General features: G+C 41.7%; 2 protein-coding genes and 3 pseudogenes across 4 annotated transcripts; 3 read left to right on the forward strand and 2 right to left on the reverse strand.

Annotated features, from left to right (window-relative positions):
* The first annotated feature begins 8,523 nt into the window (after positions 1-8,523).
* LOC106568041 (sodium-dependent proline transporter-like) lies at positions 8,524-16,790 on the forward strand (annotated as a pseudogene).
* Positions 16,791-17,102: 312 nt separating this feature from the next.
* LOC106568040 (retinoblastoma-associated protein-like) lies at positions 17,103-51,575 on the forward strand (annotated as a pseudogene). The gene is made up of 15 exons (XR_014380168.1): positions 17,103-17,389; positions 18,365-18,465; positions 18,681-18,784; positions 19,495-19,572; positions 24,853-24,962; positions 25,141-25,221; positions 38,519-38,634; positions 45,479-45,601; positions 45,717-45,862; positions 47,951-48,037; positions 48,182-48,324; positions 48,598-48,628; positions 48,744-48,875; positions 49,001-49,047; positions 49,131-51,575. The product of XR_014380168.1 is annotated as a retinoblastoma-associated protein-like (transcript).
* On the reverse strand, positions 30,762-33,649 carry LOC106567862 (lysophosphatidic acid receptor 6-like). Its single transcript, XM_014137689.3, has one exon. It carries the CDS (start codon positions 32,771-32,773, stop codon positions 31,556-31,558), a length of 1,218 nt encoding a protein of 405 aa, XP_013993164.1. The 5' UTR covers positions 32,774-33,649; the 3' UTR covers positions 30,762-31,555.
* Positions 51,576-64,911: 13,336 nt separating the features above from the next.
* On the reverse strand, positions 64,912-168,238 carry LOC106567861 (uracil phosphoribosyltransferase homolog; annotated as a pseudogene). Its single transcript, XR_014379948.1, has 7 exons — positions 168,167-168,238; positions 71,179-71,193; positions 70,945-71,014; positions 70,751-70,813; positions 70,344-70,521; positions 69,521-69,623; positions 64,912-65,462 (listed from the first exon to the last, which is right to left on the reverse strand). The product of XR_014379948.1 is annotated as a uracil phosphoribosyltransferase homolog (transcript).
* LOC106567860 (neurite extension and migration factor) lies at positions 106,832-188,142 on the forward strand. Its single transcript, XM_014137688.3, has 3 exons — positions 106,832-107,259; positions 180,361-180,485; positions 181,479-188,142. Exons 2-3 carry the CDS (start codon positions 180,410-180,412, stop codon positions 185,474-185,476), a joined length of 4,074 nt encoding a protein of 1,357 aa, XP_013993163.1. The 5' UTR covers positions 106,832-107,259; positions 180,361-180,409; the 3' UTR covers positions 185,477-188,142.
* The last annotated feature ends 58,283 nt before the right edge of the window (positions 188,143-246,425 follow it).

Genomic DNA, 246,425 nt, shown 5'->3' on the forward strand with positions numbered 1-246,425 from the left:
TTTTGACACTATATAAATGAGTCATCCTGCAGTGTTTGTCATTCTACCCTGATGAAGACAGCTTGTCTGTCGAAACTGTGGACATAAATATGTTTTTGCATCTGAGCTCCTAGAGAGTGCGGCTCTCCTTTATTTTTAAAAAGTGTTCCACTCCGCTAGCCAGCACCTCGCTATATAAGTGTGCGTTTCTTTCGCCTCTAGATTATTCTGTTACACAGTAAACAGCACCCTACCGACAAAAAGCTATACAATGATGCCGAATGATAATTATTTTCCTGACACTGGTCAAAGACCTAAACAAGATTACTTTGAATATAGCCAAAGGGAACGTGATAAGATAATTGTATCGGAGTTCCTTTTTGACATGCCGGGGGTAATTCTGACCTCTCGAAAGAACTATTACATTTATCTAAGCGCCAGACGAGAATGTATCTACATATAATCACTCTTAGTGATTATGTGCGTCAAGGCATTATTCCACGGGGACTCGGGTGACAAAAATAACTATCATTGGGACAGCGCACAGATTTCTGTGAGTGCTGGTGTGCCATCCTGAACAAATGCTCTATTGATTTAATGACATTAATTGTTGACCAGTTGAAAAGGATCTTATTGAAATGGCTAACACGATTGAAGAGAAACGCACAGCTCTGCAAGGTGCTGTTATTGATGATGGCATATTCAATGAACTGATAAACTAACCCAGCGCTCCAGGACAAGTTGTCTACAGAAATAAAGGAACTTAAAATCAAGAAATTCAATCAAGACAAAAAAGACAAGGCAGAGGACAAAGTCTACTTCTGGAGAAACCCTGACAAAAGAGGTCCTGCTCCTCCTCTCCATGACAGACGCAGGAGGGATGCCGCTTACTTCTATCCATCCCCGTCTGACCAACACTCTACAACCTGCGCCTCATCTGCTTCCAGTGCCAAAACATTTTATCCAACGAGAGACAAGGGCGATAGAAGGGCGGAGGTGGCCGCGGGCACGCGCACTGATGAGATGCCGCACCCAACGGGATAAGAAGAAACTACTCCCAGAGGCGGAGGTTCCCAGAACCCACAGGACTGAGTGTCTTTAATTTATCAAGCAAGATATTGAGCCCTGCCCATATCTCCTTGCTTAATAAAGGGTTATATTTTATGCCTACAACTCAGTGCAACGATTTTGATGTTAAGGTCGACATGTTTAAGTTTTTTTATAAACATCCGTTTAAGGGAATACTTCAGCTCCCCTAATCGTGATGTTTCTACTGAACATGTGGGTTGCTCATCTGCACGTACTCCGACTCCTTTTAGAAGTAAGAGTTATTTTGTACCTCCAGCCAATCACATATTGCAGACTTGTTGAAAAAGTTGTTCATCTCCTTCAGAACAAACAGGAGTACATATCTTTTCAGAATTTACCTAGGGATGAAAAACATGCTTTACTTGATTTACAATCCGATACGTCAGTCCTTACCCGCCCTGCTGATAAGGGTGGGTCAGTTGTACTCATGGATAGGACAGTTTATGTAAATGTGTGTCATAGACAACTGTTTGACAATACCTTTTACAAGAAACTCAGAAGTGACCCCCACTGCCCAATTTCAGAACACGATCTTTACTGTCCTAGATGGGTATTTAAGTTCTGGTCAGATTAGCCAAAAAGTCGTGTTGTTTTTTTGGTTTTCAACACCCTATAATTGCCATTTTTTATACTTTGCCGAAATTACACAAAAATGTTACAAAACCTCCAGGGCGCCCTATTGTAGCGGGTATTGATGCAGTAACGGCCCCTCTACCGACTTTTGTTGACTTTTTTATTAGACCACTCGCAGAACAGCTCCATTCCTTTGTAAAGGACACCAGCAGTATGATCTCTATCATTGAATCTCTCGATCCTCTCCCAGAGAACACTTTGTTAATTACTTTTGATGTTGAGTCGTTATACACAAATATTCCACACGAGGGCGGTATTGAAGCTATGGAACATTTTCTTCTACAACGTGACCCGAATGAACTACCTTCCAGTGCCTGCATTATAACATTGGCTGAATTAGTACTCACACACAACTACTTCATGTTAATACATTATTTTTTATTCAGATTAAGGGTACTGCTATGGGATCCCCCATGGCTCCTAACTATGCTAATTTGTATGTGGGTTACATGGAGAAAGTCTATTTTCAATCCTCAAATGTTTTCTTTCCTAACATCATTTGGAAACGGTATATTGATGATATTTTTGTTCTGTGGAGGGGTTATGAAAAACAGCTCAAGGTGTTCCATGCTTTTCTTAACTCCTGTTCTGAGCATCTGAGATTTACTATGCAATCTGATACACGTCAAATCAGTTTTCTTGATCTTCTGATCTTGTTTGAAGACAATGTTCTATACAATGATCTTTACAGGAAACCTACTGATCGTAACAGTTTGAGGGCTGATGGTTGTCACCCACTTCCCTTAAAAAACAGTTTGCCATACAGCCAATTCTGTCGAATCAAAAGAATTTGTAAAAAAAAAACAATCTGATTTCGACAGAAATATGGCTGAGACGCAAAGAAAATTCAAGGAGAGTGGGTACAAAAATGGTCAGATTAATTCTGTCATTGAGAAAATTCAAAACGAGACATGACCTTTTAAGGTCAGTCTCGCAAAAATAAGCCTTCTTGCGTTCTAACTACCCGCTATTCAAAGTGCTCTGAACAAATCAAGGGAATCGTTCAAACATTGGCACATTCTAAGATCCGATGATAGTATCGGTAATGTGTTTTCGAACCTTCCCTTGGTCGTATTCTCGCAGGGCAGAAATCTCAGAGATAAACTGGTAAGCTCTGATTTACCACCCCAAGATATCTCTGCACGTGTATTTGCGCCCCTCCTGGATGGAAACTACAAGTGTAATGGCTGCGCTCAATGCAATGGCACTTATAAATGTAGATCCTTCAAACCCCCCCAAACAGGGAAACAGATCCCAATCAAAGGTGTTATCACGTGCCCCACTAAGACAGTTATTTATCTTATAACTTGTCCTTGTGGTAAAAATGATGTGGGTAAAACAAAGCGCAAATTCAAAGTACATATCTCGGAGCATTGTAGCATCATTAGGTGCAAAAACTCGACTTACCCAGTTGCGGCCCACTTTTTGGAAGAAAACCACTCGATTTCGCCTCTACGTTATATTGGCATCGAACATGTCACCACCCTCCCTAGGAGGGGGTGACCTCGACAATTTGTTAAAATGAGAGGCTGCTTGGATCTTTAATTTAAAGACCCTTGCTCCCTTTGGTCTTAACGTAGACTTTGATCTGAAGCCATTCTTGTGATTATTGTGATTTTGCTATTGTAAATGTTTGTAGGCTTATGTAGCCAAATTGGATATGTGATTGTACGCTATCCATTTATGTTTTTTGTATGCTATTTTAATATGAAAATTAACCAATGATATCAGGCCACACCCGGCCATGATTACAGACACCTGTGTCTTTTGACACTATATAAATGAGTCATCCTGCAGTGTTTGTCATTCTACCCTGATGAAGACAGCTTGTCTGTCAACGTTGGACATAAATATACTGCTCAAAAAAATAAAGTGAACACTTAAACAACACATCCTAGATCTGAATGAAATAAAGAATCTTATTAAATACTTTTTTCTTTACATAGTTGAATGTGCTGACAACAAAATCACACAAAAATAATCAATGGAAATCCAATTTATCAAATCAAAATCAAATTTATTTTTATATAGCCCTTCGTACATCAGCTGATATCTCAAAGTGCTGTACAGAAACCCAGCCTAAAACCCCAAACAGCAAGCAAAGCATGTGAAAGAAGCACGGTGGCTAGGAAAAACTCCCTAGGAAAAACTCCCTAGAAAGGCCAAAAACCTAGGAAGAAACCTAGAGAGGAACCAGGCTATGAGGGGTGGCCAGTCCTCTTCTGGCTGTGCAGGGTGGATATTATAACAGAACATGGTCAAGATGTTAAAATGTTAAAATGTTCATAAATGACCAGCATGGTCAAATAATAATAATCATAGTAGTTGTCGAGGGTGCAACAAGCACGTCCGGTGAACAGGTCAGGGTTCCATAGCCGCAGGCAGAACAGTTGAAACTGGAGCAGCAGCACGGCCAGGTGGACTGGGGACAGCAAGGAGTCATCATACCAGGTAGTCCTGAGGCATGGTCCTAGGGCTCAGGTCCTCCGAGAGAAAGACAGAAAGAGAGAAAGAGAGAATTAGAGAGAGCATATTTAAATTCACACAGGACACCGGATAAGACAAGAGAAATACTCCAGATGTAACAGACTGACCCTAGCCCCCCGACACATAAACTACTGCAGCACAAATACTAGAGGCTGAGACAGGAGGGATCAGAAGACACTGTGGCCCCATCCGATGATACCCCCGGACAGGGCCAAACAGGCAGGATATAACCCCACCCACTTTGCCAAAGCACAGCCCCCACACCACTAGAGGGATGTCTCCAACCACCAACTTACCGTCCTAAGACAAGGCCGAGTATAGCCCACAACGATCTCCGCCACGGCACAACCCAAGGGGGGGCGCCAACCCAGACAGGAAGACCACGTCAGTGACTCAACCCACTCAAGTGACGCACCCCTCCCATGGACGGCATGGAAGAACACCAGTAAGCCAGTGACTCAGCCCCTGTAAAAGGGTTAGAGGCAGAGAATCCCAGTGGAAAGAGGGGAACCGGCAAGGCAGAGACAGCAAGGGCGGTTCGTTGCTCCAGCCTTTCCGTTCACCTTCACACTCCTGGGCCAGACTATACTTAATCATAGGACCTACTGAAGAGATAAGTCTTCAGTAAAGACTTAAAGGTTGAGACTGAGTCTGCGTCTCTCACATTGGTAGGCAGACCATTCCATAAAAATGGAGCTCTATAGGAGAAAGCCCTACCTCCAGCCGTTTGCTTAGAAATTCTAGGGACAATTTGGAGGCCTGCGTCTTGTGACCGTAGCGTACGTGTAGGTATGTACGGCAGGACCAAATCGGAAAGATAGGTAGGAGCAAGCCCATGTAATGCTTTGTAGGTTAGCAGTAAAACCTTGAAATCAGCCCTTGCCTTAACAGGAAGCCAGTGTAGGGAGGCTAGCACTGGAGTAATATGATCAAATTTTTTGGTTCTAGTCAGGATTCTAGCAGCCGTATTTAGCACTAACTGAAGTTTATTTAGTGCTTTATCCGGGTAGCCGGAAAGTAGAGCATTGCAGTAGTCCAGCCTAGAAGTAACAAAACATGGATTAATTTTTCTGCGTCATTTTTGGACAGAAAATATCTGATTTTTGCAATGTTACGTAGATGGAAAAAAGCTGTCCTTGAAACAGTCTTGAGATGTTCTTCAAAAGAGAGATCAGGGTCCAGAGTAACGCAGAGGTCCTTCATTCATTTTATTTGAGACGACTGTAGAACCATCAAGATTAATTGTCAAATTCAACAGAAGATCTCTTTGTTTCTTGGGACCTAGAACAAGCATCTCTGTTTTGTCCGAGTTTAAAAGTAGAAAGTTTGCAGCCATCCACTTCTTTATGTCTGAAACACAGGCTTCTAGCGAGGGCAATTTTGGGGCTTCACCATGTTTCATTGAAATGTACAGCTGTGTGTCGTCCGCATAGCAGTGAAATGTAACATTATGTTTTCGAATGACATCCCCAAGAGGTAAAATATATAGTGAAAACAATAGTGGTCCTAAAACGGAACCTTGAGGAACACCGAAATTTACAATTGATTTGTCAGAGGACAAACCATTCACAGAGACAAACTGATATCTTTCCGACAGATAAGATCTAAACCAGGCCAGAACTTGTCCATGTAGACCAATTTGGGTTTCCAATCTCTCCAAAAGAATGTGGTGATCGATGGTATCAAAAGCGGCACTAAGATCTAGGAGCACGAGGACAGATGCAGAGCCTCGGTCTGACGTCATTAAAGGTCATTTACCACCTTCACAAGTGCAGTCTCAGTGCTATGATGGGGTCTAAAACCAGACTGAAGCGTTTCGTATACATTGTTTGTCTTCTGGAAGGCAGTGAGTTGCTGTGCAACAGCTTTTTCTAAAATTTTTGAGAGGAATGGAAGATTCGATATAGGCCGATAGTTTTTTATAATTTCTGGATCAAGATTCGGCTTTTTCAAGAGAGGCTTTATTACTGCCACTTTTAGTGAGCTTGGTACACATCCGGTGGATAGAGAGCCATTTATTATGTTCAACATAGGAGGGCCAAGCACAGGAAGCAGCTCTTTCAGTAGTTTAGTTGGAATAGGGTCCAGTATGCAGCTTGAGGGTTTGGAGGCCATGATTATTTTCATCATTGCGTCAAGAGATATAGTACTAAAACACTTTAGTATCTCCCTTGATCCTAGGTCCTGGCAGAGTTGTGTAGACTCAGGACAATGGAGCTTTGGAGGAATACCCAGATTTAAAGAGGAGTCTGTAATTTGCTTTCTAATGATCATGATCTTTTCCTCAAAGAAGTTCATACATTTATTACTGCTGAAGTGAAAGCCATCCTCCATTTGCGAAGGCTGCTTTTTAGTTAGCTTTGCGACAGTATCAAAAAGAAATTTCGGATTGTTCTTATTTTCCTCAATTAAGTTTTGGCTTGGTCCTGTTTGTGGGTGAGTCCCAGAAAGAGGGCCAATTATCTACAAATTCTATCTTTTGGGAGGGGCAGAAAACAGTTTTCAACCAGCGATTGAGTTGTGAGACTCTGCTGTAGACCTCATCACTCCCCCTAACTTGGAGGCGGCCAGAGACAATTAATCGATGCCGACACATCTTTCTAGCTGATTTACACGCTGAAGCTATGTTGCGCTTGGTGACCTCTGACTGTTTCATCCTAACATCGTTGGTGCCGACGTGGATAACAATATCTCTATACTCTCTACACTCGCCAGTTTTAGCTTTAGCCAGCACCGTCTTTAGATTAGCCTTAACGTCGGTAGCCCTGCCCCCTGGTAAACAGTGTATGATCGCTGGATGATTAACCCATGGAGGTCTGGATTTGGAGTCACACTAAAAATTAAAGAGGAAAACCACACTACAGGCTGATCCAACTTTGATGTAATGTCCTTTAAAACAAAATGAGGCTCAGTAGTGTGTGTGGCCTCCACGTGCCTGTATGACCTCCCTACAACGCCTGGGCATGCTCCTGATGAGGTGGCGGATGGTCTCCTGAGGGATCTCCTCCCAGACCTGGACTAAAGCATCCGCCAACTCCTGGACAGTCTGTGGTGCAACGTGGCGTTGGTGGATGGAGCGAGACATGATGTCCCAGATGTGCTCAATTGGATTCAGGTCTGGGGAACGGGCGGGCCAGTCCATAGCATCGATGCCTTCCTCTTGCAGGAACTGCTGACACACTCCAGCCACATGAGGTCTAGCATTGTCTTGCATTAGGAGGAACCCAGGGCTAACCGCACCAGCATATGGTCTCACAAGGGGTCTGAGGATCTCATCTCGGTACCTAATGGCAGTCAGGCTACCTCTGGCGAGCACATGGAGGGCTGTGCGGCCCCCCAAAGAAATGCCACCCCACACCATGACTGACCCACCGCCAAACCGGTCATGCTGGAGGATGTTGCAGGCAGCAGAACATTCTCCACGGCGTCTCCAGACTCTGTCACGTCTGTCACGTGCTCAGTGTGAACCTGCTTTCATCTGTGAAGAGCACAGGGCGCCAGTAGCGAATTTGCCAATCTTGGTGTTCTCTGGCAAATGCCAAACGTCCTGCACGGTGTTGGGCTGTAAGCACAACCCCCACCTGTGGACGTCGGGCCCTCATACCACCCTCATGGAGTCTGTTTCTGAACGTTTGAGCAGACACATGCACATTTGTGGCCTGCTGGAGGTCATTTTGCAGGGCTCTGGCAGTGCTTCTCCTGCTCCTCCTTGCACAAAGGCGGAGGTAGCGGTCCTGCTGCTGGGTTGTTGCCCTCCTACGGCCTCCTCCACGTCTCCTGATGTACTGGCCTGTCTCCTGGTAGTGCCTCCATGCTCTGGACACTACGCTGACAGACACAGCAAACCTTCTTGCCACAGCTCGCATTGATGTGCCATCCTGGATGAGCTGCACTACCTGAGCCACTTGTGTGTGTTGTAGACTCCGTCTCATGCTACCACTAGAGTGAAAGCACCGCCAGCATTCAAAAGTGACCAAAACATCAGCCAGGAAGCATAGGAACTGAGAAGTGGTCTGTGGTCCCCACTGCAGAACCACTCCTTTATTGGGGGTGTCTTGCTAATTGCCTGTAATTTCCACCTGTTGTCTATTCCATTTGCACAACAGCATGTGAAATGTATTGTCAATCAGTGTTGCTTCCTAAGTGGACAGTTTGATTTCACAGAAGTGTGATTGACTTGGAGTTACATTGTGTTGTTTAAGTGTTCCCTTTATTTTTTTGAGCAGTGTATTTTAGCATCTGAGCTCCTAGAGTGTGCAGCTCTCCTTTTATTTTTTTAAACATTTGATATCAACTACCTGTAGGGTACTCTTTATTCCCCTTGTATGACTTACAATGTGTCATGATGTTGATGATGAAGGGAGGCAGATGGTAGTGGCCTAAATCAAATGATTTGCTGTTCCAAAAACTGAACTGCCATTTTAACCTGACCTACTTCCACTTCTTGTCCTTAGTTAATCTCTTTGCTGTCTTTTCAGGTCCACTGAAAACACACACACTCACTCACATTTCCTGATGTGTGAACCACACCCATATCTGTTAATCTGGACTACATAGCAATTCCTACCATTGTCACTGACTGTATTTACCCTAAACAATGTGCAGTCCCAGTGTCTCATACAAGTTAAAATTGAGAGGCAGTACTTCACTTGTGACATGGAATTATACTCTTCGAAATCAAGGCATGACACCGTTATAGGATCTGTCTGACAGTTTTAAATGTGTTATATCTGTTCTAGAGTCCAGCACAGCTGAATGGGTTTAATTTAGCTCATGATGTCACCAATCCCTCATCCCAGCCACAGTTTGAGTCCCACCCCCTGCACCCGCAACAGACCCAAATATTCTCAGTAGAGAGCAGTGGGGTGGGAAGTATGAGTTTCTGCTCTCCTGTATCGGCTACTGTGTGGGACTGGGGAACGTGTGGAGGTTTCCCCACCTCTGCTACCGCAAACACACCTTAGTTAGTCTACTGTGAGTCTCCTTCAGCTCTCCATGTGAAGCTAGCACATAGTTGAATGATGAATCCTCTTGTGTTGGCTGGCAGCATTCCAGATGTTGTAAGTGATTATAAAGCCATAGTGCTGTTTGTAGGAACTGTCCTTACAGGCCGTGTATACGTGCATCAGCTCAGTGTATAAACAATGAAACGAATGAGGGTTGTCTCCACTTGAATTATCCAGTTTCCCCAGCCTAAAACCCCAAACGGCAAGCAATGCAGATGTAAAAGCATGGTTGCTAGGAAAAACTCCCTAGAAAGGCGGAACCTAGGAAGAAACCTAGAGAGGAACCAGGCTCTGAGGGGTGGCCAGTACCCTTCTGGCTGTGCCGGGTGAAGATTATAACAGAACATGGCCATTAAGGCCAGATTGTTGTCCAAGATGTTCAAACATTCATAGATGACCAACAGGGTCAAATAATAATCACAGAGGGTGCAACTGGTCAGTACATCAGGAGTAAATGTCACTTGGCTTTTCATAGCCGGGCATTCAGAGGTCGTAATAGCAGGTGCGGTAGAGAGAGAGAAGGTTGAAAACAGCTATGTACTTAAGAGCTGTTACTCTAACTTTGTAGGTGGTTTACGTGACTTAGTGCTGATCGTTTTGATCATCAGAGGTGCTACACCGGAGGGGTCACTTCAGGGTGTTGCCTTCTACCTGACCCCTGACTGGGGTCGGCTGACCAGTGCACAGGTACGTCCCGTAGTGGAGGCAGGCTGGTATAATATCTAGTCAAGTATAGGTTGTGTGTTTTTGTGTGTGTGTGCCTACCTTTAATGATGTGTATCAAGGCCCTTGCTGCTGGCCAACAAAGTAAACAGCATGTCTTAACTGTCACCGTTACCATGTAGGTGTGGAACGATGCTCCTCCCAGATCTTCTACTCACTGGGGATTGGTGTTGGTGGGCTACTCTCCATGGCCTCCTACAATAGGTTTAATAACAATGTCATTAGGTCAGTAGTACTCTTCTATGCACTCTGAGGCTATAGGCATGCTGGGAAATGGAGTCTACTCTAACATTGTTCTGCTTTCAGGTACTGTCTGGTCATCACCATAGGGAACTGCAGCACCAGCTTCTTTGTGGGGTTTGCCATATTCTCAATCCTGGGTCACATGGCTTGGAGGAAGGGAGTGCCTGTTAGAGAGGTGGAAGACACTGGTAGCGCTCAATGAGAAAATCACTCTTGTATTAACAATACATTTATTTTACGTTTATGACATGGTAATCACAATACATCCAGTTATTATCATGGCAATAAAGTTATTTTATGGGAAATATAAGCTCATTATTGTTCTTCCGCCAGGTCCCGGTTTGGCGTTTGTGGCATACTCAGAACCTCTTGCTCGACTGCCAGGCTCTGTGTTTTGGTCGATCCTCTTCTTTTTCATGCTGGGGGTCGACACTCTGGTAAACCACAGTTTTGTTCTGTATTGAACCACAGCGCTTTAAACCAACCAAACGCAGACATCTAACACCCCACTCCCTGTCTCTCTGACCCTCACCCCTGTAGTTTGGTGACATGGAGGGTATCACCATGGCCATGCTGGATGAGTTCCCACAGCTCAGAGCTAACATGAAGCAGAAGTCTCCGTTCCTGGGACTGCTGTGTTTCGGCTTCTGTCTAATGGGAATGCTGTTGATCACGTGTGTGTGTGTCTTGACTTGTTTATTAGTGAGGAAGGCGTGTGTATGTTAGTGCTGGTGTCCTTCTCTCCATAGGGAGGGATTTACTGGTTCAACCTCATCGACTCCTTCACCACTAGCTTCGGCCTCATCATTACCCTCTTCATTGGCATCTCCTTCTTCTATGGTACACAGCAACATGCACCTCTAACTCCATACCCTGCATGCTACATTTCACATACTAAGCACACATACTAACCCCTATTCAGACATGCCACACACTTACTGTATGTCATTAGTGTCTTCAGATACTTTGACTAATAAGTGTGTGTGTGTCTGCATTCCTTAATATTCACATGAGTGAACCAGTTTTGCCAGGACATCATTGCAATGATCTGTCTCTGTCCTCCCTGGTGCCGCAAAGTGCTGCTCTACTTCAAAGCATGCTGGGTATTCTGCACCCCATTTCTCCTACTGGCGAGTCAGGCAAATTTATTTGACCCTTGACCTTTACATTATGTCTCTGGGAAAGCATCCCTCTCTGTCTGAAATCCACCCTTTGTTGCACCCTCACAGTGGTGAATAATTGAAAGAAACTGACATCTATCCCCTTTCACCCTGGCTGTGTTCTCTATGGGTTTCTTTTCAATCACCCCTCAGTATGTCTGATATGTGTATTTTATGAGCAAAGTCTTATTGCTGATGTTTTCATTTCTGTTGCCTTTGTTTCACCCCACCTCTCTGTTTCTGTGTCCCTGTGCTTCCAGTTCATCCTGACCTATATCTTCATTGAGATGTACAACACCCAGCTGCACTATGGTGCCTATGTGTATCCCGCAGGGGCAAGGAGCTGGGTGTGTGCATGGGCGCCACCTGTTGTCTGCAGATCCACATATGGGCCATCATGGCCATCAGCAAAGAGTCTGGGACACTGAAAGACATCAGTATCGTCCACCCCATTTTCCTCCTGTCTGTCATCACCCAGGCCATGTTACACGGCTATAGTAATTGCCCTAAGGCAGGAGTGGGGAACCTTTTTGCCATCAAGGGCCATTTGGATATTTATAAATTAATTTGGGGGCCGTATTATTAACATGTGCTATTTTCTGCTTTATTCATGTTTTAATGTGACTTTAATCACTGACATTGGTTTTATAGTTTAAATATTACTTTTATGATGTTTCTTGTGTGCTTGAGTATTTAGAAAAGTGCTAGTCCTATTTAAATAAATATTAGTATTGTAAATAATGTTGTTGTTATTAGGATTACTTATTCAAACTCACCTCTACTGCGATGGCTGAAACTGCTTATCTTTGACGAGGCGTTTGATGTCAGCTGGCAGTAAAAATGACGCTACTCGCAGCTGGTTTTCCAGGTTGGTGTCAGTCAGTCTTGAGCGGAATCGAGTCTTTGCAAGGGTCAGTTTAGGTCGTCCCGAACACAGATGCGAATTTAAGTGCATGTCTCCTCAGAACAAGAACATGCTCAGTGCTAACATACATTTTGTAGAACTCAAGGAGAGGGAGGTTGTTGTACCTGGGCCTGAGCTTGTCATTGCTTTGCAGCTCAATGACTTTGTGTTGTAGGCCATCTGGCACATCCGCTGGTTTGATATTAAACGGAGTTGCAAATATGCTCAACTCCAGTTTACTTTTCACATCCTTAAAACCTGTTGGGGCTCGGGGGCAGTATTGAGAAATTTTGAAAAAAATATGTGCCCATTTTTAACTGCCTCCTACACCAACTCAGAAGCTAGGATATGCATATTATTAACACATTCGGATAGAAAACACTCTGAATTTTCTAAAACAGTTTGAAAGGTGTCTGTAAGTATAACAAAACTCATATTGCAGGCAAAAACCTGTGAAAAATAGATTTAAAAAAAAAAGTGAATTTTGTGACTGTACTATTTAGTGTCATTGTTTTATAGATACCATAGTGAGAAAGGATTCATTTCGCAACACCTACGGCTTCCACTAGATGTCAACGATCTTTATAAAGTTGTTTGAAGCGTCTATGATAAACAGAGAGCAAATTAGAATGCAAGGAAGTTGACATGTCATCACTTTATTTTTTTGCGCCTGCACACAAATCTGAGAAGCGTGAGTTTGTCATTATTGTTGATCTAGACATAGGATAGGTTGTGTGAAAATATTACTGATGTTTAACGTTAAAAATGGACCAAAAGATTAATGCTAAACAACGTTTGACATGTTTGAACGAACGTAAATAGATTATTTACTAGGTTTTTTTAGCTTTTCGGCGTGATTTTACAACCCCCCACCACGTTTTGTGGGAGCATAATGAACGCTAACTACTTGGTGTTATTTGGACATAAATTATGAACTTTGTCAAAAGAAACCACATTTGTTCCGGACCTGGGATTCCTGGCAGTGCCTTCTGATGGAGATAATCAAAGGTAAGGGGATATTTACAATGTTATTATCGATATTAGATGATGCTAACTGTATAGCATAGCTTATTGTTCTTAGCATAGCACCCCGTTTATTGCAAAATGTGATTTCCCAGTAAAGTTATTTTGAGATCTGGCCATTCGGTAGCAATTACGAGATGATAATATATTATTCTTTGAATGACAATATTATAATTTACCAATGTTTTCGAATAGTAATTTTGTTATGTTCACCGGAAGCATTTCAGAGAAGAAAAAAATCTGAATTTCACGCTACTGTAAAATGCTGTTTTTGGATATAAATATGAACTTGATGGAACAAAAAATGCATCTATTGTATAACATAATGTCCTAGGAGTGTCATCTGATGGAGATTGACAAAGGTTAGTGCATAATTCTAGCTGGTTTCTGCTTTTGGTGACGCCTGACCTTGAATTGAAAATGGATGTTTGTACTTTTGTGGCTATGTACTGTCCTAACATAATCTAACTTTATGCTTTTGCCGTAAAGCCTCTTTGAAAATCGAACAATGTGGTTAGATTAAGGAGATGTTTATCTTTTAAATTGTGTAAAATAGTTGATTGTTTGAGAAATTGAAATTATTAGATTTTTGATGTTTTGAATTTCCAGCCTTGTTAGCAATCCCGACTCGGGGTTCATTGCTAACCTGTAGCCCCAACAGGTTTTAAACCGCTCACAAAATTCCTTTGTGAGCTTTCCACACTCAGCAGCATATTCTGACGTAATCTCAGGCTCTTGTCCTTGCAGAGTAGGAAAATGCACTGTGTTACCCCTTTCTAGTTGGACTTGCCACAGCTTTAATTTAGCTCCGAATGATATCACGTTTGACAGCAGATCGCTGAGAAGCTGGTTCGGCCTTTGGAGCTTGATGTTCAAGTCAGACAGATACTTGGTTATGTCCACTATGAAGGCCAAATCACACATCCGCTTGTCATCACTCAGTTCCGCAACAGGTTTCCCCCTTAATGAATTGTTTTATGGCATCCTTCAGTCATAAAACCGCGCAAGCATGTTTCCACGGCTCAACCATCGCACCGGACAGTGGTAAACCAGATCACCATACTCCGATTCAAGATCACTCAATAGCTCCTTAAACTAGTGGTTGTTCAGCCCTTTGCTTTTGATAAAATTGATGGTCGACACTACAGTTGCCATTACATTGTTCGGCTTCAGGGACTGTGCACAGACTTTCTTGATGTATGATGTAGTTGCATACAATTAAATCACTTGGATCAAGACGGAGACAACTCATTTATTTATTCACTAATGCGGTTAACCCCTTTTTCGAGCCAACCATGGCTGGTGCTCCATCTGTATTAAGGACACTTAATTTTTCAAACCGTAGCTCAAATTTGCTCATAGCCAAGACAAGTCCTCACCTCTGGTGGTGCGATGCATGGCTTCCAAAGACAGCAATTCCTCCCTTGTGTCCAACTCCGCTGTAATCCCACGCACAAAAATGGCAAATTGGGCATTATTTGTTATGTCAGTCGTTTCATCACATGCCAAAGAGAGAAACTCAATTTCTTGCGAAGTCCTTCAATGTTTTGTGCCATGTCAGTTATCCGCTCCGTGACGATTCTTCCAGACAAACTGATACTTTGGAACAATTTAACTTTGTCTGGTGCTAGCAACTCTGCAGTGGCAAGGAGACACTCTTTTACAAATTCTCCTTCCGAATGAGGCTTCAGCTTCTTTGCGATAAGCTCGCTCACCACAACTTGCTTGCATAACATTTTCCCCATCCAAACAAGGTTTTGTAAAGGCGGCTTGTTGGGCACCCAAACCCCGCTGAAGAGCAATGACTTTATCCACAAAAGGTTGTCCTTGCAACTCACTCAGTTTAGCATGTTTCGAGCTGTAATGACGCTACTTCATTACTTGCAAGTGCATCCCCACAAACTAGGCATACAGGTTTGCCTTTCTATATTCATTTGTCTTGGAAAATGTTACACTCTGCATTTACTTTTCTTTACTGTAGCCATTTTTCTGATGTACAGGTGCTCAATGATGATGAGCTGTCTGGTAGCGCCAAGGCTTTGGGTGAGGTGGATGGATTTGGAAAAATGATTTTTATGTGGAAAAATGATGTCTAGAGCTTTTTTTTATATAAAAAAAACGTATTTATGAATTGGCTCGGGGGCCTGATTAAACGGTGTTGTAGGCCGTATACGGCCCGGAGGCCGAACGTCCCCCACCCTTGCCCTAAGGGGACAAATAAAGCTGTATTGAAATGGCTTGAATACTGGAGCCACACTAAGAACACATGAAACTCTTGATAGTTTAAAGGCTGCCAGTGTGCAAATAATGTAGGACAGGAGTCACAAATTACATTCAGCCGTGGGCCAATATTTCCTCGAGCGGATGGTCGGGAGGCCAGAACATAGTTAAATAATTTGTACACTGCAAATTGACTGCAGTAGGTGGTTACTTTGAAGAATCTCAAATATAAAATATATTTTGATATAACACTTTTTGGTTACTACATGATTCCATATGTGTTATTTACATTTACATTTACATTATTTCATAGTTTTGATATCTTCACTATTATTCTACAATGTAGAAAATAGTAAAAATAAAGAAACTCTTGAATGAGTAGGTGTGTCCAAACTTTTGACTGGTACTGTATATGTGTTTTTGCTCAGAAAAATCACCCGTCGATCACCTATTGTGAAACCCTGGGTTTACATCAGTAAGGAAAATAGAAAATATACAAAGTCAAATCCCATTCATTATAAAAATCTATTTATTAATCTCTTTCTCTCTCCATTCAGCATTTTAAGAAATCTATTTGACCTCTAAATTCCTGGAGGGTGAACAACTTGAACAACAATGGAGGGGGAGAGGAATGAGTAGAGGGTGAAGGCACCGTTCATGGTAAACCTGACAGAGACACGTTCAACCTTGAAGAGGTGGATTTCACAGCTATGACCTGGGAAAATGGTAGAGGCATGACCCTTCCTCACTGGTGGAGGTGGAGAGTGTATCATCGCCTGCAGAGCTGTGTGTATGAAGAGACCGAGAATGGATTTCACTGTCCAGGCATCTTGCCCTGCCAGCCAGAAGGATACTTTTTTTGTAATTTACTGTAATGAGACTTCTAATATTATTTTAATAAGAAAGACTGCTTAGAAGAAGTATCGGGTTGTCCTTTAGGACACTGTGAATTTGTGTTTTTATTTATCCTTTTAAATGTTTTTTACTCTGTTTATTTGGAGTTTGTGTATGTAGCCTAAAGGCCATTTGTGGTGCAGGGCAGAGCTGTTTGTGTCCGTTGACAAAGACTGGCTATAGGACGCATGTCGCTGTGTGACTGTGTGGTCTTCATCTCATCTCTGATATGTAGCTCACCAGAGGACTAGCAGTGCTATGGTACTCTTTTATGACAAAATAATAAAATGTATATAATTGTAATATTACTGCACATTGTTTCTTTTTTTAACCTTTATTTAACTAGGCAAGTCAGTTAAGAACAAATTCTCATTTACAATGAAGGCTACGGGAGCTGGGATTTAAAAAAAAATACAAATAAATATTGGACAAAACACACATCACGACAACACATTACATAAAGAGAGCCCTAAAACAACAACATAGCATGGATGTAACACAGCTGTCTGGGTTTAGGTCTTGATTTGCAAAAAAAGTCGATTTGCTTTTCTGATGTAATAATTTACGGCTAATCTGTAAAGAATATGTTATTCCTGTTGTCTTTCTTGTTAGAGCAGCCAAATCCTGCACAAATAACAGTTTTAGGTACTGTTATAATGCAGTTGTTGAAAGAATTGATGCGGTGGTCTTCAAACATGGCCGCCAGGGGATGTTGTACTTCAGGAGGGGGGAGGGGGGAGGGGGGAGAGGGGTGACGTCTGGTGGATGTGCGTCTGAGACCTTTTTCCGCGGTTTCTTTCTGCCGCGAGTCAGCGGACAAGTGAAAATCGGGGTTGTACGATATCGGAGTGAGATATAAAATAGAAAACCGATACAGTTACTGATTTGTATTTAGTTTAAATAATCTGATAACACACCAAGATGCCACCCAGAAAACGCAACTCTGGAGCAGCACAAAACAAGGAAATTAAACCCAGCATAAAAAATGCCTCCCCGGACAAGGATAAACCTGATTTTTCGATAGAATGGTAAACTTCCCATCTATCCGTCGTATTTAACAAGATACCGAGTCAAATGAATTGATTGTGTAAAACACTAGCTACCCTGTTATGTTACTGGCTAAAATATGACGTTATTTTCTATACGTAAAATTATAATTAATTGTTTGCGAGCTAGCTACCAACAACATTCCATACGAAAACAGGTCGAGTCGAACAGCTGGGAAAACATGTTACTGTAGTAGTTACAGCATTTGAGAATATGTGGCATGCCCCTTGTTTTGTTAACTACTGAACGCTAAGGATCTTGGGTACTGTTGTCTTGCCAAATAAATGAGCGAATATGATGGGGCTTTCATAGGCCCCCCATTAAAATGACTCCAGTCGATTTGATCTCGGTTCATAGATATTATTTCCCACTTCAGTAATCTTGTTCAACATTAGTAAGTAAGCATGGACACAACATTTGGGTCTGGATTACATTTCCTACCATTAAGTGTTAGAATTATGGCCTTAAAACTAGCTATAATCCTTAGTTGAAACAATAACAAAGCAGTTACCCTGCCTCTGTTTTTGGTAAAAAGCTGAGGGGTTGGCCTGGAGAAATGCAGAGCCTACATGTAACCACTCTCAAATTCAGAAACAGCTATGGATGCAAGGACTGGCTATCAATGATATCAAAAGTATAGCTTTTTAAGGCATTTTACGTTTACATTGTTTAAACATTGGAGGAAAACAAGCTTATATTTTGTGTTCTGGTGGGGTATGACAGTTGAACTAAAATCAATGGGTATTTATTGTTAAGGTTTGTCCAAAAGGCATGTAGCAACTAAGGTTTACAGACAATGACTAAAAACACCCTAATGCCACATCAACAACAAACTACCTGTACTTGTTGCTCCCCTCACAAATCATGACTGTCAAAACAGTGATTTTGTTACTATTCCGAGTGCACCATGTATGGTTTATCTAAATGTGTCTAACTTTCTTTTTTTGAACCATCAGGCACAAATTGAAGGATGCCGACTTTGTGACTGACAGATGCAGTGTGTGATCGTGCCTGGACAATATGGAAGGCAGTTCAGTCCTCAGTGGACAAAGTTCCTGTACGTATCCACTCATTGTCCTCAAGTTACTAGTAGAAAATATATATATTTTTTTAATCTACTAATACCATTTCTGTCTGCTCTGATGGATAGAATATAACAAGTGAATAAAAAACTGAACAAGAACTATTTGTCTCTGATATAAATATTATTCAAGGTTATTCACAGAGAGATTGACGATACATTCAATTTTCTTCTCTCTCTTATCAAAACAGGACACTCAAAAAAGGCTTTGGGTTGCTTGTTTGTTGGTGGCTGTGACCAACTTGGAAGTTGCAAGTTTTACCTTCACTCAAGTCCAGAAGGCAGTGGATCTGAAGTAAGTAGTAGATCCAGGAGTACCAGTGGGGCCTTTGTCAGCGCCAGTGCCCAGATCTGATCAGTTCTCTTTGTTCCAGGTGGAACGAAATCCTGCAGGGCTGCTGGATAATGTTCCTTTTGGCAAAAGGTGGGTCAGTGGTTGTTGATCACTAATGTTGCAAATGTTTTTTGTTTTTTTTTGCAAGGCGAAGAACAACAAAGACATATACTTTCCCTCTTCATGTCTAGTCAGAGTTCTGGCGAGATGAGCAGCAGGTTTCTATCCATGGGTCTGTTTTCTCCCATGACGCTGTTAAGACAGGCCTGTGTTATGATACTGCTGCTGATGTGCATTGTCTGTGCTATCTGCAGGAAGGGTTCTGCAGATGGAGGATGACCTGGTCATATCCTTCCATCTAATGGTGTGTGTTCTGGAGTTCTTCATCAGGCACAGACCTCCTAGCCTGCTGCAGCCACTTTACAATAAGACTTTTTGACCTTCAGTCCCGGACTTCCCCTTACTACTGCAAGCCTCATGCCCTCACATTGACATTCTCTTACATTTACTTAAGACAAACACCCAATCCATCCACTTATAAGGTTGAGACGTTGTCATTTGTTACACAGAATAGGTGAGGTTCAGACAGTAAATTTACATGGCTGAGAATTCTGTGTTTGGGTTTTCTGTGTCTGTCATCTCATTGGTCGTCTGTTGTACTTGTGTTCCAGGTGAAGAATGTGTACCAGACCAGTTTCTCTGCTTTCCTGGACTCCATAGGCCTCTCTGGGACTCAGGACCTTCCCCAGGTAGGATGCACACACTGCATTAAATGCTGGAGCTTATTGCTATGCCCCAAGTTATATAGAAATATGTCAACAAACAATGGCCTCTATGGGACGGAGACACACAGACAGAGGACCGAGCACGCCCCTATTCACATCGACGGGGCTGTAGTGGAGACGTTCGAGAGCTTCATGTTCCTCGGTTTCCACATCACTGAGGACTTATCATGGTCCAATCACACCAACACAGTTGTGAAGAGGCACGACAATGCCTCTTTCCGCTCATGAGGCTGAATAGATTTGACATAGGCCCTCAGATTCTCAAAGTTCTACAGCTGCACAATCAAGAGCATCCTGACTGGCTGCATCACCGCTTGATATGGAAACTGCTCAGGATCTGATCGCAAGGTGCTACAGAGGGTAGTGTGTACAGACCAGTAAATCACTGGGGCCGAGCTCCCTGCCATCCAGGACCTCTACACCTGGCGGTGTCAGAGGAAGGCCCTAAAAATTGTCAGACACCGGCCACCCAAGTCACAGTCTGTTCTCTGCTACCGCTTGGCAAGCGGTACCAGAGTGCCAAGTCTGGGACCAAAGGGCTCCTGAACAGCTTCTACCCCAAAACCATAAGACTGCTGAACAGTTAATTTAACGGCCACCCGGACTTTCTGCTTTTCACCCACTACCTACATAGTACTTCAATCAATCAATCAATCACCTAACCAAACCTACATGTACATATTACCTCAATCAATCCCCCAAACTACCTCATACCCCAGTACACTGTCGGTCCTTGTGTATATAGCCTCTTTATTGTTACTATTTTAGAATATACACTACCATTCCAAAGTTTGGGGTCACTTAGAAATGTCCCTGTTTTTGAAAGAAAAGCACATTTTTGGTTTATTAAAATAACATCAAATTGACCAGAAATACAATGTAGACATTGTTAATGTCGTAAATGACTATTGTAGCTGGAACGGCTGATTTTTTAAATTTTTTTTAAGGAATATCTACATAGGCGTACAGAGGCCCATTTATCAGCAACCATCACTCCTGTGTTCCAATGGCACGTTGTTAGCTAATCCAAGTTTATCATTTTAAAAGGCTGATTGATTATTAGAAAACCCTTTGCAATTATGTTAGCACAGCTGAAAACTGTTGTGCTGATTTAAAGAAGCAATAAAAGGTTCCATCTTTAGACCAGTTGAGTATCTGGAGCATCAGCATTTGTGGGTTCATTACAGGCTCAAAATGGCCAGAAACAAAGAACTTTCTTCTGAAACTTGTCAGTCTATTCTTGTTCTGAGAAATGAAGGCTATTCCATGCGAGAAATTGCCAAGAAACTGAAGATCTCGTACAACGCTGTATACTACTCCCTTCACAGAACAGCGCAAACTGGGAGGCCAAGTACATCAGAGTGTCTAGTTTGAGAAACGGATGCCTCACATGTCCTCAACTGGTAGCGTCATTAAATAATACCCGCAAAACCCCAGTCTCAACGTCAACAGGGAAAAGGCGAACTCTGGGATGCTGGCCTTCTAGGCAGAGTGTGATGGTCTGGGGGTGCTTTGGTGGTGGTAAAGTGGGAGATTTGTACAGGGTAAAGGGATCTTGAAGAAGGAAGGCTATCACTCCATTTTGCAATGCCATGCTGTGCCCTGTGGACGGCGCTTAATTGGAGCCAATTTCCTCCTACAACAGGACAATGACCCAAAGCACAGCTCCAAACTATGCAATAACTATTTAGGGAAGCAGCAGACAGCTGGTATTCTGTCTATAATGGAGTGGCCAGCACAGTCACCGGATCTCAACCCTATTGAGCTGTTGTGGGAGCTGTTGTGCCCATCAAGCCAATCCAAGTTGTGGGAGGTGCTTCAGGAAGCATGGGGTGAAATCTCTTCAGATTACCTCAACAAATTGACAACTAGAATGTCAAAGGTCTGCAAGGCTGTAATTGCTGTAAATGGAGGATTCTTTGACGAAAGCAAAGTTTGAAGGACACAATTGTTATTTCAATTAAAAATCATTATTTATAACCTTGTCAACATCTTGACTATATTTCCTATTCATTTTGGAACTCATTTCATATATGTTGTCATGGAAAACAAGGACATTTCTAAGTAACGCCAAACTTTACAATGGTAGTGTATACATACATGCATACATGCATACATACATACATGCATACATACATACATACATACATACATACATACATACATACATACATACATACATACATACATACATACATACATACATACATAGAGTACCAGTCAAGTTTGTACACCTACTCATTCCAGGGTTTTTCTTTATTTATACTATTTTCTACATTGTGGAATAATAGTGAAGACATCACAACTATGAAATGACACATAAGGAATCATGTACTAACCAAAAAAGTGTAACAAAAATCCAAATATATTTTAGATTCTTCCAAGTAGCCACCCTTTGCCTTGATGACAGCTTTGCACACTCTTGGCATTCTCTCAACCAGCTTCACCTGGAATGCTTTTCCAACAGTCTTGAAGGAGTTCCCACGTATGCTGAGCACTTGTTGGCTGCTTTTCCTTCACTCTGTGGTCCAACTCATCCCAAACCATCTCAATTGGGTTGAGGTTGGGTGATTGGAGGCCAGGTCATCTGATGCAGCACTCCATCACTCCTTCTTGGTCAAATAGCCCTTACCTAGCCTGGAGGTGTGTTGGGTCATTGTCTTGTTGAAAACACATATGGAGTCATGTAGTAACCAAAAAAGTGTGAAACAAATCTAAGTGTATTTTATATTTGAGATTCTTCAAAGTAGCCACCCTTTGCCTTGATAACAGCTTTGCACACGCTTGGCATTCTCTCAACCAGAGGTAGTCACCTGGAATGCATTTAAATTGTGCCTTGTTAAAAATTAATTTTCCTCCTCAATGCGTTTGAGCCAATCAGTTGTGTTGTGACAAGGTAGGGGTGGTATACCCTATTTGTTAAAAGTCCATATTATGGCAGAACAGCTCAAATAAGCAAAGAGAAACAACAGTCCATCATTACTTTAAGACATGAAGGTCAGTCAATCCCGAAAATTTCAAGAACTTTGAGTGCAGTCGTAAAAACCAAGCGCTATGATGAAACTGGCTTCACAGAGTTCAAGTAACAGATACATCTAAACATCAACTTAAGTTTTTATTTTTTTATTTAAGTCAGTTCGAACAAATTCTTATTCACAATGACGCCTACCCCGGCCAAACCCTGAATGACGCTGGGCCAATTGTGCACCACCCTATGGGACTCCCAATCACGGCCAGATGTGATAAAGCCTGGATATGAACCAGGGACTGTAGTGGCTTTGTGATGGCCACTCCAATACCTTGACTTTGTTGTCCTTAAGCCATTTTGCCACGACTTTGGAAGTATGCTTGGGGTCATTGTCCATTCGGAAGACCCATTTGCGACCAAGCTTTAACTTCCTGACTGATGTCTTGATGTTGCTTCAATATATCCACATAATTTTCCTCCCACATGATGCCATCTATTTTGTGACGTGCACCAGTCCTTCCTGCAGCAAAGCACCCCCACAACATGATGCTGCCACCCCCGTGCTTCACGGTTGGGATGGTGTTTTTTGGCTTGCAAGCCTCCCCCTTTTTCCTCCAAACATAACGATGGTCATTATGGCCAAACAGTTCTATTTTTGTTTCATCAGACCAGAGGGCATTTCTCCAAAGACCCTTTGTCCCCATGTGCAGTTGCAAACCGTATTCTGACTTTTTTATGGTGGTTTTGGAGCAGTGGCTTCTTCCTTGCTGAGCGGCCATTCAGGTTACGTCGATATAGGACTCGTTTACGTCGATATAGGACTCGTTTACTGTAGATATAGATACTTTTGTACCTGTTTCCTCCAGCATCTTCACAAGGTCCTTTGCTGTATTTCTGGGATTGATATGCACTTTTCGCACCAAAGTACGTTCATCTCTAGGACACAGAACGCGTCTCCTTCCTGAGCTGTATGACGGCTGCATGGTCCCATGGTGTTTATACTTGTGTACTATTGTTTGTACAGATGAACGTGGTATCTTCAGGCATTTGGAGATTGCTCCCAAGGATGAACCAGACTTGTGGAGGTCTATCATTTTTTTTCTGAGGTTTTGGTTGATTTCTTTTGATTTTCCTATGATGTCAAGCAAAGAAGCACTGAGTTTGAAGGTAGACCTTGAAATACATCCACAGGTACACCTCCAATTGACTCAAATGATGTCAATTAGCCTATCAGAAGCTTCTAAAGCCATGACATCCTTTTCTGTAATTTTCCACGCTGTTTAAAAGCACAGTCAATTTAGTGTATGTTAACTTCTGACCCACTGGAATTGTGATACAGTGAATTATAAGAGAAATAATCTGTCTATAAACATTTGTTGGAAAAAACATTGTGTCATGCACAAAGTAGATGTCCTAACCGACTTGCCAAAACTGTAGTTTGTTAACAAGAAATTTGTGGAGTGGTTGAAAAACGAGTTTTAATGACTCCAACCTAAGTGTATGTAAACTTCCGACTTCAACTGTGTGTATATATACACAAGCCCTTTCCCATCAATGTAGTTCAAATATATATATATATATATTTTAACTACATTGATGGGAAAGGGCTCATAAGTAAGCATTTCACGGTAAAGTCTTCACTTGTTGTATTCGGCAATTTGATTCAACAATCAGTGGCCAGTTGCTAGTAGTAATATCTCTAACAGCGCCACCATATGTCTTAACTCTAAGACAGCCTTCGGAAAACGGTGGGCTATTCAATGTTTTTTTCAGACAGTTTTGTTTGTCTGAAAGCTTTTCTGTCAGGATGTGGTATACTGCAACTTTTGTCTTTTGAAAGGACAGTGTTATGGAAACAGGTAGATGGGCAGTTAAATCTTCATTAGATGTGGTATCTCAGGACAGTATATTACAGGGGCAGCTATGGCGAGGAAATAAACGAAGTGTATAAATTGAGCAGTATAATAAGTCTGGTAGCAGCACTTCTGATGTCGGTGTGGAGAATTTGAGCAGGTGGTCAGTCCATTTCATGTGTTCAGCAGTCTGATGGCTTGTAGATACCAACCGTCTCAGAGACAGTTTCTAACAGACCTCATGCTCCGATACCGTCTGCCTGACGTTAAGGGAGAGAACAGCTCATGGCTGGGGTGTGTGAGTCCTTGATGATTCATACTAAAGTGCTGACGTTTCTGTAGGATTGTGAAATTTACCTGGACTATCCATGATGTTGTTTCATTCCTGTCAGAGCCTGTTGCAACCTCTTGTTTTCCTTTCAGGCGACTGACCTCAGCAAGCAGTATGAGGAGCTTTATCTCAAGAGCAGAGACTTTGACAGCAGGCTATTCTTGGATAATGATGAGACACTTCTCACTCCCAAAGTAGAACTGTAAGTAGAACCTCAAACAATGACATTTACATATCTTTTAAGTCATTCCTTTGACAAAGAAATAGTCTCAAATCAAACTTTGTCACATGCGCCGAATACAACAAGTGTAGACCTTAACGTGAAATGCTTATTTAGAAGCCCTTAACCAACAGTGCAGTATAATGCCCTCTCCTTTCAGAGTGCTGGTGGAAAGGACACAGAGGAAGAACCTGCCTGAAGGGGAAGGATGTTGTTCTCATCCCCCACAGATGCCTGTCAGGTGAGCACCCTCTGACCTCCACTCCTTACCACCAGCTGACTGTCCCTCCTTAACTGGCCTAGAACAGTGCGTTCCCCTGGACAGACAGATGTTTACTCCTGATGTTTGAGAGTCCAGTCCAGGCGGTGTACTTGTACATTTGTACATCAAGCTGCTTCATACTACAGAACATAGAGCTATTCATAGAAAAACCCTGGAGATATGAAATGGGTTCTTAATTAATCACCTCCACCCATGCTCTTTATGAATGGGATCAGCTCGCATGACCCTGAATACCACAAGGAGAGATGTGATTTTATGTTTTCACGTGACTCTCGTGAGAGGAGTTTGAGAGGGGTTAAGAAACGAAGGGGGAAAGCATGTCGAAGCCTAACACGTCTGTCAATGACTTCTATTTATTACAAGTAATGTTCAGGGGTTGAAAGTCGCACACAAATGACCTCAGTGCCCCTTTTCTGGTGGGGGTGGGGGGATAGAGGAATGAATACTAAAACAAAAGAAACATGACACCGCGTGTAAATTATAAAAGAGTAGAGGAAATTAAGAAAATAAAAATGAATGCTGTAATTCAACAAATAACTATGCATATGGAAACCATTGGTTGAGTACCAAGATTGAGGCTACAAAAGAGGATTTAGATTCCTATGTAATGTTCTACAAATTGGACTACTTCACTGTCAGTTTTGTCATTATTTTTGGTTGAAGTTTGGTTGAACAGTATAAAGCAATCATAATGTAGAAAGCCCATTGACCACTTCAAATTGATTTGTTGTCATGTACTACCCATAAAGCATGTTTAGAATTTTATTATTTAGAAACATCAAATACCGTCAAAAATTGGGAAAATACTGTGATGATATTATGGCCATATCGCCCAGCTCTACATAGTACACGTCACATAAAGATAAATTAGGACGTATAATTACAGCACTCAAGGCTTCAAGGTGTGCATGGGTGTCTGAGCTGAGTGCTATTATTTAAACAGACAACTCGGTACATTCACCTTACAAAATAAAGTAATGAGGAAGTCAATCTCTCTTCCGCTTTGAGCCATGAGAGATTGACATGCATGTCATTAATGTTAGTTCTCCGTGTACTTTTAAGGGCCAGCCGTGGTGCCCTGTTCTGAGCCCACTGCAATTTCCCAAGCAAGTCCCTCTTTGTGGCACCTGACCACACTACTGAACAAAACCAGGGCCTGTAGGACCTGCCTTGTTGATAGTGTTAAGGCAGAGCAATGCTTTATTATGGACAGACTTCTCCCTTGTCTTAGCTACTGTTGTATCAATATGTTTTGACCATGACAGTTTACAATCCAGGGTTACTCCAAGCAGTTTAGTCACCTCAACTTGCTCAATTTCCGCATTATTCATTACAAGACGTAGTTGAGGTTTAGGGATTAGTGAATGATTTGTCCCAAATACAATGCTTTTAATTTTAGAAATATTTAGGACTAACCTATCCCTTGCTGCCCATTCCGAAACTAACTGCAGGTCTTTAAGTGTTTCAGTCATTTCAGTTGCTGTAGTAGCTGACGTGTATAGTGTTGGGTCATCTGCATACATAGACACACTGGCCTTACTCAAAGCCAGTGGCATGTCATTAGTAAAGATTGAAAAAACTAAGGGGCCTAAACATCTACCCTGGGTAATTCCTGATTCTACCTGGATTATTTTTGAGAGGCTTCCATTAAAGAACATCCTCTGTGTTCTGTTAGACAAGTAACTCTTTATCCACATTATAGCAGGGGGGTGTAAAGCCATAACACAAGTTTTTCCAGCAGCAGACTATGATCGATAGCGAATCAACCAACAACGACGAGACAGCCTACAGGGAGGAGGTGAGGGCCCTCGGAGTGTGGTGTCAGGAAAATAACATCTCACTCAATGTCAGCAAAACAAAAGAGATGATCGTGGACTTCAGGAAACAGCAAAGGGAACAGCATTGGAGAAGGTGGAAAGTTCCACTGTGTTCATATCACTGACAAACTGAAATGGTCCACGCACACAGACAGTGTGGTGAAGAAGGCGCAACAGCGACAGGTGCACAATTGAGAGCATCCTGTCGGGCTGTATCACCGCCTGGTATGGCAACTGCACCACCCACAACCACAACGCTCTCCAGAGGGTGGGGCAGTCTGCACAACGCATCACCGGTGGCAAACTACCTGCCCTCCAGGACACCTAAAACACCCAATGTCACAGGAAGGCAAAAAAGATAATCAAGGACAATAACCACCCGAGCCACTGCCTGTTCACCCTGCTTCCATCCAGAAGGCGAGGTCAGTACAGGTGCATCAAAGCTGGGACAGAGAGATAGAAGCTTTTCAATCTCAACGCCATCAGATTGTTAAACAGCCACCACTAGCACAGAGGCGGCTGCCTACCTTCTCATATGTATATAATCTATACTGTATCCTTCACTATCTATTGCATATTAGCCGCTCTCACTGCTCATCCATATATTTTATAGTTATATATTCTCATCCCATTCCTTTACTATATTGTGTGTATTAGGTTGTGTTGTGGAATTTGTTAGATATTAGGTTTTGTTGTGGAATTTGTTAGATATTACCTGTTAGGTACTGCTGCACTGTCGGATCTAGAAGCATAAGCATTTCACTACACTCGCAATAACATCTGCTAACCATGTGTATGTGACCAATAACATTTGATTTGATATGATAATGTCAAAAGCTGCACTGAAATCTAACAAGACAGCCCCCACAATAATCTTATCATCAATTTATCTGGTCAAATACAATTTTTTTCCCCAGAAGTTTACTAAGGGTTGGTAACAGGCTGATCGGTCGGCTATTTGAGCCAGTAAAGAGGGCTTTTACTATTCTTGGGTAGCGGAATGACTAGCTTCCCTCCAGGCCTGAGAGCACACACTTTCTAGTAGGCTTAAATTGAAGATGTGGCAATACCGTCCTTATTATCCTCAGTCATTTTCCATCCAGATTGTCAGACTCCGGTGGCTTATCATTGTTGATAGACAACAATCATTGTTTCACCTCTTCCACACTGACTTTACAGAATTCAAAAGTACAATTCTTGTCTTTCACAATTTGGTCCGATATACTTGGATGTGTAGTGTCAGCGTTTGTTGCTGACATGTCATCCCTAAGTTTTCTTATCTTGCCAATGAAAAAGTCATTAAAGTAGTTGGCAATATCAGTGGGTTTTGTGATGAATGAGCCATCTGATTCAGTGAATGATGGACACGAGTTGGCTTTTTTTCCCCAAAATTTTATTTGTGCTCCAAAGCTTTTTACTATCATTCTTTTATATAATTTATTTGTCATAGAATAGTTTGTTGTTGTTTTTATTTAGCTTAGTCACATGATTTCTTAATTTGCAGTACGCTTGCCAATCAGTTGGGCTGCCAGACTTATTTGCCATACCTTAAGTTAGGACTATATAGAGTTTGTCTGTGATTTACTAGGAAAGAAGATGACAGTCAAATTCCTCCAAGAGTATTGTGTGTGTCTTTTAGAAAAACTAAAGCACATGCTCCAGGCAGAGAAAATATTTAGAAATGCCCAGACTTGATGCACTTAGCATTACCCTGGAGAACAAGCCTTTTCTTTAGTGTCTCTCCTTCCTAGTTCCTTGGGAAAGGAACTCTTACAATCTCTGTAGACTAGAACTTCTATAGCCTAATATTCTTAGCTGCCCAATATCTTAATATTGTCTTCAGGGATTTGAGATTCAAACAAGGATATTTCTGTAAATCCCATGCACAAAACTGTCTTAAATGACACTTCAGATTTTCCCGTCTTTTGAGGCTATAAGAAATGTGTGTAAAGTGTCATCTTTTGAGCGCAAGCAGGGTATTGAGTACATGAAGACAGTCACTTATGTTTTGGAAAGATTGTGATCTAAGATTCTCTTATTCCACGTTAAGTAGTTTTCAAAGGAAATATTGTATTTTGGTGTCCAACCTCAGTCCTCTATTGAAATGGTGCTTGGTTTGATTTGACTGTGTTCTTGGTCCATTTTAAATGGTCTATGGTAACCATTTAAGTTTATGCCCATGTTCGGACACCTTGATACCCACATGCAGTATATGCAGTCTCTCTCCAACACACACACAAATTCTGTCCTCTGGTTAAACTGAATCAATAGTGGTGTTTAACCTCACCGTCCCAGCTCCCAGACAACCCTCTCAATGTGTCTCATTGACCAGTTAACTAGTATGGCATTATAATTAAAGCAAGGCAATATGCCGGAGCTGCTAGTAAAGTCTACATACTGTAAGACAATTTTTCTCTGGTGCCTGTTGTCTTCTATACATTTACACTTGATCTAGTTTCAGTGTTTTTAATTAGGCTGTATGCTGAGTACTGTAACTACATTTTTACATTTTAGTCATTTTGCAGACGCTCTTATCCAGAGCGACTTACAGTATTGAATGCATACATTCCATTTCATGCATTTCTTTTTTTTTTTTTGTACTGGCCCCCCGTGGGAATTGAACCCACAACCCTGATGTTGCAAACACCATGCTCTACCAACTGAGCCACAGGGAAGGCAGGAACAACCTATCACTCTTCCAGTGTTTATAGATGTGTAGGCCTGTTTGACTTGTTTTGTGTTTATATCACCTCTTGTATGTTTGAGGATTGGTGTCAAATCCCAAGTCTGCACACTTTCCCCACAAAAGCGTGTGCTCACTTGACTGCTTTGGTTTCACAATCCTTCCCATCACGTGAGTGAGTAGTGAAGAGCAGTGTGTCTGTCATGTAGTTTAACCCCCAGGCCGTAACTGCATGGTGATCTTTCAGCTGAGAGAATGGGAAGTTTACCAACATAGATATTCTCATAGTAAAGCCATAAATTGCTCATATGTATCACCTTACATTGTGTTAACAAAGAAACCCTGATATGAAATACTGAGTTGAAACCCAATCTATGAATAAATATAACAGAGCCCAGATGTTTCTCACATTTCCCACATGGCTGATGCTGTTGAAGAGCAGTATTCTGGTTATAGCCCTCGGATGTGGTTGTCTGGTTTTCTTTTTATCTTAACAGGGCCAGAATGTATTCATAGCCTTTTCTCTTTGGATTAACTTTGGGGGTTTTCTATGTAAATAGCCAACCAGTGATCTTAGATCAGGCTTAAATCCACTTTCTTACTTTGTTTTTGTTTCACACTCTTGGTCATTGTTATGGTCTCTATGGCGACATTGGTTATGGTGTGCCACTCGTTAAAATAATGATTCAACCAGTTATCATTGGCTAGCCAGACATCCTTTATCATGCTTGGTAATGGTTTGAGGTGTTTCTGTGTGCACTAGCTATTTGTTGTTAAAGTTGTATGATTCATGTGAGCAAGGGAGAATGTATTATTGCTACGCTAGTGAGGCAATGTCATAAATCTGAAAGACTGATAACCACCTACCTTTGTAAAATGCTCTAAATATCTCAAGCTATTTATTACCCACAAATCAATATATGGCGTGCCAACCTAAACCTGGCTAATGTCATACATTTACCACCATCTGTTCATAGTGACTTAACAAAACAGATGAGAACGTGTTTGCTTACTTTTTATTCATTCAAGGCACCATCACTATTGGGAGAAATAGGTTGCAAGTCAAATGTCTTGCACTATAGTGCTATTTCATCATTTTGGTTGTTAATCTACTGTATTTAGTCACAGGTAAAACACTGTTTGACAACTGCCTGGTATCAAGTCTTTCAATAGAGCAACATTTAGAGACCCCAGTCACAAGTCACAAAGTGTGTTGTGGGTACGTTTTACTTTTTTTTTTATTTTGTAAATCCGTAGCACCATGCTCCAGGGTTTCCCCCCCCAGACCTGCATCATGTAGGCTAATCCTCACACTCAACACTGCTGTTGATGCAATACTTAAAGGCATACTTCGGGATTTTGTTAATGAGGCCCTTTATCTACTTCCCCAGTGTCAGATGAACTTGTGGATACCATTTTTATCGTTCTGTGTCCATTATGAAAGAAGTAAGAGGTAGTTTCGCGAGCCAACGCTAACTAGGATTTGCACAATGACTGGAAGTCTATGGGCATCTGCTAGCATGCTAGCCAAAATTCCAAAGTATCCCTTTAACACTCAGAGCTCAATCACTGTACTTAGTGCGAGGATGGTACCCTTAATGCAACCGCTCTTTAGGGTTTGCTCACTTTGTTCCTGTGATGCCATGGTTCCTATAGAATCCACTCAAGACCACTCATCTCCCATCTGTTACGGCTGATCATCTGGGCGTATTGCACCAAATATTGACTCACAGAAATATTGATGTCAAATATCGCACTGATGCCTCATTAAGGTGGCTCGTGGGTGAGGACGTCACACGGTGGACTCGAGGTAAAATCGAGTCCTTGGGTTGTTCTGAATGAGGCCCTGGCTCTGCAGCATGTTTGTCTGAAGACCCTTGTCCAGCTTATTCTTGTTGCGAACCGCCATAGATTTACGTTTGATGGAGTTCTGGATGGTCTCGGAGGTGAAGTAGTAGATGACTGGGTCGAAACAGCAGTTGCTGACCGCAATGCAGAGGGCGATGGGGTAGATGGTCCTCACCACCGACTCCACAGCGCAGCCCTTCAGCAGCTTGGTGCGGACCAGGGCATAGAACACCAGGTTGACATTGTAGGGTATGAAGCAGAAGCAGAAGATGAGGAGATGGACCACGATCATCCTCAGGATTTTGGTCTTGTTGAGCTGGCCCCCACGGCTGATGACCTGGGGCTGGCGCAGTGTCTGGAGGACCGAAACGGAGCAGAAGATGTTGAGTAACAACGGAATCAGGAATCCCACTGTCTCAATAAACACCACCACCTTCGACAGACTGGACTTCCACTGCTTGTTGGAGAAGTTTTCAAAGCAGTAGTTGACGGAGGAGTTTTTGTACCTGAGCGAGGTGGTGTCGAGGAGGAAGCCTGTCGGAAGGCTGCCAGACAGCACCAACACCCAAACAGCGCAGCAGGCCAGCTTGGCGTTCCGCTTCGTCCGCAGAGCCTGTGATCGGAATGGGTGGACGATGGCCAGGAAGCGGTCCACGCTGATGCAAGTGAGGAAGAGAATGCTACCATACATGTTGGTGTAGAATAGGGAGACAGAAAGCTGGCAGAGCCCCCTGCCAAACGGCCAATCCTGGTTGATAAAATAGAAGATCCTGAAGGGCAGGGTGAGGACGAAGAGCAGGTCGGACACCACCAGGTTCATCATGTAGGTGGTGGTCTCGTTGCGCAACTTCAGCGTGCAGGCAAAGATGTACATGGCAGCCATGTTGAAGAGCAGCCCGACTATGAAGACCAGGCTGAAAATCGCTGTGTACAGGGTGTACTTAAAGCCATCACTCTTAATACAGCTCATGTTGGTTTGGGTCAAACCAAGAGCACTGATGCCATCAGTCTCTAGAGTGCTGTTATACATCTTTAGAGAGGAGTAGAGGATGGGAGTGTTTATGAATGTCAATACAACAATGGAAATGTTTTTGTGGAAAGCATCAATCACTTGTACAAGATAATTCCAAAGAATGGAGCACTGAAGTGTCCTTAATTTCATGGGTGCACATCAGTTATCTATGTAATTTCCGATCTTCCCCCAGCATAAGAGAATACTAGCTCAAAAAAAAAACCACAACTTCACTTTCACTCCTATCCAATGTTCATAATGTCCTCATGTGAACACCACCATGTCCAGTGTTTTTAAAAATAACAGCAAGTAATTCCATCAATACCTGTGCTTGTATCCAAAAAGACAAGACCAGTCCCCTGTTAATCCATTTGTACGCGTATGATGCATCACGTAATTCTAAGATCCCAAGCCTGTTTTTATGTCCTCTGTGAACAGCCTTGATGTTGGCTTCTCGGAGTCTGGATCATTTCTCCTCTCACTCCAGAGTCAGCAGTGTTTCTTGCTTCAGTGAGAGAGGGGGGAGTCATGTGCCTCTCCTTGGGTCTGTGAGCTGAGTGTCTGAGAGGCTCTTTGCTGCCCCTCTGGGTCCCTCCAGGCCTCTGGCAGCCCTCTTCCTGTCTGATCCCGCTGCAGCCCCTGGGGGCATGGTGCTCCTACTGACCCTACACTTGTAGACAGACGGCTCTGCTGTAGACTGTCTGTTCTGTCCACCAGAAAATACAGCCTTTCCAGGCCTAACAGTCAGTGGAGTCAGTCTTCTGTTCTGAAGCTCTACCACAGACTGAAGCTTAACTGATTACTTGCTTACACACTGGGAGGAGTAGGCTACCACCCATCCAAGGCCCTCCCACATCTGACTGCTTTAGCTATGTAATCACCTTAGAGATTTGTCTCTGGCTGGGCTTGGCGGGAGACGGGTGAAGTTGATGATGTGGGGTTCTGAATGTTTTAAAGACGTCCTCCAGTAATTATTTATTTTTTAAATAACTTCTCCTGTTAGTTTATTTATACTTCAGATATCACTAATGTACACACACTAAAGGGTAAAACAATATGTTTTGAGATAAATAGTTTTTTAGACAACTGGATACTTCAAGGAGTTGGTTTGATGAAGTTGTGATGTCATCGGCCTCCCCCCTTGCTTGAGGAACAATAGTGGAGCAATAGAGAACAAAAGGGGAAAGGCCCACCTCCACACTTGTGCCATGTCATGACTTACCTGGACTACCTATTGATTTGCCTTTTTGTTGAGTAAATCAGGTGTTAGGTGAAAAGGAGACTGGAGTGCCACTGGCCCTTTTATATCCCCATGCTGAAGTAGCTCTAGATATTGTGTGGGAAAAACATTAGCATTTGTTAGCTTGTTTTTGTGCCCTTAGCATTCTTTCAGGATCTCATGAAAATATCAATTAAATGTATGTAGAGTATTGTTTTGTTCAAACTTTGAAATTCCTTTATATATTGGATTTTCATCTAAGAGCTAGCCTACTCAGTGGACAGTGGACATTTTCAGTTGACTCCTCTATTTGGTGAAAGGAGTAAATTAAGTCATACTCTCCTGTCAGCCCCAGAGCACAGTGTACTCTCTATTCGACTAATACTTTCTATTAGTCAATGGTGTCAGTGGGCAGCGGCCTCAGAACGACAGGAAGGGGAAGTTTCCAGTGATGGCAAGCCTGAGCGTGTAGACTAATGAGATGAGGCAGGGGACTAGGTGCGGTTTTCTCTGACGCTGATACAGAGATGTGCTGTATGCTTGTATTTCTGTGCACATGTGGAAATGCATGTGTTCAATAAAATATCACACCTTTTGATTTTCACTCAAAATGCTGCTTGAAAAACAGCCTCATTGTGTCTCTGTGGGTGGATATAGTTGATGAAGTCTTACTGTAAATAACCATGTAGGCTTACTCATACAAGTACCTGGGAGTATGGCTAGATGGTACACTATCTTTCTCTCATTACATATCAAAGCTGCAGGCTAAGGTTAAATCTAGACTAGGTTTCCTCTATCGTAATCGCTCCTCTTTCACCACAGCTGCCAAACTAACCCTGATTCAGATGACCATCCTACCCATGCTAGATTACGGAGACGTAATTTATAGATGGGGAGGTAAGGGTGCTCTCGAGCGGCTAGATGTTCTTTATCATTCGGCCATCAGATTTGTCACCAATGTTCCTTTTATAGGACTATACTCCTCTGTAAACTGGTCATCTCTGTATACCCGTCACAAGATCCACTGGTTGATGCTTATTTATAAAACCCTCTTTAGGCCTCACTCCCCCCCTATCTGAGATATCTACTGCAGCCCTCATCCTCCACATACAACACCCGTTCTGCCAGTCACATTCTGTTAAAGGTCCCCAAAGCACACACATCCCACGGTCGCTTGTCTTTTCAGTTCACTGCAGCTAGCGACTGGAACGAGCTGCAACAAACACTCAAACTGGATCGTTTTATCTCCATCTCTTCATTCAAAGACTCAATCATGGACACTTACTGACAGTTGAGGTCGCTTTGCGTGATGTATTGTTGTCTCTACCTTCTTGCCCTTTGTGCTGTTGTCTGTGCCCAATAATGTTTGTACCATGTTTGTGCTGCTGCCATGTTGTGTTGTTGTCATGTTGTGTTGCTACCATGCTGTGTTTTCATGTGTTGCTGACATGCTATTTATGCAGTGTTGTGGTGGCTCTCTTGTCGTGATGTGTGTGTTGTCCTATATTTTTTTATTTTTAATCCCAGCCCTTGTCCCCGCAGGAGGCCTTTTGGTAGGCTGTCATTGTAAATAACAATTTGTTCTTAACTGACTTGCCTAGTTAAATAAAGGTTACATTTTTAAAAAAAAATCTAACTTTCATAAACACACAAACTCTTCCATACAGTTAGGAATATACACTACCGGTCAAAAGTTTTAGAACGCCTACTCATTCAAGGGTTTTACTTTTATTTTGACTATTTTCTACATTGTAGAATAATAGTGAAGACATCAAAACTATGAAATAACACATGGAATCATGTAGTAACCAAAAAAGTGTTAAACAAATCAAAATATATTTTATATTTGAGATTCTTCAAATAGCCACCCTTTGCCTTGATGACAGCTTTGCACACTCTTGGCATTCTCTCAACCAGCTTCATGAGGTAGTTACCTGGAATGAATTTCAAATAACAGGCGTTCCTTCTTAAAAGTTAATTTGTGGAATTTCTTTCCTTAATGCGTTTCAGCCAAACAGTTATGTTGTGACAAGGTAGGGAGGGGGGTATACAGAAGATAGCCCTGTTTGCGGTGTGGGTGAACGGATGATCTCTGCATGTGTATTTCCCACCGTAAAGCATGGAGTAGGTGTTATGGTGTGGGGGTGCTTTGCTGGTGATACTGTCTGATTTATTTAGAATTCAAAGCACACTTAACCAGCATGGCTACCACAGCATTCTGCAGCGATGCGATATGCCATCCCATCTGGTTTGCACTTAGTGGGACTATCATTTGTTTTTCAACAGGACAATGACCCAACACACCTCCAGGCTGTCTAAGGGATATTTGACCAAGAAGGAGAGTGATGGATTGCTGCATCAGATGACCTGTCCTCCACAATCCCCCGACCTCAACTAAATTGAGATGGTTTGGGATGAGTCGGACAGCAGAGTGAAGGAAAAGCAGCCAACAAGTGCTCAGCATATGTGGGAAGTCCTTCAAGACTGTTGGAAAAGCATTCCAGGTGAAGCTGGTTGAGAGAATGCCAAGTGTGCAAAGCTGTCATCAAGGCAAAGAAGAATCTCAAATATAAAATATATTTTGATTTGTTTAACACTTTTTTGGTTACTACATGATTCCATGTGTGATTTCATAGTATTGAAGTCTTCACTATTATTCTACAATGTAGAAAATAGTAAAAATAAAAGTAAAACCCTTGAATGAGTAGATGTTCTAAAACTTTTGACCAGTAGTGTAATTAAAGTGAATAATGTTTCTGATAATATCTGACAATGAATCTTAGGGTGTGTCCATGTTCCAACGGTCAAACCCAACACGACCAATGGCAACAAGGAACAGGGGTTGTTAACCCTGTGGATTAATCTAGCCTCATTGGATAGGGGTATAAAATTCTCTTGTTTGTTATTATAGGAAGGAACACATTTGGTAACAATTTTTCAAATGTGTCAATGGTGAATTCATCTATTCTTGACAGTCCGTTGAAGGCTCAACAACGTTGTTGACCCTGAGAGTGGCTCTGGCAATAGTCAAAACTTGTTCTGGAAGGGTTAGGGCAATATAAACTGCTTGTTCCATAAGAACACACATAATGTTCAGGATTGTAAGGTCAAAACAGACACATTCTTTCCCCTCCTGCAGTTGTACCCTTTGCCAGGACAGCATACTTAAGATTGAGGGAATAGCTGAAACCAGAGTCATTCAGTGTTTTCTTCCCTCAGTGCAGACTGAGGACACAGCTGGGCTGTAGAATAACCATTTAAGAAGGCGGTTCCGTGTCTAATTTCCAGTCCTGTTATGTGGACCAGTGGAGCACATAACAGTGAAAACACAGTTTAATTCCACACAGGTTAATTCCAAACAACTGTCACTCACTGCTCTCATACATTAGCGCACACATTCAAATGAACTCATGGTCACTACGCTTCAGGGGTTAGTTTTCAAAATTCTGCATTTTCCAATTGTAGACCCTTCTGGAAATCTGTGTTTTTAATAGATTTCACCTGCGTTCCAATTAAACACACTGACAATAAATACATGGGCCCACTCAGGAAAATATGGGTCATTTGAAGAGGGTGCTATGTGAAAACAACTTAGTATTCTTTAACCTAAGTCATTGTAATCACAACATTCATTCATCTGAATGATATAATAGCCTCTATGCTTGTACTCAACAGTGTTGATGACATATGAACGCTATAGGTGCGTTGGAAAAATTACAAGCTCGCCATATGCATTTGATTAATTCATTATGAAAAATTCAAAAGGCACTCGCACATCTGAGCAATCTTTTTTGCAGGTGCATGGTAACAGTTGAACAAGATGAAGGAAAAACCGCACACTGCTCTTGATAGTATCACTGATCTTTAATAAGATCTTTAACCACCTATATTCATTTGGGGAGAGGTCGAAACGCATGAAACATTCATGGCCATTTAGCCAGCCAGCTAGCTTGCTGTTGCTAGCTAATTTGTCCTGGGATATAAACATTAGGTTATTTTATCTGAAATGTAGAAGGTCATCCTACTCCGACAGTTAATCCTAGTTAGTTTCTAGTAATCCCTCCTTCAGTATGGCAGTTGGCAACCAACTTTAAGGTGCATTACCACCACCAACTGGGCTGGAGTGTGGACCTCAGTTCAGCTTTCAATCATTCATGTGGGTATATGCTCCTAAAACCAATGAAGAGATGGGAGAGGCGGGACGTGCAGCGCATTGAGCGTAAAAAATGGAGCCAAGTTGTATTTCAGCACCTGGTTTCGCAGACGCGTGCGAGCAGTTTGGATAAAATGATTGAATAACATGTATGTGTAAATTTATTTTGTGGTCAGCATGTTAGCCCATCTTACTTCCTCATCTCCCTCTGGCAGCTGAACCCCCTTTCAGCGGGAATACTGGACAAAGGGAGGACCACAGCAACGGCTGCAAGCTGAGCGTGTGCTGGAAACACGTTGCAAATGCCACTGACAGACTCCCGCCACATAGACCCTCCCTGGTTTTAGTTTTTTTCCTGTGTGTAAAAATAAAAATTCTGCATTAACATGGCCCCTGTGCTTTAGGAACAAGTTCCATGACCTTGGGATTACATAGTGTTGATGTGTTCATAATGCTTTAATGCCTGTGTGAAATGCTGTAGTGCCTGTCTTATGAATGCTCTTCCATGTGTGTTTCTCCCCAGGACTCTCCACTGTTTGAGCTGCTGAGACAAATTCATGAGGAGGGTCCAGTGGAGCAGGCTGAGCCCCCTGCCACCCTCAACCAGACCCTACAGCACAACCACACTGCAGCTGACCTGTAAGTCCCCAGTCCCTCATCAACCACTGACACACCTCATCCACAGTCGTCCCCATTGGCAAATATGACGATGTCTGTTGAGAGACTGTCTGACTGTTAACATGTAGTTTATATGCCAAGTGTGTCACATTAGACTTCTTCATCGACATTTGATGTGATTTAAACCAGCCTTATGGTTCCATTCATCTGCCCCTCTGTCATTTAGTTTGTGTGAATTAAACTTGTAAATAGGCCAGTGAATAAGAACTCTGCCTCTAAGAGGAGCATCTTGGCTTTGAGGTTTTATTTGTATGAGAAAAGCCTGAGATGCAAAGCTTTACAAAATACAGGGCAGATGAGGTCGGAGAAGACACACCCTGACTGCAAAAGTTGTTTACACAATTCTCTGGTGTTGGAGAAAAGCCTGGTACTGTACAGTAATCATCTTAACCTTTCACTGGAAGTGCCAAGACGTCTTATGCCAAGACCATTGATTTTCCTCAAGTCTAATGGTGTGACTGTGGTACAACTATTTGTAGGGCCCTGAGTTTTACTGGTCAGAAAAAACTGTGTAGTGTCGTGCCGTTGTATTAGTTAATGTGACGACTGTTGCTCATCGAATGATTAACGGTTTATAATTGCATGATTAAATGAATCAAGCAATGAATCAAGCAATTATTAACTCATTAACCTGGGGCACCATGGGAAAATTAGTTTTATTGAGTTTCTATTTCCCAAATTAACTCAAAGAATATCAGAATATCGATTTTACAACAGTTGCTAATTAATCAATTTCCTCTATAGTCTCATTCTGAACGTCGCATAATCCGGGAATCTGCATGGACCCGGGTCCCACCAATGAGTTCGTACCACACCAATCTTAGTTGATTATTTATTTACTAGAAAGCTAAAATGATGATAAAAGATACACACACAAAACACAGTCTAGGCTATTGATTAGGACTTAGTATAACGGGCCAACACACATGGCGCGTGTTACCCAAAATGGGGATTTAAAAGAGAGAGAAACAAAGAAAGTACACGAGAGAAATCTACATTTGGGTGCATTAGTCAGCTATGCTTATTTTAACCCTTGCCCTGAACTGCCGCTCTTATGGGTCAGAATATAATGATGTAATTAGGTGTTGGAGGTCTCAGATGGGAAGCTCCGCGTGGGCCGTTTAGGCTTCTCAAGGACGCACTTCTCCAACGCAACTCTCTGGTTGTCCTCACGATGTCAGTGTCCCTTTTGGCTTAGTGGTCTGATTCCTCGTCCTTGCTTTGGAAGGGGGCTTCTGAGGACAGACAGCTCTGTAGCTCAGAGCTCACAGCGTAGGAATGAAACGGTGTAGATACCACGATTCAATGGAGAGTGGAGGCTAGGTGGTTCGGCTTGAATTCACCCGCTTAGACACAGCTACTCATCCGTAGCTTGGGTAGAAAAAGATTTCTTTGTCTTCAACCTTGTTTTGGATTTCGTTGAACTTTTAGACCTTGGCTGCAGCCTGGGGTCACTTAGTCTTATCTGTTCATTCTTCACTCCCCTGTCTTATACCTTCGGGTCAGAAGTGGGCGTAACCGCCTTTAGGGCAATTCTCTGGGCGTACCAAGTTAAGAGGCAAGGCCTAGATTTTACTCATCCAATTTTAGACAACTAACTTCACATTTCATCTTTACAAAAACATTCTCTTTGATTTGGACATTTTCCACACCACGTACAATGTATCAGGCATATACTGGGAAAACTCTTAAAGGTACAATGTTTTCGTAATAACGTCATCTGTTAACCTTTAATAACAAAACAAAAATTACATACATTTTCATATTCCATCTATCGTCATGACCACCATTGTGGCTGACGGAAACCATTGTTCCAAAGTCCCTTTATTGCATGTTTAATGTTCTGAGGCTGGTTCTCCATAGTGAGGACAAAGGAATTTCTCTGTGGCCTAAGATTTATCATGGGCGTGAGGGGTCATAAAACCCCCACATCTTCAGACCCCTAGATCTCTCCTCCTCTGTTGGGGGTTGAGAGATAATCTGTAGGGTTGTGGTCTCCTGATCAGGACAGTCATGACAGTAGGCCACCTCTTTCTCTTTCTAGGATTATTTGTAGGTAGGATGAAGGGAGAGGGGGCCTGGGACTTCATACAGGAAAGTATTGAGAGGAAAGTAGCCTCTAGTCCTACTCTGAACTCTCCTTGGTAGTTTATGGGCAATGTTCCCCCCTAAACTGCGCCCATGTGCAGACTGCTACACAGAATAAATATCAGCCCGCGCAGAGAAGCATGAGATTGAACCTCACTCAACTTTCTGGTGTTTTCCCTCTTAGTTCACATTATCAACATTTCTCTTTACTGTGGGAATTGGGATCGAATCAACGCAATATTAGCCACTTTCAATGCAACATACCAAAACAAAAACGAACTAGACTTAGTATGCAAAACTAACAATGCAAGAGATTTTGTTGTAGGCAGAGCGCATTGGAGTAGGATTCTGTTGCATTGACACGCATGACTCAGCCCGTACTCTACACAGACCGGTGCCGCATAACCAATCAGAGCTGCAGTAGGCCTATATGCAAATAGACCATTTTACATACACTTAGGTTGGATTCATTAAAACTCGTTTTTCAACCACTCCACAAATTTCTTGTATCTATATCCACAGTAAAACAAGTCCTATATCAACATAACCTGAAAGGTCGCTCTGCAAGGAAGAAGCCACTGCTCCAAAACCGCCATAAAAAGCCAGACTACGGTTTGCAACTGCAAATGGGGACAAAGATCATACTTCTTGGAGAAATGTCCTCTGGTCTAATGAAACAAAAATCGAACTGTTTGGCCATAATGACCATCGTTATGTTTGGAGGAAAAAGGGGGCGCCTTGCAAGCCGAAGAACACCATCCCAACCGTGAAGCACTTGGGTGGCAGCATCATGTTGTGGGGGTGCATTGCTGCAGGAGGGACTGGTGCACTTCACAAAATAGATGGCATCATGAGTAAAGAAAATGATGTGGATATATTGAAGCAACATCTCAAGACATCAGTCAGGAAGTTAAAGCTTGGTCGCAAATGGGTCTTCCAAATGGACAATGACCCCAAGCATACTTTCAAAGTATTGGAGTGGCCATCACAAAGCCCAAAGGCCTCAATCCTATAGAACATTTGTGGACAGAACTGAGAAGGCGTGTGCTAGCAAGGAGGCCTACAAACCCGACTCATTTACACCAGCTCTGTCAGGAGGAATGGGCCAAAATTCACCCAACTTATTGTGGGAAGCTTGTGGAAGGCTACCCAAAACGTTTGACCCAAGTTAAACAATTTAAATGCTACCAAATACTAATTGATGCAATGCTACCAAATAGTAATTGAGTGTATGTAAACGTCTGACCCACTGGGAATGTGATGAAAGAAATAAAACCTAAAATAAATCATTCTCTCTACTATTATTCTGACATTTCACATTCTTAAAATAAAGTGGTGATCCTAACTGACCTAAGACAGGGAATTTTTACTAGGATTAAATGTCAGGAATTGTAAAAAACTAAGTTTAAATGTATTTGGCTAAGGTGTATGTAAACTTCCGACTTCAACTGTACTTACATGTTTCAAGCAGACCACCATAGTCCCTGTGCCCAAGGAAGCGAAGGTAACCTGCCTAAATGATTACTGTCCCGAAGCACTCACGTCGGTAGCCATGAAGTGCTTTGAAAGGCTGGTCATGGCTCACATCAACAGCATCCTCCCGGATACCCTAGACCCACTCCAATTCGCATACCGCCCCAACAGATCCACCGATGACGCAATCTCAATCGCACACTACACTTGCCTTTCTCATCTGGACAAAAGGCACACTTATGTCAGAATGCTGTTCATTGACTACAGCTCAGCGTTCAACACCATAGTGCCCACGACGCTAATCACTAAGCTAAGGACCCTGGGACTAAACACCTCCCTCTGCAACTGGATCCTGGAATTCCTGATGGGCCGCCACCAAGTGGTAAGGGTAGGCAACAACACGTCTGCCACGCTGATCCTCAACACTGGGGCCCCCCCATATTATTTTAGAAATGTGCAACCTACCTCCATTGCATAGTAGCCTAGGCCTAATAAGAGAGGAGGATGTGAGTCAGTTTAATTATACAGTTCTATGGACAGCAGAGTTGCTTGCTCTGCAGACTGTAGCCCATGATTTACAACCCATCACACGACTCACAGGCAGCACCAGCGAGTTCCGTTGACTGCATATCACTCGCTCCATCCGCACGCTTTGGCACTCAGGCCCAGTGGCGGAAATCCCGGGGGGGACGGGGGGGGACACGACCCCCCCATCCTGGAAAAAATATGATTTGTCCCCCCCAATATATCACTGAAACATAACTATGTAATTTAAATAATATTAATAATACGCAATGAAAGCAATTGTGCTGATTATAGACACTTAATAGCGCGTTTTTAAGTTTCAAAAGATTGCAACCCCCCCATTCTTTGCCTCACAATGGTTTGATCCACTGCCAGTTCCTTAGCTTGCTAGGTAACAGCGAGGTCGTATCTACTGTCTGAAAGGCACTCAAATTACGTAACTGACGTGAGGTTAATCCAGTCAATCGCACACACACACTAGCTGAATATGCAGAGCTAGCGCGCAAATATTAACTATTAAGCTAGCTAGTACCTATTCCATTTATGTGACGTCGTCAAAGATGGAATCAGCATGCAGATGATGTAAGTTAGTGCTTCAAAGTCCCTGTGATAAGGTTAGCGATAAACTGAAATCCAAACTGAACAGAACTACACTCTCTTCTACCATTGTCTTAAATATATTTAATGGTCTCGTTGCAAAAGCTAAATTGTCGCAAGTGAACTTTTATTTATTTAATTTCACCTTTATTTAACCCGGGTAGCAAAGATTATAGCAAACACCACTGAAACGGAATTGGTGCTCGCTAGCTTTGCAAATTCAGCTATTGTTGGAAGCCAGCCAATATGAAACAAACTATTAAAATTACAAAAGGTTGCAGCATATGTTGTGTAAATGGTGAACTCATACAGCTGTCAACTCTTGTCATTTTAATCCGTTTCACATTTGCTAGCTACCTTTTAGATCGAAGCCCAAATAGAATGATAAAAGATAAGATGATAGAAGCCCATCTCCTACTGTAAATAACCTACACACTGTGTGTGTGTGTGTGTAGCCAGCCAGCCACGTAGAAAAATGGCAGAAAAATAAAAGACGGACATCAGAGTATTTTTCAGTACACCAAAACGCATAGTAAGAACCCTAGTAGCCTAATATCTCAAAGACTAGTTGATAAAATGTTCATAAGAAAGAAATGAAATTCTAATGGAAATGTTTCACAATGATGTCATTAGGCAGAGCAGGCAACAGATGGCACACAGACAGCAGAGTTGGGGACAGATATGCAGGGACAGACTGGCAGAGACAGGGAGTCTCAGGTACGTTTGTTGAGTCTTTGTTTGGCAACATTATGAAAGGTTCTACATTTTTTTGACTTGTAAAATAGGAACATAATTGGAAAATGCCATGGATACCCCCACTCTCAACTTAAACTGGTGACTGAACTAAGATTTGTTAAAGGCAATGGTATTGCTGTTGTGTAGTTTTGGGTACCGGTAGTTAGGAGTATGGCAAACACCTTATTTCTTTGGTTCCTCAATATACATTTACCATATTACAATGTAGGCTATGTGTTACAGCACTACTTTTGGTGTCCCCCTCAGGAATTGCTCTTGAGAAAATTTCATGTAATTGTCCCCTCCAAAGTTGATATCAGATTTTCGCCCCTGCTCAGGCCTACTTATCTCTTTCGTGCCACGGTTACACCAGAGTGTTATAGGTTACTAGAAGATATTTGGCTACACTATACTCCCAAGTTTTTGTCAATGTCATGGTTCCTCTTGTGCCTCTCATAGCATGCGAGCTCGTGCTAGCTGACTCTTATTTTTTATTATTTTTTTATTAAAAAATTTGGATGGCCACTAGGGGCGATAATTGTCTACCAGGCGATCATGGACAAAAGTTGACATCGCCCAACCCTAATCTTATGTCAACCCAACTTATGTAGACTAGTAAAACTCATTACCCATACTCCTATTGGCTGCCCCTCACTCTGTTAGCAGCTTTGGGCCTGTGCGTTCTTATCTGGTTTAGACATGCTCTGAATCGCCCGTTAGTTGTAATTGATGCTGGCTTATAAGCGATTGGCTCAAACACTCACAAACTTTGTTTACATGCAGTCAATGAATGTTAGCATGTAAACAAAGCTGGGGTAAGATGGGGTCAAGCTGTGTATTTGGGATGGGTGCCATAGATCTGAGTAGTAAATGTTTGTTTTTCAAGTGGCATACCTTCCAGGCTGGGGATGGCAGGCAAGTGTTGTAATTCTGCCCAACTGATTGATAATCACCAATTTGAGGTTGAAACGATGCATTGATTTGCACTTGAATTCTCACAAAAAGGCACTGTACGCATTCTTCAGCCTTGTCCTCTTGTAACTGCATTTAGGAACAACATGGCATTTTATTAAAGTTGTTGAGCCCTGACAAAGCAGAAACTGAGTAATTGTGGAATGTTAAGTATGTGAGTGGGTGAATTGAAAAGGGTGGGGGGGAAATAGGCTTGTCTGGCCACATGAACACTGACCGACTGTAACACATATCAAAGCCCTGAACTTTAATAAAGACTGGTCAGAAGTCAGGTTGAAAACCTTTCAAAGTTTTCTCTAGGATAATGACCATTTAACCTTTTACAACGTGGTTCAAGAAATCGACGTGCATCACTGATCCATCTCAATGTTATGACTTAATGCTTGTGATATTATCTTTCCCCTGTGCGCCCCAGAAACCGACCCCAGTCAGCACCTGAATCTCCAGGCCCTACCTCCTCTCAGCCCCCTGCCACGGCAAACCATCAGACCCCTTGGCACCCCAAGTCAAACTCGCTCAGCCTCTTCTACAAAAAAATGTAAACATTTCACTAGATAATAGTTGGGTCTACAGTAGTCCTCTGTGAGGTGTTTGTGTATGACTGTCTGTCTGTCTTTGTAACAGGTTTCTAACTTGTTGTCTGTGTTCTGTAGTGTACCATCTGGCCTACATGAGGCTGAAGATGCTCTACACACACCTGCTGACCTCTCACCCTGAGCAGGAGCCAATCATGTGGACTCTGCTTCAGCACACACTACAACATGAGTATGAACTGATGAGAGACCGCCACCTGGACCAGGTACTGTGTACACACACACACACACATACTCAAATGCAATTTCGACATGCAATCAAAACACACTAGACATTAGTGTTGTCATGATTCCAAAATTGTATTAACGATACGATACCAGGCCAAGTGTCACGATGCTGAGTAGTATCGCAATACCACAGGGGGGATTCAGTGGCCTGGTGTCCTGTTCACCATGTCCCCTGACACTTGTTCTCGTTTTCTTAAAGTTATGTGCATGTGCTACACAACACCCGTCACTGATATTCACACTTCTACTCAATACAACACATATTGAATTTAACTTCACACTGTTCACTGTGTAATAGAATTCTGCATATAATGGATAATATTTGCAAAGGCCTACCTGTGATTTGTCTGGAGGAATGGGAGGTAGAAATATACTGTGGCAAGAAAAAAAATGGAACCCTTTGGTATTACCTGGACTTCTGCATAAATTGGTCATAACATTTTATCTGATCTTCATCTAAGTCTCAACAATAGACAAACACAGTCTGCTTAAACTAGTAACACACAAACAATTATACGTTTTCATGTCTTTATTGAACACACCGTGTAAACATTCACAGTGCAAGGTGTAAAAAGTATTTGAACCCTTGGATTTAATAACTGGTTGACCCTCCTTTGGCAGCAATAACCTCAAATAAACATTTTCTGTAGTTGTGGATCAGACCTGCACAACGGTCAGGAGGAATTTTGGACCATTCCTCTTTCCAAAACTGTTTCAGTTCAGCAATATTCTTGGGATGTCTGGTGTGAACCACTCTCGAGGTTATGCCACAGCATCTCAATCGGGTTGAGGTCAGGACTCTTCTTCTGGCTTTTCTTCTGTTGAAGCCATTCTGTTGTTGATTTATTTCTGTTTTGGGTCGTTGTCCTGTTGCATCACCCAACTTCTGTTGAGCTTCAATTGGCGGACAGATAGCCTTATATTCTATAGCTTTACATTCTGATAGCTAGCTGTCCTGGCCCTGAGGCAGCAAAGCAGCTCCAAGCCATGATGCTCCCTTCACCATACTTTACAGTTGGGATGAGGTTTTGATGTTGCTGTGCTGTGCCTTTTTTCTCCACACAGTGTTGTGTGTTCCTTCCAAACAACTCAACTTTTGTTTAATCTGTCCACAGAATGTTTTGCCAGTAGCGCTGTGGAACATCCAGCTGCTCTTGTGAAATTCAGACGTGCAGCAATGTTTTTTCTGTGGTGTCCTCCCATGAAAACCATTCTTGTTTAGTGTTTTACATATCATAGACTCGTCAACAGAAATGTTAGCATCTTCCTGTGATTTCTGTAAGTCTTTAGCTGACACTAGGATTCTTCTTCACCTCATTGAGGATTCTGCACTGTGCTCTTGCGGTCATCTTTGCAGGATGGCCACTCCTAGGGACAGTAGCAACAGTGCTTAACTTTCTCCATTTATAGACAATTTGTCTTACCTTGGACTGATGAACATCAAGGCTTTTAGAGATACTTTTGTAACCCTTTCCAGCTTTATGCAAGTCAAGCATTCCTAATCTTGGGTCTTCTGAGATCTCTTTTGTTCGATGCATGGTTCACATCAGGCAATGCTTTTTGTGAATAGCAAACTCAAATTTTGTGTGTGTTTTTTATAGGGCAGGGCAGCTCTAACCAACATCTCCAATCTCGTCTCAATGATTGTACTCCATGTTAGCTGACTCCTGACTACAATTAGCTTTTGGTGAATTCATTAGCCTAGGGGTTCACATACTTTTTCCAACCTACACTGTACTGTGAATGTTTAAATGATGCATTCAATATAGACAAGAAAGATATACAATACCTTGTGTGTTATTACTTGAAGCACACTGTGTTTGTCTGTTGTGACATAGATCAGATCAACTTTTATGACCAATTTATGCAGAAATCCAGATATTCCAAAGGGTTCACATACCTTTTCTTGCCACTGTACATGCATAATGATCTACATGTCATTGTGGTAGTAAAGGGAGAACACTGCATGAAACCTTTACCCTTAACACAGACCGACACTGTCCCTCCTCCCTTCCTCACACACTCTGTCTCCCTCATAAACGGACACACCTCTCTCTCTCCGGCAGGGCCAGTATGTGTCCATCATCGTTTTCTACAACCTGGTGTTCATGCAGAAACTGACGACCAACATCCTGCAGTACGCCTCTCCAAGGGTGAGACAGACAGTCAGTGCCCTCATGTGGCATCATAACATAATTCACATGGTCCTGATCTCTCACATGCATGTTCAAAGTGACTGCTTACCTAATGTGCTGGTATTTTCCACTGACACACTCACTATGTTCTCTCTCCCCCAGCCCCCCACAATGTCTTCCAACCATCACATACCCTACAAGTTCCCCAACTCCCCCATGAGAGTGCATGGCAGAAACGACCTGTATATCTCTCCCATGAAGAGCCCATCGTGCATGTCTCCTGGGGTCATGACCCCACGCACCAGGTCAGTACCCTACCACCCATGAACCAGACTGACTCACTGGGGGGGGGGGGGGGCTTGTTTGTATGCGCTCAGTGAGATGCACAGATATGGCTGAGGCACAGCTCATTGTACAGACTTTTCAGTTCCAAACTGGCAAAGATACAAGTATCAATTTGAATTTATATTATTTATCTTATTTTGTTATGGTTATGACCATGTTTGATTTTAGCCTTATCAATTATTATTTTTTCTTTTTTTCGAATTATATGAATCATTCTTTTTTTTCTTTTTTAGAATCCTGGTATCAATCGGCAAGTCCTTTGGGGTACGTGATCACTTTCATCCACGTAGTAGAAAAGATTCTTTCCTAAAATGGACCAGAACATAAATTGTGTCCAGTGCACGAAAATGACGTTCTCTACGTCTTGTTTCCTCTGCAGACCTCTAAGTTCCAGAAGATTAATGCAATGGTGAACAACAGTGGTTGGTCCTTGAAGAGGAGTTTGGATATGAGCTCTGCCCCTGAAGAGGTTACGCGTTGACATTGATGGACAGGACGAAGCCGACGGGAGGTAGGACACTTCCCCAGCTAACTAGCTTGAATTACGGTTATACTTGACAGCAGAATGTTGTGTTCATGCAGAGATGAGGCATGGTTGGTATATGTTGCTCTCTTCTTGCTCACTTCTCATCACAGCAAACCTGATAAAGATTCGACACTGATACAGAAGCTTGCAGAGTTAAGTGAGTTAGCGTTTTATTTTCATCCTCAAGTGCTGAAGTCTCTGTTAACTGTAATAAAACTCAATGTCTCTGTTTGTTTCCAGGCTCCACTTGGACCTGCATTTAGGAACAAAATATGAAGGAGGATGCAGAGTCAGAGAAGGACAAGCCTTGAATTTAACTGAAGGACTTACTGTCCAGCATTGTTTGAGAGTATAGGTGCCAGATACGTCTTCCCTGTGGCTCAGTTGGTAGAGCATGGTGTTTGCAACGCCAGCATGGTGTGTGCAACGCCAGGGTTGTGGGTTTGATTCCCACGGGGGGCCAGTACAAAAAATGTTTTTACAAAAAATGCATGAAATGAAATGTATGCATTCACTACTGTAAGTCGCTCTGGATAAGAGCGTCTGCTAAATGACTAAAATGTAAAAATGTACTTTCTACCCCATACTCCCTATCCCTTCCACCTCTTAAAAAAATTAATACTTTTTTTCTGTACATTAGATTTTTTACATTTTTGCCCGTTTTTATATTTAAGTGATACTCTTTTGAGAGAGTAATTTTGTGAATTCAAAAAAGTGTTTTCTCTTTGTTTGCTGTGGATGCTTTAGATGAGTGCTTTTAATATATTTGTATCCTTGTTATTGAAATAAATTGTTATGGGATATCCTGTGAATATTACCATGTTTTATAGAGAGACACAAGTTTTAAGGGTCTGCTACAGTTGCAGTCAAATATATTGGTTCCCTTGCACTTTTCTTAAATTATTTCATATTTCTTCTAAAATAAATTGAACTTGAAAAATGCATTTGGTCTCCACACCTTGTTATTGGATTTTTTCAACATTGCAGAACCAATTTTATTTTTGTAAACTTATTTTTTTTTTGAAAAGTAAGACATGGCTTGGACAAAATTATTGGCACCCATGGAGCTTGTTCTTGGTTACACAGCCTTTGCCAACATAACTGCATACAAACGCTTCTTGTAGCCATCAAGGAGCTTGTTGTACATTTCTCCTGGCAATTTGGACCACTATTCAGCAGCAAACTGCTATATGTTTGAGGGGTGGCCTCCACCAACTGCTGTTTTCAGATCTCACCATAGGTTTTGGATGGGATTCAGATCTGGACTCTTTGCTGGCCACTGCAGAACAGTCCAGTATTTCTTCTTGAACCATTCCTGGGTGCTTTTTGAGGTGTGTTTGGGGTCACAACCTTGAATGGAGATCCCGTTTTTGGACACTGGATAGAACTCCAAAACACCTTGATAATCTGCTGATTTCATTATTCCTTGCACACGTTCAAGGCCTCCAGTACCAGAGGCAGCAAATCAACCCCACAGCATTATCAATCTTCCCCATGTTTGATTCTGGGTAGGGTTTTCTTTTAATTGAATGCTTAATATGATCGTCGATAAACAGCTGAGCTGTGTTTTTCATTGGTCCACAGAACATTTTTCCCAGGATTTAGAAGTTTAATGAGGATTTATTGTGTATCCTTCAGTATTGTGGTCTATATTTACCAGTGACCCAAATGAAACATTCAAAGAAAAGAGCACCCTCCCTGCAATAAAACATGGAGGAAGTTCGATAATGCTGTGGAATTTCTTTGCTGCCTCTGGTACTGGGGGCCTTGAATGTGTACAAGACATGAACTCTGTAGATTATCAAGGTGTTTTGGAGTGAAATGTTCAACCCAATGTCCAAAAACTGGGTCTCTGTTGAAGGATGCAAGAGCTGAAAACAGCAGTTGGTGGAGGCACCCCTCAACCGTTGAAGAATTATAGCAGTTTTCTGCTGAAGAAGGGGCCTCATTGCCAGTTGAAAGGAGCACCAAGCTCATTGATGACTACAAGAAGCAGGATTTGTCAGGAGTTATCTTGGCCAAAGGCTGTGCAAACAACAACTAAATCCAGGGAGCCAATCATTTTGTCCATGCCATTTATCTTTATTTTCTAAAATAAATATGAACATTTAAATAGACAAAGAATCCAATAACCAGGTGTTTGAGAAGAAATGGGGATTTCTTTAAGAAAAGTGAAAGTGTGCCAATATATTTGGTCGCAACTGTATACAAAATCCTTGTTTCTTGAAAAGTCAGGGTGTATAATTTTGTATAATTTCAGCCACTAGTTTTGAAAGTGGTGTTCACGAGCCAAAACGGATACCCTTTTTTTTGGAGTACTATGTCATCCATTTTGTGTGATGTTACAAATTTAGCAATTTGTATGATATACAATTTCGTGTGACATGTTATGAATCCAATTTGTGCAATATCATACGAATTTGTAGGGCTTAGGATCCCGGAGTGCATCTTTAAGGTGACTTGAAGTAACCTCATAATTCTGAACAGGCACACCTGCGTATGTTTTTGACAAACTATGCGCATCTTAAGTTCATGGACATCCTGACATGTTTTATAAATCATACAACCTGTAACTCAATTTGCTTTCTAAAGCATTAAAGATTGCAGTCTTGCTATAGTAACATTAGTTACCTTTTCAATATATCAAATCCATAAACTTGTATTAAAATCTCCTTTCCACATTGACTTTTGAATGGCTACAGAGGAATGTTTGGTTTTATGTATTAAGGACATTCTTTACAATTCAAAGGTAGCACTTTATTTTACAGTACAGAAAAGACCAAGTAATCCCGAAGAAACTAATAAATAACACTTTGGGTAAATGTGCAACTCAATATTAGGAAGGTGTTACTAATGTTTGGTGTTCTCTGTATAAATGGACACGTGGCATTTCGGCAACTTTGAAGAAAAAAACAATTTGAGTTGTGCCTGTTGTCATAGAGAGAGGAATCATCACGGATATAACCCGTTTTAGCATTGACACCATTTTAAAGTAGCCTACTGGGTGGGGATTCCTATAAATTAGGAGCGATCAGCCAATGAAGAAAATTGACTTCTTTAAAATGGAGAGCCTCAATGGCGCTGCCCATGCTGCAGACGCTACTTTATAATGGCAAAGATACAAAGTGAGTCCTCCATCACAATGGCCTGTTCAAACGCGTGTATGCACTCTCATTGGCTAGAATGGTCCCACCTGATCTTGCCTTCCACCTGCTTTCCATCTTTGATGACATGTTGGAGTGGTGTCGTGTCTTTGGGGTACCATTAAACTGAAGACACGTTTATCAATTAACTCCCTGTAATTATTATCACGCGATTAAACTGATTAATCGTTTAATTGTAATTAACTAGGAGATCGGGGCACCAAGGAAAATATTCAGATTACAAAGCTATAATTTTCCTAATATAACTTTCCTATATTATAACATTATATATTCTATTATAGTATAGTATAGGCCGATTATCTTCTGGTTTAAATGGTGTATTTTACCTCGCGTCCAGTCTCATTTCAAACGTCGTAAATTGTTGTATCTGCACGAACCCAGTCTTTACTAAAATCATCCATACATCAATTGTCTTAAAATCATTTATTTACTAAACTAATTAATTCACAGAAAGTATACAAACAGTAATTATCGTCACAAATAATTGGTAGAGTAATGTGCCCTAGTGGTCTAAAACAGGCATGGCTGGTGTCTTGTTGAACAATGGGTCATAAAGGGCAGCTGAGAAGACCCTACAGAGTTCATTAATATTAACAATTGATAATTGAACGCTCACTCATTCGGGAACAATTGCAATCAATATATATTTACGCTCAGTGTGTCGTCGGGATCCTTGTTGGAGCGTCGTTCGGTTGGAGAGTTTTGTCCGCGTTCTCTCTCTCTCTCCTCTCTCTCTCTCGGTTAGAATGGATCTTTCAAAGCGACATTCATTAATGTCGTCATAGAATGGATGTTTCGTTGGTCTTCGCGTTCAATGATATAATTTACTTAGCTGCAGACTAATAATTAATATCAAAGACTTGTTCTTATTCTGTCGGTATCGATAGTCTAAAAGTTAACCACGTGGTATAGTTCACTTTCAGTAGAGTACTTGGATGGTCAAACCTATTGGCCAACTCGCAATGGAGTGGAGGCCGGGTCTGAAGAAAGTAGATCAGGCTATGGTTTTATAGTGAACATGTCACATGACACCTGGTCCTGTCTGTGTCCCTGGGGGCGTGCCGATGACTGAGTTAAGCTTGGTACAGAAATATAATTCTATCACATTAACATCAGTACATAGCATCTCAATGTATTACAAATAGCTTTATCCTTATTAATACATTCTATACAACCATGTGGATGCAAGTGTCAAGGCTGAAGCAATTATATAAACCGTTTTATGGTAATATGGCTATATTGTCTCTTCTGAGTATCACAAAATTGTACCAAGCGGACCAGTTCGTAGCTGGAATCTTCACCAATCTTCCATACCTTCTCCAGAACACAAATGTCATTCGGTTCCCCAATTCTGTGAGTTGGAAGAATTTCCTGTGTCTCTCTATGGGACCCCTCTGTGTCTCAACTGGGCCATGTGGTTGTAAGATTCTCCTCTGGAATTTTACAACCCTTTCACACAGGGCCTGGGTGGGGGGAGGTAGGTTGGGGGATGGTGCAAGGGGGGAGGGGGTCAACTGTCCTCCCTGTACTCAAAGAGGCCAACGTCATGACAGTGGTCACTCCAATATCTTCTCAATATAATAGACAACCTCTGGTTATGGTTAGGTTTTAGGGTAGTGTTGTCCCAAGGATCCCACTTTACATCTACCCACTAATACATCATGATTCCAACTTTCTACACTGCCAGGGGGTGCTACATACATGACATATTGTCTCAGTCTGACATAGTCCTGAAATGTGAACCATTCTTTGCCTATGCAAACTACAGTGGGCAGCCACCTGTTGAATGTAATGGACTGGTCAGATAGAGGGAAAACATGATTCCATCAGGGATGTTCAGGTGTTGTGTGAGGATCTTCTCCTGGATTCCTGTCATCATCATCACCTCTGTGGTGTTCAGGTCATATTATGCCTACCTGGTTCAACTTAGTTGCTATCAGTACTTCTAACATGTGCTTTCAGTATTCCGAATGTTGCTTTAATTCTCATGTAAGAGTCAAGGTTGAGAGTGAATGTTGTGTGTAGTTCAATATTATATTAAGACTTTGGTAGCCTAGCCTACTGGATGTACATTGTTTTTTCACCATACAATATTTGAAATATTTTGGTTATTGTCAAATAATATCTGCTTAAATCTGTCAATTTCAAGGAAGGTAAAACAACTGGCAAGAAGGACAAGAAAAGGGGTTTTCAATATATTTTGCCACACTCATGCAGTCATCATCACAACATCCCATTATAAGAGTCTACATAACTCAAAAGAACATATTATGTAAAATTGATTCATTTTATCTAACTAGGATGAGGTGTAAATATTTTTTTATTTATCTAACTAGGCAAGTAAGTTAAGAACAAAATCTTATTTACAATGACGGCCTTCCGGGGAACAGTGGGTTAACTGCCTTGTTCAGGGGCAGAACAACAGATTTTTACCTTGTCAGCTCGGGGATTGATCTAGCAACCTTTCGGTTACTTGCCCAATGCTCTAACCACTAGACTACCTGCCGCCCCAGTAGGCTTTATTCCTAATTCAAGTGTAATAATCCTCCAGATGTAATAGTTGTTCCCCTTTCAGAATTACTGCTGAGGTGGTGTAATCCCTTGAATTCCCAAAAACCTTTTACATCCATTTTACTTTGTTCAACAACATCAATCATTTTCTAGAAGGAAAAACACTGGTGCCCTGTGGGTTCTTGAAAGGCTCATGCATGATGTATTTACATAAACCAGTTTTTTGGTTTGATGTTTTCTGTCAATGGAAGCAGAAGAATTGCAAGGAAAATCTGAGTAAACTATATTTAGGGTACCCTTAGTCTGAAATTGAATTTAATCCATGTTTAACTTTTGTTTACAGTGGCATACCTTTTGATGTTCCATGTGTGTTTTGGGATGTTAATCTGGATTTCCTGGAAGTTAATCTTTACTCCTCTGTCTTCACCCCCAAAAAAAGTAATACGGAGTTTGCCTATGCTCTTTTAAACATCATGCTAAATCGAGTATTGTCATTTTTCTTTATGCTGGCATGCATCAAGGTCTCATATGATTTAGTTTGAACAATTATTCACAGTTAAATATATATATATATATATATATATATATATATACACACATACACACACACACACACACACACAGTTGAAGTCGGAGGTTTACATACACTTAGGTTGGAGTCATTAAAACTCATTTTTCAACCACTCCACCAATTTCTTGTTAACAAACTATAGTTTTGGCAAGTCGGTTAGGACATCTACTTTGTGCATGACACAAGTCATTCTTCCAACAATTGTTTACAGACAGATTATTTCACTTATAATTCACTGTATCACAATTCCAGTGAGTCAGAAGTTTACATACACTAAGTTGACAGTGCCTTTAAACAGCGTGGAAAATTCCAGAAAATTATGTCATGCCTTTAGAAGTTTCTGATAGGCTAATTGACATAATTTGAGTCAATTGGAGGTGTACCTGTGGATGTATTTCAAGGCCTACCTTCAAACTCAGTGCCTCTTTGCTTGACATCATGGGAAAATCAAAAGAAATCAGCCAAGACCTCAGAAAAAAATTGTAGACCTCCACAAATCTGGTTCATTCTTGGGAGCAATTTCCAAATGCCTGAAGGTACTACGTTCATCTGTACAAACAATAATACGCAAGTATAAACATCATGGGACCACGCAGCCGTCATACCGCTCAGGAAGGAGACGTGTTCTGTCTCCTAGAGATGAACATACTTTGGTGAGAAAAGTGCAAATCAATCCCAGAACAGCAAAGGATCTTGTGAAGATGCTGGAGGAAACAGGTACAAAAGTATCTATATCCACAGTAAAATAAGTCCTATATCAACATAAAGGCCGCTCAGCAGGGAAGAAGCCACTGCTCCAAACCCACCATAAAAAAGCCAGACTACGGTTTGCAACTGCACATGGGGACAAAGATCATACTTTTTGGAGAAATGTCCTCTGGTCTGATGAAACAAAAATAGAACGGTTTGGCCATAATGACCATCGTTATGTTCGGAGGAAAAAGGGGGAGGCTTGCAAGGCGAAGAACATCATCCCAACCGTGAAGCACGGGGGTGGCAGCATCATGTTGTGGGGGGCTTTGCTGCAGGAGGGACTGGTGCCCTTCACAAAATAGATGGCATCATGAGGGAGGAAAATTATGTGGATATATTGAAGCAACATCTCAAGACATCAGTCAGGAAGTTAAAGCTTGGTCGCAAATGGGTCTTCCAAATGGACAAGGACCCCAAGCATACTTCCAAAGTTGTGGCATAATGGCTTAAGGACAACAAAGTCAAGGTATTGGCGTGGCCATTAAAAAGCCCTGACCTCAATCCCATAGAACATTTGTGGGCAGAACTGAGAAGGTGTGTGCGAGCAAGGAGGCCTACAAACCTGACCCAGTTACACCAGCTCTGTCAGGAGGAATGGGCCAAAATTCACCTAACTTATTGTGGGAAGCTTGTGGAAGGCTACCCGAAATGTTTGACCCAAGTTAAATAATTTAAAGGCAATGCTACCAAATACTAATTGAGTGTATGTAAACTTCTGACCCACTGGGAATGTGATGAAAGAAATAAAAGCTGAAATAAATCATTCTCTCTACTATTATTCTGACATTTCACATTCTTAATGTAAAGTGTCTGATCCTAACTGACCTAAAACAGGGAATTTTTACTAGGATTAAATGACAGGAATTGTGAAAAACTAAGTTTAAATGTATTTGGCTAAGGTGTATGTAAACTTCTGACTAATATATATATATATATATATATATATATATATATATTCACCGAAAGCTGAAAAAGTCCTCAGTTTGAATTACCGAGAGGAAACGAGAAGTCTCTGTGAGATCTCCAGGAGGATCTGCTGTTGGCTCTCTAGTCTCTCCTCGATCTCATACCTCGGTCTGTCTGAATAAGAGAGATGGAACTGGGGCCATACATATCAAAGGAGATTGATAATAATTAACAATTGTAATAACTAATATGATATGGTCATTCAAACTGAGGACTTTTTCAGCTTTCGGTGAATATATATATATATTATATTAACAATTGTAATAACTAGTATGATAAGGTAATTCAAACTGAGGACTTTTTTTATGATATATTATTTGAATTACCACATCAAGGAGAGACTAGAGAGCCAACAGCAGATCCTCCTGGAGATCTCACAGAGACTTCTCGTTTCCTCCCGCTCTGCGTCCGGAGGTACAGTAAGCAGGCTGATGACAATGATACAATAGAAATACAAAACAGAGTACCTCAGTCCAGCCATTTGAGTCTGGTTACCTGGACACAGATTAAGCCTTGGACTAAAATCATGCTCGAAGGCGCATGATCTGTTGAAAGAGTCTCACATCCCTCCTAACCTAGCACTATAGCCCTGAATGGATACTCTCCTCAATGTATGTTTTCCCTCGAGGTTCAGGTATACTTCACCTACAGTAAACGGATACAATTAATGGGACAGACACCTCTTGTGTGGAGGGTGCGTTACAATGTGGCAAATAATATCTCTAATCCCCATAGTAATTCATGTTTGTCTGTGTCCCAACACCTCTTCCCCTCAGGTGTAGCTGAGCCACTATGGTCCACAGCTTCCTCTTTCATTTCAGGGCTCAAAACACTCAATTTGGCAAATTAATATCCTAACTGACAGAGAAATCTGAGCATGCTTCCCTCTTTCCTCCCACTCCGGCCCTAAGGGCTCTATGATTTAAAGATGAAGTGCTGTGTGACATCAGAGGGCAGGAAAGCATGGCAGCTACCTAGCACAGCTACCTAGCAGTAATCTAGCTGTGCTTAGGGATCAGTTTGCAACATTTGTATCATGGGGTGGAAGGGAGTGTAGGGTGTGGGATCTTATAGCCCCCTCTGGCTGCCTTTTAATCCCAAGCGGAATGTCAATTTTATTTGTATAGCATTTAAGTATAATAAATAAACTTACAATGATCTAAATGCTGTGCATCTGCAGCTATCAGGTTGTGCCAACGCTGCCACCATTGCTCCGCCTGTGAAATATAAGTCAACTGTCCTTGTTTTTTGCCCCCCTCTCCTCTTCGCAGGGGAAGTAAAAAGAGGATCAATCGCTCTCTCTCTCTCTCTCTCTGTGCCTGTGTCCGGAGCCCTAGAAAACGGTCGCAACATTTATCTGTGTCAACACAAGAAATCCTGGAAAGGTGTTTGATGAGGGCAGGAAGCAGATGCTCTGTGTCTTACTACATCCCATCTACAGCATACTGTATGAGCTGTGGCTTGAATTTAAGTGCTCTGTTTCATTTCTCTGCCTTTTAATCCCAATCGGAATGTCAACTTTATGTGTATAGCATTTAAGTATATTAAATAAACTTACAATTATCTAAATTGGGACACTTTTATACTTATAAGTATATTCTTTTTGGGGTGAGGGGGTAGATCAGCTTTAATATTGCAGATTGTAGCTTCCATCAATGTAAGTTTCTGCATCATTTCCAATCCCCCCTATATGTTTTTTTTGTGTGTATATATGCATTATTTTTATTTTTGTAAATATATTTTCCTTTATTATTTTCCCCTAACACTACCACCCCTCCCTAATTGGAGTAAACTAATGGACAACAACACTTAGACTTCAACTTCCTGCTTATACATATTATATGTACTTGTGCATGTGACATTAAAACTTGAAACTGTATACATTTTACAGACACAGTATATTTTACAATAGTTATCTTTTGTATGTTTTTAATCCCATCCTTCAGCTACCCTCAACCCCTCCCATCTACTGTGTCTCTGAAGAGCATCTGGTTTGAATTTGTATTTGCCATATATTTCTAACTGTGCTGTTACACAAAAGTTTTGAACCTTTATACATTTTACGGACACTGTATGTTTTACATTAGTTATCTTGTTGTTTTTAAGTCCCATCCTTCAGCTCCACTTAACCACTCCCATCTGTCTCTGAACACCATCCAGTTTTGATTTCTATTTGCCATATATTTTTCAACTGTGCTGTGACTTAAATATATTCTTAGTATAGTATATTAGAGCAAAAAATATATACTTCGAATACATTTTATGTATATTTCTCATAAATGATACTGAATTAAAATATAAATGCAACAATTTTAAAGATTTTACTGAGTTATCGTTCATATAAGGAAATCAGTCAATTGAAATGAATTCATTAGGCCCAATTCTATGGATTTCCCATGCCTGGGAATACAGAAAAGGCAAGGGTGTGGATCAGAAAACCAGTCAGTATCTGGTGTGACTGCCTCATACACCACGACACCTCTTTTGCATAGAGATGATCAGGCTGTTGATTGTGGCCTGTGGAATGTTGTCCCACTCCTCTTCAATGGCTGTGTGAAGTTGCTGGATATTGGCGGGAACTGGAACACGCTGTCTTACACGTCGATCCAGAACATCCCAAACATGCTCAGTGGGTGACATGTCTGGTGAGTGGAAGGCCACGGAAGAACTGGGACATTTTCAGCTTCCAGGAATTGTGTACAAATCCTTGCATGGGGCCATGCATTATCATGCTGAAACATGAGGTGATGGCAGTGGATGAATGGCACGACAATGGGCCTCAGGATCTCGAAAATTCCATTATATACTCGAACTGCCAAATGCTGATCTACTGTAGAAGAAGTCATTCATTCATTTATTCTCTCTCACAGGCCTGCTAAGTTACATGTTCTCTTCCTCATGCTGATGGCTCTGATGTTCTTGGTGACTGTTGTTTCTGGGTACCACTACTGGCTGGTGGCCAAAAACAGATCCACATTGGGTAAGTACAAATGCCTTTATAGCTACATCAAACTGCAGCTTGACATGTGAGATTAACATTCATTTAGTTGAATCTAAGATCATTTTAAGCATGAACGACATTTTGTACATATTCTTATCTGTTCACAACATGCAGGGGTTTGGGTGTGATTTTATGGAACAGTATGTCTGTTTGCTTGGGTATTTGTCCCATAGTATTGTCTTCAGCCAATCGAAAGGAATCTAATGTAGATGAACATCTTGGAGCGGTGCTGAACACTCCAGCAGGGAAAAGCTCTGTAGTGCCTGACTTCTGAGGATCGCATAGCCAGCTACTGTTCATCTGCCTGTGACTGGATGAATGGCCCATACATTCAGTGAGCTCTTGGAGCAATAGGATGGTGAATGGTGGTGAATACTGTAGTTTCTATGTATCTATGGCAACTGGAAGCTATGTTGTTCTCTCTGATAATTTAATAGGTAATTATAGCACTTGGTAGAAACCGAAGTTGCTCTTTAGGTGCACTGACAATTACCAGTAATGACGTCATGTCTTGGTGCTGGTCACTGAACAAATAAATGACTGTATATAAAAGCAGTCTCCCATTGGTGAATATTTTAAGCTGTTCTAATGGGGCCTCTGTCTTGATTGAATCTGATCCCTTGTTTTGGGATATCACCATGTCCGTTGTTAATGTCTAATTCAACAACGTAAGTGTATGACTACTGGGTGTACGGTAACAACCACGCGTACTCATTGACTTATGAGGTACAGTGCCTTGCAAAAGTATTCACCCCCTTGGCATTTTTCCTATTTTTTAAATTTAAATAGATTTTATTTGGATTTCATGTAATGGACATACACAAAATAGTCCAAATTGGTGAAGTGAAATGAAAAAAAAACTTGTTTCAAAAAAGAATTAACAGAAAAGTGGTGCATGCATTTGTATTCACCCCTTTACTATGAAGCACCTGAATAAGATCTGGTGCAACCAATTACCTTCAGAAGTTACATAATTAGTTAAATAAAGTCCACCTATGTGCAATCTAAGTGTCACATGATCTCAGTATATATACACCTGTTCTGAAAGGCCCCAGAGTCTGCAACACCACTAAGCAAGGGGCACCACAAAGCAAGCGGCACCATGAAGACCAAGGAGCTCTCCAAACAGGTCAGGGACAAAGTTGTGAAGAAGTACTGATCAGGGTTGGGTTATAAAAAAATATCTAAACTTTGAACATCCCACGGAGCACCATTAAATCCATTAATAAAAAATGGAAAGAATATGGCACCACAACAAACCTGCCAAGAGAGGGCCGCCCACCAAAACTCACAGACCAGGCAAGGCGGGCATTAATCAGAGAGGCAACAAAGAGACCAAAGATAACCCTGAAGGAGCTGCAAAACTCCACAGCAGAGATTGGAGTATCTGTCCATAGGACCACTTTAAGCCATACACTCCACAGAGCTGGGCTTTATGGAAGAGTGGCCAGAAAAAAAGCCATTGCTTAAAGAAAAGAATAAGCAAACACGTTTGGTGTTTGCCAAAAGGCATGTGGAAGACTCCCCAAACATATGGAAGAAGGTACTCTGGTTAGATGAGACTAAAATGTTGCTTTTTGGCCATCAAAGAAAATGCTATATCTGGCGCAAACCCAACACCTCTCATCACCCTGAGAACACCATCCCCACAGTGAAGCATGGTGGTGGCAGAATCATGTTGTGGGTATGTTTTTCATCGGCAGGGACTGGGAAACTAGTCAGAATTGAAGGAATGATGGATGGCACTAAATACAGGGAAATTCTTGAGGGAAACCTGTTTCAGTCTTCCAGAGATTTGAGACTGGGACAGAGGTTCACCTTCCAGGAGGACAATGACCCTAAGCATACTGCTAGAGCAACACTCAAGTGGTTTAAGGGAAACATTTAAATGTCTTGGAATGGCCTAGTCAAAGCCCAGACTTCAATCCAATTGAGAATCTGTGGTATGACTTAAAGATTGCTGTACACCAGCAGAACCCATCCAACTTGAAGGAGCTGGAGCAGTTTTGCCTTGAAGAATGGGCAAAAATCCCAGTGGCTAGATGTGCCAAGCTTATAGAGACATACCCCAAGAGACTTGCAGCTGTAATTGCTTCAAAAGGTGGCTCTACAAAGTATTGACTTTGGAGGGGTGAATAGTTATGCACGCTCAAGTTTTCCGTTTTTTTTTGTCTTATTTCTTGTTTGTTTCAGAATAAAAAATATTTTGCATCTTCAAAGTGGTAGGCATGTTGTGTAAATCAAATGATACAACCCCCCCCCCCCCCCCCCCCCCAAAATCTATTTTAATTTCAGGTTGTAAGGCAACAAAATAGGAAAAATTCCAAGGGGGGTGAATACTTTCCCAAGCCACTGTACATATTGATTTGCACTAATTACAGGTACTCACTCAATCATTGTAAAGACACCCCACATGTTCGCTCACTGGTGTACCTATTGGTCATCTACATGTCACAGCAGTCCGGAAATAGGTTAGGTTGGTTGGTATGATGACAGGCAGCCTTGCTAAATGGTCTGTGGACAAGACAGCTTTTGCTCTCTAAGCTCTTCATGGATATGGAATTGAATCATATTTCCCAATATTAATCTTCTTAGATTTGATTAACTGTTCAAATTAATAGTGGTTCCTTTTCCCTCACTATATTCCAGACTGGCAGAATGCATGATAAACTGGTGACTGTTTGAAATCAAACATGCTCTCTATCCTTGCCACTTAACACATTTTGGAATGACATTCACCACAATGTAATTAATGTGCCTGAAAATCATGCCAGTGCACCAGAAAGGATGCAGTTGTAGTGCCACCTAGTGGCCAGAGGGTTTATCACGTTGAGCACTTAGTATTATTATGTCTCTGAACATTTTTATGAGCGCCTCAGTGAATGTGTTTGCAGAGCAGAGGTATTGTTTCTGTCGGTGTTTGCCGTGTTGACATTTCATTTGATTTATTGCATGATTTCAGCTCGAGAGACCTCCCTGACGTCCTAGGGAAAGAGACATTCCATGAGGTAGAATCTGGTGACTTCACTCTGTATCAGTGTCAATAAAAATGGTGTACTTAAAAATAAAAATTATTTGCATGATGAGGAATATGTTCAAAACCTTTACTTCTTTTTAGTTATTAGCTAGTAGTAACTTCTGTTTGTGTTGTCTCAACAGAATTTCGGCCAGGCACACAGTGCTGTGAAAAAGTATTTGCCCCCTTCCTGATTTATTTTATTTTTGCACATTTGTCACACTTAATGTTTCAGACCATCAAACTAAATATTACACAAAGATAACCCATGTAAACACAAAATGCAGATTTTAAGTGATGATTTTATTTATTAAGGGAAAAAAGCTATCTGAACCTTCATGGTCCTATGTCAAAAAGTAATTTCCCCCTAAACCTAATAACTGGTTGTGCCACCCTCAGCAGCAACAACTGAAATCATTTTGTTTGCGATAACTGGCAATGAGTCTTTCACATCGCTGTGGAGGAATTTTGGCCCACTTTTCTTTGCAGAATTGTTTTAATTCAGCCATATTGGAGGGTTTTCGAGCATGAACCGCCTTTTTAAGGTCACGCCAAAGCATCTCAATCGGATTCAAGTCCGGACTTTGACTAGGCCACTCCAAAATCTTCATTTTGTTTTTTTAAGCCATTCAGAGGAGGACTTGCTGGTGTGTTTTGGATCATTGTCCTGCTGCAGAACCCAAGTGCGCTTCAGCTTGAGGTCACGAACTGATGGCCGGACATTCTCCTTCAGGATTGTTTGGTAGAGAGCAGAATTCATGGTTCCATCGATCACAGCAAGTCGTCCAGGTCCTGAAGCAGTAAAGCAGCTCCAGACCATCACACTACCACCACCATATTTGACTGTTGGTATGATGTTCATTTTCTGAAATGCTGTGTTACTTTTACGCCAGATGTAATAGGACGCACACCTTCCAAAAAGTTCAACTTTTGTCTCGTAAGTCCACAGAATATTTCCCCAAAAGTCTTGGGGATCATCAAGATGTTTTTTGCCAAAAGTGAGACGAGCCTTTATGTTATTTTTGGTCAGCAGTGGTTTTCGCCTTGGAACTCTGCCATGGATGCTATTTTTGCCCAGTCTCTTTCTTATGGTTGAGTCATGAACACTGACCTTAACTGAGGCAAGTGAGGCCTGCAGTTCTTTAGATGTTGTTGTGGGTTCTTTTGTGACCTCCTGGATGAGTCGTCACTGCGCTCTTGGGGTAATTCTGGTAGGCCCGCCACTTCTGGGAAGGTTCACCACTCTTCCAAATGTTCTCAATTTGTGGATAATGGCTCTCACCGTGGTTCGCTGGAGTCCCAAAGCTTTAGAAATGGCTTTGTAACCCTGGCATTGTAACCCAGACTGACAGATGTCAATTACTTTGTTTCTCATCTGTTCCTGAATTTCTTTGGATCGCAGCATGATGTCTTGCTTTTTGAGATCTTTTGTCAGACAGGTTCTATTGAAGTGATTTCTTGATTCAACAGGTCTGGCAGTAATCAGGCCTTGGTGTGGCTAGTGAAATTGAACTCAGCTTTCCAAAAAATTTGATTAACCACAGTAAATTCATGGGGGGGGGGGGCAATTACTTTGTCACATAGGGCCATGAAGGTTCGGATAGCTGTTTTCCCTTAATAAATAAAATGATCACTTAAAAACTGCATTTTGTGTTTACTTGGGTTATCTTTGTGTAATATTAAAATTTGTTTGATGATCTGAAACATTTAAGTGTGACAAATGAGAAAAAAAATAAGAAATCAGGAAGGGGCAAATACTTTTTCACAGCACTGTACATGAAGATGACTCCGTATCCTCTACAAATGTGATATATTCCATCCTCAAACCTGCTCTGAAAGAAAAGGGGCATGCTTTGTCAATACATCCAATAGACTGAAGAATTTTGTCAGAATGTAGTTAATCATTCACTGTTGTATTTCTATGGGTTTTATCTGTGTATTCCTTGTCAAAAGGGAAATGTATGTCTGAGCTTCTTTTTCTCGACTTTTCCACTCTGAAATGTCCAAATTGTGCATACCATCAAATTCCACTTTAGATCTGGTCAGCGTTTCTCGAGTGGTTTGTTTCTTCTGAGTTTTATGATACATTAAAACAGTTTGTGGCAATAATAATGACGACAATGGAATACATTGGGGAAAAAATATTTAAATTATTTTACTTTTTTAGGCTTTCTGTTGAGGGAAAACAACCTAGAATTAACTACCATAACTGAATAAATAAAATGGCAGCAGTACATGCAAGCTCGCTAGACTAGTTCCTAAAAGTCCTGCATGGAATGTACTTTTCTTGTTTCCAGGAAAATCTTTGCATTGTTTGTGTCAGACTGAGGAGCACAGGTTAAGGCGGCGTACACAGCAAAGCAGCATTCTTCAGCAGGGTAACAAGTCCTTTTGAAATAAGTGGACAAATTGACATCAGACAGAGAGAGGGACCATTAAATGGTTGGTTCTCATAGTATGGTATCCCAATGAATGGCCCTGGAGGGCTGACTAGTCTTTCCCAAAGTACCTCTTGCCAAAGTGTGTGGGAGCCACAGGGTACACCTCGGTGGTCAGTATGGTGATCTCTGGGAACTCTTGAATGATGGACACAACCATTAGACTTGCAGTGCTTTCAATAAGACTGAGGGCTCTATTTTAACAAACCTAATGCCATGGTAAATCTTAGCGCTGGTGGTATAGGTTATAGGTTTGGGAGTGTGTCAGTAATAATTGCTATTTTCCCAACCGGAATTAAGGGTGCAGTAGCTGGTGATGGCGCGAAAGGGCTGGGTTTTGATAAACAAGTTGTGGGTGTGTCAAGGCTTGTGTCAATGCTTGGCCCCTCACTGGCCAATCAGAACAGGCTCCATGGCTAAATACACTACCGGTCAAATGTTTTAGAACATCTACTCAATCAAGTGTTTTTCTTTATTTTTACTATTTTCTACATTTTAGAATAATAGTGAAGACATCAAAACTATGAAATAACATATATGGAATCATGTAGTAACCAAAAAAGTGTTAAACAAATCAAAATCTATTTTATATTTGTGGTTCTTCAAATAGCCAACCTTTTCCTTGATGACAGCTTTGCACACTCTTGGCATTATCTCAACCAGCTTCACCTGGAATGCTTTTCCAACAGTCTTGAAGGAGTTCCCACATATGCTGAGCACTCATCTCAAACCATCTCAATTTGGTTGAGGTCGGGAGATTGTGGAGGCCAGGTCATCTGATGCAGCACTCCATCACTCTCCTTCTTGGTAAAATAGCCCTTACACAGCGGAGGTGTGTTGGGTCATTGTCCTGTTGAAAATCAAATGATAGTCCCACTAAGCCCAAACCAGATGGGATGGCGTATCGCTGTGGTAGCCATGCTGGTTAAGTGTGCCTTGAATTCTAAACAAATCACAGACAGTGTCACCAGTAAAGCACCCCCACACCATAACACCACCTCCTCCATGCTTTACGGTGGGAACCACACATGTGGACATCATCCGGTCACCTACTCTGCGTCTCACAAAGACACGGCGGTTGGAACCAGCAGACCAAAGGACAGATTTCCACCGGTCTAATGTCCATTGCTCGTGTTTCTTGGCCCAAGAAAGTCTCTTCTTCTTATTAGTGTCCTTTAGTAGTGGTTTCTTTGCAGCAATTCGACCATGAAGGCCTGATTCACGAAGTCTCCTCTGAACAGTTGATGTTGAGATGTGTCTGTTACTTGAACTCTGTGAAGCATTTATTTATTTATTTGCAATTTCTGAGGCTGGTAAATCTAATGAACTTATCCTCTGCAGCAGAGATAACTCTGGATCTTCCTTTCTTGAGAGCCAGTTTCATCATAGCGCTCGATGGTTTTTGCGACTGCACTTGAAGAAACTTTCAAAGTTCTTGAAATGTTCCGTATTGACTGACCTTCATGTCTTAAAGTAATGGTGGACTCTCGTTTTCTCTTTGCTTATTTGAGCTGTTCTTGCCATAATATGGACTTGGTCTTTTACCAAATTGGGTACTCTTCTGTATACCACCCCTACATTGTCACAACATAACTGACTGTCTCAAACGCATTAAGAAGGAAAGAAATTCCACAAATTAACTTTTAACAAGGCACACATGTTAATTGAAATGCCAAGAGTGTGAAACGCTGCCATCAAGGCAAAGGGTGGATACTTTGAGGGATCTCAAATATAAAATATATTTTGATTTGTTTAACACTTTTTTGGTTACTACATGATTCCATATGTGTTATTTTATAGTTTTGATGTCTTCACTATTATTCTACAATGTAGAAAATAGTAAAAAGAAAGAAAAACCCTTCAATAAGTAGGTGTCCAAACTTTTGACTGGTACTGTACATTCAAATTAAATCAATATATTTGACTAGTACTGTATGTTTTTGTGCGATATACCAAATGGCTGTATGGCAAGAATCAAGGTTTTGTTGTTTTTACGAGGGTTTGAGTTATAACGTTGGCAAATGCGATATCTTGCTCTGTCAACCCATAGTGAACCGAACCATGCCCCAACGGTGTCACAACACATGCACAAAAGTTGTCCACAAATCACAATCCTGAACAGCCTTTCCCCAAGTTGTAACCATGCACATGAAGTGTAGCGGCAGGCATTCTACAATGAGGAAGCCAGCTCAGCCTCTCGTGAGAATGAAATCATTCCCAAAAAGGGTAGCAATGTTTGTTCTTTAATAAGGAAGTGGTTCGGGTTTGAGAAGTTACATGTTCAGCAAACCAATGTCCTGTGCAAAGTGTGTCGAAAGACAATTGCTACGAAATATGGCAGCACAGCTAACATGCTGACTAAACCGAGCACGCATGCCATCGCGCGCATGTTGATTTTGTCCATCCACACCAGATGTGATCAGGACGTGCAGGTTGAAATATCAAACGAAGTCTGAAACACCTATATTTATTTTGGGATAGGTCGAAACGCATTAAACATTCATGGCCATTTAGCAAGCTTGCTTTTGCTAGCTAATTTGTCCTGGGATATAAACGTTGGGCTGTTATTTTACCTGAAATGCACAAGGTCCTCTACTCCGACAATTAATCCACAGATACTTAGTTCGTTTTTAGTCATCTCTCCTCCTTCATTCTCTTCTTTTTCTGACTTTATATGGCAGTTGGCAACCAACTTTAAGGTGCATTACCACCACCAACTGGGCTGGAGTGTGGACCTCAGTTCAGATTTAAAATCACCCATGTGGGTATATGCTCCTAAAAACTAATGAGGATATGGGAGAGGCGGGACTTGCGGCGCATCAAGCATAAAAAATAGAACCAAGTTGTATTTTAGTGCCTGGCTACACAGACGCTCGCAAGCAGTTTGAATGAAATTATTGAATAACATGTACATTTATTTTGTGTCGTTCATAAGAACAGCCTTTAGCCTCGGGCCTTACTGCTTAAATATACCATAGCCGCATAATTTTCAAACATCATCCCATATGACAAGAAAAGTTTGAGGTGGAAGGAGATAACAGATGCGGTGACCTATCACATAGCAAAAGATATGGTCCCCATCTATACAGTGGAGAAGCCTGGCTTCAAAAAGCTGATAAACACAATTGACCCCAAATATCAGCTACCAAGCCGCAAGTATTTTGCGGAAGAAGCATTGCCGCGGTTATACATAGCTACCCGCCAAAGAGTCACTGAGAAGCTGGCTAATGTGTCTTACTTTTCTACCACAACCGATCTATGGTCGAGCAGAATGTCGGAGCCATACCTAAGCTTGACAGTCCACTATATAGATGAAAAATGGACATTGCTTAATGTATGCCTCAAGACGTCATACTTCCCCGATGACCATACCAGTGAAACAATAGCCCAGGGTCTCAAAGACGCACGAAGACAGACAGGTGTGCATGACAACCGGCAGCGGGGGCAACATGATAAAAGCATTGCACTTGAACAGGTATGTCCTTAAAAACAACCACAAAAGTTACAATTTCAAGCAGCGTTAATGGGAAGTTTTAAAAGCACGGTGCCCATGGAAGGAGAGGTGTGCCTTTTTTGCTGGTGAATCTCGTAATTAGAAACATAAAAATACTATTGGTTTCCCCCAATTTCGCTTAATTTGATTAAAAGCCAAGCATAGCCTGCCCTCCCCCTTAATTAAGGCTGGTTTAGCAGCAACGCATAGGTGTGTCTTTTTGTCCTGGCCATTAGCCAAAAGTAGCCTATAAATAAAAGGGGGTTCAAATGGTCTACTGCGAGTGCTTTGAAATATTTTGGAGGGTTTTTGCTCTAATGCTTTTTAATTATTCACAATTCACATGCCTGCATTTGGCTTTTTCAAGTAGGCTATCCATCCCTATTTTCATAGAGTGCCCCTCGCCCGATGGCCATATTTGAGGTGTGTCCTTAAAAACAAGCCTCAAATATGGCCACCCCTCCCACCTTAGCGCAAGCAAGCTGATGTTAAAAGGGTAAATTGCCGAACCTGGCGTTAAGGCTGGAAAATGCCACTGTGTCAGTTTTGCATGATGAAATTGCGAAATAACACGCGCTTCACACTTGCGCAGTTACAAATAGAGCCCTGAATGAATGGAAAACAGGGTGTAGAATGAAACCCTAGAATGTTGAGCCTTATGGAGTCTACTTCCATATTAAGCTAGGGACTATAGGTGAGGCAGTGTTACATAGGTGAGGAGCACCGTGAGGGGTGGAGAAGTGGCTCAGGAGGATATGTTTGGCCCGGAGACCATGTTCAGTCAAAACTTTCACAGCCTCAATCACTGTGTTACCTGTACCTGAAGGCAGAACATTATGTATATTAGATAGCATAAAAACAGGACAGACATCACAGTGACTTGACTGAGGAACAGGCAACATTAATGAAGTTTTGAAGAAAAGTCTGTGCTTAGTATTAGCCTTGAGTGATCATTACTACGACTCATCTGCTGATACTTTCTATAAAAGAACAAAATGTCATTTTGATCTGTCTCAAGGCAGGTTTTCATCCTCCCAGAGAGGGATGCTAGTTAGTGGACAAAAAGATGACCATTACTTCACTCTCAGTGGCTCCATTTGGCCTATTCATAATTTTCATTGCCGTCCAGTGAGCTCTTTATGGTTTCCCTCAGAAACGTGTAATTATCTGCCTGGGGTAAATGATGCTGAAAAATATGAAGCACGCTACCTACCAAGGTCATTTTCAGAGCTGAATAAAAGACACCTTCCCACAATTATCTTAGCTGGAAGGTGTAATTTAACAGAAATCGTGTTGCAAAGAGCAAATCATGTGGAAAAGTCTCACTGTCAAGTGTTCTTCATAAAAACAGGGGATGCCCATGACTACTACACTATTGCCTTGCTAATGGGAGCAATTTAGTCCTAATTTCTGGTTCATTCAAAAAATGACTCCAACAGCACAGTTCCTTGGGCCCAGGGCAGAGCGACACTTCACCTGAACTCTTTGTCCTGAGGAGGAGTTAGTACTGTATTGAGTCTGTTGGTGATCCATACTTGACATGATGATCCATACTTAGTGAGAATGGGATACATTAGGAGGACTTTCCTCATGTTGATATCTAGGGGGAACTTGGCGTTGTAAACTGGTCTTCTGGGTGTCCTCGTCACTCTGGATGAGGATCTTACCGATACGGATGGACCGGAAGCAGTCACCGAGTCCCTGCTCCATGGCCTCGCCTACACACCCACAAACACACACAAATGGATAGACGTTGAATTCCACTCAGTTCCTTCAAATGAAACCTCATACAAGACGTAGTAATGATGAGCAACTGATAATTCAAACAGTGACTGATAGTACTATGTATGTCAGGTGCTTATAGGCAAATCTACCAGTCAGCGATTCTAGTCAGAGACCAATTCAGATGTAATTTTCCTTTAATCTCCTATATAATCAGTGTCTTACCGCTTCTCATAATGCTGACACCGCAGTTGCCTTTCTCAAACTTCACGCCATCATACTTATGCCCTGAAGGAAGAGTTGGGAGAGAGAGAGAGATTAAAATAGTCAGTTCTGGTCTTGGTGAGACATTTTACAGTAATGCATAATATTTGCCCAATTTCTATAATTTCAAACGAATTTCACTCAATATGTCTAACCTGTGGGAGTGGTCACTGTACACTCGCTGTATGGCAGCTGATTGAGTCCCTCTTCAACCACTACTCTGATCTGTGAAAAAACAGAGTGGGTCAAAACAATTATACAAATGAGTCATTCACAAAATCTCTAGTTTGAAAGCGACTGTTTTTCTGGAAGCTGTGCTACACCATTTTCCCCAATGTGGGCCAGCCCCTTAGCATTACGGTTCTAGCCAATGAGCTTCAGCTCCTCACCATTTTGAGTGACAGCTAGAAAAATACACACAAAGCAGAGCAAGAGAGTGAGCAATGACGTGGTGCACATCACTCTTTATGCGATGCACACGGCAGAGAACACTGGAAGACGAATTATCACTGAATTATCATAGTGAATTATTGTGAAGTTTGTTTGTCAATCAATCACATAAGGGATGGGTTGCCAACTGGCGATTTGACAAAAAATAAAATGTCATTCATTCATACAGTGCCTTCAGAAAGTATTCACACCCCTTGACTTTTTCCACATTTTGTTGCCATACAGCCTGGATTTAAAATGGATTCAATTTAGATTTTCTGTCACTGGCCTACACACAATACCCCATAATGTCAGTGGAATTGTTTATCGAATTTTTTACAAATTAATTAAAAACAAAAAACTGAAATGTCTTCAGTCAATAAGTATTCAACCCCTTTGTTATGGCAAGCCTTAAAATTTTTTAAGGTATAGGGGGCAGTATTTTTGATTTCGGATGAAAAGCGTGCCCAGAGTAAACTGCCTAATACTCGGGCCCAGAGTCAAATATTTGCATATTATTAGTAGATTTGGATAGAAAACACTCTGACATTTCTAAAACTGTTTGAATGATGTCTGTGAGTATAACAGAACTCATATGGCAGGTAAAAACCTGAGAAGAATCCAACCAGGAGGTGGAAAATCTGATGTTTGTAGTCTTTTCAAGTCATTGCCTATCTAACACACAGTGACTTAGGGTTCATTTTACACTTCCTAAGGCTTCCACTAGATGTCAACAGTCTTTAGAACCTAGTTTCAGGCTTTTGCGGTGAACACAGAGCGAATAAGAAGGCCCGGGAAGTTGGTGACTCAGAAAATGACATGAGTTTTGTGGCACGCATTCACGTGATGAGGTAGCTGTGTTCCATAACGTTTTTAAAGACATTGGAATCGTCCGGTTGGAATATAATTGAAGTTTTATGTTAAAAAGGCCCTAAAGATTGATGCTATAGAACGTTTGACATGTTTCAACAAACGTAAATATAACTTTTTTTGACTTTTCGTCGTGAAATTATTGGCGCGCTTCCTACATTTGGAGTAGCTTACTGAACGCGCTAACAACAAGGAGGTATTTGGACATAAATTATGGACTTTATCGAACAAAACAACATTTATTGTGGACCTGGGATCCTTGGAAGTGCCTTCTGATGAAGATCATCAAAGGTAAGTGAATATTTATAATTTTAGATGACTCCAAAATGGCGGGTATCTGTATTGCCTGTTGTATTTTTCTGAGCGCCGTACTCAGATTATTGCAAAGTGTGCTTTCCCCGTGAAGCTTTTTTGAAATCTGTCACAGCGGTTGCATTCAGGAGATGTTTATCTATAATTCTTTGAATAACAGTTTAATATTTTATCAACATTTATGATGAGTATTTTTGTACATTTTTGTGCTGATTCACCGCTAGTTTTGGAGGAAAAATATTTTCTGAACATCACGCGCCAATGTAAAATGGGTTTTTTGGATATAAATATGAACTTTATCGAACAAAACATACATGTATTGTGTAACATTGAGTCCTAGGAGTGTCATCTGATGAAGATCGTCAAAGGTTAGTGCTTAATTTTAGCTGTATTTCTGGTTTTTGTGATCCCTCTCCTGCTTGGAAAATGGCTGTGTGGTTTTTCTTGTGTTGGCACTGTCCTAACATAATCTAACTTTATGCTTTCTCCGTAAAGCCTTTTTGAAATTGGACAATGTGGTTGGATTAAGGAGAGATTTATCTTTAAAATGGTGTAAAATAGTTGTATGTTTGAGAACTTTGAATTATGACATTTTGTTGTTTTGAATTTGGCGCTCTGATTTTTCACTGGCTGTCGAATAGTGTGAACCGTGGGTGGGACGGTAGCGTCCCACACAGCCCTGAGAAGTTAAGGGCTATTTGACCAAGAAGGAGAGTGATGGAATGCTGCATCATGACCTGGCCTCCACAATCACCCAACCTCAACCCAAATGAGATGGTTTGGGATCAGTTGGACCGCAGAGTGAAGGAAAAGCAGCCAACAAGTGCTCAGAATATATGGGAACTCCTTCAAGACTGCTGGAAAACCATTCCTCATGAAGGTGGTTGAGAGAATGTCAAGAGTGTGCAAAGCTGTCATTAAGGCAAAGTGTGGCTACATTGAAGAATCTCAAATATCAAATATATTTTGATTTGTTTAACACTTTTGTGGTGACTACATGATTCCATATGTGTTATTTCATAGTTTTGATGTCTTCACTATTATTCTACAATGTAGAAAATAGTAAAAAATTAAGGAAAACCCTTGAATGAGTAGGTGTGTCCAAACTTTTGACTGGTACTATAAGTCCAGTGTAATATGACAGTTATAAATAATAACATGGTGTCGATTGGCCATTCACTTGGTATACAATGTGTAATTTCCACATTATTAAACAGTCATGGTGCATGATAATACAGATCAATACCCAGTGCCAGACACGCACTCTGCGGTATTATTATGTACTGACAAAAGATTGCTCACTTGTCTCTAATGATGGTCTGTAATTCTCGTATTTGGTCATTCGGTCCAATCTTCCTCGGTAGTTCATTGTTGAACACATGATCTCAAATTTCAGAGACCTCTGCATCTCTATGCGATACTGGCAGGACGCTGATGCCGCAGATATTAAACCGAACTTGCTTGGTGCTGCTCATTGCCGCGTGCTATTGACTGTCATTGTTGTTCAGCTGCTGATTTTGCAAGGCATTTGGATTTCCGTACTAGGAATCCGTTGTCAAAATACGTTCTCATTGAATAAAGAACGCGTTAAATAAGCAGTTTAAGCGCTATATCCTTTTGCTATTCATATTAATGTCTTGGTAGACATTTTTTGTCTTCATCGTTTCTGGGTGGAGGTAGCAAAAAATACCCTTATTAGCATGAAGCTACAGGCACATAAACAGGAAATTAGGTCACACCTAATTCTCACCTCTGAATGACCAGAATTACTGTCCGTCTGGACCGCTTGCATTCTGTCAATGAGTGCATGAGACTATTTTTAATGCCTACGATACAATGGGAGAGATGATGATGATGATGATGATGATGATAGTGATAGTCAAGTGGCCTACAACGATTTGCCAAAGGTCCACAAGCTTCGGTCCAAAATAAGGTCCATAGAAACGCATTGGGCTTATTTAGTACAGATTTAGGCTAAAGTGAAACCTCTCGCTTCGCCCCTTCTCTGTCTTAGAGCAACAACAATCAGCAAACAGTCGGTGGTTGGATTTGAATAACGTTTATTGAAAAAGTATGGTTAGAGGCGATCAACCATTTAGCAAGTCGGACATTTCCGAGTTTCCTAGTTCCGACTAGCACTTGAACGCGGCATAAATCATGGACAAAAATGTACTCTCGAAAAAACGATCAGTATTTTTTTGTAACATGGTTCCAATAATGAAAATGGAAGATCTTTCAAATTGATCACCTGACAATAGTTCAACAAATCTCTACCCGCTTGAGGAAAATAGACTCATCATCACTTAATTTAGTAGTGATGTTTGGTCTTTGGAGGTTTAGTTTAGAAGGTTTCGTTTTCTTTCAGGAGTGCTTTCGTAAATTAGTTTATTTTTAGATTAGATATATTAACACCGTGTTACAGTTGTAGGGTGCCATATTGCCTGGATTAGAGGAATTTGCACTTGCATCTGCGACCGCAGTCGTCCCAGTGGCAGCTGCGTTAGACAATAGGCGGCAGAGTATATAGTCATGTTGGTATCCCTCTGCCTGCCTGCTTGCTTGTGTCTCTATTAACAGACAAGTACCCCGATCATCTGGAACCTGAATTGCTGTTCTGTTTTGTAGCACTACGGATTCAACTTTCAGAAAGGACATTAGTACTGGTGATATTCTCACAACTGATGAGTTTTCGGTTGAAGCTCACTAAACACGTTTCCATCCAACCATTTTATCCAGATGAATTATCTGTCCACGAAAAAAGTCACGACCGGGCTGATGGAAACATGAAATGCCGGTACAATTTATAAATGCCGTAGGATAATTTGGTCGTTCGACATGGTAGGATCTTTATGTGTCGGTAAAATTAATTATGCGAGTAATGGCGGTGGAAACGCCTTTATGCGCAAATATTGATAAACACATTAATAACCATCATATCGAAGCAAACTTGGAGTCACGCGATGTTATGTTGTGTGGTCCTACCACTACGACTTGGGAAAACATGCAGTTTATTAGGCTACAGATGAAATAAATGATGATGAACTTCACAGGGTGGTGAATGTGCAAGGTAATGAGCTTGGAATAAATATCGAGGGTATTATTGTCACGTTCTGACCAGTAAAGGGGTTATTTGTTATTGTAGTTTGGTCAGGACGTGGCAGGGGGGTATTTGTTTTATGTGGTTCGGGGTTTGTTAGTATATGTGTTTATGTAGAGGGGTGTTTGGTTAGAGTATTCCGGGGTTGGGTTATGTTCTTTATTTCGTATTTCTATGTTGTGTCTATGTTGTGTATTTCTTTGTTGGCCTGGTATGGCTCTCAATCAGGAACAGCTGTACATCGTTGTTGCTGATTGAGAGTCATACTTAGGTAGCCTGTTTTCACCTGTCCCTTTGTGGGAAGTTGTGGTTGCATAGCTGTGTGTTTTAGCCTGCAATCCTGTTCGTGCGATCGTTTTGTTTGTGTTCAATAAAAGTCATTATGAGCACTCAACTTGCTGCGCCTTGGTCCACTACGTATGACGACCGTTACAGTTATTCTGGTGACATGATCGATGCTTGGCTGCCGTTTGACAAATACAAATAATATCTCTCTTATCCATAATAATCTCATAATGTAGGTAGCCTTCCCGCAATTTATCTACGAGCTGTTGGCTAGAATGCATGTGCCAAGACCAGAGTGAGGACATTTGCAATATACCAACAGTTTTTGTGGCAAAACCATCAGGAGAGTTAAAAATGTGATGGAAACCCATTTAATTTCTATTTTTCATTCTATATATGGGAATTTAACTGTCAAAGTTATTTTTATGTGCACTACGTCATCAAGCACATGCTTTTATCCGCAAACAGTAATTTAATGTAAACACATGGTGGGAAAATGCTCATATTGTTTTAGGTAGATGAGAATATTCGCATGAAAATCTGTTGCAATTTAGATGGAAACCTAGCTATAATTTGGATGGAAACCTAGCCATATTTTCACCTTTTGCTAACTGTGTGTTTGGTTTTACCTTCCTTGTGGGGACCAGAAGTCCTCACAAGTATAGTAAAACAAAACAATATGAGCTGGTCCACACAAGGAAAAAGGCTATTTAGCTATAGTTAGAGTTAGGATTTTAATTTACATGTTTTTATTTAACTAAGTAAGTCAGTTAAAAACAAATTCTTATTTACAATGACGGCATAGGCCGGGGGCCAAACCCAGACGACGCTGGGCCAATTGTGCGCAACGGCCGGATGTGATACAGCCTGGATTCAAATCAGGGACTGTAATGACACCTCTTGCACTGAGATGCATTGCCTTAGACTGCTGCGCCACTTGGGGAGCCACTTGGGGTTAGAGGTTATGGAAAATAGTATTTTGAATGGGAATCAATTCTTTGGTCCCCACAAGAATAGTAAATCAAACATGTGTGTGTGTGTTTGAAAAATCTGATTTGGAATGCTGCCACACTAGAAGAAGAAGCAAGGAACAACCTACTGTCAAGTCCAAAATGATTTACACCCTTGATAAAGATTAGTAAAAAATACTGTATAAAATAAATAATAAAAATACTGAGCTATACTGTATGCTCCAAAAAATTGGGAAATTGTATTATTTTATAATAATACAATTGCGCAGAGAAAGAGGTTTTGTTTAAAAAGTAATCTTTTTTTCTTCTAAAAAAGATAGGGGTCAAAATTATTTGCACCCGTTTTCAATATCTTTCAATATACCTCACCTTGCGAGCTAACGGCACTGAGCCTTTTTCAATATACATGGAGAACACTTTGTGCTTGGGGTTATTGTCTTGCTTGAATATCCACTTGTGGCCAAGATTTAGCCTCCCGGCAGAGACAACCAGGTTTTTGGCTAAAATGTCCTGGTACTGGGTAAAGATCATGATGCTGTTAACTTTAACTAGGGCCCCAGGATCCACCACCATATTTTACAGTAAGTATGGAGTTATTTTCTGCCTATCAAATCCTTTCGTCGCCAAACCCACTACTGGTGTGCGTGGCCAAAGAGCTCCATTTTCATGTCATCAGACCATACCACTGGTTTCAATCCAAGTGCCAATGTCGTTAGCAAACTCCAGGCGTTTACATTTGTTGGGTGACGTGAAAATAAAACTCTTTAGCCATGTACACCAGTGGTGGGTTGGCGCCTCCCATTGGGTTGTGCCGTGGCGGAGATCTTTGTGGGCTATACTCGGCCTTGTCTCAGGATGGTAAGTTGGTGGTTGGAGATATCCCTCTAGTGGTGTGGGGGCTGTGCTTTGGCAAAGCGGGTGGGGTTATATCCTGCCTGTTTGGCCCTGTCGGGGGGTATCGTCGGACGGGGCCACAGTGTCTCCCAACCCCTCCTGTCTCAGCCTCCAGTATTTATGCTGCAGTAGTTTGTGTCGGGGAGCTAGGGTCAGTCTGTTATATCTGGAGTATTTCTCCTTTATTATCTGGTGTCCTGTGTGAATTTAAGTATGCTCTCTCTAATTCTTTCTCTCTCTCGGGGGACCTGAGCCCTAGGACCATGCCTCAGGACTACCTGGCCTGATGACTCCTTGCTGTCCCCAGTCCACCTGGCCGTGCTGCTGCTCCAGTTTCAACTTTTATTTTTATTTCACCTTTATTTAACCAGGTAGGCAAGTTGAGAACAAGTTCTCATTTACAATTGCAACCTGGCCAAGATAAAGCAAAGCAGTTCGACACATACAACAACACAGAGTTACACATGGAGTAAAACAAACATACAGTCAATAATACAGTAGAAAAATAAGTCTATATACAATGTGAGCAAATGAGGTGAGATAAGGGAGGTAAAGGCAAAAAAGGCCATGGTGGCAAAGTAAATACAATATAGCAAGTAAAACACTGGAATGGTAGATTTGTAGTGGAAGAAAGTGCAAAGTAGAAATAGAAATAATGGGGTGCAAAGGAGCAAAATAAATATATACAGTAGGGGAAGAGGTAGTTGTTTGGGCTAAATTATAGATGGGCTATGTACAGGTGCAGTGATCTGTGAGGGAGATAAGTGTTTCCAGTTTCAGAGGTTTTTGTAGTTCGTTCCAGTCATTGGCAGCAGAGAACTGGAAGGAGAGACGGCCAAAGGAGGAATTGGCTTTGGGGGTGACCAGAGAGATATAACTGTTCTGCCTGCGGCCATGGAACCCTGACCTGTTCACCGGACGTGCTACCTGTCCCAGACCTGCTGTTTTCAACTCTCTAGAGACAGCAGGAGCGGTAGAGATACTCTGAATGATCGGCTATGAAAAGCCAACTGACATTTACTCCTGAGGTGCTGACCTGTTGCACCCTCGACAACCACTGTGATTATTATTATTTGACCCTGCTGGTCATCTATGAACATTTGAACATTTTGGCCATGTTCTGTTATAATCTCCACCTGGCACAGCCAGAAGAGGACTGGCCCACCCCTCATAGCCTGGTTCCTCTCTAGGTTTCTTCCTAGGTTTTGGCCTTTCTAGGGAGTTTTTCCTAGCCACCGTGCTTCTACACCTGCATTGCTTGCTGTTTGGGGTTTTAGGCTGGGTTTCTGTACATAACTTTGAGATATCAGCTGATGTAAGAAGGGCTTTATAAATTGATTTGATTTGGTGGGTTTGGCGTCGAAAGAAGGATGTGAGAAGCAGAAAATAACCCCAAACCTACTGTAAAATATGGTGTTGGATCTTTTGGACCAGACTGTAGGTTGTGTCCTTCAGAGTTGTAGTCAGTGAGGGGAAGGAAGGTTACTGTTGTGGTTTATTTAATTGGTAAATGCTCATCCCCACCCGGCACAGCCAGAAGAGGACCCTCAGAGCCTGGTTCCTCTCTAGGTTTCATCCTAGGTTCCGGCCTTTATAGGGAGTTTTTCCTAGCCACCGTGCTTCTACATCGGCATTGCTTGCTATTTGGGGTTTTATGCTGGGTTTCTGTACAGCACTTTGTGACATCTGCTGATGTAATAAGGGCTTTATAAATACATTTGATTGATATAATGTGAGGCCATTGATATTTCTGTTTTTATTTTCCTCGTTTTTTCCTGTGAAGCGCATTGCACTGCATTCATGTCTGAAATGTTCTATATAAATCAAGCTTATTTTTGATTTGATACTGATGGAATGCCACGATAGTGCAAACAGTTCCCTTTTACGTATCACAAACAATGCTTATTAAATATTTAATGTATGATGAACATTCATGTTTTTGATGAATTAACTGTTTTACTGTTTTGAGTAGGATGTCTGCTCACGGTACAGTTGTTTGTATATCCTTTTCAAACCAATATTAAAGCATTAGATGTCATCCCCCTGGGGTTATTAGCCCAGTATGTGACAGCAACATTGGCAGAGTGGGAGTTAGTGCTTTTCAAAGCACTCTGGTGATAAGAGAAACTTACATTCCATTCACCTGTCCTTTACTTTCATGTGGTGTCAACCTTTCTTGTCAAATTGACTGACATGATTGAATTGTATGAATGTTTATTGTATGGAAAAAGGTGGCGACTGAATTTCAAGAATGTGGGAGGTATTGTTCATGGCGTGAGATTATTGTGTGATAAATCCGTAGAGCGCCTTGCCAAAGTAGAGGGCCAAATGAAAATTGACGACAGACCATTAACACCATAGAATGTGCCCAAGGCTCCTATGGCCCCAATCACGCAGTAGCTCCTAAACGATTAACACCATACTGCATGTGTGTGAAAAGCCTGTGAATAGACCTGTGCTCTGTTTCAATGAAAGGTCTTCATTTGACCTGGCCAATAATCACAAAGACAACATATTCCTAAACCATTTTCTTTCACCATTTCACCGCCCAATTTTAATTTAGTTGAACATGTCTTTAAAGATATTAATTAAAGTCTCGATCTATGGTTCATCTTAAGCAGGGTGTATACATGTAATGAGAAAGGGAGCGAATGAGAGAGATAACAAGCATGTTTTTGTGTCAGGGAATGAAAACTATCCCCCTCTGTTTTATTGATTTCTATTCAAGAGGTGATCAGCATGGTGCCTGCCATGTTTTGATCTGCAGGCAGTGAAGGGCCAGTTCCAGATGTCATGTTGAAATACACTGGATTGGCACCAAGTCACCAAAACCGCATTGCTCATGACAACCTCTCCCCTGGCTGGCTGCATGGCTGGGGAGCCAGCTTAGCTTAGTTGTCCCTTGGCAGGTGCTGGTTCCTCTCAAAAAGGTTCCTGAATGTTACGCAACAGTTGGTTTCTTCCAAAAAAGTAATTTTAATGTTGCTCTTATTTCTGTCCCTTTCCTGTCACTTAATATAGCATGGGTCTGGCTTGCCAATTGTTCACCTACCTGTTAATGTGCTTCATTGTGACTGCAGGGTTGTTCGGTTTCAAAGCCAAATGTACCTGTAGACATGGGGAAATAAGTGGCTTTGGCTTTTTATATACTATCCAATTCTCTTTTGCTGTTTTGGTTAGAGATGTACAGTGCATTTGGAAAGTATTAAGACACCTTGACTTTTTCCACATTTTGTTACGTTACAGCCTTATTCTAAAATTGATGAAATTGTTTTTTGTTGTTGTCCCCCATCAATCTACACACAATACCCCATAATGACAAAGTAAAAACTGGTTTTTAGAAATGTTAGCAAATTTCTCATTTACATAAGTATTCAGACCCTTTACTCAGTACTTTGTTGAAGCACCTTAGGCAGCGATTACAGTCTCAAGTCTTATTGAGTATGACGCTAAACGCTTGGCACACCTGTATTTGGGGAATTTCTCCCATTCTTCTCTGCAGATCCTCTCAAGCTCTGTCAGATTGGATGGGGAGAGTCGCTGCACAGCTATTTTCAGGTTTCCAGAGATGTTCAAGTCCGGGCTCTGGCTGGGCCACTCAAGGACATTCAGAGACTTTTCCCGAAGCCACTCCTGCGTTGTCCTGGCTGTGTGCTTAGGGTTGTTGTCCTGTTGGAAGGTGAACCTTTGCCCCAGTCTGAGGTCCTGAGCGCTCTGGAGCAGGTTTTCATCAAGGATCTCTTGTAATTTGCTCCGTTCTTCTTTCCCTCGATCCTGACTAGTTTCCCAGTGCCTGCTGCTGAAAAATATTCCCACAGCATGATGCTGCCACCACCATGCTTCATCGTAGGGATGATTCCAGGTTTCCTCCAGACGTGACTCTTGGCATTCAGGCCAAAGAGTACAATCTTGGTTTCATCAGACCAGATAATCTTGTTTCTCATGGTCTGAGTCCTTTAGGTGCCTTTTGCCAAACTCCAAGTGGGCTGTCATGAGCCTTCTGAGGAGTGTCTTCCGTCTGGTCACTCTACCATAAAGGCCAGATTGGTGGAGTGCTGCAGAGATGGTTGTCCTTCTGGAAGGTTCTTCCATCTCCACAGAGGAACTCCAGAGCTTTGTCCGAGTGACCATCGGGTCTTTGTCACCTCTCTGACCAAGGCCCTTCCCCCCGATTGCTCAGTTCTGCCTGCCAGCTAGCTCGAGGAAGAATCGTGGTGGTTCCAAACGTATTCCATTTAAGAATGACGGAGGCCACTGGGTTCTTGGGGACCTTCAATGATGCATACATGTGTTGATACCCTTCCCCATATCTGTACCTTGACACAATCCTGTCTTGGAGCTCTATGGACAATTCCTTCAACCTCATGGCTTGGTTTTTGCTCTGACATGCACATGTGGGACCTTATATAGACAGATGTGTGCCTTACCAAATCATGTCCAATCAATTGAATTTACCACAGGTGTATTCCAATCAAGTTGTACAAACATCTCAAGGATGATCAATGGAAACAGGATGTACCTGAGCTCAATTTCGAGTCTCAAAGCAAAGGGTCTGAATACTTATGTAAATAAGGTATTTCTGTTTTTATTTGAAATACATTTGCAAAAATTTCTGAAAACCTGTTTCGCTTTGTCATTATGGGGTATTTTGTCTAGATTGGTGAGGAAAAAATGAATGTTATCAATTTTCGAATAAGGCTGTAACGTAACAAAATGTGTAAAAAGCAAAGGGGTCTGAATACTTTCCAAATGCACTGTATATTTGATTTGGATGGCAATATACATGGAGGTCAATAAAGACACCCACTGTAGCATCTGTGCATGCATTCAATAAATTCTGTAACGTTTAAATTAATAGTATTCTGTTAATTTCAAATACCTTAAATTCATTCTAAACAGCATCTATCGACAGCAGTATTTCTTGATGTATAAGAGTATTTTGTAGAATAACATGCAGCACAGCAGCCTCACTTTCAATCTTTGCCTTTGCTGAATATTTTTATGAAACCGTTTTAAGTCTTGTTCATGGAACTCTGTGGAGATTAATTGGTTCTGTGAAAAGGGAGGAATGGCTCTTGCTGGAAACAAAGGCAAAACATGTATTTGGAATTTTTTACATATGACAGAAAGCCTGGCTCCTCAAATAGAATTCATGTAAGCAGCTTATTTGAAATGCTTCCAAATCACCTCAGCATCTGAGTGGAATTGTGCTGCTGACTTTTCTGTTCTTTAATGACAGTAAACAGGAGAGTTTATTTTGTCAGATTATGTCAGCATGCTGTGTGTTTCATGTCTGAATATGTTACATTTGTGCAATAAAACACTGGGCACAGTGAGCCATACAAAGTATGAAATCTCATCACACACTGGTCCTGTAGAAACTTGTGGGTTTTCAGATTTCCATAAACCATCAACACTGAAAGCAAAAAGAGATGCAAAAATCCTGGCTGGCTTCAATGGGACCAGGTCTGAGTAACCATATCTGGCAAGGCAGTCCCAAAGTCAGCAGTGAATACACTTACAGTATCCCAACAGCCAATCCCATATCTACATAATAGGACAACTTCAGTGCCCTTACATCAAGGTTATTATGGTTTTGTGATTTAATATTCATTTTTTTTTAAATTAGTTTTGAAATGTATTTGAAATTCAGTTTAGTTTCAATTTGTTTTCAAACTTGATTTACTAGTTTTTATTTAGTTTCAGTTTGATAAAAAAAAATTGTTTTGTTTGAATATTATTTAGTTTCAGTTTTAGTGTTAAGGACAGAAAATAGCCTATGCGTGGGAGGCTAGGAGCCATTTATGTGTTGTAGGCTTTTAGTTTGGATGTCACTTCTTTCCACTGGGGGACTGTAATTCATAAGGTGATGGGCCAGGACCATAAACTTAGATAGACATAGCATCTCTGTATCTGTGTCATGATGGCGTCTGTGAGAGCATGGATAGTGTTTTTGAGGCCATCTCTATCTTGAATTATTCAATTTTCTTCAAAAGTAAAATTAATTGGCTGATTCCTCCCGATGACCCGGCTATCACGACTCCAACCGTGTCATGGAATATTCTTTCTGCAAACGCTTGAGATGCAGAATCCAGATCCAGTGCCACAGGGTACAGCTTTGGATAAATAGCCATTCTTGCCTGCCAGATCTGGAGAGGTGACTCTGTAAACATGCACCCTTTACCTATTCCAGGTATTTTCGCAGTTCACACTGGGCACTTAATGCACTGTCAGGTTGACCCTCCAGCTGCACAGTGACCTCAGACACAATCTTTGATGCGAGGAAACTATATTTATGAAGCACTGTGGTCAAGATGATTGCTGGATTCATTGTGCTGGCATCTTCCTGGGTTCCTGCGGCTGTACTCTCAGATTTGCTAAAGTACATACAAAAGACTCTGCTTCCCTCGTCAGTGGCTCCATCTCTGTTGAGTGAAGTGCCAGAGACACACTTGGGTCCGTCAGGCAAGCTGCTGCATCGGTTGGCTTGAAATTGGCTGCCAGAGGATTCAGTATTACATTTACATTTTAGTCATTTAGCAGACGCTCTTAACCAGAGCGACTTACAGTAGTGAATGCATACATTTCAATTCATTTCATATATATTATTATTTTTTCTGTACTGGCCCCCCGTGGGAATTAAACCCACAACCCAGGCATTGCAAACACCATTGCAAACACCATGCGCTACCAACTGAGCCACAGGGAGGCCCAGTATGCATGCAAAGCCCTCATGCAGTGACTTCAGTAGGACCTGTGCCAACTGTTTTGCAGCAGTAGTTGACTGCAAGTGTGCCTCCAAGGTTGAGAAGGTACGGTACCACATCAGACAGCGACTGGCTGTCAGTTTGAAGTTAGTCGGTGTGGATTGTGAACGGCTACAGCAACTTCACAAGCTGTTTTAGTTTGGCCCAGTCACCCTATGCTCGCCTTCAGATTTCTTCCATTAGCTAGTTATAGCTAGTGATAGTTTTGCACAAGCTAGAGCTATTTGAAACATCAGCATTTACTGGCAGCATTTACCCGCCAGATTCAGAAGCTGGAAAACCCATTTGATTTTTGCCCAAGGTTTAGAAAAATAAATTACATTTATGATGTTTTTATTTATTTTAGTTAGTTTTGCAGTCAAAGATAATAGTTTCAGAACAGTTTTAGTTTTTCAAATGTTTTTTATTACTTTTTATTTATTTTAGTTTCAGTTTTTGTTTACTATAGTAACCTTGCCTTACATCCCATGTTAGTTGACTGTGAATTAAGCCTTCTAAATGACATGTTGAAAATGGCAAAAGAAATTGAATGATTGTGAAAAAATCTGCATTAAATTGACCTTTGTAGACAATGATATTGACTACAGGAGCCTTGTCTACAAAAGGCCCCTGCGTGGACACTGTGTACAGACAACATCCAGGGTCAGAGGTTACCTGAGTCCCACCTCCTGTAACAGCTCCTGCTGCTCCAGTCATAACGAGCTTTGGGTTCACCAGTGTCACCTGACTGACTGCTGTAGCTCTCACTGTCTGTCTGTCTGTCTGTACACTGGGTTTCTAAGAAATCTGATGTGGATGGATAACCCTCGTTATTAAGAAATAACCCCTCGGAATGGGGTATGGAACTCTGCAGCTCCAACCTATTTCTGATTATACTACTAAATGAGTATAATAGACAGAAAAACTCCCTGGCTCATATTTTATACCTGGGCTTATTAACTTCCACCCTGAAAAAATAAATAACATACCTGCACACTCTTCTTCTTCTCTGTATAATGGCGTTTGCACTAATTTAATGTGCATGCCGCCACCAAATGTACAGGTAGTGAACTGGAGAAATCCATTGCGCAAAGGAAAAATAAAACAACATCACACAAAATACATAAATAGATAAAAAAATAAAAAATAAACATCCTAGTCAAATCCAAATCACACCTTGTCACGTCCTGTTCGTTCGCTCGTTCGTTTGTTTTCTTGTTTTGTTTTGTCAGTGTTCAAATAAAAGTTAAAATGAGCACTCAACCCGCTGCGCCTTGGTCCACTTCATACGATGACCGTTACAGAACTTCCCACCACAAATGGACCAAGCAGCAGGGTAAGGAGCAGCAGAGGAATTATATGGACTATGGGGAATCATGGACATGGAAGGAAATTCTGGACCATGGCACCAGGCTGGTGAATACCGTCGCCCACCGGAGGAAATAGAGGCAGCCAAGGCGGAGCGACGACGTTATGAGGCATTATACACGCCGAGGTGCAAGTACGAGAGGCACCCCCAAGAACATTTTTTTTGGGGGCACACGGGTAGTTTGGCTGGGCCAAGGGTGAGCCCTAAGCCAACTCCCCGTGCTTATTATGGGAAGCGTATGGAGTGGAGAGCGCCGGAGTATGCGGAAGTGCGCACGATGTCGCCCATGCGCACGCACAGTCTGGTGCGAGCGATCCCAGCCCCTCGCAAGTGCCGTGCTAGAATGGGCATCCAGCCTGGAAGGAGGATGCCTGCACAGCGCATCTGGCCACCGGTGTACCTCCTAAACCCAGGCTACCCTACGCTTGCTCTACGCACGGCAACCATCAGGCCTCTGCACAGCCCAGTTCGCCCTATGCCGCACTCCGCTCGTGCAGGGCTGCTATTACCATCCAGCCAGGACGGGTTGTGCAGGCGGTGCGCTCCAGACCTCCAGTGTTTACCCATGGCCCGGTGTATCCAGTTCCTGCTCCTCGTACTATCCCTGAGGTGCGTGTCTCTAGGCTTGTGCCTCTAAAGCCAGCACCACGCACCAGGCCTCCAGTGCGTCAGTCACCCTACAGTCCTGAATCGGCGCAGCGAGAGTCGTCCTACAGTCCGGAAACGGCTCAGCGAGATTCACCCTACAGTCCGGAATCGGCGCAGCGAGAGTCACCCTACAGTCCGGAATCAGCGCAGCGAGAGTCACCCTACAGTCCGGAATCGGCGCAGCGAGAGTCGCCCTACAGTCCGGAATCGGCGCAGCCAGAGACGCGCTTCAGCCCGAGGTCTACAGCGACGCGCTTCAGCCCGAGGTCTACAGCGAAGCGCTTCAGCCCGAGGTCTACAACGACACGCTTCAGCCTGAGGTATTCAGCGGGGGTGGACAGGTTAGGTGGGGGACTAAGGCCAGAGCCTGAGCCACCTCCACAGTAGGAGGATTGGGGAGGGGGGTGTGTAGCACGGGAAACGTCGGTGACGGTAGCCACCCTCCCTTCCCTCCCTTTAGTTTGGGGGGTTTATTTATTTATTTTTTTGTGTGAGGTGCATCCGGGGTCTGCACCTTTGGGGGGGGGGGGGGGGGGGGGGGTACTGTCACGTCCTGACCAGTAAAGGGGTTATTTGTTATTATAGTTTGGTCAGGACGTGGCAGGGGGTATTTGTTTAGAGTGTTTCGGGGTTTGTTGGGCTATGTGTTTATGTAGAGGGGTGTTTGTTTAGAGTGTTCCGGGGTTCTTGGTTATGTTCTATGTTAGTATATTTCTATGTTCTGGTCTATTCTTTCTAGTTCTATGTTTAGGGTTATTGGTTTGACCTTCAATTGGAGGCAGCTGTTCTTCGTTGCCTCTGATTGAAGGTCCTATATAGAGGGGTGTTTTTGTAATGGGTTTTGTGGGAAGTTGTTTTTGCATAGCTGTGTGTAGCCTGCATTACTGTTCGTTCGTTTTCTTGTTTCGTTTTTTCAGTGTTCAAATAAAAGTTAAAATGAGCACTCAACCCGCTGCGCCTTGGTCCACTTCTACGACGACCGTTACACACCCCTACAGAGGCTCAGGACCATCTTCAGTCAGTATTCCCTGCAATGTTTCAGCTGTTAATTCTTGAATACCCCAAAACCTTGCAGCCGCAAATACAATAATGTCCAGCTTCTTGGACTTCTTGCTCATTTGGCCAGTACAATTAATCCCTTGCGCAATAAACACCACAAAATCCACCTTCTTCACTATCAATGTATATGTATCCTTCAACTGATGAACAACATTCTGAATCTCAACTGGCTGCTGAGCATCCACTGTCATAACTTCCTCAGCTCTACTCACTTCTTCAACAATTTCCCGCACCTCCGTGTAGGAGACCTGCTGTACAGCCGGATCCGTGCTACTTCAAACTCCTTCACCCTAGCAGGGCAGTCTGGGAATTCAGCAACGTGATTTCCACCACAATTGCAACACCTTAGATCATCACCTACTTCACCAAGATATTGCTTCCATAGGCACACACATGATACATGAGTCATGACCATACCTTTTGCAATTTCGACACTGTAAAGGTTTATTCACAAATGCTCTCACTGCGTATCTTATGTATCCCAGCTTCATATGAGTAGGCAGATACTCTTCTTCAAACATCAGTAACACCGATTGACTTTCTCTTTCTATTCATCTAGTACATGGTTTAGATGATGTGTTCCAATCCCTCCTGGAATCTGTTTCGTCCGATAACTAGTCACAATGTCCAACGAGACTGCAGTAAAAACACCTTTTATCTGTGATCAAAACTCCTGATAATTTATGGAGACACAATGACTTCTGCAATTTTGAGACCCAGGAAATCAAACAAAAGCACTCCTGGTCACTCTGACTCACTCTAGCTTTCCTAGTGCCTCCTTAACCATCTTTGTGACCTCAAATGGATCACCCAGAAATACATCATTGTTTATGAATCGCACTCCTACAAGAAACTCTTGCTCTTTTTGCTCCATTTTCTTTTGCCACTGTCTGCCCTTCATTCTCACCGACTTCACTCAACCGCACACCATCAACCAGCACTTCCGCTTCCGCCATCTCTCCCATTTCCCTGCACGCTGTTGAATGCATTCTTTGTTTTTGTTGTGAAGGGTCATCGTATCTCTACAGGACTCCAGTTGCTTCCAATTACCCTAGACCACGCCCCTTTCCTCCACACCTGTTTCCACTCCCAAATCACCTCTCCTCTGCCCTTTTTACCCCTTTCAGTTCCCTATTTAAGCATCATGCTCCTTCCTATACACTAGAATAGTTTGCTTGGTGATGCCACAGGGTGGCCCTAGCCTTCCGCCTTCCATTGTGCATGATATGCTTAAGTAAGTGCCTTATATTGTAGTATTACTTATGTTGTATTCTTTATATCCATGCTATACTAATGCCACTTTTATGTTTAGTTCTGGCATCCTCCTTGGTTTGTAGTTATGCTAAGCCCATTCCCTGTAAGTCACCTGGCACTACTTTGTCATGTCTGCACCTTTATGTTGATGTGTTCCAACTGTTTCTCTTTTGTATCACCCTTCCAGACCACCAGACCACCACATCCAATCCTATCTCCAAGGCCTTACAAGCCACATCCTAAAGCATATCCTTCCTACCGGCCTTACAAGCCATACCTCTGTTCCAAACCCTCCCCATGTGCCTCTGTTCGTTTCTGTGTAATAAATTCCCCTAAACCTGGATTGATGCTCCATCTCCTGATTAGCATTCTGACTTATGCACCATGGTGGCAGAAACAGTCCTGAACCTACCTTACAGTCCGTCCTAGTCCTTTACTTCTGTTTTATTGAGTGCAACATTTCAACCAGGTTTTTGTTAGGCTTTAGTAACTCTCTTCTACAAAGGACACGGCATAAACTAACTGCATGTGGTTACTGGTAGTTGAACATCATAAATATATGCTATTTAAAATGGCTGTTTAACGCTTAAGTTGCCATTATACGTCTAAGCCTTTGGGGATAACTCTGCATTAATGTCTATGGAAGTTTAGATCATTAAGGATTAGGAACATGGTAACCAGAGGGTAGCCTGTTGTGAGCCCAGTTATTAGTAAAATCGCTGTGTCGCCTTGAGGGGGAGGTTACATGTATAGTTTAACAAATGTATTTAAAGGTCCAATGCAGCAGTTTTTATCTCAATATTAAATCATTTCCGGATAGCAATTAAGTACATACTGTGATTGTTTTTATTGAAAACAATCAAAAATAGACAATAGCTTCCTATCGAAGATCAATTTCTAAAGAAATAATTTTGATAGGACTGTCTGAGTGGGGAGGGGGAAACTTAAAACTAGCTGTTATTGGCAAAGAGGTTTGGAACTCGCCTTATTTGTCTAACTAATTTACCAATAAAAATCATGAGCTGGCGCACACCCAGAGAAAATTATTTGGTGTAGAGGTGCTGACTAATGCTGAATAAACTATAAGCTATAAAAACAAAGACTCGCACACTCTATGTATAAACTCCCAGTAATTTATTGGGGAAACCACCAACATTTCTGCATAACTGTGCCTTCTTCAGGATCTTCAGAGTTTATACATAGAGTTTGTGACTCTCTTGGTTTTTATATCTAACTAATTTACCGGCAGGCCAAAACTCCATCCCATCAAAACAGGCAGAAATTTCAGACGGTCTTTAAAAAAAGATCTTACACTAAAAAGGCATGTTCACAGTTTTACAGTATTGTTCCAACCTCAGTATGGAAATGTGTATAAAACACAGGGAAATCTAGTTTTGACTGCACTGGGCCTTTAACAATATGTACATGTTTTTATGAGTTCACACAAGAAACACTGGACCAGAATTCGGTGGGAATTTGTAACTTGATAGATTTTATAAGCCATGTGCTGTTATGATATATGACATTATTGTTGTCAATCATATGAATCGATAGACAGACAATCAGAAATATGTAACTACACTGTAGATACAGGGATACATACATTTTTACTTGCTCAATCATTCCTTTCTCCCACTCTGCATCTGTGATCTCAGAAGCAACTGTTCCCTCAGTGAAGGCTTTGTTTTGCCCCCATCCAAGTGCTGAGCAGGTTTAAAGACCCAGTTTAAAGCTGCCACTGTAAAGGGCCAGCCGCCCACTCACAGTCTGTGTAACTCTGTGGGGTAATGAGGAAGGGAGAACCAACACTTAGTTGGGCAGAAAAGTATCGTAACAGTATGAACACTTATAGTTTGGCAGAGCAGTATAAGAACAACAACAACAGCATGGCAGTATTAAATAAAGTTCCCAAAAGAGACAGGCCACTACTCAGGGCATGGTATGAAGAGAGCACCTGCAGCATCTGTGGTACAGAATATAGCAGATGTTTGAGTGGTGCTTTTCAGTAAATTAAATATGGAGAAGGTTAGGGGGCAGGTTGACTGTAAACCCAAACTCCTAGTCTGCCAGCATGGCTTGCTTCTGTTCCACAGGACCATCTCTCTCATAAGATATCTCATAAGGATAATCTTACTCAGACAAAATAGACTGATTATATCTGTGTCTAGGCTATGCAGCATACAACTAAATTGAGTTATGACATTGTTATTAATAACATTTTAGCGATGGATTGATTTCAAACTGAAATTCAGTTGTCTTTCTCAGTCAACAGTCAGAATTGAGCCTTTACTAAGCTCTATTAAGTCCATTTAATTGTTCCCCTGACATATAAAAACACATCAGACAAGTGGAAAATAATGGGGAGAGGATGGGATTGATGGTTTAGATGACAGTTTATAACCTGAGCAGCATGGTGAGAGTCACAACTAAAGGGCCTATGAATTCATACCCGGTCAATGGATTTCTGTGAAGTCAGACATAGCATTCCTCCGGCATGTGAGAAAACATATTATCACCTTTACAAAAAAGTAACATAAAAATGTGACCACTTTAGAAAGATATGAATAACACGTATACAAGTAGTATATTTCAACCATTCTTTCAATAAATCATCAGAATTACTGTTGTTTTCTGATAACAATGCATAGATATTCAGTATGGAACATTTCAAAAAGGAGTCTAAAGACAAGATTCATTTATTGGCTGTGAGTAGGAGAAGCAGCATTCTTGATCAGAATGAGAGATAAATAGATCCAAGGTCACTTATTGAACCTGCAGGCATCTGTTTCCTACTCGCATGATTCCAAAGAGAAGGCTGAGCTATTCTTCCTATAGTTCTGCATAGGCTAGGTTCATGGGTTATGCATGCATTGCTCTATAGCAGCTTCATCATAAGCAATAGCCTTGTTCCTTCTGTCAATTTTCTTCAGTTAGAACACCACAAGGCCTTGTGTCAGTCAGGTTGTGCCTACACTTGACACTTCTGCTATCAGAATACGAAGATTGCATTGAAAAGACGGGTGTGTTCCGATCTGGCTGACCACTTCAGGAGGTGGTCAGGGATGCATTGTGTACAGATTTCTCCTCAGTCTGGACGCAATCAGGCTACCAATAGCTCATACAGTGGCCGATGTCATCAGCACTCCTCCCAGAAGTCTCCAGAAAACCTGTGTTTTGGGCCCGAGAGGCTAGTTATGCTAACCCATTTGCAATCTCTTTAACATTGCTTGCTAGGTTGCTGACTAGCTACAGATGTTAGCTGGCTAGTAACCAACAGTAGTTAGCAACTGCCATCAGTTGTTTTTGTGTTATTATCATATTTTGTAGAATGCATACTGGCATTTGAATATAGCGCGGAAAAGGTCATCCGGACACACTGTGGACACGGTAGACACATTTAAATGTAGGTGTAGATGCACGTTCGGAATTCCACGATCATATAGTTCTGAATACTAAAGCTGCATGAACCGTCAAGTCTAGACACGGCCTCAGTGAACATGATATTGAGTGGACAGAGCATGTTTGCCAATGAGGACAGGGCAATAATTTCCCTCTCCAGCCTCTCCACAGGGAGGTGAGAACTGAGCAGCCAGCTTTGTTTACTGAGCTTGGAGACTTGCCCAGCCAGCTTGGCAAAAGTATACCATGGTATTGAAACTAATGGAGGTCACATGATGACTTCCCGCTGTGCCCCGCATGGGTTCCTGAATGACAGCTTCCTACTTTGAACCCAAATGGGAGTGCGCTGCTAGCAACAGGAGTGTTAATATATAGAAAGTACATGGCGACATAGTGTGGTGAAGCTGTGGGACAGCTTGTAAGGGAGGTCGCCACTAGATCATGAACTAATTGCTCGCACCTGTGCCTGCTTGTAAGACTGCCTTGGACTCTGGGAATCTGATATAAGGCAGAGAGTTTAGGTAGGTCTTGGTGGGGGAGCTGTGCTTTGATGAATGTTGGGCTTGTAGCCTTTGCAAGGATCCACATTGCACTCACCTTAACGGGGGAGGTTGTCGTTCACTGCTGGGTAGGGTGGCCGGTGATGAAGACAGGTTGTGAGGGGGAATTTTGGAAACCAGATAAACTAGTGGGGTTGCTAAGAGTGTGAGCTTTTGGGAAGAGACTGCGCTGCGCATTGTAGCGTGTTCTTGGATATTCAAATGAATTAGCTAGGCTTTATCAGTGTTTGTAAACAGAGCGCGCTGTGAATGTAGTGCGCTCCTCTTTTCTACGTAATCAATCAGGCTACAACCTATGGTGATTAGCCTGAATCCGAGTATAGCCTAGTTGTTGTTCCTGTCCAGTTTGTAGCCTATTCAGTACACCATATTCACTGCCGGTCTGCCACTAGCCAAGCTGACCAACCCAAAGGTGGTGCACACACCCAGACCCCATGGGGGGGGGGGGGGGGGGGGTCTGGATTGTGAGTAGGTTATTATGCACCTGTGTGCAGTGAATTTGCATGTGTGTACAATTGCGTTTCATTGGGCTAGGCTCGGTTTGGAGTGAAGTGGTAGTAGAACCTTGGATGTTCAGTTCTACTTAACCGTATAACTCACTAGTGTGTGTAGTGTCATGTTTAAGTGTGTTATCACACTTAATAGCCTGAGTGCTTTACACCTTCTTCAGATTGGGTTACAGAGACTGCAGGTATTTAGTAGGTTGCCTAGTATTGCAAGCACACTGTCTTATGAAATTGTGTAGTTAATAAAGATCATTGTTTGCTATATCTGTGTTGAGTTTTAGTGTCCTATCCTTTGTCACCGGACCATACCGGTCAAACAAAGAGGGTGGCAGCATCACGCTGGTGGTCTAGCGAGCGTTATCACAATAACAACAGTTTAGAGATATTATGCAATGCTGAATCATCGATTTCATGGTGATTCCTATTTATGAAAAGATTTCTGGTGTGTTGGAGTATACACAAAGCTGATGTATTAACCAAAACGAGGAGGATTGCAATGCAACTGAATCAGTTGGTGAATGATATTGAAATCCGAAGCTTTTGAGCACCAATATCATCAACCAGTTGCTTTCCTTTGCTCCGCTCATTGATCCAAGACCCTTTCATTTCTTTCAAATGTCATTTGAATTAATCATTAAAAAAGATATTTGCATTGAATGTGCTAAAGAAATGGGGGATCCCTAAGATGATCATTCAGTAGGACTAATATATTAATGTATTGTCATCATAAAATGGGATACAACGGATCTGCACAATATATATTTTTTCTCCTCAAACTGTCACTGCAGGTTATCAGAACTGCTTGTTCAGTTCTCTTGGTGTTATTTCTATAAAATATGTATCATGTGGTTATAGTGAGTGAGGCATCATTGATGAGGAGAGCTCAGTTGCCTTGTACATTCATGTGAACTCTCAAGGATACCTGGGAAAAAGGCTGCTTAAAGGAAAGAAAGGTTGTTAGCTAGAGGAACGGTTAGTATAGATTAGTATGGAGTGCTATTACGTGACATAAATACATTTATTGTTCACTTAATTCAAGCGGATCCTGCAGCCTCTCCAAACATAGTCCTAATTGCAGGTCTAGTTGTTCGACAATTATCATCGTCTGAGTTGAGGGTGCCAAGTCCAGGGGTCTATTTTCTCTTCTTTCCAGAAGAGGAAGAACTTATCCCAGCCACAAAAGCTGCCAGAGCACGTGGGGACATTGCTTGCAATCGCTATGACAGGCTCATTGTCCACCCTCCCTCCCAAAAGCCTGGAAGGGATGAGAGAGCCAAGTTTGTGGGTTCGTAATGTCAACATCACAACACACAAACACTTACACACACCAACTGGTTGATGGACTGCTGAATTGTTTTTTTTGTTGCTTTGTTTGTTCTTTTCCATATGTCTAGCTCTGATAAGCTACCCAGGAAAGGGCTAAAAATAACATATATTAACATATGTCGCATTAGAAACAGTGGCGGTCGGTGACGTTTAAGATGAGGGAGGACAATCTTTTTTTTTTTTTTTTACAAGCATGGCCTTATTTCTATTACACCATATTGGATGACTGTCATTCATATTCCATTCCCCCAACTCAATGTAACATCGATAGGTTTAGGCTACTACATGATACTCACATTTTCCCTATACCCATCATGAAGTTGCTACAACCTAGCCTATGAATTAAAGTTTACAACAGGCTGAACACTGTATGCTGGAAAAACACTCGGTTTGTTAGTTTTGATTAAAACGAAACCGCTATTAATGAAATACAAATACCAAACGTAATTTGTGTGGATTCCGCGAGTGCTAGCTGGCTGTACCTGTCGTCGTCGTGGGAAAGACTCATTGATATCTTTCGTAAAACAGCTGGTTGCAGTAAAGAGCCAACCTGGATACTAAGGAGATCCTGAGGGAAATCGACGAGTACCAACAGCTTTACTCTATGGAGGAACAACATACTCCATCATGGAAAGATCCGACTACCTCACAAAATAAGTTTAACCCAACAAAAAAATTCAAACAGATTCATCTACAGACACAGACGATTTACTTACCATTGAAGTAGAGGCTAGTGCTCTGGCTGGAATCCATGCAACACTGGAAAAGTTGTGTGAGGAGGTAGCAGGGCTGAAGGGGAATTCGGAGTTTAGCCAGAGTGAAATTCTCAAGCTCCAAGGAGAGAACAAGGCACACACAGCCCAGGTTAAAATCCACGATTCCAACATGGATTGTCTACTCAAGAAAACAGGGTGATGAAGGAGTAGCTACTAGACATATAAAGTCGTAGCATGCGTGAAAATCATTTTTTTTCTGGGATTCTTGAGGACGCATCCAATAATCCAGAGGGTGCGATCAGAGAATTCATGCAATCCGCCTTCAAACTTCCTATAGAGACTGTCAACAACGTGGCTTTCCACCGAGTACACAGACTTGGAGCGACAAGACCAAGGGTTCCCGACCAATCATCGCAAAATTTGAACACTACCAACAAAAGGAGCTGATCAAAAGCAGGGGAAAGGAGCATAAAGGGACCAAATTCGGTCTCAATGACCAATTTCCAAGGGAGATAAACAAACGTCCTAAGAGACTGTATCTGGCACAGAGACAACAGAGGGAGAAAGGTAAGCGTGCCTTTCTCGTTGTGGACAAACTCTTTATAGATGGACAGCTTTTTCGAGACAGCTCCATAACACCATGGCTGTACTAAATTCTACCGGGACTTCAGGTTACAAAAAAAAGGAAGTTTGGGAACTGTAAAAATATCTGAACACTATGAAGTGGATATGAACACACACGTACTCAATTACATGCTCGCTTACACATACGGACTTATACATACACACACACACCTAATCTCGCTCTCTTCTCTCACTCTCTCTTTCTTTCTTTTCTCTTCTCTCCCTCCTCTCTCTCTATTGTCGAGAACTGGTTTATAATTTAATATGTTTCTTGTTTGTCTGTCTGTAACGAGTGTCGTGTGTGGAGGACCAAGACGCAACAGGGAAGTGTATACTCATCTTCTCTTTTTAATATATAAAAAGGAGAAACAAAAATAAACAAGTATACAATTAACAGAAACGACACTAACAGTTCTGTCAGGTGACAAGCACAAAACAGAATACAACTACCCACAATCCACAATACAAAACACACCCCTAATTATAGGACCTTCAATCAGAGGCAACGATAGACAGCTGCCTCCAACTGAAGGCCCCAACACCAATTAACTAAACATAGAAATACAAATGACTAGACAGAACATAGAAATAAACTAACATAGAACAATAACCAAAACCCTGGACTAATAAATCAAATACCCCTCTCTACATGGACACAAACACACAACCACCCTGAACCACATAAAACAAATACCCCCTGCCACGTCATGACCAAACTAAACACTAACAAATAACACCTTTACAGGTCAGAACGTGACACTGTCTTTTTTATGTATTTGTCTACAAGTTTATATATGTTTACAACAAGCAAGGGGAAGATATCAGAATAGGGGCATTGGGGAATAATAACATATTGTACGGAATACATTTGTACTGTAGTACAAAGTAATGCAAGGTCTCTTTCATGATCATGTGAAATGTCAATTGCTATGGAAATACTGGGATGTGTTTTTCAATGATGTTAAAGGTAATTATGATGCAACTTTGACGGTGATACAATATGGATTACAATTATCATCATGAATATTAAGGCTATACGCACTACGTGTTACACACATAGACACTCAACCATGCAAATTGGCAGAGTTATTATTTATTTGGACAGCAAACATTACAGTCTTAACATTATACAGACATTGTACACACTCTCACTAAATCACATCCAATGTCATACACATCAACCTACTCAGATTTACTGCGCAAATAATATCTTGTCTCAATTTTCTAAAATCTGTGGCATTTGCTCACAGGCAAACAGGCAGGGGAATAAAACAAATATTGCTAGAACCTATTTCTTGAATTCTAAATATCAGACATTTGAAAGCTCTAATTTTGACCGTCATAATACACAGTGTTAAGTACCTCAATAGACCGTAAAGGTAATCACACTACAAACTATCACCACCGTGCCCTTAAGGAAATCACAAATATTCTGGACACAGAAATAGTTGATATTTGAAGACTAAAAAACCCCGACCTAGTGAGATATACATGGAGGAGACTTAATTAAGGTAGTCCTCTTGACTACTTTCTTGTCTCATTCTCTCTTGCATCAAAGGTAACATTTTTTTTATAGCAGACAGAATGCGATCGGATCATCATCTAATTGGGCTTCACATAACTCTTTCAGAATTTCCATGTGGATGGGGATATTGGAAATTTAATCAAAGTTTAGTGGAGGACAACTTATTTTTGAACTAAAAAGAAACAATTTATAACTGAATTTTTCCAGTATAATATAAGTTCAGCAAATCCCCTTATTGTTTGGGATACGTTTAAATGGTCATTCAATTCAATATTCATCAATAATGAAAAAGCAGCTTCTGGCTAAAGAGACAAGACTAACAAGGGAAATACATTAACTAATAGATAGCAATAAAAACGATACTACAGAGATACAAAATAAGTTAGAGTAAAAACAAAAAGAACTTGAGGAACTTATTCAAGAACGATCTAATGTAATCTATTACAAAAATAAAGCAAACTGGATGGAATATGGAGAAAAATGCACAAAATTCTTCCTGAATCTCCAATACAAGAATGCTAACAAAAATAATTTGCAGAAACTTGTTACTGAAGACGGAGTCATCTATGATTCTCCAAATTATATTTTAAAAGAGGAAGCTAAATATTGTAGGCAGATGTTGTCTTTTTTAGGCTATTAAATCCTTTCAGTCTGGAAAACCCCCAGGGCTTGATGGCATACCGGTAGAGGTATATCAATCCTTTTTTATATACTAAAAGATCCATTGTTAGATTGTTTCATCTACTCCTATAGAAATTGTAGTCTGTCAGGTACTCAGCAGGAGGTCTGATTTCTCTATTATTAACACAAGACCCAGATGGCAAATATAAAGATCCAGTCTATCTAAAAAACTGGCGCACCTTACACTTCAATGTTGTGATGCAAAAATACTAGTGAAATGCATAGCACTCAAAATTAAAAGGGTTTTACCAGGTATTGTTCATCCTGATCAGACAGGTTTTTTTACATGGACGATACCTTGGAGATATATACAACAACTACTAGACATAATAGAACATCATGAAACATCTAAGAAGCCAGGCCTGGTATTTATAGTGGATTTTGAAAAGACATTTGATAAAGTAAGACTAGATTTTATTTATAAATGCCTGGATTTTTTCAATTTCGATGATTCTCTTATAAAATGGTTAAAAATAATGTATAGGTGTAAAGTAGTAAATAGCGGCTACTTCTCAGATAGTTTTGAATTGTCAAGAGGAGTTATACAAGGGTGTCCGCTGTCACCAAATCTATTCATTATGGCCATCGAAATGCTAGCTATTAAAATCAGATCCAATAACAACATTAGAGGATTAGAAATCCAAGGCGTAAAAACAAAGGTGTCCATGTATGCCAATGACTCAAGTTTTATATTAAGCCCGCAAGCTAGATCCCTGCAATGTCTCATTGAAGATCTAGATAACTTTTCTGTACTCTCTGGACTAAAATCTAATTATGATAAGTGTACAATATTACGTATTGGATCATTAAATTTTTTTTACATTACCCTGCAGTTTACCTATAAAATGGGCTGATGGTGAAGTAGACATACTTGGTATTCATATCACAAAATATATAAATAAGCTCTCCGCAGTGAATTTCAGTAGAAAACGTAAAAATAGACAAGATCCTGCAGCCATGGAGAGGTAAATACCTGTAGTCATATCTCAGTTCACTCACTTACTTATGGTGCTGCCTACTCCTGATGATTCGTTTTTCAAATCATATGAGCAAAAAATATTTCACTTTATCTGGGACGTTAAACCAGACGAAATAAAGTGTGCCTATCTATATAATGAATATGAAATGGGTGGGTTGAGATTATTAAATATAAAAGCACTAAACCTCTCTTTTAAAGCTTCACCTATTCAAAGGTTTTACTATAACCCTAAATGGTTCTCAAGTAGACCACTAAGAAAAGCTCATCCATTGTTTAAAAATGTCCTTTTTGCCTTTGTGCAGATTGCCATGTCTCATTTTCGATTAATTGAAAATGATACTTTTTTCAGAGTATCTCTCTTTTCTAACAAGCATTGCAGAGCTGGCTACAATTTAAATTTCATCCCTCTGAAAAGATAGAACAAATATTACAACAAATATTATGGCTAAACTCAAATGTGCTGGTTCATAAAATACCTGTATTTATGGGAAAGATGTTTGAAAAGGGTATTTTGTTCTTAAATTATATTGTAAATTGGAATCATAGTGTTATGTCCTTCATGGAGTTATCAGAATTGTACGGGAAAGTCTGTTCAATCCAAGAGTACCACCAATTGATTACAGCATTACCCCAAAAATGGAGGAGGCAGGTGGCAGCGGGAGGAGGTAGGGAACTGGTCTGTCTGCCCAATTTAAAGGATCAAAACTGGTGGAGGAATAAAAATAGCATAAATAGGAAAGTATTCCAGTTTCATTTGAGGACCAGGATGTTGACAACTGTGCCATACAGATTGAAAAATAGTTGGGAAGAGACTTTTGATGTACTGATTCGAAGGTACAGGGTGTATGAGTTGATATATAAAACAACGCAAGATTCAAGGCTATGTGCTTTTCAGCTAAAATTATTATATCGAATTCTTGCCACTAACAAAATGTTGAATATTTGGGGCATAAAATCATCAAAGCTCTGCAGATTTTGTTATGAGGACACAGAATTAATAGACCATTTATTTTGGTATTGCCCTCAGGTAGCCTGTTTCTGGTCTCAGGTTCAGGAATGGCTGAAAATGCATAGCATTGATCTAAAATTGACCCTAGAAATAGTACTGTTAGGAGATCTGGAGAGACTGGGTCAGTCAATTACTAATATACTAATATTCTTAGTAAAATGATTTATCTTCAACTCGCAATCTTTGGATTATATTCGATTAGATAGATTGAAATTGTTCGTTAAACATCACAGCAGAGTTGAAAGATATATGTTGCTTAGAAATCCGAAGAGGGTGGCCAGCAGAGATAATGTAAATGTGAAATGTAAATGTAGATAGGTGGGATGGGCTGAGGGAAGCTGAGGGTTGGGATGGGGAATTGGAGACAAGTGGGAGTGGAGTTGCTGTGCGGGAGATAGAATGATGGTCAAAGATAAAAGTAAAAAATAAAACATAATAAAAAGTATGTTTGAATGACACTGAGGGGCAGTGTTTTTACAGCTAATGCCAGTTTGCCTGAGGCTGATGCCGTGCAGGTGTTTGTACAATAAATGCATACAAGAACACACACATACATGTAATAGTGCCAGACATGCACACAAACATATATAGTTGGCATTGGTGTTACATGTACGATCCTTTGTTTTTTTTGTTTTCTGTTTTCTGTTGTTTGCTGTTTTCTTCTGTCTTTTTCTTTTTCTCTCTTTAGTTCAAAATATATATATATATATATATATATATATATATATATATATATATATATATATATATATATAAAAAAAGATATATATAAAAAGATAAAAAGATCATGGAGGGTTCAGGTTCATGTCTTTTGGCCTGGTGGGACATCTGTCAACGTGCCCTTGAGCAGGACATTGACCCTGGATGCTTCTGTGTGTTGCTCTAAATGGGAGTCTGTTGGATGAATGGTGTGGTGTAGTTGTTGAGCGGCTTCACTGCAAGTATATTGTATGTTTTGGATATTCAATAAAACATTTAAAATATATATATATATATATATATATATATATATATAAATAAATACAAATATAAATTAAAAAAACGTTTACAATGCAGGTGCACAGGTCGAGAGACAAATTTGAGTAATCAAGGTGACAGACAGTAACACATTCAATACCTCCTTGCACACTCTTGCCTGCATCTACAGTTGAAGTTGGATGTTTACATACACCTCAGCCAAATACATTTAAACTCAGTTTTTCACAATTCCTGACATTTAATCCTAGTAAAAATTCCCTGTCTTAGGTCAGTTAGGATCACCACTTCATTTTAAGAATGTGAAATGTCAGATTGATAGTAGAGAGAATGATTTATTTCAGCTTTTATTTCTTTCATCACATTCCCAGCGGATCAGAAGTTTACATAAACTCCATTAGTATTTGGTAGCTTTGCCTTAAAATTGTTTAACTTGGATCAAACTTTTCGGGTAGCCTTCCACAAGCTTCCCACAATAAGTTGGGTGAATTTTGGCCCATTCCTCCTGACATAGCTGGTGTAACTGAATCAGGTTTGTAGGCCTCCTTGCTCGCACACGCTTTTTCAGTTCAGCCAAATGCATTTTCTATGGGATTGAGGTCAGGGATTTGTGATGTCCACTCCAATACCTTGACTTTGTTGTCCTTAAGCCATTTTGCCACACAGACTTGTGGAGGTCTACGATTTTTTCTGAGGTCTTGTCTGGTTTCGTTTGATTTTCCAATCATGTCAAGCAAAGAGGCACTGAGTTTGAAGGTAGGCCTTGAAATACATCCACAGGTACACCTACAATTGACTCAAATGATGTCAATTAGCCTATCAGAAGCTTCTGAAGCCATGACATCATTTTCTGGAATTTTCCAAGCTGTTTAAAGGCACAGTCAACTTAGTGTATGTAAACTTCTGACCCACTGGAATTGTGATACAGTGAATTATAAGTGAAATAATCTGTCTGTGAACAATTGTTGGAAAAATGTATTGTGTCATGCACAAAGTAGATGTCCTAACCGACTTGCCAAAACTATAGTTTGTTAACAAGAAATTTGTGGAGTGGTTGAAAAACGGGATTTAATGACTCCAACCTAAGTGTATGTAAACTTCCGACTTCAACTGTAGCTGATCAGGGGTGTAATCATTACAGTTGCAAATGAGAGTTTCTATTGGACAAATTCAGATATGTTTATTCCTGTTTCTTTCCATTTGCTTCCGTTTAAGAAAAGTTTTTCAACAGAATAGGCGGAATGAATACACCACTGATCACACGTAAACACGGTTCACTTTCATAGCAGCCATTTACAAACAGCATGAACGTTTTTCTTGTTGTATAGTTCCTTCTCGCATCTACGTGCTCTCTTCTCACCTTTTCCCTTAGCTTGTGGAATTCAGTGCACAACACATCAGCTGTCAGTGACCAGGCGAAAAAAAAAACAATTTCCAAGCCAAACCTTCATATCATAACCGCTAACCGCTAAACACAGCCTACATCGTTGTCACCATATTAGCTAACATTAGTAACGTCATAGTCGACATAGCTACTAGAACTAACGCCTTAGTAAACCCGCTACACTCATGCAGTACTGTGTACAATCAGCAAGCAGTTTAGCAGTTACACCGGCGGGCCCCGGTGGCAATAAATAAAACCAAAAGCTTACCTTGACTTGGAAGAGTTCCAGTGTTGGATAGCCATAGCCAGCTAGCAACATAGCATCCATCTCTGAGCCAGATGTTTGAGTAGGCTAAAGTAGCTAGCTGCATTTGCTAGCTAAGTCAAAGTGAAAATAAGAAAATACAACTAAATATAGCTATCTCTCTCTCTTCCTCTCTCTCTTGCTTATCCTTCATTTTTAAAGAAGTTATTTTGCTTTAAAGCTGTTCTTCAACTATTGTATTTCTCTCTTTGCTAGCTAGCTGTAGCTTATGCTTTCAGTACTAAATACATTTTCTTTGATTGGGTGGACAACATGTCATTTCATGCTGCAAGAGCCCTGATAGGTTGGAGAACGTCATCCGGAAGTTGTCATAATTACTGTGTAAGTCTATTGGAAGGGGGTGAGAACCATGAGCCTCCTAGGTTTTGTATTGAAGTCAATGTACCCAGAGGAGGGTGGAAACTAGCTTTCCTCCGGCTACACCCTGGTGCTACCCTACAGTGCTGTTGAGGCTACTGTAGACCTTCATTGCTAAACATTGTGTTTTAATCAATTATTTGGTGACGTGAATATATTTAGTATAGTTTTATTTAAAATTCACTGAAGAGCATGGTCCTCCCCTTCATTTTTTACATTTTTACATTTTAGTCATTTTAGCAGACGCTCTTATCCAGAGCGACTTACAGTAGTGAATGCATACATTTCATTTCATGCATTTTTTATAATTTAAAAAAATATATATATATATATCTATATATTTTTTTAAATAAGGTTAATGAAATCAATAACTTGCTAACGTCAGATAACATTCATATACAGTGCCTTCAGAAAGTATTCACAACCCTTGACTTTTTCCACATTTTAAAATGGATGAATTTAAAATGGATTCAATTTAGATTTTGTCACTGGCCTACACACAATACCCCATAATGTCAAAGTGGAATTATGTTTTTAGAAATGTTTTCTAATTAATTAAAAATGAAAAGCTGAAATGTCTTGAGTCAATAAGTATTCAACACCTTTCTTATGGCAAGCCTAAATGCACTGTACACAAATATGAATGCCACATGTAACAATTTCTAAGATTTGAATGACTTACAGTTCATATACACAACCGGTGAAAAGTTTTAGAACACCTACTCATTCAAGGGTTTTTCTTTATTTTTACTATTTTCTACATTGTAGAATAATAGTGAAGACATCAAAACTACAATATAACACATATGGAATCATGTAGTAACCAAAAAAGTGTTAAAGAAATCAAAATATATTTTATATTTGAGATTCTTCAAATAGCCACCCTTTGCCTTGATGACAGCTTTGCGCACTTTAGGCAGTTCAAACCGGGATTCATCCATGAAGAGTACATTTCTCCAGCGTGCCAGTGACCATCGAAGGTGAGCATTTGCCCACTGAAGTCGGTTACAACTGCAGTCAGGTCAAGACCCTGGTGAGGACGACGAGCACGCAGATGAGCTTCCCTGAGACTGTTTCTGACAGTTTGTGCAGAAATTCTTTGGTGGCTGGTCTCAGACGATTTCGCAGGTGAAGAAGTGGGATATGGAGGTCCTGGGCTGGCATGGTTACACGTGGTCTGCGGTTGTGAGGCCGGTTGGATGCACTACCATATTCTCTAAAACGACATTGCTTATGGTAGAGAAATTGGTAGAGAAATTAACATTCAGTTCTCTGGCAACAGCTCTGGTGGACATTCCTGCAGTCACCATGCCAATTGCACGCTCCCGCAAAACTTGAGACATCTGTGGCATTTTGTTGTGTGACAAAACTGCACATTTTAGACTGGCCTTTTATTGTCCCCAGCACAAGGTGCACCTGTGTAATGATCATGCATATCAAGAAGCTGATTAAACAGCCACACCTGTCAGGTGGATGGATTATCTTTGCAAATGAGAAATGCTCACTAACGGATGTAAACAAATTTGTGCACAACATTTTACAGAAATAAGCTTTTTGTGCATATGGAAAATTATTTATTTCAGCTAATAACACATGGGACCAACACTTTGCATGTTGCATTTATATTTATGTTCAGTATAAGATCAGGAGTAAAAATGTGCTTGTCACGACTTCTGCCGAAGTCGATGCCCCTCCTTGTTCGGGTGGTGCTCGGCGGTCGACGTCACCGGTCTTCTAGCCATCATTGATCCATTTTTCATTTTCCATTGGTTTTGTTTTGTCTTCCTACACACCTGGTTCCTATCCCATTAATTACATGCTGTGTATTTAACCCTCTGTTTGCCCTCATGTCCTTGTCGGAGATTGTTTGTGGTTATGTGTTTGTGAATTTTGTATAGGTGTGCGATGGGTATGTTTACCCATGTTTATTTTTTATGTACTTGGAGTTTGTTTTATAATAATTAAACTACTCCAGTTACACCAAGTTGGTTTCTCCTGCGCCTGACTTCCCTGCCACCTACACATGACAATGACAGTGCTTAAAAAGTCACATAATAAGTTGCAAGTTACCTCATCTCTGGACCCCACACATACAATTATCTGTAAGGTACCTCAGTCGAGTAGTAAATTTCAAACACAAATTCAACCACAAAGACCAGGGAGGTTTTCTAATGCCTCGCAAAGAAGGGCACCTATTTGTAGATGGGTAAAAATAAAAAAAGCAGACATTGAATATCCTTTTGAGCATGATGTTATTAGTTACACTTTGGATGGTGTATCAATACACCCAGTGACTACAAAGATACAGGTGTCCTTCCTTACTCAGTTGCCGGAGAGGAAGGAAACCGCTCAGGGATTTCACAATGAGGCCAATGGTGACTTTAAAACAGTTACAGAGTTTAATGACCGTGATAGGAGAAAACTGAGGATGGATCAACAACATTGTAGTTACTCTACAATACTAACGTAAATTACAGAGTGAAAACAAGGAAGCCTGTACAGAATGAAAATATTCCAAAACATACATCCTGTTTGCAATAAGTCACTAAAGTAAAACTGCAAAAAATGTAGCAAAAAAATTAACTTTATGTCCTGAATACAAATGTTGTGTTTGGGGCAAATCCAACACAACACATCACTGTTGCGGTATATGTTCAGAGCCATATCCCTGTAATACTTAGAGATGATCTCATGTCAAGTGTTGAAGTGTTGTAGTTGCAAGTTTACCTGCCTCATCTAAAGCCTATGATTTTAGAGTGTTTTATATAGGCCACCAAGTGCTAACAGTCAGTATCTAGATAATGTGTGTAAAATGCTTGATTGTGTGTGTGATGCTAAGAGTGTGTGATGTTAAGAGGTCTATTTTTTGGGTGACCTGAACATTGACTGGTTAGCAACTAACTGTCCTAACTGTCCTCTCATGTCGCAAGGATCTGTACACAATTCCTGGAAGCTGAGAATGGCACAGTTCTTTCATGGCCTGCATGCTCACCAGACATGTCACCCATTGAGCATTTTGGGATGCTCTGGATCAACATGTACGACAGCGTGTTCCAGTTCCCACCAATATCCAGCAACTTTGCAAAGTCATTGAAGAGGAGTGGGACAACATTCCACAGGCCACAATCAACAGCCTGATCAACTCTTTGCGAACGACATGTCACGTTGCATGAGGCAAGTTGTGGTCACACCAGAAACTGACTGGTTTTCTGATCCACGCCCCTACCTTTTTTTAAGGTATCTGTGACCAGCAGATGCATATACATTTACATTTTAGTCATTTAGCAGACGCTCTTATCCAGAGCGACTTACAGTAGTGAATGCATACATTTCATTTAAAAAAAAATCTGTGCTTTTTCTGTGCATATCTGTATTCCAGTCATGTGAAATACATAGAGTAGGGCCTAATGAATGTATTTAAATTGACTGATTTCCTTATATGAACTTTTACTCAGTAAAATATTTGAAATTGTTGCATGTTGTTTTTATATTTTTGTTCAGTATATAATCCATCCAATTTATAAAGCCCCAAAACTAGACTCCGGGTTTAGCTAAATATAAATTGTAAGAGGAGAGAGCTCTGCTTGTCAATTAAAGTGTCAACTCGAGTGATGGCATTGTAATAGCTAATTTCCTTGAGAACCAAACTGCACCTGTTAATAAACTGGGCATGGAGAAGCGCGGTCCCGAGTGAAATCTGTGGGCGCGCTCTTTATGGCACGTCGCAAAAGAGGGGGAGCAAACTGTCACGAGCCTACCGTCGTTGTCAGGGACGGGGTGCATCTGTGGAAAAAAAGATAGGACATAACAATAGCATCATCCAGTTTCGGTGTACATTGATCCAGGGTGCGTCATAGGAAACGAACACGAACATGGCGCTCCTTTATATAACATAATGTACACGACACATGGAATGGCCAATATATTTTTTTGTTTGCTGGACTACGAAGAAGAGTGTACAATAAAATGGAGTGGTAGGGGGGCAAAGGCGCGCTGTCTCCATCACAGGGAGGCGCGTCCACCTGCTGATACAGGGAGTCCGGGCTTGGGAAAAACATGGTGAGGTTGCACTCGCTGCATTGAGGAGAAGATACAGTTTCCATCTGTCAAATAAATAACTGTAAATGGAATGATGGCGACGGGAAAAGCGCAGCCCGTGTGAAAAGAGAGGTAAGTTAAATGTTGTACAATGACGAATATGGTTCTCAGTTCAGGGCAACACTCTTGCATAAAGAATATGCAACGTAAAATAGCCTACAATTTCTTCGGCTGCATTCGAGAGAAAAGGGGGGAGGGTATTTTATGTATCACGTTAAATCAACATTCATCTGTTGTGTTTGTATATTTAAGAATGTATTTAATTGAATACAGTTACTTCACTTTTAAACTGTGCAGAAAAGCAATTGTCATAAAATGCTTCGAAAGACAACATTCCTTATTTAGAAAAAAGTGATACCCTACATTGGAGCATTAGAGGTACCAGCAAACTGCACCCCATATCCCATCCCCCAAAATACACAGACACACAACACACAGGCAATATGAGAATTGTCAGTCCAGATCCTGGACAACCTTTGCAGTATTTGGCAGTGCTTAGTTCAATAAACAAGGTGCTTAAACTTGAACATTTCACTGAATAATGTGCTCCCCTTGGCATGAAATCGACCATTGCTCTGTGCTCCCAGATTCATTTATTTTCAGCATGGAGTTTCCAGCTTTTCTTCTTTCCCTGTGGTTAGATGCTGTGTTCAATTTCCGTTCATATTTGTATGTGACATAAGGTCAGACCTGTCGAACTCGCATAAATACATTCTTAGTGTTTACAAAAAGGACAAGCAAATAAAAATTGTCTCAACATTATTGTTATTACAGTATTATTATCATTGTAAAATGTAATCTCTATCCTACTTCTCACATGGATGGCAATAACATATATGGAGCTCTCTGCCAAATTGCAGGGATAGCTCAACTAAATGATTCACCCTCTTTCCAGAATAATGCCTGGATAAAGCTATCCTTCACAGGTGGTTGTCCCTAAGAGGCAGAGTTTAACTCAACAACATTCCTTTGTGAAAGGGCTGGGGAATTGTTTATCAGGCTTAATTATGCATAAGTGTTCATTTGAAATTGAAGGTCATTTTTTTGGTTTCATGTTTTTGAAAATACAGTAGATAAGAGGACGAAATACACCCTCTTAATTTAGCCCAGAGTGTCCCCAATAATAGGCACTGAATATCCTTTAATTTGATCAGGTCTGTATATCAACTCAAGCAGGGTTCCTGCTAAGAGCTACCCATCCCAGTGCCAGACCTAGTACTTTTCCTTTACTGTCCCAAGGTGTTGTTTGGTTGCCCAGCCCCAGGTCGCTCCATTGATGTTATAAGGCACTAAAGTAGTTTTGAAGAAATATGCAGTTTTATTCCCATCCCATTATGTTTGAAAGTGAATAGGATTAGGCATGTTCAGGGTGAGACAACAACAATCCACTTAATGTAGTCCTCTGTGCCTCCGTTCTATGGGTTTTGTCTTCCATACTTCAGCAGCCCAAGGTTCTCAGAGAGAACTAGAGAGAGAGCAGGTCCTTGAAGGCTGGGCTGCACACAGCACTGCATTGTGTTTATCTGAAAGTAGTGCCAGAGGGGGAGGAGCGAGGCTGCCTGGGAGGTTGGGTGAAAGGTTGTACCAATACCTGGGCAGACGTCTCACTGATTAACACATTTCAGTCTTCTATATAGGAGCCGGTATGTATGGTATCAACCGGTATTTCCCACCAGTTAAAATGACCATACAGAACATGAAAAGACAAGTTTTCATACGATTTAACCTGTTGAATAGTGGGCAAATGTTATTGTGCCTGGTTGTCAGTCATTCATTAATTCACTCAGAGATAACCCCCTCCCTGCCTCAGTACTGCATTGTTGCGGTGACTGTGGCGCTGCTCGGCATCGGAGGGAGTTGAGGTAGCATGCTGTAATTAACAGAAAGATAACGACCCTGTGAGATGGGTGGCTCAGCCCTTTTTGATTACTTTCATGACTGCAGGGAAAGAGTCTGAACTGAGCTTCATTGTCACGCCCTAACCGTAGAGAGCCCTTGGTTCTTTATGGTGTAGTAGGTCACGGCGTGACTAAGGGGTGATCTAGTATGTCTATTTCTATGTTGGTGCTAATATGGTTCCCAATTAGAGGCAGCTGTTTATCGTTGCCTCTGATTGGGGATCATATTTAGGTAGTTATTTCCCCACCTGTGTTTTGTGGGATATTGATTGATTGTTAGTGTGTTTGGGCACTACATCCTCACGGTATTTGTAAGTTTTGTTATTTTGTTTTGTTAGTTTCAGTTAAATAAATATGTGGAACTATACTCATGCTGCGCCTTGGTCCGCTCATTTCCAAGAACGTGACAGAATATCCCACCAAACCAGGACCAAGCAGCGTGTGTGTTCACCAGGTAAAGGAGTTTTGGACATGGGAAGAAGTGATGGGTGAATGCGAAACCCTTCCTTGGTGGCAGACGGAAGGTAATAATGGAGGACAGCGACGACGCCAGGGTTCGCAGCCACAGAAGCTTTTTTGGGGGCTGGGAGGGGCACAAGGGGTGGCCGGTCGAGCCGAGGAGAGTGCCAGAGCCTGAATGGCAAACTCTGGAGAAGCGTGTCGTCAGACCACGGCCACAGAAACCCCAAGATTTTTTTTTGGGGGGGGGGCACATGGAGCTGGCGGCTGAGCCGCGGGAAGAGCCAGAGACTGTCAGCGAGGCAATGGAGAAGTTGGGAGAGAGAGAGATGAGAGAGATGTTGTGCAAGTGTGTTCTGCTCAACATTCGACCAGAAGATCCGGTTAGCAGTCTGGTGAAACCTGTGTCGGCTCCACGCATCTGGCCTCCAGTGCACCTCCCCAGTCCGGTACGTCCTGTGCCTGCCCCTCGCACTCGCCCTGAAGTGCGTGTCCCCAGTCCGGTACGTCCTGTGCCTGCTCCTCGCAATCGCCCTGAAGTGCGTGTCCCCAGTCCGGTGCCACCTGTGCTGGCTCCACGCATCAGGCCTCCAGTGCGCCTCCCCAGTCCGGTACGTCCTGTGCCTGCTCCTCGCACTCGTCCTGAAGTGCGTGTCCCCAGTCCGGTACGTCCTGTGCCTGCTCCTCGCACTCGCCCTGAAGTGCGTGTCACCAGTCCGGTGCCACCTGTACCAGCTTCACGCATCAGGCCTCCAGTGCGCATTCACAGTCCAGAGTTTCCTGCGACGGTCCACAGTCCGGAACTTCCTGCGACGGTCCAGGGTCCGGAACCTCCTGCGACGGTCAACGGTCCGGGAACCTCCAGCGACGGTCCACGGTCCGGGAACCTCCAGCGACGTTCCACGTTCCGGAACCTCCAGCGACGGTCCACGGTCCGGAACCTCCAGCGACGGTCAACGGTCCGGAACCTACAGACCGTCAACGGTCCGCAGCTTCCAGGCAAGGCGTCCAGTCCAGCTCCAAGGCCGGAGCCTTCTTCTGCGCCAGTGCCCAGTCCAGGCACGGCGTCCAGTCCAGCTCCAGGGTGGGAGCCTTCCTCTGCGCCGGTGGCCAGGCCAGGCACGGCGTTCAGTCCCGCTCCATGGCGGGAGCCTTCCTCTGTGCCAATGCCCAGTCCAGGCACGGCGTCCAATACTGCTCCATGGCCGGAGCCTTCTTCTGCGCCGGTGCCCAGTCCAGGCACGGCGTCCAACCCAGCTCCATGGCCGGAGCCCTCCTTTGCGCTGGTGCCCAGTCCAGGCACGGCGTCCAACCCAGCTCCATAGCCGGAGTCCTCCTTTGTGCCGATGCCCAGTCCAGGCACGGCGTTCAGCCTGGCGGTGCAGGCTACGACCTGCACCGGAGCCGCCACCGACACTAATCACTCCCCCCCCCCCCCCCCCCCACCTTCACCATTTGGTTTCAGGTTTTGCGGCCGAAGTCCGCACCTTTGGGGGGGTACTGTCATGCCCTGACCATAGAAATCCCTTGGCGTGACTAGGGGGTGATCTAGTATGTCTATTTCTATGTTGGTGCTAATATGGTTCCCAATTATCGTTGCCTCTGATTGGGGATCATATTTAGGTAGTTATTTCCCCACCTGTGTTTTGTGGGATATTGATTGATTGTTAGTGTGTTTGGGCACTACGTCCTCACGGTCTTTGTAAGTTTTGTTATTTTGTTTTGTTAGTTTCACTTAAATAAATATGTGGAACTATACTCATGCTGCGCCTTGGTCCGCTCATTTCCAAGAACGTGACATTCCTCTCTAGTGGGACAGACATTAGAGCAGAGCAGAGTGCTGAGATCTTTAGCTGCCCATGCTGGGCCTGTAACATTCACAATGCTTCTAATCTCTATCCTCCTCACTGGCAGGCAGATACAAACACCAACCCCACTGCTGTGGTCCTGGATGACTCTTGTCTGTTTCTCTATGTCAAATTATGAAGGAATCACTTGCTGTATTTCTTTATTGAAAAATATATTCTGTGACTTTTGCATATGGTATTATACACTGAGTATACAAAACATGAAGAGCACCTGCACTTTCCATGACAGATTGACCAGGTGAATCCAGGTAAAAGCTATGAGCCCTTATTTATGTCACTTGTTAAATCCACTTCAATTAGTGTAGATGAAGGGGATCTAGACGTTCCGCTAGCGGAACACCTGCTCCAATATCCAATGATAGGGCGTGGCGCGAATGACAAATTCCTCAAAAATACAAAAACTTCAATTTTTCAAACATATGACTATTTCACAGCATTTTAAAGATAAGACTCTCCTTTATCTAACCACACTGTCCGATTTCAAAAAGGCTTTACAACGAAAGCAAAACATTAGATTATGTCAGCAGAGTACCAAGCCAGAAATAATCAGACACCCATTTTTCAAGCTAGCATATAATGTCACAAAAACCCAGATGACAGCTAAATGCAGCACGAACCTTTGATGATCTTCATCAGATGACAACCCTAGGACATTATGTTATACAATACATGCATGTTTTGTTCAATCAAGTTCATATTTATATCAAAAACCAGCTTTTTACATTAGCATGTGACGTTCAGAACTAGCATACCCCCCGCAAACTTCCGGCGAATTCACTAACAATTTACTAAATTACTCACGATAAACGTTCACAAAAAGCATAACAATTATTTTAAGAATTATAGATACAGAACTCCTCTATGCACTCGATATGTCCGATTTTAAAATAGCTTTTTGGTGAAAGCACATTTTGCAATATTCTAAGTACATAGCCCAGGCATCACGGGCTAGCTATTTAGACACCCGGCAAGTTTAGCACTCACCAATATCAGGTTTACTATTATAAAAGTTTGATTACCTTTTGTTGTCTTCGTCAGAATGCACTCCCAGGACTGCTACTTCAATAACAAATGTTGGTTTGGTCCAAAATAATCCATCGTTATATCCGAATAGCGGCGTTTTGTTCGTGCGTCCCAGACACTATCTGAAATGGTAAATCAGGGTCGTGCGCATGGCGCAATTCGTGACAAAAAAAATCTAAATATTCCATTACCGTACTTCGAAGCATGTCAACCGCTGTTTAAAATCCATTTTTATGCCATTTTTCTCGTAAAAAAGCGATAATATTCCGACCGGGAATCTCCTTTTAGCTAAACAGAGGAATGAAAACAAACCTTTCGGTCGACGCGGGCACGAGCCTGAGTCTCACAGTACTGTAACCAGCCACTACCCAAACGCGCTACTTTTTTTCAGCCAGAGCCTGCAAAGCCACGATTCAGCTTTTTACCGCCTTCTGAGACCCTATGGCAGCCGTAGGAAGTGTCACGGGACAGCTAAGATCCTCACTCTTCAATAAACAGAGACAAGAAGAACGACACCTTGTCAGACAGGCCACTTCCTGCCTGAAACCTTGTCAGGTTTTTGCCTGCCAAATGAGTTCTGTTATACTCACAGACACCATTCAAACAGTTTTAGAAACTTTAGGGTGTTTTCTATCCATATGTAATAAGTATATGCATATTCTAGTTACTGGGTAGGAGTGGTAACCAGATTAAATCGGGTACGTTTTTTATCCAGCCGTGAAAATACTGCCCCCTAGCCATAACAGGTTAAAGAATGATTTTTAAGCCTCGAGACATGGGTTGTGTATATGTGCCATTCAGAGGGTGAATGGGAAAGACAAGATTTAAGTGCCTTTGAACAATGTATGCTAGTAGGTGCCAGGGGCAGCAGTTTGTGTCAAGAACTGCAACGGGTTTTTGTCACAGTTTCCTGTGTGTATCAAGAATGGTCCACCACCCAAAGAACATCCAGCCAACTTGACACAACTGTGGGAAGCATTGGAGTTAACCAATGGCGATTTTAGCACATCAATCTTGGTGGGGCAAACAAATTATAATGTGGGATGCATGCCAGCAAAGCCACTACACAACACAACGCTAAACAATACATTAATTGTACTTTAACGGTGACAAATGGTGCCCACAAACTGTTAGGACCTACCTAAAGCTGGCCCAACAGCAGTCTCAACACCTTACCACTGCAACACCTGGCTATCAGCAGAGCCTTGTCTGGCAGCGAAACAGTTAATTCAGCCTCCATTTACTGCCTTTCAGTCTCATTTACTGCCTTACTTAAACAAATGTGGTTTTTACTGACAATTGAGATGTACAAAATATGGTGTAAGGGCGGATAAGATGCAATCCGTAATTTCGATTAAGACATTAATGAGCAAGCTTGGACGTACGTCGTCAGTATAACTATTTGTTCAGCACTTTTGAAATGTACAGCGACAGAATTCAGAACATGGGCCGTTCTTACAGTGTTCTCCCTGTACACCAAGTCAGAACCGTAGGATAAATAAAGGGGGCATATAAGCAGACAATGAAAGCTCTTACAATATTTGATGATTACATTTCTCAAAAACAGGTTATAGGCTACATGTGCACCACCAAGTCAGAACAGTAGGCGAAATTAAGAGGTGAAAATAGACCAAATTATTAGGGTGAGGCACATGGGCTACTAACAGCTTACTACACAACATACACTTAGTATTACTTTCTTAGCTACAGTATACATATCTCCCTGGCATATTACATCATTTATGCAGCAGCATACAAAACATTTTTGGACTCACCTTGTTGTGCTGTGCTCACTTGAACAGGAAGGTGGCGCAGCGGTCCTTCGTGGGCAAATTTTGTCATCGAACTTTGTCATCAAAGTCTGGCATTCTCTGGATTTATGGTGCTTTCAAGACAACTGGGAACTCAAAAAAAAGTTGAATCATGATGACATCATTGATCTTCAGGTCGTAGCTCTAGAAAGAGGCCCGAGATCCCGATTTACAATTCCGAGTTGGATCAAAGTTCAAAACGTATTTTCCCAGTTGTAGCTCGTTTTTCCCGAGTTCCCAGTTGTCTTGAACTCACTGAAGTCAGATTTTGTAGTTCTGAGTTAACAGTTGTTTTGAGCGCATGGCTTCATTGACAGCATGGCCAATGTTGAATGTATATAATTTTCAACTAGGAAAAGAGACCATTAAACTTAGACTTGGGACCACACGGCCACTCCACTGAATTGCAGGCTAATGATTGCTTTGCAATGCTTGCAGTTATCCACTGATTCCTTCCAAACCACTCATTGTTGAATTTGCGATTTCCAACTTGTTGTGTAATGTTTATGTCCAATGGCCGATGAGCACCGATACGTTTTACCTATAATTATTTATCTTCATATGACAAGGATTAAAAAGGATTTGCCAGTAGATTGTCGAATTGATTCATGATGATGAAGATTTTGAAAGTATGATGTTGATAGTCCAATCAAAGCTACTGTAGATATAACGTGATTTGACTTAATTTTATCTGTGGCCAATGACCTTGAGCCTTCTTGGATGGGCACTTCTAATGTAACTCTATGGCAGCACCCAAGGGGCTTGAATTTTCGAATTCTACCGTTAGACTTGGTGGTGACGTAGTGTTCCCATGAGTGAAAGAACACTGAGCCAATCACGGGGCAACGCTCCGTATTTTCTGCTGGGTTGCCCCACCACCACAGAAAGCACTGAGCTAGGCTGAAACACCTGCATTTTGGAGCTGCCTTATTAGGGTTGCACACTTTGGGGAATATTCAGAGGTGGAAACCTTCTGTGAGAATTAACAGGAATATATTGGAATTAACGGGTATATATGTGAATTAATGGAAATATATGCAAAGTAATATTAATACCATTTAAATGTAGATGTTTTTTGCATTGCATATATTTACCATATCATATGGAGACAGAAACATAGACATAATTGCAAATGATTAAATCCTTCCAATATAAATTTTTAAAACAATTTAGTTTTTACAACTTAAGAATTGAACGTTAATTAAATGAGTTGACTCTTTGCATGGGATGATTTCACTGAACAACAAAGAAAGGGAATATTGAATGATCCCAATGATCCATTGCATCTCCCAAAAACGTTTTCAACAAACATCAGTGAAATGATAGTCTAGAAACTAAAGCTTTGGTTGTCTTCCACTCAGGCTTCCATGTCTTCTCCCTGGACCTCCTCAATGCCCACCTCTTGAACATCAGACTCTGAGGCCTCATCTTCACTGTCACTTTCCAACCTGTTGAGATTGGCTCGTTGTCATCCTCAACAAGTACCCGCAAAACACCAGTCTCAACATCAACAGTGAAGAGGAGACTCCAGGATGCTGACCTTCTAGGCAGAGATGCAAAGAAAAAGCCATATCTCAGACTGGCCAATAAAAATAAAAGATTAAGATGGGCAAAAGAACACAGACACTGGACAGAGGAACTCTGCATAGAAGGCAAGCATCCCAGATTTGCCTGTTCACTGTTGACGTTGAGACTGGTGTTTTGCGGGTACTGTTTAATGAAGCTGCCAGTTGAGGACTTGTGAGGCGTCTGTTTCTCAAACTAGACACTCTAAAGTACTTGTCCTCTTGCTCAGTTGTGCACCGGGGTCTCCCATTCCTTTTTCTATTGTGGTTAGAGCCAGTTTGCTCTGTTCTGTGAAGGGACTAGTACACAGCATTGAACGAGATCTTCAGTTTCTTGGCAATTTCTCGCATGGAATAGCCTTCATTTCTCAGAACAAGAATAGACTGATGAGTTTCAGAAGAAAGTGCTTTGTTTCTGGTCATTTTGAGCCTGTAATCGAACCCACAAATGCTGATGCTCCAGATACTCAACTAGTCTAAAGAAGGCCAGTTTTATTGCTTATTTAATCAGTACAACAGTTTTCAGCTGTGCTAACATAATTGCAAAAGAGTTTTCTAATGATCAATTAGCCTTTTAAAATGATAAACTTGGATTAGCTAACACAACGTGCCATTGGAATACAGGAGTGATGGTTGCTGATAATGGGCCTCTGTACGCCTATGTAGATATTCCATAAAGAATCTGCCGTTTCCAGCTACAATAGTCATTTACAACATTGACAATGTCTACACTGTATTTCTGATCAATCTTATGTTATTTTAATGGACAGAAAATGTGCTTTTCTTTAAAAAATAGGACATTTCTAAGTGACCCCAAACTTTTGAACAGTAGTGTATATATATTTTTACATTGTTTGCAAACTGATATGTAGCACGTATTAATGCCAAAATAACATGTAAAACAGGCAAGCCCCCCCCCCCCAAAAAAAATAAATAAATGCAGGTCTCAAAACAGGTTGACAGAATGCCAAGAGTGCAAAGCTGTCATCAGGGCAAAGGGTGGCTACTTTGAAGAATCTCAAATATCTCAAAACACTTTTTGGTTGCTACATGATTCCATGTGTTATTTCATAGTTTTGATGTCTTCACTATTATTCTTCAATGTAGAAAATAGTACAAATAAAGAAAAACCCATGAATGAGTGGGCGTGTCCAAACTCTTGACTGGTACTGTACATAAATATATTTTTTCTTTATTATTTACCCCTAACCCTGCCACCTCTCCCCTAATTGAACTAAACGAATGGACAACAACACTTAGGCTTCTACTTCCAGCTTATACATACTATATACATTTTACGGACACAGTATATTTTACATTAGTTATCTTTTGTTTGTTTTTAGTCCTTCAGCTACACTCAACCCCTCCCATCTATCTCTGAAGACCATCCAGTTTCTATTTGCCATATATTTTTCAACTTGCTGCTGGGACTTGCTTCCATTCAGCCACAAGAGTATTAGTGAGGTCGGGCACTGATGTTGGGCGATTAGGACTGGCTCGCAATCGGCTTTCCAATTTATCCCAAAGGTGTTCGATGGGTTTGAGGTCAGGGCTCTGTGCAGGCCAGTCAAGTTCTTCCACACCGATCTCGACAAACCATTTTTGTATGGACCTCACTTTGTGTACATGGGCATTGTCATGCTGAAACAGGAAAGGGCCTTCCCCAAACTGTTGCCACAAAGTTGGAAGCACAGAATAGCCTAGAATGCCATTGTAAGCTGTAGCATTAAGATTTTCCTTCACTGGAACTAAGACCATTTTTCCTCCTCCATCAAACTTTACAGTTGGCACTATGCATTGGGGCAAGTAGTGTTCTCCTGGCATCCGCCAAACCCAGATTCGTCTGTCGGACTGCCAGATGGTGAAGCGTGATTCATCACTCCAGAGAACTCGTTTCCACTGCTCCAGAGTCCAATGGCGGCGAGGTTTACACCACTCCAGCCGACGCTTGGCATTGTGCATGGTGATCTCTTAGGATTGTGTGCGGCTGCTCAGCCATGGAAACCCATTTCATGAAGCTGAAGACGAACAGTTCTTGTGTTGACGTTTCTTCCAGAGGCAGATTGAAACTTGGTAGTGAGTGTTGCAACACTCGGCAGTCCCACTCTGTCAAATCAAATGTTATTGGTCACATACACGTGTTTAGCAGATGTTATTGCGGGTGTAGCAAAGTGCTTGTGTTTCTAGCTCCAACAGTGCAGTAATATCTAACAAGTAATATATAACAATTTCACAACAATACACATAAATCTAAAGTACAGGAATGGAATTAAGAATATATAAATATTTGGATAAGCAATGTCGGAGCGGCATAGACTAAGATACAGTAGAATAAAATAGAATACAGTATATACATATGAGATGAGTAATGCAAAATATGTAAACATTATTAAAGTGACTAGTGTTCCATTATTAAAGTGGGCAGTGATTTCAAGTCTATGTATATAGGGCAGCAGCTTCTAAGGTGCTAGTGATGGCTATTTAACAGTCTGATGGCCTTGAGATAGAAGCTGTTTTTCAGTCTCTCTGTCCCAGCTTTGCACCTGTACTGACCTCGCCTTCTGGATGATAGTGGAGTGAACAGGCAGTAGCTTGGGTGGTTGTTGTCCTTGAATATCTTTTTGGCCTTCCTGTGACATCGGGTGCTGTAGGTGTCCTGGAGGGCAGGCAGTTTGCCCCCGGTGATGCATTGGGCAGACCGCACCACCCTCTGGAGAGCCCTGCAGTTGCGGGCAGTGCAGTTGCCGTGCCAGGCGGTGATACAGCCCGACAGGATGCTCTCAATTGTGCACCTGTAAAAGTTTGTGAGGGTTTTAAGTGCCAAGACAAATTTTTTCAGCCTCCTGATGTTGAATACACTGTCTGCGTGGGTGGACCATTTCAGTTTGTCAGTGATGTGTACGCCGAGGAACTTGAAGCTTTCCACCTTCTCCACTGTGGTCCTGTCGATGTGGACAGGGGGGCGCTCCCTCTGATGTTTCCTGAAGTCCACGATCAGCTCCTTGTTTTGTTGACATTGAGTGAGAGGTTATTTTCCTGTCACCACACTCCCAGGGCCCTCACTTCCTCCCTGTAGGCTGTTTCGTCGTTGTTTGTAATCTGGCCTACTACTATTGTGGCGTCTGCAAACTTGATGATTGAGTTGGAGGCATGCGTGGCCACGCAGTCATGGGTGAACAGGGAGTATAGGAGGGGGCTGAGCATGCACCCTTGTGGGGTCACTGTGTTGAGGATCATCGAAGTGGAGGTGTTGTTTTCTACCTTCACCACCTGGGGGCGGCCCGTCAGGAAGTCCAGGACCTAGTTGCACAGAGCGGGGTTCAGAACATAGGGCCCTGGGCTTAATGATGAGCTTGGAGGGTACTATGGTGTTAAATGCTGAGCTATAGTCAATGAACAGCATTCTTACATAGGTATTCCTCTTGTCCAGATGGCAGTGTGCAGTATGATGACGATTGCATCGTCTGTGGATCTATTGGGGCGGTAAGCAAATTGACTGTGAGCTTGTGTGGCCTACTACTTCGCGGCAGAGCTGTTGTTGCTCCTAGACGTTTCCACTTCACAATAACAGCACTTACAGTTGACCAGGGCAGAAATTTGACGGACTAACTCATTGGAAAGATGGCATCCTATGACGGTGACACTTTGAAAGTCACTGAGCTCTTCAATAAGGCCATTCTACTGCCAATGTTTGTCTATGGAGATTGCATGGCTGTGCTAGATTTTATACACCTGTCAGCCGTGGGTTTGGCTGAAATTGCCGAATCCACTAATTTGAAGGGGGATCCACATACTTTTGTACATATAGTGGGAACTCTGAAAAAAAACGAGGTCAAATCATGACGTTGGTGTTATTCAGTTTGAAAAGTCTGCCCTCTAGAAAGATGCCTGATTGTCCGACTTGGAATTCCGAGTTGGATGACCGTTCAAATCTATTATTCCCAGTTGGATCTCGTTTTTATTTCCGATTTCCCAGTTGCCTTGAACGCACTGAAGTCGGATATTTAGGAGTTCCCAGTTGTTTTGAACACAGCATTAGTCTCAGTGGAGGGAGGAAGAGAGCAGCAGAGGATCCGTCTCTCACGGTCCCTGTTCTCTCCTTCTTTTCCTCCGGTGAGACTGACCAGTTTTTGCACCTACTGTTGGCCCCTTTATCGTTGGCTTTTCTCCAGAAGTGTTTGGTGGTTGACTAGGAATGGCTGGAAGATCGACCAGTCAATCGACCAGTTGGCGACCACTGACTTAGAAGTTAAATCATGGAGATTTTTTTTACCCGCTGGCAGAACATAGGCTTTCACCAAATCGACTGGAGGTTCATGATTTTTATTTCTGGGGGTGGATTATCCCTTTTAATGTTTTGTATACTCAGTGTATATTAATAAGGCATAAATATGGCACACACACTCTAAAAAGAACTAACATTTTGTAGATTCCCTAAGGCCTCCAGGCATTAGAGAGTTAGAAGCAGTGAAGACAGTTGTTACATCTGTACCTTATATTTTTCTCTCAGCTCCACCCTTATTTGCTAAATAACCTATTACCAATGTCTCTTAGCTGAGGACTCTTGCACGTTTCTATTATTAACAAATATGTGACTATTGGCTTTGATTCACAATGATATTTAGGGAGAAGGTGTTGCTATTGTAGGCTGAGTGCATGTTGGCATTCTGGGCTGTTGCAGAATGTCAGGCTGTCCGTCAGAGGTCTTTCTGTAAAGAGGCCCTAGTGCTGTTGTCGTAGGGGCATGCACTCAGAGAGGATTGGCAGGAGGCTTTTGTGTGTGTGTGTGTCCCCTTGAAAATGGAGCCTCCAGTTTAATGCACTAGAGCTGTGAAGGGGAGGGAGTCGTTCTGCCAGCTATTAATGACTTGCGTCATCAGAAAAGTACCTCCTTGCATTCAGACAAAAAAAACAGCAATGTTTTACGTTTCTATTTTGATAGGGCCCAAGTTTTCAGAGATACGGCTGTTGTTATGTCCTGTCTCTCACAATCAGATACCTCAACATTTTGGTTAACCTCGCAGGTCAACCTCTCAGTAAATGACCATACTCTCCAGTCTCTCAGAGTCAGTGTTTCCTCAATTACATGTTGTATTGATACAGTGCATTCGGAAAGTATTCAGACCCCTTGACTTTTTCCAGATTTTGTTCACATAAGTATTCACACCCCTGAGTCAATACATGTTAGAATCACCTTTGGCAGCGATAACAGCTGTGAGTCTTTCTGGGTAAGTCTCTAAGAGCTTTGCACACCTGGATTGTACAATATTTGCACATTATTATTTTAAAAAATGATTTCAAGCCGATTTAAGTCAAAACTGTAACTAAGCCACTCAGGAACATTCAATGTTGTCTTAGTAAGCAACTCCAGTGTATATTTGGCCTTGTGTTTTAAGTTATTGTCGTGCTGACTGGTGAGTTTGTCTCCCAGTGTCTGTTGGAAAACATACTGCACCAGCTTTTCCTTTAGGTTTTTGCCTGTGCTTAGATCTATTCCATTTCTTTTTATCCTAAAAAACTTCCCATCCTTGCTGATGACAAGTATACCCATAACATGATGCAGCCACCTCCATGCTTGAAAATATCAAGAGTGGTACTCAGTGATGTGTTGTGTTGGATTTGCCTCAAACATAACGCATTGTATAAAGGTAATTTCTTTTATTTTAGTGCCTTATTGCAAAATGTTTATTCTGTCCAGGCTTCCTTCTTTTCACTCTGTCTATTAGGTTAGTATTCTGGAGTAACTACACAATCCATCCTCAGTTTTCTCCTATCACAGCCATTAACCAGTTAAATGTAACAAAATGTAATCGGAAATGTAATCTACTTAATCCCCCAAAGTAATGATTTATTATGAGAGGGCCATAAACAATAACTAGTAATGCTGCATACTCCAAGAAAGGTTAATATCTCACCTTTCTGGTAAAAGTAGTTATAAATTGCTGAGGTGTAGTCAATTTTGAGGACACAAGCTCAAGTATCCAGTACAAAGATGATAAAAATATGAAAATATGAAATCCTATTCTACAAAACTGTATGACTAAGGCTTGAAATGACTTATATGCTTTCTAAATATAGTATAATGAAATTATAAATTGAATAACTATAAGATTTCACCTTCCTTATAACTGTAAAATACATATTTGTATGTCTAGTGTTAGAGAAAATGTGCATATTTTCTAAAGGTCTCTCTTGATCAAAACGCCTGCCCCCATTGCTGTGAACTTTTCACAGAGCTCTAGTGTGGCTTCATGAACTCATTAGGAACTCACCTTTCATCTCATATTAATCGTGGCTCATATTAGATTACTGGCTCTAAATCGATCTCTGAATGTGCTACAGCGACAAAACCGCTCACTCCTGCTGCGCTACGATGTAAGGAGTCAAGGCTTATGCATTGTTTGTGGCTGTGATGTAGGGTTCAGCCAGGAGTTGATGGAAAGTCTGAAGAGCCAATGAAATGGAAGGAGGGACATCACAGATTCTAGTGGTGACAGATTTCACATCCTGCTCCACACAGGCAAAAGAGACTGAGAATCAGGGCTAACGCTCAAAGCAAGCCATTTCGATCTATGGTGTCCACAGATCGATTAATAAGTGAAAATGTTGGTTGGAACCAGTACCAGAACCAAGCAGTTCCCCAAAACAGGGGACATTAAAACATCTTAGTTGTGGACTCTGTAACTGTTTTAAAGTCACCATTGGCCTCATGGTGAAATCCCTGAGTGGTTTCCTTCCTCTCCGACAACTGAGTTAGGAAGGACGTCTGTATCTTTGTAGTGACTGGGTATATTGATACACCATCCAAAGTGTAATTAATAACTTCACCATTCTCAAAGGGATATTCAATGTCTGCTTTTTTTTACCCATCTACCAATAAAGTAGGTGCCCTTCTTTGCGAGGCATTGGAAAACCTCCCTGGTCTTTGTGGTTGAATCTGTATTTGAAATTCACTGCTCAACTCAGGGACCTTACAGATAATTGTATGTGTGGGGTCGAGAGATGAGGTAGTCATTCAAAAATCATGTTAAACACTATTATTGCACACAGAGTGAGTCCATGCAACTTATGTGACTTGTTGAACAAATGTTTACTCCTATTTAGGCTTACCATAACAAATGGATTGAATACGTATTGACTTAAGACATTTCAGCTTTTCATTTTTAATTCATTTGTAAAAATTGATAAAATCATAATTCCACTTTGACATGATGGCATGTTGTGTGTAGGCCAATGACACAAAATATCAATTGAATCCATTAAATTCAGGCTGTAACACAACAAAATATGGAAAAAGTCAAGGGGTTTGAATACTTTCTGAAGGCGCTGTAGGTCAAAGTTCAGTGGTGCATAGGTCAGAGGTTTGATTAACCTTTAAGCGGTGTAGGGATAAAAAGTTGTACTCAATGTTGTTCTGCTACTCCTTTTTTATTTTATTTAACTAGGCAAGTCAAATTCTTATTTACAATGACGGCCTTCCTCGGCCAAATCCTCCCCTAACCCGGATGATGCTTTGCCAGTTGTGTGCTGCCCTTTGGGACTCCTGATCACGGCTGGTTGTGATACAGCCCGGGATCGAACCAGGGTCTGTAGTGACGCCTTTAGCACTGAGATGCCAGCACTGAGATGCAGTGCCTTAGACAGCTGCGCCACTCGGGAGCAAAAGGGCTAGAAACGTATCATCTTTTCAACCCTACATCGAGCATATGATAAACAAAATGCAAATACTACCTCCCACAAAGAAATTGACAGCATAGACATTTACCTTTATGTACTGTAATTCTGTCAGGACCTTTGCATAACGCTTTTATTGAGGATTAACAAATATTCCTAAAATTCCTTTCTCCAGCCTTGTGGACATACAGTACAATCAAACCATGGTACGCAATACATCATTATTCAGATAAATCTTCAAGGCTTGAAAAAGAATAATGACTTTCAGCTGGTTTTCCCTTCTTCCATAACTCCTTGTCTGGGGGGGACTGTCTAGTCCATCTAGTTTCAGTCTTATGGATGGCTCTAATGCTGGATAAATATTAATCAAATTTTTTTTAAAGGAGTTTGCTGAAGGAGCTGCTGTCAGGCCCGTCCATCAGTAGAAGTGGAGGCACCTCCTCGGAGAGAGGACTGGCCCTGGCCCTGCTCAAATCAATGGCTGTTTACTAGGCTTTGTACTGCCCTGCCCTTGGGCTGCCAGCGTTATTTATATTGCCCACTCTTTATTCGGCTCCTTCATTTTTGTTTGGGGCGAAGACGAGAGAAATCAAACAAAGACCTTCCACAAAACTGTGCGGAGGGAATTAGAGGAGCTATAATATTGAACAACAGTTATTGTTGTCCCCAGTCTGAGCCTCAGGTACAGTACTATTATGGGAGTCTTTACCAATCCAATGTACTGATGGTTCTGTAGATGCCAAATGCTTGTCATCTTCTCCTCTCACTATGCTACTGACTAATTATGTCAGCACGTCATCACACCAAATATAAGTTTAAAAAAAAGGTTCTGTAGCATTTTGAGCCTCTTTGTTCATCAGCATTTTGGTCTCTAGCACTGAGCAGTAATAGATTACAGCGCTCCAAGATCTTCTGAGGATAGGTGGTTTGATAGGATATGAAAATGGAACTGAAAAGAAATTCAGTTAGATGGCAAACCTAAAGCTCTAGCTTCACACATTCTGTTCCTTCCTCTCTGCATCCTCGGAGCTTTTGACCCACAGCATCTCTCTTGCTCTCTCTCTCTCTCTCTTTCTCTCTCTCTCTCTCTCTCTCTCTCTCTCTCTCTCTCTCTCTCTCTCGGGCTCTCTCTCTCTCGTGCACTCTCTCTCGCTCTCTCTCTCTCTCGCTCTCTCTCTCTCTCGCTCTCTCTCTCTCTCTCTCTCTCTCTCTCTCGCTCTCTCTCTCTCGCGCTCTCTCTCACACACACCCTCATACTCATACACACACCAGCTCACTGGCATTTGGGCTGAGTGACAGAGCAGCCCATCGGTACAGTAATTGGTATTCAGAAGGGCAGCTGGGATGCACGCCTCACAGACAGAGGGGGAATTTAGTCAATACACTGCTTCATTAGAGCTGTGAGTCACCACGCCATGCTTCATTTGTTTGTATTTGTCCAGTACTCTATCAGGAGAAATCAACACCTCCTCCCATGCAACATGCCTAACCCCATGCTAACCTCTGATTGGTGGTTAACTGGTCCCCTGCTCATTATTTACCCAGGAAGATATTTACTGTGGTACAGTGATTGAGAGGTGGTGTCAATATGCTCACAGTTACACATCCACACCAGAGCTGTACTGTATGTCCTTTGTACTGTATTGGTCAGAAGGGCAGTTTATCTCAGGATACATCTCATCCTGAGGCAGAGGCCTTAAACCCTTGAGTCTAGGATTTTATTTAATCTCTTACAACAAATATGTTTAATTCATCACAATATTTTCCTATTTTAACATAATCCAGGCTACTGGGTGCTGAATATGTTACAATATGATTATATCAGAAGATAAAGTGGGAGTATTCGGCTCCAGGAAAGAAATTGAAATGTATGAATGAAGGGGGACCTAACCACCTTATTGTAGGTTTTTTTCAGCATACTTATATCTTTGGTTATTCAACAATGATAATCAAACCAAAGTACTGTCAACCAGTAGTGAATTGTTCACAACACTATCTGAAATATTAGTGTTTCATTTACGTTAAGCGTGAGCAAGCCAGATGGCTTATTATGATTTTAGTGCTTTATTTTTTTTCAGTTAAACATAATTATTAAACAAAATTAACAAAGTAAACAGGTTTTAAGATCTATCGAAAAGTACAGTATCACAGAATAATTGTGTATGTGCAATGTAATTTGTGTGTTTGTGTATTAGTGCGTGCGTGCATGTGTATTCCTCCCATTTACTCAAAATATTTCCCTTATGAGTCCTTTGTTTAATTTCTAACCCCCATTTTAACCCCCATAAATGGAGAGGCAACACAATGCAACACGATGTCTCAAGTTTTGAGAGAGCAAGCAATTGGCATGCTGACTGCAGGAATGTCCACCAAAGCTGTTGCCAGATGATTGAATGTTCATTTCTCTACCATAAGCCGCATGCAACGTCATTTTAGAGAGTTTGGCAGTATGTTCAACCGGCCTCACAACCGCAGACCACCTGTATGGCGTCGTGTGGGCGAGCGGTTTGCTGATGTGAACATTGTGAACAGAGTGCCCCATGGTGGTGATGGGTTATGGTATAGGCAGACATGATCTATGGACAACGAACACAATTCCATTTTATCGATGTCAATTTGAATGCACAGAGATACCCTGACAAGATCCTGAGGCCCATTGTTGTGCCATTCATCTGCTTTCATCACCTCATATTTGAGCATGATAATGCACAGCCCTATGTCGCAAGAATCTGTACACAATTCCTGGAAGCTGAAAATGTCCCAGTTCTTCCATGGCCTGCATACTCACCAGACATGTCACAGATTGAGCATGTTTGGGATGCGCTGGACCGACATGTACGACAGCGTGTTCCAGTTCCCGCCAATATCCAGCAACTTCCCACATCCATTGAAGAGGAGTGGGACATTCCACAGGCCACAATCAACAGCCCGATCAACTCTATGCGAAGGAGATGTGCCACGCTGCATGAGGATAATGGTGGTCACACCAGATACTGACTGGTTTTCTGATCCACACCCCTACCTTTTTTTAAGCTATCTGTGACCAACAGATACAGATCTGTATTCCCAGGCATGTGAAATCCATAGATTAGGGCATAATGAGTTTATTTCAATTGACTGATTTCTTAATATGAACTGTAACCCAGTAAAATCTTTGAAATTGTTGCATGTTCTGTTTATATTTTTGTTCAGTATATTAGTCCTTTTCACAATGCCCTCCTGAAAACATGTGTTGAAAACTCTAGATACTAAAGATACACTCTAAACTGGATGAAGTGGCGAGTGCATTTGTGACAGACATGTCTCACTCTGTGGAGTTGTTTTTATTTCCGCCGTTTGTGGCATCAGGCACCCTAGAATGAAGTCTTTGTGCTTTATAATGGAAAAGTTATCACATTTGTGACTGTAAAAGGAAAAACTAATTTCAAAAGCCCTGGGATGAGGGCCGTTTGCATGTTAATGAGCATATTGAGCTTTTGCTCCTTTGTTACAGTCACCATGTTTTTCCTTCTTGTGTCCTCTGGTTTGATCTGAAATAAAATGATAATCATACGCATGATGACAAATAAGTTGTGACAACGGAGCACAAAGGGATATGCAGTCACCAGCAATTCTGTTTTTGCTTGTTTTTTTTCTTGCACTGGAAATGTGGGAAGAATATAATTCATTTCTTCAATGATGTACAAAATGTACACAATACATGAAGGCCTAAATTATATACTCTATTAGATTATACTCTAATAATCTATTGCATACAGTATGTTTCATAAGAGGTTAACCTAATTTGTCTTTTAATTTTGACGGGCTGTCTAATGATTTGGAGTGAAACATAAGAGGAGGCTGATGTATGGGAGAATGAAAGGGCAGGTCAGCCAGCAATGTTGACAGTTGTCTTCAATACAAAATCTAACACCCGAAACTGGTCAGAGTGATAACGAATGGCACTCTTCCACTATGTGTGTATTAGGTTTGTTTGTGTGCTGGAGGTGTTATTGACTGTAATAAGGAAGAGCTCCTCCTGTTTACTGCAGAGGCTCCTCTTATCATGTAGTTGTACTCCTTCCCAGTTCCCACCTGAAGGAAGAGGGAGAAAACATGCTCAGCCATCACATCTCCAGTTCTACCCAGGACATCTCCTATATGGGCTGTATTGTGCAATCGGCATTCAACCCCTCAACTCCTCTGTTCTTTTGCCCCCTTTCTGTCACACACCCCTCCCCCCACTCCCCTTCCTTAGCCCCACTCCACCCACCTCCTTACCAGCCCCACTCTGTTTGAGATGTGGCCTGCCTGTGTAACTGGAGTGGGTTAGTGGAGGGGGTTGTATGGGTACAGAGATGAGAGTCTGAATCTCAATTAGCTTGAGTTTTTGCCTCTCAATACAGCAGCACAAATGGGCCAAAGAGTCTTGAACTAAAAGAGACGTCAGACAGGAAAAACAGGAGCAGAAAATGTCACATATTGTGGATTCGTTGTTTGAACGTATTTGTTATTTAATCTAAAATAAAATCTATTTAGCGTCCTTGAATAACCTTTATTGCTCCATTTGTTTTCTCTCTAAATGAATATCTAAAAGGCAGAAATAATATAGATACGAGAGAAATCCAGAATCATGAGTCATGCCTCAAACTGTAGCCATTCTTATTGCTTATTGAACCAGATGAGAGCCGAGGCTTTTAAAGTCTTGACTTTACAGCACAGTTAACCTGTTGGGGGTAGGGGGCAGTATTGACACGGCCAGATAAAAAACGTACCCGATTTAATCTGGTTACTACTCCTGCCCAGTAACTAGAATATGCATATAATTATTGGCTTTGGATAGAAAACAGCCTAAAGTTTCTAAAACTGTTTGAATGGTGTCTGTGAGTATAACAGAACTCATATGGCAGGCAAAAACCTGAGAAGATTCCTTACAGGAAGTGCCCTCTCTGACAAGATCTTGTTCTTCTTGTCTCTGTTTATTGAAGACTGAGGATCTTTGCTGTAACGTGACACTTCCTACGGCTCCCATAGGCTATCAGAGCCCGGGAAAAAGCTGAATGATATCGAGGCAGCCCCAGGCTGAAACACATTTGCGCTTTTGGCAAGTGGCCGATCAGAGGACAATGGGCTTAGGCGCGTGCACGAGTCGACCCCGTGCTTTATTTTCTTTCGTCTTTTTACCTAAACGCAGATTCCCGGTCGGAATATTATCGCTTTTTTACGAGAAAAATGGCATAAAAATTGATTTTAAACAGTGGTTGACATGCTTCGAAGTACGGTAATGGAATATTTAGAAATGTTTTGTCACGAAATGCGTCGTGCTCGTCACCCTTCTGATATAAATATGAACTTGATTGAACAAAACATGCATGTATTGTATAACATAATGTCCTAGGGTTGTCATCTGATGAAGATCATCAAAGGTTAGTGCTGCATTTAGCTGTCTTCTGGGTTTTTGTGACATTATATGCTAGCTTGAAAAATGGGTGTCTGATTATTTCTGGCTGGGTACTCTGCTGACATAATCTAATGTTTTGCTTTCATTGTAAAGCCTTTTTGAAATCGGACAGTGTGGTTAGATTAAAGAGAGTCTTGTCTTTAAAATGGTGTAAAATAGTCATATGTTTGAGAAATTGAAGTAATAGCATTTCTAAGGTATTTGAATAACGCGCCACAGGATTCCACTGGCTGTTACGTAGGTGGGACGATTTCGTCCCGCCGACCCTAGAGAGGTTAAATATGTCACCTTTGCTTCGTTATGTTTTATGGAGAAAAATGAATGGCTGAAACAAAACTGTTTAATTTACACGATTGTTGCTATAATCTTTGGCCCCTCTTTTGGGTTCTGTCAAGGACTAGGCCTACATCACATTGACACCCTGTTGGCTCTTTTTCTGGTTAAACTTTCCATGCGTTCTTCAGCAGAAATCCTTTCTCAATACTTGAATGAATTATCCCCTTATGGGAGAACACCCTGTATAGAGTCATTTTCAAGATTTATACAAATATGTCCATTCAATAGAACATTCAGTCAGAAAAGCAATAGTACAAACCCTGTGTCTCTACCATATAAGGTTCAAAAGTTACATACGATTTACTCTGGGAATTTAGCATGTTTAGAGTGATTGGAATGTCTTCACAGGCAGGATCAATAAGTGGTCACTGCTCAATAGAACTCTGTGGTGCTGCTCTGCGGCAGAACGTCGCTAACTTTGAACGTCAACTGACAACTGCAGGTTCGTGAGTGAAAACATCAACTTTTTCTAAATGAATGATTTTCTTCTCAAATATCTTACATGAATTAACCTCTCTAGGGCCAGTGGGACGATTTCGTCCCACCTACGTAACAGCCAGTGGAATCCCGTGGCGCGTTATTCAAATACCTTAGAAATGCTATTACTTCAATTTCTCAAACATATGACTATTTTACACCATTTTAAAGACAAGACTCTCGTTAATCTAACCACACTGTCCGATTTCAAAAAGGCTTTACAACGAAAGCAAAACATTAAATTATGTCAGCAGAGTACCCAGCCAGAAATAATCAGACACCCATTTTTCAAGCTAGCATATAATGTCACATAAACCCAAACCACAGCTAAATGCAGCACTAACCTTTGATGATCTTCATCAGATGACAATCTTAGGACATTATGTTATACAATACATGCATGTTTTGTTCAATCAAGTTCATATTTATATCAAAAAACTGCTTTTTACATTAGCATGTGACGTTCAGAACTAGCATACCCCCCGCAAACTTCCGGTGAATTTACTAAATTACTCACGATAAACGTTCACAAAAAACATAACAATTATTTTAAGAATTATAGATACAGAACTCCTCTATGCACTCGCTATGTCCGATTTTAAAATAGCTTTTCGGTGAAAGCACATTTTGCAATATTCTGAGTAGATAGCCCGGCATCACAGGGCTAGCTATTTAGACACCCACCAAGTTTAGCCCTCACCAAAGTCAGATTTACTATAAGAAAAATGTTATTACCTTTGCTGTTCTTCGTCAGAATGCACTCCCAGGACTTCTACTTCAATAACAAATGTTGGTTTGGTTCAAAATAATCCATTGTTATATCCAAATAGCGGCGTTTTGTTCGTGCGTTCAAGACACTATCCGAAAGGGTAAAGAAGGGTGACGCAATCAATTTTTATGCCATTTTTCTCGTAAAAAAGCGATAATATTCCGACCGGGAAACCGTGTTTTAGTACAAAGAGAGAGAAAATAAAAACATGGGGTCACCTCGTGCACGCGCCTCAGTCTCATTGTCCTCTGATAGACCACTTACCAAAGGCGCTAATGTTTTTCAGCCAGGGGCTGCAAAGACGTCATTCAGCTTTTTCCCGGGTTCTGAGAGCCTATGGGAGCCGTAGGAAGTGTCACGTTACAGCAAAGATCCTAAGTTTTCAATAAAAAGAGTCAAGAAGCCCAAGGAATGGTCAGAGAGGGCACTTCCTGTACAGAATCTTCTCAGGTTTTTGCCTGCCATATGAGTTCTGTTATACTCACAGACACCATTCAAACAGTTTTAGAAACTTTAGGGTGTTTTCTATCCAAAGCCAATAATTCTATGCATAATCTAGTTTCTGGGCAGTAGTAATAATCAGATTAAATCGGGTACGTTTTTTATCCGTCCGTGCAAATACTGCCCCCTACCCTCAACAGGTTAAACATGTTCAATTGCTGTATGTTACACAAGGGTGTACGTTACACCACTGTACGTTACACAAGGGTGTAACGTACAGTGGTTCTTCCTTTAAAAGTTGTGTCGTACTGCAGCACAGTTTGCGGGCAGCCGCAAAATTCTATGGCACGTTATTTAAGTGACACGTTATTTAACCTTTCTAGGGTATGTGGGACGAAATCGTCCCACCTACTCAACAGCCAGTGGAATCCCGTGGCGCGATATTCAAATACCTTAGAAATGCTATTACTTCAATTTCTCAAACATATGACTATTTTACACCATTTTAAAGACAAGACTCTCGTTAATCTAACCACACTGTCCGATTTCAAAAAGGCTTTATAACGAAAGCAAAACATTAGATTATGTCAGCAGAGTACCCAGCCAGAAATAATCAGACACCCATTTTTCAAGCTAGCATATAATGTCACAAAAACCAAAACCACTGTACAACGTGTTCCTATTTCAAGAAACCGAATGTGCATTTGTTACTGTAGCTGTTTTAGCGTAACTTACTTATTGGCATAAAGGCCTACTTTATTACACAGTACATCAAGCAATCACTCATTAATTTGTGCATGTCATCACACATACAAGTCATCCATGTCTTTAAATATAGTCAAGCATTTTAGTTATAAAACTATGGGAGCCTTGATTCATTTTACTATCATGGCTAAAGCGATTTAACTAAAGGTTTCAGTTAGGAAAATATGGCGCTGTACAACGTGACCGGTCAGGAGTAGGCCTAGGCTACAAAGTGACTGCGAGTGAAGAGCAAAATAATCCTTACATTTCCACATAAACATCTGATTGATTTATAAAGACCAGTCCCCATGCTCTGTCCTTTATATCCCAAAAAAGTCAGTTTAGTTGGCGTGCTTGACTCAGTAATCCACCGGTTTCCCTCAATCAAAATGCATACAAATGAATCCCGTAATTTACCAATAAACTTCTTCCAAACAAGTCAAACGTTTCTAATCAATCCTCAGGTACCCTAATATGTAAATAAATGATCAAATTTAAGACGGAGAATAGTATATTCATTACCGGAGATAAATAACGAAGTGCGTGCCCTCAGCAGAACGCACTACAAACACTACAGCCAAAATGGGAGCCACATTCAAAAACTACAAATTCTAGCTCATTTTTCAAAAAACAAGCCTGAAACACTAAAGACTTGACATCTAGTGGAAACTCTAGGAACTGCAATCTGGGAGGTATTCCTTTTATATTCCCATTGCCAGCCATTGTAATCAGTGGTGAGCTGGGGGAAAAAAATTCTGGATGGATTGTCCTCGGATTTTCACCTGCCATATCAGTTCTGTTATACTCAGAGACATTATTTTAATAGTTTTGGAAACTTTAGAGTGTTTTCTAAACAATAGTACCTATATGCATATCCTAGCTTTTGGGCCTGAGTAACGGGCAGTTTACTTTGGGCACCTCATTCAGCCAAACTTCCAAATACTGCCCCCTATCCCAAAGGGACGTTTGCGTCCCACCCTAGTCAACAGCCAGTGAAATTGAGTGGCACGAAATACAAATACCTCAAAAATGCTATAACTTAAATTTCTCAAACATATGACTATTTTACACCATTTTAAAGACAAGACTCTCGTTAATCTAACCACATTGTCCCATTTCAAAAAGGCTTTACAGCGAAAGTAAAACATTAGATTATGTCAGGAGAGTACCCTGCCAAAAATAATCACACAGCCATTTTCAAAGCAAGCATATTGGTCACAAAAACCAAAACCACAGCTAAATGCAGCACTAACCTTTGATGATCTTCATCAGATGACACTCCTAGGACATTATGTTATACAATACATGCATGTTTTGTTCAATCAAGTTCATATTTATATCAAAAAACAGCTTTTTACATTAGCATGTGATGTTCAGAACTAGCATACCCACCGAAAACCTCCGGTGAATTTACTAAATTACTCATGATAAACGTTGACAAAATACATAACAATTATTTTAAGAATTATAGATACAGAACTCCTTTATGCAATCGCGGTGTCAAATTTTAAAATATCTTTTCGGCGAAAGCACATTTTGCAATATTCTGAGTACATAGCTCGGCCATCACGGCTAGCTATTTTGACACCCACCAAGTTTGGGGCTCACTAAACTCAGAATTACTATTAGAAAAATTGGATTACCTTTGCTGTTCTTCGTCAGAATGCACTCCCAGGACTTCTACTTCAACAACAAATGTTGTTTTGGTTCCAAATAATCCATAGTTATATTCAAATAGCTCCGTTTTGTTCGTGCGTTCAGGTCACTATCCGAAGGGTGACGCGCGAGCGCATCTCGTGACAAAGAAATTCAAACTATTCCATTACCGTACTTAGAAGCATGTCAAACGCTGTTTAAAATCAATTTTTATGCTATTTTTCTCGTAAAATACCGATAATATTTCAACCGGGCAACGTTGTATTCATTCAAAGGCTGAAAGAAAAAAATGGAGTAGTCTCGTGAATGCGCGTCTCAGTCTCACTGTCCCCAGGCTGACCACTTACAAATTCTGCTGCTGTTCTTTGCCCAGAGACAGCAGACACCCCATTCCACTTTCTGGCGGCTTTAGAGAGCCAATGGAAGCCTTAGAAAATGTCACGTTACAGCACAGATGCTGTATTTTGAATAGAGATGCAACAGAAGGACAACAAATTGTCAGACAGGGCACTTCCTGTATGGACTTTTCTCAGGTTTTGGCCTGCCATATGAGTTCTGTTATACTCACAGACACCATTCAAACAGTTTTAGAAACGTTAGAGTGTTTTCTATCCAAATCGAGTAGTAACCAGTTTAAATCGGGTACGTTTTTTATCCGGCTGTGCAAATACCGCCCCCTAGCCCCAACAGGTTAAGAAGACATTTCTTCTTAAGAAGGTTTTGTTAATCCGCGCCCTGGGCCCTGGAGGTGAAAATTATGAAGGTATCAAGTTGATTTTGATTGGTCCAACCAGCAGAAACACCTCCAAATGGTACCACCAAATATAGAAGAGATACAACCAAGAGCAGCGCAGTCTAAACTAGCAACTGTCACAGCAAATTAACGTTCTTATTTCATCAACACTGTCAAAGACAAGTTTATTAAGGTTATACTATTGTAGAGAACAATCAAATTATTCATTCTGTGTAATTTATTATGACATAAGGAAAATAAAACTATGTTTCGACATTCATTTTGTAACACCCTCTTGAATTGCCCTGTTTTTCTCTACACTGTACAGCAGTGGCAGTGACTGAACACCCTACTGTATATGAGGTAGAGTCATGTATTTCAGGGCTTGGCCTCTGAATGACTGCAGGGTTTACGTTGACCTTTTTTACAAGAAGCATGTGTTCGCCTAATTTGAAAAATGTAGGCGCACACAAAGAAATGTAGGGAATGCAAATATTGATATAATAACCATCATATCGAAGTAGATCCTCCCACTACGACTCGGGAAATAATGCTGTTTATTAGGCTACAGATGGAATAAGTTATGATGAACTTCACAAGGTGGTGAAAGTGCATGCAGTGATTGAGACATGATGATCGATGCTTAGCTGCCTTTTGACAAATTAAAATGATCTTGCTCTTTTGTCCATAATAATTTCATCATATAGGCTATCCTACTCACACTGCGAGCTGTTGGCTCGAGCGCACGTGCCTAGACCAGAGTGGGCACATTCGAAATATAACAGAAACATTTTTTGTTGACAAAACCATCAATAGAGTTGAAAATGCGATGTAAACCCATTTAACTTGTATTCTTTATTCTGTACATGGAAATTGAACCACAAAAGTTGTATTTATATGCACTAAGTCATCACGCACAGCCTTTTATCCGCAACAGGTCAATTTGATGGAAACACATCTCTGGTGGCAAAATGCGTAAATTGTTTTTATTCGGATTTTAGGATATTTGCCTGAAAATCTGTCACCAATTGGATGGAAACCTAGCTACTGACAGTGTTACATTTAACACTGGTCCAGTGTCTATATGGATCCACACTTTTCAGTATTAAATTAATACACTGCTTAGTGTAAAGGCTTATTTTCAAATTTCCCAGAGTACCTTGCATTTCTGGTGAATTGTAGAGTTACCCCCATGACTGTATTTGTTAGTGACAGAGACATGGTCGTTGCAGTCTCTTTTTTTTGTCCTTTGGCTTTCACCAAGTGAGATCCTAAGCAAAAATGTCATCATTAAAATGTAATTATTCAACACAAAATTATTTAATAAGGCATTATTTTGAGGGCCTGAAACTGATGGTTTTCAGGCCTGCAAGTCACATTATACTGGCTTGCAAAGTGAAGTGTAATTCCTCTTGGAATCCAGCCAGAGTGGGGAAGTCTTAAGATATGAGACTACCTAAACCATCTTAACTGGAACAATTTGTTTAGAAAAATGTATGTTTTTTATATTTGAGTAGCATAAGATTAATGAATCCAGGGTTTCCCAAACTTGGTTCTTGGGCAAGTTTTTCGCGGTAGCACTACACAGCTGATTCAAATAATCGAAGCTTGATGATAAGTTGTTTATTTGAATCAGCTGTGTAGTGCTAAGACAAAAACCAAAACGTGCACCAAAATTAACACCAACACTTGGGTTCTTTTACACCAATGAGTGTTCATTTGACACTTACATAGTTAATTTAACACTTGAATCAACACTACAAATGTTACACTGAAAATTCTAAACTAGGTAACACTGGCCAACTTGCTATGTGGCTTAAATAAAATGATAGTTACAGATTTCAATATTTTAACATGTGTAGGGCCCTATAAAATCTGTTGTATTCTTTGCCTGATTCTGTTTAGTTTTCCCCAAATTCTGTTTCCGTTTTCCCACCAGTTTTTTAAGGTGTTCGCTTTTAAAATCACACTTTTTTAAGAGAAAAACAACTAAATTGGATGTTGTAAGTCCACAACAATGCTTAAACCGCATCAGGAGACCACTTTTGAGGTCTGAGAAAAATATAAGAAATTTGGAATTTGGGTGTAGTTACCCTTTAATGCAAGTGCAAACAATGCACCAATTTGTAAGTCGCTCTGGATAAGAGCGTCTGCTAAATGACTTAAATGTAAATGTAAATGCAAACAAGCAAGAGACCGTTGTTTGGTTTGCAATTTTTCTGTAGCACTCATGTGAATGCAGAGTTTGCAAAACAAATGGCCACTGGATTGCCGCAAATAATCATGATTTCATTCTGCCAGGTACGCATAGGCTACTTTGTAGTTAACATTTAATTTAGACCGTTTTTGGGAAAGCCTTTCCATCTCTACCAGAAGGAGGTTATAATTAGCATCATCGTAGCCATATGTGTGCACCGCACACACAGACAAGGGCATTCCTGTGCCTTTTCAGAAAGTTGCAAGAAAATAAGAATAGCTGATTCATTTTGATTATGTCTTATGACTAACTTGGGAAAATTAATGTATTTTCGAATAAGTTCAATACAATAGTTGATTTCCTACTAAGTTTAACACATTTTCTAATATTGTTAAATTCCGTTTTAATGTCTGGATTCTGTGATTCCGTCCACGTTTTCTGCAATGCGGATTTTATGGGACCCTACATGTCAGCCCTACATTTATCTTATCTTGGCCAATCCATCCAATCATCATTGCACATGCTTCTATGCTTTTAGCCAAACCTATGTTAGCTAGTTCATTTGGCTTGCTTTATCATGCGCAAATGCCTTGTGTTCATTCTCCTAAAGTGAGATGCATGTGAACCACCATCCAAGTGCTTTCTGATATACTGAGATGTTTTTAGATGCGGTCCCTCTCTTTTGTTCTCTCTGACTGTGCTCTGTTCTGGACCAGTCGGCCATGTGGATTTCCCGATCTGTCACTTAGGGTCCCATATGCAGTGAGTCTGCCACAGCAGTCTTTGTCAGACATGAGGAACGTTTTGGATGGATACAGTGCTGTCTGGTCATACAGGGGATGGGTAGTTGAAATAGCCTATGTAGGTGTCGGATCATAATTTGACCCATTTTTTCGCAGGTGTAAAATAATCCTGCAGCAGGAGGATTTTTTAAAATTAAGTAAATATAATTTCTAATGGGAAATTAGTTTTTATAGGCTACACTATAGGCTATAGTTTACGTGTGAAATGTAGTGAGAGAGAAATAACTGCGGGTTTTCAGTTCATTTAAATCACAAGGTTCATTTAAATTTCCTGTTGCGCAGGACAATTCTCTGCGACAACAGAGTGATCAAATTAAGATACAACATCTGTACATGAGGTATTCTTGGATCTAGAATTGAGACTAAAAGTCCAACCGTATTGTGATGAGTATAACTTTGGAGTATAACTTCAGCAAGTGTTTTCCCTGTGCTGTGTTTTCCTTCCAAAAGTCAGTTGGTGAATTGACAGTTGAGGGTGGATGCATTTGACTGCGCTGTTAAGACCTGATTTCTTTTTTTGTGTTGCTTTGTTTATGCAGGGCAGGCAATTGGCAGGCGTTCCAAGTCTAGTACACCATGCTTGGAGGGGGCGGGGGTGTCTATTGGAGCGCCAACTATTTGCTTCCAACAAAAGACACTGGGCAAAATATAGTCTGTCAGGATTTAAATGTGCTTCAATCATCACCAAAACATATCAACTAGCCTACAACCTTTTTTTCTCTGCTTTATTTTCTGACATCTTTCAGGATATTTTATCCAGTATTTATTTGAGGGCTCTAAAATTATTTAATGTCTCAGAATTAGCTCTTCAATTATATGAAGTTTGAATCCAGTGACTCTCTCAGTCAGTCTTATTCAATGACAACATGGTTGGAGTCAGAAGGCTAAGTAGCCAGCGCATTACTAGACTATTTCAGCTTGCCTGCATGTGTAACAGTGTAGGTTCCGTCCCTCTCTTCGCCCCAACCCGGGCTCGAACCAGGGACCCTTGCACACATCAACAACTGACACCCACCGAAGCATCGTTACCCATCGCGCCACAAAAGCCGTGGCCCTTGCAACGCAAGGGGAAACCCTACTTCCAGTCTCAGAGCGAGTGACGTCACTGACTGAAACGCTATTAGCGCGCACCACCGCTAACTAACTAGCCATTTCACATCGGTTACACTCACCCCCCTTTTGACCTCCTCCTTTTCCGCAGTTACCAATGATCCAGGTCACGGCACCAATGTAACAGTGTAGGTTCTGTCCCTCTCTTCGCCCCAACCCGGGCTCGAACCAGGGACCCTCTGCACACATCAACAACTGACACCCCACGAAGCATCGTTACCCATCGCGCCACAAAAGCTGCGGCCCTTGCAACGCAAGGGGAAACCCTACTTCAAGTCTCAGAGTGAGTGACGTCACTGACTGAAACGCTATTAGCGTGCACCACCGCTAACTAACTAGCCATTTCACATCGGTTACACATGCATAAACAGCCCCACATCAGAAAGGGAAAGCAGTTGCAGCTTTGGTATTTCCCCAGGAGAATGCATAAGTGTAATTTTATATTTTTCACTCTCTCCAGCCATACCCCCATCCCAATGAGCAGGATCACTAAGAAAATATGCTGTGTATGTATGAGTACAACAGCAATTTTCTCTCTCTCTCTGTCTTTTGGTCGTTCTCTGGGCAAGATCATTTTGCAATTAAAGACAGTTCGAAATTTACTGGGGTGGGGGGGCTGGTCCAAAATAGGGAGTGTTATAACAATTTTTTGGGCTTTGGGGTAGGCTTGTGTGATTTTTTTTTATTGGTTACAGGGGAGAGTAGTGCGTTTTTTTGGTGATTTACATTCCCCATTTTACAGATTTTACTACATCATTGCTTTCATATAGCCAAATTCCCTCTTGTACTTGCATGCGCCTCCCTTATCAAGGTGTTTTGGGACTTCCCTTATGCACTATGCTTTTCTGCAAACTATACAGTCAACTCTATCTTGCCCTCTATCCATAGTGACAATAGTGGTAAGTGGATCGTTTGTCCAGATCTGCAATAGGTTAACTAGCAATCATTCCCAGGGCTGTTGTGGTGACTGTATTACCGCCACACCGGCGGTCCCCGGTCATGAAGGCAGTCAAATTCCACGTGATCGTTTAGTCACGGTAATTAGGCTTCTCCAAGTTCTGATGCTGCTGCTGGTCGTTAGTAGCCTACCTAACTTACTAACTGCCTGGTACTCAGCACTATATTGTCCCTCTAATCACTCTGACATCAATGCAATTGTTATTGAAAATCTAATCAAACACTTCATGAGAGCCCATGAGCTCATGTTCCGCAACATTTCAATAGGCAGAGTGATGGCCTCCATTAAAAAGAAGAGGATATGCCTCAAACCATCCAGGATCTTTTTTTTTTGAGGTGACAGTGTTTTCAATGGGGGTTCTATGTGGATCTAGACTTCCAGGGCACTTGCTTGCAGTTCCTATCACTTTCACTGGATGTCAACAGTCTTTAGAAATTGGTTGATGTTTTTCTTTTGAGTAATGAAGAAGTATGGCTGTTCAGAACGAGGGTCGAGTCTAGTGTACTGTTGTGGTTGGGGCGCGCGACCTGAAAGCTCGCTCCACTTTGATTTCCTCCGGTATTGAACACAGTTTATCCCGTCTTAAATGTTATCGATTATTTACAGAGATATAACGACGGAATTTATCGAACAAAAGGACCATTTATGATGTTTATGGGACATATTGGAGTACCAAAAGAAGATCTTCAAAGGTAAGGCATGAATTATATCGTTATTTCTGAGTTTTGTGTCGTACCTGGCGGGTTGAATTATGATTGTCATGTGTTTGTTTGATGGGGTGCTGTCCTCAGATAATAGCATGGTTTGCTTTCGCCGTAAAGCCTTTTTGAAATCTGACACGGTGGCTAGATTAACTTCTCTAGGGCCAGTGGGACGATTTCGTCCCACCTACGTAACAGCCAGTGGAATCCCGTGGCGCGTTATTCAAATACCTTAGAAATGCTATTACTTCAATTTCTCAAACATATGACTATTTTACACCATTTTAAAGACAAGACTCTCGTTAATCTAACCACACTGTCCGATTTCAAAAAGGCTTTACAACGAAAGCAAAACATTAAATTATGTCAGCAGAGTACCCAGCCAGAAATAATCAGACACCCATTTTTCAAGCTAGCATATAATGTCACATAAACCCAAACCACAGCTAAATGCAGCACTAACCTTTGATGATCTTCATCAGATGACAATCTTAGGATATTATGTTATACAATACATGCATGTTTTGTTCAATCAAGTTCATATTTATATCAAAAAACAGCTTTTTACATTAGCATGTGACGTTCAGAACTAGCATACCCCCCGCAAACTTCCGGTGAATTTACTAAATTACTCACGATAAAGGTTCACAAAAAACATAACAATTATTTAAAGAATTATAGATACAGAACTCCTCTATGCACTCGCTATGTCCGATTTTAAAATAGCTTTTCGGTGAAAGCACATTTTGCAATATTCTAAGTAGATAGCCCGGCATCACAGGGCTAGCTATTTAGACACCCACCAAGTTTAGCCCTCACCAAAGTCAGATTTACTATAAGAAAAATGTTATTACCTTTGCTGTTCTTCGTCAGAATGCACTCCCAGGACTTCTACTTCAATAACAAATGTTGGTTTGGTTCAAAATAATCCATAGTTATATCCAAATAGTGGCGTTTTGTTCGTGCGTTCAAGACACTATGCGAAAGGGTAAAGAAGGGTGACGCGCCCGACGCATTTCGTGACAAAAAAATTCTAAATATTCCATTACCGTACTTCGAAGCATGTCAAGCGCTGTTTAAAATCAATTTTTATGCCATTTTTCTCGTAAAAAAGCGATAATATTCCGACCGGGAATCTGTGTTTTAGTACAAAGAGAGAGAAAATAAAAACATGGGGTCACCTCGTGCACACGCCTCTGTCTCATTGTCCTCTGATAGACCACTTACCAAAGGCGCTAATGTTTTTCAGCCATGGGCTGGAATTACATCATTCAGCTTTTTCCCGGGTTCTGAGAGCCTATGGGAGCCGTAGGAAGTGTCACGTTACAGCAAAGATCCTCAGTTTTCAATAAAGAGAGTCAAGAAGAACAAGAACTTGTCAGACAGGCCACTTCCTGTAAGGAATCTTCTCAGGTTTTTGCCTGCCATATGAGTTCTGTTATACTCACAGACACCATTCAAACAGTTTTAGAAACTTTAGGGTGTTTTCTATCCAAAGCCAATAATTATATGCATATTCTAGTTTCTGGGCAGTAGTAATAACCAGATTAAATCGGGTACGTTTTTTATCCGGCCGTGTAAATACTGCCCCCTATCCATAACAAGTTAATACATTTTAGAATAGGGCTGTAATGTAACAAAATGTGGGAAAAGTAAAGGGGTCTGAATACTTTCCGAATACACTGTACTTTAATTAGATTTGGACATAATATTTATGGGACATTGCAACGGCTCTATCAGCTCTATAAAATCTGTGATGCATGCTGAAACAGTCATTTTCAACATTTTACCTCCAAAATCAACCCAATTAAATGTTGATTGCAAAGTAGGCCTACCTGACATAATGATACCATCATGATTTGTATCAGTCAGGTGTACATTTGTTTTGCATACTCTGCCATCACATGTGCAGTACAGAAACCTGACAGAAGCACTGTTAGCCTAAGACAAATGTTCTGTAACTAAAACCCAGCTGCGACATGCTTTCAATAGTGCTCTCCAACACCTGACACCAATATAGTGGATTAGGTGGGTACTCTGACTGGGACTCAAACCCTAGTCCCTGTGACTGTCATTCCTGAAAATTACATTGTCACAATATGAGCCATGATGGGGGTGTCAGGTAGCCTAGCGGTTAATTGCGTTGGGCCAGTAACTGAAGGTTCTCCCAAATGACATATTTAAAATGTAATGATACTATTCCTACTAAGTGGGTTAACCCTTCCCCGTCCTCCCGATTGCTACATTGGTGTCAGAAGTAGGATGGCGGCCGTGCAGCCTTCAGAACGCAAAAGCAACCTCACCAAAATCTCTTGGTGAGGTTGCTAGGTGTTTTACAAAGGTCGTTTAGTATTATTACAAGGGGTACAACTTGTCATTTATTTTTTAATAACTTTTTTTTTTTTGCTGGCTTGCTTCACTTTTCAAAAATATAAATCTGTTACACAGTTAAATACATTTGTATGGCCTAACATTATCCTACCTAGACTAGCCTACAACACCACAATGCAATGAATATTTGCATTATTGTTTTCAAGTGAGTACAATTCTACGCTAGGCTGTAAACTTCAGTGAAAATGTCATTTGAATAATGGCGCAAAAGCCCTGTTATTTGAATGTTTCATTGCATTTGGACCAATTGTGGGTCTAATCTCAGCAGATTATAGAAAGGCATAGTACAGGACAGACTGGCTGTATTTTTACTTCTGATACTGATCGCTTTCTGTTGCAGATCATCATTCTCCCAAGTCGTCCTGTAGTCACATAGGCCTATGCTCCCAGCAGGCCCAGTTATTCAAGAAAGCTTAACTCGCATTCTGCCTCCTTTACAATCGGAGCTGCTATTCCTTTACCTGGAACCTAGAACACTTCAGTATAGGCTAAATATATGTCATTTAACTTTTAAAATGTATTACCTTTTATGTGTGGCATAAACACAACCAGTCACAATGTTTTAATCAGATTAGGCTACTTCAAAAGCCTGCTGTAAACGACCTGCGCACGTTCATCCACGCCACTCTTAATATAATTCCAGCAAACTGCGCACCGGCCATTCAATGAATGGAAAGAGACATCTGTTAACCTCTATGGGCTAGGTGGGACGCTTGCGTCCCACCTACTCAACAGCCAGTGTAATCCCGTGGCGCGTTATTCAAATAACCTCAAAAATGCAAAAACTTCAATTTTTCAAACATATGACTATTTTACACCATTTTAAAGACAAGACTCTCGTTAATCTAACCACACTGTCCGATTTCAAAAAGGCTTTACAACGAAAGCAAAACATTAGATTATGTCAGCAGAGTACCCAGCCAGAAATAATCAGACACCCATTTTTCAAGCTAGCATATAATGTCACATAAACCCAAACCATAGCTAAATGTAGCACTAACCCATCATCAGATGACAACCCTAGGACATTATGTTATACAATACATGCATGTTTTGTTCAATCAAGTTCATATTTATATCAAAAACCAGCTTTTTACATTAGCATGTGACTAGCATGTGACTAGCATTCCCACCGAACACTGCCGGTGAATTTACTAAATTACTCACGATAAACGTTCACAAAAAGCATAACAATTATTTTAAGAATTATAGATACAGAACTGCTCTATGCACTCGATATGTCCGATTTTAAAATAGCTTTTCGGTGAAAGCACATTTTGCAATATTCTGAGTAGATAGCCCGGCATCACAGGGCTAGCTATTTAGACACCCAGCAAGTTTAGCACTCACCAAAGTCAGATTTACTATAAGAAAAATGTTATTACCTTTGCTGTCTTCGTCAGAATGCACTCCCAGAACTTCTACTTCAATAACAAATGTTGGTTTGGTCCCAAATAATCCATTGTTATATCCAAATAGCAGCGTTTTGTTCGTGCGTTCAAGACACTATCCGAAAGGGTAAATAAGGGTGACGAGCATGGCGCAATTCGTGACAAAACATTTCTAAATATTCCATTACCGTACTTCAAAGCATGTCAACCGCTGTTTAAAATCAATTTTTATGCCATTTTTCTCGTAAAAAAGCGATAATATTCCGACCGGGAATCTGCGTTTAGGTAAACAGACGAAAGAAAATAAAGCATGGGGTCGACTCGGGCACGCGCCTAAGCCCATAGTACTCTGATCGGCCACTTGCCAAAAGCGATAATGTGTTTCAGCCAGAGGCTGCCTCGATATCGTTCAGCTTTTTCCCGGGCTCTGAGAGCCTATGGGAGCCGTAGGAAGTGTCACGTTATAGCAAAGATCCTCAGTCTTCAATAAAAAGAGCCAAGATGAAACACAACTTGTCAGACAGGCCACTTCCTGCATGGAATCTTCTCAGGTTTTGGCCTGCCATATGAGTTCTGTTATACTCACAGACACCATTCAAACAGTTTTAGAAACTTTAGGATGTTTTGTATCCAAAGCCAATAATTATATGCATATTCTAATTACTGGGCAGGAGTAGTAACCAGATTAAATCGGGTACGTTTTTTATCCGGCCGTGTCAATACTGCCCCCTAGCCCTAACAGGTTAAAAAACACAAAAGTTTAATGACATTTGGAGTTTGTCAAGCCAAGCCTTCAATACTGAGTAGGGAAGGATGTATTTTCTGTTTGTCGAGATTGACATACTCTATTTGATGGTGGCATTTAAAACGCAAACCATGATGAAGCGCTCAAAGTCGATAATTGGTTTGCAGTTATGCCTTGCTTACTGGTTGTGTGTGGTGCGTTGGCACAGAAACCTGTTGGTGGAAAATCATTGCAAATATTTTATATAATTAAGCAATAAGGCATGAGGAGGTGTGGTATATGGACAATATACCACGGCTAAGGGCTGTTCTTAGGCACGACGCATCGCGGAGATGCATTATTGCTATTATAAACTGGTTACCAACGTAATTAGAGCAGTAAAAATAAATGTTTTGTCATACCCGTGGTATACGGTCTGATATACCATGGCTGTCAGCCAATCAGCATTCAGGGATCGAACCACCCAGTTTATAATTAGAAATATAGCATAAAAATGTTGAAAATATGATTTCCCTCTATCTGATCATTGTCTGCAGCCGGCTCTGATTGTAGTGTAATGAAACAGGCAGGGAGAGTGAGCTCGTCCATGGTGGTCGGCAAATCCTCAACCTCCTGCGTGGCATCGACTATGCCACAAAACCATGCTAAAGTTGTCAGGTCGATATCCACATTTATAAACACAGAGTCGCTACAGTTATTGTTATTTGTGGTAGTAATACCATTATTTTGTACATTTTATGAGTGGGCAGTGTGTCCAATTTATTTTACAGTACAAGGGGAGGGAAAAGATTGGGGAGGGGGATTTTTTTTTTTGTGACACCTTCAGTTGGACCAGCTCCCCCCCAGTAAATATCTGACTGTCCCTTAGGGCTGGGCGATATATACAATTAATTAGAATGTATGTTTTAAGGGCAATGTTCCAAAGGCCTGTATCGCAAAATGTTTCATAGAATTTTTTATGAGCGTCCTGGTTTCGCTATATTCAAGGTTTGGTCCAACAGAATCGGTCATATGGACACCGAAACGCTTAAACATTATTTTACTGTAATAGACGAGAACTTAACCTTTCTAACGGTATCCTTTTTATGTTTCTACTCCAAAAATGTAGTACAGAGCAGACCCTAATAAAACGAGAGTATCAATTAACATGATTGTGGAAAATGTATGCTCACTTTCTGTCGCGCGCAGCATTGTGGTCCCACGCACTGCTAGCAGCATTTTAGCCACAGACTGTCATATGTTAGCTGTTTAGTCTGTGTTTTATAAATGTGCAATGAGCATTAAAAGACGCATTCAGATTTGGCATGAGTCCTCAGATCCTCAAAAGATTTTACAGCTGCACAATCGAGAGCATCCTGATGGGTTGCATCACTGCCTGGTATGGCAACTGCTTGGCCTCCGACCGCAATGCACTATAGAGGGTAGTGCGTATGGCCCAATACATCACCGGGGCCAAGCTTCCTGCCATCCAGGACCTTTATACCAGGCGGTGTCAGAGGAAGGCCCTAAAAATTGTCAAAGACTCCAGCAACCCTAGTCATAGACTGTTCTCTCTGCTACTGCACGGCAAGCGGTACCAGAGGGCCAAGTCTAGATCCAAGAGGCTTCTAAACAGCTTCTACCCCCAAGCCATAAGACTCCTGAACAGCTAATCAAATGCTACCCAGACTAATTGCATTGACTATTTACACCGGTGCCCCTGCACATTGACTCTGTACCGACACCCCCTGTATATAGCCCCGCTATTGTTATTTACTGCTGCTCTTTAATTATTTCTTATTCTTATCGCTTACTTTTTTTAAATTAATTATTTTGGTATTTACTTAAAACTACATTGTTGGTTAAGGGCTCGTAAGTAAGCATTTCACTGTAAGGTCTAAACCTGTTGTATTCGGTGCATGTGACAAATAAAATGTGATTTGATTTGATTTATATCAGGAATTGGCAACCTGTTCTCATTCTGAGAAATAAGCATCCTAAAACTAGAACCGCTTGGCCTTTCAGCCTACAAGTACCCGCTAGAGAATGTTGCTGGGCGTCGCCTTTAGCATATCAACCCACAAGGTGCGCAAACATAAGCACCAACGCTTGATAAATAGTGCATGAACTATTGAAAAGGATTAATTGCATGAAGAAATATTAATGGAAATACAAATCATATCAAAGTGCAAATCAATCCCAGAACAACAGCAAAGGACCTTGTGAATGTGCTGGAGGAAACAGGTACAAGAGTATCTATATCCACAGTAAAACGAGTCCTATATCGACAAAACCTGAAAGGCCGCTCAGCAAGGAAGAAGCCACTGCTCCAAAACCGCCATAAAAAAGCCAGACTATGGTTTGCAACTGCACATAGGGACAAAGATCGTACTTTTTGGAGAAATGTCCTCTGGTCTGATGAAACAAAAATAGAACTGTGTGGCCATAATGACCATCGTTATGTTTGGAGGAAAAGGGGGAGGCTTACAAGCCCAAGAACACCATCACAACCGTGAAGCACTGGGGTGGCTGCATCATGTTGTGGGGGTGCTTTACTGCAGGAGAGACTGGTGCACTTCACAAAATAGATGGCATCATGAGGTAGGAAAATTATGTGGATATATTGAAGCAACATATTAAGACATCAGTCAGGAAGTTAACCCTTAAACACGTACCATCACACGGGTGTGATCGTTCTATAGTGGTCCTTGAAGTGTACAATCACACCCTTGTGATTAGAATGCTTATTTTGAACGGCCAGTTTCGAATGACGCAACAATCAGCATTTGAGCTGGCCATACTTTTTTCAGAAACTATTTACACAAACACAGTTCTTACAGAGTTATGTCCAGAATGTGAGCATTTTATTTTTTGATGCAATGTTCAGATATTCACAGAAGTATCTATAGCATAAAACAATCATCCAAACTGGAAAAATGTAGGCTATATTTGTCGTAGCGCTAACTGAGGAAAGATTGACGCAACACAAGCGGTCATATTTTATGATTCTGACATAAACTACAATATGAATTAGCTAATAGAAATTACTATTTATAATTAATCACATCACGGGTGAGCTCACCATTGATCGAAATAATTGAGGAAAACACTTTCTATAAATCGAAAGTAATCCGACAATGATTAGTTTCAGCGCGCCACCATGCTTTTTTTCCTCACAGAAACCAAAGATAAGAGAAGACAAGATGAGTTTGGTCTGTTAATAGTATGCATGTTGAAGGGGTGTGTCGTCTACCATCGTTCACATCCCACCATTCACTTCCTGAAGTTCAAAAAAAATTTGTGAACCCTTACTCACCTCATTTTGTAACATCATCTTTGGTCCGACAGACGATTACGTGAAACCCAGTATGTCAACAAACATGGCTCCACACATAGCTGGAATTAGCTTAGCTCATCATAATCAGTACAACCTTCAAAAAATTATTTTACACACATAATATGTGCCCATTACAATCTATGCAAGAATCAGAATTCATGAGTTTTCACCGGTACTTGATAAACATGTGAATAAAACAGTAAATATATCAATAATTACCACACAAAACATTTTCTCATAGTGATTTATTGATACAAATGGCGCGTGCAGGCAGTCAATCACGTAACCTCTCACTCCCACTCGGAGCCATTCAGTGTTGTTGTTTATGTATGTAGCTAGTGAGCTAAGCTGTAGCATTAGCAATGTCTTTCAAAAGGAGACAACTCACAAATGCAGAAATTCTGGAGATTTTTTAAAATTCTGACAATGAGTCTGAAAATCAGGAATCAGATTCTGACAGTGACAGTGAGGAGCTGCCCCTCAGCCAATGAGAACCCTGAATCTGAGGAACCCTTGTCCACTGACAAAGTCCCAGTTCCCTTTGAAGATGCTGGTGGTGATGGAGGCAGACCAACAGTGGATGAAGTACAGGAGTTCTATGGTAGCTGGAAGGCTGCCAGCCATTTCACCCCTCCTGGCCCTGCTGTTTGCTTTGATGAGTCCCAGTCTGGAGTGCAACACCCCTTGCCATTTCCATCTGAGGCAGAGTGCTTCAAGTTGTTTCTGACAGAGGAGCTGGTGGGAGACATAGCAGAGACCAATCGCTATGCCTTGGAGCTACAGGAGAAGAGCGAGCCAGGGACAATCACAATTAGTGAAATGGATACCTTCCTGGTGACAGTCCTTCTCATGGGATAGTAAAGAATAACTCCCTAAGAGAATACTGGAGCACAGATCCAATGTTTGCAACTCCCTTCTTTGCCACCCTCTTTTCCCAAGACTGCTTCCTAGTTCTGCTGCGATGACTGCATTTCATCAACAATGCTACTGCCATCCTAAATGACCCGTTATACAAAATAAGATATGTCAACAGCTGGCAGTAAAGTGGCATGACAAATGAGACATCCATGTCCTCTCCACTGTCCATACAGCAACCATGTCGGCCACAGGGAAGGTGGACCACCTGACGGGAGAGAGAAAAATCTAACCAGACTGCGTGCTTGACTATGACCTCAAAATGGGGGCAGTGGATAAGGCAGACATGATAAACAGCTTTGTGGAATGCACTCAGAAAACGACCAAGTGGTGTAAGAAGATATTTTTCCATCTGATCAACGCAGCCCTCACCTCCAACTAACAAGTGAGATGATTACTGAACAAGGGATTTTTTGTAATTGGACATACAGTTCACATGCAAATCACATACAGAAACTATTAACGTAATAAGGCACTTACTTTGATAGAAACGCAGTCTGGATTTGAACCTGGGTGTCTGTAGTGACGCCTCTAGAACTGAGATGCCGTGCCTTAGACAGCTGCACCACTTGGGAGTCGTAAGGCCAGGGTAGCTTCAAAACACAACACATGCTAATACTTCTCTGACGCAATTAGCATTGTTTTCCAGAGCTAATAGCAGAATGTAGCTAGCTACCTAAGCATTGGGTATAACACCATAAAGGTTATGAAATGAGAAACGTTACCTCGCGTGTCTGCGGTTATAAGGAATATACACAAAAATATTATGCAACAGTAGAAACGACATAACACGACATGCAGAAACAATTATAACATAATAAGGCACTTACTTTGATAGAAACGCACACATTTCCAAAGTTATTATTGGTAACGAAAACTACTATGATTGCGATGCAGGCGAAAGACGGAAAATGTGAACACGTGTCTGCAGGACGGGAGATGAGCAAATGTCTGCAGACTTGAACTGCACAAACAATTGGGACACACCTCAATTCAAACTGTTCTTATAAAATAAAAAAACTTGTTACTTAGAAATTGACAAGTTGAAACAGCCTATAAATAAAAACAGGCTCAGTGCCTTGGTTTGAGGGCAGCGCGGATTAAATGTACTCTTGTGTAACAATCACATTCTGGAATGGAGAGAACGCTCTAACATCACGTGCATAAAAAAACTCACGCTGGTGCGACCGTAAGAGATATTTGGAACTCACACATGAAAGGGTTAAAGCTTGGTCGCAAATGGGTCTTCCAAATGGACAATGACCCCAAGCATACGTCCAAAGTTGTGGCAAAATGGCTTAAGGAAAACAAAGTAAAGGTATTGGAGTAGCCATCACAAAGCCCTGACTTCAATCCCATAGAAAATTTGTGGACAGAACTGAAAAGGCTTGTGTGAGCAAGGAGGCCTACAAACCTGACCCAGTTACACCAGCTCTGTCAGGAGGAATGGGCCAAAATTCACCCAACTTATTGTGGGAAGCTTGTGGAAGGCTACCCGAAACGTTTGACCCAAGTTAAATAATTTATAGGCAATGCTACCAAATACTAATTGAGTGTATGTAAACGTCTGACCCACTGGGGATGTGATGAAAGAAATAAAAGCTGAAATAAATAATCCTCTCTTCTATTATTCTGACATTTCATTCTTAAAATATAGTGGTGATCCTAACAGACAGGGAATTTTTACTAGGATTAAATATCAGGAATTGTGAAAATCTGAGTCTAAATGTATTTGGCTAAATTGTATGTAAACGTACGACTTCAACTTTATACATAAGTATGTGGACACAGCTTCAAATTAGTGGATCCGGCTATTTCAGCCACAGCAGTTGCTGACAAGTGTATAAAATCGAGCACACCGCCATGCAATCTCCATAGACAAACATTGGCAGTAGAATATCCTTACTGAAGAGCTCAGTGACTTTAGACGTGGCATCGTCATAGGATGCCACCTTTCCAACAAGTCAGTTCATCAAATTTCTGCCCCGCTAGAGCTGCCCTGGTCAACTTTAAGTGCTGTTATTGTAAAGTGGAAGCGTCTAGGAGCAATAACGCCTAGCCGCAAAGTGGTAGGCCACACAAACTCACAGAACGGGACAGGCGAGTGCTGAAGCGCGTAGCGCTTCTGTCCTCAGCCGCAACACTCACTACTGAGTTCCAAAATGCCTCTGGAAGCAACGTCAGCACAAGAACTGTTCCTCAGGAGGTTCATGAAATAGGTTTCCATGGCCAAGCTGCCGCACAAAAGCCTAAATTCACCATGCGCAATGCCAAGCATCTGCTGGAGTGGTGTTAATCTCGTCTCCATTGGATTCTAGAGCAGTGGAAATGCGTTCTCTGGAGTGATGAATCACGCTTCACTATCTGGTAGTCCGACGGACCAATTTAGGTTTGGCGGATGCCAGGAGAATGCTACCTGCCCCAATTTGTAGTGCCAACTGTAAAGTTTGGTGGAGGAGGAATAATGGTCTGGGGCTGTTTTTCATGATTTGGGCTGGGCCCCATAATTCGGGCTGGGTTCCAGTGAAGGGAAATCTTAACGCTACAGAATACAATTACATTCTACACAATTCTGTGCTTCCACATTTGTGGCAACAGTTTGAGGAAGGCCCTTTCCTGTTTCAGCATGACAATGCCCCCGTGCACAAAGCGAGGTCCATACAGAAATGGTTTGTCGAGATCGCTGTGGAAGAACTTGACTGGCCTGCATAGAGCCCTTACCTCAACCCCATTGGTTTTAAATATACTTAAGTGTCAAAAGTAAATGGAATTGCTAAAATATCCTTAAGTATCAAAAGTAAAAGTATTAATTATTTCAAATTCCTTATATTATGCAAAGCAGACAGAACAATTTGTATATATTTTTTTATTTACAGATAGCCAGGGGCACACTCCAACACCCAGACATTAATTTATAAATGAAGCATTTGTGTTCTCTTGATAAGTGTGTGAATTGGACAATATTCCTGTCAAATTGTAAAAAGTATTTTTGGGCATCAGGGAAAATGTATGGTGTAAAAAGTACATTGTTTTCTTTAGGAATGTAGTAAAGTAGAAGTTAATATACTGCTCAAAAAAATAAAGGGAACACTTAAACAACACATCTTAGATCTGAATGAAAGAAATAATCTTATTAAATACTTTTTTCATTACATAGTTGAATGTGCTGACAACAAAATCACACAAAAATAATCTATGGAAATCCAATTTATCAACCCATGGCGGTCTGGATTTGGAGTCACACTCAAAATTAAAGTGGAAAACCACACTACAGGCTGATCCAACTTTGATGTAATGTCCTTAAAACAAGTCAAAATGAGGCTCAGTAGTGTGTGTGGCCTCCACGTGCCTGTATGACCTCCCTACAACGCCTGGGCATGCTCCTGATGAGGTGGCGGATGGTCTCCTGAGGGATCTCCTCCCAGACCTGGACTAAAGCATCCACCAACTCCAGGACAGTCTGTGGTGCAACGTGGCGTTGGTGGATGGAGCGAGACATGATGTCCCAGATGTGCTCAATTGGATTCAGGTCTGGGGAATGGGCGGGCCAGTCCATAGCATCAATGCCTTCCTCTTGCAGGAACTGCTGACACACTCCAGCCACATGAGATCTAGCATTGTCTTGCATTAGGAGGAACCCAAGGCAAACTGCACCAGCATATGGCATCACAAGGGGTCTGAGGATCTCATCTCGGTACCTAATGGCAGTCAGGCTACCTCTGGCGAGCACACAGAGGGCTGTGCGGCCCCCCAAAGAAATGCCACCCCACACCATGACTGACCCACCACCAAACCGGTCATGCTGGAGGATGTTGCAGGCAGCAGAACGTTCTCCACGGCGTCTCCAGAGTCTGTCACGTCTGTCACGTGCTCAGTGTGAACCTGCTTTCATCTGTGAAGAGCACAGGGCGCCAGTGGCGAATTTGCCCATCTTGGTGTTCTCTGGCAAATGCCAAACGTCCTCCATGGTGTTGGGCTGTAAGCACAACCCCCAACTGTGGACGTCGGGCCCTCATACCACCCTCATGGAGTCTGTTTCTGGCCGTTTGAGCAGACACATGCACATTTGTGGCCTGCTGGAGGTCATTTTGCAGGGCTCTGGCAGTGCTTCTCCTGCTCCTCCTTGCACAAAGGCGGAGGTAGCGGTCCTGCTGCTGGGTTGTTGCCCACCTACGGCCTCCTCCACGTCTCCTGATGTACTGGCCTGTCTCCTGGTAGCGCCTCCATGCTCTGGACACTACGCTGACAGACACAGCAAACCTTCTTGCCACAGCTCGCATTGATGTGCCATCCTGGATGAGCAGCACTACCTGAGCCACTTGTGTGGGTTGTAGACTCCGTCTCATGCTACCACTAGAGTGAAAGCACCGCCAGCATTCAAAAGTGACCAAACATCAGCTAGGAAGCATAGGAACTGAGAAGTGGTCTGTGGTCCCCACCTGCAGACCACTCCTTTATTGGGGGTGTCTTGCTAATTGCCTATAATTTCCACCTGTTGTCTATTCCATTTGCACAACAGCATGTGAAATTTATTGTCAATCAGTGTTGCTTCCTAAGTGGACAGTTTGATTTCACAGAAGTGTGATTGACTTGGAGTTACATTGTGTTGTTTAAGTGTTCCCTTTATTTTATTGAGCAGTGTATAAATAGTAAAGTACAGATACCCAAAAAAACTACTTAAGTTGTGCTTTAAAGTATTTTTACTTAAGTACCTTACACCACTGCCTATAGCCTATTTTATTTTCCCTTAAAATAAGAACTCTACAGTGTAATCCATTTGATCAACTTCATTTGTAGATTCGATTACTAATTGAGTTACAGTAATTAATAAAGTCCAGTTACAGCTTCTTTAGACAAAGTAGAAACGAAAAAGGTACTAATAATATAACCAGCCAGGTGCACAGGTGAAATAATTTGCCATATTCCTAAACAAAAGCACCAGTGCATGAACAATTGTAAAGGATGAATTGCATAAATAAATATTAATGGATATATATTCATGACAAGATATAAAAACAGTAATTTGTTGATTGTATCAGACACTGTGTTGTGCCCTTATACGTGTGCCTTTACACATGAATCAATCTCGTCTTCTCTTTAAGCTTCGGCTCCACAGTCGGCATACAGCTTCGGGGCTTTGTGTGAGCAAGCCCCACAAACAAATCGGTTGCCCTGCACACAGTTTTCATGGGCCTTGTTTCATGTGCACCTGCCGCAGGTGTCTCATAATCTCTGAAGCGGTTGCGTGGCATGGTCTCTCGGAAAGAGTCCACCCCATACCTATCAGACCAAAAAGACTCCACTTCCATGCTCTTTCTGCTGTATGCCCCACGGATATATAAGAGTGCAATAAATGCTTTGAGTTCATCCATAGACATGTCCTAGGTCCTAAAATCTGATGTGCTGCAACATCTGCGTGTCACATAAACTCGTCACTCTTTTCTACCCAAACCATGCCTCCCTCCCAGACTCCTGTCTCATCGTGGCAGTTGGGATCACCTTCTCAGTTGGCTCTGTTCTGTGTTTTCTGCGGCGAGGCTCAGGCATTGGAGGCGGAGGCTCGAAGTCAACATCAGAATCAGATGAAGACTCTTCATCATCAACGTTGATTTTAAGTTCGATATCTGATCCGACTACAACTCAACTCATTTGCAATGCTGTCAGTGCATCCATTCTATTGGTTTGGCTTGCCATTGTGAACTACACACATTGAATGTTGTAACTCCGAGGGGTAATTCTATACCATGTTCAGCCTTTCATAATAAAATAATTAGACTGCCCACAATTCTTCATCATCATTACACTATTGTTCTAAATTCAATCACCCTCATCACCCTCCTCACCATTCAGTTCATGCAACACGTCACATGCACCTTTATCAGTTTCTAGCTGGATCTATTGCCCATTCATCCAATGACGACAGAATAGCATTGTTTCATTTTAAGTGTATTATGTTACTAGTTTTTGCTTAGTTGCCAGAGCAATGCTGCCTCGCGAATGGTCATGTGCTGAATGCATGGACAGCACGGATATTCTTGGGAAAAGTGATTTTTTTGTTATTTGACAAACGTAAGTGTCATAGAAACTGCAGAATATGCTCTTTCTGATAATATACTGAACCAAAATATAAACGCACTATGTAAAGTGTTGGTCCCATGTTTCATGAGCAAAAATAAAAGATCCCAACATTTTCAAGAGCGTGCAAAACTTTCATCAAGGCAAAGGGTAGCTACTACTAGCTACTTTGAAGAATCAAAAATGAAAGTTTGTTTAACACTTTTTTGGTTACTACATGATTCCATATGTGTTATTCTACAATGTAGAAAATAGTACAAATAAAGAAAAACCCTTGAATGAGTAGCTGTGTTCAGACCTTTGACTGGTACTGTAGAAATCAACGTTTCACCTGCATGTGACTCTGAAGGAGGATTTGATAAAGTGATTGTCCTTTCCATGCGTCTGTCAATTACATGATGCACCCTTCACTTCATGTACAATTTGACAACAGATAAGCCTAATATTGTCACTCATCAGATTATTGTCAATTGAATCTTGTCTATAGCAGTAGCGGTCAGTGCCGTTTATGATGATTGAGGACAATTTTATTTTTCATGAGCATGGCCTTATTTCTATTACAGCATGTTGGATGATTGTCATTAATACTCCATTCACCCAGTTCAATGTAACACTGTAGTTTAGGCTACTACATGGTACATGAATTTTCCCTATACCCATCATGTGGTTGCTACAACCTAGCCTATGAATGAAAGTTTACAACGTAGGTGCACACAGGTCGATTTTCTTTTGAGATGACAGACAGTGACACATTCAATACCGCCTTGCACAATCTTGCCTGCATCTAGCTTATCTAGGATCATTAGATCATTAGTCAAACAGTCCTTGTTTCGTTTGCTTCCATTTAAGTAACATTTTTCAACAGAATCGTCGGAATGACTACACCCCTGATCATAGCAGCCACGTTATATTCATTCTAGCTTCTATGCACTCTCCTCCTCTCACCTTTTCCCTTCATTTGTGGACTTCAATGAACAACACATCAGCTGTATGTGACCAGGCGAAAAAACTTTTCCAAGCCAAACCATATCATAACCGCTACACACAGCCTAGATCGTTGTCCCCAAATTAGCTAAAGTAACATCCTAGTCAACATACAGTTGAAGTCAGAAGTTTACATACACCTTAGCCAAATACATTTAAACTCAATTTTTCACAATTCCTGACATTTAATCCTCGTAAAAAAATTCCTGTTTTAGGATCACCACTTTATTTTAAGAATGTGAAATGTCAGAATAATAGAAGAGAGAATGATTTATTTCAGCTTTTATTTCTTTCATCACATTCCCAGTGGGTCAGAAGTTTACATACACTCAATTAGTATTTGGTAGCATTGCCTTTAAATTGTTGAACTTGAGTCAAACATTTTGGGTAGCCTTCCACAAGCTTCCCACATTAAGTTGGGTGAATGTTGGCCCATTCCTCCTGATAGAGCTGGTGCCTCCTTGATCGCACACGCTTTATTAGTTCTGCCCACAGATTTTCTATGGGATTGAGGTCAGGGCTTTGTGATGGCCACTCCAATACCTTGACTTTGTTGTCCTTAAGCCATTTTGCCACAACTTTGGATGTATGCTTGGGGTCATTGTCCATTTGGAAGACCCATTTGCGACCAAGCTTTAACTTCCTGACTGATGTCTTGAGATGTTGCTTCAATATATCGACATCATTTTCCTCCCTCATGGTGCCATTTATTTTGTGAAGTCCACCCACCTGCAGCAAAGCACCCCCACAACATGATGCTACCTGTCATGACTTCCTCCGAAGTCGGTCCCTCTCCTTGTTCGGGCGACGTTCGGCGGTCGACGTCACCGGTCTTCTAGCCATCGCCGATCCACCTTTCATTTTCCATTTGTTTTGTCTTGTCTTCCCACACACCTGGTTTCAATTCCATCATTACATGTTGTGTATTTAACCCTCTGTTCCCCCCATGTCCTTGTCCGGAATTGTTTGTTGTAAGTGCTTGTGCACGTTATGCTGGTGGTTGACGGGTTTTATACCCATTTGATTTATTGTTCTGTTAATGGTGGTTTTTACTGTTAAACTGCGCCGTTGTATATCATTTTTTGCTCTCCTGCGCCTGACTTCTCTACCGCCAGTATGCTGCCCTTACACTACCACCCCCGTGCTTCACGGTTGTGATGGTGTTCTTCGTCTGAATCCCCCTTTTTTGCTCCAAACATAGCGATGGTCATTATGGCCAAACAATTCTATTTTTGTTTCATCAGACCAGAGGACATTTCTCCAAAAAGTATGATCTTTGTCCCCATGTGCAGTTGCAAACCGTAGTCTGGCTTTTTTATGGCAGTTTTGGAGCAGTGGCTTCTTTCTTGCTGAGCGGCCTTTCAGGTTATGTCGATATAGGACTCGTTTTACTGTGGATATAGATACTTTTGTACCTGTTTCCTCCAGCATCTTCACAAGGTCCTTTGCTGTTGTTCTGGGATTGATTTACACTTTTCGCACCAAAGTACGTTCATCTCTAGGAGACAGAACTCGTCTCCTTCCTGAGTGGTATGACGGATGCATGGTCCCATAGTGTTTATACTTGCGTACTATTGTTTGAACAGATGAACGTGGTACCTTCAAGCGTTTGGAAATTGCTCCCAAGGATGAACCAGACTTGTGGAGGTCTACCATTTTTTTCTGAGGTCTTGGCTGATTTCTTTTGATTTTCCCATGATGTCAAGCAAAGAGGCACTGAGTTTGAAGGTAGGCCTTGAAATACATCCACAGGTACACCTCCAATTGACTCAAATTATGTCAATTAGCCTATCAGAAGCTTCTAAAGCCATGACATCGTTTTCTGGAATTTTCCAAGCTGTTTAAAGGCACAGTCAACTTAGTGTATGTAAACTTCTGACCCACTGGAGTTGTGATACAGTGAATTATAGGTGAAATAATCTGTCTGTAAACAACTGTTGGAAAAATTGCTTGTGTCATGCACAAAGTAGATGTCCAAACCGACTTGCCAGAACTATAGTTTGTTAACTTCACTAGGGTACGACGCTAGCGGCCCACCTGGCCAACATCCAGTGAAATGGCAGGGCACCGAATTCAAAAACAGAAATACTGATAAAAATTCTGAAAACATACAAGTGTTATACATAGGTTTAAAGTTTAACTTCTTGTGAATCCAACCACTGTGTCAGATTTCAAAAAGGCTTTACGGCGAAAGCATACCATGCAATTATTTGAGATCATTGCCCAGCAGACAAATCATTACAAACAGTAACCAGCCAAGTAGAAGAGTTACACCAGTCAGAAATAGAGATAAAATGAATCACTTACCTTTGATGATCTTCATATGGTTGCACTCAGAAGACATTCATTTACTCAATAAATGTTTTTTTGTTCGATAAAGTCTCTCTTTATATCCAAAAACCTCAGTTTTGTTTGCACGTTTTCTTCAGTAATCCACTGGCTCAAACGCAGTCACAACAGGCAGACAAAAAAAACAAAATTGTATCCGTAAAGTTCATAGAAACATGTCAAACGATGTTTATATTCAATCCTCAGGTTGTTTTTAGCCTAAATAATCGATAATATTTCAATCGGACAATAACGTCGTCAATATAAAAGGTAAACAAGAAAGGCTGCCCCCTACCCTAGTGAAGTTAACCAGAAATTTGTGGAGTGGTTGATAAACGAGTTTTAATGACTCCAACCTATGTGTATGTAAACTTCTGACTTCAACTGTAGCTAATAGAACTAATACGTTAGTAAACCCACTACAATCATGCAGTAACGTTACAGGGTATAGTCAGTAAGCAGTTACACCGAAGGGCCCCGGGGTGTAACTTACTAGCATGTGGGCTTGTGCTTGAGAGACTGTTTGAGACCAGTGTTCATTTTCTATAATGCCTGCTACAAGAAGTTGGTCATTATTAGTGGATGTGCATTGTGCATGGTTCTGATTTGTAACAACATTTTTATACGCTGAAAATACGCTGCACCGGCAAGATAGAACAGCACACTCCGGTCAGGGGGGGGGGGGGGGGGGGGGGGTCTGTGCATATTTGTAAACAACAGCTGGTGCACGAAATCTAAGGAAGTCTCTAGATTTTGCTCGCCTGAAGTAGAGTATATTGTGATAAATTGCAGGCCTAGAGAGTTTTCAGCTATACTTTCGTGGCTGTTTGTTTACCACCACAGACAGATGCTGGCACTAAGACCGCACTCAGTCAGGTGAATAAGGAAATAAGCAAACCAGAAACCACTCACCCAGAAGCGGCACTCCTAGTGGCCGGAGACTTTAATGCAGCGAAACTTAAATCAGTTCTACCAAATTTCTATCAACATGTTAAATGTGCAACCAGGGGGAAAAGAATTCTAGATCACCTGTACTCCACACACAGAGACGCGTACAAAGCTCTCCCTTGCCCTCCATTTGGTAAATCCCACCACAACTCTATCCTCCTGATTCCTGCTTACAAGCAAAAACTAAAGCAGGAAGAACCAGTGACTCGCTCAATACGGAAGCGGTCAGATGAAGCAGATGCTAAACTACAGGACTGTTTTGCTATCACAGACTGGAACATGTTCTGGGATTGTTCCAATGGCATTGAGGAGTACACCACATCAGTCACTGGCTTTATCAATAAGTGCATCGAGGATGTGATCCCCACAGTGACTGTACGTACATACCCCAACCAGAAGCCATGGATTACAGGCAACATTCACACTGAGCTAAAGGGTAGAGCTGCCACTTTCAAGTTGTGGGACTCTAACCCGGAAGCTTACAAGAAATCCTGCTATGCCCTGCGACGAACCATCAAACAGGCAAAGCGTCAATACATGGCTAAGATTGAATCATACTACACCGGCTCCGACGCTCGTCTTATGTGGCAGGGCTTGCAAACTATTATAGACTACAAAGGGAAGCACAGCCGCGAGCTGCCCAGTGACACAAGCCTACCAGACGAGCTAAATCACTTCTATGCTCGCATCGAGGCAAGCAACAGGCATGCATGAGAGCATCAGCTGTTCCGGACGACTGTGTGATCACGCTCTCCGTAGCCAACGTGAGTAAGACCTTTAAACAGGTCAACATACACAAGGCTGCGGGGCCAGGTGGATTACCAGGACGTGTGCTTCGGGCATGTGCTGACCAACTGGCAGGTGTCTTCACTGACATTTTCAACATGTCCCTGATTGAGTCTGTAATACCAACATGTTTCAAGCAGACCACCATAGTCCCTGTGCCCAAGAACACAAAGGCAACCTGCCTAAATGACTATAGACCCGTAGCACTCACGTCCGTAGCCATGAAGTGCTTGGAAAGGTTGGTAATGTCTCACATCAACACCATTATCCCAGAAACCCTAGACCCACTCCAATTTGCATACTGCCCAAACAGATCCACAGATGATGCAATCTCCATTGCACTCCACACTGCCCTTTCCCACCTGGACAAAAGGAACACTTATGTGAGAATGCTATTCATTGTCTACAGCTCAGCGTTCAACACCATAGTACCCTCAAAGCTCATCACTAAGCTAACAATGCTGGGACTAAACACCTCCCTCTGCAACTGGATCCTGGACTTCCTGACGGGCCGCCCCCAGGTGGTGAGGGTAGGTAGCAACACATCTGCCACGCTGATCCTCAACACTGGTGCTCCCCAAGGGTGCGTGCTCAGTCCCCTCCTGTACTCCCTGTTCACCCACGACTGCATGGCCAGGCACGACTCCAACACCATCATTAAGTTTGCAGACGACACAACAGTGGTAGGCCTGATCACCGACAACGACGAGACAGCCTATAGGGAGGAGGTCAGAGACCTGGCTGGGTGGTACCAGAATAACAACCTATCCCTCAACGTAACCAAGACTAAGGAGATGATTGTGGACTACAGGAAAAGGAGGACCGAGCACGTCCCCATTCTCATCAACGGGGCTGTAGTGGAGCAGGTTGAGAGCTTCCTTGGTGTCCACATCAACAACAAACTAGAATGGTCCAAACACACCAAGACAGTCGTGAAGAGGGCACGACAAAGCCTATTCCCCCTGAGGAAACAAAAAAGATTTGGCATGGGGCCTGAGATCCTCAAAAGGTTCTACATTTGCAACATCGAGAGCATCCTGACTGGTTGCATCACTGCCTGGTACGGCAATTGTTCGGCCTCTGACCGCAAGGCACTACAGTGCGTGCGGCCCAGTACATCACTGGGGCTAAGCTGCCTGCCATTCAAGACCTCTACACCAGGCGGTGTCAGAGGAAGGCCCTAAAAATTGTCAAAGACCCCAGACACCCCAGTCATAGACTGTTCTCTCTACTACCGCAGGCAAGCGGTACCGGAGTGCCAAGTCTAGGACAAAAAGGCTGCTCAACAGTTTTTAACCCCAAGCTATAAGACTCCTGAACAGGTAATCAAATGGCTTCCCGGACTATTTGCATTGTGTGCCCCCCCAACCCCTCTTTTACGCTGATGCTACTCTCTGTTTATCATATATGCATAGTCACTTTAACTATACATTCATGTACATACTACCTCAATTGGGCCGACCAACCAGTGCTCCCGCACATTGGCTAACCGGGCTATCTGCATTGTGTCCGCCACCCACCACCCGCCAACCCCTCTTTTACGCTACTGCTACTCTCTGTTCATCATATAGCATAGTCACTTTAACCCTATCTACATGTACATACTACCTCAATCAGCCTGACTAACTGGTGTCTGTATGTAGCCTCGCTACTTTTATAGCCTCGCTACTGTATATAGCCTGTCTTCTTACTGTTGTTTTATTTCTTTACTTACCTATTGTTCACCTAATACCTTTTTTGCACTATTGGTTAGAGCCTGTAAGTAAGCATTTCACTGTAAGGTCTACACCTGTTGTATTCGGCGCACGTGTCAAATAAACTTTGATTTGATTTGATTAAGCGATGGGTAGCTGTAGGAACAGGGTTGGGGAGCACATTGCTTACAGACTTTGGGCGGAATATCACCTGTCGTGCAGCGAGAGCCTGCTCCTCAAACAGTGTTTGATGCATGGAGTGAATTAAGTGTTGTTATATTTATTTCTCAGCTGCTCATATTAAGTACATGCTCTGCTATGAAACCAAAGTAGCCTACCCAGCATCATTGAAAAACGGACTGGCTGGAAAGCGCGAGGCCTCCATTCACTATTCCAGTGCATACAGATGACATCTTTTTTCCCCTGCCCCTGTTCCTGCCCATTTGATAATGGCTTTCTAAATCTAAACTAATTGTACATATTAGTTAACACAAGATTACATTGAGAATAGCCTCATGGGTGAAAATATGATCATTTGATGAGAGAACAGCTGTGCAGCCTGAGGCAAGGAACAGAGCGCAAGTTTCTTTTGCAATTTTCTAAAATCATCAATAAGACATTCTAAAGTTCGTATCATTCACAACTAAAGTTAACAAATAACTCTAAATCTAGTGTATAGGACTTACTTCAAATGATCACTTTTACACTCAATATAGCCACTTCATATACTCATTCCAGGAATGGGGAAAATATCCTTTCTATTTTATTCAGCCAAGTTCAATTCTATTCTTCTTGCTATAAAATCATATAATATAACATAATGGCACAGGATTTATAAGCATATCCTGTCTGCTAAATGAACAAGCGTGCTTATGGTCATCTAAGCATGCCTATGGCATGGCACATAGCCAGAGAACATACAGTAGGCCAACTCATATTCTGTTCTTCTGAAATACATTTTCTTCATATCATAATGTTTCTTTAGACCTGACTAAAATAAATCATTGCTTTACTGTGAAGGTCTATATTAAATTGATTTATTCAACTTTTTTTAAATGTAGATGTTCCAAAGGCACGCATCAGACTCTTGCAGTTTGTATGTGTGGAGGCCTGGAAATGCTAAACATGTTTATGTTAATTAGCAGTAAATTACAGTGAGATCGGTAGTCTTTTGCATGACAATAACCGTCTGACAAAATGTCATGACCACAACGTCCCTATAATCTGAGTGAGACTGACTAACAAAATCAATGGGGGCCCCCTGGCCAGTAATTCGACCATGATTACTACGTTTAGATAGCTGGCCCTAGACTAACTTACCAATCAAAAAAATGTGAGCTGACATTGGCTAATTGAGTGACTATCAGTGACTGACATAACAAGATAAAATTGCATCTTGTGTATTCTACTATTGCAACAGTAAATTGAGACCCCGACTGAGTTTAAAAATAATAAACATATTTTAAATTGATCTGACTGCCGCATGAGCCGCCAGTTGCCAATCCCTGATCTAAACAAAGTGAACAGGCTATGTTGTTCAAACCGTTGGAGACAGACAGGAGGGTGTATTCATCACAGTTCAACTGTTCTACATGTTAGTTAACCAATAAACAAATAAACTATGATTTGATTTGTTGACTAGATTTTAAATACAATCAGGTCCATAAATATTTGGACATTGACCAAGTTATTATTATTTTAGCTGTCTACATATTGTCAGCATATTGGAGTTGAAATTAAATAATGAATATGAGTGCAGACTTTCAGTTTTAATTTGAGGGTATTTACATCCATATCGTGTGAACTGTGTAGGAATTACAGCACTTTTTTATATGTGGTCCCCCCTTTTTTTAAGGGACCAAAAGTAATTGGATAATTGGCTGCTCAGCTGTTCCATGGCCAGGTGTGTGTTGTTTCCTCATTAGTTCATTTAAACATAAGTAGATAAAAGGTCTAGAGTTGATTTGAGGTGTGGAATTTGCATTTGGAATCTGTTGTTGTTAACCCTCAATATGAAGTCCAAAGAGCTGTCACTGCCAGTGAAGCAAGCTGTGATTAGGCTGAAAAATCTAAACAAACCCATCAAAGAGATAGCAAAAACATTTGGTGTGGCCAAATCAAATATTTGGTACATTCTTAAAAAGAAAGAACGCACTGTTGAGCTCAGGAACACCAAAAAGCCCGGAAGTCCACGGAAAACAACTGTGGTGTATGACCGAATAATTATTTCCCTGGTGAAGAAAAACCCCTTCACAACTGTTGGCCAGATCAATAACACCCTCCATAAGGTAGGCATATCTGTGTCAAAGTCAACAATCAAGAGAAGATTTCACCAGAGTAAATACAGAGGGTTTACCACAAGATGTAAACCATTGGTCAGCCTCAAAAACAGGAAGACCAGATCAGAGTTTGCCACAAAAACATTTTAAAAAAAGCCTGTCCAGTTCTGGAACAACATCCTATGGACAGATGAGACAAAGATCAACTTGTACCAGAATGATGGGAAGAGAAGAGTATGGTGAAGGGAAGAAACTGCTCATGATCCGAAGCATACCACCTCATCTGTGAAGCATGGTGGAGGTAGTGTTATGGCGTGGGCATGTATTGCTGCCAATGGAACTGGTTCCCTTGTATTTATTGATGATGTGACTGCTGACAAAAGCAGCAGGATGAATTCTGAACCCCAGCATCTGGTGATGTCTATGGGTTCCAGACTTCCTTCAGTCATTGACTGCAAAGGATTTGCAACCAAGTATTAAAACTCACAATTTAATTTATGATTATGTTAGTTTGTCCAATTACTTTTGCGCCGCTAAAATTGGGGGGCTATGTATAAAAATGGTTGTAATTCCTACCATTCCTATAATTTTGACAAAAAAACTTCTACACTTAAAGCACATCTTGATTGTTTCCTTTCAAATCCATTTTCGTGGTGTACAGAGCCAAAATTATGCAAATTGTGTCACTGTCTAAGTACTGATGGACCTGACTGTAGAAAGATTAGCTGGCTACACACTAGCATGTGGGCTTGTGCTTGAGATATTGTTATTGAACTGTGTTAATTATCTATAATGCCTGCTACAAGGAGTTGATCATTATTAGTGGATGTGCATGGTTCTGGTTAAATTTGTAAGAAAAATTGCATTTTCATAGACAGATTTAAAAGCCAGTCAAAAAAAAGCAGGTTAAACTATTTTGATAAAAGAATGAAATTATTAGTGGGTCTTATGGTTGTGAAAGGCTTATATTTAGCATAGGTATAATTTCACAAGTATTCCAGACAGTTTGAAATGCAGTGGATTGACCTTTAATTGTGCAACAAAGCTTATTTAGTGAAGAAAAAAATATATACATATATTATAATATATAAATATAATATATACCGTGAATCGTCCAAAAGTTTAAAAAAATTGAGGTGTGATTTTTAGGCCACATCGCCCAACCCTATTTGCAATGCCAATGTGATGTCAAACTGTGCATACATTAGCTGGCAGACAGAGAAAGTATGGTCATTTACTAAGTGCCTCCGGCTTTAAAATGTGGTTTTACGTGAAATGTAACAGCTAGAAATTGGTTGTATATTATCTAGCTACTGTTCCTTAGTAATTCACACAAATTGGAAGGGAAGGTAAGGGCAATGATTATTCTGAACACTGGGAATTCTTTCTCTGTAAAATATGTATCACAATCATCCGTTGTCAGCTCCTATATTGAGAGGCTGGTGTTTCAGGATATGACAGATAGAAAACAATGGTTGTGTCCCAGTGTTTCTAGTCAGCAAAAAGAGGGATCATACTAGACAGTAATAAAATAGCTGAAATGTTGTGTTTGTAGTACTCAAGTGTATTCAGCCAGAAAAGTCTTGGTCGGTCGGTATGTGGGTGGTATGGATGAAATATCTTTTTAAAAAATCAACCAAGTTTCAATACCGGTAATAATTCATATATATCCAGAGAGTCCCAGGATATACCGCAAAAATCGGAAATGCCCATTTAAGGTGTTTAAAACAAACATATGGTCACTATGCCAGGGTTCTCCCTAAATAAGAGGGGCACTGCACCACCTTGTCGTCTTGGCAATAAACAAATGAAACTGATATTTAGTAATGATAGAGTAACTATCTTTGTTCACCAGTGCAGTAGGCTATGTCGACACAGAGTGTCCTCAGGAGCTCACTTTGTGCGTTGTCGAATCATTCTAACTTTGTAACAGCAGTCAAACATAAGTCAAATGACCTAAGTTGCTATACTTGCTAGATAACCTCCTTCAATGAATGACAGAATATCTCCTATATTTAGAAAAATCTATTTTTGTAAAACATTTTTTACTAGGCACGTCAGTTAAGAACAAATTCTTATTTACCTTGCCAAACCCATCTCTAACCCAGACGACGCTGGGCCAATTGGGAACAACCCGTTGGGACTCCGGATCATGATACAGCCCGGGATCGAACCCGGGTCTGTAGTGACACCTCTAGCACTGCAATGCAGTACCTTAGACCGCTGCGCCACTCAGGATCCCTTGGTGATTATAGAGATAGCAGATCAGCTCAAGAATAACAGGGAGATGAATATGGAGATAACAGATCAGCTCAAGAATAACCGGGAGATGAATATGGAGATAACAGATCAGCTCAAGAATAACAGGGAGATGAAGTTGAAATTTCAAGGAATCTTAACGGGGACCAACACTGTTTAAAAAAAATATCCATATCTACTCTCATACTGTTTGTTGATTACACATTCTCTACCGAAGGTCTCATATGGGCAGCACGTATGAGACAGCGCAGAGAAGCTGGGGAAATGTTCTAGCAGTATTTTTGTATGCATAGGAGAGAGACGTGCTTTGATAATGCAACCTATGGATTACAGAATAAAGTTAGGAGTTTTCATGGGACACAGGAGTCAGGATTTTGAGTATCAGTGGGATTAGGACTGGACAAAAAAATAGCCTAGGCTATAGGACAGGAGATATCATTTTCCCTCATGCCTCTGAATTGTTAACAGACTTCATGTCTGTGACAGAGATGCCTATGTAGTGAATTGTGCATAGGCCTATGAAATGTGTGACTAAAGACTCACAATGACAGCTCAAAGAGGCACGTGTTCTTTTCCAGACTATACTGTAGAGCTTTCCTGTAGGGTTTATCAGCTGCCTTCAGTTTACGTGTGCAGTCCGGCAGTGTCAATTATGCGTGCACTTTGAATTATGGCGATTTTGTGTGAAGTAAATACGCTAGGCTAAAGGCTTCCATGCAACAACCTGTTTGGATAATGTGCTATATTTTATTTTTTTGATAATCTGATACGGCGCATGTTGTGTATTTTGTGGAATTGCATTAATGCCGACATTGGGGAAATTATTTGTAATTTCCTGGGTCTTGTCCTTTCTTTTTTTCTGGAAATATGAAGTGTTCCTGAGGATCCCGGTTACCCAGGCTAATCCCTAGTGGGTGGTGCTTCCTCCTCTCCAGCCCTGTGGAGTTTTGTTTCATTTTATTTTGTTTTATTTTTTTCTGTGTTTATGCCTCAGTAGTGGAATCACTTGGGAAGTCTTTCATATCCCCACTCTGTGCTGTCCTGATGGCTGTCAGTGTAATAGTATGTGAGGTGGATTGTGGGGTTATTTCCCTGGAGTGAAAATACGATTGTTGCATCAGTCAGTCAGTCAGTGCCTTCCCAGCCTGCATCTTAACACTTTGGAGTTAAACTTAGTCAGGATGCCCTCCTGCACCGGAATTCTGAATCACTTCTACCCACCACCTACAGCTATTGTATATGTGCTATACAGCAGCGATTCCCTAACTTTTCCAAACCTGAGACCACCAAATCACAGCCAAATTTGGAGTCAGTTTTATCAGTGAATGCAACAATAATTTTGTTATTATTATTGTAAACCATTTGCATTGTGAAAATTAATGTAAAATTGCTTACACTGTGTGCACAATTATTAGGCAAGTTGTATGTTTGAGGATTCATTTTATTATTGAACAACTACAGCGCTCTCGGTCAATCCAAAATGTTAATAAACCTCAAACCTGAATATTTAAGAAAGTAAAAGTGAGGTTTTGGCTTTCTTTGGAGAATATCTATGTGTGCACAATTATTGGGCAACTATTAGTGTGCAGAATTATTATGTAACTAAATGAAAAACGAAAAGTTCCCCATCTCACTTGTTTATTTTCATCTGTTAAAGTGAGAATAATAAACAAACAACTCAAAATGTATAAATAAACATTTCTGACATTTAAAAAAAAAAACAGTGACCAATATAGCCACCCTTCTTTTCAATAACAGTCATAAGCCTTCCATCCATGGAGTCTGTCAGTTTCTTGATCTGTTGACGATCAACTTTTTGTGCAGCAGCAACCACAGCCTCCCAGACACTGGTCAGAGAGGTGTACTGTTTTCCTTCACCGTAAATCCTCCGTTTAACAAGGGACCACAAGTTCTCAATAGGGTTTAGGTCAGGTGAGGAAGGGGGCCATGTCATTATTTTTTCATCTTTAAGGCCTTTACTGGCTAGCCACGCAGTGGAGTACTTCGATGCATGCGATGGAGCATTGTCCTGCATAAAAATCATGGTCTTCTTGAAAGATGCAGACTTTTTCCTGTACCACTGCTTGAAGAAAGTGTCTTCTAAAAACTGGCAGTAGATTTGGGAGTTGAGTTTGAGTTCATCTTCAACCTGAAAAGGTCCAACTAGCCCATCTTTAATAATACCACCCCATACCAGTACCCCACCTCCACCTTGCTGGCGTCTGAGTCGAAGTGGAGCTCCGTGTCCGTTACTGATCCAGCCACGGGGTCATCCATCTGGTCCGTCAAGAGTCACTCTCATCTCATCAGTGCATAAAACCTTTGAAAATCTCTCTTCAGATATTTCTTGGCCCAGTCTTGACGTTTCAACTTATGTGTCTTGTTCAGTGGTGGTTGGGTTTCAGCCTTCCTTACCTTGGCCATGTCTCTGAGCACTGAACACCTTGTACTTCTGGGCACTCCAGGTAGGTTGCAGTTCTGGAATATGACAGCACTGGAGGATAATGGGTTTCTGGTAGCTTCACGTTTGATTCTTCTCAAATCTTTGGCAGTTAATTTGCGTCTTTTTTTCTCAACACGGTTCTTGCGACCTTGTTGACTATTTGCAACAAAACGTTTGATGGCTCTGTGATCACACCCCAATATCTTAGCAATTTCAAGAGTGCTGCATTCCTCTGAAATACTTTTTATAATTTTTGACTTTTCAGAGTCAGTTAAATCTCTTTTTTGGCCCATTTTGCCTGAGGAAAAGAAGCTGCCTAATAATTATACACACCTTGATATAGGGTGTTGATCTCCTTAAGCCACACCCTCCCTCATTACACAAATACACATCACCTGATATGCTTAAATCCACTAAGCATTCCAGTTTATACAGTTGGAGTTGGGAAATATGCATAATAGTGATGATATGGTCAAAATACTGACGTATTTTTATTTAACCTTTATTTAACTAGGCAAGTCAGTTAAGAACACATTCTTATTTTCAATGACGGCCTAGGAACGGTGGGTTAACTGCCTTGTTCAGGGGCAGAACGACGTATTTTTACCTTGTCAGCTCAGGGATTCAATCTTGCAACCTTACGGTTAACTAGTCCAACGCTCTAACCACTTGCTTTACATTGCACTCCACGAGGAGCCTGCCTGTTACGCGAATGCAGTAAGAAGCCAAGGTAAGTTGCTAGCTAGCAATAAACTTATCTTGTAAAAAACAATCAATCAATCATAATCACTAGTTAACTACACATGGTTGATGATATTACTAGTTTATCTAGCCTGTCCTGCGTTGCATATAATCGCTTAGGTGCACGTTGCTCCAAATATAAACATCAATGCCTTTCTTAAAATCAATACACAAGTATATATTTTTAAACCTGCATATTTAGTTAATATTGCCTGCTAACATGAATTTATTTTAACTAGGGAAAATGTGTTACTTCTCTTGCAAACAGAGTCAGGGTATATGCAGCAGTTTGGGCCGCCTGGCTCGTTGCGAACAGTGAAGACTATTTCTTCCTAACAAAGACAGCCGACTTCGCCAAACTGGGGTTGATTTAACAAAAGCACATTTGCGAAAAAAGCACAATCGTTGCACGACTGTACCTAACCATAAACATCAATGCCTTTTTTAAAATCAATACACAGAAGTATATATTTTTAAACCTGCATATTTAGCTAAAAGAAATCCAGGTTAGCAGGCAATATTAACCAGGTGAAATTGTGTCATTTTGCGTTCATTGCACGCAGAGTCAGGGTATATGCAACAGTTTGGGCCGCCTGGCTCGTTGCGAACTAATTTGCCAGAATTTTACGTAATTATGACATAACATTGAAGGTTGTGCAATGTAACAGGAATAACATTTTGTTTTCGAGATGATAGTTTCCGAATTCGACCATATTAATGACCTAAGGCTCGTATTTCTGTGTGTTATTATGTTATAATTAAGTCTATGATTTGATAGAGCAGTCTGACTGAGCGATGGTAGGCAGCAGCAGGCTCATAAGCATTCATTCAAACAGCCCTTCATGATGCATTGCACTGTTTATGACTTCAAGCCTGTCAACTCCCAAGATTAGGCTGGTGTAACCGATGTGAAATGGCTAGCTAGTTAGCGGGTCCGCACTAATAGCGTTTCAAACGTCACTCGCTCTGAGACTTGGAGTAGTTGTTCCCCTTCCTCTACATGGGTAACGCTGCTTCGAGGGTGGCTGTTGTCAATGTGTTCCTGGTTCGAGCCCAGGTAGGAGCGAGGAGAGGGACGGAAGTTACACTGGCAATACTAAAGTGCCTATAAGAACATCCAATAGTCAAAGGTATATGAAATACAAATCGTATAGAGAGAAATAGTCCTATAATTCCTATAATAACTACAACCTAAAACATCTTACCTGGGAATATTGAAGACTCATGTTAAAAGGAACCACCAGCTTTCATATGTTCTCATGTTATGAGCAATGAACGTAAACGTTAGCTTTTTTACATGGCACATATTGCACTTTTACTTTCTTCTCCAACACTTTGTTTTTGGATTATTTAAACCAAATTGAACATGTTTCATTATTTATTTGAGGCTAAATTGATTTTATTGATGTATTATATTAAGTTAAAATAAGTGTTAATTCAGTATTGTTGTAATTGTCATTATTACAAATAAATAAATGTAAAAAAATCGGCCGATTTAATCGGTATCGACCCTTTTTTGGCCCTCCAATAATCGGTATCGGTATCGGCGTTGAAAAATCATAATCGGTCGACCTCTAGAGGAAACCAAGTCTAGATTTAACTTTAGCCTGCAGCTTTGATATATGCTGAGAGAAGGACAGTGTACCATCTAGCCATACTCCCAAGTACTTGTATGAGGTGACTACCTTAAGCTCTAAACCCTCAGAGGTAGTAATCACACCTGTGGGGAGAGGGGCATTCTTTTTACCAAACCACATGACCTTTGTTGTGGAGGTGTTAAGAACAAGGTTAAGGGTAGAGAAAGCTTGTTGGACACTAAGAAAGCTTTGTTGTAGAACATTTACCACAAAATCCGGGGAGGGGCCAGCTGAGTATAAGACTGTATCATCTGCATATAAATGGATGAGAGAGCTTCCTAATGCCTGAGCTATGTTGTTGTAAATGTAAATTGAGAAGACCGTGGGGCCTAGGATTGAGCCTTGGGGTACTCCCTTGGTGATAGGCAGTGGCTGAGACAGCAGATTTTATGACTTTATACACTGCACTCTTTGAGAGAGGTAGTTAGCAAACCAGGCCAAAGACCCCTCAGAGACACCAATGATAGGGGCAGCAACCTTAAAGACGAATCTGACCCAGATGGTTTTTTAGGGTCAAGTTTAAGGAGCTCCTTTAGCACCTCAGACTCAGTGACTGCCTGCAGGAAGAAACTTTGTAGCAGGGCAGGGGAAAAAGAAGGAGAAGCATCGGGGATAGTTGCATTAAAAGGGGTGGGAGATGAGGAAATGTTGGACGGGCAAGGAGGCATGACTGAGTCAAATAGGAATCCTGACTTAATGAAGTGGTGATTAAAGAGTTTAGCCATGTGCTTCTTGTCAATAACAACCACATCATCAACTTTAAGGGACATGGGCAGCTGTGAGGAGGAGGGTTTACTCTCCAGGTCTTTAACAGTTTTCCAGAACTTCTTGGGGTTAGACCCACAGAGAGAGAACTGCTCCTTAAAGTAACTAACTTTGGCCTTTCCGGATAGCCTGAGTGCACTTATTTATCATTCTCAGCCCGAGTATGCGTGTGCCGAGCCTTTTGCCAAATGCAATTCTTGTGGTGGAGTAACTCAGCAAGATCACGGTCGAACCAAATGAAAATATCAAAAAAGAAGGTCCAAGCTTCTTTGACAGAGGGGATCAAGCTGATTCTCATTAAAGTTAATTCGAGTTTTTTAGCAAGCGTCTATGACAAATCAGGACAGGTCGTTTCACTGAGCAGCCATTACGAAAACAGGCTGTAAAACAGTGATCACTAAGTTCATTACAGAAAACACCAGACTGATACCTATCAGTGTTATTTGTGAGGATAACGTCAAGAAGAGTAGCCTTTTCTGGGTGTTTGGAGTCATACCTTGTGGGATTGGTAATAATCTGAGAAAGATTTAGGGAGTCCCATTGCTTTAGGACTTGGTAAGGTAGTTTAAGCATGTTCCAGTTTAGGTCACCTAGCAGGACAAATTCAGACTTAGTGTAAGGGGCCAGGAGAGAGCTTAGGGCAGGTAGGGTACAGGCCGGTGCTGATGGAGGACAATAGCACCCAGCAACAGTCAACAAAGAGCTATTTGAAAGTTTAATACTCAACCAGCAAATCAAATTGTTTGGGGAAAGACTTGGAGGAGACAACTGAGCACTGAAGGTGATCCTTGGTAAAGATTGCCACTCCCCCACCTTTGGAAGATCTGTCTTGCCGAAAAAGGTTATAACCAGAAAGGGAGAAGCTTTTATTTCTGGAGACAGATTTCTTGTATCTATTTTTTAAAAACATGCTGAAAATGTGGGAGCTCATCTGCTCATTATCTCTCTCTCCCTCTCTCCCTCTCCATCTCCATCTCTGCTTATAATACTGGTAATACTCCCAACTGTTATTATTTTTGGAAGAAAACATTTTTTTTTTTAAATAAGGCTCGACCACCTGCAGTACCCCAGGTTGAAAACCAGACACACTCTCGCACACAAAATGTGTGTATATACAGTTAGTACGCTAAGTGTGACTGTCAATTTGAGTCTGCACGGGTAGTCCATCCATCACGCAAATAGATTCAATTAATCATGATATGATGCAAGACAGAAGGGACACGCCAGATATAGTCGTCTGTATGCTCAAAGTAATGGTATAGGTTGGGGTAATAAATATCCAATAAAAAGCATAAAACATATTTTCCTCCTCAGTACCTCCAGTTTTCCACTGCAGGTTTTCCACCTCTGCAACCTACCTGTCTACTCTGTATTTACAGTACAAGGTTGCCCCTCGCCCAGATGGCCTTTGAAATCCTGTAGTACACCTGTTCAATAAAAATGTATGCTGCCCTTCTAAGTTGCTTGTGGAAGTCACAATAAAGTGCTATTATGGATTTACGGATTAGAGCTATGCTTCTCTTATCAGAATTTATATTAGCTGCTTTGATATGGAAAAAAGCAGCTCCTCCTTGGCCTTGATAATCCTCCTGATATGTATGGAAGGTTTGATTATCACAGTTTTAAAAATTGCAATAAATCCCCAGTCCTGTTTTCTTTTTAAATGTTTTCCCCCTTTATACTGCAATCTGCTGTAAATCTAACGGGTGAAACATTTTCTGTGTTAATTACAGAAATTAGATGAATACGCCAAGTTACGCCAACATTACTATGAATTAAAACACTGCACTATTGGAATGGCTTCTAAATTCAAGTAATGGACAACGATGGTATCATTGGTGCTGCTGGTTGTTTTATTTGTGTTCAATTTCAAGTGTTTACATTTACATCTTATCCAGAGCGACTTACAGTTAGTTAGTGTATTCATCTTAAGATAGCTAGGTGGGACAACCACATATCACAGTCATAGTAAGTACATTTTTTCGTCAATAAAGTAGCTATCAGCAAAGTCAGAGCTAGTAAGGCGGGGGCTAGCCACAAGTACAGTGCCTTCGGAAAGTACTCAGACCTCTTGACTTTTTCCACATTTTGTTACGTTACAGCCTTATTCTAAAATGGATAAAAAAAATTTAAATCCTCGGCAATCTACACATAATACCCAATAATGACAAAGTGAAAACAGGGTTTTAGAAAATTAGGCAAATGTATTAAAAAATAAACTGAATACCTTATTTACATAAGTATTCAGACCCATTGCTAATAGACTCGAAATTGAGCTCAGGTGCATCCTGTTTCCATTGAACATCCTTGAGATGTTTCTACAACTTGATTGGAGTCCATCTGTGGTAAATTCAATTGATTGGACATGATTTGGAAAGGCATACACCTGAATATATAAGGTCCCACTGTCGACAGTGCATGTCAGAGCAAAAACCAAGCCATGAGGTCGAAGGAATTGTCCGTAGAGCTCCGAGACAGGATTGTGTTGAGGCACAGATCTGGGCAAGAGTACCAAAACATTTCTGAAGCATTGAAGGTCCCCAAGAACACATTGGCCTCCATCATTCTTAAATGGAAGAAGTTTGGAACCACCAAGACTCTTCCTAGATCTGGCCACCTGGCCAAACTTAGCAATCAGGGGAGAAGGGCCTTGGTCAGGGAGGTGACTCTGACAGAACTCTAGAGTTCCTCTCTGGAAATGGGAGAACCTTCCAGAAGGACAACCATCTCTGCAGCACTCCACCAATCAGGACGTTATGGTAGAGTGGCCAGACGGAAGCCACTCCTCAGTAAAAGTTTGCTAAAAGGCACCTAAAGACTCTCAGACCATGATAAACAAGATTCTCTGGTCTGATGAAACTGAGATTGAACTACTTGGCCTGAATACCAAGCGTTACGTCTGAAGGAAACCTGGCACCATCTCTACAGTGAAGCATGGTGTTGGCAGCATCGTGCTGTGGAGATGTTTTAAAATGACAGGGACTGTGAGACTAGTCAGGATCGAGGTAAAGATGAACAGAGCAAAGTACAGAGAGCTCCTTGATGAAAACCTGCTCCAGAGCACTCCGGACCTTAGACTGGGGGCGAAGGTTCACCCTCCAACAGGCCACCGACCTTAAGCACACAGCCAAGACAACACAGGAGTGCCTTCGGGGAAGTCTCTGAATGTCCTTGGGTGACCCAGCCAGAGCCCAGACTTGAACCCGATCGAACAGCTCTGGAGAGACCTGAAAATAGCTGTGCAGCAACGCTCCCCATCCAACCTGACAGAGCTTGAGAGGATCTGCAGAGAAGAATGGGAGAAACTCCCCAAATTCAGGTGTGCCAAGCTTGTAGCGTCATACGCAAGAAGACTCGATGCTGTAATCGCTGCCAAAGGGGCTTCAACAAAGTACCGAGTAAAGGGTCTGAATACTTATGTAAATGTGATATTTAATTTTTTATATATTTTATAAATTAGAAAAAAAAAAATTGCTTTGTCATTTTGGGTTAGGAAAAAAAACAATTTAATCAATTTTAGAATAAGGCTGTAACGTAACAAAATGTGGAAAAAGTGAAGGGGTTTGAATACTTTCCGAAGGAACTGTAGGTAACATTCATGTCCTGGGAGATGAACATTCCATTGTTATTTTACCTGACATGCATATGGTCCTCTTTTTAGCTGGTTCTTTGTAGAATTTTACCTGGAGTTTTACATAATCTTGTTTCTCTTCTTGGACAATTAATCCACAGATAAAAAGGGAAACCTATTTAGTTTTTAGTTAGTTATATTTGATTAATCTATCCTCGTGGGTTTGTATCTTCGTGATATTCAGCAAGGAGGGGACTTGCAGCACGTGAAGCATCTCTACTAGATCCAAGTTTTATTTTAGAACTGGCTGGCTACGCATTAACACGCGCAAGCAGTTTGGATGAAATTATTGAATAACATGTATGTGTACATTCATTTTGCTACGCTTGTGCACGCAATGTGGCCGGTCTAGTAAGGGTGTTACTGTACTGTATGCGGCCTCAAGCAAATGATCCAATAATCAACATTTCAGGAGATGTGTTTTTATTCACTTGCTTAGCAGCTAAGTAAGAACACACTGTTTTTACAATTTTTTCTCAATATGGCTTCAAGCAAAGGAATGAGTGTTTGTAGGGTGCAGTATAATGTTCACTACCGTTCAAAAGTTTGGGGTCACTTAGAAATGTCCTTGTTTTTTAAAGAAAAGCACATTTGTAGTCCATTAAAATAACATCAAATTGATCAGAAATACAGTGTAGACATTGTTAATGTTGTAAATGACTATTGTAGCTGGAAACGGCTGATTTTTAATGGAATATCTACATAGGCGTACAAAGTTCCATTATCAGCAACTCATCACTCCATCACTCCTTTTAGAAACAGACGCCTCACAAGTCCTCAACTGGCAGCTTCATTACATAGTACCCGCAAAACACCAGTCCCAACGTCAACAGTGAAGAGGCGACTCCGGGATGCTGGCCTTCTAGGCAGAGTTCCCCTGTCCAGTGTCTGTGTTCTTATGCCCATCTTAATCTTTTATTTTTATTGGCCAGTCTGAGATATGGCATTTTCTTAGCAACTCTGCCTAGAAGGCCGGCATCCCGGAGTCACCTCTTTACTGTTGACGTTGAGACTGGTGTTTTGCGGGTACTATTTAATGAAGTTGCCAGTTGAGGACTTGTGAGGCATCTGTTTCTCAAACTAGACACTCTAATGTACTTGTCCTCTTGCTCAGTTGTGCACCGGGGCCTCCCACTCCTCTTTCTATTCTGGTTAGAGGCAGTTTGCGCTGTTCTGTGAAAGCAGTAGTACACAGCGTTGTACGAGATCTTCAGTTTCTTGACAATGTCTCGCATGGAAAAGCCTTCATTTCTCAGAACAAGAATAGACTGACGAGTTTCAAAAGAAAGTTCTTTGTTTCTGGCCATTTTAAGCCTGTAATCGAACCCACAAATGCTGATGCTCCAGATACTCAACTAGTCTAAAGATGGCCAGTTTTATTGCTTCTTTAATCAGGGCAACAGTTTTCAGTTGTATCTTGCAAACAGAACTTTGTATAATTTTTAAAGTTGAATGTTGATGACTTACAATTTGCTATAACATCACCATACTCCTGTAATGGGATACTGCTATGCCCTACTACAAATCCATAGCATTTCATTATTTTAAGTGAAACAGGTCAACCATACGTTATGTTGGCTATGTTGTAGTCTAGCACCACCATATGGCATGTCTTTCAGAAAGTCTTCTGTAGTTAAAACATAGTACAAAGAGTAACCATTTCAAATTTCAAGAAAATCTGATATCTGGTTCATATGAAATTCAGTGTTTTATTTGGGAAGTCAGTTGTTCCTCCTGAGAAGAAAGGCACAGAGTAGTGTCAGTGTGTGTCACAGATCCTCCCATTTAGAGCCCTGATTGCAGCAGATGGATCAGGTGATGTGGACGTAATTGTGGACTTGTACAAGTGAAGGTGATTCTCCTGCATTAGCAGTTATCCTTTCTGTTTAACAGTGACCCCTTCTGAGTAGAGAGAGAGCTATGATAACCTGGGCCTTCATTTCAGATGATAGGACCTGTTTTCCTTTTCTCTGCATACATACATTTAAAAAAAAATAATAAATTGAATGTGCCTCACAAGGGTTTGATAACCACAGATCCTACTCCATGCCAGTAATAGATTCAAGTCTGGCAGTTATACTTTCACGCATTTGTCATCTTGGGCCTGTCAAGTGTTGTTTTTAGTTGTAAAAAGATGCTGAGCATCTCCCGCTGAAGATAATGTTTCATATCTCTGCAAACTCTCTCCCTGTACTACTCTGTTTTCCAGTGGTCTCTCTCTACGCAGTGCTGAGATAAGACAATTCTGCGGCTAAGATTTTAATATAGCTTCCCAATGACTCATAGTGATAACTTAAGAGTAGACCAGAGTCTTTTCAGTAAAATTAGTGCACAGTGGTAGACAGAGTGGCCAGGGTAAAACAGAGACCCCTTGCCACAATAAAACAGACAGAGACCCATGGCCAGGTTAACACAGAGACCCATGGCCAGGTTAACACAGAGACCCATGGCCAGGTTAACACAGAGACCCTTGGCCAGGTTAAAACCTCTACAGGATCGGTGTCCCCCCTGTGGAATTATGTTTTTCTAGAAGGAAGCCTGGACAAAATGTAAAAAATTCCAAAACATGCATCCTGTTTGCTAAAAGGCACTAAAGTAATACTTAAAAAAATGTGGCAAAGCAGTTAAGTTTTTGTCCTGAAAGCAAAGTGTTATGTTTGGGGCAAATCCAATACAACACATTACTGAGTGCCACTCTCCATATTTGTATTCATAGTGTTGGCTGCATCATGTTATGGGTATGCTTGTAATCGTTAAGGACTGGGAAGTTTTTCAGGATAAAAAATGTACAGAATGGAGCTAAACACAGGCAAAATCCTAGAGGAAAACCTGGTTCAGTCTGCTTTCCACTAGACACTGGGAGATGAATTCACCTTTCAGCAGGACAATAACCTAAAACACAAGGCCAAATCTACACTGGAATTGCTTACCAAGAGGACAGTGAATGTTCCTAAGTGGCCGAGTTACAGTTTTGACTTAAATCTGCTTGAAAATCTATGGCAAGACCTAAAAATGGTTGTCTAGCAATGATCAACAACCAATTTGACAGAGGTGGAAGAATTCTGAAAATAATAATGGGCAAATGTTGCACAATCCAGGTGTGGAAATCTCTTAGAGACTTACCCAGAAAGACTCACAGCTGTAATCACTGCCAAAGGTGATTCTAACATGTATTGACTCAAGGGGTTGAATACTTATCTAATCAAAATATATTAGTGTTTTATACTTCATAAATGTTTTACAAATGTTAGAATTTTTCTTCCACATTGATATTATAGTATTTTGTGAGGATCGTTGACAAAAAATGACAATTAAATCCATTTTAATCCCACTTTGTGAGGCAACAAAATTTGGAAAAAATCAAGCAGTGTGAATACTTTCTGAAGGAATATGTGTACAGTACCTGTTAGATATTGGGGGCATCTTGGGATGTGCTTTTGTATGTTATTTCTGTAAGAGCGAGTTAGCTAGCATGCTCAAGATGGTAATGGTCACATTAGTCCCTGCTAAATCATAGTTATTTCCATGCTAACAGACAAACCATGAAACTACAGCCATCAACATACTGTTGTCCTGCACATCTAATGTGATTCCTTGTGTCTATCATCAGGTACTTACATGTATTGTATTTTGTACTATTTTTGTCATGGTTATGTTTGATTACAAAATACGCATTCTGATATTGACATTCAAGCGATGGATCACGAATCTACAGCCATCAACATACTGTTGTCCTGCACATCTAATGGGCAACCCTTGTGTCTATCCTCAGAACAAACACCAATCAACTTGGCCCGCTGGCTGGGTATTCCTTTCTTTAAAATCACAACGCAAGAGAGTTACGATATACGATCACATCTATTACACTTGTGCCGGGACCAGTCTTTTTGTCTACACTGGACATCTGTTACACCAGGTTAACACTGAGACCCATGGTCAGGTTAACACAGAGACCCATGGTCAGGTTAACACAGAGACCCATGGTCAGGTTAACACAGAGACCCATGGTCAGGTTAACACAGAGAACCATGGTCAGGTTAACACAGAGACCCATGGTCAGGTTAACACAGAGACCCATGGTCAGGTTAACACTGAGACCCATGGTCAGGTTAACACTGAGACCCATGGCCAGGTTAACACAGAGACCCATGGTCAGGTTAACACAGAGAACCATGGCCAGGTTAACACAGAGAGAGAATCATGACCAGGTTAACATAGAGACCCATGGCTGGCCAGGTTAACACAGAGACCCATGGTCAGGTTAACACAGAGACCCATGGTCAGGTTAACACAGAGACCTAGGTTAATTACACAGAGACAGAGACCCAGTCCAGGTTACCAGCACTGTTCCAGCTGGCAGTGAGTCAGCACTGCACTGGCAGAAAGTCTTGTTTCATGCGGCTCACAAACCTTTGTCGCAAATGGCCTCCAGGAGATGAAACAACATGGCTTAATAAGGTGTTAAATTGGACATGATCGTTAGGCAGAAGGCTAATTTTATGCAACCTCTTATTGCTTCTTCTCCATCTTCATTAATCTGGCCATTTGTTTTTGCTCCTTGGTTGCAAGAAAATGGGTGGGGGATGAGGACGGGGAATGGGAAAGAGTGAACAGGAGAGTTAGAGAGCTAAGAAAATTGAATATGGTACAGAAATCGGATCTTGTTGGTGTGATTTTATACTATTGTTACTTCTGACATTTGCTTAGAGCAATTCTCATAAAGCAAGCAAGTTATTGAGGAGTTTTGAGACCTGAGAAATGCTTGATTAAAGCAATATACAAAAGGCCAGGAGGATTTGCCTGCAATTTGCATACAGCCTGAGGCACAGGTGTTGAAACGCCTACTAGATACAATATATGTCAGTCTCCTATATTGGTGCCCAATATCCCTTGATAGCCCGTAGATTGGGACAGATATTTTAGGGGAACAAAGAATAGAATCTTGGGCAAAAAGCCATGGTATTGAGGAGAAATATAGTTTAAAAAAAAAACATTTTCATACATAAAATCTCCATTCCCTAGGCTCTTTTGAAGCCTTTCATACATTGTAGTTGACAAAGACGAGGGTCAACAAAGCTGTATGTGACAGTGTATATTGTTATGATGCCATAATAAGCCTTCTCCCTTTGTCAGCTCCAGTTTTTTTATTTTTTCCTGTGTCTGTTTCTCTGTGTTTTTGCAGGTTGGATAGTGGCAATAGTGTAAGGGACAACTAGAACCAAGCTAAATTGATGGATGTTTTTCAAGAAGCCAACTTTTCTGTGCTGGCTCCAAACCTGGAACAGATCAACAAACAGGATGAGAATGGTAAAGACATTTGTATGTTGCTTTGCTAAAAACACTTTACTTGAATCAAAAAAATGATGGACACACCAAGTTGTAATTCCTCACCACAGGTGTATATCAACACTTCATACTGTATGTTTTAGCATTTTAAAATGTTTCTATTAAGGAACAGAGGGAATACTGTTACATTATCACAGTACATTATGTCCTGCTGGTTACAAGGAGGCACAGAGTTCTTATATGGAACAAGATGCTATGCATTGTTTTCACCTCCTCTGCTATTGAGTTTGCCTGTTACCTTCACAGAACTGAAAGGCAAGAAGCCCCAGCCTTGATATTTAGTGACCTTAACCTTTGCTGCATCTGAATGGATGAGCAATGTTTCAGTGCTCAGAGACGGTCCAATGTGTGGAATGTTTTCCTCCATTTTGTACTTCTGAAAGTACTTATCATCCTTTCCTACCCCTAACGATCCTGAATGACAAAGAGCAGGGGAAAGGTTACTAACTTTGTCATTCCTTCCATGTATCCTACAAATACATGAACCAGAGTAATAGAAGAGGCAGAGCAGAGGCCTTATTTAAGAGTGAAAAATAGGCTAATGGCATATTTCCACTATAATTGTCCCATTACTTTCTATTGGGTATTTTATTCTCAATGTATTCTTATCACAAATTATAAAGCACAAGAAACACAATGATGAGAAAATGATGAGCATTTCATTTTCCTCAATAAAAAGCAGAATTCACCTTTTCAGCTTGAATTAGCTGTCTTTGTACAAAAGGATTACTTTGTGCAGCCTGTTTAAAAAAACACGACCTGTGCATTTTATCGACTGTAAGAGAGGCTAGGAACATACATTGAGCTGAAAATAAAAAATAATTAAAGATAGGAAATAGTAGGGTATGTCCTCTCATATAGGACAGTATATTAAAGTACTCTCACATTGTCCATCAGTGAGTTCACTGGTGAATCAGTTATTATCTGATATCATTTCTCTGTTCTGCTCTACAGAATCACACATCCAGGATAGTAATCTGCAGCCAGACAGCACCGCCATCTCACCTACAGCCAATCAACCAAAAGGAGGCCATGAGAGTGAGAGGACCTCACTGAACCCATTCTCACCCCTCAGCCCAACAGAGTCCTCTGAGCCCAGCATCACCACCACTACCACTGATGACTCCTCTTCCATCCATGCCATCTCCCTCACCTCCTCTTGCACAACAAAAGAGGTGAGTCCCTGGGCTCTTCCAGAGGACTGTAGTAACAAAGCAGCTTTCACAATAATGGAGATAGGGAGTGTATCAGCCCTGTCTGGAGGAGACTGCCTCATGCCACAAAGCCGCACATGCCTGGGCTGTTTCATCGAGACCAAGGACGCTACAGAGCCTGAGCCAGGGCTGGACCTGGGCCGGGACTATGACCCCTGTCCTGTCTCCTGTCCTGACATGGCCATGCAGTGCATGAGTTCTGGGGATGGTATCCGCTACGGGGATCAGCTGCTCTCAGACCAGCTCCTCAGCTACCCAGAGCACAAGATCAGGGCAGAGGAGAAGACAGATGATGAGAAGTCAGCAGAGGACAGCGACTCGGAGGACGCCACGTCGAAGAGTATCTACGAAGGCCTGCTCCTGGACAAGTGCAATGGTGAGGAGGCTCTACTGGCCAACTCCAGCCAGGACTGGGGCTGCTTTGAGTCCTTTATCAGCGAGAGTAAGATCGAGCTGCTGGACCTCTGCTCTAAGAACGAGCTCTCTGTCAACCTCTTCTCAGAAGAGGATGTAGACAACTACATGTTTGATGATGAGGACGAGGACTCCACCCTGGGCAGTGACGTGTGCTCGCTGAAGATCCGCTACGAGTCCTTCCAGGACAACGTCCGAGAAAAGACCAACCCCATTCAGGAGGAAACCCAGTTCAACTTCTTCCCAAGTGTCGTGGCCAAAAAGGAGGGTGAGGGAGCAGTGAAGAAGGGAGCTGAAGGGGCACAGGTGAAGGGAGAGATAGTTGAAGTCTGGGCGGCTGGAGAAAAGGTTGACAAAAACAACAGCAGCAGCTTTGCTGAGGTGACGCCGAATGTCAGTCCAGAGAGCAGCTACCTGTTTGACTTCAACAATTCCACAGTGGACTCTGGAGAGTACAGCGATGACAGCTCCTGTACTGGATCCTCCCTGGACACCTGCCAGACCAAACAGAAACACTGCTTCCTCTCCAGGGAGAACTCCAGCTCCTCCAGCCAGCTGAGCTATGGGCTGAGGTCCAAGAGAAAAGTCAGATACAGCGACGACTATCTGTACGACGTGGATTCTATCGAGAGCGAGAGGAACACAGAGAAAAAAGACAAGCAGACGGTGGGTCCAAAAAAAGAGGAGGATGATGACTGGTGTCCAAAGAAGAGGAGAAAATCCTCACGAAAAGAGCCTCCAGTGATAATCAAATACATCATCATAAACCGATTTAAAGGGGAGAAGCACATGTTATTAAAGCTTGGCAAAATTGACACATCAGAGACAACAGTAAGCTTAAGTAAGGACTTAGTTCATAAGTACCAGAGAATGGCTCCTCTGAAAGACTACTGGCAAAAGAGGCGCCAGGAAATGCAGGAGCAGCGCATGCTGGCTGCTGGTGATAAAAGAACATTTCCAAATGGCTGCAGGCGTTCCCTTAATTCGAGCCTGACAAAACGAAAATACAGGATTGCAAATAGAGTCCGGATTCAAAGAATTCACGCTGTAAAGCTCTCGCCAAACCACACCGATCACAAGCAAGAGGTGGGCGCAGCTGAGGATGAAGCTGCCTGTACAGATATGGAATCTATAACAACAACGACCTCTGACTGTGCTGCTAGATTAGACCAAGGCAGTGTGACAGGAAAAAGCAGATCGCTAGAGAGGGAGGGGAAAAGACTTGGGAATAAGACTGTGCAAATAAGGAAATTTAAAAGCGAGGCCAGACTGAGGTTGAAAAGAATGAACGAGGCTCAGCAGGAGGATGGTCAAACTGTGATACAGCTACAAGAGGTTGGCCCACTATCCCCAAATCAGCACCCTGACATAGTTTACTCCACTGCAGGCAGCCCCCAGATTTGTGATGACTCCACTGTCAGTGTCGACCCCAATGAAAAGTCCACTTTTATATCAGCCCCCTGCTCCCCTTCCAGTACAATGACCCATCCTGTAAATGTGAATAGTGGTCTACATGTCATCCCTGGAGGCTACCTGCAGACATTACTAGAGGCCTCTGACTCATCCAGTAACACTGGGCTGACATATTACTCCCAGCAGCATCAGCAGCATCCCCGACAGCAGTTTCCTCATGGCCTCTCCCAGGAGGAGAATCCATTCACTAACCTACAGCTGGCCCAGAGCTGTGTTCTATCCCCACCCTCAGAGTCTGAGCTCCAACAATCCCCCTCTAACTGCTCCAATCAGATGGAGCCAAACTTCACTCACACATCATGGCAGTCTGAAGGTAAACATTTATCATTTACACCTGATATTAAACCTGAACCTTCTGGCTTTTCCAGCACCATTTCTTTGCCAATGACAAACAACTTGCCGTTGTCAGGATATAGTCAAGTCAATGTAGATGGCAACAGACTGCTGTATGATAAGGCATATTTGCCTGAGGAGCCACCAGGACTAGACTCAGGCCTACAAGTCAGCCAGTCAGCTAAAGAGGAACAAGTGCAGTTCCATAGAGTCACTCTAAACACAGAGAACGGCAGGCTGGCCAGCTATGACTCTATGAGTTCACTGTCTGCCACCTCCAGCAACTACAGCTCTATGAGTCTCAATTCCTGTGAGAAGGAGAGTGAAGAGGATGTGAACGAGAACTTCTTGGCCCACTGCAGTCCCAAACTGGTGATCCAGCGAAGTACCGATGAAATCACTCCCCTCAGGGAGTCTACAGACCTACTGGACATCTCCAACTTCACCCCCGATAAGTTCAGGCACTCGCCGTTGTCAGAGATGTCACCACCTGACACACCAAATCTCTCCCCACAGGTGATGGGGACAGAAATGATGGAAAGCCTAGGAAAGGCCAGGGAGTTTCAGGGAGAGACAGGAGACATGACTCTCTCAGCTACACCTGATGGGACTAAGTGGGACTGTAATGTCCTGCCAACACAAAACCATGATGGCAGAGCGATAAACAATCATCAGTTCCAGTTCCATACTTTCAATGACAATGACGGCACAGGTAAGATTGATGGCCCCAACGTCTTTGATGAGCAGCCCGAATCCATCGGAGGTCGAACTAAAGGTCCCAAGTCAAAAAGGAAAGCAACCAGTAAACAGAAAAGCAAGGCTCCAAGGGCCCCCAAGACAGAGAAGAACAAAGCCCCTAGACAGAATTCTAGTTCATCCAAAAAGCTAAAAGCCCTGCTTGATGCAAAGGCAAATGCAAAAGGTGAAGAAAGTGAAGGCCTTGCTGGACTATCAGAAGACTGGCCTTTACTGGAGGAGCATGGTGGGGGCTGGGCAGACGGCAACAACAACAGTCCTATGGATGACGACCAGCGAGAGTTTGAAGAGCCCTCCAACATCCTGTCCAACATAGCCTCTGGGATGGCAGAGGTCCAGAGGTTTATGAAGGTGTCAATCGAGCCACTGTGGGACCCCATGTCTGGACTCTGTCAGCCTCCAGATGCCAACAGCCTTAAAACTAAGACACTTAAAATCCTGGCGGGAACAACAGCTAACGTCAGGAAAAAGGGTGGTTATACCACCTCCCCTGTGGCAGGAAGGGGCAGGAAGGCAACTGGCATGGGAGCCAAAAACCAAGCCAAGTTAATTCCTTCAAACCCCTTCTTCCCCCCTCTCATGCTGGACTGCAACATGTTCAACAAGTCCAGCCTCGGTATACCTGGCATCTGTGGGCCCGCACACAAAAAAATGTACCGTCACAAAACCGGTGCAAAATTTGCTCGAGATGAAAACAATACAGGGAAGCGGGACTCGAGCAAGAACGTAGCTCTGATGGCCTCTTATGAGAAACTGAGGTAATATTTTGTACCAGTGGCTGCAAAATATGTCCCACTCACTCTATTTCCTCCTGCCCCTTGCTCAGTTCCCTGGGTTCCCTTACTGCTCTCCCTTTTTGACTTAAATCCAAGTGTTGCATGACAAAGACTTTAATCTTGACTACCCCACCTGCTTATTTTACCCTAAATAGAGCCGAAATAACTTGCATGTAAGATTTTATTTGTTCCTGAGAAACTACCTATTGAGTGATTGATTGTCTTCAGCTTGACTGGGTTTTCAAACTACCGTGGCTACATTTTGTTTCTGACTGCTGCTTGATTCACCTTTCTTGGTCTTTAGATTGTTTTGTTTTTTGTTACTTTAGGTTTGACTTTTGTATAATAAGAAATATTGCCTTGAAACTGTTTTGAAAGAATTTTTGTGATACTTAGTGGTTTGCTTTGTTTTTTTTCCATTTCTCCATTTCAGCAGAACAGCTTTCCCCACCTTAATAATGTCAAAATTCCGTCTGTTGCTCTCCACAAAATAAAATCACAGTTCAAAAGTTGTCCGTCCTTACATTCAGACAGTGGTTTCCTTCAGTGTAAGAAGAGAGAGTGGAGTGAGTCATAAGTGAACAGTTACACTAGGCCTATCCTATCATTACTGATATCACCCTGCCATTCCAGTTATGGATGTTTCAGTGGTGTTGGAGAACTGTATCGTTGTTCTGCTGGGAACCAGACTTCATAATTAAAAAAGGGACTCTTTTTGTATTAACAATAAGACAAATTTATCAAACTGTCCTAATTGTATTAATATCTTTAAATGGTATTATTTGTCATTGGCTTATTGCCATGGTTTGGGGAGAGTTGGTGGGAGGGTAAGTGGAGTAAGTACCCAGAATTGGAATTTGTTAATGCTATTGTACAGAGACATATGCACTATTTGCAGAATATGACAATAATTATAATGTTAAAAATGGAATTAATGTGCCAAACGTTGATCAAGTACCTGTATAAACATTTTCTATCTGTATGTATATTGGCTGTTTCATGTTCTTTTTGTTACGGTTGTGCGGTGGGGGTTCTGGACTATGGTGGCCGGTCGACATTCCAGAGATCTTACACTTGGGATCTATTCCGTTTGCCAAGCACCTGCAGCTGACAGTGATACACCTTTTACCAAAATGCAAATGACTGTCTTTTCTTTCATACATTCTTCTGAAATGATTGCCATCTGAACTCCAAATCAACAGCCAGCATGGAGATACAGAGAAAGGGATTAATTATGATCTAACAGGTTAATTACATCGAGATCATCGGACTACAAGGTTCTATCTGCATTTTTGTCAAAATGTAGTTATTGGCATAGCCTTGATCTGTTCAATGTTCTCTACCTATATGGTACTGTAAATACACCAATTCATGTTGTTAAGTTCAAAAGAATACAAGATAAAAATTGCTGACACCATTGAAACCAATGAGGGTTCGGAACTTTAAAGCCAATTATCTCAGAATCATATTTTTGCAGATAGAACCTTATAGACCCAAGCGCTCAAAATCTTGAGGTTTGCATTTGTATTATACTCAAGATGAGCACACAGATGAATGTAATGTCATGCATTCACCTACCACTGCACCAACATGGAGCTCTATATTAGATTTCTACAATTTATTTCAATTGACATAAATTGATACTATCCATCAGAGATCAATATTTATTGTGAAGACCTTTGTCTCTCGCAACCTCGCTTCCCCTCCATTTTCTCCAAGTTGCCAGGCTAGCCATTTAGATGTGGGATCAGGACAAGTGTCACCACCAGGTGGTGTGGAGCAAACTGCCTTATATCATCCCTGCCCATTGTCAATTGAATGTACTGTACTTCCTCTCCAACAAGAGTTGTATATGATGTACCACTGTTGAGCTGCCTCGGAAAGGTGCTTGAAAGCAAATTAATTTACAGGTAATTGAAAAAAGGATGAAGAAATCCTCTGTGCCCTATTTATGAATGTATTAGATACTGTTATGTTTGATGTAGCCTAATTCTGCCATGATTTTGACATTAATTGAAATTATGTTTTGCCTTTTTTGTTGAAAAGAATATTGAGCTTTATAAATATTGTCAGAGTTGTTGCCAGAGGGATTCCAAAAGAACTCTTGACGTCCTCGATGAATCTTGTATATTTTTCAGTGTGCCGATTTGTAAAATATTTTCTAAGTGTATATTTTTCTTAGAAAGTGCTGTGAAGTATTTGTGAGTGTGGATACTCTTTTTTCACCTTTACAGGCAGTGAAAGGGATGCATAATGACATGCCTCTGGTTTTAAAAACCAAAATAACAAACATGACAAAATAACTCCAAAAAAGGAGAGGGTAAAACACTGGAAAAAAAGCTGTAACATTTTGTTGGAAGTTTTGTAATCAGACCAATCTTGTTGTGGGAGTGTAGTGCTACTGTGTAAAAAGTATGATAAAACAAAAAGAAAAACTGAAATAAAGACATGTTTGTGATTTTATTGCTGTTTTATAGATTTTCATGTAAATCATTCTAGTATTATTTTGTTTTGTTGTAACTGTTGCAAAGGTTTAAATATTTGTGGACAAGCCTGTATGGTGACAATGTAATATTGGTAACTTGCTGAGTTTTGTAATAATGTTTATGGAATAAATATAAAATAAAAATGAGCTTTTGATTGCCGCTTTCAGATGAGGTCTCCATTTTCTTCTCTGTAGGGATTGTATTGACCTCTTTCTGAAAATGTATACAGTCCTTATGTTGCATGCATCTTGAAGATTTCAAGAAGTGTTAAAATATTTATTGTAGTCTGTGCATGTGTTTGCATGTCTGAAAATAGATTAATTCCCAGGACTCCACATAATGCTAAACATGTTACTTCATATAATTTTTATTTTCAGATATTTGCTTTGATGAATAGGCACATGTTTAGAGAGACTACAATCTATCTATTCCAGTGGCGTATATTCATGGATCGCTTCCCCGCAAAATTGACAAAAACACATAAAATAATGTATATTTTATCTCTCTTGTGTTTCATTATTTTCCTTCAATTCACAAGAGGTTGAATGTAATCTCACTGGAGAAAGCATCTGAGCGTGCAAAACAGCTCCCCTCTGTCTCTGTATGTGTAGCCCATCTAGCTGAGGATGTCTGGTCATTGAATGCAAGGGAAGCAAGCGAGAATTTGGCCTCCCTTGATAATTTTTTTTATAAAATAATAGCCAATCAACGAACTGAGGGAGCTCAATTGTGAATGGTCCTGGTGCACCAAAAAAAAGTGTCATGGGAAGCCAGTTTGGATTTGGCTTCACACCAATCACATCACATCAATAACCAAAAGTCATAGAAAGAAAAAACTTGAATTGTTGCGTTTTGTGTAGTTGTCCTCTGGTGACTAGCTAGCTAGCTAAAATTGACCCTGTCCTAAATTAGAAATTAGCCCTGAATGGAGATAGGGATTTTGACTTGTGGTTTTACTTAATTCTCCGTACTGGCCAATGATTACAATGGCGATTCTGATCCATGAAAGAGAGGAGGATGGCATTGGCATTAGGGTGAGTCAACATGTTTTTTCTACTTACATACATAAACACACACACACACACACACACACACACACACACACACACACACAGAAATCAGTACCATGGAAAGCCACGTGATATTTAGCTTATGTTGATTGGATTTCGTTGTTTTTGGAATCTTTTAGTTGTCACTGAATTAGATTAAGCATAGGTGATTTGATGATGTTGAAATGTTGAAGTTGAAATGGTCCTGGAATAGTGGAGGCAGCTCCTGATTTCTTGGCGACTTGCAGCAACTCCAGTGTTCTAAATCAGTAGTCGTTTAGTAATGCTGGAAACATGAACTTCATTGACCAACTGTTTATTACACGCGACATGCTTTGTGGACTCCACCGGACAGATGTTGATCTCTGGTTTTGTGATGAAACAAAGGTGGGGTTGAATTTATTCTGCCGCTGTGTCTTCTTATTGTCTCGGCCTTAGACCTATATATCACGGTGGCAACAAGGTATAAGAATTAACGGGTTATAGAGCAAACAACGTAATTATCACAACACTTATGTTGTAATATGGCTTTTTTTCCTGGTGATTTTACCCACGCACCGATCTACTCTAGATTCAAGAAGTCTTGCATGGACCAGTCAAACTAGTGGCCTAATTATCATCAAGTTTTAGTGAAAACTGTTTGGTTTGAATTATCTGGATAAATTAGTAGACCAGATCATTTTAAAATCCTTTATAGCTAAACTATTCCTATGTTATGTTTAGTGGTTTGGCACAAGGAAGCACAACTGATAGAGCTCTTAGTCCAGCAGATGGCACCATTCAATCGTTTTCTCTTTATGAGAAATAGTTCAGACTATCCTGGTGTATTGTCTTGTAACACATGATTTGCATGGATTATACATTGCACAATAGGTATATTCATATACTTTTCTCATCCACTGCTGCACACATTTTAATTAAATAACAGAGAAATAGGAATATGTGTGAATGTTGAATGTAACAACAATATTCCAACCAAATTAAAAATATTATGTTGTGTATCTATTGTTTATGGTAACAGCATAACCCAAGGTCAGCATGCTCAGTAATTGAGTGAGAGGAGTAAGAATGTCTACCACTGAGAGGAAGACAACTGAATATTTATTAAATGTAACCTGGGGAGGAGGTGAGACGAAACACAGCTATGGAAATACACATGGTGCATTCTACAACTCTAGTTGTATCCTCCCTTTTTCCTCAAGGTAAGGAGGGGTGGACCAGTCACAAAGGAAAAGAGAGACTTACACATAGAGAACGTTTCCACTAGGAGGCATGGCTGGAGGAGATATAATATATGCAAACAAGGGTTTTCAAATCAAATCAAATTGTATTTGTCACATGCGCTGAATACAACAGGTGCAGACCTTTACAGTGAAAAGCTTACTTACAAGCCCTTAACCAACAATGCAGTTTTAAGAAAATACCTAAAAAAGTAAGAGATAAGAATAACAAATGATTAAAGAGCAGCAGTAAATAACAATAGCGGGGCTATATATTGGGGGTACGGGTGTTGAGGTAATTGAGGTAATATGTACATGTAGGTAGAGCTTTTAAAGTGACTATGCATAGATAATAATAAATTATCATTTCACTTGGAATCTAGTGATTAGACAGCTTCTGGCGACAGCATTTTGGCCTATGCAGATCAATACATTTCTAAGCCAAGGGCTTCACTTTGAGAGGGGTTTTCTATCTCCTTATCTTCCGTGGAATGAGTTTGACACGTGGTCTAGTTGCATACCAGCTGCTCCAGTAGACTTCCAGTCATTGCACTAACACTAGTTAGCTGGCAAGCAAGCAAGACACAGACAGACCAAACGTGTTTTTGCGTGGATTCCGCGAGTGCTAGCTGGCTGTACTACAGACACCTGTCGTCGTCGTGGGAAAGACTCATTGTTATCTTTTCGTAAAACAACTGATTGCAGTAAAGAGCCAACCTGGATACTAAGGAGATCCTGAGGGAAATCGACGAGTACCAACAGCTTTACTCTATGGAGGAACAACATACTCCATCATGGAAAGATCCGACTACCTCACAAAATAACTTTAACCTGACAAAAAAAAGAAAAACAGATTTATCTGCAGACACAGACGATTTACTTACTATTGAAGTAGAGGCTAGTGCTCTGGCTGGAATCTATGCAACACTGGAAAAGTTGTGTGAGGAGGTAACAGGGCTGAGGGGAAGTTTGGAGTTTAGCCAGAGTGAAATTCTCACACTCCAAGGAGAGAACAAGGCACACACAGCAAAGGTTAAAACCCACGATTCTACTCAGGGAAAACAGGGTGATGAAGGAGTCGCTACTAGACATACAAAGTCGTAGCATGTGTGAAACAAATTTTTTGGCTGGGATTCCTGAGGATGCATCCAATAATCCAGATGGTGCGATCAGAGAATTCATGCAATCCTCTTTGAAACTTCCTACTGAGACTGTAAACAAGGTGGCTTTCCACCGAGTACACAGACTTGGAGCTCGGAGCGACAAGACCTGGGATCCTCGACCGATCATCGCAAAATTTGAACACTAACATCAAAAGGAGCTGATCAAAAGCAGAGGAAGGGAGCTTAAATGGACCAAATTCAGTCTCAATGACCAATTTCCAAGGGAGATAAACAAACGTCCTAAGAGACTGTATCCGGTACAGAGGCAACAGAGGGAGAAGGGTAAGCGTGCCTTTCTCATTGTGGACAAACTCTTTATAGATGGACAGCTATTTCGAGACAGCTCCATAACACCATGGCTGTACTAAATTCTACAGGGACTTCAGGTTATGAAAAAAAGAAAGTATGGGAACTGTAAAAATATCTGAACACTATGAAGTGGATATGAACACACACGTACTCAATTACATGCTCGCTTACACATGCGGACTTATACATACATACACACACCTAATCTCGCTCTCTTCTCTCGCTCCCTCGTTCTCTCTTCTCTTCTCTTCTCTCCCTCTCTCACCTCTCTCTCTATTGCCGAGAACTGTTTAATAATTTATTTCTATGTAATATGTTTCTTGTTTGTCTATCTTTGTTATGTATTTGTCTAAAAGTTTATATATGTTTACAACAAGCAAGGGGAAGATATCAGAATAGGGGCATTGGGGAATAATAACAGATTGTACGGAATACATTTGTACTGTAGTGAAGCTGTCTCCATAGTAATGCAAGGTCTCTTTCATGATCATGTGAAACGTTAATTGCTATGGAAATGCTGGGATGTGTTTTTCAATGATGTTAAAGGTAATTATGATGCAACTATGACGGTGATACAATATGGATTACAATTATCATCATGAATTTGAAGGCTATACGCACTACGTGTTACACACATCGACCATGCAAATTGGCAGAGTTATTATTTATTGGACAGCAAACATTATAGTCTTATTCTTATACAGACATCGTACACACTCCCACTAAATCACATCCAATATCATGCACATCAACCTACTTAAATTTACTACACATATAATATCTTGTCTCAATTTCTAACATCTGCGGCATTGGCTCACAGGCAAACAGGCAAGGGAATAAAACAAATATTGCTTGAACCTATTTCTTGAATTTTAAATATCAGCCATTTGAAAGCTCTAATTTTGACCGTCATAATACCTCTGATGGCAGTAACTTTACAAGCACTAATTATGATCAGTTTAGAGACTGAGAATAGTATCTAGTTATGGTAAGGGGTGAAATAAGTATAGCCAGTTATAATTGTAACGGTTTAGCAGATTATAAAAAAAGATTAGTCTTTACGTGGCTAAAAGAAAAGGAATATAACATATACTGTTTACAGGAAACTCACTCTACATCCTTAGATGAAGTTGTGTGGAAAATGGAATAGGGTGGTGAGATAATTTTCTGTCATGGACACAGGAACTCAAAAGATGTGATGTGCAAATAGTCAGGAATCGCAAGGAAGGTGGATCTTTTTGAATATGAAAGTGGACAAAAAAGAGATTTGGCTCATTAATCTATATGGTCCAAATCAGGATGATCCATACTTCTTCGAACATATTTATACCAATTTATTGAACTTACAGGCAACAAATGATCAAATCATTATGGTAGGAGACTATAACACAGTGTTAAGTACCTCAATGGACCATAAAGGAAATCACTCTCCAAACTATCATCACCGAGGAAATCACATGAATTATGGACACATTAGAAACAGTGGATAATTGGAAACTAAAAAACCCTGACCAAGTGAGATATACATGGAGGAGACTTAATTAAGGTAGTCGTCTTGACTACTTTCTTGTCTCTTTCTCTCTTGCATCAAAGGTTAAAATTTTTTATAGGAGACAGAATGCGATCGGATCATCATCTAATTGTCCTTCACATAACTCTTATAGAATTTCCACGTGGATGGGGATATTGGAAATTGAATCAAATTTTACTGGAGGACAACTTATTTTTAACTAAGACAAAATAATTCATCACAGATTTTTTCCAGTATAATATAAATTCAGCAAATCCCCTTATTGTTTGAGATACGTTTAAATGTGTCACGCCCTGACCATAGAGAGCCTTTTAGTCTCTATGTTGGTTAGGTCGGGATGTGACTAGGGTGGGTAACCTAGGGTGTTTTATTTCTATGTTGGCCTGGTATGGTTCCCAATCAGAGGCAGCCGTTTATCGTTGTCTCTGATTGGGGGTCATATTTAGGCAGCCATTTCCCCACTGTGTTTTGTGGGATCTTGTTTTGTTTTTGTGTAGTTGCCTGTGAGCACTCCAGAATGTCACGTTTCGTTTGTTCTTTATTGTTTTTTTGTGCAGTTCACTTCAAATAAAATGTCGAAGCGATTTCATGCTGCGCTTTGGTCTGAATGTTCTTACGACGATCGTGACAGAAGATCCCACCACAACAGGACCAAGTAGCGTGCCCAGGAGGAGAGAGTATCCTAGACTTGGGAGAAGATTTTGGATGGGAAGGGATCCTGGACTTGGGAGGAAATCCTGGCAGGACAGGATCGCCTTCCTTGGCGGCAGACGCAAGGAGAGAATGGAGGACAGTGACGATGCCGGGGTTCGCGGCCACAAGGAAAGGCCAAAGGACAGCCCAAAAAATAAATTGGGGGGGGCACACGGGGTGGTAGGTGGATCCGAGGAGCGAACCAGAGCCAATCTGGGAGAAGAGGGAGAAATTGGAGGAGAGTGAACGGGAGAGTCAGAGACCGTCAGTGAGTTGATGGAGAAATTGGAGGAGAGAGAAATGAGAGAGTTGTTGTGTTGGTGTATGATGCACGACATTCGCCCTAAGGAGCGTATTATCTGTTTGATGCCACCTGAGTCAGCTCTCTGTACTCGTCCTGAGGAGCGTGCTAGCAGTCTGGTAAAAACTGTGCCGGCTCAACGCACCAGGTCTCCAGTACGCCTCCACAGCCCTGTACGTCCTTTACCAGCTCTCCGCACTACCCTTGAGGAGCATATAATTTGTCCGGCACCATGTGTGCCGGCTCCACGCACCAGGTCTCCAGTGCGCCTCCACAGCCCAGTACGTCCTGTGCCAGCTCCCCGCACTCGCCGTGCGAAGTGTGTCATCGTTCCGGTACAATTTGTGCCGGCTCTACGCACCAGGTCTCCAGTGCGCCTCCACAGCCCAGTACGTCCTGTGCCAGCTCCTCGCACTCGCCCTGAAGAGCGTGTCACCAGTCCGGTGCAACCTGTGCCGGTCCCACGCATCAGGCCTCCAGTGCGCCTCCCCAGTCCGGCATGTCCTGTGCCTGCTCCCCGCACTTGCCCTGAAGTGCATGTCACCAGTCCGGTGCAACCTGTGCCGGTCCCACGCATCAGGCCTCCAGTGCGCCTCCCCAGTCCGGCATGTCCTGTGCCTGCTCCCCGCACTCGCCCTGAAGTGCGTGTCACCAGTCTGGTGCCACCTGTACCGGCTCCACGCACTAGGCCTCCAGTGCGCATCAACAGTTCAGAGCTTCTGGCAATGGTCCCCAGTCCAGAGCTTCCGGCGATGGTCCCCAGTCCAGAGTTTCCTGCGACGGTCCCCAGTCCAGAGTTTCCTGCGACGGTTCACAGTCCAGAGCTTCCGGCGACGATTCACAGTCCAGAGCTTCCGGCGACGGTTCACAGTCCAGAGCTTCCGGCGACGGTTCACAGTCCGGAACCTCCTACGACGGTTCACAGTCCGGAACCTCCTACGACGGTCCACAGTCCGGAACCTCCTACGACGGTCCACAGTCCGGAACCTCCTGTGACGGTCCACAGTCCGGGAATCTCCTACGACGGTCCACAGTCCGGAACCTCCTACGGCGGTCCACAGGCCAGAGCCCTCCTTTGCGCCGGTGCCCAGTCCAGGCACGGCGCCCAGTCCTGCTCCATGGCAGGAGCCTCCCATCGCGCCGGTGCCCAGTCCAGGCACGGCGTCCAGTCCCGCTCCAAAGCCGGAGCCTTCCTTTGCGCCGGTTGCCCAGTCCAGGCACAGCGGCCAATTCAGCTCCATGGTTGGAGCCTTCCTCGGCACCGGTGCCCAGTCCGGGTGTGGCGTTCAACCCAACTCCATGGCCGGGGCCCTCCTCTGCGCTGAGGCCCAGTCCGGGCACGGCGTTCTACCCGGCTCCATGGCCAGACCCATGGTCTAGGCAGGGGGAAAGTCCAGCACCAGAGCCGCCACCGATGCTGGCGGATCCGCGAGCGGAGTGGGTACTTCGCTGCCACCGACGCAAGATGCCCACCCGGACCCTCCCCTATAGAGTCAGGTTTTGCGGCCGGAGTCCGCACCTTTGGGGTGAGGGTACTGTCACGCCCTGACCATAGAGAGCCTTTTATTCTCTATGTTGGTTAGGTCGGGGTGTGACTAGGGTGGGTAATCTAGGTTGTTTTATTTTTACGTTGGCCTGGTATGGTTCCCAATCAGAGGCAGCCGTTTATCATTGTCTCTGATTGGGGATCATATTTAGGCAGCCATTTCCCCACTGTGTTTTGTGGGATCTTCTTTTGTTTTTGTGTAGTTGCCTGTGAGCACTCCAGAATGTCACGTTTCGTTTGTTCTTTATTGTTTTTTTGTGCAGTTCACTTCAAACAAAATGTCGAAGCGATTTCACGCTGTGCTTTGGTCTGAATGTTCTTACGACGATCGTGACAAAATGTACCTTCAGAGGTCATTCAATTCAATATTCATCAATAATAAAAAAGCTAGCCAGCCAGACAATTTTAGAGGAATGATTCCATAAATGTTTCTAATTAACTGTCAATATGCCAACATTCCATTGAAATAATGTAGTCAATTTACAGCCATAAACTGGCTGAAATCAGTTGATGATAAGACGTAGACAAGTTTTAAATGCAACAAGTACTGATATTTTAACATACAATACCAGTCACAGCTTTCCAAGAAAACCCAATTTAGACATTTATGGTCTGTTTACATTTATTTTAGAGGCTATTTCTACAGAAAATTGGTATAAAACCTGTATAAACTTTACTTCTATTTATATGAAATTATTTTAGGTTGACAATAATTCTATTACACAATTTCTGATATATCACATGCCTTACTTTTATTTTCCTGCATAAGTAAAATCAGGATTATGCCTCTACTGCCATTCATTCCAATGGTGAAGGTGCATAAAGATGTCAGAATTCAGATATGAAGTCATGGTTTTACTACAGACACAAAGGGTTAGTTATAAATATTTTTGGTTTTACTAGTCCGAGTACCAGTCTCTTTAGCTAAAATTCTACTCCTGACTCATGAGTCATTAAAACTTGTTTTTCAAACACTCCACAAATTTCTTTTTAACAACTATAGTTTTGGAAAGTCGGTTAGGGCATCTACTTTGTGCATGACTCAAGTAATTCTTCCAACAATTGTTGACAGACAGATTATTTCACTTATCATTCACTGTATCATAATTCCATTGGATCAGAAGTTTACATGCACTAAGTTGACTGTGCCTTTAAACAGCTTGGGAAATTCCAGAAAATTATGTCATGGCTTTAGAAGTTTCCGATAGGCTAATTGACATCATTTGAGTCAATTGGAGGTGTACCTGTGGATGTATTTCAAGGTCTACCTTCAAACTCAGTGCCTCTTTGCTTAACATCATGGGAAAATCAAATGAAATCAGCCAAGACCTCAGAAAAAATGGTATACCTCCACAAGTCTGGTTTATCCTTGGGAGCAATTTCCAAATGCCTGAAGGTACCATGTTCATCTGTACAAACAATAGTACGCAAGTATGAACACCATGGGACCACACAGCCGTCATACCGCTCAGGCATCCTCTACTGAAGGGATGAGGTCAATATCCTTCCAGGATACCCGGGCCAGGTCGATTAGAAAGGCCTGCTCGCTGAAGTGTTTCAGGGAGCGTTTGACAGTGATGAGTGGAGGTCGTTTGACCGCTGACCCATTACGGATGCAGGCAATGAGGCAGTGATCGCTGAGATCTTGGTTGAAAACAACAGAGGTGTATTTAGCTGGCTAGCTGGCTAGCTCCGGAATAATTGATGTTAGCTCCGAGACCGACGTTAGCCAATAGTCACTCGGATAGCAGCTAGCTAGCTGCAAGATCCAGGTGTAAATGTCCAGAGCTTGCGGTAGAAATCCGGGGCATATGGAGAGAAAATAGGTCCAGTATGCTCTGGTCTGAGTCGCGTTGTACAAAACTGGTGATAGCTTTTCGAGCTAAGGGATAGCTGATGACCGCCAACCGTGGTTAGCTGAATTCTAACGTTAGCTAGTGAACTGTCTAACTTCTAGCTAACTTCTGGCTAGCTTCTGTTGTGGATTTCAGATTTGAGGTAAATAATACTTTTTTTTAAATTGGTGAGGCGGGTTGCAGGAGAGTGTTTTGAAGTTGAGTTTTTAGAACAAAAATATAAAAAGATATGCGAAGAAAAGATGTAAATATATATATATACACGGGACACGACAAGATGAGGACAAAGGACGTCTGACTGCTATGCCATCTTAGATTGGAATGGGTGTAGACAAAGAGGAGCTCTCCAGTTGGTACCAAAACATTCAAAAGCCATTTTCTCAAAAGTGAGGTTACAAGTTTATCAACTTTCAAAGCAGAATTACTTTCCCATTGTTCCTCAAATGCAGTGTATGAAATACAATTTTGTAGCTCTGTGCCTCTGCTTTTATCCAACATAAAAAACATAATTTCGAATTTTGCTACATAACCCTGAATCAAGGCGGTTGGACTATTGTCACATTTACTTTTGATGCTTAAGTATATTTAAAACCAAATACTTTTAGACTTTTACTCAAGTAGTATTTTACAAGGTGACTTTCACTTTTACTTGAGTAATGTTTGATGAAGGTATCTTTACTTTTACACAAGTATGACAATTTAATACTTTTTACACCACTGCGTATCGCTGCAGAATTCTGTGGTATCCATGCTGGTGTGTGCCTTGAATTCTAAATAAATCACTGACCGTGTCACCAGCAAAGCACCCCCACACCATCACACCTCTTCCTCCATGCTTCATGGTAGGAACCACACATGTGGAGATCATCCGTTCACCTACTCTGTGTCTCACAAAGACACAGCGGTTGGAACCAAAAATCTCCAATTTGGACTCCAGACCAAAGGAAAGATTTCCACCGGTCTAATGTCCACTGCTCGTGTTTCTTGGCCCAAGCAAGTCTCTTCTTATTATTGGTGTCCTTAAGTAGTGGTTTCTTTGCAGCAATTCAACCATGAAGACCTTTCAAAGGTCTTGAAATTTTCCATATTGACTGACCTTCATGTCTTAAAGAAATTATAGACTGTCATTTCTCTTTGCTTATTTGAGCTGTTCTTGCCATAATATGGACTTGGTCTTTTACCAAATAGGGCTATCTTCTGTATACCACCCTTACCTTGTCACAACACAACTGATTGGATCAAACACATTAAGAAGGAAATGAATTCCATAAATTAACTTTTAACAAGGCACACCTGTTAATTTAAATGCATTCCAGGTGACTACCTCATGAAGCTGGTTGAGAGAATGCCAAGCGTGTGCAAAGCTGTCATCAAGGCACTGGGTGGCTACATTTAAGAATCTCAAATATAAAATATATTTTGATTTATTTAGCACTTTTTTGGTTACTACACGATTTCATATGTGCTATTTCATAGTTTTGATGTCTTCACTATTATTCTACAATGTAGAAAATAGAAAAATAAAGAAAAATCCTTGAATGGCTAGGTGTGTCCAACTTTTGACTGGTACATCCAAAAATGGATGTAGCGACTACAGATTGCCTGTTTTTAAGTTTGAGCATGTGTCCATTAGGCCTATGGATATATATATTTTTTTTATCAGAATGAATTACATTGAGCAACAAAAGTCCCACTTCCATAGGCTGGGATCCGAACAATGCAGCTGTTGCAAGAGCGAATTTATTTAAAATCATTTTTTGTCTTTTTTATTTTTTTTACTGGCTGTCCACTGGTTTAAAAAACAATGATTGATAGGCAGCTTAAACTTCTTGAATTCAACCATTATTGGGTTCAAATACACATTTAGATTTGTGAACAGCCATCCACAACAACTACAATGCGTAAGGCACAAATAGCTAAATCAAATCAAATTTTATTGGTCACATACACATGATTAGCAGATGTTAATGCGAGGTGTAGCGAAATGCTTGTGCTTCTAGTTCTGACCGTGCAGTAATATCTAACAAGTAATCAAAAAATTTCACAACAACTACCTTATACACACAAGTGTAAAGGAATGAATAAGAATATGTACATATAAATATATGGATGAGCGATGGCCGTGCGGCATTGGCAAGATTCAGTAAATGGTAGAGAGTACAGTATATACATATGAGATGAGTAATGTAGGGTATGTAAACATTATATAAAGTGGTATTGTTTAAGTGACTAGTGATACATTTTAATTATTAAAGTGGCAAGAGATTTGAGACAGTATGTTGGCAGCAGCCACTCAATGTTAGTGATGGCTGTTTAACAGTCTGATGGCCTTGAGATAGAAGCGGTTTTTCAGTCTCTCGAAGTAATCATCAAGTTTTTCAAAAGTATCTGTAATCTGATTACAATATTTTTGCTGGTGTCACGGCTCCTCCTCTGCAGTGCAGGGGTGGTTCCCCCTGCAGGCAGAGGAGGGTCGTTAGTGATTGCAGCTGGTGTGATTGGAGCCACCTGGGCTCAGGGTATTTAACCAACTGCTCCACTAACCTCTTGCTGGTCTGTCTGGTCTGGCTCCTCGTTGAGCTTCTGGCTCGCTGGGCTTGCTCTCGCTTTCGCCCTGCTCCTCCAGTTATGATCTGGTTTTGTTTGTTCATTTGTAGATGTATTTAGTTTCCACTCAGTCATGTTTACACATACATATTCACGCATCCATGCACCTTACATACACCTTACATTATGACATTTCCACACCTCATTCCTTTTTCTTTGTTTATAGTTAATAGTTTTTATTTATAATAAAGAACGTTTTGAATTGGCCAATACCAGTTGTCGATGTCCTCTCATTTTTGCCACAGGCTATGAGCCGGCCTGTGACAAGTGGGGGCTCATCCGCAAGTTGTGACAAGTGGGGGCTCATCCGCAAGTTAAGGTTAGTTGTAGTTATAGTTGGGTTAGTTTAGTTCAGATTGCCAAGTTTTTGTTTGAGGGATGTTTTGGTTTGGCCAATATTGTTGGAGAGAGCATTGAGCCATGTGTTCTTTTGGTTCAGTTAGCTTGGTAGCTAAATTTTATTAACAATTCACTCTGGGTTTTTCTGGGTTTTTGTTCAAGTGGGAGTCCTCTCATGTTCAGGCTTATCAGCGAGTGTCAATAGGAGGCTTGTGGTGTTTTTGTTTTAGGTGGCAGTGAACGTGGGTAGAGCTTCCCTTTTCTTTTCCCCTACATCGGCTCGGGAGCATCTCCGTGGTTATGGGGGGGCCGCCAGTTTCTGGTTGTCTTTTCCACTCCGCTGGTTTTGTGTGCATAAAACCCCACCACATGTGACTGCACGAAGACTAGGGCCAGTTGTTTTTGGAGGATAGTGGGGTGTGGCTCCTGTTCTTGAACCCAGACTGACAGCAGGTGAGTTGTGTTTTTTTGTTGAGCATTTATAATAGTTGTATTGGTTGAGGAAAATGTCTTCCATTCTGAGTGGTTTTGTTCAAGCTCCTTCAGAGGTAGCCTTAGAGTTGTGTACTAAGGAGCAGTTAATTGAAATTGCTGAACATTATCAGATTGAGGTTGTTGATAATTTTTTTTGACTATTAACCTGTTGGGGGTAGGGGGCAGTATTTACACGGCCGGATAAAAAAACGTACCCGATTTAATCTGGTTATTACTACTGCCCAGAAACTAGAATATGCATATAATTATTGGCTTTGGATAGAAAACACCCTAAAGTTTCTAAAACTGTTTGAATGGTGTCTGTGTATAACAGAACTCATATGGCAGGCAAAAACCTGAGAAGATTCTGTACAGGAAGTGGCCTGTCTGACCATTCCTTGAGCTTTGCTGTAACGTGACACTTCCTACGGCTCCCATAGGCTCTCAGAAGGCGGGAAAAAGCTGAATGATGTAATTCCAGCCCCAGGCTGAAACACATTGGCGCTTTTGGCAAGTGGCCGATCAGAGGACAATGGGCTTAGGCGCGTGCACGAGTCGACCCCATGCTTTTATTTTCTTTCGTCTTTTTACCTAAACGCAGATTCCCGGTCGGAATATTATTGCTTTTTTACGAGAAAAATGGCCTAAAAATTGTTTTTAAACAGCGGTTGACATGCTTCGAAGTACGGTAATGGAATATTTAGAATTCTTTGTCACGAAATGCGTTGTGCTCGTCACCCTTTACCCTTTCGGATAGTGTCTTGAACGCACAAACAAAACACCGCTGTTTGGATATAACTATGGATTATTTGGGACCAAACCAACATTTGTTATTGAAGTGGAAGTCCTGGGAGTGATTTCTGACGAAGAACAGCAAAGGTAATAACATTTTTCTTATAGTAAATCTGACTTTGGTGAGTGCTCAACTTGCTGGGTGTCTAAATAGCTAGCCATGTGATGCCGGGCTATCTACTTAGAATATTGCAAAATGTGCTTTCACCGAAAAGCTATTTTAAAATCGGACATATCGAGTGCATAGAGGAGTTCTAGTCAATGAACTAATCACTGATCATAATCTTGATGTGATTGGCCTGACTGAAACATGGCTTAAGCCTGATGAATTTACTGTGTTAAATGAGGCCTCACCCCCTGGTTACCCTAGTGACCATAACCCCAGTGCATCCGGCAAAGGCGGAGGTGTTGCTAACATTTACGATAGCAAATTTCAATTTACAAAAAAAAAAAAAAATGACGTTTTCGTCTTTTGCGCTTCTAGTCATGAAATCTATGCAGCCTACCAATCACTTTTTATAGCTACTGTTTACAGGCCTCCTGGGCCATATGCAGTGTTCCTCACTGAGTTCCCTGAATTCCTATCGGATCTTGTAGTCATAGCAGATAATATTCACATTTTTGGTGACTTTTTAACATTCACATGGAAAAGTCCACAGACCCACTCCAAAAGGCTTTCGGAGCCATCATCGACTCAGTGGGTTTTGTCCAACATGTCTCTGGACCTACTCACTGCCACAGTCATACTCTGGACCTAGTTTTGTCCCATGGAATAAATGTTGTGGATCTAAATGTTTTTCCTCATAATCCTGGATTATCGGACCACCATTTTATTGCGTTTGCAATTGCAACAATAATCTGCTCAGACCCCAACCAAGGAGCATTAAAAGTCGTGCTATAAATTCTCAGACAACCCAAAGATTCCTTGATGCCCTTCCAGACTCCCTCTGCCTACCCAAGGATGTCAGAGGACAAAAATCAGTTAACCACCTAACCGAGGAACTCAATTTAACCTTGCGCAATACCCTAGATGCAGTTGCACCCCTAAAAACATCTGTCATAAGAAACTAGCTCCCTGGTATACAGAAAATACACGAGCTCTGAAGCAAGCTTCCAGAAAATTGGAACGGAAATGGCGCCACACCAAACTGGAAGTCTTCCGACTAGCTTGGAAAGACAGTACCGTGCAGTATCGAAGAGCCCTCACTGTTGCTCGATCATCCTATTTTTCCAACTTAATTGAGGAAAATATGAACAATCCGAAATTTATTTTTGATACTGTCGCAAAGCTAACTAAAAAGCAGCATTCGCAAATGGAGGATGGCTTTCACTTCAGCAGTAATAAATGTATGAACTTCTTTGAGGAAAAGATCATGATCATTAGAAAGCAAATTATGGACTCCTCTCTAAATCTGGGTATTCCTCCAAAGCTCCATTGTCCTGAGTCTACACAACTCTGCCAGGACCTAGGATCAAGGGAGATACTAAAGTGTTTTAGTACTATATCTCTTGACACAATGATGAAAAGAATCATGGCCTCTAAACCCTCAAGCTGCATACTGGACCCTATTCCAACTAAACTACTGAAAGAGCTGCTTCCTGTGCTTGGCCCTCCTATGTTGAACATAATAAATGGCTCTCTATCCACCGGATGTGTACCAAGCTCACTAAAAGTGGCAGTAATAAAGCCTCTCTTGAAAAAGCCGAATCTTGACCCAGAAATTATAAAAAAAACTAACGGCCTATATCGAATATTCCATTCCTCTCAAATTTTAGAAAAAGCTGTTGCGCAGCAACTCACTGCCTTCCTGAAGACAAACAATGTATACGAAACGCTTCAGTCAGGTTTTAGACCCCATCATAGCACTGAGACTGCACTTGTGAAGGTGGTAAATGACCTTTTAATGACGTCAGACCGAGGCTCTGCATCTGTCCTCGTGCTCCTAGATCTTAGTGCCGCTTTTGATACCATCGATCACCACATTCTTTTGGAGAGATTGGAAACCCAAATTGGTCTACATGGACAAGTTCTGGCCTGGTTTAGATCCTATCTGTCGGAAAGATATCAGTTTCTCTGTGAATGGTTTGTCATCTGACAAATCAATTGTACATTTCGGTGTTCCTCAAGGTTCCGTTTTAGGACCACTATTGTTTTCACTATATATTTTACCTCTTGGGGATGTCATTCGAAAACATAATGTTAAATATCACTGCTATGTGGACGACACACAGCTGTACATTTCAATGAAACATGGTGAAGCCCCGAAATTGCCCTAGCTAGAAGCCTGTGTTTCAGACATAAAGAAGTGGATGGCTGCAAACTTTCTACTTTTAACCTGTTAGGGCTAGGGGGCAGTATTTGCACGGCTGGATAAAAAAATGTACCCGATTTTAATCTGGTTACTAATCCTACCCAGTAACTAGAATATGCATATACTTATTATATATGGATAGAAAACACCCTAAAGTTTCTAAAACTGTTTGAATGGTGTCTGTGAGTATAACAGAACTAATTTGGCAGGCAAAACCCTGAGACAGATTCTGACAGGAAGTGGATATCTGATGTGTTGTATTACCTTTAAACCTATGCCATTGAAAAACACAGGGGCTGAGGAATATTTTGGCACTTCCTATTGCTTCCACTAGATGTCACCAGCCTTTACAAAGTGTTTTGAGTCTTCTGGAGGGAGATCTGACCGAACAAGAGCCATGGAACGATGATGGCCCATTAGACACCTGGCGCGCGAGTTCATGTTGGGTACCCTCGTTCCGATACGTTATAAAAGAATGCATTCGTCCACCTTGAATATTATTCATGTTCTGGTTAAAAAAGGCCCTAATGATTTATGCTATACAACGTTTGACATGTTTGAACGAACGTAAATATATTTTTTCCCCTCGTTCATGAAGTGAAGTCCGGCGGGCTTAGATCATGTGCTAACAAGACGGAGATTTTTGGACATAAATGATGAGCTTTTTTGAACAAAACTACATTCGTTATGGACCTGTGATACCTGGAAGTGACATCTGATGAAGAGAATCAAAGGTAATGGATTATTTACATAGTATTTTCGATTTTAGATCTCCCCAACATGGCAGTCTAGTCTGTATCGCAACGCGTATTTTTCTGGGCGCAGTGCTCAGATTATTGCAAAGTGTGATTTCCCAGTAAGGTTATTTTTAAATCTGGCAAGTTGATTGCGTTCAAGAGATGTAAATCTATAATTCTTTAAATGACAATATAATATTTCACCAATGTTTTCTAATTTTAATTATTTAATTTGTGGTGCTGACTTGAATGCCGGTTATTGGAGGGAAACGATTTCCTGAACATCAACGCCACAGTAAAACGCTGTTTTTGGATATAAATATGAACTTGATAGAACTAAAAATGCATGCATTGTCTAACACAATGTCCTAGGAGCGTCATCTGTTGGAGATTGTAAAAGGTTAGTGCATCATTTTAGCTGATTTTATGGTTTTGGTGACCCTGTCTTTGACTTGACAAAACATTACACACAACTCTTGTAAATGTACTGTCCTAACATACTCTAAATTTATGCTTTCGCCGTAAAACCTTTTTGAAATCATAAAACGTGGTTAGATTAAGGAGATGTTTATCTTTCAAAGGGTGTAAAATAGTTGTATGTTTGAAAAATTTGAATTTTGACATTTATTTGGATTCAAATTTGCCGCTCTTGAAATGCACCTGCTGTTGATGGAGTGCACCACGGGTGGGACGCTTGCGTCCCACCTAGCCCATAGAGGTTAAACTCGGACAAAACAGATGCTTGTTCTAGGTCCCAAGAAACAAATATCTTTTGTTGAATCTGACAATTAATCTGGATGGTTGTACAGTCGTCTCAAATAAAACTGTGAAGGACCTCGGCGTTACTCTGGACTCTGATCTCTCTTTTGAAGAACATATCAAGACTGTTTCAAGGACAGCTTTTTTTCCATCTACGTAATATTGCAAAAATCAAACTTTCTGTCTAAAAATGACGCAGAAAAATTAATCCATGCTTTTGTTACTTCTAGGCTGGACTACTGCAATGCTCTACTTTCTGGCTACCCGGATAAAGCACTAAACAAACTTCAGTTAGTGCTAAATACGGCTGCTAGAATCCTGACTTGAACCAAAAAATTTGATCACATTGCTCCAGTGCTAGCCTCCCTATACTGTCTTCCTGTTAAGGCAAGTGCTGATTTCAAGGTTTTACTGCTAACCTACAAAGCATTACATGGGCTTGCTCCTACCAATCTTTCCGATTTGGTCCTGCCGTACATACCTACACGTACGCTACGGTCACAAGACTCGGGCCTCCTAATTGTCCCTAGAATTTCTAAGCAAACGGCTGGAGGTAGGGCTTTCTCCTATAGAGCTCAATTTTTATGGAATGGTCTGCCTACCAACGTGAGACGCAGACTCAGTCTCAACCTTTAAGTCTTTACTGAAGACTTCTCTTCAGTAGGTCCTATGATTAAGTATAGTCTAGCCCAGGAGTGTGAAGGTGAACGGAAAGGCTGGAGCAACGAACTGCCCTTGCTGTCTCTGCCTTGCCGGTTCCCGTCTTTCCACTGGGATTCTCTGCCTCTAACCCTATTACAGGGGCTGAGTCACTGGCTTACTGGTGTTCTTCCATGCCGTCCATGCGAGGGGTGCGTCACTTGAGTGGGTTGAGTCACTGATGTGGTCTTCCTGTCTGGGTTGGCGCCCCCCCTTGGGTTGTGCCGTGGTGGAGATCTTTGTGGGCTATACTCGGCCTTGTCTTAGGACGGTAAGTTGGTGGTTGGAGACATCCCTCTAGTGGTGTGGGGGCTGTGCTTTGGCAAAGTGGGTGGGGTTATACCTGCCGTGGCCCGTCCGGGGTTCTCGGTGGGGCCAGTGTCTTCTGATCCCTCCTGTCTCAGCCTCCAGTATTTATGCTGCAGTAGTTTTGTGTGGGGGGCTAGGGTCAGTCTGTTACATCTGGAGTATTTCTCTTGTCTTATCCGTTGTCCTGTGTGAATTTAAATATGCTCTCTTTAATTCTCTCTTTCTGTCTTTCTCTCGGAGGACCTGAGCCCTAGGACCATGCCTCAGGACTACCTGGTATGATGACTCCTTGCTGTCCCCAGTCCACCTGGCCGTGCTGCTGCTCCAGTTTCAACTGTTCTGCCTGCGGCTATGGAACCCTGACCTGTTCACCGGACGTGCTTGTTGCACCCTCGACAACTACTATGATTATTATTTGACCATGCTGGTCATTTATTAACATTTTAACATCTTGACCATGTTCTGTTATAATATCCACCCTGCACAGCCAGAAGAGGACTGGCCACCCCTCATAGCCTGGTTCCTCTCTAGGTTTCTTCCTAGGTTTTTGGCCTTCCTAGGGAGTTTTTCCTAGGGAGTTTTTCCTAGCCACCGTCCTTCTTTCACATGCATTGCTTGCTGTTTGGGGTTTTAGGCTGGGTTTCTGTACAGCACTTTGAGATATCAGCTGATGTACGAAGGGCTATATAAATAAATTTGAATTGAGTTCTGGATCTATAATTCTTAAAATAATTTATGCTTTTTGTGAAAGTTTATCGTGAGTAATTTAGTAAATTTTTTGTAAATTCACCGGAAGTTTGCGGTGTTCTGAACGGCTAGTTCTGAACGTCACATGCTAATGTAAAAAGCTGTTTTTTGATATAAATATGAACTTGATTGAACAAAACATGCATGTATTGTATAACATAATGTCCTAGGTGTGTCATCTGATGAAGATCATCAAAGGTTAGTGCTGTGGTTTGGGTTTATGTGACATATGCTAGCTTGAAAAATGGGTGTCTGATTATTTCTGGCTGGGTACTCTGCTGACATGATCTAATGTTTTGCTTTCGTTGTAAAGCCTTTTTGAAATCGGACAGTGTGGTTAGATTAACGACAGTCTTGTCTTTAAAATGGTGTAAAATAGTCATATGTTTGAGAAATTGAAGTAATAGCATTTCTAATGTATTTGAATAACGCGCCACATTATTCCACTGGCTGTTACGTAGGTGGGACGATTTCGTCCCACTGGCCCTAGAGAAGTTAAAGCTAAATTAAAGCTGGGTCTTATGGAAATCGGTGTATTTTCGGGTCAATCTGCTAGTAGTGAAGGTACAAGTTCAGTCTAATACTTCATTAACTTTTGAGCAGCTGCGGGAGCTGTTGCGAATGCAGTTGGAGATAGCATGTCGCAATCGCTCTAATAGACCAGAAGGACTACCACAGTTTGTTGCACAGGATCTTTGTTTGTTGCCTAAATTTGAGTCAGATCCAGATACATACTTTATTTGAGCGTATTGCGGAAGCTAGAGCTTGGTTAGATTTGAACATGACTATGTTGTTGCAATGTGTACTTACAGGTAAAGCACGTGAGGCTTTTGCAGCACTGAGTGTAGCTGACAGTAAATTGTATGCTAAAGTTAAATCAGCAGTTCTGAAGGTTTACGAACTTGTGCCAGAAGCATATCGTCAACGTTTTCGTTACAGGAAAAAGCTAGATTCACAAACCTTTTCTGAGTTTGTTCGTGATTTGACTTCTGCATTTAATCGTTGGTGTACAGCTTCAGAAGTTCGTACTTTTGAGGATCTGTCTAATTTGATTGTGTTAGAACAGTTAAAAAATTCTGTCTGACCAGGTTGCTACATATATGACTGAACGTAAAGTTAAGTCTCCAAGTGATGCAGCAGTCCTTGCAGATGAGTACAGGCTAACACATAAAAGCCATTTTGAGTCAAACAGTGACAGGTACCGTAAAAATAACTTTACTTCCAGGAATAGTAGGTCAATTTGAGGTCCTTTCCAAAAGCCTCAACAGAAGTTTGGTTCTGGAGGACTTAAAGCACCGGTGAATGCTAATACCTGTCGCCACTGTTTAGTTGAAGGACATTGGAAGAAAGATTGTCCTCTACTTAAATCAAAGACGGGTCAAGTTAAACCTGCTGTGATGGCAACTCCTGTTTCAGCTTCTGACCACCAGGGTGAGTTTTTTTTTCAGCCACTAGTTGAGTTTGATTCTCAGTCTTCCCACTGTGGTTTTTCAGCCTTTATTTCAGAGGGTGTAGTGTCCCTGAAAGATGGCAACCAAATGTTTCGATCAAGATCTTAGACACTGGAGCTTTAGATTATTTTATTCTGGAATCTGTTTTGCCATTCTCTAAGGAGTCTGATACTGGCATATGTGTAATGGTACGTGGTATGGGTTTAGTTCCATTCTCTTCTCCTTTACATGAAGTTACCTTAAAATGTGGTCTGGTAGAGGGTGATGTAGATGTTGGGGTTAGACCCCAGTTGCCAGTAGAGGGAGTCCACATGATTTTGGGGAATGATTTAGCAGGTAGTAAGGTGTGGGCAGATGGAAAAGTAAACATCTTCACGAAGCAACCTTTAGTGTCCCCAGCAAGGGTATTTCCAGAAGGCAACTGTATCTCCTGAGATATTTCCAGTTTGTGCTGTTACCTGCACTGCCACTCATAAGGTAGAGAGTAAGCCTGAAAGTCTTGAGTTGCCAGTCAAACTCCAGACAGAACAGTTGACTAGTTCTAGAGATTCATTGATGGCTGAGCAAAAGGCTGATACTACTTTGGAAGATCTGTTTGAGAAAGTTGTTCCTGATTCAGTGGTGAGGAATAGTGCTCAGTGTTACTTTCTTCTTGATGGACTGTTGGTTAGGAAATGGGTTCCACACTAATCAGGGTCTAGGTGAACCAGTCTTTCAAATAGTTGTACCTACTACTTTGCGAAATAAAGTGTTGCAAACTTCACATGGTGATGTGGCAGGTCATATGGGTGTTTGTAAAACTTATGATCGTATACTCCGATATTTTTTTTCTGGCCACGTTTAAAGCGGGATGTATCTCAGTTTATTGAAACTTGTGACACGTGTCAGCGCACAAGCAAGCCGAACCAGGTGGTAAAGCCAGCGCCTTTGTATCCAATAGCAGCCGTAGGGCAACCTTTTGAGCATCTTATCGATTGTGTTGGGCCTTTACCACGGTCCAAGTCAGGTCATAGCTACTTATTAACTGTTATGTGTCAAGCAACTAGATATCCGGCAGCTTTTCCCTTGCGTACCATAACTTCAAAATCAGTAGTTAAAGCGTTAACTCAATTTTCTTCAACATTTGGGATTCCAAAAATCATCCAGTCAGATCAGGGATCTAACTTTACCTTCCATTTATTTGCTCAGGTTTTCAAACAGCTTAAAGTTAAACACAGTAAGTCTACTGCGTACCATGCTCAGAGTCAGGGAGCTTTGGAACGTTTTCATCAAACTTTAAAATCCTTGCTTCGTGCATACTCTACAGAACTGACTGCAGATTGGGAGGATGGGTTACCTTGGCTGTTACTAGCTGCTCGTGAAGTAGTGCAGGAAAGCACTGGGTTTAGCCCAAATGACTTAGTGTTTGGTCATAAGGTGCGTGGGCCTTTAGCAGTGCTGCAGGATGGTTGTTTGCCTGAGGAACCACCTCAGAACCTTATTGACTAGGTTCAAGTTGTATAGGGCTGGTGAACTGGTGAAAGACTAAAATGTTCTCAACAGAAAATGAAACAAAAATATGATGGACAGGCTGAGCTGCGTGAGTTTTGTCCCGGTGATCGTGTACTTGCTCTTTTGCCTCTTGTAAGTTCACCTTTTCAGGCAAAATACTGTGGTCCTTTCACTGTTGCGCAAAGTGTCAGATTTGAACTCTTATTGAAACCCCTGGTCATAGGAAGTCCTCTAAATTATGCCATGTGAACCTGTTAAAATGTTATCACTCCCGTGATCTAAGCAAAGTGGAAGGCACTCCAGCAGTGAGGTCAGCGTTGACTGCTGCTCCAGTCACTGAATCTTGTGGCTTTAACTTTGGAGGGGGGAGAAGAGGTAGTTAGGGTTTCGGATGAGGTCTTACAAGGTCGGTTGAAAAACTCCCAGACTTTGCAAAACCTTGGTTTTGGTAGATCATTTAGACTCTGAGAAAAGTGATGATTTGGTAGCTCTTATTAGAAGCTACCCTGTTTTGTTTTCTGACACTATCGAAAACCCACTTAATTGAGCATGACATAAACATCAGAGATGCTAAGCCTATTAAACAGATTTTATTGTGTATCTGAGGAGAAAAGACTGCAATTGGACGACTCCTGGGAGGAGTATGTCTAGAGTGCGAGCCCTGTTAGAAAGACTGGTGTGGGCCAGGTTGACTCAATTTGGCCAAGTGTGAGTTTGCCAAAGCTACAGTCACATACCTAGGCAAGGTTGTTGGTCAGGGTGTTGTCTGTCCTGTGGAAGCCAAGGTTCAGGCTGTGAAGCAGTTCCCACAGCCCTCCACAAAGAAAGAACTGATGCGCTTCCTGGGAATGGCGGGGTACTACCGTGCTTTTAAACTTTTCGGTAGTAGTGTCCCCCCTGACAATCTGCTGAAGGCCAAGGCTGAATTTCTCTGGTCCACCCAGTGTCAAGAGGCTGATGCAGTTAAAGCTCTTGTGTTTGTCACCTGTGTTGGTAGCACCAAATTTTTAGAAACTTGCAGGTAGACGCCAGTTAAATCGGTGCTGGGGCTGTGCTTCTCCAGGAAAATGATGACCATATTGAGTGTCCAGTCAGTTTCTTTTCCCGGAAATTTAAGAAGTATCAGAATTTTCTTCTGTAATTGAAAAGGAGGCTTTAGGTCTCATTTGGGCTTTACAGCACTTCGAGGTCTATGTCGGTTCTGGTTTAACCCCTTTAACTGTGTTCACGGACCACAACCCACTTTTCTGAAGTCCCTGCAAAATCCCAACCAGCGCCTGATGCGTTGGGCTTTGTTCTTGCAACCATTCAACCTGGATATTAGACACATTAGGGGTAAGGATAATATTATTGCTGATGCTCTGTCCCGTGCTCCTTTAACCTAGTTTGTATTTTCTCTCTGAACCCTGCGGGCTGTCTGCGCCTTCTTTTCTCTTAATTTGCTCCCCAGGTACCAGGGCTGCTGAGTTGAGGACGGACAGTCAGCTAGGGGACACGGGGCTACTACTAGGAGCCGGGACTGGTATCTGTTTTTTTTGTTTGTTTTGAAGAATTTGGATTATGTGTTATGTTGGGTCATAATTTGAATTGACGGTGGGACCCTCTTAAGGGGGGGGTGTCACGGCTCCTCTGCAGTGCAGGGGTGGTTCCCCCTGCAGGCAGAGGAGAGTCGTTAGTGATTGCAGCTGGTGTGATTGGAGCCACCTGGGCTCAGGGTATTTAACCAACTGCTCCACTAACCTCTCGCTGGTCTGGCTCCTCGTTGAGCTTCTGGCTCGCTGGGCTTGCTCTCGCTTTCGCCCTGCTCCTCCAGGTATGATCCGGTTTTGTTTGTTCCTTTGTAGATGTATTTAGTTTCCACTGTCATGTTTACACATACATATTCACGCATCCATGCACCTTACATACACCTTACATTATGACATTTCCACACCTCATTCATAGTTAGTTTTTTTTTATAATAAAGACCGTTTTGAATTGGCCTATACCAGTTGTCGATGTCCTCTCATTTTTGCCACAGGCTATGAGCCGGCCTGTGACACTGGTAACATATACTATTTTTTTATAATCCCTTACATGTAATAGATTACATGTAATCTGTTACTCCCCAACCCTGACTGCGACGTTATTTGCCTAATTTGTGGCCCGTCTGTTAGCTTGCACGATTCTTGCCATTCTCCTTCGACCTCTCATCAACATGCTGTTTTTACTGACCGCTGACTGGATGTGTTTTTTTGTGTTGCACCAATCTCTGTAATCCCTAGACACTGTCATGCGTAAAAAGCCCAGGAGGCTGGCAGTTTGAGATACTGGAACCGACGAGATTGCCTGGCACCGACGATCATACCACGCTCAAAGTCGCTTAGTCGTTTTTCCCATTCTAATGTTCAATCGAGCAGTAACTGAATGCTTCGATGCCTTATATAGCTTGCCACGACTCACTGGCTGTAGGAGTTTAACATTTTTGTGAACGGATGGTGTACCTAATAAACTGAGTGTATTTGTGATTGTACATTTATTTCAGCACTCAAACCCGCCAGAGCCAGAAACCATGACATTGAAGATGACACCCAAGTACCTCTTTTGACACGCTTATCACGTCCCATGACAGACTTTGCTTGCGTTCCAGGCCATCAACATAACATAGATGTTGAATTACATCAACCAATGGACTTGTGTGCCACATCATCGACTGCACAGTCAGGCGCCAGACTACTAAATCATATGTTAGCTGATATGTTAAATACCTATCCAAATGTTGTATATCTGTCTGGTGTCTCAGCCAGGAACGTGACCTGCCTGACCAATCCTAACTACTCCAACAAACATGTAGGACTTCCACCCTCAATTCTTAATTTAGAGATGGGCCTGATCCAGGACCAACCCCTAGTCCAGCTATTAAATCTGCCCATTGCCCTCAAGTACTTGGATGCAGGTTTTCTGCTTATACAAGTTTTCTACCTGAGTGTAAAGATTCACTGATTGGCCAGTCCACCCACCTGCTATCCAATTTTCCTGATTAAGAGAGAACGAGAGCCAGCAGTACTTTGGTCCTCAATGGCCTCAGTGTCTGGCATCATTTGTGATGGTGATACTGATGACCCTCTCCTAGACCCTGAAGGAATACCAGACACACCATCTGATGGTAAGTCAAGCTTTATTTTCGCTACCATATTCAGACATGGACCACTAAATATTTTTTGACAATAAATATAATATATATAACAAAACGTAATCTTCACAGATGTGCCTGACCCCTCAGCCCCAGGCCTACCAGAAGGGTGTCCTCTTTGGCGAGCGCTTCAGTTGCACCGCATGTTTTGACGTAGCCCTGAAACAACAAGCGATCAACACATCAATTCTTGGACTCAAACAGCAGCTGGAGGATGTATGTAACAGCCTGAGAGAAATCATTAATTGAAAGAACTTGTTGATTGTGTCAAACATGTGAGACATTAATTTCTGGTGCAATGTAAATGGTGTTTTCCTTGTCGATTTGATTACAATATTTGGAAGAACAGATACCTAAAACCGTTGCATGATATTGACTCTTCTTCTCAGTGCCAGAGCTATGGGTGGATGGAAACACTACGTCAGGCATGGGCTCATCAGGTCAGCGGAATGCCATTTTTATTGCAATGTCGTGGAGCACACTGCAAGCCTTGACAATGTAGCAAACCTAAAAAGGAATTTGCACATTGTATTACATTCACGTAATGCAATTTGAAGGAATGTCATTTCAGAGGAAAACCTTGCTAGGCTAGTATTGCAGTGTGCCTCCTGTCCCAGACAAGCACAGCCAATGCCCTTTCAGCAGGCCTATGGTGTGCTCCATTGTTCTTGTGCATGCGAGGGCTTGGTTGTACCTTGCCTCTTGTTGGTTTGTAAGGGGAGTCATAAACCATGTTTTTAATGGGTAGCCCTGGTCTCCTGCAGCTATGAACACAACATTCACATTGTTTCCCAGTAGAGGTCTAACATGGCAAATAAACCTTGCAAATAAAACATAAGTCACTTACCAATAAGCCATCCCTCCTCAACAGCTCCTTCCTGGAGGTTAAGGCCGACTGAACTGTTCTGCACAATGAATGAATAATGTGTCCAACCTGGACATTTGGCCACTACATTCAGCAAAGCCAAATGTGAATCACAGATGACCTGCACATTGACAGAATGGAAACCTTTTCTGTTGACGAAGTTTAATTTGTTCAATGATGGTGCTTTTATTGCGATGTGGATGCAGTCAATTGCTGCAATGACATTGGGAAATCCAGCTATGGTATGGAAATCCCTTTTCACTCTGGCCTGTTGCATGGCAGTGTACGGAAACTATGTATTGTGGGGTCAATGAAATAATGCCATGAAGGACTGCAGGCAATATTCGACTCCGCAATCTCCCGTTGGAATGTTCCAGTAGCCAAAAATCCCAGGGTGTCGGACTTAGGTATGCATTGGGATGGCATTTGTGAGTTTCGTTTCCCTTTCTAATACTGGAGAGAGTTGGTTGCAGAGAGACAATTAAATATCAAATCAAATTTATTTTTATATAGCCCTTCGTACATCAGCTGATATCTCAAAGTGCTGTACAGAAACCCAGCCTAAAACCCCAAACAGCAAGCAAAGCATGTGAAAGAAGCACGGTGGCTAGGAAAAACTCCCTAGGAAAAACTCCCTAGAAAGGCCAAAAACCTAGGAAGAAACCTAGAGAGGAACCAGGCTATGAGGGGTGGCCAGTCCTCTTCTGGCTGTGCAGGGTGGATATTATAACAGAACATGGTCAAGATGTTAAAATGTTCATAAATGACCAGCATGGTCAAATAATAATAATCATAGTAGTTGTCGAGGGTGCAACAAGCACGTCCGGTGAACAGGTCAGGGTTCCATAGCCACAGGCAGAACAGTTGAAACTGGAGCAGCAGCACGGCCAGGTGGACTGGGGACAGCAAGGAGTCATCATACCAGGTAGTCCTGAGGCATGGTCCTAGGGCTCAGGTCCTCCGGGGAGAGAAAGAGAGAATTAGAGAGAGCATATTTAAATACACACAGGACACCGAATAAGACAAGAGAAATACTCCAGATGTAACAGACTGACCCTAGCCCCCCGACACATAAACTACTGCAGCATAAATACTGGAGGCTGAGACAGGAGGGATCAGAAGACACTGTGGCCCCATCCGATGATACCCCCAGACAGGGCCAAACAGGCAGGATATAACCCCACCCACTTTGCCAAAGCACAGCCCCCACACCACTAGAGGGATGTCTCCAACCACCAACTTACCGTCCTAAGACAAGGCCGAGTATAGCCCACAACGATCTCCGCCATGGCACAACCCAAGGGGGGGCGCCAACCCAGACAGGAAGACCACGTCAGTGACTCAACCCACTCAAGTGACGCACCCCTCCCATGGACGGCATGGAAGAACACCAGTAGGCCAGTGACTCAGCCCCTGTAAAAGGGTTAGAGGCAGAGAATCCCAGTGGAAAGAGGGGAACCGGCAAGGCAGAGACAGCAAGGGCGGTTCGTTGCTCCAGCCTTTCCGTTCACCTTCACACTCCTGGGCCAGACTATACTTAATCATAGGACCTACTGAAGAGATAAGTCTTCAGTAAAGACTTAAAGGTTGAGACTGAGTCTGCGTCTCTCACATTGGTAGGCAGACCATTCCATAAAAATGGAGCTCTATAGGAGAAAGCCCTACCTCCAGCCGTTTGCTTAGAAATTCTAGGGACAATTAGGAGGCCTGCGTCTTGTGACCGTAGCGTACGTGTAGGTATGTACGGCAGGACCAAGTCGGAAAGATGGGTAGGAGCAAGCCCATGTAATGCTTTGTAGGTTAGCAGTAAAACCTTGAAATCAGCCCTTGCCTTAACAGGAAGCCAGTGTAGAGAGGCTAGCACTGGAGTAATATGATCAAATTTTTTTGGTTCTAGTCAGGATTCTAGCAGCCGTATTTAGCACTAACTGAAGTTTATTTAGTGCTTTATCCGGGTAGCCGGAAAGTAGAGCATTGCCGTAGTCCAGCCTAGAAGTAACAAAAGCATGGATTAATTTTTCTGTGTCATTTTTGGACAGAAAATTTCTGATTTTTGCAATGTTACGTAGATGGAAAAAAGCTGTCCTTGAAACAGTCTTGATATGTTCTTCAAAAGAGAGATCAGGGTCCAGAGTAACGCAGAGGTCCTTCACAGTTTTATTTGAGACGACTGTACAACCATCCAGATTAATTGTCAGATTCAACAGAAGATCTCTTTGTTTCTTGGGACCTAGAACGAGCATCTCTGTTTTGTCCGAGTTTAAAAGTAGAAAGTTTGCAGCCATCCACTTCTTTATGTCTGAAACACAGGCTTTTAGCGAGGGCAATTTTGAGGCTTCACCATGTTTCATTGAAATGTACAGCTGTGTGTCGTCCGCATAGCAGTGAAATTTAACATTATGTTTTCGAATGACATCCCCAAGAGGTAAAATATATAGTGAAAACAATAGTGGTCCTAAAACGGAACCTTGAGGAACACCGAAATTTACAATTGATTTGTCAGAGGACAAACCATTCACAGAGACAAACTGATATCTTTCCGACAGATAAGATCTAAACCAGGCCAGAACTTGTCCATGTAGACCAATTTGGGTTTCCAATCTCTCCAAAAGAATGTGGTGATCGATGGTATCAAAAGCGGCACTAAGATCTAGGAGCACGAGGACAGATGCAGAGCCTCGGTCTGACATCATTAAAAGGTCATTTACCACCTTCACAAGTGCAGTCTCAGTGCTATGATGGGGTCTAAAACTAGACTGAAGCGTTTCGTATACATTGTTTGTCTTCAGGAAGGCAGTGAGTTGCTGTGCAACAGCTTTTTCAAAAATTTGAGAGGAATGGAAGATTCGATATAGGCCGATAGTTTTTATAATTTCTGGATCAAGATTCGGCTTTTTCAAGAGCGACTTTATTACTGCCACTTTTAGTGAGCTTGGTACACATCCGGTGGATAGAGAGCCGTTTATTATGTTCAACATAGGAGGGCCAAGCACAGGAAGCAGCTCTTTCAGTAGTTTAGTTGGAATAGGGTCCAGTATGCAGCTTGAGGGTTTGGAGGCCATGATTATTTTCATCATTGCGTGAAGAGATATAATACTAAAACACTTTAGTATCTCCCTTGATCCTAGGTCCTGGCAGAGTTGTGTAGACTCAGGACAATGGAGCTTTGGAGGAATACCCAGATTTAAAGAGGAGTCTGTAATTTGCTTTCTAATGATCATGATCTTTTCCTCAAAGAAGTTCATAAATTTATTACTGCTGAAGTGAAAGCCATCCTCCATTTGCGAAGGCTGCTTTTTAGTTAGCTTTGCGACAGTATCAAAAATAAATTTCGGATTGTTCTTATTTTCCTCAATTAAGTTGGAAAAATAGGATGATCGAGCGGCAGTAAGGGCTCTTCGATACTGCACGGTACTGTCTTTCCAAGCTAGTCGGAAGACTTCCAGTTTGGTGTGGCGCCATTTCCGTTCCAATTTTCTGGAAGCTTGCTTCAGAGCTCGTGTATTTTCTGTATACCAGGGAGCTAGTTTCTTATGACAGATGTTTTAAGTTTTTAGGGGTGCAACTGCATCTAGGGTATTGCTCAAGGTTAAATTGAGTTCCTCGGTTAGGTGGTTAACTGATTTTTGTCCTCTGACGTCCTTGGGTAGGCAGAGGCAGTCTGGAAGGGCATCAAGGAATCTTTGGGTTGTCTGAGAATTTATAGCACGACTTTTAATGCTCCTTGGTTGGGGTCTGAGCAGACTATTTGTTGCAATTGCAAACGTAATAAAATGGTGGTCCGATAGTCCAGGATTATGAGGAAAAACATTTAGATCCACAACATTTATTCCATGGGACAAAACTAGGTCCAGAGTATGACTGTGGCAGTGAGTAGGTCCAGAGACATGTTGGACAAAACCCACTGAGTCGATGATGGCTCCGAAAGCCTTTTGGAGTGGGTCTGTGGACTTTTCCATGTGAATGTTAAAGTCACCAAAAATTATAATATTATCTGCTATGGCTACAAGATCCGATAAGAATTCAGGGAACTCAGTGAGGAACACTGCATATGGCCCAGGAGGCCTGTAAACAGTAGCTATAAAAAGTGATTGGGTAGGCTGCATAGATTTCATGACTAGAAGCTCAAAAGACGAAAACGTCATTGTTTTTTTTTTTTGTAAATTGAAATTTGCTATCGTAAATGTTAGCAACACCTCCGCCTTTGCCGGATGCATGGGGGGTATGGTCACTAGTGTAACCAGGGGGTGAGGCCTCATTTAACACAGTAAATTCATCAGGCTTAAGCCATGTTTCAGTCAGGCCAATCACATCAAGATTATTATCAGTGATTAGTTCATTGACTATAACTGCCTTGGAAGTGAGGGATCTAACATTAAGTAACCCAATTTTGAGATGTGAGGTATCACAATCTCTTTCAATAATGGCAGGAATGGAGGAGGTCTTTATACTAGTGAGATTGCTAAAGCGAACACCGCCATTTTTTATTTTGCCCAACCTAGATCGAGGCACAGACACGGTCTCAATGGGGAAAGCTGAGCTGACTACGCTGACTGTGCTAGTGGCAGACTCCACTAAGCTGGCAGGCTGGCTAACAGCCTGCTGCCTGGCCTGCACCCTATTTCATTGTGGAGCTAGAGGAGTTAGAGCCCTGTCTATGTTCGTAGATAAGATGAGAGCACCCCTCCAGCTAGGATGGAGTCCGTCACTCCTCAACAGGCCAGGCTTGGTCCTGTTTGTGGGTGAGTCCCAGAAAGAGGGCCAATTATCTACAAATTCTATCTTTTGGGAGGGGCAGAAAACAGTTTTCAACCAGCGATTGAGTTGTGAGACTCTGCTGTAGAGCTCATCACTCCCCCTAACTGGGAGGGGGCCAGAGACAATTAATCGATGCCGACACATCTTTCTAGCTGATTTACACGCTGAAGCTATGTTGCGCTTGGTGACCTCTGACTGTTTCATCCTAACATCGTTGGTGCCGACGTGGATAACAATATCTCTATACTCTCTACACTCGCCAGTTTTAGCTTTAGCCAGCACCGTCTTTAGATTAGCCTTAATGTCGGTAGCCCTGCCCCCTGGTAAACAGTGTATGATCGCTGGATGATTAGTTTTAAGTCTAATACTGCGGGTAATGGAGTCGCCAATGACTAGGGTTTTCAATTTGTCAGAGCTAATGGTGGGAGCGTCTCAGACCCCACAACGGGAGGAGTAGAGACCAGAGAAGTCTCGGCCTCCGACTCGCTTAATGGGGAGAACCGGTTGACAGTTTCTGTCGGCGAATAAGCGACACCGGTTGAGCATTCCTACAGCGTTTCCCTCCAGAAGCCATGAGAAAGATGTCCGGCTGCGGGGACCGTGCGAGGGGGTTTATACTAACGTTACTATCTGTACTTACTGGTGGCACAGACGCTGTTTCATCCTTTCCTACACTGAAATTACCCTTGCCTAACGATCGCGTCTGAAGCTGGGCCAAGTGTTGCTCTCAGCAAATAAATCTGCAAGCTCATTTAAAAACACGCTCCCTGAGTAATGCAGCTTGTGCCAGATCCTCCAGCAATGCAAGATTTGCCATTTTGGACAAGTCACAATGCCTGTGTTGCCTTTTATATTGTTTAACTGGTTTAACTAAATTGCCTCAACTTGCATTCCACTCTCTTTCTAATTGACTTTATTATTCAATTAGGCTTAAATGGTTTCATGTTTATGCATTCGATAACACCCTGAGAAAACTATTAATAGTTTGTCTAAAAGAAAAACATGAATTAACGATTAATGTATTATCTTTTTTCTTCATAGTTTATGATTTGGTCCAGTATGTATCCTTTCTCCATTTGGTGGATGGTATTTCATTAGCAGTTTGACTTTTCTACCACAAGGTGCTGTGTGTACGTATGATCAGAGGTGTTATTAAATGTACACACATTCTCAAGTACAAATGGATAAATCCCACACTTTGCTTAGAAATGATCGCACGCATGGTTTACGAACATTTCTGTTGGTACGCAACATTGATAAATGAGGGCCCTCTTTATAAAAGTTTGAGCAGAAATGTTTTGGTTGTGCAAACCTACAGTTTCATCAGCTGTCCGAGTGGCTGGTCTCAGACGATCCCGCAGGTGAAGAAGCCAGATGTGGAGGTCCTGGGTTGGCAAGGTTACACATGGTCTGCTGTTGTGAGGCCGGTTGGACGTACAGCCAAATTCTCTAAAACAATGTTGGAGGCGGCTTATCATAGAGGAATGAACATTCAATTATCTGGCAATAGCTCTGGTGGACATTCCTGCTGTCAGTATGCCAATTGCATGCTCCCTCAACATTTTGTGACGAAACTGCACATTTTAGAGTGGCCTTTTATTGTCCCCAGCACAAGGTGCACCTGTTTAATGATAATGCTGTTTAATCAGCTTCTTGATATGCCACACCTGTCAGGTGGATGGAATATCTTGGCAAAGGAGAAATGCTCGCTAACAGGGATGTACAAAACATTTGAGAGGAATACGGTTTTTGTGCATACGGAACATTTCTGGGATATTTTATTTCAGCTCATGAAACCTGGGACACTTTACATGTTGCGTTTATAGTTTTGTTCAGTGTATATTAAAACCAGGAAAATCTGGAGAGTTCCCTGGTAGATTACAGACCCATAAATGTAATACATTGTGACAAAATAACTCATAAGCAACAGAATGGCAAAAGTCTCAACAGACTTGATACATGTTTATTAAAAATAGACACTTACAAACCAATACAAGAACATGTTTCAGTATTGTTGGTGCTGACATCTTCAGGACCGGAATACCGGTTTACTTAACGGAGGAATAAACACACATGTTCATCATTGGTGTTTTAACCAGAACGGGGGAAAATGCACTTTATTTATTTTCGCACATGCGCAGTCATACATCTCTCATAGGGCATGACTGTACCAGTGTAAGAACACAACTCAACAACATATTAGTCCACATGCCAACAAGTATAATACAATATGCTAAAAAACAAGATGTAGATTTATCAATAATGGATGTTGATGCCAAAAACTCTTGACCATCTTGAATGGCCTTTTCTATTCAAAACTTTGGAAGCTTCAACTTGCCAGCTGAAATAATACATTTCATAGAAATATATAAATATCCTAAAGCAAACATGTAAACAAATAATACATTATCTGATTAAATTGCTTTAGAAAGGGGGACGAGACAGGGACGTTCTGTCTGCCCCTCCTGTTTGCAATGGCAATTGAACCACTTGCAGAAAGAATAAGACAGGAGCCAAGTGTAACAGGTATCAGTATTGGCTATAAACTAAACTTATTTGCCAACGATCTCTTGATATACCTGACTAATATTGAAAACTCAATGCCCCACTTGTTAAAAATATTTTCAGAATACTCTACAATCTCAGGATATAAAATGAAAGTGGAAAAAACTTAATGGCAACAGGAAAAATAATAACTCATGATCTACAGTAATCCTTTAAATGGACTTCATTAAATAGTACCCGCAAAACACCAGTCTCAACGTCAACAGTGAAGAGGCGACTCCGGGATGCTGGCCTTCTAGGCAGAGTTGCAATGAAAAAGCCATATCTCAGACTGGCCAATAAAAATAAAAGAAAGATGGGCAAAAGAACACAGACACTGGACAGAGGAACTCTGCATAGGTCAGCATCCCAGAGTCGCCTCTTCACTGTTGACATTGAGACTGGTGTTTTGCGGGTACTATTTAATGAAGCTGCCAGTTGAGGACTTGTGAGGCATCTGTTTCTCAAAGTAGACACTAATGTACTTGTCCTCTTGCTCAGTTGTGCACCGGGGCCTCCCACTCCTTTTTCTATTCTGGTTCGAGCCAGTTTGCTCTGTTCTGTGAAGGGTGTAGTACACAGTGTTGTACGAGAGCTTCAGTTTCTTGACAATTTCTTGCATGGAATTGCCTTCATTTCTCAGAACAAGAATAGACTGAGTTTCAGAAGAAAGTTCTTTGTTTCTGGCCATTTTGAGCCTGTATAACTTCGCAGATCTTCATTGTAAAGGGTTTAAACACTGTTTCCCATGCTTGTTCAATGAACCATAAACAATAGAACATGCACCTGTGGAACGGTCGTTAAGACACTAACAGCTTACAGACGGTAGGCAATTAAGGTCACAGTTATGAAAACTTAGGCCACTAAAGAGGCCTTTCCACTGACTCTGAAAAACACCAAAAGAAAGATGCCCAGGGTCCCTGTTCATCTGCGTGAACGTGCCTTAGGCATGCTGCAAGGAGGCATGAGGACTGCAGATGTGGCCAGGGCAATAAATTGCAATGTCCGTACTGTGAGACACCTAAGACAGCGCTACAGGATGGACAGCTGATCGTCCTAGCAGTGGCAGACCACGTGTAACAACACCTGCACAGGATCGGTACATCCGAACATCACACCTGCGGGACAGGTACAGGACGGCAACAACAACTACCCGAGTTACACCAGGAACGTACAATCCCTCCGTCAGTGCTCAGACTGTCTGCAATAGGCTGAGAGAGGCTGGACTGAGGGTTTGTAGGCCTGTTGTAAGGCAGGTCCTCACCAGACATCACCGGCAACAACGTCGCCTGTGGGCACAAACCCACCGTCGCTGGACCAGACAGGACTGGCAAAGTGCTCTTCACTGATGAGTCGCATTTTTGTCTCACCAGGTAGGGGATGGTTAACTTCATTGAAGTTATGAGCGTTACACCGAGGCCTGTTCTCTGGAGCGGGATCAATTTGAAGGTGGAGGGTCCGTCATGGACTAGGGCGGTGTGTCACAGCATCATCGGACTGAGCTTGTTGTCATTGCAGGAAATCTCAACGCTGTGCGTTACAGGGAAGACATCCTCCTCCATCATGTGGTACCCTTCCTGTAGGCTCATCCTGACATGACCCTCCAGCATGACAATGCCACCAGCCATACTGCTCGTTCTGTGCATGATTTCCTGCAAGACAGGAATGTCGGTGTTCTTCCATGGCCAGCGACGAGCCCAGATCTCAATCCCATTGAGAACTTCTGGGACCTGTTGGATCGGAGGGTGAGGGCTAGGGCCATTCCCCCCAGAAATGTCCGGGAACTTGCGGGTGCTTTCGTGGAAGAGTGGGGTAACATCTCACAGCAAGAACTGGGAAATCTGGTGCAGTCCATGAGGAGGAGATGCACTGTAGTACTTAATGCAGCTGGTGACCACACCAGATACTGACTGTTACTTTTGATTTTGACCCCCCCCCCCTTTGTTCAGGGACACATTATTCAATTTCTGCTAGTCACATGTCTGCGGAACTTGTTCAGTATATGTCTGTTGTTGAATCATGTTATGTTCATACAAATAAACGCAGTTGACAGTGAGAGGACGCTTCTTTTTTTGTTGAGTTTGTACATCCTTGTTAGTGAGCATTTCTCCTTTGGCAAGATAATCCATCCACCTGACAGGAATGGCATATCAAGAAGCTGATTAAACAGCATAATCATTATACAGGAGCACCTTGTGCTGGGGACAATAAAAGGCCATTCTAAAATGTGTAGTTTTGTCACAACACAATGCCACAGATGTCTCAAGTTGAGGGAGCATGCAATTGGCATGCTGACTACAGGAATGTCAACCAGAGCTGTTGCCAGAGAATTTAATATTAATTTCTCTACCATAAGCCGCCTCCAACATTGTTATAGAGAATTTGGCAGTATGTCCAATGTGCCTCTCCCCCAATTGCTCAGTTTGGCCAGGCGACCAGCTCTTGGAAGACTCTTGGTGGTTCCAAACTTCTTCCATTTAAGAATGATGGAGGCCACTGTGATCTTGGGGACCTTCAACGCTGCAGAAATGTTTTGTTACCCTTCCCCAGATCTGTGCCTCGAAACAATCCTGTCTCGGATCTCTACGGACAATTCCTTTGATCATGGCTTGGTTTTTGCTGACATTCACTGTCAAGTGTGGGACCTTATATCGACAAGTGTGTACATTTCCAAATCATGTCCAATCAATTGAATTTACCACAAGTGTCCTCAAAGTTGTAGAAATTGCTCATTGATGATCAATGGAAACAGGATGCACCTGAGCTAAATTTCGAGTCTCATAGCAAAGGTCTGAATGCTTATGTAAAATTGTATATATATTTCTAAAAACCTGTTTTTGCTTTGCCATTATGGGGTATTGTGTGCAGATTGATGGAAGATGTATTTAATCCATTTTAGAATATGGCTGTAAAGTAACATGTGGAAAAAGGGAAGGGATCTGAATGCACTATATATATATATATATATATATATATATATATATATATAAATATTTTTTTTTTTTTTTGTAAATTGTTTTACATTATTTTTGTACATAGTTAAAAAAATGTGTCAGATTTTTAACATGTTTAAACAGTTAACAAAATACGAATCAGGTGTCACAACTAGGACAAACATTAAAAAAACTAAAAGGGGGGCATATGGGAACATATGGTTAAAGCAGTGGTTCTCAATCCTGGTCCTGGGGACCCAAAGTGGTGCACATTTTAGTTTTTGCCTTAGCACTACACACCTGATTCAAATGATCAAAGCTTAAAGCTTGATGATGAGTTGATCATTTGAATCAGCTGTGAAGTACTAAGGCAAAAACTAAAATGTGCACCACTTTGGGTCCCCAGGACCAGGATTGAGAACCGCTGGGTAAGAACTATCATAAATTACAAGAACCACATAGTCGGGGGTCTAATCACACATTAAAAGTATAGTTCTAAATTATATGTTAGTGATTACAAATTACAAAAGTATGTTTGCGACAACATACACTATTGTTAACATTCATATGATTTATACCAGTACTCTCCAACCCTGTTCCTGGAAAGCTAGTCCTGTAGGTTTTAGGTCCAACACTAATCTAGCGCACCTGATTCTAATAATTAGCTGATTGATAAGATTAATCAGGTTAGTCACAACAGTTTTTCCAAATACCTTCCTGCATTTGGCTCCTGGGTGGTGCAGTGGTCTAAGGCACTGCATCTCAGTGCAAGAGGTGTCACTGCAGTCCCTGGTTCAAATCCAGGCTGCATTACATCTGGCTGTGATTGGGAGTCCCATAGGGTGGTGCACAATTGTCTGGGCTAGGCCATCATTGTAAATAAGAGTTGTTCTTAACTGACTTGCCTAGTTAAATAAAAATATTTAGGTTGTATTTTGAGTAGAACATCCCCTCAACAAAGCGATCACCTGGTTATAGTGAAAGGCACAGAGCTCAGTTTAGGCAAGGAGGTAGAACATAAAAAGTGACTGCCGCAGATCGTAGTGGATCTAATTTTGAACACATCAGCAATGGCAATGATGGTGTCTGGTCAGTCTCTTCAGCCTGGAGGAGAACAGATAAGCTGTAACAACAGTGTACATTAGGCCCTACAATACAAACAAATAATAGTATCAGTGGAAATAGCAGTGAATAGTTGTCTTAACTACACCATAAAGCATAAATTATTGGCTGAAATTGACTGAATAGTTAGATCAAAATGTGTGTAGTAAGTACAGTAGAAAAAAATCCTTCCAGAAAAGGAACTGCTCCCTCTTTCCCTTCCGTCTGCATTTTTTAAGGTGACCCTTTTCTGCATCATGGCTTTGATGTACTCAACCACCACTCTGCGATGGGCCTTGCTGGTCATCTCCTCAACGCAACACGTAAATATAAGATCCAACACATCACTCCGCCTCATACACAAGATCCAGAAAGACTTAATCCAGTAAGAAACTGTCATGTCTTTTGCTACACCACTCAGGGTTTCTATGGAGTGGGCTCTGTGGATTTAGAGTACTTCCTTTTGATAGACTCCCTATGAGCAGATGTGTGGTTATACATTAGCCACATTTGGTCAGAGAATATATGAATTAACATATCTACAGTGAAAATACCAGTGGGACTCACTTGAATGTCTGACAGTTGTTGATGGCAATCATGTACTGGACATAGCACTGAGGGAGTTGCCAATCAAGGGGTCTTCTTTGTAGGCGATTGCCTCGTCTCTGTACCTGAACATCCAATATTTGACAATTGTAAACAAAATGTACAGCAGGGTTGGGCTCAATTTGAATCGAATGCAGTCAATTCACGAAGTTAACTGAAATTTCAATTAGTGATTGAAAAGGTCGCTGGTTCGAATGCCTGAGCTGACTTGGTACAAAATCTGTCTGTGCCATTGAGCAAGGCACTTAACCCTAATGGCAAACAAAGAACATTTATTTTAATATTTTTGCTTCTTTGTTGTTGTAATTGCATGCGCAATAGAACAGCAGAATATGTACTGCCTGGCGCTCCTCTCCTCTGTTTTTGTTTTTCTGTTTGAACAAAGGCACTGGGTGAACAGTGGCGCTGTTTCCCCAAATGCTGATTTGATCTTTAAGACACACTTGATGCAATTCATTCATTTTAGACCATTTTAAACCTGCCAGGAACATAAATGTGTCTCGTCACTAGAGCCCAGAGGATCATGGAGACAAGAAAGATACCATACCACTACAAGGTACCAGCTCCAGAAGATTTAGAAAAATGTAATTCCACAAACACTGCTGTCCTGGGATGTTGAGCTCTCCACAAGTTGACTGGCAGGGGTGGGTTAGCTCTCCACAGGTGGACTGGCAGGGGTGGGTTAGCTCTCCACAGGTGGACTGGCAGGGGTGGGTTAGCTCTCCACAGGTGGACTGGCAGGGGTGGGTTAGCTCTCCACAGGTGGACTGGCAGGGGTGGGTTAGCTCTCCACAGGTGGACTGTCCTGGGGAGGGGATGTCGCCTGTCGGGTCTCAAGCCTAGAAGAAACTGTTTCATCACAAACTGGGAGATATTAGTTACAGTACATGACTGAGTGAACAAGGTAATCACCTTTGTTATTTTGTTGAATAAAATGTAGGGTAATTGATTTAAGGGCCGGTGGTTATTCACATACCAGTAAATCATCAACCTCTAGTCCAGGGGTATTCAACTCTTACCCTATGAGGCCCGGAGCCTGCTGGTTTTCTGTTCTACCTGATAATTAATTGCACACACCTGTTGTCCCAGGTCTATATCAGTCCCTGATTAGAGTCGAACAATGAAAAACTGCAGTGGAACTGGCTTCGAGGTCCAGAGTTGAGTTTGAGGGCTCTAGTCCTTATTAACCAATAATTGTACAGTGGGGGGAAAAAAGTATTTAGTCAGCCACCAATTGTGCAAGTTCTCCCTCATAAATCCTACAATGTGATTTTCTGGATTTATTTTCTCATTTTGTCTGTCATCGTTGAAGTGTACCTATGATGAAAAAGATGAGAGGCCTGTAATTTTCATCATAGGTACACTTCAACGATGACAGACAAAATGAGAAAATAAATCCAGAAAATCACATTGTAGGATTTATGAATTTATTTGCAAATTATGGTGGAAAATAAGTATTTGGTCAATAACAAAAGTCTCTCAATACTTTTATATACCCTTTGTTGGCAATGACACAGGTCAAACGTTTTCTGTAAGTCTTCACAAGGTTTTCACACACTGTTGCTGGTATTTTGGCCCATTCCGCCATGCAGATCTCCTCTAGAGCAGTGATGTTTTGGGGCTGTCGCTGGGCAACACTGACTTTCAACTCCCTCCAAAGATTTTCTATGGGGTTGAGATCTGGAGACTGGCTAGGCCACTCCAGGACCTTAATGCTTCTTACGAAGCCACTCCTTTGTTGCCCGGGCGGTGTGTTTGGGATCATTGTCATGCTGAAAGACCCAGCCATGTTTCATCTTCAATGCCCTTGCTGATGGAAGGAGGTTTTCACTCAAAATCTCACGATACATGGCCCCACTCATTCTTTCCTTTACACGGATCAGTCGTCCTGGTCCCTTTGCAGAAAAACAGCCACAAAGCATGATGTTTCCACCCCCATGCTTCACAGTAGGTATGGTGTTCTTTGGATGCAACTCAGCATTCTTTGTCCTCCAAACACGACGAGTTGAGTTTTTACCAAAAAGTTATATTTTGGTTTCATCTGACCATATGACATTCTCCCAATCCTCTTCTGGATCATCCAAATGCTCTCTAGCAAACTTCAGACGGGCCTGGACATGTACTGGCTTAAGCAGGGGGACACGTCTGGCACTGCAGGATTTGAGTCCCTGGCGGCGTAGTGTGTTACTGATGGTAGGCTTTGTTACTTTGGTCCCAGCTCTCTGCAGGTCATTCACTAGGTCCCCCCGTGTGGTTCTGGGATTTTTGCTCACCGTTCTTGTGATAATTTTGACCCCTCGGGGTGAGATCTTTCGTGGAGCCCCAGATCGAGGGAGATTATCAGTGGTCTTGTATGTCTTCCATTTCCTAATAATTGCTCCCACAGTTGATTTCTTCAAACCAAGCTGCTTACCTATTGCAGATTCAGTCTTCCCAGCCTGGTGCATGTCTACAATTTTGTTTCTGGTGTCCTTTGACAGCTCTTTGATCTTGGCCATAGTGGAGTTTGGAGTGTGACTGTTTGAGGTTGTGGACAGGTGTCTTTTATATTGATAACAAGTTCAAACAGGTGCCATTAATACAGTTAACGAGTGGAGGACAGAGGAGCCTCTTAAAGAAGTTACAGGTCTGTGAGACCCAGAAATCTTGCTTGTTTGAAGGTGACCAAATACTTATTTTCCACCATAATTTGCAAATAAATTCATTAAAAATCCTACAATGTGATTCTTCTGGATTTTTCTCATTTTGTCTGTCATAGCTGATGTGTACCTATGATGAAAATTACAGGCCTCTCTCATCTTTTTAAGTGGGAGAACTTGCACAATTGGTGGCTGACTAAATACTTTTTTCCCCCCACTGTACTTTTCTTACAACCAGGATGTAAAACTCTGACTTCTTTAAATGCAGTATACAGAGTCTGACTTACCTTTAAGAAGGTACTCATAGAGATATCATTGTCACGCCCAGACCATAGAGAGCCTTTTATGCTCTATGTTGGTTAGGTCAGGGTGTGACTAGGGTGGGTTATCTAGGTTGTTTTATGTCTATGTTGGCCTGGTATGTTTCCCAATCAGAGGCAGCTGTTTATCGTTGTCTCTGATTGGGGATCATATTTAGGCAGCCATTTCCCCACTGTTTTGTGGGATCTTATTTTGAGTTAGTGCATGCTGCACCTCTTATGTTACGATTCGTTGTTTTGGTTCCTTTTTTGTTTTGTAAGTTTCACAAAAAAATAAGATGTGGAACTCTCTCCTCCTCATGCCCAGGAGGAGAGAGTATCCTGGACTTGGGAAGAGATTTTGGATGGGAAGGGATCCTGGACTTGGGAGGAAATCCTGGCAGGACAGGATCGCCTTCCTTTCCAGCAGACTCAAGGAGAGAAGGGAGAACAACAACGACGCCGGGGTTCACGGCCACAAGGAAAGCCCAAAGGACAGCCCCCCCAAACAGGGTGGTTGGCGGAGCCGAGGAGCGAACCAGAGCCAATCTGGGAGAAATTGGAGGAGAGTGAACGGAGAGAGTCAGAGACCGTCATTGAGTTGATGGAGAAATTGGAGGAGAGAGAAATGAGAGTTGTGTTGGTGTATGATGCATGACATTCGCCCTAAGGAGCGTGTTATCTGTTTGATGCCACCTGAGTCAGCTCTCCATACTCGTCCTGAGGAGCGTGCTAGCAGTCTGGTAAAACCTGTGCCGGCTCCACGCACCAGGTCTCCAGTACGCCTCCACAGCCCTGAACGTCCTGTGCCAGCTCTCCGCACTCGCCTTGAGGAGCGTATCATTTGTCCGGTACTATGTGTGCCGGCTCTACACACCAAGTCTCCAGTACGCCTCCACAGCCCAGTACGTCCTGTGCCTGCTCCCCGCACTCGCCCTGAAGAGCGTGTCACCAGTCAGGTGCAGTTCCACGGTCTGGAGCCTCCTGCGACGGTCCACGGTCCGGAACCTCCAGCGAGGGTCAACAGTCCGGAGCTTCCAGGCAAGGTGTCCAGTCCAACTCCTAGGCCGGAGCCTTCCTCAGCACCGGTGGCCAGTCCAGGCACGGCGACCAGCCCAGCTCCAAGGCCAGAGCCTTCCTCTGCGCAGGTGCCCAGTCCGGGCGCGGCGTGCAACCCAGCTCCATGGCCGGAGCCTTCCTCTGGGCCGATTCCCAGTCCAGGCACGGCGTCCAACCCAGCTCCATGGCCGGAGCCCTCTTCTGCGCCAGTGCCAAGTCCAGGCACGACGTTCAGCCCGGCGCCATGGCCGGATCTGTGGTCTGGGCAGGGGTTACGACCTGCACCGGAGCCGCCACCAACGCTAGATGCCCACCCGGACCCTCCCCTATAGAGTCAGGTTTTGCGGCCGGAGTCTGCACCTTTGGGGGGGGGGGGGGGGTACTGTCACGCCCTGACCATAGAGAGCCTTTTATTCTTTGTTGGTTAGGTCGGGGTGGGTAATCTAGGTTGTTCTATTTCTATGTTGGCCTGGTATGGTTCCCAATCAGAGGCAGCTGTTTATTGTTGTCTCTGATTGGGGATCATATTTAGGCAGCCATTTCCCCACTATGTTTTGTGGGATCTTGTTTTGTTTTTGTGTAGTTGCCTGTGAGCACTCCAGAACGTCACGTTTCGTTTGTTCTTTATTGTTTGTTTGTGCTTAAGTTTCACTTTGTAATAAAGATGTGGAACACTACGTACGCTGCACCTTGGTCCAGTTCTTACGACGACCGTGACAATCATCTTCTTTAAAACTTCTTTGTGTGGGCCCACTTGAACAGGGCCCCATGCTGTGAGTCAGCCACACACTGCTCATTACCCTTCCTTGTCTCCTTCTCCATTAGCAGTATGGGTTTATAACCAAGTTCATGCAACTCATGCACCGGAAACACAAACATCAACTGATCCTTACAAAGAACACAAAAGTAAACCAGTGTTTGGATGAATTGGCACTAGAACAGTATGCTCTAGCTGGAGCTGTCCATTCTGTCCTTTGTTAAATTATTTCATAACTCTGGTGCACTGCACTACTGTATCTGTATTAGATGCTGTATCCTCAGTTTTATCACAACACATCCTGGTAACATCAAATTATAAATATTTTGATAAGAACATATTCAAATACCCCATCTCAAAAACTGCAGAGCCATCAAAACATTTCAGAATGATAGACTACATGTTCTTGAATTTACAGTATTGTGCATGCAGCAAGCATAAATATTATGACACAAAAAATACCTATATGCCTATGGATGTGTAGCTAGCTATGTAGCCGCTCTGTGTACGGACCCTAAAACATTTTGTATACAGATCAGTTCAGTACCTAGCTATGAACCTCAGCTATCATAGCCAGTTGTATCAACTTTAAAACAGTCTGAATGACATTAATGAAGCCTATGGATTGAGTAGAATAAATTATAACTTTGGCAATGATGCAGGTCGTATATATATATATATATATATATATATATATATATATATATATATATATATATATATATATATATATATATATTACACACACACACACACACACACACACACACTGGGGGGAAAAAGTATTTGATCCCCTGCTGATTTTGTACGTTTGCCCACTTACAAAGAAATGATCAGTCTATAATTTTAATGGTAGGTTTATATGAACAGTGAAAGACAGAATAACAACAACAAAAATCCAGAAAACACATGTCAAAAATGTTATAAAATGATTTCCATTTTAATGAGGGAAATAAGTATTTTACCCCTCTGCAAAACATGACTTAGTACTTGGTGGCAAAACCCTTGTTGGCAATCACAGAGGTCAGATGTTTCTTGTAGTTGGCCACCAGGTTTGCACACATCTCAGGAGGAATTTTGTCCCACTCCTCTTTGCAGATCTTCTCCAAGTCATTAAGGTTTCGAGGCTGACGTTTGGCAACTCGAACCTTCAGCTCCATCCACAGATTTTCTATGGGATTAAGGTCTGGAGACTGGCTAGGCCACTCCAGGACCTTTATGTGCTTCTTCTTGAGCTACTCCTTTGTTGCCTTGGCTGTGTTTTTTGGGTCATTGTCATGCTGGAATACCCATCCACAACCCATTTTCAATGCCCTGGCTGAGGGAAGGAGGTTCTCACCCAAGATTTGACAGTACATGGCTCCGTCAAATGATGCGGTGAAGTTGTCCTGTCCCCTTAGCAGAAAAACACCCCCAAAGCATAATGTTTCCACCTCCATGTTTGAGGGTGGAGATGGTGTTCTTGGGGTCATAAGCAGCATTCCTCCTCCTCCAAACACGGCGAGTTGAGTTGATGCCAAAGAGCTCCATTTTTTGGTCTCATCTGACCACAACATTTTCACCAGTTGTCCTCTGAATCATTCAGATGTTCATTGGCAAACTTCAGACGGGCATGTATATGTATTCTTGAGCAGGGGGACCTTGCGGGCGCTGCAGGATTTCAGTCCTTCACGGCGTAGTGTGTTACCAATTGTTTTATTGGTGACAATGGTCCCAGCTGCCTTGAGATCATTGACAAGATCCTCCCGTGTAGTTCTGGGCTGATTCCTCACCGTCCCTCATGATCATTGCAACCCCACGAGGTGAGATCTTGCATGGAGCCCCAGGCCGAGGGATATTGACAGTTCTTTTGTGTTTCTTCCATTTGCGAATAATCGCACCAAATGTTGTCACCTTCTCACCAAGCTGCTTGGCGATGGTCTTGTAGCCCATTCCAGCCTTGTGTAGGTCTACAATCTTGTCCCTGACATCCTTGGAGAGCTCTTTGGTCTTGGCCATGGTGGAGAGTTTGGAATCTGATTGATTGCTTCTGTGGACATGTCTTTTTTACAGGTAACAAGCTGCAGTTAGGAGCACTCCCTTTAAGAGTGTGCTCCTAATCTCAGCTCGTTACCTGTATAAAAGACACCTGGGAGCCAGAAATCTTTCTGATTGAGAGGGGGTCAAATACTTATTTCCCTTATTAAAATGCAAATCAATTTATAACATTTTTGACATGCGTTTTTATGGATATTTTTGTTGTTATTCTGTCTCTCACTGTTCAAATAAACCTACCATTAAAATTATAGACTGATCCTTTCTTTATCAGTGGCAAACATACAAAATCAGCAGGGGATCAAATACTTTTTTCCCCCACTGTATGTAGTTATTACCATGCATAAGATCCCCACATTGTAGCCTGTACATTTAATATATTCACTGATCATGTGCTCTACCTTGGCAAATAAAGGTGCAGTTCAGGTTTGAATGTCTTTGAGATTATTTTTCAGTCATATCCAATACCAGGAGTATCAAATTCCAGTCTTTGAATGATGCAGTGTCGTATGTATGTATTACAATTATACATTTCAACAGGGTTTTCCTGGGACATCAATGGTTACACATTGTAACTATGCAATAGACTAGAAACATGATTTAACTAGTTAAAGGCTGATTTGTAATTTATATATACAGAAATAGAATTTGAAAAACATTACACTACACTTCCTATGCATCAGGTAAATACTCTAAAACCGGTTCATCTCAATATCTAATTTGATCTGTTAAACAAAGGATAGGTGTAGTATTTCATCAAATGAGACTTAATTTGAACCAGTAGAGAATGTGAAACGCTTTAGTGAAAGAAGTTCATTATCCAAGTGTTAGCAACATGCACAATTATAATTGTTATATTGTATTTATAATATTACAATTATAATATTAATAATGCAAGTTCAATCTGTACTTTAATGCACATCTGGTGTGCATTATAAAAACAGAGGAAGAAAGAGGAGGTGGCGAGAGGTGTCAAAGGGAAAGACGTAAGGACAGAGGAGCAGGGAAGACACCATATGAGTAATGAATCACAGTGCTACCCTAATATTCTCTCAATTCATCACAATTACATAATAGTGTCTCTAGTGGTGTCTCCTAACCAGCCTTGGGATCCAGTCGGCACCACGGTTGAGGTGGCGCTGACAGGACTGGGGGTTGGCATCTTCTCTCACATCAAAACATACCTGCAGACGAGAGACAGATGGAGAGTGAGAGCATGTTTAAGCCTTGTGCATTTGACCTCCTGATGACTGACAGTGTTAGAATAAAAAGAAAAACAACTAATCTTGGATCATTAACTCTGGGACTACTACAACTCTGTATTTCAATGTAAAGCATCTCTTTAATAATACTTCCTGTTGACCCAACCAAGTGACCTCTCACCTCTGGTCCTGCTGTGCCCTCTATGTAGCCAGTTCAGATGCAGGAGGGGTTCACCGACACAGCTGATATAACCTAGAGGATTTAGGGAGAAGGGGGAGGGATGAAGTGAAGGAGAGAGACTTATTGAGAAAATAAGGTAGTTAAAGAGACAGTGTTCAACAGGAATCTGTGTGTGTGGCCTCACCTGGTGTCCACACTATGTGGCTGCAGTGTACTTTATACTGAAAACATGCACAGACACACGAGGACAAACAATATTGCATAGTGTCTTACTATTCTCCATGGTTGGCCTTCTTGCCTATTCTTTGAAGGTGGAAGGAGCCACAGTTATACACCTGAGCCTGCTTACTTCACAACACAATCCATCAATCAGATTGATACATGAGTGTTTAGGTGTTGGTTATAGGATGTCTATTGTTTAAAAAAAAAATCAATATGGGTGACTTAAAATAGCCTGTTTTGTTTTTGTACAGACATCACACACTTACCTAAACAGCACCCTCACCTGAAAAGTAGAACTGCATTTGACATAGCAAAGTAAATGGAAGAATTCTCTTATTGCAATGTGGATGGCTCTTAAAAGAGCCTTTGGTTGTGCATAGTGTAGTCTATGGTGTTGCCAAGGAACAGCACCCTCTTCGAAGAAGTAGGAGGTGAAGATCTCCTGCTCACGGATTGCCTTTCTTGCTGCGTTGTTGGACCCCATCCTTGAAACATCCTGCAGAGCAGCCGACTTCTCCTCTGGCACACGGCGGCGAGCTGCAGATCCCCTCCTGGTCCTCGTGTCCATCCTCATGAAGTTATGCAGGACACAGGTAGACTTCACACACCTGAATTCCTCCAGGAGGCAGTCCCAGATGGCCCTACACGGTAACTGTAGGCAATCCTTTTGAAGGAATCTCCAGTTACAGGGTATCTAGGAATATGGGAGATAATGTCATTATTAGACTTACGTCACCAGATCAATGTGGATTACTAAAGCATAATATTCCATATAACAAATCATGATAACATTGGATTGATAAATACATGTGACAATAGCAGGATCATATCAAGGACAGCATCACAAATGATTACATAAATACCAATTGAAGTTTGATGATGAGTTGATCATTTGAATCAGCTGTGTAGTGCTCAGGCAAAAACAAAGTTTGAGTCCCCAGGACTGAGAACCACTGCTCTTCATTGGGACCTCTTCATCTGCAGGCAGCCTTCCACAGCGTTCTGTATCTGAGGACAGAAAACCTCACAAGAACAGACTTCATTATACAGAAATTAGACCGCACTGAATATTATGTTAGTATTATATCTCTCCTCACGTCTAGGAACTACACAAAATTACCTGCCCTTTCCAGAATAGCCTACTCTCTCACTTTGACAGTTGGGGCTGCTTTCCTTTCACCCTCCTCCATGGCTGTTAGCTAGCTACCTACAAATGCATTTGGAGTCTGATTTTTTTACAATGATAAATACACCAAGATAACTAGCTAATATGAAGTTAGGTAGCTGGTGATATTTAATTAACTTAGCTAGCTATCTATACAGTATGTAAAGTTGGCTAGATAGCTAACTAGCTACGTTAGCAGCTTATTTGAGTTAGCCTGCACTGTAGCTCATTAGCTAATAATACAGCGTTTTCTTTTGATTTGAAATACATTTAAAAAATGTAAATGTTATGTCACATGCGCCGAATACCTTAGTGAAATGCTTACTTACAAGCCCTTAACCAACAATGCAGTTTTAAGTAGAAAAAACATAGAAATATAACATAATTAAGGAGCAACAATAAAACAACAGTAGCGAGGCTATATACAGGGGGTTCCGGTACAGAGTCAATGTGCGAAGGCACCAGTTAGTTCATGTAATTTGTACACTACTGTTCAAAAGTTTGGGGTCACTTAGAAATGTCCTTGTTTTCCATGAAAACATACATGAAATGAGTTGCAAAATGAAGAGGAAATATAGTCAAGACGTTGACAAGGTTATAAATAAGGATTTTTAATTGAAATAATAATTGTGTCCTTCAAACTTTGCCTTCGTCAAAGAATCGTCCATTTGCAGCAATTATAGCCTTGCAGACCTTTGGCATTCTACTTGTCAATTTGTTGAGGTAATCTGAAGAGATTTCACCCCATGCTTCCTGAAGCACCTCCCACAAGTTGGATTGGCTTGATGGGCACTTCTTACGTACCATAGAGTCAAGCTGCTCCCACAACAGCTCAATAGGGTTAAGATCTGGTGACTGTGCTGGCCACTCCATTATAGACAGAATACCAGCTGACTGCTTCTTCCCTAAATAGTTATTGCATAGTTTGGAGCTGTGCTTTGGGTCATTGTCCTGTTGTAGGAGGAAATTGTCTCCAATTAAGCGCCGTCCACAGGGCACAGCATGGCGTTGCAAAATGGAGTGATAGCCTTCCTTCTTAAAGATCCCTTTTACCCTGTACAAATCTCCCACTTTACCGCCACCAAAGCACCCCCAGGCCATCACATTGCCTCCACCATGCTTGACAGATGGTGTCAAGCACTCCTCCAGCATCTTTTATTTTTTTCTGCATCTCACGAATGTTCTTCTTTGTGATCTGAACACCTCAAACTTAGATTCGTCTATCCATAACACTTTTTTCCAATCTTCCTCTGTCCAGTGTCTGTGATCTTTTGCCCATCTTACTCTTTTCTTTTTATTGCCGAGTCTGAGATATGGCTTTTTCTTTGCAACTCTGCCTAGAAGGCCAGCATCCCAGAGTCGCCTTTTCACTGTTGATGTTGAGACTGGGGTTTTGCGGGTACTATTTAATGAAGCTGCCAGTTAAGGACTTATGAGGCGTTTGTTTCTCAAACTAGACACTAATGTACTTGTCCTCTTGCTCAGTTGTGCACCGGGGCCTCCCACTCCTCTTTCTTTTCTGGTTAGAGTCTGTTTGCACTGTTCTGCGAAGGGAGTAGTACACAGCGTTGTATGAGATCTTCAGTTTCTTGGCAATTTCTCACATGGAATAGCCTTCATTTCTCAGAACAAGAATAGACTGACGAGTTTCAGAAGAAAGTTCTTTGTGTCTGGCCATTTTGAGCCTATAATCGAACCCACAAACGCTGATGCTCCAGATACTCAACTACTCTAAAGAAGGCCAGTTTTATTGCTTCTTTAATCAGGACAACAGTTTTCAGCCCTGCTAACAGAATTGCAAAAGGGTTTTCTAATGATCAATTAACCTTTTAAAATGATAAACTGGATTAGCTAACACAACGTGCCATTGGGACACAGGAGTGATGGTTGCTGATAATGGGCCTCTGTACGCCTATGTAGATATTCCATTAAAAATCATCCGTTTCCAGCTACAATAGTCATTTACAACATTAACAATGTCTACACTGTATTTCTGATCAATTTGATGTTATTTTAAATGGACAAAAAATGTGCTTTCTTTAAAAAATAAGAACATTTCTGTGTCCCAAAACTTTTGAACGGTAGTGTACATGTAGGTAGAGAAAGTGGCTATGCATGGATAATAAACAGAGAGTAGCAGCAGTGTACACACGGGGGGTGGGACAATGCAAATAGTCCAGGTAGCCATTTGATTAGGTGTTCAAGAGTCTTATGGCTTGGGTGTAGAAGCTGTTAAGAAGCCTTTTTGACCTAGACTTTGCGCTCCGGTACCACTTGCCAGTCTATGACTAGGGTGGCTGTAGTCCTTGCCAATTTTTTGGGCCTTCCTCTGACACTGCCTAGTATAGAGGTCCTGGATGGCAGGAAGCTTTGCCCCAGTGATGTACTCGGCCAAATGCACTACCCTCTGTAGTGCCTTGCGGCCGGAGACTGAGTAGTTGCCATACCAGGCGGTGATGCAACCAGTCAGGATGCTCTCGATGGTGTACCTGAAGAACTTTTTGAGGATCTGAGGACCCATGCCAAATCTTTTCAGTCACCTGAGGGGGAATAGGCGTTGTCATGCCCTCTTCACAACTGTCGTGGTGTGTTTGGACGATGATAGTTGTTGGTGATGTGGACACCAAGGAACTTGAAGCTCTCAACCTGCTCCACTACAGCCCGTCGATGAGAATGGGGGTGTGCTTGGTCCTCCTTTTTCTGTAGTCCACAATTGACTTACTTGAAAAGGTTCTCCCAGCCATGTGGACAATTGGAAACATGGCAGCAAAGTTTTTTTTGTCACCAGAGCGTTTTAGAGCATATTACTATTACCTGTGAATAAATTCATGAAATGTAGAATGGATTTACCCATTTAATGGGTATTTACCCATTTAATAACCAGACTTTCATACAAACTTGCTATGCTGAATTCTTGACGCACAACATGCTGCTATATGCTGCCAGCACCACAAGCGAGCCTCTCTGGGCGGCCTAAGCGGCACTTTACCGCATACTAGTGTACACAAGCCGTGAAGCTGAATGTGAGCAAGAGCATTCTCTGCTGAGTTTATAGAACTGTAAAGAATAGGACGGTAGAGCTGATTTATGTACAATGTTGTCATCAAGATTTGGTTGCTTTTACTCCCGTTCCTATTGGAGAATGCAGCCTTTTGACAGCATGTACTAAAGTCGATTTAGTCGACACTTGCATCAATCCCCTCGTTTGGTGATTGGCATTTAGGGTGTGACAATGAAAAGGCAGCAAACAGACCTACAAGTTTTAGCAGGGGAGTTTGGTAGGGTGACCCGATTTGTAACTATTAAAATAATTTTGTCAAACAGATTGTGAACCCAAAACTGTACGATTGATTCTAGAGGGGGGACAATAAATAGAAAAATTATTTGGTTAGGGTGTGGGGGCAGATTTTATGAAATGTTGTTTTCAGGAGATTTTATTTTCTATTTACTTTATTTAGTCTGATCAGTGGAACAATTCTCATTCTTAAAAATGGGCTGAAATATAGTGTAATTGCTGTGCTAGTTATTACGAAGACTTATTTGATTATTCCACTTCACCATTTTGCATTTTTTTCCCAATCTCATATGCCTACATGGGTCTTTGAAAATGAATTACGAGGCTATGTATTTTTGCAGCCATTCATGGACAGTTTTGAATAAGTCATATAAATAAGCATAGGATATTAAATGCTCCAGGAATCAAATATAATTTTAAACATTTTAGTATTGTGCACATGCTAAGCAACTCATAAACGCCTCATATTTTGTCTATGTAAAGTAAGATGGCAACAATCTTCAATTAGTAGGCATAAACCACCTGAATACTGATATTCATTAGATTTTTGAGGGTTTGATGATTTTCAGAAATGAATTGTTATAACAGAAACATTTTCAAACACCCAGCAATTATGAAACATAGAAAAGGGGTGGCCAACCCTCCTGGAGAGCAAGCAGGACTTTCTTACAGACCTTTTTTTAAAGCGAGAGTTCACCCAAATTACAAAATGTTTATGTCCTTACCCTGAAAGCAGTCTATGGACAAGCAGACTGCAATCTATGATTTGGTTAACCCCTGGATCAATCCCTGGATCCAACCTTATTTTAGTGTTCCCTTTATTTTTTGGAGCAGTGTATATATATTCAGTCGGGAGAACAAGTATTTGATACACTGCCGATTTTGTAGGTTTTCCTACTTATAAAGCATGTAGAGGTCTGTGCTTTTTATCATAGATACACTTCAACTGTGAGAGACGGAATCTAAAACAAAAATCCAGAAAATCACATTGTATGATTTTTAAGTAATTCATTTGCATTTTATTGCATGACATAAGTATTTGATCACCTACCAACCAGTAGGAATTCCGGCTCTCACAGACCTGTTAGTTTTTCTTTAAGAAGCCCTCCTGTTCTCCACTCATTACCTGTATTAACTGCACCTGTTTGAACTCGTTACCTGTATAAAAGACACCTGTCCACACACTCAATCAAACAGACTCCAACCTCTCCACAATGGCCAAGACCAGAGAGCTGTGTAAGGACATCAGGGATAAAATTGTAGACCTGCACAAGGCTGGGATGGGCTACAGGACAATAGGCAAGCAGCTTGGTGAGAAGGCAACAACTGTTGGCGCAATTATTAGAAAATGGAAGAAGTTCAAGATGACAGTCAATCACCCTCGGTCTGGGGCTCCATGCAAGATCTCACCTCGTGGGGCATCAATGATCATGAGGAAGGTGAGGGATCAGCCAAGAACTACACGGCAGGACCTGGTCAATGACCTGAAGAGAGCTGGGACCACAGTCTCAAAGAAAACCATTAGTAACACACTACGCCGTCATGGATTAAAATCCTGCAGTGCACGCAAGGTCCCCCTGCTCAAGCCAGCGCATGTCCAGGCGCGTCTGAAGTTTGCCAATGACCATCTGGATGATCCAGAGGAGGAATGGGAGAAGGTCATGTGGTCTGATGAGACAAAAATAGAGCTTTTTGGTCTAAACTCCACTCGCTGTGTTTGGAGGAAGAAGAAGGATGAGTACAACCCCAAGAACACCATCCCAACCGTGAAGCATGGAGGTGGAAACATCATTCTTTGGGGATGCTTTTCTGCAAAGGGGACAGGACGACTGCACCGTATTGAGGGGAGGATGGATGGGGCCATGTATCACGAGATCTTGGCCAACAACCTCCTTCCCTCAGTAAGAGCATTGAAGATGGGTCGTGGCTGGGTCTTCCAGCATGACAACGAACCGAAACACACAGCCAGGGCAACTAAGGAGTGGCTCCGTAAGAAGCATCTCAAGGTCCTGGAGTGGCCTAGCCAGTCTCCAGACCTGAACCCAATAGAAAATCTTTGGAGGGAGCTGAAAGTCCGTATTGCCCAGCGACAGCCCCGAAACCTGAAGGATCTGGAGAAGGTCTGTATGGAGGAGTGGGCCAAAATCCCTGCTGCAGTGTGTGCAAACCTGGTCAAGAACTACAGGAAACGTATGATCTCTGTAATTGCAAACAAAGGTTTCTGTACCTAATATTAAGTTCTGCTTTTCTGATGTATCAAATACTTATGTCATGCAATAAAATGCTAATTAATTACTTAAAAAATCATACAATGTGATTTTCTGGATTTTTGTTTTAGATTCCGTCTCTCACAGTTGAAGTGTACCTATGATAAAAAGTACAGACCTCTACATGCTTTGTAAGTAGGAAAACCTGCAAAATCGGCAGTGTATAAAATACTTGTTCTCCCCAATGTATATATATATTTTTTAATATATATTTTAGTTTATTATTTTCCCCTAACCCTACCATACCTCCCCTAATTAGAGTAAACTAATGGACAACAACAATTGGGCACAAATTTGATTTGATTCACTTCCAGTTTATACATACGATATACATTTTACGGACACAGTATATTTTACAATAGTTAAATTATGTTTGTTTTTAGTCCCGTCCTTCAGCTCCACTCAATCCCTCTCATCTATCTCTGAACCCCATCCAGTTTTGATTTCTATTTGCCATATATTGTTTTCAAGTATGCTGTGATGTTTCACAAAAGTTCTGAACCTTTCTATTCTCATAGATTGTACATATTGTAAATGAAAAATACTTATTTGCTACGAGTATTACTATATTATTGATCGATTGACTATGACTTTTTAAATCATCCAGCAGTGATATTTGCAGAGGGGGACATAACTTGGCAGAGGTCTGGGGCCCTCCCATTTTTGGGGGACATCTTTAGCACATTTCCTGCATTTCTACACAATCTAATATGATCCATGGCCCTTCTAGCAATCTCTATTTAGAACAACATAAAGTAAACAAATGCCCACAGTCATCAAGCTAGTAAGAGATGATTAAATATGTTTAAGTGATTGATAAGACTGAACTAGATCCATGATAATTCAAAAACAATATTGTGCTGCACCTTTAACCAATAGCCTAACAAATGAACAAGTCTTACAAATAAAGTACAGACAACTTTTGATTGGCTTTAAGACATCCTCTACAGTGCCTTCGGAATGTTACGTTACAGCCTTATTCTAAAATGGATTAAATAAAACAATTTCCTCAGCAATCTATACACAATACCCCATAATGACAAAGTGAAAACAGGTTTTCGGAAATTGTTGCACATTGATAGACTTGAAATTGAGCTCCGGTGCATCCTGCTTCCATTGATCATCCTTGATGTTTCTACAACTTGATTAGAGTCCACCTGTGATGAATTCATTTTTTTGGACATGATTTGGAAAGGCACACACCTTTTTCTATATAAAGGTCCCACAGTTGACAGTGCATGTCAGAGCAAAAACCAAGCCATGAGGTCGAAGGAACTTTCCATAGCGCTCCAAGACAGGATTGTGTCCAGTAACAGATCTGGGGAAGGGTACCAAAACATTTCTGCAGCATTGAAGGTCCCCAAGAACACAGTGGCCTTCATCATTCTTAAATGGAAGAGGTTTTGAAACACCAAGACTCTTGCTAGAGCTGGCCGCCCAGCCAAACTGAGCAGTCGTGGGAAAAGGGCCTTGGTCAGAGAGGTGACCAAGAACTCGATGGTCACTCTGTCAGAGCTCTAGAGTTCCTCTGTGGAGATGGGAGAACCTTCCAGGAGGACAACCATCTCTGCAGCACTCTACCAATCAGGCCTTTATGGTAGTGGCCAGACGGAAGTCACTCCTCAGTAAAAGGCACATGACATCCTGCTATGAGTTTGCCAAAAGGCACCTAAAGACTCAACTCATGAGAAACAATATTCTCTGGTATGATGAAACCAAGATTTAACTATTTGGTCTGAATGCTAAGCATCACATCTGGAGAAAACCTGGCACCATCCTTACAGTGAAGCATGTTTTTCCGTGACAGGGACTGGGAGACTAGTCAGGATTGAGGTAAAGATGAACGGTGCAAAGTACATAGAGATCCTTGATGAAAACCTGCTCCAGAGCGCTCAAGACCTCAGACTGGGGTGAACGTTCACCTTTCAACAGGACAACGACCTTAAGGAAACAGTCAAGACAATGCATGAGTGGCTTTGGGACAAGTCTCTGAATGTCCTTGAGTGGCCCAGCCAGAGCCCGGACTTGAACCCGATCGAAAATCTCTGGAGAGACCTGAAAATAGCTGTGCAGTGAAGCTCCCCATCCAACCTGACAGAGCATGAGAGGATCTGCAGAGAAGAATGGGAGAAACTCCATAAAGTAAAGGCTCTGAATACTTATATATTGTGATACATCAGTTTTTTGTATTTTTAATACATTTGCAAAAAAATAGTTATTGCTTTGTCATTATGGGGTATTGTGTGTAGATTGATGAGGGGAAAAAAACATTGAATCAATTTTAGAATAAGCCTGGAACCTACTGTAGCAAAATGTGGAAAAAGTCAAGGGGTCTGAATACTTTCCGAAGGCACTGTATATCAAACTTCAGCAAGACCACCCAGCCAACCCGAGCCGCCTACACGCCCGACCCCCACCAGTCTAGGCAATAACTCAACGCTCTCTCCAACACAACTTCCTTCCCATCTTTTTTTTATGTCTCAAGGGAAAGGTTTGGAAAACAAAAGTAGAATGAACACACACATACACCTACACATTAACACATAGAAACAGTACACCCTCCGTATATTTCATATGATAGGCCTAATAGTACTGTAGAGCTCTTTTTATACTTGCACACAATATAACTGAGTCACTCGGTCCTGCCCTTAGGGGTCCACGGCCTTGTAGTGCCCCAACCCAACATACCCCACTCAGCTTAAGGATCTTAGAGAAACATGAATCTTTGGTTTCAGGTGTGTTAGGCCAAGGCCAGAGTGACAACAGGACTGAGCAGCCCAGCAGCTAGGGATTGCCTAAATCTCCCCTGACGTGGCATGTTTTAAATACAGACTCCTTTTGTCATACAGTATTCCATATAAGGCATCCAGACCTTATGAAAGTTGCACAGTATACCCTTAATCTTAAAACAAATCTAGTGATACTGTACATAACTTCACATTTCTTCCATATATTGTGGGAGGATAACCAACCTTCCAATTATTGGCAATTCATTTATTAGCCACTATAAATGCTAGGTTACACAGATTCTTCTGATAACAGTCTCCAGTATCAACATTTCCAAGCAAACAAAAACAGGTAGAAATGAGAATCTGTAGACATGCTGAGACAAAAGAACATACTCTTTGCCAGAATTCAGCCAGCCTTCACAAGACCACAACATATGCAAATATGTCCCCTTTAGTGTTTTAGACCTACAGCAGAATAATACAATTTCTGAGTGAATGATATTCAGTTTCACTGGCATATAGTACGTTCTATGGATGGTCTTATAATTTATGTCTGAGATTATTTGAACATGACTGGGCATTCTAACATATCTGTATCCATTCCTCACATTTTTGTTTTACATGTTTTGTGTCATGGGAAAAGCCCCTATCAACCCTTGATACAGTTTGGAAATCAACTTGAGGTTTGTCAGACTGCCTTAAAATAGCATATGGCTTGTCCAGTTTGCAGGAATAAAGTGTTGTATTTTCAAAAATTCACCTCACCTGTCAGACTGGTCATCCCTGGCTGCCTGACTCTGAGACCCCTGTCACCATCTGATCCTCCTAAAATGAGACATGACAAATAATTACCTTGGTGTACATTTATACATTATATTATCCAAGAATAGAATCAATGGTTCAATAATTGAAACGACCACTATTCTCAGATCCCAGACTGTTTCATGCTGGGAGCAGGGGTCAGACTGACGACTTTGGGATTACAATATTTTTGTTGTCCCACAGATTATTTTGAAATTGTCCTCTTTCTGCTTTGTATGCGTTAGCCTACCTATTGTATTAAAAACACATATGTTTCGCATTATTCACAATTCGCTGCATCAATTTAAGTAGTCTACCTCTCCTAGTTGGGCGTGAGAGTTCAAGTGCGCCTAGTATGTGTGGTCTCATTGAAATAGAGTAGGCTGCCTACATGGGCAGAGAATCACTTGGCAGTTTAACTTGAATATGTGTCTGTAAATAAATATTGATAATGAAAAGAAGTGGAGGGCGCTCAACCAACGTCTTGCTGCCTCCAGTTAAGTAGCCATACCTGCGAGATCAGGTGCGCGTGTGGTCTCAATTAAATAGAGTAGGTTAGCCTATTTATACATGGGCTGAGAAGCACGGGACAGTTTTATCTTTCCAAGGAAATGTACTTCCTAAATAGGCCTATGATTATATAGTTTACTACATTGCCTAGAAATAGGCCTATTATATTGATTACCCATATTTCTGAAAATCTTCCCACTTCTAAAAAGTAGGCTATAAATATAGCTCAATAGAAAGTGCAAGTCTCTCCAACTCTGCTCTCTTCAATCTACACATCTAGCATATTGGCCGATATAGCCCTTTAATACAATGTAAGGGCCATGTGAGAATCTCTGGTAATTTAAAGTATTTCTTAAGTTATTTTTGCGGATTTGAATTTGCCTATAGGGCGCAAAAAAGCTGGGACCATGGCTGGCAAGTGAGCTACTTCACATACGCCTAACTTAACATTGTGGGACTGCGGTTGGGTTTGGGACCAGTCCTTGCAGTAGCAGGTGGGAGTCGGACAGAAAGCCAGCGGGACCTCTACTGTGCACCATGACACTGAAGCCTGTAACACTTTAGAGCTGTTTATTATTGTGTCAGTGTGAAAAGTAGGGAATTAGCTAGGTAAACTGACATCAATAACGTTACATTGACATACTGGCTAATATAACTCACATTGCACTGAAAAAACGTCAGAATATCAATCTTCAATCGTTTGGCCGATGGTTTTTCATCGTTTGATTCGGATCTAGTTTGATCGAGGCAAAAACGAGCTAATGAGCCAACTTTTGGCCAACTCTCTCTCTCTAACGCTACATATAGCTAGCTATCTGACAGATAACTAGAGGCTAGAGTTGACCTAGCTGTGGTAGGTACCCACTACTGTAGTTTATTCAACCACCTCAGTCGAGAGGGGATGAAACATTAGCTAATGTTACAT

This window comes from Salmo salar, chromosome 13 (genome assembly GCF_965601325.2).
Source record: "Salmo salar chromosome 13, fSalSal1, whole genome shotgun sequence".
NCBI classification, from domain to species: Eukaryota; Metazoa; Chordata; class Actinopteri; order Salmoniformes; family Salmonidae; genus Salmo; species Salmo salar.

Bases quoted from the DNA above. Each gene is read 5' to 3' on its own strand.
- LOC106567862 (XM_014137689.3), bottom strand. From the start codon at position 32,773: ATGAAATTAAGGACACTTCAGTGCTCCATTCTTTGGAATTATCTTGTA.
- LOC106567860 (XM_014137688.3), top strand. From the start codon at position 180,410: ATGGATGTTTTTCAAGAAGCCAACTTTTCTGTGCTGGCTCCAAACCTG. The intron at 180,486-181,478 runs GTAAAGACATTT...TCTGCTCTACAG, and splicing joins CAACAAACAGGATGAGAATG to AATCACACATCCAGGATAGT.